At 39.5% G+C, this 288,358-nt stretch overlaps 4 protein-coding genes and 2 long non-coding RNA genes across 14 annotated transcripts; 3 read left to right on the plus strand and 3 right to left on the minus strand.

The window, feature by feature from the left end:
* The first annotated feature begins 34,630 nt into the window (after positions 1-34,630).
* On the plus strand, positions 34,631-155,651 carry mef2d (myocyte enhancer factor 2d). 9 transcript variants are annotated; one of them, XM_061717369.1, is made up of 12 exons: positions 34,631-34,820; positions 87,678-88,083; positions 100,847-101,050; positions 114,738-114,875; positions 121,359-121,590; positions 125,778-125,834; positions 135,324-135,502; positions 137,226-137,255; positions 140,229-140,346; positions 140,795-140,990; positions 146,664-146,714; positions 150,474-155,651. In XM_061717369.1, the coding sequence occupies exons 2-12, from the start codon at positions 88,030-88,032 to the stop codon at positions 150,901-150,903; spliced, it is 1,689 nt and encodes a 562-aa protein (XP_061573353.1). In that variant the 5' UTR covers positions 34,631-34,820; positions 87,678-88,029; the 3' UTR covers positions 150,904-155,651. The 9 variants fall into 9 exon arrangements, with proteins under 9 accessions (XP_061573353.1, XP_061573347.1, XP_061573349.1 ...); XM_061717363.1 differs by lacking the exon at positions 146,664-146,714 and adding an exon at positions 142,631-142,699 and having other exon boundaries at positions 150,474-155,650; XM_061717365.1 differs by lacking the exon at positions 146,664-146,714 and adding an exon at positions 142,631-142,699 and having other exon boundaries at positions 137,226-137,246; positions 150,474-155,650.
* Positions 155,652-163,855: 8,204 nt separating this feature from the next.
* On the minus strand, positions 163,856-173,407 carry nes (nestin). Its single transcript, XM_061717375.1, has 4 exons — positions 172,447-173,407; positions 171,431-171,555; positions 169,036-169,094; positions 163,856-167,428 (listed from the first exon to the last, which is right to left on the minus strand). Exons 1-4 carry the CDS (start codon positions 173,275-173,277, stop codon positions 164,541-164,543), a joined length of 3,903 nt encoding a protein of 1,300 aa, XP_061573359.1. The 5' UTR covers positions 173,278-173,407; the 3' UTR covers positions 163,856-164,540.
* Positions 173,408-176,981: 3,574 nt separating this feature from the next.
* Positions 176,982-181,535, plus strand: LOC133440638 (asialoglycoprotein receptor 1-like). The gene is made up of 7 exons (XM_061717961.1): positions 176,982-177,054; positions 177,878-177,949; positions 178,443-178,568; positions 180,427-180,735; positions 180,831-180,994; positions 181,116-181,231; positions 181,314-181,535. Exons 1-7 carry the CDS (start codon positions 176,982-176,984, stop codon positions 181,435-181,437), a joined length of 984 nt encoding a protein of 327 aa, XP_061573945.1. The 3' UTR covers positions 181,438-181,535.
* A 55,365-nt stretch (positions 181,536-236,900) lies between these two features.
* LOC133441124 (uncharacterized) lies at positions 236,901-240,722 on the minus strand. The gene is made up of 3 exons (XR_009782400.1): positions 240,612-240,722; positions 237,381-237,519; positions 236,901-237,188 (listed from the first exon to the last, which is right to left on the minus strand). It is a non-coding gene; the product is annotated as an uncharacterized LOC133441124 (long non-coding RNA).
* LOC133441123 (uncharacterized) lies at positions 238,593-238,991 on the minus strand. The gene is made up of 3 exons (XR_009782399.1): positions 238,929-238,991; positions 238,723-238,785; positions 238,593-238,612 (listed from the first exon to the last, which is right to left on the minus strand). It is a non-coding gene; the product is annotated as an uncharacterized LOC133441123 (long non-coding RNA).
* A 4,203-nt stretch (positions 240,723-244,925) lies between the features above and the next one.
* LOC133441125 (zinc finger protein 664-like) lies at positions 244,926-265,852 on the plus strand. Its single transcript, XM_061718517.1, has 2 exons — positions 244,926-245,132; positions 263,191-265,852. The coding sequence occupies exons 1-2, from the start codon at positions 244,961-244,963 to the stop codon at positions 264,219-264,221; spliced, it is 1,203 nt and encodes a 400-aa protein (XP_061574501.1). The 5' UTR covers positions 244,926-244,960; the 3' UTR covers positions 264,222-265,852.
* The last annotated feature ends 22,506 nt before the right edge of the window (positions 265,853-288,358 follow it).

Consider the following 288,358-nt stretch of genomic DNA (forward strand, 5'->3'; position numbering starts at 1 on the left):
GACGCTTTCCTGAAGATCAAACTCTAAATACGGCTACTGTTTCTGTGTTCCCCTCCTCTCGCCCTCGCCGATGCCTGGTTACCGAGTCCGGGCGGGCAGGCAGCTCTAGAGCTGCTCTTGGGAAAGCAGGAGTGGCTGGAGGTGCCTAATGGGCTAAGAAGCGGGCACAATAGACTGTGGACTATCCAGCCGCCCTCCGCCTCTCTTCCCCCATCACTTCTCCTCCTCCCTTCATCAACTCTCTCCATTATTCCGCCGGCTGCATGGGAACCCGGGCACCGAGGTGCACCGGGGGCCGCCGGGCTTTGTGGTGGCACATCCCGAGTTCATTAGCACCCATCAGGCCCGTCAGGCCGTCAGGCACGGCGGTAAAAGCCAGCCACCAAACGCACCTCCTCCTCCGTGCAGGGATGGCAGTTAATGCCAGTGTTTCTGATGTTCTGGTGTCTCTTTGCAGATTAAACATATGGATTGCAACTGAATCAATACGCCACAAAATTAAAAGTAGTCCCAAAACTACATATACTATAATTACATTTATTTGTTTTGTACCATAATGCCGTAAACAAATGCCATAAAATTTTACATTCTAAAGTCAGAAGCTGGCTTTTGAAATCGGATGTAAAAATAAACATTATTTGTGCATTAACTGGTTATCAGAATTTTCCTCTTTCAGCTTTTAAATCCCTCTTCGTTTCAGATCCCCTCAACTTTAGCACAAAAGATTAGTTGATTTATCTGTCACTTTTCATTCTCAAGAAAAATGTTAATCATTTGACGGTTACATTTTTAAAAATCTGAATGGTCTGGTCATTTGTTAGAGGAAAGTGGATTCTGATGGTCAGAAACAAAAGCAAATTAAAGTGAGTTTTCATCTCTCTTTAGCAATAATAAAAATAAATACAGTCACAAGTGTACGGACTCGCCATGTGTTACTGGGCTGCGTTTGAGTTTATCAGAATCATGTTGTAAAAAAAATGGTTTGTAATTTTGTACTATAAGGAGCAATATGGTCTCTGAAGCTGCAGAACCGCAAATGTCTGGAAAAACAAGTCACAGGCCAAAACATGGAATGTTCAGTTTGTTCTTAAAACCAACACTTTCAAACATCTCATATGAGAAATATCAATAATGGAAAGAGCCCTATACAGATGGATGGTTAGAGAGAAACATCTTCAACCACTGATGAACAATAATAATAATAATTTATAAAAAGCTATCTCACATCTGAACACTTGTGACTTTAGAAATCAAAAGATTCAAAGGGTTATTGTTTTTTTTTTACCTAAAATAATCAAAATTGTAATCAAATTGCATCTATTTGTGGGTTGTTTTGTTTACATTCAGTGTTGAGATTAGCTGTTCAAAGTTGGGCATTTACAGCCCACACACAGTCTACACTGAGTTCCAAACCTCAGCTGGCGACCAGCCTTCTGTTACCTTCTGTAATAGGGTGCATGGAAAAGAAAATATTCAATTTTTGACTGCCTAATAATTGAAAAAGAATAATAAAAGTTTGGAATTAAATTGCATTGATTTCTGGCAATGGATTCAAAAAAATTTAATTCAAGGTTGTACAGGTATTATGAGCTTTTGAGCTGAGCATTTCTTGCTTTCATTCCCAAAATTAAAAACCTTCAGTCTCAGAAAAACCTACATTTTTTTCCTTTTTTTTTTTTTTTTTTTTTAATGAGATATAGTTTATTCAGCCCTTAGGCTAAAAACATGAAACACAAAAGAGACTTTGGCCGACTGTTCATCTCCTCTGTGTCTAGTAACTGAAAGATTACATCTATTTAGTTCAGGATTTGGAGTCCAGACATTCATATCACTTAAATCCGTTTGTCATCTTGAGAAATGCTGCTCAGAATGTATGTCTGTTGGCTCAAAGTGGCACAGTTCAGGTTGTTGTAAATAATGTCTGCTGATGGCGTTCAGAATTAGTTGTTAAATTATTTAAATTGAAACTGTGACTGCAGTAAAAAGGAAGAGACAAAAGAAGTTTTTCTTTAAGATTCCGAGGGTGATATAACCAGCACAAACAAAACAGCTTTGATTGGTTGGTATTAAATCACAAGGGGTCAAATGCATAGGCTCACGTCTTCTTTTGTGTGATGCCATTCTTCTTTTAAAAGCTTTTTTTACTCAGGTATAAACCATGACAGGCTGGAGAAGATTATTATTGGATATTTAGAAGAATTCTCCAGACCAAATGGCTTTTGGAGTCTAGTGCGTGTCAACAAGTGCACCTTGAGCTTCATGTATCCCTCTGGCCATCTTGACTTCATTCTCACGTTTTGCTACCTGTTGTCCAGCTGTAATTTTGGATGTTGGTGCGACTGATGGTGCCACCCCAGTGCTGTCTCACCTCCTCCCAGTCTACCGTCCCAGCATCCCCTCCGTGTCCCAGTGTCAGAGACGTGCTCAGCAACTCAAAGCAACGGATCTTTTGTCCCCTCAAAATCTGCCCATATTGTTGCAGCTCTGTGGGGGCCAAACAGCCTCCTTGTGCCAAACCAGACACCCCTCCACCCCCACCACACACACACACACACACACACACACACACACACACACACACACACACACACACACACACACACACACACACACACACACACACACACACACACACACACACACACACACACACACACACACACACACACACACACACACACACACACACACACACCGATGCGCACGGAGCCCGCTGCAGACACAAATGCCCGACACTGTCTTTCTAACTAGTTCGTTAAACAATGGTGTTTTAAAAGAGGAAAATAGGCCCGAAATTATTTTTTACAAAGAAATTATTGAGTTTGATTGGCATTAACCTGTTTACTCACGCCCCAAGTCCTTACTTAGTATTTATTTCACAGTATATTTTTCCCATTGAAGCAGGAGCGCGTTTTCCTTTAAAGATGGAAATGTTGGGTTTTTCTTTTCTATCTTTCTTTTTGTTTTGTTTTTCTTAATTGTTTTTTTTTTTTTGTCTTTAATTGTCTTTGATTCCCGTTGAGAATTGAAAAGCTGCTGCTACCTTGCTGCCATTTTGCATTTCGATTGTGCCTGCGCACATTGCATCAGACGAGCTACAGGCTTTGACAGCATCTCTGAGACAGAGATCACACTCACCTCCAGCCCGGATCCTCCCGCAGCATCAGCATCTTTACAGAGGAAAACACAAAAAATCAGGCCAGCGCGGAGCAGGGAAATAAACCAAACTGCTTTTTTGTCAATGCCACATTAAAAAAAAAAAAAAAAAAAAAAACAGAAGAAAGAAATAAAGAAACGTGGCCTGTTGAAAAATAAGTCCCCCTCTCTCTTTAATGTGTAAGAAAGTAAGATTCCTGTCGGATGTGCGCTTGGAAAAGCAAAGCTCCGCTTTTGTTTATAGTGATGGAGGGGGAAAATGCTTCCTGTAAAGCATTCAGAAACAAGAAACATGGCGGATTGAAAAATCTCCCACGCCAGAGTCATTACGCCTGCAATTAGAAAGTCATTTGCATAAATGCTAATGAGTCACAAATTCAAGTCTGCGCTGGGGGGAAAACGAAGGGATTTTCCCCCCTTCCTCCTCTGCATGTGGACTTTGAAGGGGAACGATTTTTCACAGGAATTGTCAAGGCCCGGGGAGGCTTGTATTTTCCCAAATGTGCATGTGTTTATTTATTTATTTATTTTATTTTTTAGGAGTGAAACGTGCCCGCAGTCAGGTATTAATGCTGGACGTGTGAATCGAGGATTTATAAGCTCGGAGACACATTTAGCATCATTTTGGTCTCACATTATTACATGGACTCACACTGATCCTGTTCATGTGGTTACAGATAAGAAGAAAATGACTCCCGGAAGCGACAGCGCTGCAGATACCTCTAACACCATAATTCGTTACCAATTAGCACTTTCTCACCTCTGATGCTATTTAAATTATTGCTTATAATTTTGAATAGACTAAAAAAAAAGCTTCCTCCTATGGACATAAAATCTGCTAGGATGCACCACACGCATGTATCCTTACATCATTTTAATTTCATAAGATTTATAGCCAATAATATGAATCTTAAATCTATATGCAATGCTAAATGTCTATTTTTGCTATATTATATGCACAAATAGACATTTTCTTAAACACTTCATATTTCCAAATCGAGACAGGGTTAACACACAACAAACACACATTAACAAATAAATCTTGTTCAGATAACGAAAACAGTTCTTTTCTTTTTAAGAGTTGTGTATTGCTGAAGAGGATTTAAAGTTCATCAATCATCAGTGAATGGTTAAATGCAGCAGCTGATCAACTGTAAGCTTTCTATTGGAATTTCTAAAATCCTTGTGGTGGAAGTTTATCCTCCTTATTACAAATGAGTTACACTTCATCCATTGATTTGCAAGATTCATGCTGATTCTATAGATTTATTTCCCCAGACTTCCTTTGTAGAATTGCCTTTGGTCCAGACGTTGTCTAGAACCAAAAATTTGCAGGATTTATTTCCCCTTTTAAACATAATCAATAAATAGATTTAAGCAACAGGCTACTAATAACTGATCTAAATCACATGCAGCTTAACCTTATCGTTGATTGAAACTGGATAATCATGTCATGGTTTCATTGTTGTAATTTTATACTCAATTTTGATCCTTATTTTCTCAGCAAGAACTGAGGATTAGACCATAAAGTCACCAAATATGGACTATAATGTGTCAGGTGTTACCTCTAAATCCATTCAAAAGCTCATATAGATCAGTTAAGGAGAGCTTTACTCTGTGACTTCTGCATTTTAGTTGCAGTTAGGTTTATTTCAGTCTTGGTACATCTTTGCGTGTCTTTAACTCCTGCTGTTCCTTGAATTCGTACCACCTGTGACCTCACCAGCAGCTTCAGCAGCTCCAGGTATTAGTGAAGTCCCAAGCTGCAGGTTTGGTTTGCACTGCAGCGCTGACTGGATTTATCTCTATTTCTAGCAGTTCTGTCTCTGAGAATTAGATGTTTGAATCACAAATCAATAGCTTTGATGTTTTTGCTCTGCGGACATGTGAAGTGACGCTTTGAATTCTATGGGAGCTGAAACAAGAACAAGCGTGTGCAGGAATCTTTCTTTCTATTCTGAAACGTCTATAAGACAATATATGAATTAATAATAAGATTTAATGATGTGTTCATCTATAAAATAAACCACTTAACATCATGACATGTAAATAAGCTTATAAGTTTACTACCGCACCTGAAGGGAAAGCATCTATTCTGAACACTGATAAATGAGGAATATCATATTGATCATGTTGTATCGACACATTATTAGGCAGTGATCGGGTTTCTCTAACGCATCTTGTTAACCAGTTCGCTCAGGAGACAAAAGGCTGAGAACCACGTCTTTCATGTTCAGACAATTTTTTCACGGAACTGTGGAATCATCAAGGAAGGGTTTGCGTCTGATTCCGTTTACACGGCATCACTCAAGGTTTTATAACTTAAGATTTCCTGAACCAAAGTTGCAAAAGTAGGAAAGAATGAAAACGAAACTCAGAAACTGACCGTGTTCCGTCGGTTTTGTTCAAATCAAGTTACAGTAATTTCCTTATTGCGCCTCCCAGTCCCACTTTATCAACAGGCTGGTGTGTGAGAGGCTGTGGCATTGATATAAGGATTGGTTCATAGATCATTTTTCTTTATTATTATTGTATCATATTTAGAGTTTTTGCATGTTTTTAAATGTCTGTGGATGTTTGTATTACGTCTCAGGATGACTTTTAATTACTTTTGTGAGTTTTATCTTTTTTTCATTCTAACTAACAACGGCTTGAGACTCTTGAGGCTGTTCTCAAAAATTCAGAAGTTGTCTGATGAAATTTGAGCATTTTTTAAGGTGTCTATTTTCAGATGATTTACACCAGGGTTTGGGCGCGTGGCAGCTCAACAAAGCAGGAATGAGCTGAACTGATCTGGGCGGGCTAGAGCAGAATATTTGTCTTTTTCATAAAAAAAAAAATCTTATAAAAAGTTCAGTACATTTTAATTAACACAACTAATGCCATCTCTTTTGATTAATTCATAATTAAACCAATAACTAAAACTAAATATGTAAGCTCTCACATGAACGTCTTGTTAACAATTGAAAATAAAGCAATAACAGACACCCGTGCGTTTTCTTATATTATTTTTATACCTATAAAACAAGTATTAGCAAAGCAAGCTCTATCAAACGGAGTTCACATCATCTCTGAAAGTTGCAGCTCTGTAGGCCCAAGAGTTCACAGATCTGTGCAAAAATCATCTCATCGCTCCAACAGAAGTGTTCTTTGTAATGTAAATGTTATTTTCAATTTCATGGCATTTATTAATGTGGGGAAAAGTCAATGCAATGCAAATGTATACATATAAATATATGAATAATCAAATAAATACATAGATTGCAATTAAAAATAGCATTTCAAAACATTTCTTTTTCAAACCATGTGTTTCTCGTTAAAGCAGTCTTCTTCCACTAATTTAATCAAAAATGTGAATAAAATCCCAAATTTCAGTTTTGTTTTGTTTTATTTTTTTCTTTAACTTTATTACATTTGATTTCATTTTTGATCACAGAATATAATAATAAAAAAAAAAAAACAGAACCCCACATTTTGGGCAGATTTACATTTCCAGATATGACTAATCCTTTCAGAAAAATGTGATGTCGCATGAACTGGCTGGAAAAAGTACATGAAAGATAACAACCCGAAATGCCTGGGTGGATTACAACTGACAGAGGAGTGGAAAAAAAGAGCCACACACGCAAACACCCACACACACACCCTCGCACAATTAGATACGCGCGCACGCGAGCACAAATGCAAGGCGCATTTGCATGTCGTATCCCACGGTGGAAATTACAATAGAGAACAATTAATATGCGCATAAATTAAAAGTGAGAGGGGTTTCTGGATTCCAGGAACAGGCGGTCATCCAAATAGGAGGAAAGAGGAGAGAAAGGAGTCTCTGTTCACACGGGACAGCAGCGGGACGAGGAAGAGGAGCAGGGACAGGAGGGGGAGAAGGAGGAGAGGGAGGATGGAGGGAGGATGGAGGGAGGATGGAGGGGTAGGAAGAGGTGAAAGCGCCGGGCAACAGGGGAAAAGATGGAGGAGAAAAGGGAGGAGAGAGATGGAGAGAAAGAGGAGGGATGCGAGAGCAAGAGAGGAGGATGCAGAAGAGACAATGACGGAGGGAAATATGGAGGGGGTTGAGAGAAGCAGAGAAAACTGTTTTAATGCAGCATTAATGTTCAGCGTTGATAATTCCTCATGTTTTTGTTACGTCATCCCGTTTGATCATATGTGCTTATAGAACAGAAGTGTAAAAGTTGAAGGACAGATTATTTTAAAGAACTGAAACATTTTTTTTTAAATGGTAACAATCATCTTCTTTGAGTGGTTGTAAAATTCCATATCAATACTTAACTTGAAAGGTCGAGTTGCAGTTCTAAAAATGACCCTGAAACTCACAAGCAAGCTCTCCCCTCCTCTGCATCAGCCTGTCATGGCCATTTCACATCATTACCTTTCACTGTGGAGACCAGTAATTACACAGAGCAGCAGGCTGCACTGTTGCAGCTCAGCAGAAGTGTGGACAAGAAAAATCTCACACGTTAGAAGTTTCAATTTTACCTCCATTTACTTTCTTCCTTTTCCAAAATGGGACAAAAGATAAATATTTGAGAGGATGTTTAGTTGAACTCTTGAACCATTATTTGTGCAGTTCTATGATTTATGTAATCTCTCCTCATGTCTTACAAGCACTGTTGCAGTCATCATTAAATTGTCATATAGGAGAGAGCTACTTTATTTTAACTATTTTAGGAGAGGATCATTTTTGTGGTGCGTTGCATTAGTCACACTAATTCTATATGATCTCTCAAATTATTATATAATCTAATATTGCTGCACTAAATTATATTTCATTTTGTGAGCTTATTGGTTTTCTATGTTGGTTTTGTGTTGATTGAACAGAGTCACTATGGTTTTCCTCCTGAAAATCCAGAGAGAAGATCAGCAGACATGAAAATGCTAGAGTTTGAATTGTTTTCTGGACTGGATTAAATGTGCAACTGTTGTGCAAACTTTGTATTTATGCAGTATTCTCAAATAATTTATCATTCAAACTTTAAAATCAAAGCTGAGAAAATCCTTTATTAAAATCATGCCAACCTTAGTCAGACCAACTGAGATCTGCTATTCCTGATGGACCTCCATCATCTTTTTGTGATGAACATGCTTTGATCCCTGTGCAGATGCAGAAAAAAAACAAAAAAAAGTATTGAGAGTATTAAGGGAATGACCCACACATAGACTCAGTTCCTGAAACAAACAGACATTTAAAGAAAAAAAGAAAGTCACATTATCCATAATTATCATTTCATTAAGTATTTGGAGGTGGTTGTAAGTCAGTAAGCTGCAGTTAAAGACCAACATCATATTAAGAGGAATACATTCACCAGGTATCAGGGTCAACGTCATCAGTCCACATTCCCGTGCCCCCATAAATACACATACAAACTTGGGTTGAAGAGAAAATAAGTATGAAATAATAAAATGATATGTTACTTTATCATATTGGATTAAATAATTCGTAAGTTGTGGTTCTGAAATGCAAAATAGAAAGCATACATGCTTTATACTGTAGCAGTAAGAAACACTTCCTGAGCGGGTCCAGCTGAGAAAGTTAACAGCAGATATCTACCGCCCCCTACAGGGAAAACACGAGCTCTGCATGTTCAGTTAATAATTTAGTTGTACAGTACGTCACCATCTAGAGGTTGCTTGTTCCTTCTCAGCACATGTATACTGTAGTTTGAATGTTTCACTGATTCCTCCTTCAGTCTTATCTTCTTTATTGCTTTCATTATGCATTTACACACAAATAAAGAACATGAAATATTAATGTCTGAAGTAGCATCAGAAAAGAGAAGAGAACCCTCTCCAAGCTGAGCAGTCATGGACTGAATGTCCTGTTCACCAAATAGACAGTCAAAGTACAGAAAAGGAAAGGCAACGAACAAGATTTTCCGTAATTATAAATAGGCTGAGCTCATCAGCACGTATGATGATTAAAATATACAGGACACGCAAAGCATGTTTAGAATGTATTTCTGCTGGAAAACTTTCCTATATATATATATATATATATATATATATATATATATATATATATATATATATATATATATATATATATATATATATATACATAATTTAAATTGTGAAAGTTGAGTTTTTGTAAATTTATTCCACAGTCATTGATTCAACTAATCCAAAATACACTTTTATATACTCAAGAAACGATTTCACTGCAATAAATGATTGTGATTTGATTGGTTATAAGTGTAAAAACAAGCTAATCAATAAAGGTTTGAGGCTAATTATTTACCATGATTATAACATAACTTTTTTCATGACATTAAAGTGCCCAGACAATCATCCAATAAAGATTAAGGCTCATTCCTAGTATGTTAAGTGGACAATTTCGCCAAAAGTGAAAGAGACTCATTTTTAAATAATAAATTAGAAATATATTTGGGCTAATTTCTTGAAAGAAGGTTTAAATTGAATGTTGATACACCTATTTTTTGGAACCAAGAAGTTGAAGATTCTTGAGAGCACGCAACACTGTTTTAATGTCCGGGGACAAAGACGCGCTCTGATCAGCCAGGACCAACTTGCACCGGGGACGACGAGAGCAGCCAAGCCATAGGCCATAGGCCCTATGACAGAAAATCCACTCACACTTCACTGACAAACAAGACTCAAGACAACACAACACTTCGACTAGACCCAGCAGAGAACCCTACTCAAGGTGAGCTCAAGGAAAGCTGCAGACCCTGACAACATACCCAGGCATCTGCTTATAGAATGAGCGGACTCTCTCACTGACGTTCTCACAGACAATTTCAACTTCTCTCTGAGCCAAACTATCATACCAGAAAGCTTCAAAGTCACCACCATCATACTAAAACCAAATAAATCTCCACCCTCATCAGTAAATTACTACAGAACCAAAGCAGTCACTCCCATTATGATGAAGGGCTTTGAAAGGTTGGTCAAGGCACATATAACATCCAGCTTTCCCACTACTCTCGACCCACACCAGTTTGATTACCGCCCCAAGCGCTCCACTGATGACGGCATAGCAACAGCTCTCCACTTATGCCTTTTCATCTGTAAAACAAAAACAGCCACGTACAGATGCTGTTCATCGACTTCAGCTCTGCCTTCAACGCGGTTATCCCCCAACACCTGGTGAACAAAGTGAGTGCATCAGGCATCGGCACTACACTAAGCTACTGGCTACTGGACTTTCTCACAAACAGACCACAGACAGTTAAACTTGGCAAGAACCCCTCAGAGACCACCATCATAAACACCGGGGTTCCCCGGGGATAAGTGCTGCCTGTCTCCATTGCTGTTCACACTGATGACCCACGACTGCTGTGCCGAATTGAAATCAAACCACATCATCAAGTTCGCTGATGATACAACAGTGGTGGGTCTCATCAGTGCCGACGATGACTCAGCATACAGCGAGGAGGTACATCAACTGGTGGGACAGGAACAATCTACTAGTAAACAAAACACAAGAAATAACTGGACTTCATGAAAAAACACCCACCACACGCCCAACTCATCATCAACAGCAGTGCTGTGGAGTGCACATCATAGATTCCCTCACATAGAGCACCAACACCACCTCCCTGGTCAATAAAAGCACAGACACGCCTTCACTTCCTGCACAGGACGAGGAGAGCTAACTTCCCCACTTCTGCAATCACCACCTTCTACAGGGGTGCTATCGAGAGCATCCATACCAGCAGCCTCTCTGTAGGGCAGCTGCTCAGCTGCGGACAAGAAGGCACTGCAGAGGGTGGCAAGGACTGCAGAAAAGAACATCAGATCACCCCAGCCAGACATTTGGGACCTATACACTTCAAACTGTTCCAAGAGATATAGACATATAGATTGGGAAATAGCCTCTTTCCACAAGCCATCAGGCTTATCAACACACTGGAGAAAATTCCATTAACATTCCAAGAACATGCAACTTTGCACTTTACATTTTTGCACCTTATATATTATACATTTCACTTTACCCACCTCACCAGCTACAAAGAGGAAGCTACCTCATTACTTTCTTCTTGTTGGAGGCTTATATGTTCACCTGTATGTCTATGTCTACTTATTGCTGATGTCTGTATTATTCACTGTATTTTGCTGTTGAGTGTGTTTTGTGTGTATGTGTGCGAGTGTGCGTGTGAGTCTGTGTGCATGTTTTAGTTTAAATTTCACATTTGTCTTGTGAAACGCAATTTAAATCTGCTGTGAAATGCTTGTTACATAATGAATTGACAATAAATAACCCTTTTAGTCGCTTGTTTTTGAATGTCACCATTCGCAGGTTTTTTTGGAATGATATCTGTAGTTGGTTAAACCTAAAACTCAATATCCACCCTTTTAACATGTTTTTAATGGATAACTTGCAGTAATATTTATCCAATGTTAGGATTATTGTAATACTATTGGCCAAATATATTCACTGTTGCAAATGGAAGAGGGGGACATGCCCTCTTTCTTTCTTTTTTTGTCTTCTTAATGACTTTAACATCTATTACAGCTCTCCGACTATATAGAGTGGAAAACAGTACAGATCGCCACCAAATTTCTCAAATGTTATTATTTTATTGTATGCTCCTTGTGGAGAAAATGCTCATGTTTTTCATTTCAATTGAAGGTACCGGTAAATGTATTTGGGGCGGACTGTGTGCCTTTGTTGCCCCCTAGCGGTTATCTGTTCTGAACATAGGCCTCGACGAGAGTGTGTATTATTTGTTTGACAGACGTAAATAAATAAAGGATTAAAAAAACAAAACAAACTCAACTCCTTCCAAAAATGAAAACCGAGAAAGACAATTAGACACACGCAAGGCATACATAGAATTAGTTAGAAGATTTGTCCAGCTCTTTGCAGGACTCAGCACTGAGTAAGCTGCAGGCACTAATGACAAGATGATCGCATGATGGTGTCTTTTTAGATGTAGCTTTCTTGTATAAAGAGACTGTTGGGTTGGGCGAAGAAAAAAAAAATTGTAGCACTGGCATGGCAGCACCTGCAGTCTGACCAGCACTTATCCAGCTGTACCCTCCTATGTGATTTTTTTGCTTGTGTTGTTCTCTCAGATGTTGCTAAATGACTGTATTAGTTTATAAAGCAGTGGCAACATATAAAGAATAGTGGAAACAAGAAAAGATAAGAGAGAAGTTTAAGTTCATTGACACAGCCCATTAGCCTAGAAAGCTAGATCTTCCGCTTGCAAATTAAAATTTGCTTTGCAGGTACGTCAAGCTTTTTAACTATTACCATATATCACGGGAAACCAATCAAATCCACCTATCATTCTGGGATGAGTTTCTGGGCTGACCTCACTCGTCAATGGAGCTAAGTCAACCACATGTATGTTAGACCCCATCCCGACTCGACTATTCAAAAATGTTTTTTCTCTTATTGCTGCAACAATACTGGACCAAATCAACCTTTCCCTAAATTTAGGAAATGTACCACAGGTTTTCAAAGTCGCAGTAATTAAACCTTTACTTAAAAAACCTTCTCTTGACCCAGACACCTTAGCTAATTATAGACCAATTTCCAACCTTCCATTTGTATCTAAAATTCTGGAAAAGGCAGTTTCAAGCCAGTTATGTGACTATTTGTATAGAAATTATCTGTTTGAAGTCTTTCAGTCAGGGTTCAGAATGCATCATAGCACAGAGACAGCACTGGTTCGAGTCACGAATAACCTTCTTATGGCCTCAGATAAGGGATTAGTGTCCATATTGGTTCTACTGGACCTCAGTGCTGCTTTTGACACTGTAGATCATGGCATTTTACTGCACAGGTTAGAGCATGTTGTTGGGATTAAAGGGACAGCTCTACGTTCGTTTAAATCATATCTATCTGACAGATTCCAGTATGAGGTTTCTTCAGTACAGTCAAAGGTCTGTTATGGTGTTCCGCAGGGTTCAGTGCTAGGGCCAATCTTGTTCAGTTTATACATGCAGCCGTTGGGAAGTATAATCCAGAATCACGGCATACACTTTCATTGTTATGCTGATGATACGCAGCTCTATTTGTCTATGAAGCCAGATGAAACAGAACCGTTAGTTAAACTTCAGGCATGTCTTAGAGACATCAAAGACTGGATGTCCGGAAATTTCTTGCTTCTGAATTAAGATAAAACAGAGGTTATCATTCTTGGTCCAGAGCATCTTAGGAAGGGATTAGATGGTGTTGCGATGGCTTCCAGTGCAACTGTGAGAAACCTTGGTGTTGTTTTCGATCAGGATTTGTCATTTAAACCATATGTTAATCAGGTTTGTAAAATAGAATTTTTCCATCTCCGTAATATTGCAAAGATTAGGAAAATCCTCTCGCAGAGTGATGCAGAAAAACTAGTTCATGCGTTTGTATCTCCTAGACTAGATTACTGTAATGTGTTATTAGCAGGATGTCCAAGTAATTTGCTGAATAGGCTCCAGCTGGTCCAAAATGCAGCAGCGTGAGTGCTGACAGGAATCAGCAGGAGAGACCACGTCTCTCCAGTGTTAGCGTCGCTCCATTGGTTACCCGTAAAATTCAGAATCCAATTTAAAATTTTATTAGTTGCGTATTTAGCCCAAAACGGCTTAGCTCCGCATTATTTGCAAGACCTGATAGTGCCTTATGTTCCTAGCAGAGCTCTCCGTTCTCGGAGTACAGGTTTAGAGTATCCAAATGTAGATTTGGAGGGCGGGCGTTCTGCTTTCAGGCACCATTACTATGGAACCAACTTCCAATCTGGGTTAAGGAGGCTGACAACACCTCCACCTTTAAAACTAAACTTAAAACCTTTCTGTTTAGTAAAGCCTATAGTTAGTGTTAAGTAAACCTCTAGCTGGTATTGGTAAATCTCTAGGTAGTGTAAACTCTAGTGTGTTAGAGTCAGTAGTCATAGTTGCAGCTATAGAACAAGCCTATAATAGTTAGTCTCAAATATAGCTTCACGCTAGATATGCTGCTATAGGCCTATGCTGCAGGGGGGCACCGACATCATCCACTGGGCGGTGCCCCTCACTTTTCTTCTCCTCTCCTCTTCCCTTCCTCTCTTCTCCATTTCCATTTTTATTTATTATAAGTATCTCATAGCTATCATTTTTGTCCATCGCTCCTGTAGTTTCTTGTGCTGGCCCCCCTTTTCTTTTTTTTCTCTTTTGTACATGGTGCAGCATCCTCTGCTGGTGGCGAAGAGCATCTCTGAATGCACAACACCGGAACCTGCAGCGTGGGAGTGAGAGGGGCAGGGTAACGGCCCGGTCAGGCGGGGGAGAGATTTGTCCGTCAAGACACCTCTCCCTGGCCTTGCCCCTTCTCAACCTTTCCCCGACCCCGAACCTAACCTGGGGCTTGCTGATTGGGCCGGAGCTTCGGGAGCTGCGTGCTCCCGAATCTCCGGTCATCCCGTTGCTGCTTCGACATGCCTGCTGTGTGCTGCTGACGTCCCCGACCCCCCAGTCTGGCCCCTGGCAGGAGGGTCCCCCCTTATGAGCCTGGTCCTGCTCAAGGTTTCTTCCCTCCTAAAGGGGAGTTTTTCCTTGCCACTGTTTGGCTTAAGGCTTTTTTCCACTATGGGAGTTTTTACCTGCCATTGCTTATGTAATAATTGCTCGGGGGTCATGTTCTGGGTCTCTGGAAAGCGTCTGGAGACAACTTTTGTTGTATTAGACGCTATATAAATAAAATTGAATTGAATTGAATTGAATTGTTCAATTTTCTTAGAAAATTGAACAGAAGACGGCATTCAATCCATTCCTTTGCAAGGTAGATGTTTTAATAGAAGTTTAATTTACTCTTCTATACAACACACTCTCCCGTTGACTCCCGTTGAGTGATTGGTCATATACCAACTGGTGCAAAGGCAGCTTGACAAGGAACCATTGGGAGGTCGTGGATAGTTTTCAGACCTACATCTTTCTAGATGTAACTGCAGGTTAAATGATGCCGGCTACAGTTGGTTTGTTCATAAGAGCGAAAGGGTGATGCACCACCAGAAGGAAAATTCGACTTCAATTCAAATTCAAAATACTTTATTAATCCCCCAAGAGAAATTAAGTGTTGCAGTAGTCATGATCCAAGTCTCTTCAAAGAGTCATTTCAGAGGTTTGTTGCTGTGGGCAGGAAGGATCTCCTGTAGCAGTCCGTGTTGCAAAGGATCTGAAGAAGCCTCTGACTGAATACAACATCTGTCTGTCTTTTTTAGAAGAATAAAACCATTCTTTAATCCCTCTGTTACAGTCTTTGTGACTGATGTGACAGTTTGAACTACCTCTGTGTTATTGTCCAATCAGCATAAAGCCTTCTGTGTTGATTTCAGCTAGTTTTAAAATTGCACAAGATCTCTCCCAATAGACTTATTTATTATATGATTTTCTCATGTCCCAGGCGCTTAAACATAATCTTTATGGTTTCCAGGAAAGCTCCAACAAACATGGTTAAATCATACATTCATTTTGGGCCAGCTGAGCAACTGGCTTCAACACAAGTTCCAACCATAGACTGTAAAGATCAATTAGGCATTAGGTCACATGACCCCTGGTTTGTTAAGTTGAAGCAATCAGCGGTTTGTGGTAACCCATTGCCTAAATGCAACAGTAATTTTTGATTTGGCCATCCAGTCAGCATCTGAAACGGCATATTCAGCTGTGAACGTTTGCTGGCAGCTCTGCTGCTATTTCTGCAGGGATCATCTGAAGACCATCTAACTTCCAGGTTGAGGCTCATGCAGAACCAACACGAGCCACTATTCCTTCCTCATCCATGATCATCATGCTACAGCACTTAGTGAAGCAACCAGCAATTTATACGAACCAGCATTAGCTTAACATGACAGAAAATTTTGATTTCACCACCAAGAACATGTTAAATGGTATATTCTGCTGTAAATGTGTGCTGGTGACTCTGCAGATATTTCAGTGGGGATTCGCTGAAGGAAGGTGGCCAAAGCTAACCTTGATAATTTTTCACTTATTTCTACAGTCTGGATTTACCTTAAAAACCTCAAACTTACTAATTCTGTTGTACTCTGATAAGAATTTTTCTCTTGAATGAAATGATAATGTTAAATATGTAAAAGAGTGTATTTTCAGTAACATCACGTATAAATTGTTGCCTATGAGAAGTTTTTCATACTTACTCATACTAATTAATAAAATGTTCCATTTCTTCTCTAATCAACTAAATCATTATCAGTCATATTCTTTCGGATTTTCCCAGTGCAAATCTTAATAATGTTGCCAACTTATTTTTTCTTAACAATGTCAGAAATGTCTTACTGCAATAACATCACAAAAACAGCAGAGTTTTCAGGGCAATTATCAAAAAGCCCATGTGAAAAAAAGTTAAATCTTTTTTTTTTCATTTTTTCATTTTATAGTTTTGCTTTGAAAGATTTTTGCAGAGATTTCTTGTGGAAAAAGCTAGTATGTCATTCCAGAAGATTGGAAGCTCACTCTTTTGTTTATTTTGCTATATCGGTGAAGATTTTCATTACAATGACTTTATAAACACCAATTTTATTTTGACTAGCTGCTGGATGTGAGAAACATTTTTATATGCACATCACCAGCATTCTGCCAGCCAGAATGAGGCTTTCCAATTTTTCATTTTTCATTGAGTCTCTTTCTCATCTATTCTCAATTTCTGCTTTGTCCGCTCTCTGAATTTTGTCCCCCTTCTCTTATGCATCTGCTCTACTGTGAGTGAGGGGTTGTGTGGGTGCGCATCCCTCTCTCCAAAGTGACCCATTGCTCCTCTACCTCAGCATCTCACCAGCTGCCTAGCAACACTCAGTGTCCATGGCAACAGATTCAACAAACACCCCCACATCTCTCCTGCTTACATCCATCAATTAATCTGCTTTGTGACTCTTCCCTCCTGATTTCCTCACTTTGACCTTAAGAGAGATGGCCCAGGAGGAACTTATCCAGGATCGAGCTGAATGATCAGGTTTCCTGCAATCAGCCTCTATTAATGCCAGATCTCTCAAAAAAAGATGCACTAATTTAGATCAGAGAAGGAAAAAGCAACATGGAGTAACATGCACTTCAGTTTTTCACTAATACAATGTTAATCTTCATACTGGTGGAAATTAGGAGAAAAGGTGGCTGACTCGATAAAAGGGTCACACTTGCAGATGATGTGGGTGCAGAAAAGAATGCAGCACATGGATGTCATGTGTTGACACTGCTGGTTCAGATGAGCTCTGACTTTTTCATTTGAATTACAGAGTTAATGAATCATATTTCAAAATTAACTTGATTTAATCCAATCAAGGTGGAAGTTAAGTGAGGACAGCTGCAGTTCTCTGTTTACCATATTAATCCCCATTTCAGAATGTCTCAGCATCTGCGGGAGTATGTGTTTGTTCTTCTAGAAAAGACAGACATACGTTCTGCACATAGGCAGAGACACACAAATACATGTACACAAAAACATTAACAGTGTAGATGGAAAACAAACAACATACAGTTCACAAAAAGAGCTGAATAGTCTCACTCACATTGTAACTAAAGGTCAGTTAGCATTTTTGTGCTATTGGTCCATTATCATAACTTGTGAAATATTACCATAACTGGCTACTGGGAATGTCTTACAAAGTCAAGAAAATGATCCATGTAGTCAACAGAAATAATATATTCATTTAATTCATCTATTCAGCTAAGAAAGTTCAAAATTATAATAGAACTATTAAATACTTTGAATCAGTAAATCAAATGACCATGGCAACAGCTATTGCATGTTGTTGGCCTTATTAGAGAAAAATGCAACTAAAGGTTATTGATTCCAGTAAAAAATGCTGTGAGTGTACTCTCTTACATATTTAATATTAGTAATTAATTAAGCCGAAATAATTTATGGCATCAAGGAAAGGCAAGTTTATTTGTATCGCACAATTCAATAACAAGGTGATTAGAAGTGCTTTACAGAGACATTAAAACATCACATAGTAGAAATAAAAAGCATGATTTAAAAAGGTAAACAAAAAAGAAAAAAATAAGAACAATAGATAAAAACAATAGTTCAAATATGATCAAGTTTTGAAATTCAAGCTTAAAAGTAACAGCACAGATTTGGAGTTTTATTCAAATGCAGCTGAGAACAGGTGACTTAACTACACTGAGGGCCCGATTTACTAAAGGTTTGCGTGTGTAAAAACGTGTGCAAACTTGACATCACCCGCAAACCAAAGTGCCAGCTGATCTACTAACAGCGTGCAAAGAGGACTGCGTCTCTCAAATGCGCAAAATAGCACACGCAATCCATTTAATACTTTTGCCCTGATGAATAATCAATATGGGGCGTACCCACCAGAAATCGTTAAATACTGGGAGGGAAAGATGCAAATATCTCCATTTACCACGCGCAATGAGATTTACCAAGCCTGAAAGTTTTTGCGGGGATTGTGATTGCGTCTGTATTTAATACGTTCGAAAGGAAGGTGCTAATCTCCACATGCAAAAGGAGAAATATTTTATTTGAATGTTAAATCGAGTATTATTCAGCAAAAGGTTGCCACAGGAGGCACATTCATTTTTTTATTTGTGATAATAAATAAATCACGTGTTTTCATGGAGAAAAAAGTGTTTCTCATTGTGCGCCTATACTTGTTCTGCAGTCATACCCCGGTGTTGTGCAGTATTCAACACCCCTGCCGTGAAAAGCACCCCCTCGTCTGACAAAAATGATATTCTCATTCCGTGTTCTGTTCATGTTCTGTTGTCCATGTTCTGTTTAGCGTCCAGTTTTGTGTTAATGATTCATGTTTAAATGCGCTCATGGATTCGGGTAAAAAAAAAAAAATCGGGTAAATGGTTATTGATGTCATTAATTAATAGCCTGCTTACTGTGTTGTCTTCCATAATATTTGTAAATATATATAATATAAACTCCTAAGTATGTGTTTGTGTGAGTGTGTATATATAAATATATTGAAGTGTCGGTGTGTTGTTTTTTTTCTTGGTCTACTTATCATTGAATATACGAGGGGGTGCTTTTCACCGCAGGGGTGCTGAATACGGCACAACAATTTGCCTCTTCCACTAATATCTCTCACTCCAACTTGTCAAATTTCATTTTGCGCTTGTATATCCTGCTTTCCATCCAGACTCTCCATGGCGCAAAGTTTGCGCCGCAAACCGTAAGACGCGCAACACCTCATTTAAATACTGAGGTTTGCACCTGTTATCAATTGCGCACGCAATCTTAGTTGATCACCCGCAAAACACACAACAACAGCACGTGCAAACTTTTTCAGTGCACACGCAATTTAGTACTCTTTATTTAGGATCTTAGTAAATCGGGCCCTGAGTGTTTCAGCTGATCTGAGTCTTTTTGGGAGTTTGTTCCAGACACGTGGAGCATAGAAGCTGAATTCAGCTTCCCCATGTCTGGTTCTGACTCTGGGAACTGATAATGGATCCAGATGAACTGAAGGGTCTGGAAGGTTCTGAGTCAGGAGGTCTCTGATGTAGTTTGGTCCTGGACCATTCAGAGCTTTATAGACCAGCATCAGAACTTTAAAGTCTATCCTCGAGCAGCAGAGTTCTGAATGAGCTGTAGTTGTCTAACTGACTTTTTAGGTAGACCTGTAAAGATGCTGTTACAATAGTCAAGCTACTAAAGATGGACTAGTCTTTCCAGGTCCTGCTGAGACGTCACATCTTTTAACCTTGATATATTCTCACGGTGATAGTAGGCTGACTTTGTTATCACAAAAGAATTAGTCAGTTTGAATTAAGGTAGGGCACCGACTTTAGAAATAACCCATAGGTTTTATGAATACGGATTTTGAAGTGTTTTTTCCTCGTCCTGCACGGTGTCATGTTACCCAGGACGTGGACTGGAACGCGCCTACCATATGTCAATCAAAGTTAGCTATGGCTATAAACCTCATTAGCCGATTCACATTGGAGGAGCAGCAGGGCTGGGGATGTTTACAGAGGAAAATTTGGTTTCAGATGTTTTGGTGGCAAGATCAGAAAAAAATCCTGCATTGAGGATGCTGGGTCAGCATAAACTGCAGATAAGTTCGGTAAGTTTGGCAGGCTGGCAATTATGGATAAGGAAAAGATCATGTTTATCCATTGGATGGTCAGACTGTCAATCAAAAGGCTATGCCCTGTATTAGAAAAAAATTTATTGCTTTATATAAATTTACCTGACATGGTACAAAAAGATTAAACCCCCTTAGAGTTGTCATGGAAGTGAAATCAAACAAAAGAGACCAAAACGTAACGTAAATATGTTTATTTCTGCTTTGAAATAAATCATACTAACATGGGAGTCGACAGAGACACTTGCTTTTGGAGCCGGTCTCCAGCAGTCAGATGGTTGGTGCTCAGGTAAACCCCAAGCCATGTGTGCACCCATCAGTATAGTGACTCAATAATCCAAATAACTCATTCATATTTAACACTATTAAAGAATTCCATGTGTTGAAACATCTTTTGACATCACAGAGGTTTGTCATTATAGGTGTGTGATGTCATCGATGACATCACAAGGGAGCTGAGGTCATGCAGTATACAGTCAGTCCGGAAAGTATTCAGAACGCTTCACTTTTCCCACATTCTTTTATGTTACAGCCCTATTGATAATAATTTTTTTTTCTCAGAATTCTACACAAAACACCCCATAATGACAACATGAAAGAAGTTTGGATGTGACTTTTGTAAATGTATTAAAAATAAAAATAACAAGAAATCATATGAACATACGTAAGTATTCATAACGTTTGCTTAATACTTTGTAGAAGCTCCTCTGGCAGCAATTACAGCCTCAAGTCTTTTTGAATAGGTTGCTACAAGTTTGGCACACCTATTCTTGGGCAGTTTTGCCCATTCTTCCTTACAGACCCTCTCAAGCTCCATCAGGTTGGATGGGGAGCGTCGGTGTACAGCCATTTTCAGATCTCTCCAGAAATGTTGATGGGATTCAGGTCTGGGCTCTGGCTGGGCCACTCAAGGACATTGACATGGTTGTTCTGAAGCCACTCCTTTGATATTTTGGCTGTGTGCTTTGGGTCGTTGTCCTGCTGAAAGATGAAGCGTCGTCCTAGTCTGAGGTCAACAGCACTGTGGATCAGGTTTTCATCCAAGATGTCTCTGTACATGGCTGCATTCATCTTTCCCTCAATCCTGACTAGTCGCCCAGGTCCTGCTGATGAAAAACACCCCCACAGCATGATGCTGCCACCACCATGCTTCACTGTAGGGATGGTGTTCTCCAGGTGATGAGCGGGGCCTGGTCTCCTCCAAACACGACGCGTGGAATTCATGCCAAATAGTTCAATCTTTGTCTCATCAGACCAGAGGATTTTTTTTCTCATGGTCTGAGAGTCCTCCAGGTGCCTTTTGGCAAACTCCAGTCGGGCTGCCATGTGCTTTTTAGTAAGGAGGGGCTTGCGCCTGGCCACTCTACTATACAAGCCTGATTGGTGGATTGCTGCAGAGATGGTTGTCCTTCTTGAATTTTCTCCTCTCTCCACAGAGGAACGCTGGAGTTCTGACAGAGTGACCGTCGGGTCCTTGGTCACCTCTCTGACTAAGGCCCTTCTCCCCGGATTGCTCAGCTTAGGCGGGCGGCCAGCTCTAGGGAGATTCCTGGTGGTTCCAAACTTCTTCCATTTAAGGATGAAGCAGACCACAGTGCTCACTGGGACCTTCAAAGCAGCAGAAATGTTTCTGTACCCTTCCCCAGAGTTGTGCCTCCAAACAATCCTGTTTCGGAGGTCTGAGGACAATTCTTTTGACTTCATGTTTGGTTTGTGTTGCAACATGCACTGCCAACTGTGAGAGCTTATATAGACAGGTGTGTGTCTTTCCAAATCAAGTCCAATCAACTGAATTCACCACAGGTGGACTCCGATTAAGCTGTAGAAACAACTTGAGAGAGATCAGTGGAAACAGAATGAACCAGAGCTCAATTTTGAGCTTCATGGCAAACGTTCTGAATACTTATGCACAGGTGATATTTATAGTTTTTTATTTTTTATACATTTACAAAAATCATAACAAAACTTCTTTCATGTTGTCATTATGGGGTATTTTGTGTAGCTATTCCTATTATCAATAGGGCTGTAACATAAAAGAATGTGGGAAAAAGTGAAGCGTTCTGAATACTTTCCGGACTGACTGTATATATTCCATTTCTCTGATCTGTTTCACACTGTGAGGATGTGCCAGACCACTGGAATAACAGGACACGTCTTAAATTAATTTGGAAGAGATTAAATTATTCTGTAACATCAGTGTGATCGTATGAGAACACAGGAAAATCAAAGGATTCTTTTTTTTTACATGATATACTTTTGTATTTAGTCATTTATTTTTATTGTTTATAAATCTCAGGTCTTAAATATGTGGATCTGATGAAACACTAGAATTACAACACACAGATTTGTACAAAACTGGACAAAAGGAAAGCAAATTAATCTTAAGAATGTGGTACAAGGCATGTACATGTATGTTTCACCAGTTTAAACAAAATAATCATCAAAAGAATGTTTTGAAAATCTAAAGTACCTGTATGGTTCTAATACTCCAAGTAATGTGTATCCTTTCAGTACATTTCTGTCAATAATTAGATACAGTCATTCATATTCAACATGGTTAAATGATTCAAAATGACAAAACATTCATTTTCATCTCAACAATAAGGAATGGTGGAACTTTAAGTATGAGGTTTGTAAGGTAAACCCTCAGGTATGTGGATAAAATAAATATATCTGAGTCAATATTTTGGAGGACACTGATGGTATATATTTAAACATGTTTCTTTTTCTTTCTCTTGTTTCTCAGGTACATTTGTAGGATTTCATAAAACACCAGAATATCAGGACATCAGATGATCAGGATACTGTAAAATCAGCTTTACAATAAGGTGAAGAAACATTAACAAGTAAGAATGAAAAAAGGACAAAGAAAGAGAGTCCCACCTGGTAAGTTGATCAGTATTATTATTTCATGTTTTCCTTCCCTTCTTCACTCAGGTTCAGGATGTACGAGAACACTTGAATAACACAAGACTGAAATGACACAGGAAGAAGGTAAATGTTTTTATCACATCAGACTGAAAATATGAAGGTCACTGGACCAAATGGAGAACTGCAGTGGTAACATAAAACACAAGCTTATTTAAGTATGAAGTTTTGAACGTAAATAAATGGCATGCACATGTATGTTCCACCAGTTTTAAAAAAATAATCATAAAAATTACCTTTTGCAAATCTAAAGTACCGTCAGTCTCAGAACATCAGATAAGCAGAACACTGAAAATGGTAAATATTGTAAGGTAATATTCACAAGTGTGTGTGTGGGGATTGTGAGGTGAAACGTTTCAGTAGTAGAAACATTTAGAAAGTGACAGTATTTATTTTAACATGGTTTTTATTCTTTCTCTTGTTTCTCAGGTTTACATTTGTAGGATCTGACAGAACACCAGAACATCAGGACATTAACAGAATAATGGAAAACTTGAAGGTAACTGGACCAAATTAAGTACTGCAGTGGTAATGTAAGAGAGAGACAGGATCAAACTGAAATGAACTTTTTAAAACTCAAGAAAAAAATTCTTGAGTTTTTCTATGTTTCATGTTTTAAATATGAGGATCTGATCAAACACCAGAATAACAACACACCAAATTTGTAAAAAAAAAAAAACTAGAGAAAAAGTAAGCAAATTCATCTTAAGAATATGGTAGAGAACAATTAGTAAATAATAATTATTATTATAAGCTTTCTAAGGTACTCCTATGTGAATCCTTTCAGTGCATTTCTGTCCTTAATTAGATACAGTCATTCATATTCAACAATGTTAAAGGATTCACAATGAATAAACATTCTAAAACATCACAGAGATGCATCATCAAAGGTCTATGATGTCATTGATGACATCACAATGGATCTGACCAAGGAGGTTCTTTATTAAACAACATTTCTTCCTCAGGTTTACAGTGGGAGTATTGACCAGAGCATCACACTGAAATGTTGGTCTAACAGCATTTGATCATCAGGACATCTGATGGAGAAAATAATGGAAAAAAGAAAAGAAAAAAGAAACACACAGGATTGATATTTCACTTCTGCATTTGAAACAAAGTGGAGAAATTTTAAAAGTGGGATGAATTATTGAAATTTGATTATTTTTCTTTCTCACGTGTTTCAAATTGTGATCAACTTTCTACTTGTCTTTTATTTTATGTGTTTTTCTATGTTTTATGTTTTACATGAGGATCTGAAAAAACATCAGAATAACAACACACGAGATGAGCAGAAAACTGGACAAAATGCAAAACAGTTTGTAACATCATCTCATCTATCAGGTACGGTGGAACTTAAGTATGAGGTTTGTAAGGTAAACCCTCAGGTATGTGGATATAATCAGAATATTTGAGTCAATATTTTGGAGGAAACTGATGGTACATATTTAAACATGTTTCTTTTCTTTCTTTCGTTTCTCAGGTTTACATTTGTTGGATCTCATAAAACACCAGAATATCAGGACATCAGATTATGAGAATAATGTAATATCAGCACAACAATAAGGTGATGAAACATTAACAAGTAAGAATGAAAAAAGTATAAAGAATGAGAGTCCCACCTGGTAAGTTGGTCAGTATTATTATTCTATGTTTTCCCTCATTTAGTTCTCACTGGGAGGATGTACCAGAACACTGGACTAACAGAACACTAATATGAAATGACACTGGAAGAAGGTAAATGTTTTTATCACATCAGTCTGAAAATATGGAGGTAACTGGATCAAATAAAGTCCTGCAGTCGCAACGTTCAACACAAGCTTATTTAAGTATGAAGTCTTGAACGTAAATACAAGGCATATACATGTATGTTCCACCAGTTTTTAAAAATAATCATCAAAATGACATTTTTCAAATCTAAAGTACCTGTGTGGTTCTTTTTTTTTCTCTTTTCACAGGTTCATATAAGGAGGATCTCCTGATCTACTGGACCATCAGTCTCACAACATCAGATGAACAGAATACTGAAAACGGTAAATATTTTAAGGTCTTATTCACAAATGTGTGTGTGGGGATTATGAGGTGAAATGTTTCAGTAGTAGAAACTTTTAGAAAGTGACAGTATTTATTTTAACGTGGTTTTTCAGTCTTTCTCTTGTTTCTCAGGTTTAAATTTGTAGGATCTGACAGAACACCGGAACATCAGGAAAAGATCAGAATAACGGAAAACTTGAAGGTAACTGGACCAAATGAAGTACTGTAGTGGTAATGTAAAACACAAGCTATCTGTGACTCTGAATCAAACTGAGATTAATTTATTTTGTATGTTTTTCTGTGTTGTTTTATGTTTCATGTTTTAAATGTGTTACGGCTCTTGCTTCTCTGCCTGCACCATGTCCCAGTCCCCCCTCCCCCACTGCTGAGAGATCTGCCTCTAGCAGGAACACCTCTGCACAAGCTGGGCCCAATCTACGTCCCCGTCGCTAACGAGCTCACAGGACAGCACGCACAGCTGCAGCCAATCCTCCCATCATCACACAGCTGCAGCCAATCCTCCCATCAGCACCACTGCCTAGAAGAGCCGCTTCAGCAGTCTACTCTTCACCAGATCTTCCCATAGCTTCTTGTGACCCGGACCTGCTGTGCTGTTTGGGTTGTTGGGTTTTTTGTTGTTTTTTAATCCAGTTCGGATACCAGCTCTCCTTGTGGCTGCCCTTCAGATTTCTCACTCTATGGCAAATAAAGCCCTAAAGAAATGAACCCCTTCTCTGCCTCCTGTGTGGTTATGTTTGGTTCCCCAACATTACCGGGTCATGACAAAATGTGAGGAGCTGATCAAACACCAGAATAACACAGCAGATTTGGACAAAAGGAAGGCAAATTAATCTTAAGAATTTGGTAATTAGTAAATAATAAGGTTTCTAAGGTAAACTCCAAGAAATGTGTATGATTTCAGCACATTTCTGTCAATAATTAGATAGGCATTCATATTCAACATCATTAAAGGATTCAAAATGTCAAAACATTCTAAAACATCACAGAGATGGATCATCAAAGGGTATGATGTCATTGATGACATCACAATGGTTCTGACCTCAGGAGGTTATATATTAAACATGTCCTTCCTCGGGGTTACAGTGGGATTATTCACCAGAGCATCGCACTAAAAACAAATTGTTTGTCCACAGTAACATGAACATTTTGTAACGTAACATTAGCAAATAAGTATGAGGATTTTCTCTTATCATTCCCAAATAAAATCTTAGTATCTTGAGCTGTGTCACCTCCTGCTCTGCCTACTTTCTCTTGGTCAGAAGCTGTAGAGAAGAGCTGGCACATAACGCATATCGCCATCCCTCCAGGCTTTCATAATGTCATCCATAAATGTCATAGTCCATGGTGACTCCTGTTGGACCTCATCTGTCAAGCTGTCCATCACCATGGCAAACAAGAGGGGGATCAGGGCCGATCCCTGATGGAGCCCTACGTCAACCTGAAGATCATCCGTTAATCCTACTGCACACCTCACTGCTTTCATCCTGCCCTCATATTTTTCTGCCACTGCAGACTTCTGTTAGGATTTCATGAAATTGTTAAAAGCTCAAAGAATTTATAACACCGGTGGGCTCTCTCTTCATATTCAAAGTAACCTCGTATTGATTAAGACACGGAGCCACCCCCTGGTGGTACGGGTAGACAAGATTAGATTAGAGGTTAAATACAATACACATACCATGGTTGAAGAGGAGACATTGGGGGGAAATAGGTGGTTTACCATTGGGGGGTCTTATCTGCATTCTGGGTGGGAACCCCAGGTGAGAGAAATAAACAAAGGAGATGGAAGTGACACTTTCCGGGGGTCTTTCCCGTAGCTAGGCTCCACCAATGAAATTCATTTGCAAAGAACACCCCCCTTTTTGGTATAAAAAGGAACTGGATGGATGACCAGGTGTGCATTTCTCTCCTACCCACCGTAGTCTGAGAGAAGTGTACCATCCGGCCGGAAAACCTTGTACTTGACATATTAAAAGCTTGTGTTAACCTTTGTTTCTATTCCACTAGTTTTCTTTTGGTTCGCCAGACAAAAGAACACAAATCTTTCACTTCCTAATGCGATACCATATTTCCTCTCTTGTTACTTTGTTGTAGGCTTTTCAGGTCTTTCACTTACACTTAATCCTAAGTCTTTCAGTATTAAGTGAAACTCCTTCACTGGACTTTTCATTCAGTATTTTCAAACACTGTGGGCCCGATTTACTAAGATCCTAAATAAAGAGAACTAAATTGCGTGTGCACTGAAAAAGTTTGCACGTGCTGTTGTTGTGTGTTTTGCGGGTGATCAACTAAGATTGCGTGCGCAATTGATAACAGGTGCAAACCGCAGTATTTAAATGAGGTGTTGCGCGTCTTACGGTTTGCGGCGCAAACTTTGCGCCATGGAGAGTGGTTGGAAAGCAGGATATAGTCGCAAGCGCAAAATGAAATTTGACGAGTTGGAGTTATAGAGATATTAGTGGAAGAGGCAAATTGTTGTGCCGTATTCAGCACCCCTGCCGTGAAAAGCACCCCCTCGTATATTCAATGATAAGTAGACCAAGAAAAAAAACAACACACTGACACTTCAATATACACACTCACACAAACACATACTTAGGAGTTTATATTATATATATTTACAAATATTATGGAAGACAACACAGTAAGCAGGCTATTAATTAATGACATCAATAACCATTTACCCGATTTTTTTATTTTTTTTACCCGAATCCATGAGCGAATTTAAACATGAATCATTAACACAAAACTGGACGCTAAACAGAACATGGACAACAGAACATGAACAGAACACGGAATGAGAATATCATTTTTGTCAAACGAGGGGGTGCTTTTCACGGCAGGGGTGCTGACCGGGGTATGACTGCAGAACAAGGTAGGCGCACAATAAGAAACACTTTTTTCTCCATGAAAACACGTGATTTATTTATTATCACAAATAAAAAAATGAATGTGCCTCCTGTGGCAACCTTTTGCTGAATAATACTCAATTTAACATTCAAATAAAATATTTCTCCTTTTGCATGTGGAGATTAGCACCTTCCTTTCGAACGTATTAAATACAGACGCAATCACAATCCACGCAAAAACTTTCAGGCTTGGTAAATCTCATTGCGCGTGGTAAATGGACCAATTTGCATCTTCCCCTCCCAGTATTTAGCGATTTCTGGCGGGTGGGTACGCCCCATATTGATTATTCATCAGGGCAAAAGTACTAAATGGATTGCGTGTGCTATTTTGCGCATTTGAGAGACGCAATCCTCTTTGCACGCTGTTAGTAGATCAGCTGGCACTTTGGTTTGCGGGTGATGTCAAGTTTGCACACGTTTTTACACACGCAAACCTTTAGTAAATCGGGCCCTGTATCTGTATTGCTCTTCATTGGGATGCGCCTGCCCACAAACGTTAACTGCTTTTCTTAACATCAGCCTCTGTAGGTGCTACAGCTCTCGACATCCCCCTTGTTCTTGAGAAGTGGCAGAAGTGCATGTTTACTCCAATCCTCCCGCATTCTTCAACTGTCAAAGATGTTGTTGAACAATCTGGATAACTACTCCACTCAACATCTCAGCTAGACACTTTGATACTCTCACCAGTATTTCATTAGGACCGGTTGTCTTTCTGTTTTTCATTATCTTCAGTGCTGGTCTCACTTCAGTCCCACTGGTCTTTGCCACAGATCCTGCCCCATCCACCCTTCTCGCTGTCACTTGGGCTCACTCTCCTCATTTATCAGTGTATTTCAATCTCTATCCTTAATCCCCCTAACCTGCTATACACCCCCCCACCTCAATCTCTCTGTTTTGCCAAACGGCACAGAAAAAATGATGAACTCCATCCAAAAAAAAGCACACACATCCAAAAGGAAAGTATTTGTTTGCCTTTTTTTTTTTTTAAGAAGGCACTGTGACTAAAATGAAGATAAGCAGTTTTATAGCTTAACAGGAGTGACAGAAAAGGATGGAAACCTTAAAAAAAAAAGGAATAATCTGTCTGGATGATTTGCAGGCACAATAAACTTGATGATTCAAAAAAGACCCCTTGAGAACACTAAAACGTTCAAATTTCATCATCAATCAGCGAGCAAGACAAAAGCACCAGAGAAAACAGGAAATAAACAACGGAGGAGGGGAGGAAGTCAGAGAGAAAGGAAAGGGAGCTTGTGAGAAAAAGGTACATTTAATATTAACAGAAAGAAAAGGAAAGAAGATGAGAGTGAAACAGAGACAGCTGGAGAGGTGCTGAGTCAGGCTGAGGGTAGATTACAGGAATAACACATCAACATTTTTACAGTTCAACTTGAGTTACTCCTTTGATTTCTGAAACTCTTTAAAACGTTTACTATTTTGGTTTCCTGTAACAGGAAAAATGTTGAATAAACAGCAACACCAGCTCGGCCCGGTGATGATTAGACGCCAGCAAAATTCTGGTTTTATGTTATATGTCATCTTAAAAGCCAGTTTCCAAATTCCTCTGAACCATTATTCTTTTTCTTATCTCAGTTGATTGATAAACCTGTCCCTTTGGAGATGGAGTAAAAACAACTTTAACAATGCCTTAACTTTATAAAATCAGATCATATTTGTTTTGCAACAAAAATAAAAGACAATTCTTCTCTGTTTCTCTTTTGTTGACAGCGTTGTAGCTTTGTTTTGTGAACATAAACTCATAATCTAGTCCTGACTGTGACTCACTAAGTAAAATGGGTGAAGCACAATGATCTTCTCGCATTTCTTCATTTCAGCTCCTCATTTTATTATTTCACCCTCACCCAAGATGCATTGCACTCACTAGTTGCAAAACAAAATAAAATTCCGACTTAGGAAATCAATAAAACAAAGGCATGGTTAAGCCAAATGGTAAAAATGCTCCCATGAGATAAAGCCACTCCAGAATGAGTTTTTGGGCTCTTTTTGTCCAGGGGCTAATTCAGTTGGGGGAGTTGATGGCCACCGTGTGAACCTTCCCCACAGAATCCTGGTAATATCTCAGATCTTAAATTTTGGGTGACCTGTTTTTAGGCTTTGTGTTTTTGCGTACAATAGTAACAAATAGTACATGTGTCATTTATGACATGAACTAATAATCAGGGGTGGAAAGTAACAAATTACATTTACTCATGTTACTGTAATTGAGTACTTTTTATGAGTAATTTGTAATTTTCTAAGTAGTTTTTGAAATATGTAATTTTTACTTTTACTCGAGTACATTTTGACCCAAGTATTTTACTTCGCTACATTTGAACCCCCTCATGTTACTGAGTACAAAATCTATGGTGAAAAAATTAAATGTGGGCAGAAACCAGCCACAAAAACCATAAAAACCCTTGGCCAAACTTCAGCATTCAAGACATCAGCATGTAAAAAAATGTACTCGAACAAGTGTGGATGTGTACTTTAATATGCCTCGAAGTTGATTAAAACAACTTGTGCTGGATTTGATTCGTGACTTTTTTTGCATCAAAATAACGGAAAGTAACTTTTACTCAAATTACATTTTAAATTAAGTACTTTTGTACTTTTACTCGAGTACATTTTTAGATGAGTACTTTTACTTTTACTTTGAGTAGGATTTAAGCAAAGTAAAGATACTTTTACTCAAATACATTTTTTCAGTACTTTATCCACCTCTGCTAATAATATATCTAATCAGCCGTGGCTCACCGAGCTACAGTGAACTACAGTACAATGACATTTGTGTACAGCAGGGGGCGCCAAACTACAGTCATTGCTTGGTCAGGATGAAACGTCTAGCCATATGACCAACATTTTTTCTTCTTTTAGTAAACATAAGTAATAACATTTACTTGCAGCAATAAAGATTAGAATTTTACTTTTTGATAATTAACCTAAACATATGCAAGTTTCGGTTATGGCACTTGTGCCGCCGCTGCATTTTTGGTGTTCGTCTCATGTGCTTTACTCTTAACTGTGGCCTGGCTGAGACCATTTGCTGTCATTTTTTCCCGTGGTATTTCTCTTGACCCCGGGTTGAAGGGTTGACCCCTTGACAACCCAGCTGTATGAGAGGAGAACAGCAGGAAGTCCATCTGACTGCTGCAATTCTCTACCGAAAAACCTTGTCACATAATCTTCTTATGTAAAGCAGAAAACACTGTGTAATCTCTCTCTGTCACTCCCTCTGTGTGCGAATCTCTGTGTCTGAGCTGTTGTTATTATTACTACACTACTACAAGTTAATTCATTGGTTTGGTCTTCTGCTTCATCAGCAAATCAACTTAACAGTTGCAATGTTATGTCTAAAGACACAATAACCAGATTTATTTCCATGGAGAAGATTTTACTCCTAACAGCAGGAAATGTTGTCTTTGCTTTGCACTCCTTTCCTTGAGTTAGGTTCTTCCATTAGGTGGGCCATTGTCTCTTAACTTATATCTTAAGTGAAATTAAAGGGAACAAACACAAGGATTCATGTCCACGTTGCCTGTGATGGTATAAATGTCATGTTGCAGAATGGGAATAGAGTCAGCTGTGTACTCCTCACAGTGTCCTGCTGTTGTGTATTCGGTGTTACAGCCGAACGTGCCAGTACGGTGCGGCTGTTTGGCATATTTTTCTGGGTTTTCCGACAGCTGTCGGTGCACCTACAAAACACACTCACAAACTGGATAACTCATGAAGACTGATCACATATATAGCATGCATTTATCATCCATTTTTCTCAGCATTTATTGTTCCTAATTGTATTTCAACTCTTGTGTTTTGTATGCGAGTGTTTGAACTATCCAAACACATCTCTATTAAAACTGATATTTTACTTCTTCTTTCTTTTGTACATATATCCCTTTCCCTGATGCCACCAGTGTCTTTCAGTTCCCTCTGAGGTTTGACCTCAGGTCAGATTCTGCAGGGCCTCAAAACAGCTGAGGCTGGCAATGTACATACAGTCAAATCAAAAACAAACTACACTGGCTTTTACTTCCTAAGCTTTAAGTAAAAAGGCATAAAAATGATCTAGTCCTCACTAGATCTTAATATTAGATGAATACAACATCCCATGACATATTACACCATATTCTTAACTGATTGTATCCTAAGTAAGAATACTAAAGTAGTGTTTGATAAATCAAGTTAAAACTTAGTGCTTCCAATTAATTAAGAGGGCAAATAGCAGTTGAACCTTGTTAAAGTGATTTATCAGCCTTCTCAGCGGTGTTCATCCCAGCAAGTTCACACTGAGGTGATACTGAGCAGCAGTGAGCAGTTTGCAGTGTGTGATCTGCCTTGAGGCGCTGTTTGAGCCGTATTTGTTATCGTGATAAAACCATCTAATACAACCTATAAATACATTTTATGTACACAAACATAGTCATTTTAAGGTTGTTTTTTTTTTTTACACTATAAAACAACCAAAAAAATACACACAAAAACTTTAGATTTACTCTTCTGTTGTAGTGCAGTTAAAGTCTACATTTTTACATGAAGGTGTCAACTTTAAGCCCCTTATGAACCCAAACCTGAACTTAAGTGGAAGTGGAACTTATGGAATGGGTTGGGTGATGGGTTGAAGCAATGTACAAATATAAATCAATTTAAGAAACGGTACAAAAAGGAAGTTTGTGGAAGTTATTTGATTGAGGAGGAGCTATGTTAAGGAAAGATTGTGTTTGTTAGCTGGTTAGGTGCAAAGGCTCAACCAATGGGAAAATCGGTAGTCTAATAGGTAAATTAGCAGCTATTTATTATTAATATTTATGTTTAATTTATAGAGGTAACAAAGGGGCAGGGTTAAATAAGTTTTACTTCTACCTGCTCCTTTTCGTACACTGTTTTTTTTCCCCTGTTTGTATTACGTTTTTGTTGTTGCTTTTTTTCTGTATGTTTTGAATTTGTTTTAAAATTTTATATATTTTTTTTCTGTATGTGTTCGAAATAAACAATTCAATCAATAAATCAATCAATAAGTGAAACTGTCACGTGGGTCTGTTTCTGTTGTCTTTTTAAATTTGTGTTTCCATTTGGTTCTTTTCATGTTTTATGCATATGCTTTATCATTTAAGTAAATTTTCCTCACAAGTGAACTGATTTATTATGAGTTATTTATTATGTTATAAAGTAAAATTTGAAAGGATGCTTCAATTAAACCTGTTCTGAATCAGCTGCCTGTAATTTAACTAGGCTTGCCACCCGTCCCTTGAAATACGTAATTGTTACGTAATTGGGAATTAAAAGTTGTTGATGTCATAATATACAGGTGAAGGTCGGAAAATTTGAATATATTGCAAAACGTCATTCTTTTCAGTAAATTCAACTAAAGCTGAAACAAATATATTATTTCCCACTACATTCAAAGTGAGATATTTCAAGCCTTTATTTGTTATAATTTTGATGACTATGGTTCAGTACTGTTTATGAAAACCCCTAATAAAAAATCTAAAAAAATTTGAATATTTCATGAAATCAATGGACAATTCAATCATCAAAATGACTATGACCAGGCTCAGGTTCAGGCTGTCTGTACAGTCATGCAGGTTCAATGATATTAAAGCACTTTAAACTTTAAATCAAATCATTATGTTTTTTCATATGAAATATATACATTTCTATGCATTTTAGACGTTTTTGGGGTGTCCCTTATTTCTATCTCTGAAAGGTGGCAACCTTAGGTTCTCATACGAATTTGACAGAATCGCGTCATTTCGTGCTGCAGCTTTATTACTTTAAATCTCACGACCAAAACATTTGCTCCATATTGACGCAATCTACCTAAAGCAGAGTAAAACGGTTTTAAGAAACCCCCAGGTGCGTCTGCAAAGGTTTTGGTTCAGGTGTTGCTGCCGTCGCCGTCTGGCGCGCATTGTCACCGTGACGTCACTGCAACCACCTCCACTCGCACACGCGCGCATGCGCACAAACTGTAAACATAGTGTTCCTCCGCCGAGACAAAGTAGGGCAGCCGAGACTTGCCTGTTCTTTTCCGCGCAAAGTACAGTTGCAACCACTCAGGGGCATTAAATATTCACGTCACTCCATAGTGTGTAGTATCCGAGATAAACAGTTAATATAACGAACCGAAATGTAAATGAAACTGCTCTTAAGGGTAAATGTAGCCTACAGCTTAAATGAAGTCTACTGGATGACGCTCAACGCTCCGATGTCATCACGATTTGCTCTATTAACTTCAACTATCCCGGGTGTTTTTTTTTAAGCATTTGTAAGAGGCCGATTTGACCTGAAAAGTTTTACACACTGCTTACAGCATACTGTTACTAAAAAGAAAACATAAACAAACCAAAAAAAAACCCAGCGAAAGTGAAGTCCCTGCTCTGACAGCATGACAAGCGGAGGGATATAAACTATTAACACATGATGTCGCCAAAGGCCCTTCCTATTTCTCGGAGGACCCTCCCACCAAGTCCACTGCTGCAATCTGATTGGTGGAACCAGCGCGAACGGCCGTCGCTGATTGGCTGTCTTCCCTGTCAATCACAGCGCAATGCCACTCAGGAAAGATTAGGCACCATTTGCCATAACTAAATAGTTACATTGCACATCAAGTACGAAGAATTGTTTTAATTGGTTCGGTTCTGCGCTCGGGCGGACAGTTACAGCTGGCCTCCTTTAAAACATTCTCCACGTTTTGAACGCAAGTGTGACGTTTGAATCTGCAGCCTTATCAAACAGATGTGGATACAGTGCTCGGGTAAGTCACTCCTTACCAGCTTGTGTCCGCATTTCACGTTTGCCTCGCTCTTTCTTTTTTTCCTCCTTCCCCTCATTTAGTATTTGGACACTTCTGACAACTGCAGGCAGTGTTGTAGTTGCTATTGTTGCTGACGTAAAATGCACGTTTGTGCAGAAGTTTATAACCAATACAGTGCTGTCGGGGTAGCAACTCTTATTATAGGAGGTTATGCAGAAAATCTTCAAGTGTGTTTAAAAACAGCCAGAATACAGTGCTTCAATGCAGTTTGAAAGTTAAGTCATGAGTTAATATCAATTTCACAGTCGTACCTTTCTTTCTCATTGCCAGCCGGCACTTTTCTTTTCAGTCCTGCACACATTTCATGAAGGACGTGTCTGTGCGTAATAGTAATAACACAGCTTTGGGAGCTGTCACACACGATTTACGGTAACTGTCAAGACAGATTTTGACGTGATTTCTCTTCATTCCTGCAAATGCTTTCCATCTCAGGGAGAAAAGCACGTTTACTTTATTGGCAACTTCCATCGCGCCATCAATTTGGTTTATATGACAGGTTTACATTGTGGGGAAAGTAGGCAGATAAAGGGGATGGAGGGAGAGGAGGATGTGTCACTGTTTTGCCTCAGGAAAACCGTGGTAATTTGTTTCTTTCTTCTTCTTTAAAAAAAAAAAATATTAAAACCATATTGGATGCTTTTCCTCCATATCCTTTAAAGCTATTGTCTCTGTTGAATTATTTCATGTCTCTCTCATGAGCCCATTTCCGACAATTGTGCTCTCATTGCTGTGCGTAATTGCTTCTCTCCTGAGAGAGACTGCCATCAAACTTCTAATTTCCTCCTCCAACCCGGAAACAGTTTTTTCTAGTGGAAGCAGGCTGTAATGATGGTATTATTAAAGCCACATTCATCTCCTGTCTAGTCAGCAGTGCGTTATTATTTATTTATTACCTGTCTGTTTTGGTACCTGCTGTTTCTCAGACGGACAGGTAACTGGGATTAGATGGACGCAAGCAGTACTCGAGTTGAGGGGGGATGGCATCCCCCCTGAAATAAAAACGGTCCAAATCATCCCCCCTGTACAACTGCCATCCCCCCTTTCCATCCCTTATGTAATTTCATCAATGAATGTGGTTTTACTGCTATTTCAACATTTAGAGTCATCACCAGAAAAATAAAAACAGAAAAATAACTTATTTGACAATTTTCACCTGTTTCAAGTAAATTTTCCCTTGAAATAAGTAGAAAAATCTGCCAGTGGGACAAGATTTATCTTCTCATTACAAGCATAACAATAGTTTTTTCCAGTGATGAGTCTTGTTTTAAGTGTAATAAGATTTTTTTTACTAAAATGAGACATTTTAACTAGAAACTAAATTTGACTTATCCTGTAAACGCGTATTGATAAGTTCAGAAAACTGCTGCTATGTCATTCCTGCAGTATTTCTGCAGGTGTTTTGGTCAGTGCTATTATTTGTAACATATTATATTATTTGTAATCAGCACAAATTATTTGTCCCTATATGATAAAATCCACCATCCCCCCTGATTTTTTTTTTTTACAACTCGAGTACTGGACGCAAGACAATGAGGACATAGACCTCTGGAGGAAAGTCTGGCATGTCATGAAGCGGGAGGAACAGTTATCTATTACATCATTATCCAGTGCAGCAGAGGGATGTGCTGCAACACCTTCAGATGAGTGTTTCAGCTGCAACTGTGGTGGGTAAGGTCCTGGTTGCCAAAAAAGGTTTAACAGGATCCCATGGAGATAGTCCAGATCAGGTTGGTGAGCGGTGCTTATGAGCGCAGCAGCAGTTGGAGGACAGCAGATTAGTTGTTCTTTGTGAGTCTTTGTCAGTCGGATGTGTTTACCCCAGACGCTCAGGATAAGATGAGAGCTCGCCCTGATAAGACAGGTAAAATGGAAAGGCAGGTGTGAACTGACAGATGGTGTAGGAAACCAGAGATGCTTATATTTTATGTTGCCTGGAAAATAGATCTCAAATTGCAAATATGTCTTGCAAACCTGCAGCTAAATGACTCAGTTCAAGTGGCATCAAATCAAAATAAAAAAAAAACAACTATTAATATTCACTTAAGAGTAATAGCAAATGAACATTTCCATTTGAAGGTAAGCCTGTCTTATTTTACTTTATGAGGCTTGAATTTAAAAAAAAAAAGCTGTATCTCAGAAAGTAACATATTAAAGGCCTGAAGTAAAATTTTCAAGAAGCACTCAGAACTTAGTCCAAAACGCAAAACGAGCTTGCCAATGTCAGATCTTCTGTCATCCCTCTGCTTTATCTTGGTCTAAGGTTCATAATCATAAAACTGATACCTGTTGGGCACATCGCTCTTGCTTGAACCCTCTCAACATTTGAAAGCTCTTCACTGCAGCTCAGATCACAGCCAACACAGATCACAGAGACCAAAGTGCTCATGTCGGTGTGTGTTGCATGTCATTCCCCAACTTTCTCAGATTAATTTCTGAACTATCCGAGTGATACTCAAGAGGCAGGAAGCTGCGGGTTGATGTTAGCCTCCCCATGACCTTCTTCTGAGCATAGGTGAGAGGACAGTCTTGAGTTTGGCTGATAAACAAAAATGCTCTGCTGTCTCTGACATTGTCAAGATGTCAAAGCTTATAGGAGAGCTGACCCGCTGCTCCTTTATCTCAACTTTTCTTTTCCTGTGAATTGTGGCTGTGCTGACAATCCTGTGCATTGACTTATTTCCAGGATTATCACTGGCGTGCTTGACTATCATCTCCTTACGTTTCTCCTGTGCATCGTAGAAGAATGGCAGAAAAGCTATAATTGTGCACTTGGGTTTGCTACTTGATACTTGTCTTTAAATTACATTCAGAGAGTAACTAAATCTCTGGTGCACTCTCTCCTTCTTGCATGTACTAACACTGTGTAACAATCCATATATTGAACAGAAAACTGTAGCTGGACTTGTTCAGTGAAAGGAGCCTTAAGCTTCAGATAACTTATGGGCTCAGCTCAAGTAATGGGCTTTTGTGTCCCTGAGAACCGTGACTGCAGGCGAAGCTCTTCTGTGCTCTCCTTGACGGAGGGAAGCTCAATGCCAGGATGAAACCTAAGGAGACAGGCTTTTCTAGTGGAAATAGTTTTCAAATCAAATTTGCCAAATGTCCATCCAAATTCGGAGTTGAGAATTAATGAAATTTAATGACGGACCGGGTTTTGGTTGTCAGTGCTGAAGCTCAGCCATGCACCCTCAGTCAAAACACTAATTTGTGAAAGTACAGTCATTCTTTCTGGCTGCTGCTTCATGCTGAATTTCAAACGCAGGCAGTCAGCTGTTAGGCTCTCCAGACATCATCAGGATCTGTCAGGGGCAAGGTGAAGTGACTGAGTGTATCTAAATGCACAGCTGTGCACTCTCCTGAATGTGTTGCCCCGTAACATTAAGTACGTTTAAGGTCTTTGTAGTATGTGCTCCTGGAGGCATTAACACCTGTAACTGTAGCAGTGTCTGAAGAGGATGATCAGTCCGTTGATTTTTATTAATTATGTCATAAAATTCAGCACTTCTTCTTTTGTTTTCACTACAATGAGTATCATCTACCAAGTTCCAGTACAGTCAGGAAAACTGGTGCTATCCTGGCCCAAAACCTTTCCTGGATTAAACCTGGTTTATGTTTCTAATTGTCGGCGTTGTGATGCAGAGCCTGTCCGTCGATGCAAACCCCCCTCCCCATAGCTCTGCGACGTCCAATGTGCATCTCCAAAGTTTTGGAGGGTCTGTGGAGGAGACCGTCTTCTTGCATTGTGGCTATTGACCTAAGACACTGTTTGTTGCAAAACAAATTAGATGATGCACAGAGATACCAGACTGACAAAGACATTGGAATGCTATGTTCTTGAGTCAAGAGAAAGGAATAAAAAACTGTGCTTAAACATAAAGTGAACTGGCGGTGGTGAAAGAAACACAGTGTTTGTAAATGTTGTCCGATGCATTGCATAAAGTAGCATTCACAATGTCGTTAAAAAAAAACAAAACAGTGTTTGCATTTTCATAATAAACACGGTTTCATTGTACCTGTTAGGTGTTTGAGTGTCACCCGCTGGCATTCATGAATTCCACTCAAAACAGCAGGTATAAATCCTCTTCGTGGCGACGTTCATAAATCCCAGTCAGTATTTGGAAACACTGGTTGGCATAGCAAAGAGTCGGCACAAACCAGTGAGAACCTCAGTAAACACAAAGGCCGGCAATATTAAGATATTGATCTTTAGGGAAAATTAGATAAACACTGTGGTCTGTGCCCTTTTGGTACTGTGGTCCTACAGAAGTGTAATGACATTGAAAGAGGTGTAATTACAAACACAGGCAGGGTTCTGTGCTGGTCCGAAATAAAAAAAGAAGATTTTATAAATAAACATGTTTTAATTCAATCTAATGTGTAGTTGTAACTGATTAAACTGGAATGATGACTTGACTTTATACAAATATTATTTTGTTTACATTTCTACCTTATTTAATCATTTATGGACTACTTATTCTGTCTGCCCTGGAATGTTATTGCCTCACACTCCTATTTTTTATATATATACAGTATATGTATATATAACTGTGTTAGTCAGCTGGATGTTAGCTTTGGGGCGTGTTCAAGTGATATATAATTCTTCATGTTAATTCGGTAAGACCACTAATACTCAAGTTCTTGACGGATCTGAACTGTAGGCAGACCAGTCAAGCACACATGCTTTGTGTCTATGAAGCCATGCTGTTGTAAGCCATGCAGAATGAGCTCTGGCATTGTCCCGCTGAAATAATCGTGATGCCACTGTGGACTGATTTAACTGACAATGAGTTGCCAAGACACCCCCGAGCCTTGTAGCTGTGCTCGTCACGGTCGTGTGATGGTTCAGCGTTATTTATGTGTAGCAGCTATACATGTAGCCTACTTACGGGACCTACGTCGTTGTTGGTTGTGTCTATGCTTGCTCTGTAATTACGGTAGACCAAAAGACACTGGACAGTGGTGTGGATTATTTTTCTGCAGTAGCTTGAGGACCTTTTTAGTTTTTGAACTATTACTCAATTAGTTTCTCCATCATGGGAGAAGAAGTGGAAGTGTTAGAGGAGCATCCAGTCTGTGTTCACCTTGACGCAGACTGAACTGCAGATGCAACACTGACGCCGGCGATAAGAAAGGACAGAGCAGACTTTACTTTCTGAGGAAGCTTAGGTCCTTCAACGTTGGCAGCAAGATGTTGTATATCTTTAATAAGTCTGTCGTGGAGAGTTCAATCACACCTGCAGTCATCTGTTGACTTAAATAAACTGAACAGACTGATGAAGAAGGCTGGTCCTGTTCTTTGGGGAACTGATCTGGAGCCTCTGGAGCTGATTGTGCAAAGGAGGATTGTTCATAATATGAAGAAGATCATGGACAACCGTGAGCATCCTCTTCACAACACAGTGATTCAGCCACAGAGTGTCTTCAGTTGGAGGTTTTTTGAGATGCGTTGCAACACAGACCTCTACAGGAGATCCTTCAGAGAGCTACAGGACACCCTTCCTGCGTGCAGCAACAATCCTCTCAGATGAATCTCCGAACAGACTTAAATCATGAAAACTACTGCAACAATTAATTTCCCTTGTTGAATCAATCAAGTATTTTTGAATTGAATTTGAATTTACTCTCTTAATGTAGCCAAGCAAAGCAAATTAAGTATATCTGATCTGAGTTGGAGCTGATAAATGTTGAACAGCAAGCATTTTTACTGACATTATAGCAGTCTGTCTTTCTACTCTAAAAGAAGTAGTAGCCAGAAATATGTAGCAGGAAATACCAAGGTGACCACAAGCATTTGTTGCAGCAACTAAACGCGTAGTAACATTTCTGGGCGAGTGCTACTTGATGGCTCTATGGTCCTCGGCACGCAGCAGTAGTTCCTGACCTCGGCCTTTTCTCCAGACTCCCAGAATATTTTCACAATATTATCTGCTGTGTGTGTTAAAATAACTAAGTTTGGTACAAAGTTGTGAGCCACTACTCATCTTTGCTTGGAAAGACTCGCTCTTTATCCTCTCCGTATACCAACTCCAGACATCTGCACCTGTTACCGATTAATTTCATGATTGCAAAACCCTCCAAAGTACTTTTATTGCATACTCTATAAACGTTTCCACCTTCCTTTGCTTCCTTTTCAACTTTTTGGGACTGTTTTGCTGGCATTCAACTCTGGATTTGTTTACACTTTTTAAATACAATTAGTTGATCAGTGATAACGCTGAAAAGTAATTCTGTTGTCAAATTCATGTTAATTGTTGTACTTTCAAGGTTCAGATGACTTAATTAACAACAGATTGAAGCCTTTGTTGCATTTGAGAAGAAGTCTTGGATTTAATTTTTAAATTAATCTCTAATGATCTAAAGTTTATTAATAAATGTAATCATTGGTGAAATCTCACTAGTGTTGATGCTGCTTAGACATGAGTTTGAATTAAACACACGAGCTAATGAGATTTTGTCAGTGATGGATTTGACAGATTTTCGGGAGAATTTCTTTTGTCATGACTCATCTCGACTTATGTTTGAACTCAGGACTGATTTGGGTTTATCTGCAGCTTTTGTTGATGGTGCTCAGTAGGGATGAGCTTTAATCACTGAGGCAAAATGTGGAAGTAAAAAATAATAAGAAAAAATGTTTTAGTTTTCTGTATCAAAGCAGAACAGAAGTGGAAAAAGAGAAAGCTGAGGCGTTTCAGCTTGAAAAATCCATCCAAAGCTGTTCAGCTGCAGCTACCATGCTGCGGAGGGTGACTCACCTGCCACCTCATTGATTTACCTGTTTACCTTTTCGACAGGTTTAGCCCGGTCCAGTAGAACAGCATTAGTGTTGGATTTTTTTTCCCCTTCTCTCTCCTGCTTGTTTGCCTTTAGTATGCTCTCATCCCACGTCGGGAGGAAAACCTTGCTCGTGCACTGGGTTAGACGAGCGTGCCACCTTCACTTCGCTGTCAAACTGAAAGCCTTGCACAAGAAGCCTTGCTCCTTTTTTAAATGGATGGAAAGGAAAAGGAGCAGAAAGGAGCAATTACTACCTGCCTTGCTCGCGTTGCTTTCATGGCCTCTTTTATGTGCTGAGCGAACGGCTGTTCCCACGCTGTGTGAGGAGAACAGGAAGAACTCAGCTGCACAGCAGGCCTCTGCCTTCTGCTATTATGGATATGATTCAATCATTGCAGGGCAACACTTTACCCCGGCACATTGTGCAGGGGAAAGAAATGTCCTCACTCCCTTTCTGTTAATGGAACTTAAAGCCAAAGGTGTTTCTGTTCAAAGAGGAGACCATCAGCCACTTAATGTGAGAAGTAGCAGCAGCAAGCCTCACCTCACAATCCACTCTACCCCTACTGCGATTTCAAAATAGCCTCCCTTCTGTGCTCGCTGCCAGAGGAGCTCCAAGCAGGGTACAGGGACTAGACTAGGTGGGATTTGCCTCTGCTGTTTCTGTCTGAATCAGAGGGGAAAAGTTCAGTGAGTTACATTCTTGTATTTGATTCATTTTCAGTTTTAGATCCTCAAATTTGTAGCAAGCATGCCAAGGCTTTCTGACTCAAGTCACATGACTCTCCTTTTATTCCTCTTGCGCACATTTGAAAAAGAAAAATGCAATGACACATTTTTCTTGTCAAAATGGGTGGATTTTGAATCTGCTACATACTGGTAATTGTTGCTGCGGCTGTTGATCCGTAAATCTAAAAAACAAGTTGAGAGCAAAATGTCAAATACGTGTTTTATAGCTCTCAGGCTTTTCTTTTCAAAACAAAATCACATGGATGCAGCATCACTCACCATAATATCTCCATCCGTATGGTCGTTCAAAACCCAAATCAAACAACACAAGTTCCACAGTAACAGCTAATTGTGCATACAGTACACAGTAGGGCTGTTCGATTAATCGATTTTAAATCGTAATCGCGATTATGTAATTAGAACGATGTTAAAACGTGAAAATCGTAAAATCGATTTTTCACTTTTTTTTTTTTTTTTTTTTTTTTTTTTTAAACCTTGTCTGCACACATAATAATGGTTGATACCATATTAATGAGTGATGGAAATGCCTCTCAATACCTGCGACAAGTGCCCCATCGGAGAGGCTCTTTAGTGTAGGAGGGGCGTTGTAACATGCCACCGGGCATCCCTCAAGCCAGATGCGGTAGACCGGCTCGTGTTCCTTGCAAAAAACTTGCAAATGTGAACAGCAAATGTAATGACTGACATTACACACCTCTACCTCCTTCATGGGTTGCATTATTATTTAGTATGCAAAGACCCAGTTTAGTTTAATTAGAAAATGTCTTGTTTTATTTAATTGGAAATATAACTGACTGTATGTTTGCAAGTGCTGATTTGCTGATTTTCTTTTTTCAGAGATAAAACTATATATTTTATTATATTTTTTAAAACTTTTTTTCAACTTATTTTACAGAGTTTTGCACTTTATTCATTCATTTTTGGTTTAATAAGAGCAAAGTTTGCACTTAAAGCCCAATGGGGCAAATGTTCAATAAAAAAACAGCATATTTGAAATCATTTCTTTGCCTTTTGTCAATTCACAAAATAATCGTAATTGTAATCGAAAATCGGATTTTGAGAGAAAAAAATCGAGATTTTATTTTTGGGCAAAATCGAACAGCCCTAGTACACAGGTTACAGGTGGTACATATTTGCACTATTATTTCCCAAAGCACAGTAATGCGTAAAAAGTTCAGTGTGCAACTCCAATACGGTCACTGATAGTTGGTCTCTATAAAGTGCTTTTTCCCGTCAGTGTTCACTGAAATAAAAAATAATAATAATTTTGCAGCCACTTAATTATCAAAGTTGGCCAACCAATTAAATGTCCATTTGTTTTTTTTTTCTCCTTTTTCCAAAACTAATGATGGTGGTTGCTTGTTCTGTTTGGATGAAACAACATTCTGTATTCTGAAGCCTCCCCCCCATCAGTGCTGTGGTTTTACGCCATTCTGTAAAAATTAGTTGATTTTAGCAGATGGGTCGTTAGATGGACTTTATTAATCCAAAAACTGGGTCAGTCAAGTGTTACAACAACACGCTTAAGGCATGATATGCTTAAAGATAAGAAACATATATGAGAAACAGGGGTGTAAAGATGTGGTTAAAGTGGAGCTTTTGTTCTGTATTCCTGTGGTATGTGGTAAGTATGTCATAAACATTTCATTAAGACCTCAGGAAATTGTTTCCACTTTGAAAAAAGAAAATGTTACAGTATGTCCCTTTTTAAGAGAGAGAGAGAGAGAAAAAAAAATCCAAACATTTGTAATTTCTAGCTTCAAGATTAAGGGCTTTTCTGTCTTTCTGAACAAGGAAACATTTTTTTGTTTTTTTTCTTTAATTATAAGACATGAAAAATAAGCTTATAAAGTCACTGTGGGAGCATGTAAGCATTTGTTTTCCAGCATTTTAAAACTAGACAGTGAACTAATGAGAAGGGCGATTCAGCTGATAATGAAAATAAACTTAGTTAGAAGACAGGGAACATCTACAGTAATTCTTGTTAGAATAATTGGCGTTCAGTCTGGGAAAAGAAACATTGTACTCACGATGAACACAAAAATGTTGCATCTCAAGGTTAGAAAGACCGGTAATTTAAGAAATAAGATGATCTCTCTCGTGTTCCAGTCTTTCTGGCGTCGCATCAACCTGCTCCACTAAGATCTCTGCCGTAAATTGACAAGCTTTTATTTTCAAACCAGCTGGAAACACTTGAAGAAGAAGAGAAAAATGTGAGCATTTGTCCATGGTTAGCTTTTCAGTCCATTCTGGTTTTTTTTTGCTAGATGTTCAATGCATCACAGCCGTGATTAGATAGATGTCTCTGTTTACTCATTGAGAGACATTGTAGGACATTTTTCATCATTTGGTGAAATTTTCTTGGCCTTCTTTTAATGGTTAAAAAAACAAAACAAAAACAAAAGCAGTCAATTAATTGAAAATGGAAGTAATTACCAATCGTGCCCAGCTAACAGATGCTTGGAGTTATTTTCTCCTCATGTGTCTGCCTTTGTAGATTCTTCAGCTTGACTCTAGGGGGGTGAAAGTGAAGGATGAAAGTCCAGAGAAGAGTTATAGAAGATTGTAGCTGCAAGGAAACAAACTGCGTTACTTACGCAGGACCAATTTCTGTCCTCTAGCAAGGTCTTAATTGAGCCATCATCAGCTGCTGATCTATGGGTTAAACATCAATTAAGGTAATGAGCAGATCGAGAGGAGGGAAGAAGATAGGATGGAGTGGTGGAAGAGGAGATCTTCAGTCCAAAGGTGATGCAGGCCCATTGTGAAGAAGAGCGAAGCATGTGTGTTTCTTTGAAGTGGATGTTTGATGAGTTGAGTGATTTGTTGTGAGCCATAAAGTGGAGTGCTTATTACGCCTGTGCAGGATGAAAGCTCATTCAAACGGCTTGGTGCTGTTTTGTTTTGTTTTATTTCTGTGGTGTTTGATGGTTTATCTGTGCTTGAACGGGATGTTAGGTGTTAGGTGAACTCAGCTGGTGTTGGCTTGTTGATGTTTTTGTATTTTAATTGAATAACTCAGATTTTTTGTTCAATCTTATAGTATGAACTGTTCAAGTTGAGGTTTTATAATGTTGTGTTTAGGGGTGGGTATTGGGAAGGACCTCACGATACGATACGCATCACGATACTTGAGCCACGATACGATACACATTGCGATATCCCGATTATGCGATATCCCGATTATTATATTCTACATAGTTCACCGAAAAATTTAAAAATGCATTACACATCTTAAAATCCAAGTTGTATATGTACATCAGATGATAGTGATGGATCTTAAAATCCGAGTTGCACGTTCATCAGATTATAGTGACAATTCATGGGACAAACTGAGTCAAAACAATGTTTTATTATAACTATACAAACTAAAGTTACAACATATTTGTATATGTTTTTCATATTATTTACATCATGTGAAATTAACATTAAATTTAGTATGAGGTTGCTTTAATTATGTGGCAAATGATAATAAACACAAGAAAGATGGGTACTAAAACCAAGGACAGGCACAGTGATCAGTCAGTATAGATATAAATCCATAAATAAATAAACCTCTGTCCATTATTTTTCATTTTTTAAGGACAGGCAATTGTGTTATATAAAAAATAAATTATAAAATGAAATAAAACGTGAAATAAAACCTGAGCTCAGTGCAGGGCCTTCCCAGGGTTGGTAGAGAGTGGCAATGCCCAGGACTGTCACTTAGGTAGGAGCACTGGGTGATAGAATGGGAAAAAGATCGGGGATAAAAAAATAAATAAAAAAAAATAAATTAAAAATCGATATTCAAATTTTGAATATCGATATTGAATCGGCTGGAAAAGTATCGCGATATATTGCCATATCGATATTTTTGCCCACCCCTAGTTGTGTTAGTCTGCTCTGTACTTCAGAGTCCCACATATTTCATAAAAAATGGTACGGTATAGAGAAAAGCTTAAAACAAGATTAAACCAGAGAACCTTTTTTAGTGCTCAAAGTCTTTAGGGCTGTTGTTTTTATCTCTCTTTTTTTCCCCTCATGTGCACCGTTCCCAAGTCAGAAAAATCAAGTAAGACGAATTAAGTCTAAACATCCATCCATCCTCCCGCTATCTAAACCTGCTTCTTCCTGTTCAGGGTCACGGGGTCAGCTGCAGCTTAACCCAGCTCTCTACAGGGGGCGAATAGCCTGACAGGTTGCCAATCCATCGCAGGAACTAGAATTAAACGTCTCTGTCATGTATGTTTTCATGTAGCATTTTTGCTGTTTGGTTCAGAAGGAAAACTCAGATGGTTGTAGTTTTCTGTAACTAACTTTGTTTGACAGTAGGGATGGGCGGTATGGACAAAAAAATGTATCACGATAATTTCCTGCATTTATCCCAATAACGATAAAAAAATACCAATACAAAATGTGTCATCAACGGGAATATTTCTTTCTTTCTTTCTTTCTTTCTTTCTTTCTTTCTTTCTTTCTTTCTTTCTTTCTTTCTTTCTTTCTTTCTTTCTTTCTTTCTTTCTTTCTTTCTTTCTTTCTTTCTTTCTTTCTTTCTTTCTTTCTTTCTTTCAGGCTCATTTCTTTCTTTCTTTCTTTCTTTCTTTCTTTCTTTCTTTCTTTCTTTCTTTCTTTCTTTCTTTCTTTCTTTCGTTCAGGCTCATTTCTTTCTTTCTTTCAGGCTAATTTCTTTCTTCTTTCTTTCTTTCTTTCTTTCTTTCTTTCTTTCTTTCTTTCTTTCTTTCTTTCTTTCTTTCTTTCTTTCTTTCTTTCTTTCTTTCTTTCTTTCTTTCTTTCTTTCTTTCTTTCTTTCTTTCTTTCAGGCTAATTTCTTTCTTCTTTCTTTCTTTCTTTCTTTCTTTCTTTCTTTCTTTCTTTCTTTCTTTCTTTCTTTCTTTCTTTCTTTCTTTCTTTCTTTCTTTCTTTCTTTCTTTCTTTCTTTCTTTCTTTCTTTCTTTCTTTCTTTCTTTCAGGCTCATTTCTTTCTTTCTTTCTTTCTTTCTTTCTTTCTTTCGTTCTTTCTTTCTTTCTTTCAGGCTCATTTCTTTCTTTCTTTCTTTCTTTCTTTCTTTCTTTCTTTCTTTCTTTCTTTCTTTCTTTCTTTCTTCTTTCTTTCTTTCTTTCTTTCTTTCTTTCTTTCTTTCTTTCAGGCTCATTTCTTTCTTTCTTTCTTTCTTTCTTTCTTTCTTTCGTTCTTTCTTTCTTTCTTTCAGGCTCATTTCTTTCTTTCTTTCTTTCTTTCTTTCTTTCTTTCTTTCTTTCTTTCTTTCTTTCTTTCAGGCTCATTTCTTTCTTTCTTTCTTTCTTTCTTTCTTTCTTTCTTTCTTTCAGGCTCATTTCTTTCTTTCTTTCTTTCTTTCTTTCGTTCTTTCTTTCTTTCTTTCAGGCTCCTTTCTTTCTTTCTTTCTTTCTTTCTTTCTTTCTTTCTTTCTTTCTTTCTTTCTTTCTTTCTTTCTTTCTTTCTTTCTTTCGTTCAGGCTCATTTCTTTCTTTCTTTCAGGCTAATTTCTTTCTTCTTTCTTTCTTTCTTTCTTTCTTTCTTTCTTTCTTTCTTTCTTTCTTTCTTTCTTTCTTTCTTTCTTCTTTCTTTCTTTCAGGCTCATTTCTTTCTTCTTCTTTCTTTTCTTTCTTTCTTTCTTTCTTTCTTTCTTTCTTTCTTTCTTTCTTTCGTTCAGGCTCATTTCTTTCTTTCTTTCAGGCTAATTTCTTTCTTCTTTCTTTCTTTCTTTCTTTCTTTCTTTCTTTCTTTCTTCTTTCTTTCTTTCTTTCTTTCTTTCTTTCTTTCTTTCTTTCTTTCTTTCTTTCTTTCTTTCAGGCTCATTTCTTTCTTTCTTTCTTTCTTCTTCTTTCTTTCTTTCTTTCGTTCTTTCTTTCTTTCTTTCTTTCAGGCTCATTTCTTTCTTTCTTTCTTTCTTTCTTTCTTTCTTTCTTTCTTTCTTTCTTTCTTTCTTTCTTTCTTTCTTTCAGGCTCATTTCTTTCTTTCTTTCAGGCTAATGTCTTTCTTCTTTCTTTCTTTCTTTCTTTCTTTCAGGCTCATTTCTTTCTTTCTTTCTTTCTTTCTTTCTTTCTTTCTTTCTTTCTTTCTTTCAGGCTTATTTCCTCAATGTATCGTTTTTACCGTGAGATGACAAATTCTTACTGTGGGGAATTTTTTTTGACGGTTTATCGTGAACGGTAAAATATCGCCCATTCCTATTTGACAGGCACAGAAAATTCTCTGCTGGTAACATGTTCTTTGTAGTTAACAACAAAATAACTAAATCACCAACTTCACACACAAACTTCAGCTCCATCAAAATAGAATCAGGCAGGAAGGAAACATAGTTCCCTCTGACGCTTTTTGACTGACAGGTGATCTCTTAAAGCGCTTCATCCAAGCTGTGAGTGCTCAGGAACAATGTTGGGAACAAAATTAGGAAGCATTCCTTCAATTTACCATCTAAAACATACTTTTACCACATTTATTTTTGCTGAAAGCATATTAGGAAATAAATAATTAAACCTTAGATGTGGCCTGTTTGCACAAACACTTTTATGTGTAAGGAAGGCTGTGTTTAAGAATGCTGTCTGTCTCCTGAGACGGTGACTATATTGGTTTATTAAATAAGAGTTGGTGAATATCAGAAAGGGAGTCATCAAATAGCCTCTGGTATGTTTTGTTGTTATGGAGGAAGCCATCATTTGATAACATCAGTGCTTATTTAATACTAATTACTTGAAGGGATTGCCGAAGAAACTTATTTGGGTTCTGATGCTGCAATATACTGCAATTTCTCTTTTTGCTTGTTCTCCTGTGACTGAATTTGGAGAGTATCTGAGGGGTCTGTGAAATGTCAGAGATGTCAGTAAGTATTCACTCAGAACCATTCAATATTTAACAAATACAGATGATTCAATCATCTTACATAACAATTTTATAAAGCAGAACTTCTGAGATGAGTCACAGATTTAATGAAAACCTAAAATGTGCCTTACTTTGATGTTTTTGCTTTTCATCAGCTTGCTCAAACAGCAGACATATTTCCCTTTTGGAATGAAACTCTCAGGTTACAGTTACAAATGCAAAACTTGACATCAGTCAAGCATGGATGGAGAATTACACATGTGGCATTCGTCTGAGTTTGTTTCTTTGTTCCCCTTAACCTTAAGCTCTCCAGTTAAGTTTTAAAAGCCAGAAGTCTCCAGGTGAATACTTAGATGATGGTTGTGCTTAGTTCAATGCGACCAGAAGCTTTTTTTAGATCACTTTGGGATTTATTTAGCTTTCAACCAGAGGAGCCAAGGCCTAACTATAGTCCCACTCTCTTAAAAACTCCTCGCCCCAGGAAATGGAAAAAGTCAGTAGGATTCAGCAACGTGTGAGGAAATCCCAAATTATATTGAATCGCTGAACTTCAGCGTCTGATAAAACAGAGGCCCCAAGGCTGCTCCAGTGTGTAATTGTGGAGCCACAATACTGCTTCGGAAATGCATTTAGATATTATCTTTTATTTATGTAGTGTAGATGAGACTTATTTTGTCTCATCTATGCTGTATTTAAGACCTTGGTGGAAATTCAAAAGACCCAGGCCTTTAATGATATTCTTCCTCTTTGATAAAGCCTTGAAATGTTTAGGTTGTGTTGTTGGTAGAAATGTGTCAGGGATTTGTGACTCGTTTATGCAGACGATGTATCGAACTCCACACCAAAAAGGCACATGCTATTAGATATTAGACCAATTCATATAAACATACTTATGTACAGGTATAAATGCTCATACTGCCATAAGTCACTTGCACAGGCTGCTCTGCATTGATCTAAAACAAAGAACCAAAAACCAAACTTCTTACGGAAATAGTCTGAACCCAAACAGTTACGGAATAATTGCAACAATAATTGCAACATTTTCAAAGTTAACCTGCGATTAATTGCAATTTATCGCACAAATGACTTTTGTTAATGATCCGTTTACCCTAAGAGGATATTTTTCAAATTTCAATAAAACAGGAGCAGATAATTAGCTTGTTTTAAACAAATGGTTGCTTTATTATAATATGTCAACAACATTTCCCGAAAGTCTGCAGAGGGCAAAACTTTGATTAATTTTAATACATAATGATATCCATGAAAAACATCCCTTGCAAAAGCAGTTTTTGTAAACATATTTATAGCCCGTTTTTTTATTAAAAATTATTTATTACCTGATGTGGACTTTTAAAAATTCTTGATTCATCTTCTCCAGGAGCGATTTGAGATGTAACTCTGGTTTTTGTTGTTTTAAATAACAAGCCATTTAGTGGTTCTGGGATGGTCATAGATATAGATATATATACAGTAAATATAGATGTGTGTTTCTGTATTGTACACAAGATAAAGATACAGTATGTACAGGGAGGTTATGTATACTGTAGATACACTGAAGTAGCACAAAAATGCAAAATGAAAGTAAGTGATTGTAACAGACATTTTTTCGGCGGAGCGGTAGGTTTACATTCGCATTTGACAGTCTGTAGGAAACTGTTATGTATTCTGTATTTTGGTTACGCTGCATTTCTTCCTGGCGGGTAGGAAAGAGAACAAATCAGGTCCAGGTTGAGGGAGATTTTTTAATGTATTGTTGGCTTTCTTTAGGCGGTAGCCAGTGGAAATGTCTCTCGGCACGGTGAGGGGTAGTAGTGTGGTACCACATCTTTTTTGATTTTAATCAGAAGAATATTTTGTGAAACTTAAGGATGCTATGTGGATGTGAAAAGTGTTAGGTTGGGCCTTTCTGGACAAGTGGCAAATGCTGGTTTCATCTTCCAGCACAAGTGCCAGACGCGGCCTTGAAGCTTAATCAGAAAGTTGGATGCCAAATCCCCGTTGACCAAAAGTTGTTCTATCTGTTGACTGTCACTCCAACCTAAATTAGAATCAGCCTTCTGTGGTCTGCCACAGACTTTCCATTCGTCTCCCAGAGAAACAGACAGCCAGAGAAAATTCCTCTTCTTATTCCCTAAATTATGGATTCTGAGGAGGTTTAATAGCTGGGTAGCCGTGGCCTGAGAACTTTTATTTTATTTATTTTTTATTTTTTTGTAGTCTCAAAAGGTCACAGGATTCCGTGGTCTGCCAATGGGCCTCAGAGTAAGATGCTCAAAACTCACCTCCTAATCCATACTGACAAAAAAATAATAATGTATGATATCTTCCATTCATACTGAACGAAAGGCCACCAGGTCTGTTTATTGTCAGTTTATTGTCAGTGTTTTATATAAAAAACAGATACAAGAAAAAGATTGTAAATCCCTCGGTTGTATTTTGTCTTTTTTTCCCCCTTCTAAAAATATATTGTTTAGAGCACTAAATATATTCTTTGTTTCTCAGAAAACCAGATCTGGAGCTGAAATAGTAATCTGCATTGACCCCTGTTGACTGTGGGTTAGAAATGGACGAGCAAATGAAAGCATTGAGCATACGTAACATTTATTTCATTTTGATCAGGGATTGTTCTGCAGGAAACTGTTCCCCTTGTTACATTTCATCTCTCTAGGTTGCAGTGCCATTCTGTGACCCCCCGCTTCCTCTGGTTTTCAGTGCTCTTCACTGAAGTGCTTTATCTAGATTAAGTTGCAATTCTACTTTGAATGTAATCTTTATCAGCCAAAAAGGTCACTTGATATAAAGCTAGCCAAATGGACAGTATTTTAGTTTTGTGGTGGGATCAAAGGCCAGGGCTCCTGGATCAAGACAAACCCCACTGCATTTATGTGGATTGAATGCAAGTTAAACCAACACAATTTGAAGGATTAACCTTTAATAACAGGAGATTGGACAGCAAGTCGCATCTCTTTCGGGGATGCTTTACACAAAATCAAGCCTGGCTTGACTTTGTAAAAGATATAGCAATATAATCCACTTCCTATTGATTTGTTTCAGCCTCTGACCACTTTGAGTAACATGGCTACAGCTAACTATTATTTGGTTGCTGGCTAATTTAATGTCAGTATGTGTGTATGTGTATATATATATATATATATATATATATATATATATATATATATATATATATATATATATATATATATATATATATATATATATATATTATATATTATTATTATATATTATATTATTCAGGGTGCAACGGTTCAGGTAGCCCACGGTTCGGTTCGGTTTCGATTTTTGGGCCACGGTTTCGGTTTGTGTTATGTGCATAAAGAGAGTTTTTTTTCCAAAATTATCTGTTTATTTTGCTTGTCACTTTTAAGTTTATTTTAAGTCAACAGCCTTCTAATCTTGACAACTCAGTACAGTTAGTACAGTACACACTATACTAAATGCAATAGTAAAACATAAAAAACTCTTTCAAATGTAAAACAGTTACTGAACACAACACTTTTAAATGGTGAACTACCTTTTATTCCTTGACTACCTGTACACACTATACAGTAGTATAGAATATGTATAAATATGATAACGTTGTTGAAATGTGTGCGGGAGAGCACAACGTGGGTCGAGTGTTTTCATTAGGTGACCAAAGCCCACATCTCCGACCACCGAAAAGGGCTGCAAATCTTTTTGCAATGAACGCTCCCACTGCACGTGTTATTTTCTTGTGTTTATCTGAAGTGGCACTATACTGTAGGTCTGGTGGAAAGCATTCTCGATAGACAGTTTTTTCGCCGGTGTTACCTTATCGAGTCGCTCGACTGTCCTGTGTGTAGAAAGTGTTACATCAGGGTGTTGACGCTGGAGATGATGCTCATATTGCTAGTGTTTCCTTAGCGTATGGGACATGTTTCAAGCAATGTTTACAGACAGTACAAGTTCTGTTAAAGGAGCATGAGGCTCCTTTTAAGAAATGAGACTCATTAGCGCCACCTTCGCCACGACGGCTGTTGGGGGTACTGCAGCCAACAGCGAAGCCGGCACACGGGAGAACGGGGAGAACGTGCATGCAGCGTCATGTGACGTCACATCCGCAGGACAGCGCGGGAAATTCGGGTCCAGAATTGCAGCACATTTTGCAGCACACAGCCTGTTCAAGGCAACGGAGAGATACGGTAGAGGGCTCATTCGTTTTGGTTTGGAAAGCTTCATCTGACATTATTACTAGAAAACTTAAAACGTATACGAATTTTTTTCATAAATCCTGCCTCAATCCTGCCTCATGCTCCTTTAACTGTTTTCACTCCATCGTCGTCGTATTCAACAGCGAAACCGAAATGATGCCACACCGGAGATTTGAATGAAGCCGGTGCTTCTTCAAACTTTTGTATCTCAACTCCCCGCTTGTGCTCGCCATGACTCTGTTGTGTGTGAGGGGGGAGTGGGCGGAGCTACAACAGTCAGTACGTTTACATGCAGCAGTTCAATCGGGTTACTGATCGTATAAGACATCGTTCGGACTTTTAAACTGCATGTAAACACCTGAACCCGATCTAGTTCGGACCTATGTCGGACATTTAGTAATCGGGTTGGAGCACCTAGATAACCCATTCGCAATCGGGTTGTTAAGGCCATGTATACGGGGACATCGGATATTGCAGTCTGCGCATTCTGGAGAATTTACTCTGGGGGGGGGGTCACTCTGGCCAGTTATCTGATCTCTGAACAGCATGTATACTCAGACAAGTGATCCAGTTTAGTTTAATTAGAAAATGTCTTGTTTTATTTAATTGGAAATATAACTTACTGTATGTTTGCAAGTGCTGATTTGCTGATTTTTTTTCAGCGATAAAACTTTATATTTTATTATATTTAAAAAAAAATGTTTTCAACTTATTTTACAGAGTTTTCCACTTTATTCATTCATTTTTGGTTTAATAAGAGCAAACTTTGCACTTAAAGCCCAATGGGGCAAAAAAACAGCATATTTGAAATCATTTCTTTGCCTTTTGTCAATTCACAAAATAATCGTAATCGTAATCGAAAATCGGATTTTGAGAGAAAAAAAATCGAGATTTTATTTTTGGGCAAATCGAACAGCCCTAATAAATATATATATATATATATATATATATATATATATATATATATATATATATATATATATATATATATATATATATGTATATGTATAATGTTTAGTGCCTTTTTAAAAAATAACAAACTTTTCACCATCATTATCTTTATTGTTATGCTCTTGTTTATATTTCCTTCTTTAGTAGACTGCCTGTATGCATTTTTAAGTTATACTGATAAATGTTTAGTTGGAACTGTTTATAAATGAAAATATAACGCTGAGTTGTAAAACACCTGATATGATCTGTGAAATTTATGTGGCCTTATATGACGCCTCAATTAGTTTTTCTAAATGATATACTTGATTTAGCTGACTAATCATTGCAGCCCTGGCTGCATTATGTATAGATAGAGATGGGAATTGTCATACACGTGAAAAATGTGGTTTTCAACTCCAAATTGAGATGATGATGAAGGATAATTGCGTGTCCACTGAGCAGCAGTTTTCCATCATGCTCTTCACTGTTATTGTCTGATCTTTGAAGAGAAGAAAAAAGCTCACGAAAAGCCTGCATGCTCCGTCTGATGTTGATTTTAAAAACCACTAAAAACATTGTTTATACTTCAACGTGTAGAGCCATCCAAAAATGAAACGTTTACAGTACATACGTACTAACAGCATACAGTTCAGATGTTAGGCTTGCAAACAAAATGGACTTAAAAACAGCCTCTTGGAATGGAAACTGAGGGATGTAGGTGTCCGACTGTAATATAGAGTGTACAATACAATATATTATGTTGTATTACAAATTATATATACTCGACGCATGAGTCTTCTGCTAGGGCTGAACGCTTTAGGGAAAATATCTGATTGCAGTTTGATTTGATTATCAAGCTCAAATTCAATTCTGGAATCTCCAGAATTTTATACTGAACAATCAGTACGAGAAAGGATGTTATTGAGACTTCGGAGAAGCTTTTCAAGTCCATATTTAGTCACTGTGTTGGTAAACAGCATGTCTTTAGCCACGAGGTGGAAGTTGTTTATCTCCCATTGCTCCATTGAGGCTTTTTGTAAACAATGTTACTGTCATAAAATACACATAGTGGAATACTGTATTCATAAAGCATAAAGACTAGTTTCCCATGTGTCTTTCTTTTTATTTCACACAGTAGTGTTTCTTTGAATGTCAGTAACAGTTAATGGGGTTGACTCTTGCTGTGGGAAGTGGATTACGGCATGTTATATACATGCGCCTTATCAAGTTCAAAATACTTAAGAAAGAAGTCCTGCTTTTTGTTTAGGAGTGATTGTTTTTTTGTGTGGCCAAAATATGGCTCCCTTTTTTCCGTCAGTCTAGACTTGGAACATTTTTGATTGATTGGCGTGATTAATACTTGAGAACCTTACTTCTCACCCATGAGCAACTATATTTAGGTGTTTGTAAGGCATGTTGTATATTGTGCTGTATAATTACAACCATGACAATGTACCAATTGCATTATTAATTAATTACAATTTTGATTGGAATGAAGCTGATTGTCCAGCCGTTGTATTTGCGAGGATCATGGTTTTATTATGAGTCATCGGTTTATTCTTGTTATATCCTTATATTATTATATAAGGACACCATTCTTTCTTACATAAAAATGGTCAGCCAGTCAGATAATCCTGACTTCCCTTTGTATAGTGTTATTTGTGTGTTTTATTTAGAACTTTTAAAAAACATACAGTATTTACTTGTTGAGAGAACTTCATCTTTTCAGTGTAATTATCTGTCAACTTCAGTAAATGGTGTTCGCATGACCTCATTACCAGAAGTACAAAAAGTGCAGGCTTTATGAAGATAGAGTATACCTATTTATTTCTTGTCATCTCCAGATCCCCTGTGATGCGCATCATATTCAGATGTGTTCTAACTTAGTTATTTTTTCCTTGGAAAGATATGACCTTCTCTGACTCTCTGGGGTGGTAGTATGATTATGGGATGGAAGAGCACAAAGTCTCAAAAACCTTTCAGTCTTCACTGTGTGTATACCTGGGTTTCATCTTTTCTCATATTTTAATCTTCATTCCTGGCTGTTTTCATTATCCTTATGATTGAAATGGGCTACTTGAATAAACTTTCATTGTGTTGCCTTCACTGGAAGGGTTAGTTAGATTGAGGCACGGATTTGATATGCTTATACTGTACATCCTTATTTTCTTAGGTCCACTAGAGATATGTGACAGCGGGCAAATACTGCTGGCCCATATTTTGTTTATATTTAGCATATCATTCATATGCCACTGTTTATAAAACATACTGTTTATTGTTTGCTGGACAGGCTACCTAAAAATCTATTGATGGAATGATCATTCAATCAATATACAAACCCTCTTCTCTGGGCATCAGATACTTTAGTTTGGCTGTAGAGTGAAGATAATGCTATTTTATTAAATGGAGTTTGTTTTTGGGGCTCAAAGCTCAAAGGTTCTTCCAGCTGGAAGAACCGGGGCTCTCTTCAACCAAATAAAGCTGCAGATCATTAACTATTAAGTTGCTACAGTTTGATATTTCCTTCACTTGCTTTGGTTAAATCCACATTGATGGTTTAAGTTTTGAATTGTAAAACATTTGTCACAGTTGCACCCTGTAATTACACTACAAACTACACTACTAGGTTAATTCGACCCTCAAAAATGGAAACATTTTGATCCACCCCCCATTTCAGTTTGTAAATGGAACAGTCGAATATTGATGGATAAAAATGTAGCCGCACTAATTTGCTTCACGATTTGGTCCTCTGGGTCATATGTATCGTTTCCCTGATTCGAGAAGCCTATATCACGCAGTAGGAATGGGCGATATTTTACCGTTCACGATAAGCCGTCAAAAAAATTCTCCACGATAAGAATTTGTCATCTCGCGGTAAAAACGATAAATTCCCGTTGATGTTTTTGTGTAAAGCTGATTTATGGTTCTGCGTTAAATCCACGCACAACGTACGTGGAGGGAGGGAGGGAGGAAGGAAGGAAGGAAGGAAGGAAGGAAGGAAGGAAGGATGGAAGGAAGGAAGGAAGGAAGGAAGGAAGGAAGGAAGGAAGGAAGGAAGGAAGGAAGGAAGGAAGGAAGGAAGGAAGGAAGGAAACCAGGACGGAAGGAAGGAAGGAAACCAGGAAGGAAGGAAGGAAGGAAGGAAGGAAGGAAGGAAGGAAGGAAGGAAGGAAGGAAGGAAGGAAGGAAGGAAGGAAGGAAGGGAGGAAGGAAGGAAGGGAGAAAACCAGGAAGGAAGGAAGGAAGGAAGGGAGAAAAGAGGATGGCAAGAAGGAAGGAGAGAGCAGGAGGAAATAAGGAAGGAAGGGAAAAAAGAAGGAAGGAAGGAAGGAAGGAAGGAAGGAAGGAAGGAAGGAAGGAAGGAAGGAAGGAAGGAAGGAAGGAAGGAAGGAAGGAAGGAAGGAAGGAAGGAAGGAAGGAAGGAAACCAGGAAGGAAGGAAGGAAGGAAACCAGGAAGGAAGGAAGGAAGGAAGGAAGGAAGGAAGGAAGGAAGGAAGGATGGAAGGAAGGAAGGAAGGAAGGAAGGAAGGAAGGAAGGAAGGAAGGAAGGAAGGAAGGAAGGAAGGAAGGAAGGAAGGAAGGAAGGAAGGAAGGAAGGAAGGAAGGAAGGAAGGAAGGAAGGACGGAAGGAAGGAAGGAAACCAGGAAGGAAACCAGGAAGGAAGGAAGGAAGGAAGGAAGGAAGGAAACCAGGAAGGAAGGAAGGAAGGAAGGAAGGAAGGAAGGAAGGAAGGAAGGAAGGAAGGAAGGAAGGAAGGAAGGAAGGAAGGAAGGAAGGAAGGAAGGGAGGAAGGGAGAAAACCAGGAAGGAAGGAAGGAAGGAAGGGAGAAAAGAGGATGGCAAGAAGGAAGGAGAGAGCAGGAGGAAATAAGGAAGGAAGGGAAAAAAGAAGGAAGGAAGGAAGGAAGGAAGGAAGGAAGGAAGGAAGGAAGGAAGGAAGGAAGGAAGGAAGGAAGGAAGGAAGGAAGGAAGGAAGGAAGGAAGGAAGGAAACCAGGAAGGAAGGAAGGAAGGAAACCAGGAAGGAAGGAAGGAAGGAAGGGAGAAAAGAGGATGGCAAGAAGGAAGGAGAGAGCAGGAGGAAATAAGGAAGGAAGGGAAAAAAGAAGGAAGGAAGGAAGGAAGGAAGGAAGGAAGGAAGGAAGGAAGGAAGGAAGGAAGGAAGGAAGGAAGGAAGGAAAGAAAGAAGATGACGTTTTGGCGGATCTGAGAGCGAGATAGATTTATAGTTAAAAAGGTGGAGTTGAATTCGTATTTTTTTATCGTAATTTTTATCGTTATTGGGATAAATGCCAGAAATGATCGTTATACATTTTTTAGTCCATACCGCCCATCCCTATCACGCAGATGGATAACTCACGGATGGACCTTAATGAAGGTGCAAACGACAACATGATGGAGCAGTGAGCACTGCTGACGTTGTTGTCTTTGGTATAAGCTGGTGTGTTGCCAAAGACCATGCATTATAAGGCAATCCGAAGCGAAGGTTATTTCCAGTGGTGTTTTTAGACCTGGATGAGCTTGTGATCCGTGTTGATGGTGGTGTCATGTGGATGGAGAGCTTTCGTGACGCAGAGCTGAAGCACTAGTGGACAATGCAGAACTTGAGGTTAAAGTTTTCCTCTGGAAATACAAATCCTGTCCTACTTTTGATATGTGCCATAACGCTGACCTTGTTTGTCATCACATCGCGCACGGAACTCGCAAAACATTTTATAACCACAAAGTCGGTATTTTATAACGCAGCCGGATTCTAAGGTTATTGACATTACTGGAAATCCACAAAGAGCCACAGATCCCAGGAGGATTACTGAGAATCAGAACCGACAGCATTATATTCAGCTTAGATTAAGGCTACACTGTTCAATGACTCAAGCTGCACACCGACGGTTTCACAGGAGGTCTAACTTGTATTGTTGCCAGAGAGCTCGGAGAACGCTGCCTCGCAAACGATTTTAAAAAGGGAGGAAGTAAGCGGAAAAAAAAGAAGTAGTTGGGACATGGATCAAGGAGCACTTCACACCTACAAGACCACAGAAGGCTTCAAGAGAAAAGATGTACAAGTTTTCTTTTTTTTTTTGTTTTTGCTTCAAAAAGGCATGCATCTCTTTTTGAAAAGTGTTCTACCTCTGATGCATCATTCAGCATTCTGAAAAGACAGATTTTTCTGCTTCCAGAAGAAGATATTATTTATGATGAGAGGTCGTTTGCTGACTTAAAAACCCGAATGTTCAGTTTAAGTTGCTTTTTGTAAGAATTGCTCTGTTAAAACTAAATTCTAAAACTTTAATTCTCTCGCGCCTCAACGAGATACTTTAAATAAAAGTACAAAAAGAAAGGATATTGAGCATATTCGCACTGCTGCCTTTGATTCTGTGGTCAAAGTAAGTTTATGTATTATAAATTGTGACTCTATTTTATCTTCCATGCATAAAGATTTGAACGAATATGCAGAAGTAATGAGTGTCACAGCTGGAACCCTTTCCTCTGAAATTCCAACTCATTTTGATGTCAGCCATACTGCATTGCTTCAGATTTTGTTGTCTTGAGGCGTTTCCCCAATTACTGACTCACTTTTTGGCTTCCATTATTGTCCCACCTCCCCCTTTCTTAATGTTGACTCAGCTACGCTGCTCTGGTGCCAAAATGTATGACGATCATCGCAGATAAACGACTAGAGATTAATTTTTATGTGCTTTAGATTTGATCTGGAGGAAACTGTTAGCTTCTTTTTTTTGTTTTCCTTCTGTTTTTTTTGTTGTTTTTTTAACCAATTGAACTGAGGACGGGGAAGGGGTAAATGTCACCATTTTGAGAGAGGGTAAATAAGAATTGAGAGATACGGCTCAAGTGCCATGCCACTAAACAAACGGGGTTACGATGGCGTGAGAGCAGGGGCTGCTGGCCAGCACTCAGACACAGCTGAAATAGCAAGCAGCAGAGCCAGGAGCTGAAGGCTGAAATGCTATACCCAGGCTTCTCACACTCCCCATGCCTCACTATACCTCTACCCCCTTTCTTTTTCTCTTGCTTTCACCCTTTTAGCAACCTCTTCTCTTTTTCAAATCTAAAAATCCTAACATTCGCTCTTTCTCTCTATTATATTACAATCCTTACATTCTTCTCCTTGCTCCATCCTGTGTTCCCCCTCCTCTTTCCCTTTCAGATTCCTCCCACACCTCTGATACACTTCCAAAAAAGCATGGTGAAAGGTTAAGGCCTCATTTGAATATCTGAATGTATAAGAAACCTCCTCTTCACTGGGGTGTGGCATCATTTTACAGTTGCCCGGCTTTGGTGGTGTTATGAGAACATCTGCTCAAGGCTCATTAAGATAACCAGAAGCTAATGTGGAGAAACAGTATGTTGAGACGAGGGGAGGGCTCATAAGAGCGGGTCTGCTTATTCATCCTTGTTCCTCTTCTGTTGTACAGTAACAATAACTGAGGAAAGGGTGTCAGAGAGTAGAGGAAGAAGTAGGAGGAGGAGATGGTGGAAAAGTCCCCTTTTCACTCCTTCAAAGTTGTTTAATGTCTCATATCGTATGGAATGCATAGTTTTTGCTGAAATCGTGATTCTTGTAAAATCCTCAAGAGATTGGCCTTTAAACTTATTGTGTACTTTAAACATCATGACAATATTCCTTCAAAACAGAAATCAAGGAAATTGTCCTTCTCTATTCTGATTAATCAGCTCCAGTTGCTTCTCTCATAGTTTGGGAGGAAAAAAAAGCCTATCTTTGGACAACAAATTAATAAATTAACTGAGTACAGGTGGTGTAGTCAGCTTTAAAAAAAAAAACATTAAAAATAACCACCTAACTGCTTTTTCTTTTTTTTTGTTGTTGTTATTTTTGCACCACTCATGGGTAGAAAGTGGGGTGGATTCTCTTGAGATTCATGAAGAAAATCCACCTTGCAAGACTCAAAGCTATCTTTGCCTTCAAGGCAAGATACTTACAAATTGGGTTTAGGTGGAATCACAGCCCCCAGAAACAGCTCCACAGAGGTTAGTCCTTATGCATATAGCACATGTTGTACTTGGACCTTGGATTTCTTCTCCAATGAGTGAAGAGCGAAGAATAACTACAAAGGAAAAAATTCTTTTGTTTTCCTCTCTAGGGAGAGGACTTGGTAGGTGGACAAGTTTACCAACTGCTCTCATACATTTGATCTGATTGGTTAAATCAAGGCTCCATGATTGGAAAAAAAATGGTTCATCCAGGCACTAGGAATGGGCGATATTTTACCATTCACGATAAACCGTCAAAAAAATTCCCCACGGTAAGAATTTGTCATCTCACGGTAAAAACGATAAATTGAGGAAATGAGCCTGAAAGAAAGAAAGAAAGAAAGAAAGAAAGAAAGAAAGAAAGAAAGAAAGAAAGAAATGAGCATGAAAGAAAGAAAGAAGAAAGAAATGAGTCTGAAAGAAAGAAAGAAGAAAGAAATGAGCCTGAAAGAAAGAAAGAAAGAAAGAAAGAAAGAAAGAAAGAAAGAAAGAAAGAAAGAAAGAAAGAAAGAAAGAAAGAAAGAAAGAAAGAAAGAAAGAAAGAAAGAAAGAAAGAAAGAAAGAAAGAAAGAAAGAAATATTCCCGTTGATGACACTTTTTGTATTGGTATTTTTTTTATCGTTATTGGGTTAAATGCCAGAAATTATCGGGATACATTTTTTTGTCCATACCGCCCATCCCTACCAGGCACCTGCCAATCTTTCTTTATAAGGTACATTCCACTTTTTAGAGCTGCTTAATGAAGGTTTTGTCATTTTAACCTCAGCAAGTCCCCCCTGTGGGTGCGGTGGTTAAAGGCTGAATTATGCTTCTGCGTCAAAATGGCGAAGCATTTCCGGTTTCCGGTTTGAATCAGTAGTGAACTTCCAGGGCTCTTTTCTTTGTTTATATGTGATTTTTTTTGTTTTTGTTTTTTGCACAATAGTTGTCCTTATCTCTTTGATTTACTGTGACCGGAAAAAGTCGGATAAACCATTCAGAAAAAGATCGCTAACTAGTGGCCGCGGGGGGTACTGCACCGCGACCAAATGGAGAGACGGAGAAGTCAGAAGGGTTCAACACGGCGTCACGGCTGCGGCGTGTGCTCTGCGTTGGTGTGACGCAGAAGCATATTTCAGCCTTAAGTCGCTATTACGACCTTGTCCAAGATTTACTCATGTTAACTTCTTGCTCAGTCGTTTTCTCATTCGTTGCTACTTTCTTGAGTCTCTCACTTGCCCCAGCGATGATGTCCATTACAGCCCCGTGAGCTAGTTGCATTGTTGTTGATGTTTGACATCATCTTGTAAAGTGAGGCACAATTGTCAAGAAAACTTACTTTGGTTGGGTTTTCCTCCATAGTTGGGACTGGAAATGGCTACAGCTAGACAATGCTTCTGAAAAGTAAGGATGCATTCCTTCAAATGTCATTGGAACTGATATTTCATCATTAAAAAAAGCTCCTTTGTGCTTTGGATTTACACATGTTTACCGATATGATTAGACATCTGTTTAACCATTTAAACACATAAGAATGGTTGCTTCAAGTATTATTATCACATTTTAGCCAAGCAATTTAAGTTAGTTATTTTGTAAATTGTCTTGAAAAGTGCTTAGTTTTTGGTCAGAAAGCTTTCAGATACCCCGGTGGCTTTTTAAAGCGCAGTTAAAATCCATTTCTCTGCTCTTATGTTCAAAGCCAGCTCATGGCATCACCAAGGAGCTTTTTTTTTCTTTGTGGGCAAAAACACAGCCGTGCTTTCAGTCGATAGAGTGTACTTATTTTCTGGCGGGCCGTGTTAGAGCAGGCATTAGATAACGTTTTATTTGATGGTGTTCAACGGCTGACTCGTCCTCACCTCTCGCCCAGGCCTCTCCTGCTCTCCAGCCCACACGCTCTCCCATGTAAAACCAAACGCACACAGACATCCACCCACTGACTCACATACATGTACTCAGAAACACACACTCCCGCACTCCCTGCATCCTTCCTCTGGAGGATTCTGGCAGTTGTTTATGTTATTGAACTGGTTATCACATTACAGCTGGAACATCACCAGGCTCGAAGAGAAAGAGTCCTCCCGCTCTCCCAAGAAAGGCAAGAAAGGCAGTGAGAGTGCAAAGGAAAAACAAGTGCAGAGGGAAGTCTAGATAAGATTATGTAAATCTTTTTAATGCTGCATTCATCAGGATCACCATGTTTATTTCCTTTTTTTTAATGTTTTTTATTCGAGGCCAGAAATCTAGGTGTGGTTCTGGATTCCGACCTAAATTGCAACAGCTACATTAAGACGTTAGTAAAGTCAGCCTATTATCACATAAATAACATATTGAGGACTAAAGGACTGACTATGACTATCTCAGCAGGACTTAGAACAACTTGTCCACGCTTTTATCCTCAGTAGACTGGACATCTGTAATGCTGTTTTTACAGGTCTCTCCAAAAGATCCACCAAACAGCTGCAGTTAGTCCAGAATACTGCTGCCTGAGTCCTCACTAAGATCAAGAGAGTGGACCATATAACTCCAGCTCTTAGATCTTCACACTGGCTTCCTATCCGTCACAGAATGGATTTTAAAATCCTGCTGTTGGTTTATAAATCTCTGGATGGTCTCGGGCCAAAATACATATCTGATCTCCTGGTTTATTATGAACCGACCAGAACCCTCAGGTCGTCAGGGTCACGCTTACTTTCTATACCCAGAGTTTGGACCAAACTGGATGAGGCAGCGTTCAGCTTTAATGCTCCTCACCTGTGGAACAAACTCCCAGCATGCATCAGGGCTGCTGAAAGTTTAATTTGATTTAAGTCAATGTTAAAACCTTTTTATTTACTGTTGAATATCAGTAATTAGGGCTGGGCGATATGGACCAAAAGTCATATCTCGATATTTTCTAGCTAAATGGCGATACTCGATATATATCTCAATATTTTTTCTGTGCCTTAATTGGGGTTTCCCCCAAAGCATTATAGCATAGCATCTCTGTTAACTTCTTCATTTTTTTCTGAGGCAAACCCTTAAAAAAACAGTCAGTTTTAATACAAAGCCTCGTGCCAAATGTCACACAGGTTCCTTTATTAACAGAGGTCTGCACAATATCAAAATGTATAAAACAAATGAAGTACAAATAAACTGCCTGCATATATAGAATAAAAATGCTTCTTGAATAAAATAAAACAAATATCCATTTCCTGCATAACAATTAAATTAAAATACACTGTGCAATTAATAAAAAAATTATTAAAAAAATCAACTGAAAATCCACTGAGGTTGACAGTTGTGCAAATAACAAAACATTTGTGCAAATCTCAAATAAAACATTCAAGTCAATTTGTCACAAAATAAGCTATAGCAAAATCATTAAAAAAAAAATGTAAAAAAAATTTAATTTAATTAAAAATTAAAATTAAAATCGATATAAACAATATTGTCTCGTACCATATCGCGTTTGAAAATATATCGATATATATTAAAATCTCAATATATCGCCCAGCCCTATCAGTAATCTATCATAATGCACGGCAACCTTCATTTCTTGCATCTCATTTGTTTTATTCTTTTTGACCTATGTCTTTATGTCTGTCTTTAACTTCTGCTTTTAAACTCTTCTACTTTTTAATGCATTTTTTTAAATGTTTTTATGTAAAGCACTTTGAATTGTCTTGTACATGAAAGGTGCTATACAAATAAACTTTCCTTGCCTGGACTATTGTGGAAACACAGGTAAACGGTACAGATTGATCTTTAAAGATCATTTTTTAACCACATTCATCACTCCTTCTATGAACGACTACAATGATTTGAAGAAGAAACTGTACTCTCGTTTAATTCAACATCAGCTCGTGACTCTTTGTTGTTACTTCAGTGATTTTCACGTATTATCTTCAGAACCTCTGAGCTGGGGGCAAACAGTGATGAGTACGTAATGAATTTGTACAGTTTGAAAAAACTTGATTGGAACAGGCAATATGAATGTCATTAATGATCCATGGGACTCGTGGTGAAACCTGGTTCGTGGTGCATTTTTACAAGGAAAAATAAGTTGTTAGAAAGATAAGCGGTGGCACATGAACAAAAAGCAAATATTTGGATCTAAAAGACCAAATTAAAATGATGACCTACCTGTAAATGAAAATATGGTCTTGGCCCATCAGGTATTTTTAATTCTGTAGTTCATCCTTGTGACACACTTCCTGGTTTTTATTCATTTTCTTTGTAAAACTTTGATCAGAATTAGCTTTTTGTTGCATATTTTTGTGGAGCAAAAGTTCATTTTCTTGACCTCTAAAAAGCGTTGCTACACATCTTGCAGGCTCTCGCGTTTTTCTTTTCTTACTGATGTGGAACGTGATCCAGGGTGGAGAGTGATGCATCCACACCAGTGAAACTCACAGATTTCTTCAGAGGAACCTGAACCCTGTGCTTGTAGGTTTGCTCCCTTCCGCCTCCCACATAAAGAAAACGTCAATGTTTCAGCTTTGATATTTGTGCTCTTTGTTACAGTCTTCAAGACTAACTTTTCCCACAAGTTTCCACTACTTGTGGGTGCAATAGTACAAAATAGGAGCACTGCTAAAAGTGACTTAAATGCCGTATTTGTTCTCTGACGTTAATCATAAAGACATCCATCCCACATTGATATTCTCCTAAACATCACCCTTTTCTTTATGTGTAGCAGCTTTTGGTTCATGTTGTGGCAGGATTTATCATATCCTATTGTCTTTAAAAAGAGTTGATTTTAAACCTTTTCAATACGACATTCCTGGTCTCATTCCTGGAGTCATTGAAGGGCCTTGATTGGACTTGTTTTAAAAAAGCAACCCGTACCTCTGTGGGGCAAGTGAGAGTAGCAGGGGAACCAAACTAAACTGTGGCATTGACAAGTGTCTCAGCTTCAGTCACTCATACATAGGCATGGGGCGATATGCGATATTATCGTATATCGCGATAAAAAACGGCTGCGATAACGTTATCGTGGGGTACTGTAATTATCGCCAAATTTTTTTTTTTTTTTTTTTAATTTATTTATTTTTTTTGTCACACAAGGCTACCAGCCGGGTAGAAGCCAGTGTTATTATTTTCATGTATTTTATTAATATTATTTATTATTATTATTTATTTAATATTTTTTCAGAGAGTAGTACAATCCGTGTGCATTTGACTACTGTGGCACTTTATTTTCACTCAGTCTTTGTGTTGGCCATGCAGCTTTTGTTTTGTATACTACAGAGCAGTGCCTTTATTTTATTATTTTTCCAGAGAGCCGTACTAAGTAGCAGGCAGCCAGCCACTGTTAAAGTTTCAGAGAGTAATACAATCAGTGTGCATTTGGCTCTACTTTGTCACTTTATTTCTATTTGTCACTTATTTCTTTCGACTCTCAGGGAAGTATTTTCTTACAAAAAAAGAAAGTTCAAATAAGTACCGGTACCGGTACTATAGTTTACACTTTGTAATGCATAACATTTACAGTACACTATTTGTTCTCTACCTCAAGTGTCACTGTGTTGAGAATGATTTGAGAATAAATGTTCTGAAGGAACCAGTGGATCCACGGTTAGTGTTTTTCCTTGCATTTTAAGAATTTTATAAGCGACACGCTAATATCGTGATAATATCGTAATCGTGATATTTTTGTCCACTAATATCGTGATATGAAATTTCCATATCGTCCCATGCCTACTCATACATGACAAACACATAAACATGTCTTTATCTTGTTCCATCCTGCTGCCACAGGATGCAGGATGACAACAAATAAACAAGAAGGAGAATAGGAGAAAAACGTCTAAGTCTCACTTGTTTTTTAAATGTTGCTATACTGACCTAGATAAAAAAGAAAGTGAAACTAAATGGGCATAGATGGATACAGGTACCTTGTGTATGATGAGGGAAGAGAATAAAAAATAGATTTGATGGTTTAAAAACTCTTCACTTGAAGTTCAGAAAACTTCCCTTTTTTCATTTTTTTTTTGCTCTGTTTTGCACACCCAGCAAGAATACATAATCCAGAGTTGTTTTCTTCTTGCTCCTTTTCACACTATGATTTTTTTTTCATCCTATCCAAAGAATTGCTGCGCTTTCAAATCCCCTCTCTTCTTCCCAACTCTGTTCCGACTTACAAAGAGATACCACTTGTCCTAAATATCCTACGTTTCACCACAATTCATTTTGCTGAAAACTTTGTCTGACAAAAAGTATTTCGAGAACGTTCATAAACCTTGCTGGCATTTAAAATGAGATTCTCAAAATAAGATTCTCATTGTATGGCAATGGTTTCTCTCTCAACACTTGAGAAAATGTTTTTAAAAATGTGGTTATAGAAAAGAAATTAGCTCAGAGCTTGATTATTTGACTTGAGTATGACCTCAGGATTATAAGATCCACATTTAATAACTGCAACTATAATTGTAAACGGTGTTGACGGAAGTGAAAACCTGGGTATTGTAGGTTAAAATGATTATGGATTAAAATGAAAGCATGGTTTTCTGCTCACTGTAATGCGGGTAACGGCTCCACTGAAGCTAAGCAAAGCAGCTTAACACTTTCAGCTACTACTGTAGGTACAAAATGACAGACAAAAATGTAAAATTTACAGAATTATTTATAACTACCCATCATTTTAATGTTATTTTTTTAATGCAGAGGATGTATTTAGACATATATCATGTTCATAAATAGTGAAAGAAAAAAATATCAATGAAGACACAGACTATGCTATTTTTTTCCCCTTTATGCCACGATCACAGATTACTTATTCATCTTTTTCAAGTGAAATCAAGTCAAGGTTGTTATGCCCAAACAGGCAAGTACGAATGATACAGTTTTAGGAGGACTACACAATTTCAAATGAAACATGAAAAAACTGTTTACAGGAAATTAATTGAAACTAAGTCGGTCGATCTGTTTTGTCTTAGCCTGAACTAGGGCTGTTCGATTAATCGATTTTAAATCGTAATCGCGATTATGTAATTAGAACGATGTTAAAACGTGAAAATCGTAAAATCGATTTTTCACTTCTTTTTTTTTTTACCTTGTCTGCACACATATTAATGATTGATACCATTTATTTAATTGGAAATATAACTTACTGTATGTTTGCAAGTGCTGATTTGCTGATTTTTTTTTTCCAGAGATAAAACTTTATATTTTATTATATTTTTTAAAACTTTTTTTCAACTTATTTTACAGAGTTTTGCACTTTATTCATTCATTTTTGGTTTAATAAGAGCAAAGTGTGCACTTAAAGCCCAATGGGGCAAATGTTCAATAAAAAAAACAGCATATTTGAAATCATTTCTTTGCCTTTTGTCAATTCACAAAATAATCGTAATCGTAATCGAAAATCGGATTTTGAGAGAAAAAAATCGAGATTTTATTTTTGGGCAAAATCGAACAGCCCTAGCCTCAACTCAGAATTTGCTCCTGGTACACATGGACTTGGACTAAACTGGATTCTGGGTCGTGCTTGAATCAAATGCATCAAGGTATACTGCTGCAGAGATGAATATTATTACGTTTCGTATTTTTTGCCACAGACATTTTTGCCCTGACTGCTGAAAGACTGCAGACTGGAATTAAGAGCGCCTCTTCAGCCGGTGTTTTGAAGGCAGGACAAATTTCTCCAGGGAAGGGATAAAGAGTGGGCAAGACTCTGACAGTGAAATTATTATTTCCAGATTCTGCAAACACTCTTGAACACCCTCTCTCTCTCTGTCTCCCTGAAACCTCTTGTGACCTGCAGTTGTCACAGATATGCTCTAGGGCCCTCAGTCCGTCACCATCCTGACAGCAGGAAGCAATGAGTATAGTGTTGAAGTCCGTGATGATTCCAGCATCAATCTAATCATTAAGTCGCCCCTTCTTGAGTTCACGACAGGCGGTCTAAGTGAAGTTATTGAAAATAGTTCTGCGAATTGTGTAATATTTGGTTATCCGTGTGTTCTGTCTTAAAATGAAACAAAAACTTTTAGATTTTTCTATTATTGTAAACAAAAATAAGAAAATATGATGGAAAATAATGGGTTAAGGCGACCCCCGCTCTGGTAGCATCTGTTGTTAATGTCTGACACACGCTCCAGCCACGCCAACAGATGCAAAAGGATCATGTTTTAATGCACTGAAGCAGAGACAGAGTATAAGTGTGAGTTGTGAGTGATACAGTATGAGGGAAGGCTTTTCACAGAGGACAATTCCTCCGGAGTCACAACAGGTGTGTGTGTGTGCGTGTTTGTGTGGATCGCAGAGGGGAATTATGAGCTGAGCACTAAAGGGAGGAGGGGAGTTGGAGGGCTTATGAAGGGTCCCCTCTGCCCCACCTGTAGTCCGTCAGCTGTTGTAAGCCTGTTAAAACGTCAGCTGTTTCCGAGGAGAAGTGTGCATGTGTGTGTTCGTGTGCGAGTCAAAGTCAGGGAGCTTGTAGAAGTTAAGGGGGGGGAGGGCCGGCTCCGTGTGGCCCTCATCGCCCCATTGCACATCAAACGCCTTGTCGCCTTTAGGGATTTGTTTGTGCACAACACGGTGCCTCATCCCTGCATAGAGCAGCATGACAGTCTGGTTTTGCTTTGCCTCTTCCCCGCTCACCGTAGCCTGAGTCAACAACTCAGCGCCTAGAAGGCGAAGCCAGCAGAGAAGGAGCTGGAAAATAAAAATGAAGAACCAACAAGTTTGGGGATGCTGTCACATGCTTTGGTTTGTTCTTGGTTTAGTGTACTTGTGGTGAAGGTTGATGCCCATTTCACGCTGGAAAAAGCCTGAGTCACCTATGCACTTCATAGTCATTGGGAACTGGTGCAGTCTTCATTTATGTCCTGGTCCACTGAATCTACACTAGACCGAGGTATCCATCAATTCCAGCTTCTTTTTTTCAGGTGCTTTTACTTGAAAAGGATTTTTGTAGGGCTGGGCGATATGGACCAAAAGTCATATCTCGATATTTTCTAGCTGAATGGCGATACTCGATATATATCTCGATATTTTTTCTGTGCCTTAATTGTGGTTTCCCCCAAAGCATTATAGCATAGCATCTCTGTTAGCTTCATTTTTTTCTGAGGCAAACCCTTAAAAAAACAGTCAGTTTTAATACAAAGCCTCGTGCCAAATGTCACACAGGTTCCTTTATCAACAGAGGTCTGCACAATATCAAAATGTATAAAACAAATAAAATTAAAATAAACTGCCTGCATATATAGAATAAAAATGCTTCTTGAATAAAATAAAACAAATATCCCTTTCCTGCATAACAATTAAATTAAAATACACTGTGCAATTAATACAATGTAGACAGTAACAGGCAGACTTTTCCACTGAGGTTGTCAGTTGTGCAAATAACAAAACATTTGTGCAAATCTCAAATAAAACATTCAAGTCAATTTGTGACAAAATAAGCTATATCAAAATCATAAAAAAAAAATGTAAAAAAAATAAATAAATAAATAAAAATTTCTTTTTTAAAATTGATATAAACGATATTGTCTCGTTCCATATCGCGTTTGAAAATATATCGATATATATTAAAATCTCGATATATCGCCCAGCCCTAGATTTTTGCCTCGGTAACTTCTGCAAGTCTTTCTCATCTCCTCAACTTCAACCATCTCATTTCAGTATTGTGTTCAGGATTGCTAAAGATGTCTTTAAAAGAACAAAAAAACAAACACCAACACTCAAAACAAAACTGTAACCCAAACAGGAGATTTTCCAAATGTATAATTTGCATTTTATTTTGGCGATGAACATATATACTTATAAACTTATAGTCAGGTAGACTAACTCATTTTGTCTTGAGATCTTTGTTCTGACATTTGTGGTACGAAAATAGATGGTGCTTAATTTTATGTACATTCACAACATTTTTTTTTCTTCCTTACAGAAAAGGTACCATTTTCTGAGGAGGTTTTAATGAAATCATAAGATGAAGCAGTTGACTCTTTCTGCTAATCTGTGGATATTCTGCTTAGTCAAATTATCCACAGTAGCAGGGCAGCAACATCAAAGGTCCTTATGCTTGATTTGTGACCTCACAGATGATCTGGGCAGCTCAGATGACCGGCCTGTTATTGCTGGCACATGCACTATTACTCTTAAAATGCAATTTAGTCTAAAAAAAACACTTTGATAGCTGAACACTTTTTTTTAAATATACATTTTGACAATTATAAATATCAATTTATTTACAAAGGAAGAAAAAAAGATAAATGTTGCCCAAAAACTATTATAATATAAATATACAGCTGTTAATGCTAAATATTGTAATTTTAAGGTTTGTTTAATAGTCAAGACTCAATGACTGTTTATAGTAAATGGATGGTTAGCACAAGCTACAATTAACAGCCCAACAAAACTGATTGTCTTTTAAATATGAATGTTAGGTCTTTGTTAAAAGCTCAGAAGCTATGCTCAAAAGTCAATGTAGTGCTTAGTTAGTGTAGTTGCGTAGTAGCAAAGTGACGATGGCTTGCCATTGGCTACACCTGCTGCGTGTCAAAATACCAAGGCAGAAATTATACATACATCCGTTTCTTTATGAAATTTTACTCTGAATGGTGTCGTCGTAGATGTGAAATCTAGCTGTTGAAACCAGAACAGTTTTTTTTTTTAACCAAATACATTTCTTGATTTCTGCTGCAAAGTTGGACATTTTATCAAGACAAGAGAAGGTTGCCCCCACTTTGGAGCTAGCCCCCAGTGGTTAGTCAAAGAGGTGCAACTCTTCTTATTTCTGTGTTGGATTCAACCTGGTACCGCTGTTTCTTCAGCTACTTAAACCTAAAAGTAGAAGTGCTGGTTAAGTTTGTACATTTTGGCAGACGTTCTCATATTTTCAGTCTCACACAAAAGGTGTTAAGAGATAATCTCCTGTCTTTAGGCAAAAAGCTTTGTGACACTTCAGGCTCATGGTTATTTTAACAATCTGTTTGTCCTAATACGTCCAAGCACATTTCACGTCTCTTTCCAAAAATCTGTAATTGGATTTTTGCTTTTATTGGCTTTACAAAAGTTTTTCAAATAAACCTTTTTACTTCACTGATGGTTACACCTACAATAATCACAATGTGCTTAAATTCTTTCAGTTCCCAGCAACCAACATTATTGATCGCTACAGTTTTTAGTCATAGGGCTTTGAAGCAAACTTGATAAATGTGCTTTGTTACATTGGATGAACATTCCAGAGACAGTTTTCCACCTTAAAAAGCCGGCTTTTTGAAATTTACATCAATGGGTATTTGATTCCAGACGTCTGCTCTTTTTTCTCTGGGCGTAAGCTAAATGTCTGCTGTCTCTTCCTGCGTGGGAGTCACAGGTGTTGATTGATTTATGGCTTTAATTTGCTTTATATATTAAAATATGAGGTAGAAACAAGCACAGAGCATTAATTAAGGGAATGCACCAAGCTCCTGTCTTACTTTAACTCACCTGGCACAGAGACTGAAAAAGCTTACGACAAAACTATCACATAAAGGTATACTGTCCACAGGCAAGCTCGTGTTTACTTTAAAGACCCTGGGTTTGCTTATGCAGTCAGCGGTGCTTTATTGGTCTCGATGTAATCAAAGTTTTATCGTATGACTTGGAATTTAATTTGAGTGGAGTAGAGAGTAAAAAATGGGAGCCGTAAAGCCTTTTGGGTGGACGGTGGAGGTCTTTGTGGTGCCAGCTGAGTTGGGCAGACAGTTGAAGGGAACAGGTTGATGCCTCTGTTAGGGCTCGTCTTGCTGCTCTTGACCTTTAGCCTTTAGCTGTGACAGCTCCAGGGGCCTGGAGAGACCACATTTCCACAGACTGGGAGAGCAAGGACTACACGAGACAAGACGAGAGAGTGTTGTTCAGTAATGTAGCATAAAACATACATCTGGGATAAATGCAAGAAAGTCATTTTTCATGTGATCATCACATTTTTATAAAAATAAATGAAAAGTATTTAAAAATGTATTAAAACATATTTCTATGGATTTTATGACAGAAGATATAAAAGCAGCTATCAGTATAACCTTTTCCATTGATTTTTTTATTGATTATGAAGAAGCTTGAGATCTAGACTCTATGATATTAACACTAGTGTTTAAAACTCTTCTGAACTGTTTAACTGTTTATTACCTGACCTTGAATTTTCAGTTAACATTTTTTTATTATTAGTAGTACTAGTATTAGTGTACACAAGATGTATTTATTTATTTTTTTACAGCAAAATTCTAGATGATCTTTTTATGGATTCTTACCTTTTTTAACAGAGTGGTTTTATTTGACCATTATGATGACAACATTATTAACTTTAGGCTTTGTATCATCAGCTAATGGGGAGAAAAAAAGACATTTGTATAAAAGTGAGTAGTTGAAATAAAACAATATGTTGTTTTGTTTCAGAAAGTAGAAACGATTGTTGAGAAAATAGATTAGAGCAGTGTTATATCATTCAAGTCTCAAAATGTGGTTGCATGATGAATGGAAACTCAGCATGACATATTAAATATGCTCAAAAAACCGCCTTTAAACATTTTAGTAATATTGATCACTTTGAGAAAAAGCCAGTGTTGGGTGCCATCTATGCTGAGAACTAGGGCTGTGCGATTAATCGATTTTAAATCTAAATCGGATTTATTATTCAAGATGATGTTAAAAAAAGGAAAATCGGAAAATCGATTTTCCTTTTTTGCAGCTGGCTGCATTACAGACAGAGCTCGTCTAGTCATCTTTGTTTGGTCAAGAAAATTGTAAATGTTGTCACTTTACTAAACTCAAGGAGGATTTACAGTATCTTTCAATTGCACTTCATTCCCAATAGGGAAATGTGTTTGCTATTTTTCTTTAAAAATAAAGATAAAATATTTGAAACAATTTATTCCATTGTCTTTTGTAGTTTTACCAAAAAAATCGAAATCGAAATCGAAAATCGGGTTTTCAGAGAAAAAAATCGGGATTTTATTTTTGTCCAAAATCGCCCAGCCCTACTGAGAACCTCATGGGATTTAGAAAATTTTGTGTTGTCAACAATATAAACAGTCCTACTTGCATGGCCAAGTTGTAATATGTCATAATCATTCCAATATTTTTATTATAAATATGTTTACTGTTAGGAAAGAAAAAGCTATGTCAGATTTGTAATGCCAAAATACATGTAGGATATTTTTGCTCCCTTTTTACAATTTCTCTTTATTATTATTATTACTTTGTTATTCATTGCCTAGACATGAAAGCAAATCACTGGGTGTTGATCAGCTGGTGAATTGGTTAAATCCATTAAATAGACCATGAGAACAATGCATATACAAGATGAAGTGAAACTAAAACAAAGATAGTGTTTTTGATGTTGGAACTGATAGTGTGTGCGGTAATGATGAACCCTTGTTGGCTGGATGTACATCTTCTCTTTGAAATGTTTATGTGTTTAGCTTTAATATACTGTGAGATTTGTTAAGTGAGGGGGAAAAAAAACCATGCTTTTCTTCAGTAATGTAGGTCACACACAAGAGAAAAAGCTCACTGTCGTGCCACACCATTGAAAAGCTTTGTCATTTTTTTTTAATTTACCCTATCCTCTTGAGGGAGGCAGATTTGCATAATCAGAGCATTCACCGTCAAACTCTTGAAAGCATATCATGTTTATTCACTAAACTATTAGTCATTTGGTACAAAGACAAAGTACCAAATAAGCTTGTCTTTTCTTTGACATGTCACATCACTCAGGTCATACACCTTTCACAAGGATAACCAGTCAAAAATAATCTTTTTTTTTTTTCACTTTGCCACAACTATCCGTAAGGATTCGCAGCTACAGGGATGGATGTTTCACTGCAAGAGCTGTAGCTTATATGCTTTTGTGTTTTTCCTTTCAACATAAATACACTTGCCTGTCGGCAAAGGAGCTGCTTTCTCTCATAGCTATGTTAAAGAAGAGAGAATAGATATCCTTTTCCTGTGTTTGTGCCTCCCCCACCTCTCCTCTGTGTCAGATCCTCACCACATGGAGCTAGCACCACACAGTCTTGGCCAGCGCTTGCGTTTGTGTCAGGAAGAGCGGAGGTAGCCTCATAGATCCCCATTTTAGGCTTGCGGCCAAGGCTGTGTGTTTAACATGGTGGGCCCCAGGCAGTTGTGCACATGGATGACAAATGTGGATGGCAAGCAAGGGGGAGACCTGGAGAAGGGGCAGAGAGTCGGGGTCATCTGAGCTCTTCTGTTTATTGTGGAAGTAATTTTGTCCCTCAGTGCTCTTACATCAATATTATTTAGTTCAGTGAAATTGTATATTTTTTCCTTCTATGGGTATATTTCCATTTCCAGATGGACTAAGATTGCATTTTCTCCCCCTTTTTGCCTGCTGCACACAGATTTATCCTTATAAGTTTCTGCTTTAGGATGCAATTAGCCCTTGGAATTTTCTCCCCTTGTTTAACCCGTTAAGCTCAGGGCACATACGTGCCTCTACCCATACGTTCATTTGCTGTGTTGTGTGGAAACTAAATGACATAACTGTTTAAAAGACTCCTTGCGTCCCATTTCCCACACCCTCCGGGCCCCTTTGGAGATTTCAAGGTCAGGAAAGGGCTTGGGCTGAGATTCATTTCTTGGGAAGCGGAGTCACTGTCGCAAACGCTCACAGGGAGCCAGTCTGTCCTTTTACAGTGCTTTTTCTTGCGGTTATCTAGTGGTATCTCACCGGGAGTGTAACTTTTCCACAGCTTTGGACATTTCGTCAGATCAAAAGTGTCAGCAGTGGACTTCATTGGCACTGACAGTCCATTGGAAATGTGGCAGTGTAGCTGTTGAAGTTTGACAGCAGTGAAGTCATCTCAAAATCGAATGCTGAGAGTTCTGGCCGAGCGGCACGAGACATTATCGGTGTGTCGAACTCTCCGACAGCTGAGCATGCAAGTGTACATATGTGTGTGGAGTTGCTGTTCTTGTTTGTGTGTAGTTTGAAGGGGGGGGGGTCCAGTGGAACAAAAGGTATGTAGGCAGCTGCCATCCTGGTGCCAACACCTCATGATCCAAATGGAAGATGTACGCTCACACATGCGCACGAGGGACAGATTGGTGTGCAACGAGGATCTGAGACACCGTCGGCGAGGCAACCAGTGTCTCCTTTTACACTCACGCCTCACACAGACGCTTCCGCATGTCTTCAAAGTTCCCGTTTCCATTTATCCACCAGTACAAAACCAAAAGAAAGTAAGAAAAGCACAAACTATTAATAAAACAAGAAGCTAAATGCAGGATAGATGTGCTTTCACTTATTACTTACATCGATCTTCATTATAAAAATTGCTGGAGGCTAATTACTTTTTTATTAATCAGCTGATTTCAGCATTGCACCAACACGAACATCAATTTTACCTACAGCTGGTACTAATTCTAGTTAAATGGGATGACTTTTTTACACAAATATTTCATGTACTAAATGATCACAGTTGAAATAATGAGATGTAATATTTGCAACCCTAAAAAATATGGACTGAATAGAGCTCTAACAAGCTGATCAACAAGCTCGTCATTTGTCCAACATGGACACTGATGAATTGGTGGCAGTTGCTGAAGGCATATTAGGGCAAAGGGTGACCTGGGAGGGGTTTACGGCAGAGGAGGGGGGGGGGATGAATGCACTGTGTGACTGAGGGGTGGCGTTGGTGGTGAAGGGTTGTGACGAGAAGCAGCAACAGCAGAGGAGGGGGCTCGGAGAGTGGCGTGGGGTGTCCAGTCAGAGGGGTAATTTGGGGCGTCAAGAATGAGACGTTCTCCCAGCAGTTGTCATCTCAGCAGTCGATGGCAGAGTGGCACATGTGCTGCTCTTAGTAAGACGCTCTTTCTCCGCAGGATCATATCCCTCTGCGCTCTTCGGCTTGGACTATCTCATATTTGGAGTTCTTTTTGAAAAAAGAAAAAAGAAAAATCAACTTTCCTCAGTTCAGAAACCAGATGCTTTTCTGTTTTATACAACCTTTTTAATCTTTGACGGTAAGAGCAACCAAATGACACATTGCAGCTGCCATCACGTGTTTGTTATTTGATTTGACATGAACTCCAAGCTATATAACCCCATTTAAGCAACACATTACTTATATATCTTAATCGATGGCGGTTCTGTCAGCATTCACGTTACCCTTGTTGTGTTTGAATTTGTCAGCATACTTTTTAAAAAGAGAGTTTTAGATATATTCAAAGCTTCTGAGCTGCTCTAATCAGTCTAGAAAGACTTCCATGGGGTGCCCTGGTGGCGCCTCTGAGGACTTTACAAGGCAGATAGCAAGGAGTGCGAGGTGACTTGCTGTGTGGCCTGTTGTACATCGCCAGCCGCCAATCTGACACCTTCCGCTGCCCCAAATCCCCAGAGACAGGATTAAGAGCAGTGGGGTGCTGTTGTCTTGATTTATGGTGGGTAGCTTGTGTTGTCATGCAGCTCGTAACGTCACACCTGTTCCTTTTCTTCCTTGAAATGTAGGCATACATGGCCATCGGTGTGGTAAGGGAGTGTCATGAGACTAATGCCCTTGACACCTGTTGAAATGTTGAAACCATGTTGTGTTCCTCAAGTATGACCCACAAAATAAATATACTCTGATAACTTAGATTTTTGACGATTGCTTTGGTTGTGTATTGGCTTTTACGACCCAATCAATGTCAGGAAGTTTTTTTTATCCTCGCACAGCAGTCGAGATGTTTCACTTTAGTGCACAAGAGAGCAGATTTAAGCTGTTTTCTATGTGGAAATTGTTTATCTGCCACTTCATCTTAGGTTTAAAAGATCTGAGAGTTTCTGTTAGGAGTCTTTTGTGTCTTGGTATGCTGCTGATGTCAGAGATGATGACAAAGAATGTGTTTTCTTCTGTCTATCAAGCTTTCATTTCCGAGTTTTGAGTTGTCTTGTTTCTTGCTGCATTTTTAAACCACTCGGAGGCACACTAGACAGGCGTGTGGCTCTCTAGGCAACTGCTTGACTCTTGTTTTGAAGGATAACTTGACAACAGAGTCTCCCTTGCTGGATCTCCTATGACCAGTTTGAAACATGCCTCTTTGAACTGAGAGACTTCCTAATGACCACACATATAAACAGTCATGATTGTGTCAGTTTATTCTCTGTCTAAATAAAAAGATAAAACAAAAAGGGAAAAAAAGTGTTTTCTTCAGGGAGAAGCAATCTGATGAAAGGATCGCAGTTGTGTCTATGTGCCATACTGTGTTTATTATTAGTGAGTGCTTTCAGCATACTTGCAGTGCCCACATGTCATAGTTGATGATGGATAAAGCTCAAAGAACATTTGCACTGGACACAATAAATTTACAAGCATTATCGTGGCCAAAACAATGGCATTTCTCCTCCCACTCACCTACGTTGAGGAAAATAAACACGATAGCACTTTGAGATAAACAGCCTTATTTAAATGTCAGTCAGCCATCTCAATCTTGCCTGCTTGGCTTCTACACAGGGACTCGCTGAGACGAGAACGTGTTTTACCAGTGATAGGAAACTTTCTTACAGGTGTACACACCCTCTTTGTACAAGTGTCATACTGATGTAATTATGTTTTGTCTGGAGGGCATTTCCATCTTTCACTGACTTTTTCTTGTTGCACTGCCACATGTTTAAGATAACAGGGTATTCTGTTGAAGGAGGAACTCTGTAAACCATCAGCAGCACTTTCTTTCCCCCTGAGGAAAAAAATTGAAAGCATGAATTTGTACTTAAATGTATTATAACTTCATTGAATACTGTGATTTTTCACAGTTATATATCATATTGGGGATCCAATTTTATTACTGTACTTAGAAACTCAGAAGACAGTGATACTGGTGATCATAAGCACTTCATAAGCAATTTTGGTCTCATTGGTTTGAAAAATAGTAGTAGTCAGTACTAGAATTGCTATGTTGGGACAGAATAACTGACTGTTAAACTTGTGATTTCTTTAAAGGATAGTCTGTTAGAACAGAGAGCTTCATTCAAGGCCTGACTACCTCTGAAATGCATTTAAAACAACCTCCAACATGATGTTTTACACTAATTTTGGTGCCAAAAAGTGAGGATTATCAACAGAAGGTGAGGTTATTAAAGGTTAATCCCAGTGCCACATACATAGGTATACCTGTCCTTGTGTTTAGGGGCGATGTCTCAGGTGTTTCATTATTTTTTGTGTTATTTTGTGTTTGCGTGCGTGTCATTGAATACACACTCGCAAAAATGTTATTGTCAGATTATGGTGGTTTCAGCCCTAATGGCGATGCTGTGACCTATTGCTGCTTCACAAAGTGTGAAATGTGTCTCTCTCATTGTTCCACTTGCTCTTCCAATCAGCTCATACCTTTCAGGGATTGGGTGGGGCTTTGAGAACTGTTCACCTTTGGCTGTGTTGTAACCTGACAGGTCAAACCGCATAGTCCTTACTAGTAAAGCAGTGGCAGTCTTAAAGTCAACAAACCGCATTAATCGTATTGTGTTCCCTGCCAGCAAGTCTCTTCTGCGCCACATGGTTTCTAAGCCTCTGGACAAAAGACACACCTCACACTCGCATGCATAGTGAATCATGGGTATTATCAAGATATTTTTGCTATATTCATGCCAGAGCCCTTGAATGTAAACAGTAGATCGGTGCCTGTCTTTCTCTCATTGCTGTTTTTGCATTTTTTTTGGTCTTTATATATTAGTTTGGAGGCGTGTGTACGTGCTCGTTTGGTTAGATGGCAGTATTGATAGCAGCCCGACAGTGCAGGCATGATTCGCGAGCCAAAAGGCACAGATCTCGTTACCACCCCTCCTGTCCCATCTCATCCTACCCCCTAAACCACCACCACCACCTCTGAAGTGCTGCCCTTGCAGTGCATCAGCCTTCCTTTCTCCCCCACCTCTCCAAAGTCTCGTCCATGATTGGTTAGAAGGAGAAGAGGGGGGGGGAAAGGAAGGGGAGATCATATTCCACTGCCAGCGTTGGCAGCTTAGATGTACAGGCACAATCACAATCACAAGCCAGGCCTCAGATGTAAAGCCAGCAGCTCCCCTCCTCCACTATTTGTCACACTGCCCTCCCTTCGCTCCACCTGCTGAAGCTCCTACCACAGTCAACCGTTAGGGTTTTGTTGATATTGCGAAGATACCTTCTTGGTGACCTGAAGCCTGAGTGTGCTAGGAGCAGTGTCCAATGGTTTCCCGGGAACATAGGGTAATAGGCTGTAAATATCCCACAGCTGGCGCTGGCAGAACACCCTCAAGGTTGGGCCGCAAACCGAGCTTCGGCGGCTCGGGTGAAGGATTTTCATTTGCTCACTTGCACGTAAACCTTCCAACATTCATTCAACCTCAACCTCATTGTTGTTTCTTTCTGTGTCCTAAACAGGAAGAACTCTATTAGACATTTCCTCTTCCCTCTCCGTCTGCATTCTTAAGCTGGGTAACTGTGTTTGTGGACCTAAGCACTTATTCCCTTATGAGGAAGGCATTAAACCTTGAAGCAGGTGCATTCAAGGAATTCCTTGAAGCACATTCTGAGAGTTGGCACTTGCAGCAGGAGATCAAAAATAGTTAAACCTAAAGAATTATCTGGCATATAAATTAAGTAGCTGGACTTCTGTACAATTGCAGGAATACTTTATTTCATGACACTCACTCCCTGAACAAAACTGATAAACATTCAATAACCTTAGACATCTGCTGAGTTGATTTCATGTGACTCAGTTGTGCGGAGCATCATTTGTCATCTTGTGTTTTGTCCATCATGGCAGACCTGTTTGATTGAACAATGAATGATGAATAAATGTTGGGGAAATATCGATCGTTCCAACCTCAAACAGAGGGACAGATCAGTCATTTTTACAGCCTGCTGCAGAGGTCATGACTTCAGCTGCTACATCCAGCCATCCACTCCTCTTCTTGAAACTTGAAGCCATGAACTCCTCTGCAGATCAGGAAGAAATATCACACAGCCTCTGTGTGTTTTTTTCTTTTCTTTTTTTTCCCTCAGAAAGTTATTTTGCTAACTGACACAATCATTTTTCACGTATATTTTATTGTTATCCATACTATCTTTCTCTAAACCACCACTTTTACTCACTTACTATTTTCCTCTTTACTGCCATGTATGCATGAAACCTAGTGTCATGGGAAAACCGTGTCATGGTGAATTTGTCTGCATCTCCAAAACAAAGTTGTGTAACAATTCCTGGTTACAAGTCATCCCTGTCTTGTATAGTGCAGTGTGAACTAGGGATGGGCGGTATGGACAAAAAAATGTATCACGATAATTTCTGGCATTTATCCCAATAACGATAAAAAAAATACCAATACAAAAAGTGTCATCAACGGGAATCTTTCTTTCTTTCTTTCTTTCTTTCTTTCTTTCTTTCTTTCTTTCTTTCTTTCTTTCTTTCTTTCTTTCTTTCTTTCTTTCTTTCTTTCTTTCTTGCATTTATCCAAATAACGATAGTCGTTTCTTTCTTTCTTTCTTTCTTTCTTTCTTTCTTTCTTTCTTTCTTTCTTTCTTTCTTGCATTTATCCAAATAACGATAGTCGTTTCTTTCTTTCTTTCTTTCTTTCTTTCTTTCTTTCTTTCTTTCTTTCTTTCTTTCTTTCTTTCTTTCTTTCTTTCTTTCTTTCTTTCTTTCTTTCTTTCCTTCTTTCTTTTTGGCATTTATCCCAATAACGATAGTCGTTTCTTTCTTTCTTTCTTTCTTTCTTTCTTTCTTTCTTTCTTTCTTTCTTTCTTTCTGGCATTTATCCCAATAACGATAGTCGTTTTCTTTCTTTCTTTCTTTCTTTCTTTCTTTCTTTCTTTCTTTCTTTCTTTCTTTCTTTCTAACTTTCTTTCTTTTTCGCATTTATCCCAATAACGATAGTCGTTTCTTTCTTTCTTTCTTTCTTTCTTTCTTTCTTTCTTTCTTTCTTTCTTTCTTTCTTTCTTTCTTTCTTTCTTTCTTTCTTTCTTTCTTTCTTTCTTTCTTTCTTTCTTTCTTTCTTTCTCATTTCCTCAATTTATCGTTTTTACCGTGAGATGGCAAATTCTTACCGTGGGGAATTTATTTACAGTGCAATATGTTTTACCTAACCACAAATGTTTTGTTCTAACATCATGTCAAAGGTAAAAGTACTACTAAAAGTAGTAGGAGCAGCAGTATTAGTAATAGTAGTACTGGTAGTAATGGTGCTAGTAGTAGTGGTAATAGTAGTAGCAGTAGTAATGGTAGTGGTAGTAGTAGTAGCAGTAGTAATGGTAGTGGTAGTAGTACCGGTAATACTACTAGTAGTAATTGTGGTAGTAGTTATAGTAGTAGCAGTAGTAATGGTGGTAGTAGTAGTAGTAGCAGTAGTAGTAGCAGTAGTAGTAGTAGTAGTAATAGTAATGGAAGTAGGAATAGTAATAGTAATAGAAATGGAAGTGGTAATTGTAATAGTAGTGGTAGTGGTAGTAGCAGAAAATTAGATTGTATCTTGGTTATTGTTGTGTGTTCTTCACTTGTTTAGTTTGCTGGTGATTGTATGTCTTAAATTAAGAGACTGGATATCTTCAATAATTATTTTTGAATAGTGGGCGACCGATATTCAGAATTTTATTAATAATCGGTATCGGCCCCCCCAAAAAAAAAATCAAAAATAAATAATTTCGTTTTTTTTTTTTTTTTTTTTAAAGAAAAATTAAGAAATTTACTGAAATACTGCCTTTTCTTTTTGTATTAAGAATGTTCAACATGCTCAAACTTAAGTAAACTTAAGTAAATATTTGCACTTAAAAAAACAACCTGTGTAGCCATTTTCACAACCTGTACTGTTTGGTTGTTTGTCATGTGTACTAGTTAGCTTACTGTTACTACCTCCAAGTAGGCACTTGCTGTGGTTTGGGTCTGGGAATTGGGAGTATTGTGCCTGACTGTTCTAAAATTGAGGCTGTTATTCCTCTTAATTTGTTATTTTTTATAGGCAGCTTTTTTATTTTATGTAAAGAGAAAATTCACTTAATGTTATTTTTAATAACTGAAATGCTGCTTGTTTTGTTTGATGTTCCATAATTTGCACTTTTGATGTGTGAGCCGTGCAAAGTGAATATTGCTGTCTTTCCTAGTTAAAGCAATAAATTGCTCACCATTCATTTAAATGAATTCTTGTATTGAAATTTGTTTTCTCCCAAAAAGGTAAAAAAGGGTAATAATCGTATCGGCTGATATCGGCTATCGGTCTTTTTGATTTCCCCCTAATCGGTGATCGAAATAATCGAAAAAAAGGCTGATCGGTTGGACACTATTTTTGAATAAACAATACCAGGGATGGTATACTTCAGAAGTTATTACCTGCTAGCTCTTCGTCTGACATGAATTAATCTTGTCGTATCTGTTGATCTTTACACTAAGTCTTTGAACTCACTGCCCTCAGTACAACTTTCCTCAGTATAACTGGCAGAAGCATGTGTATACGAGAGTATTACATTTCCGAAAATTCCCATGACTTTGGCACTCTTTACTTCCAGCTTTAAAGAACCAGCTCCATCTAGGTTAGCGTAATCGCTGTTTGACGGTCTGCAGTGGAAATAGTTGGAGTTAGGTTTGGCTCACTGTTGGTACTCACTGCTGAGTAGGTTAAAGTGATAGATTTCTCCCTCAGAAGTTTTCTGGCGCCGCTCCACCAGCAATGAACTACCTTCAGCGCTCCTTCCCCTCGACTACCAGGCCCTTTCTGCTGACTCTTGCCTCTGTCCTGTACAAACACCATCACGAGCGGACAGATAAATCAGTCCAGACTTGACCAATTTATTGCTTCTTCAATGTTCTGTGAGAGTTATCGTATTTGGCATGCTAATAAGACACTGAAATCACATCACTCGATGACATGTATTTGTCCACCCTTGACTCTTTTACAATATACTTTTTGACTGTGCAACATCCTTGCAAACGCCTTTAAACTGTAAGCTTTTTTGAAAATGATCTTACTTAAAGACTTGTACCTGTTGTTTTTTTAATAGCTGCCACCCAAATTTAGCTGTACAACGACACCAAAGAGTCTGATACTGATTTTGTTCTGCTTTGATTACCACTCATTACTGTCTCCATTATTGCACTGTGACACATTAGTTTTCACACATAAGGTTTTGTTAGCGGATAATAAAGTGACATCTCATCCATAAAAGCAATCGGGGCGCCCTATTGACACAGAGCATCTCTAGCCCAAACACCATGGTTTCCTGCTGTACTTCTTTGCGTGTAAGTGGTTTATTTTTGTGTGTGTCAGGAATCCGGCACAGTTGCTTTGCACCTTCTCTGCAGATTCTGATACATTCAGCTTGTAGAAGATACATTGGTGGCAGTGTATCAGTTAATATCAAGGGCATATTCAGCCTAGAGGACAGCAAGGCAGGTTGTCACGGGAAAGGTCAGTAGTTCCCTATACTGCAACTGGCTGGGAAAAATCTGGCTGACATGCCCAATGGCAAGTCACTTAACCCTTGTCATCCACGTTTTGATGCTCACTCAAGAAACTTATTGATGTCCAGGAGCCTTATTGATGATAATTTCTGTATTGTTTTACTCCTTTTTGTCTGTTTTTCCTTCCCTGTTATTGTTTTAAAATCAACACACTTCTGTAAGGTTTTTTGATATTAGTCATTGGTAGACTCACCCTAATGGCCCTGTTGGATGCATTACACGATTTCAGACGACACCTAAGCACACTGGAGATTTTCCTTTAGCAATTTGGTTTTGAGGTTCTGCTGTTTTTTTATTCTTTTTTTGTGCATGTACTTGAAATCATGCTGGATTCGAGGGGGAGAAAAGTAATCACAGCTTTTTCAACATTGATTACACAGTAATAACATATTTTTCATTAAATCATGACAGTAGAAAATATTCTAGCAGGTCTACTTTAAAACTGGAAATGTTGTTTTTGCAAAAACTTAAAGCAGTTAATGTTTGTGCCAAATCTTATGGTGAATGCGTTCTATGACTATTTTATCTCTAAATGTTTCAGAAGAATGTAAAAAAAAAAAAAAAAAGAAACTCAAATGCCCCTCAAGAAATAACATTTCTTGACAGCTTTAGGTGTTCCCCAGGGTCCTAATTTAGGTTTGTTGTAGATTCCTAATTATCAGCGTTTATCTTTTCATTGTCCAGAGCCTCTTTATCACTCTCGCCTGTTCAGCAAAGCAGCAGACACACTCCAGGCCCTCTGCTTCCCATGTGAGAGCCGAGATTCTGCCTGACATCAGACATGGGAAGTGAGTTGCAGCGGCATGAAGGGTAAAAGGTCGAGACTTGACCACCCCGGGCAGATAAAGCAGCCTTTTCATGTGTGATCGGCCCACAGCCTAAAGACAAATCCCTCAGTTCGCTGCCTTTGAACTTCACTGCAATTGTCTCTCACATGCTCTGTGGCTAACAAGCGCTGGAGAGAAGATGAACACACACACCTTGTTATTATTTTGTTCGAATATGTTGCCTTTTCATTTTGTCATTTGATGTTGGATGGAGAGGAAAAAAAGAAAATGAATACGCTGCTTGTTAGAAATAAGGGCTGTTTCTGGAGGGACACTAATGAGGTGATCCAGGTAGAATCCTATATTGAAGCATCCTATTAAATCTGTGCAAGTCACAAGGGTTAAGGTGAAGATGAGCCGAAGCAGAGGAGTTAAAGATGGTTTTTATAGAAGATTATCTTGCTTGAAGGAGCTTGAAGCTCATATATGACAAATGTTGGTAATACAAAACAGTGGGCTTCTGGAGCTCTCTGCAGAAGAACCAGGTCCAGCCAGCCTCGAGTTCTCCATCAAGTCTTTTTACAAAGCAATTATGACTCTCATAGCACCCTCTTTCCTTCAACACCCCCTCCATTCTTCCCCATCAGTGCATAATTCATAAGCAACTTATCACCAAAGCTAAGCCAATTGCATTCTCTCTAAATGAGCATGCGGTGCAGCGCCTGAAGCAGCACAAAAGAAATGTCAGTCTCATGACAGGCAGTTTCAAGTTCTTTGTTTCATAAGAATGGATGTAAATAGAGGGTGTTTTTCTGCTGCTGCTCCCCCAGGTAGCAGGAACGCAAACAACACTGAGGAGCTGATGTTGTGTCTGTATGCACAGATTTCCAGATGCTTCAGTTCTGCAATGCTGCCACTTGGCTACCACTGTTTCTGTGTGTGTGTGTGTGTGTGTGTGTGTGTGTGTGTGTGTGTGTGTGTGTGTGTGTGTGTGTGTGTGTGTGTGTGTGTGTGTGTGTGTGTGTGTGTGTGTGTGTGTGTGTGTGTGTGTGTGTGTGTGTGTGTGGTGTGAACACACAGTTTGTATGTATATATAGAGTGCTATTTTTATAGCTGAAACACAAATAGTAGTAACAGGACCTAAAACAGTCCTCGAGTCTGTTGCCATTCCTGGACTTCTGCCATCTCATTCATTCATAAGTTTGCATGAATTTGCAGAAACACTCTGGGCTTTCTGGCTTTGTTGTGTTCTTGTGAAATTTGCAGTTTAACTTTATAATGTACCAATCCTCCAGTTTTGATCGGGCAACACTTCTAAACCCATTTCTTACCATCCTTATTTTGTTTTTTCTTGCCATTCATTGGAATTAGTTAATATGACATTTTGTTGAGGAATAATAATATAATACTAATTATAATAATAATATTATTATTATTATTATTTTTATTATTATTATTATTATTATTATTATTATTATTATTATTATTATTATTATTATTATTATTATTAATAATAATATTAATAATAATGATAATAATAATGAGGAATTATAAAGCTTGCCCTCTCATTGTGCTTTGCAAATATGTCAGATGTATATCCTTAGTCTCAAAATCCATCAAATTTTTGTCAAAAAGGGGGGTATTTTCCATCTTTTCAGAGGTGACTGTCATCATACAGATTATGTGAAACACAAATTCAGTTTACTGTTAAGAAACGGTCATCAGACAAGACAGTGTTTTGGAAACAGAAAATATGCAGAATCTGAACAATCAGTGGCTAATTTCTTATGCTTCTTATTGGGGAATCACATTCGGCATGTCAGGCGGCCCAGGCTGGGCAGCCGGTTGCCGTGGGCGACCAGCAGATCAGCGATGTGGCGGTGATGCCTCTAATGAAGCTGACACAGCACAGCCTCCCTCCTCGCAGACCCCCGAGGGCTTCTTGCTCTGCGTGTAGCACCGCAAACACCCCCCCACACCCCCCCTTCCCCAATCTCTTCATCGTTTCAGCCAAATGTGCCTTAAATACATTGCTGCGTCATTTATTCCCTCATATACATTAGTTCAAAGTGAAGTTTATCGCATCCAAATTGGGTCAGAGTCTATAAACACAGCCTTTCTCTGCCCTTTTTTAAGTCTGCCTCAGTGTGATGAATGTTTCTGTGTCGTTTTCCAGGAGCTGCCCAGCTGAGGTGAAGGGGAGGGCAGAAGATCCCAGTGGAGCCAGAGCGTGGATGACCTGCCCCCAGCAACGAGACCATGATCTGACGAGGGAGCCGTGCACCCCATTCTTCTTCTTCTCCTTCTCCCTCTTTTTTATTTATTTATCTATTTATTTATTTATTTATTTTTTCAGCCATTGTGGTGAAAGCCTCTGTGCTCAGGTGCCTCAAAAAGACGTCAGTGTGAAAAAAGAGAGTAAACTGAAAGCAACTGAACATTTAAAGAGGAAAGAACACAACAAGAGCCATCTGTGACCTCAGATATTACCACTGCTCCCCCGTTCCTCCCACTGCAACACCAGAACCATGGGGAGGAAAAAGATCCAGATTCAAAGGATCACTGACGAACGCAACAGACAGGTCAGCATCAGTCAAATGAGCTAACAATATTTGAATGTGTAAGGACCTTTAACTGACCTCACTTAAATTTCCGCATGCCTTATAATTGTGCATAATAAAGACGCTTATTTTTAGCTAGGGATGCTATCAGGACAGGAATTAAAGTTGCAAGTAGCTGTTGGGGATACCGTATAACTCTAAAAGTGCAACGTCAGAGGTGGACTGGGTTGTTGTTGGTTGTATAATTAGTGGCTCAGTCCTGTGCTCGTCCAGGCTGTGAGCTGATGCAGACAACAAAACAAACCCAAATTGGTCCTGATTCTTGTGTATGCACTGGAATATCCAAACTGTTGTAGAGAAAAACAACTGCCAGTTTCATGCCATGTGCTGTTCAGTATTGATGAACCACACTAAAAAAAAAACTCAGTGAGATGATGTTTAAATGTAAGAAAATTCAGCTGTAATCCTCTTTTCATACTGTTGTTCGTTTCCTATAGTGCGAGACGTTTGCAACAGTGCAATAGGGTGCATTTTATGTGCAACAGTTTTAAATATTCAGTAGTTTTAACCCTTATATGGGGCATCAGCTATTAAGCCAACATGAAGAGTTACATGCAGTTTCTGAGATGAATCAAGATGAAGAGAATCATCATTGTAACATGAAAGCTGGTGGATGTGATGTGGTGTCTTCAGAGTGAAATTCCTGTGAAAATCACGTCTTTTGTTTTTTACAATGACTCCTATTTTGGCTGTTGTTTCTTTTGATTGTTTGTTTTTGTAGTGATCCATATGTATGATATTTGGAAAAAAAATTTAAGATCAAAAACTTGCAACACAATCAAATTCTAGGTGCTTTGCTGCTGCAGCCTGGCTCCACCTGTTCTTGTGGCATGCAGTCGTGTCTTTAAATCTTTAAATCTTGGGTCTGTAATGAGTCATAGCTTAAGAATGGTCAAAACTGGATCTATAGTATATGTGTAGTAAATTTGTATGTATTTCTTCTGGTCATATTACCACTTAATTAAGAAGCTGATGTGTTGTCTGATATCTCGAGGAATGATGGGAATGATAGTACTAAACAATCTCCACTTGCCTCAGAAACTTTGCTGCCCATCATCTGGCAGCATCTATGTCAGTCTGGCACTGAGTTACATGCTTTTGACAACACACATTAGCTGTGATGTAACTAAAACTAAATGCATACATCTAAAGGTGCTGTGACCTCACAGCCAAAGGCAAGATTTACAACAGAGTCAGTCAGACCGTGACAGGAATTGGCTGGTTTTCACCCCAGTCGCTCATCCTGCCACTCTCAGACATGTCCAGTTCATTGCAAGTCACGTTTCCGTACAAGAACCATGGCTACAGACACTGCAATGGCACAATCACTACAAATTCAAATTCAATTCAGTTAAAAGATTAGTATGTTGTTGTTGAAATTTGAAGATACAATGAGAAAGACCATTTCGAGGGCCGAAGAACATAACCTCCTATCTGCAAAATTGTCTGACTGGTGTTTTTCACTTTAGATGACATCACAAGGTGGGCTGCACCTAATCAGCCTGTCTGTACGTTATTTCCACCCATCTAGGTGTCCTTAAAACAAAATAGCATTCTACAACACAGTTTTTTGTGTTTTCCCAAAAAAGTGAAATTTTCAGATATGGTTATGTTCTTCGGCCCTCGATTTGCTCTATTATTTACATCCTGGTCCTCATGCAGTTTTTGGAAGCAGGAGTAGTTTTAGTTAGAAGTATTTATCTATATTTTCAGGCGCCATGGTGGTGCAGCTGGTAGTGCAGCCGCCTCACAGCTCAAAGGACCTGGGTTCACTTCTCACCGGGGAGGCTGTTGGTGTTGAGGGCGTGTTCATTTTCTCATGTCCTCAGCACCCATATCCTGGGTGATGAAGGGCCTTTCTGTGTGGAGTTTGCATGTTCTCCCCGTGTTCCCTCGGGTAGCTAATGTGAGCCACCCTCACAAAAACATGCAGCAATCCTGTGCTGTATCACTGTAATAAATTATATATATATATTAGGGCTGGGCAATTTTGGACAAAAATGAAATGACGATTGTTTTCTCTGAAAACCCAATTTTCGATTTCGATTTCGATTTTTTTGGTAAAACTACAAAAGACAATGGAATAAATAGTTTTATTTTTAAAGAAAAATATCAAACAAATTTTCCTATTGGGAATGAAGTGCAATTGAAAGATACTGTAAATCCTCCTTGAGTTTAGTAAAGTGACAACATTTACAATTTTCTTGACAAAACAAAGATGACTAGACGAGCTCTGTCTGTGATGCAAAAAAGGAAAATCGATTTTCCGATTTTCCTTTTTTTAACATCGTCTTGATTAATAAATCCGATTCAGATTTAAAATCGATTAATCGCACAGCCCCAATTTATATATATATATATATATATATATATATATATATATATATATATATATATATATATATTATAACTACATTAAATTTGAATTGTTAAATTGAAAACTGGTAAATGAAATTAGCAATGAAGTTGCAGTCATGCAATGTTTGCATCTCAGAATCAAAAAATATGATTTTTTGGAAAAGTTTTTGAGATAAAGCTCGAACCTGTTGCTCGCTATGCTGAGAAGCGTTCCCACAGGGATCTTCTTTGTTTTCGCAAACCCATGTTCCCCGAGCAACTTTTAGGCGCTTTCTTAGCTGCGCTACAACAGAATATTATCATGGCATTGTGTTGCATGAGTCTCAGATGACTCTGCAGGGCTGTTGTGGAGCTCGCAGAAGCTCTCTTGCCTACAGTGATGAAGAACAAGAAAGTATGATACTGTAGCACCACCCAAAAAAACAAGACCAAAAAAAAGTCAGTTCTTCTGATTACATCAGCGGTATTGTCAGAGAGGATGAAAGGATAAATGATCCATCTAAAATGAGTCAACTGGTAAATGGGCCTCGCTCCATTGAGCAGATTGAGTAATGGGTTTGACGTGCCCACATTCAAAAGCAGAGAGATAGAGATGAGGAAAAATACAAAGAGAGGAAGAGGGAGCATAGAAAGTGCCTAGCTAAATGAGACCTAACAACGAGATGGCTGTAGGGTTTGGTAAACCATCCTCAGTTTTCTCCTCATCAATCCTTGCAAGTTTAATTTCTATGAGGAATATTAAGTGGTTCCTGCAGAGGTCGGTGAAGTATGATGGCTTATCATTCATCAGAACACAACCACACATTTAGGGGAGGGGTAATGTTGTAGCACTTTGTTGTTGGGGCAGTCTCTGGTTAATGGAGTCTGCATTTTTATCAGGTGTTAAACAGTTTGTCAGGTGAAGCCCTGTGTAGTAATACACGGTCATAATGTCAGATTCAGAATGAATGCATTGACCACTATCAAGCGATTAGGAAGCAGAAAATGGTTTCTTAATTATGTTGGCAAAAGAGTCTGCATGATGACATTTTGATGCCTGTATTGAGCCAAAACTGTAGTCAGCACTTGGATTTTTTTTCTTTTCTGTTTATCTGATGTTCTTGCCCACAGTAACTTACACAGTAAAACAAGATTCAGTTGTTCCATCAGCAACATTTAGTGTTTGAAGTGGAGCCGAGTGTAAAGCTGGAAAAAAAGAAGTGCTTTTTACAGGCTTGCTCTGTGTTGCTTCAGCTAATGAACAGCGCAGCCTCTGAAAGGAAATCAAATGAATTTTGGAGTACATGCACCCTCCGTCACCCTCCTACATGTTGATTCAGAGATGCTGCCATAAGCTCCACAAAATAAACAGCGTTCAGAGAGTGGGCCCCAGCTGGAAAAATGACAGCAATCTGAAAATCCATATTTCTTATTGAAAGAATCACAAGAGAGAACACAGAGAAGGACCAGTAATGTTGGGGTGCACTTGATTCTTCTTTTTTTCAGATTTATGAATAGCATTTGTCACATCAAAGATAACACAGAAATAGTTGACTTTTCATTAACACCGTGACCCATTTTAGCAGTAAGATCAGAGAGAAGGAAATATTTCCTCCCAGAAATGAAAGAATCTTGAATGCATAATCATATTTATGCCAAGAAACATCTGTGGAGCATCTAAAACATGCCAAGGAGTATATTAAAAATCTGCTTCTTTGGATAAAAGAATTTTTGAAGGCACAGCCTGTGAATAAATTGGACCATATTAACTAAGCTGGACAAAATAGCATGGGGCGGCTTTCTAGAAAAGATTGGAGTTGCTCGTACTGCTATCTACCATTGTGTGGATTTTTGTTTTGTTTCAATGCTGCTAGATTATTTTATTAAGGATACAAGCGATCTAGTAAGGTTGGTGCATTTTAGTGTGTCGTTCACAAACAGGCAGAGATCATGTTGATTATTAGACAACAGCAACTTGTTGCTTGTACTACAGTATGACAAGTGTAATCGTCTATACATGCAAAAATGACAATCCATGCCATTTGTTAAGTTGTTTGAGAATTTGCTGTCTCGTTTGGCTGTGATTTACATTAATAAATACATTTACTTATCTTATCAAGTGTTAAACTTTTAGCTTAACATCCAAATGTCTTATTGTGTTTATTGGTTCAGGACCATGGACAGCACACGAGTCAAATGGAAGGTGGCTGTGCAGTAATAAAAAGATTGAACGAAGTATTTTGAACTTATGGGACTAAGACCAATCAGCCATCAATTCCATTCTTCATTTTCTGATTGCTTGGAAAACCTGACATAGTTTAAAAATGCTGCTCGTTGACCTTACTTGATGTTTTGGAAAGATCTTTGGCCATTTGGAAAAGATATATAGTCTGGAATGATTTGTGACTTCAGGACCAGGAATAAAGTTTCTGAAATGTAAATGATTAAAACGCAGCTGCAGAAGCCCAAGTATCAGAGATCAAATCTTCCTTTAAAAGAGTTTCTATACACACGGCTTAACTTTAATTAAAAATAACTATAAAACTAAAGTCCAAAGTCAATTTTGGGTAACTATTATGTTATTCCTAACTCCAAAAAACAAATGCACAGGAATCCTGTCACTTTGTCTTTCTTCCTTCACTGAGACTTGAGTATTTTAGAGACGTTTAAACCAGATAACTTGGTAGCAATGTGTGAGAAAGCCTTATGATTTCAGAGAAACGATTTGAATGTGACACTCATGAGCCTCTCCTGCCTTAGCTTAGACATTAATTGACGGAAAACTAAGAATAAATAAATTATAAATTAATAGGCTTAATTATTGCTGTGAGAATTAGACCATGGACTTGATATGGCTTGAATAAACTCTGACCCAGATTCTGAAAGTGAACTGAGATTGTGCTACTTGTTTTAAATCAAGCCTGCTTTTCCTCTTGAAGTCTTCTCCATCTGTAACATTTGTACAGATAGACCAAAGTTTCATGGTGACAAATGATGGGATTTTTAACTTTTCGAACAAGGCTTCCTTACACTTTCCATCTCTATTGTGGTTCAATTCCTGTAAAATTGGCCCACAATTTGAACATAAACTGATTTAACCTCATTTTTGACATTGGTAAAAATCACTTTTCAATTAATTACATATTTTCTGCCTGATGTATATCATGCACACATAAGAATTTCAATCTGTGTGATGGCTACATCTCTCTGAAGTAAACTTCAGGTTGTAGTTAAAGCAGGTTTTAGCTCAGCACGTCCTCCTGTAGACTGTAGATTTTTCCATTTTTATTCAGTGCCTTGTTTGGCTCCTTGCTTGTTTTCTCTTTGATTATTACTTTTTTCAAGGCTCTTAGTTGGCTCTGCCATCATGTTGTCTGTAGCTGTGTGAGCTGTTTTTTTTGTTGTTGATGTGTGACATATTGGGGTAAAACGATGCACAGTTGTCCCAAGAGACGAGTGGCACGAGGGTCCAAAGTTATTTTGATGTTTTCTTTTGTTGATAATAGGGATAGGAGACTGCGAGAGTTAGATAATGTTAGATAACTCTGGGGGGGTTTGGAAAGGGATTGATATGTCAGGAATTTCTAAAAAGACTTGGCTATATGAACTGTAAGCTAGCAAAAATTAAAGAGAGGTTTTGGCTACAGGAAACAGCGAGAGGAGGTTGCGGCTGTCAGTGGTGGTTTCCTCTTCCATCTGCCACACAACCACAACCGGGCCAAGACACACTGATTCAAATACGTTTGTGTACACACGCACCCACACACACACATACGCACGCACGCACGCACACACACACACACGAGAACACACATACACACTCAAATAAAACCACTCGCCCCCTTTCTTTCTCTGCTTTTTCTTTCCTTCCTCTCACTGAGGATGCCTTACTCTTCAGTTGCTATTGGTTACCTTGCAATTCTTCTCTTAATGTCAATTACCTCCAGCCTGTTTATTCTTTGTGGTAAACATCGAGATTGTAGCTCAGGCCCAAACTAACTATCCTGATGACCAATTCTTCTAAGAAAACAAGAAGGAAGAAAAAACAAGTTTTGTGGAGGGATGTCTGGAGTCATTTTGTTTGTTTTTAGCACTGGTGGATGACCTTATAATTTGTTAGGGGAGCAGTTGTTTGCAGTGGCTTGTCTCCTCATCGCCAACCCTTCTTGTCATCCTGCGCAGCTGTAATTTCCTCCCTTTCCAGCATCAGCACATAATTTATCTGCTCATTCTGTGTGTGAGAGTGAGTAAGGGGGGGTCGGGGGGGTTGTAGATGGGCAGAGAGATAAAGATGACGTGGTGTCGGGAGGAAGTGGGGACGGGGGGCATAGGATGATGGCAGCAGTGCGTGATGAGGTGGGAAACGGGGGAGGCAGAGGGGAGACGGGAGAGTAGGAGGGGAGTCGGTTGCCTATGGATACGACCCCGATATAATTTGATTTGTGGCAGCAGGAAGCAATGAGTGAGGGACCGCAAAAGGAAAGGGGGGGCGGGGGAATGTGGAAAAAGCGACAGAAGAGAAAACGAGGGCGAGAAAATAAGAGGAGCAAAGAGACAAGTGATGAACGAGTCTTAAACGTGTCAGGTGCCGAAACAGAGAGGAGCATGAGGAAGGAGATTGAGTGATCACAGGGGAGAGAGATGGAGAGATGGAAAGTCTCACATGGCTGCTCCTCTTGCTTTCATCATCGATGTTTCTATATTATCGCTGCCTCTAACTTTTCCTCTTTCTTTCCTCATTCAATTCATTTCAATTACAGTTCTAGTTCAAAACTGCGCTGCCACGAGAGCAGTGTGCAGAAAGAGATATACAGCTGCAGGAGATATAATGCAGCTGCGGGTAAACCAATATAACCAGTAATACATTCATTTTTGTGACAGAATTCTACCTCTACAGTATAATTACCATGAAATGAAACCAACCGGTAACAAAAACCTTTGTTCAGCTATTTCAGTGAGAGAATATTCTTTGGAAATCTGAAATCCACCATGAAGTAATTTAGTTTTTATGTTACAATTAAAGATGACTTTAATACACCTTTTCCACCTCTAGGCTAAAATTCAGAACAGCTCAGTTAGCATCAGGGCTCAGGTTTGGCAAGAATTTTTAATTATGATAATATTAAGATTACTTTAGCCTTATGAGATATTTCTTCCTTAACAGAGGTACTTACCAGGCTGAAATGGCTTCTTTTCAACGTCTTAGTTTGAGCTGAACAAAATATCCCTTAAACTCAGTTTCGGCTATTCAGACGGATTCATTGCTGTGGAGGAAGAGATGAGATGAACAAAATATATTCTTTTTTACAGTGAGATAAAAAGCTAGGAACTGTCTTTGTTCTTTAGATGAATAAGAACGAGAAGGTCACCTGAAATTTTACACTTTTAGTAGGTCCTTAAAAACTTTAATTCAAGGCACATAGCCTTCTTTTCTTGGATCTTCTAGAGTGCATCACCTCTCATTCAAAATACTTCTTCAGTTTTAAATGGTGGGAAGTTTTAGGCTATACACTAGACCAGGGGTCGGCAACCCAAAATATTGAAAGAGCCATATTGGACCAAAAACACAAAAAACAAATATGTCTGGAGCCGCAAAAAATTAAAAGTCTTTAGAATGCCTTAGAATGAAGGCAACACATTCTGCATGTATCTATATTAGTTATAACTGGAGGAAGATTGTTTTTTTTCATTATGCACTTTGAGAAAAAAGTCGAAATGTTGAGAAAAATCGAAATGTCGAGAAAAAAGTCGAAATTTCAAGGAAAAAGTCAAAATTTCGAGAAAAAAGTCAAAATGTCGAGATTAATGTTGAAGTTTAATCTCGAGAAAAAAGTCAAAATGTCGAGGAAAAAGTCAAAATGTCGAGAAAAAAGTCAAAATCTCGAGAAAAAAGTCAAAATTTCTAGATTAAAAAGGAAAGGAAAAAGGAATAAAAAAAAGAAAAGAAGAAAAAATAAAAATAATTAAAAAAAGGAAAAAAGAAGAAAAAAAGGAAAAAAGAAAAAAAGGTAAAACATTTTTGAAAAAGCTCCAGGAGCCACTAGGGTGGTGCTAAAAAAATACTTCTTCAGTTCTAAATGGTGGGAAGTTTTAGGCTATACACTACTAAGCCATCCTTCCTTCAGTCATTCAAGTCACACGTAAGTCACTGAGCCAGACCTTCCTCCTCCATCTCTACAAACCAATCCCTTCTACTCAAACATAGAATTACCATGACCTAGATCACTGCAGTTTTACACCAGTGTACCTTCAGTAGGACCCTGTCCAGATATGGCTGTGTGTCCGTGTGATTAACTATTGTTTAGACACATGTGGGCACCACCGCTGACCTCCACACCAAACTCGGTGCACCTTGCTATCCGAGTGGTGACAGCGTGTTGAAGAGGTAAAACCTGCAGGGCTTGGAGTGCGTCTGTGACAACGATGGATCACTGGAGGTTGCAGCGGCGCCCCTGATGCAGAAGGGAGCATGTGTCAGTGATACCTAGCAGAATCTGGGAACTATAATCCAACGTGCAGAGTTCACTTCCCAGGGAGAACTATTTCATGACTTTAAATCACTAGTTGAAGTGATATTTGTAATTGCATTCTGCAGTGTGGGGGCAGAGTAGGGGCCCGGGCTTCAAAACCAAATTTAAAAATGTAAAAAAAAAAAAAAGCTGAGAAGCAAAACTTAAAGGCAGATGTCTCTGCAGCAGTCTCCCTTGATGTGTTTGATCATGCAGAAGCCAATACCAACTTCAAGACTATGCTGATCAGGAGGAAGGTTTGCATTAGGCTTTAGCAGATAGCCAACTTAGTTTCTTGGTGTGTTTCTAGTAATTGGTGTATTCATGTTTCTCTTGCTTGAATTATATTTGTCCATTCGGCTTCTGTATTTTTAAAGTCTCCAGTTTCACTGGAGGAGACAGCACCCATATTCTTTGTTGGCGTTAACATAGAAAGTGAGAGCACGGCCTTTGTTGATATTATTTTCTAGTCCCAATTAATGCTTTTTCTATACAACTCTTATCTTTTTGGTTTGCATCTGGAAGTACTGTTAACGTTGCACCCATCCTTCTATGGGTTATTGCTTTACTTGGCAGAACAACATTCAGTCATCCCTCCTACCGCCAACCAACCACCATTTAATGTTTATCTAAGATGTGGTTGATCTGATGGTGGCAACACCTTCCATGTGACAGAATCATATGAATGTTGTCAATACTTAGGATAAGGGGTACCTCATTGGTTCATATCCCATGTGAAACTCATACCCAACATTTAATTTGCAGGCAAAACCCTTGCTGGAATGCTAATAGAAGGCACTCCAGGCTTTGCCGTACGACTTTAAATCATTTTCAATTTATCACTCGAATAAGTAAGAGAAGACAGGCACTTGTTTGCACCTTTAGACAATCCCAGAACCGAGCCATCCTGAGGAAACCTCTGGTGTTTCTTTGAGCTATGGTAAAATGAGAGTACATTGACCAGGTCACGATCGGCTGCAGCTGCTTCTCGTTTTTGAAAGGATTTCGAAACTTCCTGTGATATTACCTGTCAATCTAAGTCAACTGGGCATCTATGTGAGTGCGCTCAGACGTAAGATGGCCATTCACAAGGTCGTCAGTGCATTTACTGGTCTCCACCACCAAACTTTCATAAGTCAGCTTGATTTTAGGCAGATATCCGGTTCAAGTGCCTTCCAACGGTGGCCAGGCTGAAACTGTCATGCAGGTTCAGTTCCATCTCTTCTGCTGTTTTCTGGTCTAAGGCCTTTTAGTTGTGCAATGGCAAGCAATAAATCTTGTCTTTAATAATGATGTAACTTGCTTGTGAGTATGTTTTATTGCACTTTATAGAGTCAAGGCAGGTGTAGACTTGTCCAAAAACTTCCAAACATTCTGCTCTTCAGGTCACAACCCCAACCTGTGACGCACAGTAGGTTCTGGCTTAAACACCTGATGAGAAATGTGTTTTGTTTTGGTTTTTTTAACACCATGTGTGTACATATTTACCTTTATTCCAATGTCTTCAACATCAAACAGCAGGTATTGTTGCAGTAACTGAAGGCTTTTCTTCTTTTCCCTGCTCTAATCTTTTTCTCCCTTTTTGTGTTTGTGTTTGTGCAATACTGTGTGTTTAATCCAAAGAAAGCCAAATCTCCCTGGATTGTAAATACCAGTTGGTTAAAGCAGAAAAGCGCTTCTAAAGCCAATCAGCACACAACAAGAGGACCCTGTGCTTCAGCAACACTCCCAGTGCTGTTCTGCATGTTCAAAACTGAGGGGGCTTGTACAAGTGTGTGTGTGCGTGTGTGTGCGTGTGTGTGTGTGTGTGTGTGTATGTGTGGGAAAGTGAGGAATAATGTGTGACAGAAGGAGAGTGTGGAAAAGGGAGCATGAGAGCATGTGTGACATAGAAAGAGAGCACGGAAAAGAGCATAACAGAGTGTGAAAACGACCGGGAGGGTGAATGTGAAGGGGGAGAGATGATGTGGAGGGAAGTGAAAGCCAGTGTGTGTGCAAAGTAAAAAAGGGAATACTTGAGGAAAAAAAGCAATGTTTAGATACTCTGTCTGGAGGTCTCATCTTGCCCTTTGATAAACTGTATTGGTTTGTCTACGTTCAACACGCTTTTGGTTTGCCTCAGATTACCAAATCATGAACATATGTTAAAATGTTGATAACAGTCTTGAAATGAAAAGAAAAAAAAAATTGTTTAAAAGAGACTAAACTGGTTTAACCGGCTCTGGTCTAAGATGACATGAGGACAAGCCTCAGGGGGACAGCTCAACGTTTTAGGAAAAACGTCTTTTTAGCCTCCTGCCAAAACTGAGAGATGCAGTGAGGTCAGACAACTGGAAACTGTAACTTGTCACTTTCATTCTTTGGTTTTTGGAGGGAACAAATTATACAGATGAGAAAAATGAAAATTGGAAGTACATTGGGGAGATGCTAGCTAATGCCCAGATAGGTCATAACTACAGGGATGTTTTTATCTCATCAAGTAAGAATTTATTAATTTCACTAATTTCACTATTGTCGTATTTTTAATCTTTTCTCAACTTTTAGATTAAAAAAAACAACAACCAACAAATATTATTTCGAAAGTTTTTTCTCATATTTTTTATGCCTTCACACACCTTTGTTTTGTTTTTATCTACAATATTTTTTTTAGTCGCTTATTTTTGTGAGCAACTGCTTTTCTTTTTTGAAGAAATAATTGCATTATTCAATATATTGTTTGTTTTATTAATTTTGTTATTTACCTCATTTATTTTTAATTTTATAATTTAAATGGAGTCTCTGTTATGTCTGGATCAAAGTTTGAAAAGGCCACATCTGCACATACCATAGTCAAACATTTACAACCACGTGCAGACAGACTCAGGTCCATGTCTCACCTGGCTTTTGGACTATATCATAAATCTAATTGATCATCTATACATTTTTTCTTATTTTGTGTAGCTATTTTCATAAGATGGAAGTTATCTGATAACAGGAGCAGCGGCTAAACCGCAAACTAAGCACAGCACAACTGAATGAGTCGTCAGAAATGGAAAAAAGCTTCTCTGTTGGTGCAAGTGACTGAGATGTGAAATGGCTCAATGTCTGCCTGACGTGTTTGCTTATTTTCTAATGTGATTCAGGCTGAGGTAATTTAAGGTTGTTGTCAATCTGTACTTTCATAATTATCTATGGGTTGCGCAGTACATTTATATTTTTCATTTGAGCGTCCTGAGGGAGTTCTGGCCCAGTCAATGTGGCATGTTCAAAGTTTAGATTCAGATTCAGATTCAGATTCAGCTTTATTTGTCCTTTGCAAGGAAACTTGTTTTCACCCCCGTACGCCACACACAACCTCAAGATACATAAATACATACATTACATCACCCACCCATACACATTAAACAGGAACACACATTAAAACATATAGAAATCCAAATGTCTTCCCTGTCAGGAATTGCATCATATTCCAGTCACTTGGAGGAACCTTGTAGTTTTTCCTTGTGATAAATAAATAGAAAAGAGTGGAATTTACCAGTTACACAGCTTCATCTTGTTAAACATGCTCAACGTTATGGGGCTAATAAAAGTTAAATGCCTCTACTTACTTTCATTGTTTATTAAGTTAATATATGCAAATTTGAAAAAAGAAAAAGAGAAAATCTGAATTTAGCAAAAATGTCCATCTATAGATCACACCAACAAAAAGAAATTTGTATTCCTGCATTTGAATGTTGTTCAGTTAGGTTTAATTTCTCTTTTTAATGAAATTAGAACATGTTTTTGTTATTCTGCATCATGTGTTATTTGAGATTTACCAGGATGGTAGTATTTCTTCTACATTCATTTTCCAGTCATCTCCTTTTCCTGATGTTTCTCATCATCCTCTCTTTCGCCAGGTGACATTCACCAAGCGGAAGTTTGGTTTGATGAAGAAGGCGTACGAGCTGAGCGTCCTGTGCGACTGCGAGATTGCCCTCATCATCTTCAACCACTCCAACAAGCTGTTCCAGTATGCCAGCACCGACATGGACAAGGTCCTGCTCAAGTACACCGAGTACAACGAGCCCCATGAGAGCCGGACTAATGCCGACATCATTGAGGTAATGCGTGGAGACGGGAGGGAAAGGCAGTGGGTATAACGGCTGTATGTCTTTATATTACAATGACTATTCCACTTGTTTACATTGAGCCAAACAGATCCAGAATAATACTCCCCTGTTAAGTGGTCTTGCATGTTGTTAATTATACAGACATGCTAAGCATTCACGTTGCTCCCTGGAGAGTAAGGAGCCCTGACCTCCGTCTTCTCCTGTTGTTTAGCTTCTAACTGTTTCTTCAGAGATTTATAAATGTCCAAATGGTGTTTGCATGCTTAGCACTTCACAGCTATGCTGTTGATGTCAGTGTGTGAGTACCTCAACATCACCGTAACTGAGCAACAAGAACAAGTTTAAATAATAGCTCAACATTTCATGGTTGGAAATGTTGCATAATATAGCCCTTTACACAATTCATTTTTATTTTATTTTAACTTTGTTTAATCTGGAAAAAAAGATTAAATACCTATGTTACAACTCAGGCAACAGGTTGGCAGTAGTTACAGTACAAGATAAAAAAAATACATGAAATCCAGGTCTTTGACTCATCTGAATGAATACTTTTTTAAATATCCATTTAAATATTCATAGTTTTGTTTGTACATGAAGGTTTAAAAGCTCTTTCTGTTTATGCTCTCTACCGGTACTTAGTTCTTTGTTTATTCTCCAGTGGGATCATTAAGATCTAGTCTTGAGTAATCTCATTTAGCCCACTGAAGACCCCAAATGAGACTTTATTAAGTCTCGTCCAGTTTATTAAGGACAGCCCAGTTCAGTGCAGTCAAGTCTATTTAACTCTTTCTACCGTCTTTGATCCAGAATGAGTCCAAGTGGCGTCTATTCAGTGTTTGCATCAGTTCACACTGATCCTCCACTTGATCGTGTTTTCAGCAAGGACAGTAAATACCATTGTTTGTCATAAACAAAATCATTCTGAATGAAAAGTTAGAGAATTCTGAGGATGCAAAAAAGAAAATATATGTTTTTTTTTGTCAAGAGTGAGATGAGATGATTTTAATACGTTTCTGGGTAAGAGACATAAAGTGCTCCATGTCGGCATAAACTTCAACAATGAGGCATCGCTTGCTTTGTTAAAAGTTGAATTGAATTGAAGTGGATGATACTTTATTAATCTCCTAAATGAAACTTTTTGTTACAGTACAATGCATGAATGTAATATATAAATATGAAAACAGTAAAAAAAAAAAAACAGCTGGAAAGTTTGGATTGCACCAGAGACCGGCGTGTGGTTAAAATCTCTAGTTTACCATTCAACATGTGGTGTGAATGTAGTCTGGCAAGAACAATGTCACAGCGGCTCCTTCATGTAAACATGTGCTGGATCACAGGACAAGCATCTGCTTTACTCTAGAACGCCGTCTCCTTTTGTGGAGTCGAGATAACGTTCCTGCAGCCACGTTTTCCCCAATCCCCATCCCCAATATCCCTGCTGTGACCTTGTCGGCATTCTGCACTTGTCAAAATATTAAAACTCCACTTGAAAAAACACTATTTTATTATTTATTTGTATAATCAAACCACAAGCACAAGTATGAGCACAATAAAGTTCTTATATTTATTTTCATCATTTCAAGTGTGGCATGAATCCCTGCTTAACGTACGTCCTTGTACATCAGTGCATTTCAGAATTGTTAAGCTCGGTCTCCCACAGTGTTGTTGAAGGTTGTATTCTCTCGATGTTTGCTGTTATAGTGGGGAACTAGACATAGAGACAGCTGGGGCTTCCCCCGCCCCTAGTCTGGCATTGGACATATTGTTACCAAGAGACCACTCAACAACCTCCACCAACAACAACAACATCAACAGCCAAAGCACAATCCTTGAACGAAACTGGAAACTGTTTCCTAGCAAAATGGCCACCACATATGTGAAGCAGTCGTTATAGCTCATATGCATGCAGGCTGGAGACCAGGTTAGGGGAAGAGGTGTGAGCGAGACCATTGAGTTATTGTTTCCACCTTTTCTCTTTCCTTTTTTTTTATTATATGAAATAATTTGTTTCTCTTCATGTTTTCTCCCTAAGGGAAGAAGCTTTGCTGGATTTTTCAGGCAAACATGGAGCATATTCACATGCTTAGCTGACCTCTTTATACATAATGGCCCTCTCATGAATTGAACACGAGATGGTTAGGTTTGATTCAGCGAGCCGTGCACGCTGCACCGCAGCTCTTCTGCTTCCTATGGAGCGTCAACTCGATGCTGGATCCGGCTTGCCTTTGAATATTATTCTCACTTGCCTTTATGCATATTGCTGCAGGACTTTGTGGTCAGTCAACTGCAAACAGTGTCAACATGAAGTCACCATCTTCCTTTTTTTCATTTCTGCTGTCAGATTAAAGTCATATTCCACACAAAACCACACAGCAGAGCAGGGGGCTTAATCAAAGAGGGTGGGGAAATAAATGGAAACTTGATGATTAGCTTTTAAACATACTTAGGCTAATGAAGCCGAGTCCTGACGTGACCTGAGTTGTTTCAGTTTCGACTCGTCTAACTCGAGTATAGTCAGATTGGCTTCGTAGTTTTGGACTGAAACATTGGGTTTGTTATAATCTGAAGCCAGAAGAGGAATAATAGTCAAGTAGTGAATGACAACCTGAAAAAAATGTGAGAATTCTGAATAATCCTTCAAAAATAAATGTCTTTCAGACCCTTTTGTTCGCGGCTAGTTTTCAACTCAGAACTTTTATGGATTAAGCTATACTAGCTTGTCCCCCAGGACTAGTGAACGTTGCCAGCAAATGATGAATTTTATCTCCCTCTGATTTATCCAATATGTTATTGGAAAAACCTGAAGGCTTCAAACACCTTCGGATTCATCTTGTGAACCCTTGTAAGGCTCATATGACCTTTGACCTCTGCTTCAAGGCTTTATTTTTCTCCAATAACTCTGAAGCTGCCCACTAACATCTTAAATTTAATTTGTCTTAAAAGTTCAGACCTGTGGCAACACGATCCATCATTTCAGTCATTTTCATTCATTGTCTTCAAGAAAAGCCAGATGGGGTTTTTTTTTTTTGCATAATACCAGTGTTTTAAAGGTGGGCCACCAAATTACCTGCTTTTTATTTGCATAAAGTTGAGCTCTGAGCTCATTTATGGCTATCAGGTTTCTCTGTTACAACTTCACTGTCTGAATTATCAAAACCTCCAATTTAAACATTTATGAGCTAGAAAAAGAGAGGTCTTTAGTCCCTGCATGGCTTATATTAGGCTTCAAATGTTTCCAGAAAGATAGTTTGGTGAAATGCTTTTGTGTTATGTTGGTCCAGGTTTAAATCCAAGAGCAGAAGTCCCACAAGTGAGCACATTTGCTCAGTCAGGCCTGCACTGGTGTGATGTTTCAGGGAAGGACTGCACCTGTCAATCATTTATTGTGACACTCTTTTAGTAGTTTTCCATCATAGCGTCCAGTGCTGTAGAAATGAAGGGCCTTCATGTCCCCGTTGACCTTTCGAAGCTCAAAACGCTTCCAGGCTACTATTGAAAACGTGCCCTCGCGCTTTAAATCTCTTTCCTTGAAAAAATTGAAGCTTGAAATACTTGAAATTAAGTCTCACATTCAGATCCAGGAGCTGCTCTCGGCTCATCTTTGTTGATTTATCTGTTAACTTCAGAAACTTTGAGTCGAGGCCATGTTTAACAGACTCAAAAATCACACTTGTTTGCTGGCGAAGCTTTATTAGGCCCAGCCTAACCCTGCAATGCACGGGTCTTGTTATGTTGTTGAATAAACGTGCAAGACGGGCTTTTGTTCTAAGTGTTTGCCTGAAACTCCAGCGTTCATTGCATAAACTTTGATTAAGTTATTGTTTTGGTGGGAAAATGGCATAAGATGTTTCAGGGTAAGACAGAAGTAAATCCAAGGGGAGTGTCATCCAATAAGAGCTTCCGTCCAGTAATTGCTGAAATCTCAAAAGTGTTTATGAAGCAGTTTTGTCTCTGAGTGGGCTGAAGGTAAAACTAAGGTGCCAGACTCAGGAGTAATTTTTTATTATTATTTTATTTCCATTCCACCACTCTGTCACTTCTTTCCCTCCCTTTTACCTTTTCCCATGGCTTCCCCTTCTCCCAATCTCCCGATTCGCCTGGCCATGACAGGTTCTTCCTTTTTCCTGCCTTCCTCTTTCTGTCTGTCCAAGAGTGTCGGCAGTAAAGCCCGTCTGTGGGCTGTATCTCCAACTGCAGATGGCTCTTAAGTGTATGCGTATGTGTGTCTTTGTGTGTATTGTGTGCCTTTGTGTGTGTGTTTGTGTCATGACAGGGCGTTGGGCAGCTCCGGGCCACATCAGCTCAAGGTCCACTGGCTCTGTTTGTGTACGTATGTGTGTATTTTCATGTGTCTTTCTCTCTGTCTCTTGTGTGTGTGTGTGTGTGTGTGTGTGTGTGTGTGTGTATGCACGCTTAAGCCCACCTCTTACTCTCTGCTTGCACACTCTGCAGTGGCCCATGAGAACACCTCATACAATATTCAGCTTTGGTGAGCCTCTCGGCTGTGTGTGTGTGTGTGTGTGTGTGTGTGTCTGTGTGTGTGTGTCTTGGAAAGCTTCCCTCCTTTACTGGCCTTTATGTTCCCACCCACCTGCCCACCCCTCTGCTTCACCTATTCTCTCTGTAGGCCAGGAGACATTTAAAACATTCCCCAGCATTTGTCCTCAGCTGTCCCCTTCACCAGATGTGCCTCAGAACACATCCTCATTATGCAGGTGTTGGTGATGCGCGCGCTGCCACTTTCCATTAGTCCTTGTTGTTTTTCATTTGCGTCTGAAAAAGAAGAGCCTGGAAAAAGCACCCCAAGATTTTGTGTAATAGTGTAGATAATTAGCAATCAAGTTCATATTTAGGGCTTTGTCTTATTTGATTGGATTTTTTTTTTCTAATAGTAAATATTACTCAGGAGGAAATTAGACCATTTATTGGTTCTTTAGTGAGGAAAATTTTGTAAAAACTTGGAGTGAGTCAACTCTGTGGGGCACTGAGGAATTATTTTTTATACGTCAGGTTTGGATAGCTATATAATGATTGTCTTGGGATGGTCTGTAGGATAAAGTTTATATCTTTTGACAGCCCAGATGTTTTCTTTAATACAATACTTCTCTGGACCGTGTAAAGATTTTATTCACCTCAGCAGAAAATAAGACAAAATCCTTATCAGCAAATGCTCTCTGTATTTCCACTACATTTATTCATTAAGCAGACAGTTTTGGATAAAGTCACTTTTATTAGACGTTCAATATCTTGCTGTGTACATTTATGATAAAGAAAAATAATGACAATAATAATGCAGAATTCTGATAGGTCAACATCCTCTGGAGCCAGATTATTGACATTTCATCCGCTTTTCTTCGTGGAAGTGCTTTATTATGTTATTATGTTCAGTTATGAGAGGGAAGAATGTCTTGACTTGACTGAATGCATTTTACTTTTAAAATGGACAGTTTTTGAGTTTCATTAATGGCTTTTAAACACTGACAAAGGGCAACCAAGTAAAGTCCCTTTATCACATAATTTCGTGATTTTGCCAGACATTTACTGAAACAAGCTTTGGTCGAGATAACTAATATCTCTGCTATTCTTTTGGATCATAAGGTTGTGCATTTGAAGGCCAAGATTGGTCGCAAAAACTAGTAGTCGTCTACTACTAGTAGTCTGCAGTGTTTGGGCTGTCAGTGGAACCCACAGCCAGTGTGACCAAAAAGACAAATTATAAAATTATGTCCAGAAATGATCTGCGGTTGGTTATAATTTGGCATCGCTGGTTGAGGATTGAGCTGAGACACACAAAAGCCTAGAGAAAAGAGAAAGAGGGAGAAGAGAGAAGGAATAGTTGGATAGTCACAAAATGTGCCCATTTGCTTCTCTGCTTCTGGGAGTCTCTCCGAGCAAGTGCTTTTGAGTATAAATTATGAAGTGTGGATGTAGTCACGCAGGAACATGCATGCATTATACGTGCACCTATATAGACACTCGTGCCGGGCTTAGGGTATGTCACAATGCTCGTCTCTGGCTGCTTAGAAGCACTTTAGTTCACATTGTGGTTTGTGTGCGTGTGCAAGCATGGATTCAGTATTCATCACACGGTTAGAAATTCTTTCACTCCAGTGCAAGCTTGAGAGGCTATACATATGCACACACAGCCTTGCTCTGAGATGCACGTGCTGCTTGAAAGCTTTAGTGTCTGTGTGCGTGTGTATGTGTATGTGTATGTGTGTGTGTGTGTGTGTGTGTGTGTGTGTGTGTGTGTGTGTGTGTGTGTGTGTGTGGGCAGCCTGCATCTCCTGTCAGAAAGTGTTAATCCGCTTGACTGCAGATCCCAATCAGGGCAAAGAAAGGAAGAGAGTTGCAGACAGAGGGAACATGAGCGAGCAAAATGCTGAAAGAGTGGCGATGAATGGTTGAGGAAATAAAGCAAGATGGGCGGAGAAGAGGGGATGCCCTTTTTTTCTTCTTTTTTTCCCCCCCTTTAAGCAGCTCAAGCAAGGCAGATCTCACCGGCGAGCTTTGCTACAGAAGCTTAAAGACTTTGGGCACCGCCCTGATTGTCCTAAGTCGCAGCCAGGGGTGCCTAACATATCTCCAAGTGACACTTTTCCTTGTCTGCTCAGTTCATTACTGATTCTGATAACTTAAACCAGTGTAAAAGGATCCTGGAAAAGTCATCACTCTCCGGACTCGTGCACCCACCAGCACCTGACCCTCCTCCTTCCCAGGCTTACACAGGTGATGCCTCTCTTGGCACGGAGACATGCTTCGTTAATAATCCCCCTTTTCTGTCCAAACTCTGAAGGACTCCCAGCTAAGACCTGTCATATCCTGACGACTTAATCTGGGCTAGACGGGGTCACTGGAAGTCCTGGACAGAGGGCAGCTGATGACTCGTGCTGGGACGTGAAACTTCCCTTAAAGCACTTTGTAAACACGATCCCTACTTAAAATTACTCATGCATGCAAATGTCTCACTTTTTTACTTTTAGCAATTGAGATACCCACATTTACACCATATCACTTAAAGTTAACTAATATTGTGCATCAAAGTCAAAATTGTTAAAAGTAACTAAACTACTACAGAACCAATGACTCGCTTTTATGGCTTGGAAAAAGCAAGTCTCATGCATTGACCACATGTCTTATAAAGTTGAAAGGCCTTTTCTGAGAATGTAACACTATTATGTTTAAATATAGGAGAAAAAAATACGTTCATGTAAAAAAAAAAAAAAAAACTATGAAAACAACTCACCCTTAATGGCACAAAAAGCCTTGTCCATCCTTCAGTGGTGAGTTCAAATGTATGCTAATCAGGCCTGAGCTGCTGTCTGTCTTCCCTGACCGACCGTGCTTGTCCAGAGGCATCATGAAGGCCAGCGAGAGCGCAGCCTCATTTTGGTTACTGATCCATAATTCCAGTCTGAGCTGATAAGGTAAAAATGTTAGAGCGGTGACAGGTTACAAAACTCTATTCATCAAAATCTAAAATACAAGTACAGGGGCTCAAATGCAAACACAGTCTTCATGTTTGGATAATGAATTCAGTATGACATCCTAGTTTTATGTTGGAAAAGATGAGTATTATCCTGCGTATCATAGAGTCTTTCATTGCATTTGCATTTCTACGGAGGTTATTCTGCTTTTGCCCCTAAATTCAGTTTGACATTGACTGTTCACACAAGAGAGCGCTAGAAGCACAGAGTGTGACTAATCATAATGAATAATTGACAGAGAGCATGACTTAAATGATACTTTGTGTGAGTGTTCTTTTTTTTTTTTTTCCGCCTGAGATTAACAGGTGACCTGAACACATTTGACATCTTACAATAGTGAGTCTGCCTTTAGTTAGTGGTAGTCAGACAGTTTCCTTTTGTTTCAAAGCTTGTCGGTTAGTGACACGAGAAGAGACGGCTGATCTATAATACAACATCCAAGGAGCTTGGCAGCTGGTTGTGTGGACACGATGTCCCATATGACTGACTGGAGGGGTGTGTGTGTGTGTGTGTGTGTGTGTGTGTGTGTGTGTGTGTGTGTGTGTGTGTGTCCCTTTATTCTGCACTTTTGTATGCGTCATGCAACAAAGGTTTTCTTTCATTACTTTATAAAAGCAAACACACATACTTCTCTGCAAAGGTTTTCTACGCTAAAGTTATTGAGAACAAGTCCCTGATAGTGAAACTTTTCAGTTATTTCAACTGCTAAATGAACCACCGATTAATGTTTCCATGGAAAGTGTATGGGGACAAAATCCACTTCCATGTGGAAAAAAATAAAAAATAAAAAAATACAGTTCCTACTTGTATTTAAAGATAATATAAAGCTTAAACTATCTGACCCCCTTGAATTAACTTACCATTTATTTATTTATTTATTTATTTATTTATTTATTGTATTTATTTTTTTATTTTTTGGGGGGGTGAGTATTTTGATAAGAAGAACAGCCAACAAGACTGTAGCTGTCTAGTAGCTGTATTTAGTTCAATATTTAGCAAATTTGAAGAATATGTTTTAAGTGTCCCAAATTACATGTTTGTATGTGTCTTTAGTCTAAATGGGACCACAGTAAACAAAGGTGCCACCATGTTTTATTAAATATGAGTGCAAACAAGTTTTAAATACCATCAACTCAATCAGATAATTTTTATCAAGGTAAAAAAATTAATAGAAGAGAGATGGACAAAAGCATTGTCATTTTCTCACTGTTTGTTTGTTTGCTTGGGTTTTTTTTTTTTTTCCATTGAGGAAAGGCCTTTCCTGTTGGTTATTTGGGGTAAAAAAAAATAAAAAAGCACATTACAGGCACTTTAAATTGTATGGAGATTTCATTCCCGCCCTTAGAGGGGCATAAGGAAGGAACAGTGAGGAGAGAGAAGGATGGAAAGAGTGACGGGGGTAGCTGTGGGAACAGCTGACAGAGTAGGGCAAAAGAGGACAGAGCGCGACAGAGAAAAGAGGGAAAGAAACTAGCAGTTGAGTAAAAGAATGTGGATGAGAAGATACGAGCAGCCAGGGAGAGTCCCGTGCTGAGGCATTAAAAGAAGGAGGGATGGAGAAAAAAAGAGAGAGAGAGAGATGTTAAGACCTGAATAACACAGGACAAGTGTGAGACTTTGAGAACTGAAAGAGATGAGAAGAGAAAGAGATAGCAACAGCGTTTCATGAGGAACTGGAAACCGAGTGCGGGCGAGCGGACACACGGGTGGGCGAGAGACCAAGCCAGAGGGGAAGGATGGGAGGGTGGGAGAGGAGGAGGAGGTGGGGGCGGGGCTCGTAAGCAGCCACAGCCAGTTAGAGGCCGCCGTGGTCCTCTGCTTGGTGATTCTTACCCTGGCAACACAAAAGAGACGGGGAGAGGGGGGAAAACGGTGGACAGGTAGACAGATGGCTGACTGACTGAGAGACAAGCTGATCAGTGTGTGTGTGTGTGTGTGTGTGTGTGTGTGTGTGTGTGTGTGTGTGTGTGTGTGTGTGTGTGTGTGTGTGTGTGTGTAATGTAACACAAAATCTCCACTGTGAGAGAGTGGGAAGAAAAACACAGAAACTCTGTGGGAAAGTTGCCCATGTTTGCACAGTAATGTTCACAAAATATCACTTGAGTTTACATGACAGAAAGAGGGAGACAAGTCTGTCATATTCCAAAAGAAAAGAGAGAGAGAGAGAGTGTGTGAAGTAAGCGCAGACCATGAAGCTTTTCTGTAATGTCTGCATCCACATATGTTGATCTGCCACTTTACATATGAACTTAAAGCTATAACAACTAACTAATGCGGAACGCTGGGCAGAACTTCCTCTGGACTCTTGAAATGACCAATCAGTCGGCTTTGTTAGGAGTCCTTTAACAAGAAAGGCTTTAATATGAAACCAGCTATTTCATGAGAACTACTGATGAAGTCAGTGGAAACAAGTATGTGAATGAATGGATAAATGTTTTGGATATGCTTGGACAACATTGTGAAGACAGTCATCAAAGATGGTGTCATGTTTATTCCAATAAAAACAGCTTATGAAGTTCTTTTTTGTTTTGTTTTGTTTTATGTTTTCTGTGTTCTCGTGTTGGCTTTCACATTTTTCTCTGACTGAGCTGGATGACTTCTGACTCGTCTCTGCTAGACATTCCCCAATATGGCATAAATTATCTGTGTGAATGTTGTTTTTTCCTCTCTAGTTGATGAGAAGAGAAATACTTCCTCAGTTTAAAGCAGTATGAAACATGATTAGAAGCATTCATTTTATGCATATTGCAAATTTTGTATCACTTGACTTCTTATTTTACTTTTGCATTTATAAGGTTTTTGTTGTTTGTTTTTTTCCTGCCTTTAATCATAATCATAACAAGTGATGCCCAAAAGTGAAAAAGTTTAGTCGAAGTTTTAATGAGTTTGAGTTCTCCTAAAGGTCAGATGGAGATGTAGTTTATTGTTGTGATGAGACGGGTATTTGCTGCCTTGTGAAAGCCAACGCTGCATCTATAGCCATAGTGATTTTAGAATAAAATAAATGTGCTTCATTATACGTGAACAGCACGGCAACATGGTTCCAGTGCCATTACAGTTTTGTTAGAAGTCTCTTTGTATGCTGACAGTCAGGGCAGGAGGTCCACGCCTCCATCACGTCCTCCACGCAGCCTTCTGTCACATGTCATTATTGTTACTCTTGAAAACTGTTCTATTTCTGTTTATTTTCATGTATTTCTTGCAGTGGCTATTTGTTTTCCTCAATTTTTAGGTCACAGCGAACACAAATGTGTACAAAAAAACCACCACCAGGGAATGTGTTTTCTATAAACTGTTGATAACAAAGCTCATGGTGACGTTTTCTGCCAAATTGTAGATCAGAGCACTGACTTGCTCTGCTGGGATGGACCAGGTGAAGCAGCACGCCGTCTCTGCACTTGATCAAAGTTTTCTAATAATTAATTTCTATGGGTAGATAAAATCCAGCTTTGACACTGTTATGATAATAATAGCTTTGAGTTTTAATGAGACTCATCTCCAAGAATATCATAATTGTTAATACTGAAGGTCTCTACATTCAAATACAATCAAGACCCTGTTGTTCTTGCTTTTTTTGAGGATTTAAGGTTAAATTATCTAAAATAAGATGAATCTTGCTGTTCTCTGGGTTTAGTCTGAACTTCTTGCAGATGCGAGTTTCGGCTGGCTCCTCTCCCAAAGCTGAGCCGCGTGGACTTGAGTTATTTTTTCTCTGCTGAGATTCTGCAAGGTGGGAATCACAGATTGCCGACACCTGAAACAGCAGGTGGTTTTCAATTAAAGAAAATGTAGGATGTGTGAAATAAAGAGTATGATCTTAGCATAGCTTCTTTGACATATTACATATTCTTTTAAAGATACAGCTATAATGAGATTTGGATATCACAGGTTTTTTAGTCTTGTATAACTTAACAGATCACTTGGAAGATGTGGAAGTTTTAGTTAACTCTAGCTTTTCAGGCAGCTTTTTTCTTTCACGTGATCTGCTGAGCACATAAAACCCCAGACAAAGTTAGATTTGTAACTCCCTGGTGGGGAAAAAAGAGAAACTAGACCCCATAGTCAAAGGTAGGGTGAAAGCCATTGATTGGGCAGGATGAATCCTAAATGAATAAGCATAAAACAAAAAGGTATGCAGGTGCAAGTATGGACGTTTCATATGATTTACTCCTTTATAAATAACCAATCCCCTCACATTCATTTCATTGATTCGAATGGATTGACATGACCTCTATTGTGCCAAGATTATCATAGCCTTTTGTACAAAATTTTAAGAGCAGCTGAATTATCACGTCTCAAATGCAAACAGAGCAGTTTTTTTTAAGTGCACTGTAGTCTTTTTTTTCTTCTCGGTGAGCTATTTCTCAGTTTTTCACCATTATGAGTTACAGCTCACATTAAGTTCACAGAAGGCTGTTGAGCTCCGTTTTTATGTTAGAATCTATCCGCTCGGTTCTGTGGTCAAGGGCCCACCAGACAAAGCTACTTAACAGCAAATCTTGTTTGGCACAATCCTCTCAAAATTAGAGCCTCTTTATCTGTCCTTCTCCCTAGTGTCCCTCTCTTTCTTGTTGCCACTTCACATGTGAGACAGCATTGTCACAACCTGACTGCTGTCGGTACCGACGCCACTCTGGGTCTCCTCTCGCCTTGTTTACCCTTTTAGCTTTGCTTCAGCACTTTTCTCAGTGCGAAGCTTAACACTTATTAATAACTGTGTAGATAAGGGGGTGTATGTTTAAACGAGTCTTTACTGTGTTTTCTGATGTGTGGCTCATATTTAAACAGGTTTTTTCTCTAACAACCACATTCTCTCCTCTTTATAAAGCTGGTGTGTTTAATTAGGCGACATCCGTTTGATTTCAGAGCCTTCTGAGTTTAGAGTTGAAGTCTCTATGTATTTATTCTCCTTTTTTAAGCTCAGTCTCCTTCAGAGCACCTGCTGGGCAGGTGGTAATAACCTGCTTCCACGTGGGTGGGCAAGGCGGCAAAGGTTTGCCCTGCGTAATCGATTGAGGATTAGCAGAGTCCATTTTTCTACTTGTAAAAAATATTTACAGGAAAAAAAAGGAAAATAAAATAATCTATTTTATGCAATCTTCTGGGTCAAGCTATTTATCTGACCTTAAATGCTTCATATTTAAATGAATGAACAGTGTGGGAGTCGATGTATGTGGCGCAATCGACATGTTCATCTGGGTTTCAGAAATGGTTTTATGTAGAGGGTTTTAGGGCTGGGCGATATATCGAGATTTTAATATATATCGATATATTTTCGAACACGATATGGTACGAGACAATATCGTTTATATCGATTAAAAAAAAAATATATATATATTTTTTATGATTTTGATATAGCTTATTTTGTAACAAATTGACTTGAATGTTTTATCTGAGATTTGCACAAATGTTTTGTTATTTGCACAACTGTCAACCTCAGTGGAAAAGTCTGCCTGTTACTGTCTACATTGTATTAATTGCACAGTGTATTTTAATTTAATTGTTATGCAGGAAAGGGATATTTGTTTTATTTTATTCAAGAAGCATTTTTATTCTATATATGCAGGCAGTTTATTTTTATTTAATTTGTTTTATACATTTTGATATTGTGCAGACCTCTGTTAATAAAGGTACCTGTGTGACATTTGGCACGAGGCTTTGTATTAAAACTGACTGTTTTTTTAAGGGTTTGCCTCAGAAAAAAACCCCCAATTAAGGCACAGAAAAAATATCGAGATATATATTGAGTATCGCCATTCAGCTAGAAAATATCGAGATATGACTTTTGGTCCATATCGCCCAGCCCTAGAGGGTTTACAAACTGGTGTTGGAAAGTAAAGAAAAAAAGGTATTAAAAAGTCTGGATGAAAGATGTAAATATGCCTCCTCCTTCTCCTCCTCTACCCCTCTTTGATCGCTTCAGACGTTGCGAAAGAAAGGCTTTAATGGCTGCAACAGCCCCGAACCCGATGGCGATGACTCCATCGACCAAAGTCCGCTAAATGACCGCAAGACAGAAGACCTGGACAGCCTCTTCAAACGCTACGGCGTGAGTACCATCACACTTTGGTCACCTTATCTAACCTTCTCTTTCTGTTCTTCTTCTCTTCCTCTATCTACCGTCTCCTCTCTCTGTCTCTCTCTCTCTCTATGTGCCTTCTTTTTCTTTTTCTTTTGTTTGGGGAACGAAGGCTCTGAACAAGAAAGAGCACCGGGACTCTGAGAGCCCAGACCCCGAGGAGCCCTTCTCCCTCACCCCCCGCACTGAAGAGAAATACAAAAAAATTGACGAGGAGTTTGATAAAATGATGCAGAACTATAGGCTGTCAGTGAGTACCTCCCAGCACTCTGTGTAACCCTGCCCCCTCCTCATATTGGTACTTTGCTGCTGCCGCTGACCAGATAAAGTTTCCAGATGCTGATAGCAGTCTGATTACTCACAGAGCACTTGCATTCACCATTCCCCCCCATCCCTTTACCTCACCTCACCTTTTGCCGACAGCACCTATCTCCACCCATGAAATCACTTCCCACAAACCAACGTTGCTCCATCGTTGGTGCGTGCCTGAGAAAGAAGGCAAGGCAGAGCAGTCAGATTTCCCTAACCCCTTTCTCACAGAATACAAAGTTAATAAATGGCTTTATCAAAAAGAAAAAAAAAATGTTTTCAAATTTCATGGTTTTATCAAACCAACACATCAAAAACTAGACATTCATTTTACAGAGGAAAACAGGTTAAAGCTCAGTCCTGCCTTGTTTTATACATAAACTGCTTTTAAAAACTACTTTGGATGAAAAAAAAGTAAATTCAATCAAATATGTCAAATTTGAAAAAGTAAGATGGAAAAAGTCAAAGCAGTAAGCACAACAAAAAAATCCAGCATGGGATTATTCTTTATACGTTACTGTCAGCACAGCGAGGAGCGTCCTCAGGAGTAATAGTGCTGTGATAAACTGTTCAGCAGACAACAAAAATACACAATAATAAAATATAATAATATAATAATAAATATAGAGAGAGGATTGTCAAATAGGTCCATGTTTTTTCATAGAGGTTGGCATAGCAACCAGTATTGTTGGCGGAAATCATATTTTACAGAAATAATCAACACTATGCACATTTGAGTTGATTGAATGGGTGAAAATACCAAACGTGTAACACTTACAAATAGTAAACAAGGAATCATGCAATTGCAGACATATATTGTACAGCAGGTCTTAGAAATCCAGAGTGCAGTTATGACATGTGTAATATTAACAATGTTATTGAGGTCAGTTTACTCTCAGCACAGTGGTCCCCCCCCTCCCGCCCACCCCCCGCCGGCTGGATGCGGTCCTGACATTATCCAGGTTCTGCCTCCTAACTGGCACTCATCCAAACCCCTTTTACTGCTCCGCTCCTTTGCCAATTTCTCTGTGATTCATTTTTTTCCTCTGTGCTCAATAATGCCATTAATGTCACTTTAATGAGTAGCACTTAATTTACACCCCCTCTTCCTGTCTGCCTGCCTGTCTGATCGGTCACTTGGGCATCCGACGCAACGACATTCAGGTGCTGCCGGAGAGCGAAGCTGCAGAGACTCCTAAAAATGATGCCTTGATGGATAATAAAGTATTATTTTTATAACACCTTTCTGAGGAACGTGTTTTTTACAGGAAGGGTTATGGCAAGTCTTGTCAGATGGATGTTCACAAGAGCGCTTTCACACAGAGGAAACTTATAAAGGAGAAATTTTTAAGGTTGCTGGAGTGCAGTAGGCAGAGGTTTCCATAAAATGGAGCTCTAATGGAAAAGACCACATCTTACTTTGCAACAAACTTTAACCTGGAAATAGTTAATAGGGCACTCACTATCTGTGGATTTTAACGGTCAGGAAAGCTCATACAGGGCAATACTTTTAGGGCAAGGCCATATAAGGCTTTGAAGGAGAGCAGTAACATTTTATAATCAATATGAAATCTGACAGTGAGCCAGTGTAGGAAGGCAAGTAAGTGGTGATGGGCCTTTTTGCCTTTTTTTGGCTGGTAATTAGTCTAATTACACCATTTTGAATCAACAAGTAGCAGTGGCACGAGCAACTGAGATCTGAGTATAGTTCAGTACTCAAGAAGAAAACAGACCAAAGCACACAAAACTTTTTTTTTTCCTATGAACTTAATTAAACCATACCCAGTTTGAAGAATCTGGTTAAACAAGGTTTTATGCCAAACCTATGTTTCTCAAACATCTGCTTTACCTGCAGAAGTGGAAGTTTTCAGAACATTCACAGACTTCTTTGAAAAACAAAATGAGCCTGAATGTATAATTCAAACATTAATAGTTAGGTCTATAACGTTATTAATTTGGCAGTTTCCAAAAAAGCAGGAACAGCCAGTTGTGAAAATCACTCCACCAATTTGTGGACATCTCGTATCTGAGCAGGCTTAACGGAGAAAGCAAACAGCCTCTGAGTTTAATCAGTTCAACCAGTTTCTCTCGTCCTGAGTTCGACGCAGCCTCTCTGTGCTGTATGAGCTGAAATGGCTCTTAAAAGCTTTTCTCCACTGAGAAAGCTAAGTCAGAAGGAGAATAGAATTCAATCTACTACCCCAAGAGACTTACAGCTCTTAGTGTACGTGAACGGGATGGTAGCTGAGCTCTCCTGGCAGGTAGCATCCTCCCCAGCACGCTGCCCCTCAGTGTCTCCGCCAGCCTCCCTCCCTCCTCGCCAGGTTCCCCCAGCACACTTTTCTCCAGAAGCCAGCAAATTTAAGTGTACAGCACAACCCACCACTCCTTCCCTCCTCATCATAATCCCCCCCGCACGACAGCTAGGGGCCGGGATCTACATGTTTAATCCCACTTGTACTAAAGTGCCTCCTGAGGCAGGGAGAGAGTGGCGAGGCAGTTGGTGGGACATGCGGCTAGACGAACCATGAGCTCGCATATCTGCTCCCGTTACTCCCGTAGGAAAAATAGGAGTTCTCTGGTTTGATTCAGGTCTTCTTTCTCAGTTAGGAAATTGAATGGAAAATAGGTTGCCCCTTTTCCTTTTAACAACAACTTACATGGAGCTAAATGCTTTTTTTCAGTGCACTCTCATCATAAGTGTTAACTAAAACATGGTCCACTGAAATAACTACACAGTACATCACATGGTATTTAGCTTTTAAATGTTTGCCTTTCAATAATCAGTACATATTTGATTATTCTCAGGGCAAAGCCTTTCCTTATTCCACCTCAACTTGCTGTTGAGTGTATAATTAAAGAGGAATTAAATTAACAATAATATACTAGTCAATTTCGGAGACATTTAATGGTCACTTAAGCTTTTTCCACCTTGAATCCACTCATTTCCATCTGATGCTAGCATACAAGGTGCAACACTGCTGAAGATAAAAAGAAAAAATTGAATAAACTTGAAAGGCTTCCAGGGCAAGAGTAAAGTAAAGAGAAACAAGGCCATCAGTTTGAGGCATTTTGATTTACTGTTGCATCCAGGAAACGCACCCTTGCTGAGTGAGCTACTCTGAGGGAAAATAGGTTAGCCTTCTTCCCGCTCCCTGTTTTTTCACAGAAGAGCCCTTGAGCTTCCTGATGAGAGCCTCAGGAAAAGCTCCTGGTCAATTATTTACCTAACAGCCCCCCCCCCCCTTTCTTTTTCCCCCCTCTCCCTTCCTCAGTGCTAAATCCGCAGGATAACATACAGCGCCCTCTTAACCATCCTCCCACCAATTAGGAGCGTTGGTGTTAAACGGAATTGACGCGAGAGTGGTAAATGTGGCAAAAACATCAATTAATTATCTTTGCAACCTTGTGCAGAATGAGGTGAGGATACAATAAAGTCATGTTCACAGGACAGCCCAAAAAGTTTGGGAGTAACCCCCCCTATGACCTAGGAACCAGGAGTCGGCACGGTCAGAGAAGTCCTTGCAGACAAGTGGCTGAAATCAAATTCTGGCTGCGGACTGGCAGCAAAGAAACACATACTGTAGCAGTTCACTCATGAGCGTTAGACAGGCAGCCGGAAGAACGCTTTAGATAAGTGAAATGGACAAATCTGCACTTTTTATTAGTGTTTTAAACAGCCGGCATTCAGATATATGGCTGCTTTTAAAAATAGTCGTAAAATTAAGTGGATATGTTTGACTAAATAAAATATATCTTATCTACAATTTTACTTTTTATGTTCCCAGTAAAATATAAAATAATCTTTCCTCAGTGTTAGTTGATGCTAATATTGTAAGTAAATCATACATCTGTAGATACAAACCACTTTAATTTTTCTTTCTTTGTTCCCCATAAAGGCAGCATAAGCCAGCATTCAATGCAAGGGACATAATGTGGTTAACTGTTGATAGACAATATATGGGAATAAATCTTAAACCTATTATAATCGTGTCTAAATAAATAGATCAACATTGACAAAAAGGGGAACACCTCTGTGAAGAAGAATCCTTTCCCGTCCAGCCTCTGCGTTTACTCATCTTCACCCTCTTTGCATTAACTCTGCTCCCCCACCCACACATTTATTCTCCCCTTCTCTCTAAACTTTACCTCCAGCTTGGCCGGTGTGCATTGATGCAATGCTGTTAACTGCTATCTCACCACACAGCTCTGTCTGCACAGCCGCTCAACCTTTGCAAACGTCCTCTTAGCGGTTTAATGTATGAATTTTAAATATTAGACGCAGAGAAGGTTACTTTGGTAAGCAGTTGAGGGGGAAAGTTGATGTGTTGTGTTTGCCTTACAAGGTAATTTGGTGCTTCATTTTTGCAGATTTAAAATTTTACAAGACTATCAGAGGATTTTTGTGGCAAAAAAAAAAGAAAACCAACAGAGTTCTCCTTATTTGACAGGAGACAAAAATATATTTAAAAAATTGCAGGAACTTACAACTAATAGTTTTTATCCATTGCTTAAGTTAAAAACCAACAGATATTTTATTTCTAAATTGGACAAAATTAAAAATTGTCATTCTTTACTTTGATTTATTTACTTTTCTCTTTGTTTCCTTGTTTCACCAAAATAAAATAAAAGATGTCAAAGCAGTGCAGATAGAAAAGAGGTGAGGATCAAGGGCAGAAAGATGCCCTTGTCATTCTCAGCGTTAAACTGGGTCCCCGGCAGTATGAGCACAGTTACAGAGCTGCGCTGGCCCATATTCCATTTATAGAAGTCCTTATTTCAGAGTGAGTTTGAACTGGGTGAAATGGGTTGGATGGCTGGACAACCTCAGGTCCTTGGCCTTGATTAAGTTTTTTTAAGTCTCTATGCTTGGTGGTCATCTAGTTTTGGTAATTCAGATAACCAGTTGCATCACTGGAAAACAGTAAGGTTGTTATTCAAGATTGATTTACTGTGGTTATGTAGATGCGGTTAGATAGCGAGCATTGATGTTGGGCCTCATTTTGTCAAGCGAGCTTCTGCAGGATAATTCCTATCGTTCCTGGAGATGAGCTCATGCCGATGAGGATAGGGGGATGTCGCTGGAATGTGACACGCACGCAACAAAATGTCACCAATAACCCGATGCAATAACCTGCTGCTGCAAGAGTTTTAACCTGGCATGAGAAGTGAAAGGCGACACAGCTTTTTGGCCTTTCCACCAAGTCACCAAGCATGCCTAAACGGAGCAAGTGTGTGTGTGTGTGTATGTGTGTGTGCTAGAGAAGGATCGGGGATATATTTATATAGTTTGTCTGATTGAAGAGTTTATTTCCAAAGTTTTTTTTGTTCTTTTTTTTTTTTAAGGGCTCCCAGACTTCCTTGTTATGAATATTCTGAATTTGCAAATGTCTGACATGTATCATAACCCTTTGATTAATTTCCTTCCTCAAATAGCGAACCTTGATTGCAAAAGAAAGAACTGGCTACCTTATGCAGTTAATGACTAAGCTCAAGATCTTAATTACATTGATCCGGATCTGTCTGGATGTTTGTCAGCCTGTTTGAAAATGCTTGGTCTTTATTAAGAAAATAATTAGATGAATTGAACATACATAATATTAAATTTAAAAAATTAAACGTGGGATGTCTTTTAGTATTTAGTTTGTAGAATCCAATTTGCAAAAGTTTTGATTATAGTCAAAAAGCAAGTTGTTTTCCAAGTTATTTTTGTGGTTCTGAAGTTCACCCTCCTTATAAAGAAAACCCACATTTTCAATGTAAATCAGTCTGTTTTCTGATATACTTGTACACTATATTTGTGTACAGTGATCTTTTTTTGTATTTTGAGGCTTGAATTTACTGTTCAACCTACATTCTTAAAATAATTTTCCCACATTTCAGTCATTTTTGCCAACAAATTGAATGAAAACGCTTGTTAACCAGAAAATATGACTAATTCTGGATGTACAAACAATTATTTTATAAATATTTAACTTGTTTTAAGCCCCTGAATTTTACACTGAAAAGAACTTAAACTGTTAAATATTTTTATATACTGTATATACTTTTATACTAGTTTGATGCAGTAAGACAAACCGATGTACAGTACAATATACTATGTAAAAGAGTGGCAGAGGTTTGGATGGAGATTAGGTTGGATCTTTTTCTCCTCTAAGCACAGTCTCAGTTTCAACTTACCATTTCAGAGTATTAAAGGTGGATTTTTTTTTAATATTTTGTTAATCTTTCTTCTTCTTTTGGAAAAACTCTTCCTGCTATGATTGGTTGTTTTGTTGTGACTGTGAGCGTGTCACCAGGCTTGTTTGCTCTGCTGCTGATCACTAACCGTTCACTTGTCCGTTTCCATATCTATGGATACATGTGATGCGGGGTCGATGTGGCGACGCTCTTAACAAGCACCTTCTTCATGTCTCTCCATCAGTCCACAGTCCCACAGCCCACCTTTTCCATGCCAGTCACCGTGCCAGTATCCAATCAGAACGCAGCCGCGGCCGCAGCCCTTCAGTTCAGCAACAACCCTGCTGGCGCCCTGGTCACCACCACCTCATTCGTCACCTCCACCCTCACAGATCCCCGCCTCTTGTCGCCACAGCAACCAGCTTTGCAGAGGAGCACCGTGTCACCAGGGTTACCACAGAGACCAGCCAGCGCAGGTAAGAGACCGTGTGGAACCCAGCTGGAATGGTTTGGTTTCTCCCTGCATCGCAGCATATTTGTTACTGCGTGAATCAATAACCTGTGACATTTGCTGATAAGTAGACATCTTGTTTCGATACTTGCCACTGATTGATCCAACCAGAGCCTTTTTTACTTTTAGCTCTTAAGCACCAAGGTGTTTAGTTCTCTCAGCACAAGATCCTCTGAATCATGGCAAGAGTTTCTGAAAGCAGCAGCAGGTGTTTAAGATATACCAAAAATGAAAGAAGCCACTCTGACAAAATCTCAAAAGAGCTCCACAAAAGTAAAATAGTTTAAGATAGCCACCGACAGCTTGATTTACAAGGAGTGGAGACAGTCTTTGATTTATGAATATACTGTACCTCTTTTAAATTTTGCAGATTTTGATTTCCAAGACTATTGGACAGAATATCTCAAGATTTAGTCTTGCAGGAAAAGATGCGTGCAACTCAACTGATGTCAATCACACTGTTGATTTTCATCAACTAATTCCTCTGTCTCAAACATAACAAAAAAAAGACACTCTAAGTCGCCACAAGACTTCTGCAAAAGTGTAATCGCAGCCCAGGACTTGTTGAATGCCAGTTCACAGCTTCTGTCGACACTGTGATATGTATGCCTGCCTCAAGTCCCCATTTAACCATCATGACACACATGTACACACACAAAAAGAAAATAAATAGTTTTTTTGTACCAGTCAGCCGCTTATGTCAGAGTCCTGAGACCTAAATGGCTCTTATAATTAAAGTTGTTTGAGCCTTCATAACAGATACGGTTGTCATGGTGAGATAGTTACTTGAAGTCCATTTTCATAAAGTGCTACCTGTGTGGAAGCAGAGTTTACGTAAGAGTAGGTATTTCTTGGAGAGAATTTTCTGAGTCGACAAGCAGCAAAATGACCACAAAAGTGATTCTGCGTCTGTGTACTGATGTTCTATCCAGCCTGCGTGCTATGTCAGTGCACCCTGCTCATAATGACAGAAATCCATCATTTCTTTGACTGGAGCAGCTACATTTTTTGCATGTGCTCCGCTGCCTGTGTGTGGTAAACCAATCCTTCACCGTCTGACTAAAAGGATTTGTGCCCCATTTTTGCGTCTCAGACAAGGTTACTTATCAAGCTTTGTTCCGACCAGCATAATCTCATTGTAAGTCAGAATTAGGTGATGTAACGTGCAACAAATGCATTACAGCATCTTTCATAACGTACCGTTCTCTGAGGCATCACATAGCAGTAATGGACGGCCCGTTCCCCTCCCTGCTCCTCTACTGTGCCCTGCCATGCATTCCTCATTAATAGAGATGCGTTGAGCTTATCATTTTTGCTCGTTGGAGCACTACCCTGAATGACCCAGAGTTTCCGCTATCATGAAGAGGAATTTATTCATAAGACTTAATCTGCACAAAATGGAAAAAAAATAGGTGTTGGGGAGTCGCTCTCCTATTTGAACAAAAACATCAGGAGATTATGTGTTAGAATGAATTTGAAAGCTGGTTATGATTGTGATGTGTTGAATTGCGTGTTTTCTGTATCACGCCAAAACAGCATGTACATCTACAATCAAGTTGCAGCCAATTTTCTGTTTTTAGCTGTTTGAGGAAGCATAAACAACCAGTCACGTTTATATGACCATGGTGCTATTTAACAGGTGTTTCAGTATCTTATTGATATGGTGGATCTTGACCAACATTCACCCAGTGAGCTGCTTTAGGACACAGCAACAACACTCTTATGTTGACGGCTATTAAGCTAGACAAAAATCTGTTGCCACTGGGGCTTTTCAACCAATAGCTGAAGTAGGGCTGGGCGATATATCGAGATTTTAATATATATCGATATATTTTCAAACGCGATATGGTACGAGACAATATCGTTTATATCGATTTTAAAAAAAAAACGATTTTGATATAGCTTATTTTGTGACAAATTGACTTGAATGTTTTATTTGAGATTTGTACAAATGTTTTGTCATTTGCACAACTGTCAACCTCAGTGGAAAAGTCTGCCTGTTACTGTCTACATTGTATTAATTGCACAGTGTATTTTAATTTAATTGTTATGCAGGAAAGGGATATTTGTTTTATTTTATTCAAGAATCATTTTTATTCTATATATGCAGGCATTTTATTTTTATTTCATTTGTTTTATACATTTTGATATTGTGCAGACCTCTGTTAATAAAGGTACCCTACCCGTGTGACATTTGGCACGAGGCTTTGTATTAAAACTTGACTGTTTTTTTAAGGGTTTGCCTCAGAAAAAAATTAAACTAACAAAGCTATTATGCTTTGGGGGAAACCCCAATTATGGCACAGAAAAAATATGGATATATATCGAGTATCGCCATTCAGCTAGAAAATATCGAGATATGACTTTTGGTCCATATCGCCCAGCCCTAAGCTGAAGTATATTCATGAACAACACTTCCTGTATTTTTTATTAATTTATTTTTTACTAAAATACAACAACAGGCTTTTTCAGAGTTTAAAATATCTGTACTCTGTACAGAGATTGCTCGGGGGTCATGTTCTGGGTCTCTGGAAAGCACCTAGGGACAACTTGTGTTGTAATAGACTCTATATAAATAAAATTGATTTGAATTAAATACAGAGCGTTAGTCGAGTCAATATGCAAATTCTAATGTTGTTATTGTTATGAGTGGATGTTTCTTAAACCAGAAAAACAAAAACTTAGAAATGTGACTTGATGGTAGGAAAAGCTCAGAGTTTGACATGTTGATCAGCTCGAGGTGTTTTTGTTACAGTTCTGTGTCTGCAAGTATTTTCACCGACTGCCACAGCTAACTCGTACAGTCCTGTCAAGTCCAAAACTCCTGGATCCTGGGTTAACTTAACTCGTATCCATATCCTGAATACGATGAACAGTGGTATAGATAATTGACAACTTCAGGGTGCAACTAAGTACATATTCAGTTAAAGTTATTAAAAAGCGATGACTGATTTTGAATGACAACTCTGAGTTTGACTGTATCTGGATTTCCTTTACATTTTCCACAAAACAAAAGTGAAACTGAATTTGCTGCGGGTGGTCGGTGTTTCCACCAAACAATGTTTTTATTAGATATGAGCGTACTGTAGCTCTCCTAGTTCCCTCTCCGTATACTATAACTATATAAGATCTCGATTTTGAAATAGATCGATGAAAACATCTTAGGTTTTGGACAAATTATTGCACATAAAGACAAAAAAATGTCCAAATGTACGAACTGGCTACCACCTAACAGCCATAAGCTGCTGGTGTGATACAATGTTGTGCACATTACTGTACAATGAAATGGTTACAAGAATATGGTTTTTCCTCATGTAAAATCACAAAACCAGGTGAACCACAAGTAATATGTGAGAGCTTAAAGGACAATTATCAGTTTTTGTTAGGTTTATTTAGCCAGCCGTTGAGTTCTTTCGCTATACAACACTGCTGTGTCGCTGGGGTGTAGCAAATTATTATTTGATTAAACTTTGTCATTAATGCTCAGATTCCTTGTCTTCTTAATGGAACATCAAACACTAACTTACTTATTTCATCATGCACATTTGTACGATCATATTTTGCTTGAGCTCTCATTCTTAATTATTAGGATGATTCCCACTCCACAACATCTAGATCATGAAGTGGCGTGTTTCCCTTCTCTCAGCAGAATTCTCATCATTTTTTAGGAGCGATGCTTCTTCTAACAGTATCTGTATCTACTGCAAACATAAAAGCATCTACAGGATTCCTAGATTTTATTAACACATATTTGCTTAAAAGGGACAATGTTTAATTATTACACACACACACAGTTTAATAGACATCAACGCTTGTTTTTACGATTCAAACCTGATGTTTTTCCTCCAATAAATGTAATTTGTCTTTAACAACCTTGTATTTTTAAATACCTTTAGGCTTTTTACATTTAAATGAGTGTAACATAAGTGCCAGTGAGGTTTGATGAAACCAGCACTTACATATAAACTGGAAATGTAAAATTGAAAGCAATTATGGTCCTTCAGAGCATAAAATGAGTGTATATAGCAGAAGCACTTTTTTTAATGACACACTTGATTTGATGATATTTAGCAAAGGGAACATGCATTACTTTTACATTAGTGCCTCTACAGTTAAGTGTTTTTTCTTCTTTCTTTTTTTTTCCTGTCGTAGGTGCTCTGCTGGGTGGAGATTTGGGGAACTCCAATGGAGCGTGCCCAAGTCCAGTCCGTAAGTAGATCTATTTCAGGCTCATGCACCTCAGCTGGACGTTTTTAAAGGGAAATTAAACTTCGATGTGATTTACGGACAGAGCGGTGCAGAATATTTATGCATGGCAACAGACTCGCAGTCCACTCACAGACGTATGCACAAGCGTGGAAACACCTGTTGATCGGTGACAGCTGAGGGTCACAGCTCAAGCTGCTTGTGAACCGTCCAAAAGAACAGAAGGGTCTCAGGTTGTGGGAGGGAAACATACCCAAGAGTTCAGAAAGAGGAAAAGAAAAGACAGCACTACAGTACTTATAAAACTCCTCTCTGCTTTTCTGTTGGTGCTCCTTTCAGTGTTATAACTTGGGAACCATAACTTTATTAAGTATACTTTAAGACTCTTGACTCAAATATTAACCTGCTGTGGAGTCTGTGCCACATGTCATCCATTAGATGGATTAATACAGTCGTATTAATCCTCATTCATTCAACTTCAGTATAATCCAATTACGTTGAGTTCCACTGAATCAAATTCAATATGATTTATCCTCTTTCTTGAACATACATGGTGAGATAGATGGATTATATCGGAGGGAATCATTTCCTTTTAATAAGAAAAGACATCTAGCAGTATTAGAATCAGAGAAGGTGGCCATTTAAGTTGATGGGTAAGGACGCAGACAGAAAATTTAGTTGAGGACTCATTAATATGTTAGCTGCTCCAATAAAAAATAGGAAAAATCCAATTTGTAACTATCCATTCAGTATATGTACCTTCTTATTCCTATGAAGGGTAGCTGCTGGAGGCTATCCCAGCTCTCTTTGGAGCAAAAGGCAGGGATCAACCCTCGATAGGTCACCGGACAAAGTAGTTTCATTCATTCTAACATGTTGTTTAAAGTACCCGCATCCTATTTGGGGAAATAGTTATTCTGCTTATTTTTGTCTTTAACCCATTGTCAAGTTTTATTTTTAAGGTGCGTTGACAAGCAAACCTCAGGATTTGTTGCTAGTAAATATAGATCAAATTCCATTGCACTGTGGTTAGTTGTGGCTTTAATTTTTACTTCTTTGGTGTTGACATCTTTAGCAGAGTTGGCATAAACATACAAGGATGTGGACTATTTTTCTGTCAACAATCCTTTCAATAATACTAAAACAAAAAAAGGCCCATTAGTTAATGGTGATTAGTAAATATGTAATGGGTAATTTATACTTGTAAAGTAGCTGTACATGTATGGTTAACAGTCATATGTGTAATTTACCAATGGGAAGAAAAAATAAACAAGGACGCCATTATTAAGCTGGAAATCGGCTGATCCGGTAGGAAACCTCTCCGACATCAGCGATGCTTGTTTGCTCAATTATTTCAAAGTATTACACCAAGCAACCTCCTTTTTTCCCTGTAATATCGGTACAATTTGTACAAATTTACAACACTGTCACCCTAAGATCAGTCTGCTTAACTTTCCTCACGTCGACCACTTCCCTTCTTGACTACTCCTCCCCCAGTCGCTCCATCCACACCTCCCCCTTTCATCCTGTCCCTCTCAGCTGTTCCCCCTCGTCTTCTCTCTGGAATAATCTACTACCCCGCTCCCCACCCCACTAACCAACTGTCCTTTGTCTTGGCACAGGACTCTCCTCAGAGGTGACTTTGATACTGGCCAGAGCTCCCCCCATAAATCCCATTAGCCGGGGCAAATACTGCCAGCAAGCAGTAGATACAGAGGGGAGGCAGTTTTTTTTTCTTACTATATTCAATTGATAAACGTATTGTCTAAGAGTAGGGTGAGCCAAAATGAATCAATACATTTATATTAACTCCCCTGCACTGTATGAGTGGAATACACCAAGTTTCTATATCGATATTAGCTTTCAAAGTCTATCAAAGAAAGAATTTGCACTTCGTACGGAGTGATGCTCTTAAAAGTAAACAAGTTGCAATTTCATCTTGTACATTCATAGGGTGGTTGGGGTCACAGATTCAGCTGGGATTGTTTTATGAGTAAAGCAGTAAAACGTCTAATGAGCTGGTCATCGTGAACTTTGGAGCTGGGGAACCTTGTGCGTTGGAGTAGAAAGGACCTTTTTGTAGCTTGGTTGTGTTGAGGTTGGTCAGTAGGTGAATGTCAGGATTTCTCTCACTCGCTCTAATATGGGGATGACAAGGTTTTATGTTTCCAAGCGTAAAACCTCGTCGTCCCCAGAGCTCAGCTCAGGTGTCCTTATTTACCCGGATGGCTGCTCCCGCCCTTCCTGTACTCGCCCCCCATTAAATTCTTAAACTCTCTGCATGTTTACTATTTTTCTTTTCTATTTTCTAATCCTCCCCTACTCTCCCATTTCTCATTCGGATGTCTTCCTTCCTCTCAGCCAATTTTCTTTTTTTCCTCGTCTACTCTATTTTTTTCTCTGTTCTGACACCAAAGCCCTCTCTTTACTTTTGCTCTCTGCCCGCAGTTCTTCCACTCCTCTTTGTTGGTTTTCACACTTGAACCGTTCTACTTCTTTTTCTGCTTGCTGCCTTTTTTTTTTTTTTTTTTTTCCTCTCCTGCCCTCCTCCTCTCTTGGACCTGCCGGTCTCAGCTGTTGTCCAGGGAGCAAGGGCTCCGGGAATGTCACCATTGACGTCACCCAGCATTCCACACATTCCCACGCCCGGCCCAGTGTAATAGGAGACATCATACACATACTCACACACACACACAGCTAGGGTCCTAACGCATAAACATTCATATGATGGAAAAAAAGATGTCTTCAGGATACAAGAAAAATAAGTCAAATATGATATTTTTCAAAAGATAAAGACGATATAAAAATTCTCTGACTCCAGAGGAGTCGCACCTACAATAATTTTTTGTTGGATTTCTTTTTTTTCTCTCCCTCAAACAAGAACACTGTTTTTTCTTCCATTTTCAAAGAGGCGGATAGGAAATGTGGGGGAAGAAAGAGAGAGGTGTGTGACATGCAGCACGGGTCACTGGTTCAGCTGAAACCTGGGGACGTTGCAGTAATGTGGCATGTGTTGTAACCATGTGGGTACCACAGATACCACTGGTGCCATCTGTCAGTGCAGATATTTGTCTTTTTAGTGTCATTTGTCTTCAGATCTCTGCCTCTATTTCAGCGGTGCGGAGCTGGACTGGATTCAGGTTGTGGGGTCTTTAGGTTTTTGTCATGTCTTACCCTCCGGCTTTACTGAACACCCAACATATGATTGTTTGCAGATTGGGTGTGCAGCAGAATGAGTCTGTTTACTAGCTACACCTGCAGCATATGCCGGGTGTAGTGGGAGGGTGAGTCACGAGCAGAACAAGGTTGTGATGGGTTTGTGTTGTGTCCTCAGTTTTTGAATCCATTAGAGTGCTGTGACGCATTCAGTTGTCTACCATACAAGTAATAAGGGTAATTTATTTATCTGCAGGATACCGTAGAAGGAAAATAATAGCAATGTGTGTGCATAAATAAATTTAGAGAGCTCATTCGGTTATTATTTTCCACAAAATTTCATAATATTGCTACAGTTTTGAATACATTTGAAAAAGCTTTTAAAAAGTAGAAATATTCAAGTTATTACTCAAGCATGTCCGCTTGTCGTCATCATTGCTGCACAAGGGACCTCTCAAATGACTCTGTATCTGACATCTTTAACCATAACATGCAAGATGTTTTTATTTAATATTGTTGGACCTCTGCACCATCCTCATAATCAAAACCAAATAAATCAAAAAATACATTTGATTACTGAATGTATTTATAATAATACAAAAAAAGCTTACAGCTAGAAATGTTATGGACACAATAGGGGCTGTCATAACACAAACAAAATAGGATTTTGTGTGTAGTTTTTTATCTGTTGGGCTTTAAAAAGTTAAAAAGGACTAAATTAAATTAAAACAATTAATTTCTAAATTCTTTTTTTTTTTAAATCACAACTTTCATTCAGTTATTAATTAGCGGCCAATCGGGCAGAATGTCACCGATGAATATCACCCAAGTAACCCTGCAAAAAGAGGGGGGAAAAAATTGTATTGCTTCTGGTAACAGTCCTCATACATCGCATGCTGAATCCAACCACTGGTTAAATCTTCTCAGAATTAAGACCGAGAGGGCCAGTGCTCGTATTTTGCCCACGTCATTATGTTTGCGTGGAGGCCAAACCTCAGCAGCAAAACCAAATCTTTTTAAGGCTTATTTTTTCTTTTTTTTAACAGTTTAACAGATGTAACGCAGATGTAACCGTGTTACTAGATGTTATTTACTTATAACCCTCTCAAATGCAGATGCCTGTTTTATAAAAAATGATTCATCCAAGGTCTGTTAAAAACAAAAAGAAATACTGAAATAACATTCAGAAATGCTTGAAGAATCTGCAGCTGTGAAGTTCAGCAAAACCAAGTCACTTTCCAGAATAAAGCGTAAACACAGACACACCGAGAAGCCAGAACTGCAGGCTGTTTTCTGCGAGGATGTTTGATGTTGTCCTGAGAACGGCCGTAAAACATGTGGTAGATACACATGCACAGAAAATCACAGGCTCGTGTGTATGTGTGTGTATGTGTGTGTATGTGTGCGTATGTGTGTGTGCGTGTGTGTGTATGTGTGCGTATGTGTGCGTATGTGCTCGTCTCATTTCTCGCCCCTCGACTGTTTAGCCCGCAAACATGGAGACAATGTAACCAGCCACAGATTCCCATCAGTCAGTGACGCACACGTGTGCGGCGTGCACGTTACACAACACACAAACACACACAGAGGGTCACAGGATTCCCCAGAGGGGCCCGTTGGTGGGGGAGTGGGAGTTTACCCCGTGTTCACGGGACGCAGGTGATCTCATTGGTCAGATGCTGCTGGGAGACCAAATCCCTTTTTAGCCCCCTCTTTACTCCTTCCAATGACTCTCCAAATTATCCTTCATCTTTTTTTAGCTCCCTCTCTTCGTTTCCTCTTTTCCGATATTTTTCCTTCTTTAAAGTTGCGTGCTCACTCTTTCTCTGAACAGTCACCGTACATGCTTTCCCTCTTATCCCCTCTTACTGCCTTTTTCCTTCTGTGTCACTGAAATTTTTCCTTTTTGCTTTTCGTATCTCCTGTATCTCTTTAAAACTGTATCATATGTAGTTGCCGTCTTCCTTCTCCATCTCATCCACTCGTACCTTTATTCTTTCTGCTTTCCTCCATTCACGTCTGCTTTTCTTTTCATCTTGTTTTTCTACCTCTTGCTCCATCACCTACTGCCTAAACCCTGTTTTTCCATATTTTCCCTTTCCTCCGTCTTTCTTCTCCCACCCATACTCTTCCATTCTGAATCTGTTTATCTCCACTTCTTTTCTTCTTTCCCGGGTCCCATGGCATTTTGTTGTACAGTTTTCATTTCTATTATCCCTTTGACGACCACCTACTTGTGCTCCATCTGCTACGTTCCTTCCTTTCTTACTTGTCCTGTTTATCCTTATCCCTTTTTTATTCCATTCTCCTTGAATTTCACGCAATCATTCCCTGATTCTCTTTTCTGTTGTCATAGTACTACCCTTCCAACATTTTTCTACTTCCATCTTTCTTCCCCATCTCTAATCAGTCATTTCTAGCTTGTTTTCTTGCTCTCGTTTCATGTTTAGTTCTTCCTCTTTCCTATGTCCTTCAAATTTGTCTTTTACCTTCCCTTTCCTATTTTCATTTTACTTATTTTATTCTGTATTTAAATAGAAGGCTTATCAATCTGCTCCCATATGCTCATGTTGTTGTTTAAGTTTGATGGGTCGTAAGGTCAGCAACTAAGCAGTCATTTCAAATGACCTTTCCTCTTGCAGCTTCTCTTTTTTCTCTCTGTTTTCTTCCTCCGCTTTTTCCCTCCTGAATGCTTTAAGACCAAAGTCTGATCAGATCCTCTGTTGTTATGAACCATCCAGATCTCTCAGATAATCCAGGTCAACAATGTACAATTATATAATATTTGGAATAAAATCAGAATTGGTCCTTTTTAAGCAAATCACAACTTTTTTTTTTATTTATTTCAGTTGCTTTATTTAATTGTGGTGTGTTGTTTGGTTGAACAGCTTAGTTTGCTGGTCTGGACCGTTTAAGTGTGCATTAACACAATGCCAAAGAGGTAAGACGTCAGCAGAGGCAGTTGTTGCTGCCCATCAATTTTCAAAGATATAAAGGTCATTTACAAACAGTAAATTTAATTCTAAAGTAAGGATGAGTACTTATACTAATAAGTGAAGTATAATCCAGGACTATTGCCATTTTTGTGAGGAGTGGTCAACCACTCAAGTTCATCCCAAGGTCAGACCGGGTAATGCTCAGAGAAACTCAAATAAAACCTATGAGCTATATTTTCAACTCTATTGTTACATTTTAAATAATTCACATTAAATCTTATTTAGATAAAATAACATTACATAAAAAACTGAATTGGTGTGACTTGTTTGAAAGAAAGAAAATGGCACGAAGGCTTGGCTTTTCAAATTTGCATCTAAACAAGCTGTAAGATCTCTGGAACTGGTGTCTTTTGGACAGAAAAAACACAAGTGGAGATGTTCCACCGTAAATTGACATGCTATGTTTGGTTACGATGAGAAATACTGTGTCAAGCATGTGGCGTGGAGAGGTGATGATGCGTCATTTTGCAGTCATGGGACACGGGCACCTTTCAGTCATGTGGTCGCAAAACTCCTCTGTATTTTTAGGACAGATGTGACGTCATCTGTCTGACACAAAAGCTCGGCTGAAAATGGGTCATGCAACAGGACAGTGATCCTCAAGCAGATCAGGAGGTCTCCAACATAATGCCTGAAAAACAGAAGAATCTTGGTGTTGCTGTGGTCCAGTCAAGGTTTAGACCTCAACCGGAGTGACATGCTACATTGGGACTAAAGTTAACTGCATTAAACAAAAATCACACATTTCAATTAACGAAAGCAACATTGTGAAGAAGTAGTGGCCCAAAATTCCTCCAACAATGCGAGGGATTGATAACATCACAGAAAAGACATTTCCTTGATGCTATTTCTGCTATCAGGGCTCCGCAAGCTGTTGAAAAATAGTTTTTCATAACCTATTTCTGGATTTTGCTCCGGTTAAAGACACAGAGCGAATGCCTTGTTGTTGTTCATCTGAGACTGTAACTCCACCTTCAGACTTCTTCCTCCTACTTTCACCCTTTTTACTTTTACTCATTCCTTTACTCTGCCCAACACCCCCACCCGCGATGTCCTGGTCCTCCCACTAGGCTGATAACAGAGAGATTGTTCACTTGTTATTTGGTTGTCAGGTAGTGTTGTTGACTGTGTGTGTGTGTGTGTGTGTGTGTGTGTGTGTGTGTGTGTGTGTGTGTGTGTGTGTGTGTGTGTGTGTGTGTGTGTGTGTGTGTGTGTGTGTGTGTGTGTGTGTGTGACTGAGATGAAGCAGAGTCACATGCCACTGTCGTCTGGAGGCAACGTCATGGAGAACTGCTATCTGCTATCACACACACACACCCTTCTCCCGTCCTAGGGGAATACTTTATGCGTGTGCGTGTGTTTGTGTTTGTCGGGTCTGGGAAAGTCCCTGCTGCCCTTCTTTTATTCAATGCGTCTGCTGGCTTGTCTTTTAACCTCAACATGGCCATGCTGATATCTGCTGGAGTCCTGTTGTCATGACACCCAGACATTGCTCTTCCCATCACCACTCAGTTAATTTTCAATGAAAAAGCAACACATGAAAACCCTGGTATACTGTACGATGCAGCGCGTCATAAAGTTGTTCAGAATTTGCTTTCAAAGTAAAAAACGCAGACACAACGTATGAGGTCTGTTTTTTTTCTTTTAGCGACTCTTGCGTTGTTTGTAGAGGACTGGAATGTGACGGTTGTGCATTTTCAAAGGAAGGTGTGTTTAACTGTGAAAACGTAGCCTGTCAAGTTCCTGGAATCCCCTGATCGGACAGAAAGGAAGTGGAACCACTGCTCACTGGAGGAGGACTTATTTATCTTTTTTACATATTATTTCATTTTTATATTTATCGTACTTATTGTGGATTCATATTATTTACATTTGATCTGATTTCCTGGCCTTGCAGTCCATGTCTCCCAGGTGTCCTTGGGCAAATCACTGAACCCCTTTGATGCGTCCATTGCCGTGTGATTGTGTGTATGACAGGAAAAAACACTCCTTGACTTAGTCTACAGAGATATCTACACACGCTGTTTATCTACAAAGAGAGTGCTGTATGAATGTGTGTGGACGTGAGAGGGTGGCTCGTAGTGTAAAGCGATTTTAGTGGTCAGCAAGACGAGAAAAACACTATGAAAACAGTTCATGTACTTAAATGTGAATAAAAAACATACACTTATAACTAAGTTATAAATACCGTGTGTATTGTATGTTTAGACCCACTGTTGCACAGAAGTGGCTTGTTTTCTCAGCTGCGCACCTTATTATTTTTTCTCTCTCATGCAAGAGCTTAAAAGATTTTTTACTCCGGCTCTTAGTGTTCTTCCTAAAAAATGCATTGGTCTCTCCTTTTTGTAGATTTTTTAGTATTAGCAAAAATAAAAGAAAAAAAATATAATATTCAATATTTACAAATTCAGTAAGAGATTTTTAAGTTGCAAATTATTGAGTAATCACTCATTATAAACTTCATGGCTTGACATTAAAGATATTTGCATGCTGTGATCCCTGAAACTGAAATGAAAACTTGTTGTACATCAATCCATCAAGCTTCTTCGCCTACCAAGCGTAATATTTTCTTTCCACATTTATTGCTTCAGTATGCTGGGATTAGTCACTCATTGAAAATGTGGTTTTGCATTGGAAACATATTCTTGAGTCCGACTGCTATGAGGCAAAAAAGCCCAAAATATAAAATCCTTACAAAAAAGGCTGCAGCCTTTGATCCAGTGGAACAATATGAAAGTGTTTACGCCTTACACAGGCTTTTAACTTTAGTGCAAATCCTTGACAAAAACAAACTTCAGACTTTACTAAAGGCTACTGCCGTTTTTGCTCTGTTACATTTGTGGAATAAAGCACAGCTGACTCGCCAGTAATTTCTATATGTAAAGTAATGAAAGAACAATGTTGTGATTGTACTGCACTCAAGGATTTTCCACTATTTAGTGGAGAGCAGAGACGGCGGCTCAGAGACGGTGAAACTAACTTGATGAGTGTCAAATTTTTTACAGCATGAAATGGAAAGAGTATCGAGACATTTTTTTATTTTCAATAAAGTCGCAACAAGAAAAACAAAAGAGGCGAAGTGTTGATAGAGCAAGAGCAGAAATGAAATAGTTCAGGAGAGAGCATGACACGGTTTTGATGTGAAGGAGCTGCAGAAATGATGAGAAGCATGTGTTGTGACGGAGCCATCAATCTTGCTAATAAGAACACATAAAAGCAGAAATGTACAGACAGATAACATGTAGATACAGATTCAGAAACATCAGAACAGACAAATCCAAAAACACCTTCTTATTCTACTTCTTTTACTAAACCTTCCTCTCTTTATTTCATCCTCCAGCTAATGGCTACATCAGCGCCAGGGCCTCACCAGGCCTCCTCTCCGTATCCAATGGCAACAGCCTGGGGAAAATAGTCCTGGCTAAGTCTCCAGCTCCACCCAGCCCTCAGATGGTCAACAGCCGCAAACCGGACCTGAGGGTCATCACTTCACAGAGTGGCAAGAGCCTCATGCAGCTGGTGAGGAGAGGGCGGCTTAGTGGGATCAAAACCTCTCAAGTCCAACGTGGTCATTAATAAGATGGCAATTTATTTAGGTAGCCCTTTGTCTTATAATGATACTCTAGATCCAGGCATTTTGATTGGTCAAAGGTGTGCTGGAGTGATTGCACCAGTTATGGCTTGAAATCCCCGGTCGTTTTCCCTTTTCATTCTTACCATTATGGTGCCATTGGCATTGAATATTTATGTAATAGATCTCATGCAGGAACCATTGATTTAAGAGCTGTCGTGAAAGTGAGTGTGATCTTGTTGAGCTTCAGAAGGATCGGGGTGGACACTTTTATTCCACTTCATCTTTACACTTCAACTTTGTGAAGACACAGACTGATTAGCTTTAATAATAACATAAGAACTATTCTACCTGCTTAGTTGGGTCTGACAACAGGACTAAAAATGATGAAAGAGTCGTCACATATATTATCGTTAAGTTAAGGAGTTACACAGTCACCATTTAAAAGTCTCCAAGCGGCATTAAAAAGGCATGTCCCGACTAACCCAAAAAGAGAAACTGTGAAGCTTTTAAATGTGAACCCAGTTTTCAGCCTTCAAAACAGCAGAACAATTTGAAAAGAAAATATTCTTCTATGAAGCCAGATTTCTTTTTTATTGCTATAAAAATATAGATTTGATTATTTTTTTAATAATAAATTCATTTTTACTTTATACTTAGCTTAACTATAGGTATTATTGATTTTGTTACCACAAGCCAAAATTGTTTATATTATAATGCAAATTTGCATTAAAAGGTAAAACATTGTTGTCTCTCAAGATGTTTTCACTTCACAGGGCTTAGTCCTTTTAAAGCAAACTTGAGTTTGATGCAGATCAGTACGCTTGGTGTGAACACAGAAAGTGCACTCAGATGCGTCCAACACCCAGATACGTACCCCCCAAAAAGAGCTGGTCCTGAATCAACTAGCAGGTGATAAAGCAGGTGGAACCAAAACTTTCTGTAGGATTAACACTGAGGTGAATCACGTGGTTCACAGTTCTCTGTGGCACCTCCTGTACTGTCATTCTGTTTTTCCTCTGTAACTGCAGTCCATCAAAACGTTTCTCTGCGACAGAATTCCTCTAAACTGAATTATTTGGTGAGAGTGACAAATGCAAGCACCAGGATGACGACTCGGCCACGATAAGACAGAATATTGCATATATATTTATATATATATATATATATATATATATATATATATATATATATATATATATATATATATATATATATATATATATATATATATATATACATATATGTATATGTATATGTATATGTGTATATGTATATGTATCTAGCCTATATATAATTTCAGCAACCAAACCTCTCAGTCCATACTGGACAGTAAAACTCTCAAGTAGGAGTCGGAGTATGAATAACCAACTTGTCTGAAATCAGTGGATGTGTAAAAACATTTTATATCTTCTTTTTGTAACCCAATGTCTGGATGCCAAGTCAACTGTGACCCAGCTTCAGAACCAGAGTCTGTGTTTTCAGCAGCATACGTTGTGAAGTGTCACTTCAGAAATATAATTATTCTGGAAAGCAAACATACTTTTCACCGATGTGTTTTGTTTTTTAAGCTGTTCATATTTTGAGCAAAGTTGTTTGTAGCTAGTTGACAGGAACTTAACGTCCTCTGTTCTCTACCCCCGTCCCCCCCTTTTCCGCCGGCCCGTGCAGACAGAGGAAGAGCTGGAGTTGGTGAGTGAGGTGAATAGACTTTTAGAGTTCCGGCCTGGTGGATGTGGTGTCAGCCTCCGTGTGATCTCACTGAGCATGAGTGTTACACTGTCACCAAACGCATCCCTGCGGGGTTATGACCACGACTGAAGTCAAGGCACCCGAGCATCAGAGCAATCTACAAACACTGGACAAATCAGCTGGTTGCCTCTGTTCCTGGAAGATTGTGACTCTAGGCTTAGGATTTACTACAGGCAAGGCTCAAATACATTTGCAGTCCAAATAGACCTAAAATTTTGACTAAAACGTAAAGAGCGTCTGGGGAATTCACAGAAGAGTAAAGGATATATCAGACCTTGCACAAGGACATACCCTGCAGAAGGATTGTAAACTGGTGGGGCAGCTTGCATTTTAAGTATAGCTCCACCATGGACTGTATTCAAGCCGCCATTAATTTTCAAAGCCTTACGTCGTTCATTCGACTGTTATTATCACAGGGTTTGTGGAACCAGAAGTGACCACAGCCTGACATGATTATTTCTGGGACTCCACACAAAGGAATCCTAAGTAATTAGCTTACACGAGCACAAACTTGGTTGGAAGGGTATATCCATAATTTAAATCAACTCTGATAATAATTGGCATGCTGATTGTTCCCTCATCCTGTCACAACACACTGGAAAATATATTCCAGGGGGTGGATTGCATGCATTCACACTTGGAGGTCAGATTTACTGCAAATTGGAAAGAGGGTCTGCTAGTCTGATTAACCACAGAACGAGCTATAATTACAGCATGTCCATGTAAAAATATATGGACTTTTCAGACTTTTCAGACAACAAAAAAAAAAAAAAAACAGCCACGAATCAAAACATGTAGCACTTGTTGACTTCTGAATGGACCTTGTGACTTGTTTCCCTCCAACAGGCGTGTTCATCAATCCGTTCAAGCCACCAAACATTCTTGTCCTCTAGTTGTGTTATTATTCAGAAGGACTCCAGCAGTCTGCTCAGAAATAGTCAAATAAGTTCATGGTATCATAATGTTTACAAAGATTTTGTGGAAATGTCTGATTAAACAAGCTGATGCCACGCCTAGTGGCCATCAGTGGTATTGCACAGTAAAGCAGTTTTCTATTCTTGCACCAGGTGATAATGTGAAAATGTCCCATTTTTCTATGCCTTCTATAAGCTCAACTGCATTGTTTACGTCACATAAGCGACAAAATTATTTTAGTGATGTAAATCCAAAAGTGTAATACTGTACAGTTCAGTTTGAATTGGTTATCAGAAGTTATTTTACAATGTTTTTGATATCTTTGGAAGCAAATCTGTGAAATTACTTCTATGTTGAAGAAACAAAACCGTGTTCCATTGTGTGACGTTAAAAGACGTGAAATGATTTCCTTTTAATGTAAAGTAAATCAAAGTCTATAAAATATTGATGATACAATAGAGCCTTGCCTAAGATTGCATTTGTGCAACGCAAATAGACTATAGAGAAGAAATATTGAAGGAACTGGAACAACCAGCTGACTCTCTGCTGTGTGTCAAAGCTGCTCAGCATGTGCATGTTTGGTTTCAACTGAGTGTCGATGCTACGAGGATCAGAGAGAGGAAAGCTCACAAAGTCTCCAACCTGGAACACAGATGGGCATGTTAGACTGTTAGACTCAGATACGCTGACCCCTTCAGTCCTACACACACACACACACACACACACACACACACACACACACACACACACACACACACACACACACACACACACAGACGGACACACATTTCTTTGCATAACTATAAACGCACCTCAGAACAAACACACACCTCAAATTGTGCATTCATGCCTGCCGTGGTTTTCTCTTTCAAGAAAAACACATTCTTACACACACAGATCAACTCATCCGCACTCATCCCTCCTCTGTCAGCCTTGCCGATGCATGTGTTCCTGTCAGCATGATTCTCCAGCACAGCGCTGCCTCTCATAACACCTTCCACCGTGACTCTACATAACACAAGCACCTGGCCCTGGCAACGGCGTTGCTGTGCCAACGCCACCCAGAGATGCGAGAAATTTCTCATCTTGCACGCCAATGTTAAAGTGTCACAGAGAAGTTAAACACCTCAGAGAGAAGTGAGGTGACTGGATTTTCTTGCAGGGAGTGAGACGTCTCTGGCTGTGGCATGATGAATAAAATATCTGCTTCTCCCCTGCGCAGACAAATGAAGTGATCTGTTTAGAAGCATGCTTAATTTATTAGGTCTTAGTTGAGTTTGTTCTGCAGTCAGGGGAAGTAAAACTTTGAAAGTGGCTGGGAAATTAAGAGTTTAAAGTTGGTCAACACTCTTACACTTATGCTTACTGAAGCAGAGGATATGGGATATTTGTTTTTGTCCAAGATGTAAATAGTAAATAGTACCAATAAGTATTTCGGCAGAGTACGTTTTTGGTCACATTGCGAGGTTTCTGCATCAGTTCTGCTGTACAGTGGAAGGCACATGCTTGCCATCATCATTATTGCTGTTGAAAATTGGGTGAAGTCATGTGCTGCGGACTTCTGTGCTCAGTCCATAAAAGGAGAAAACAGAATGTTGTGGAACCAAACAATATTCTCTCAAGACCCAGACACGGCTCTGGATCTGCGGGTCCAAGAAAGGGAATGGTGGTAAAACTCGCTGGTGTTTTAGGCAAGAAAGTTTCAGATCCTGCATGTGTTAGAAATTACCTAACCTCCTAGATTTTATTACATCACTGCCTTATTGCCACAGGAAATAATATTTTAGCATAAATTAACCGTGCTGCATGCAGAGGAAATGCAGAGTATTGCACTTGGAATAAATGTTGTACTTCTTTTATACGGTCTGTTTCTTTTGAAATCCAAATCCACTTCAGTAGCATGATACCTCTGCATACCCCCATAACAGGACCACTGTAGCAGTAATCGTCTCTACCGATCTCAGGTACACAATGTTCATGCTTTCTCCATCAATTGTGTCTTCCCAGAATGCTCAGCGACTAGGAGGCTCGCAGGTGGCACAGTCACTTACCACTCCGGTGGTCTCCGTGGCAACGCCCAGTCTCCTCGCACCCTTCTCCAGCGTGCAGACAGGCTACAACCCTGGTGAGACCCCTGTAGTGTGCACTGCCCCGCACATCAACGCAACGGGATGTTTTAGCAGCTTAGGCTCAATCTGGAAGTGGGCGACCAGGGCTGAATTAAATAGGGAATAAAATGGAACAGATGCAAATTAAAAGATATCGTTTGTATTGTGTCATAAAAATTTTTAAGTGCATGTTTTAAAAAAAAAAACGTGAAAACCTTGGAGTGTGATGCCACAAACCACTATGAATATTCACTTTGTTCATTGTGTGAGAGCTTCTGGAATGATTCCACTTCAAAGGTCTCTATTAATATGGATTAGCCCTGATTAATATTGATGCGGCAGAAAAGTTGTATGATGTAAAACAACCCCCCCCCCCCCCCCCCCCCCCAACCCCGTACCCCTCCTCCTCATCTTCTTTCTCTCCCACTTTCCCTCTCCGTCTCCCCCTCCATCCCTTAATCCCAGAGTACCAGCTGACGAGTGCAGACCTCACAGCGCTCCAGACGTTCACACCACCAGGGCTGATGCCTAGCAACATGGTTGCCTGGCAACAGCAACAGCAACCAGCAGTGTCCCAGCAACAACAACAACAACAACAGCAACAGCAACAGCAGCAGCAGCAACAACAGCAGCTGACTTTGGCGTCCCTCAGTAACTTGGTGTAAGTTTGCTTTTCTCCGTACTTTTCTAGATAGAAGAGCCTCCCGAGATTGATTCACTAACTTTCCTGAAGGTAAACTCTTTTTTAGAAACAATTATCTACAAGATTTTTTTAATTTATTTTTTTAATAAGAAGCACATATCAGCTGAGTCAGTACACCCACCAAGCAAGTGCAACACTTGAAGCATCTCTCTCTGACACAGAGCTGTAGCTTCGCCCCGGCTGCAGTTGATTCGTCTTTGGAGTGACCTAGATATCTCCCCAACCGCTCTGACTTCCACTGCAGTCCCACTCGGATTTACTGGAGCCAGTCCTCTAGCTGTACCATTTACTACACAAGATAGTCTGGCTCACAACTTCAACCAAAAAGAAGTCTTTTCTTTCATACTTGGTCTCGTATCAGGTTTACTCAAGCGGACACGCTTAGTCTGACTTAATTTGGCGTTTTCAGTTCTTCCTTATTCACTGCTCTCCTCCCAGCTCTGTTATTATTTCAAATAATAATATAGTTTCAAATATCGGCTCATAAATGTGACAGATTGGAAAGTATGTACAAGTCTAAATCTGAAAGATACGATAGAAAAGAGGACCCAAGTTTTCACTATATGATGTCGAGAAACCTCAGATACAGCCAGAGGTGGATAGAGTAGCCAAAAATTGTACTCAAGTAAAAGTACTGTTACTTCAGAATAATATGACTCAAGTAGAAGTAAAAAGTAGTCATCCAAATAATTACTTGAGTAAAAGTAAAAAAGTACTTGGTGAAAAAACTACTCAAGTACTGAGTAACTGTTGAGTAACGTCTGATTTATTTTTTTAACACAACCATTCAAACAGAAAAAAATACAAAATAATCATCTTCTTCTTAAATCAATAAAATAATAAAATAAATTAAAATTAATAAAAAATAGCTTAAATTAAAATAATCTTAAAGTAAATTCAAGTACTTTAATAAATAATAAAATAATAACAGAATAAAAAAATAAATTAAGCACAAGTAGCACAAAATTTCAAGCCTTTGTACTTTTCTTTTTTAACCAGAACTAGAACAAGCCCATGAACTCATAGAAACTCTGTGTGTGTTTGAGTCTGTGTATATGTGACAAAACATGCAAAAACTAACATTTTTCCCAAAGAATCACCCAGTGATGTCATGAGATTGACGCGTATGCAGATAAAAGGGATAAAAGAAAAGTAACAGCTCAACGTCGCTTAATGTAGTGGAGTAAGAGTAACAGTTTCTTCTTCACAAATCTACTCAAGTAAAAGTAAAAAGTATAGTGATTCAAAACTACTCCTAAAAGTACAAAATTTCCCAAAACTTACTCAAGTAAATGGAACGGAGTAAATGTAACTCGTTACTACCCACCTCTGGATACAGCTGAAAATAAAACACGCAGTCCAAGTCATTTCACAGGGATTCTACTTGTCTTACAACAGTTTTCCAAAATGACATAATGCTCTTCGTATTATTTTATTCCCCAATTTTGTTACACTTAATGGTGCAAAGCTGACCATGACGTTATTGGAGCCTAATCTCTGTGTGAGCAGTCTGGCTGTGCCTGACTAACCTGTGGATGGAGGAGCAGCTTGTAACTTCTTCTTGTTTTGTCCTCTCCCCTCCCCCTTTTTCTCCACAGCATGTGGGGTGCAGAGAAACAGAATGCGGAGATGATTAACTGCATCTCCAATTTTGCTGCTAACCTGAGGTGAATGACATGATAGCATCTCATGCTATGCAGCTCTGCCTTCCTGTTTATCTGTCAAGTTATTATACACCTCACACACTCGGCGTGTGTGACAGCCTGACAGTGTGAACCAAAATAACCCAAACAAATTACAGAAGGGATGCAACGACATGACAAAATGATATCAAAGGGTCCTTTCTTTCCATTTGTATGTTGGATGTGATGCCTGTTGCTTTGCTGTGTTTGTGCTCTTTAAGTTCTGCTGAAGGAAAAGTGCTTTTTTTTTCTCCCTTCTTCCCCTCAGAGGTTGTTGGATAACTAGTTTGGTTCCAAGAGTTTTTCTGCCACCAAAAACCTTAGATCTGAAGCTCCTTGGAAGTGTCAGGAAGAAAGAGCAGGCAGCTTCAGTGTGACAGCAGCACCTTGCTTGGTTCTGGTATGAAAGGAGTCTCCGGGTGCAGCTTTCACTTCCCAACGCTGAACCGATGCACAGCTGTGTACCGCCGACACGCTCGCTGCATTAAAATTGTACGTTTCTGCCATTTAGCTGTCACTCTCAGCTGACAGACACAAGACAAACTCCTCGGATACATGTGCGCCTGACATTCCTACAGTAGCGTGACTAAAAGAATAACTTAGATCTGCCGTAACTGTCAAAGCCCTTTAAGGGGATGGAAAGCAGTTATTGACTGCTTGATCTTCATGTAATTTTCATGTCGATTAATCGGAAACACTTAATTTAATTTGAATGTACATGTAAAGGACACGGTTGGCATTTAACAGTTATAATGGTTTTAGTCTTTGTCTAGTACGAATATGTTTCAGTTCATTTAAAGGACGGCTCATAATCTTGATCTTGTGTTTTGGAAGAATGGAATAGCTTGTGTCTAAGGGGAGGTAAAAGTTGACTATTAAAACATCTAGCTGGGTTGTTTGTTATGATATACATAAGCTGTGATTTCAGGGGGTTTGAGAATCGGAGAAAAAGCAGCGTACAGTTGAGTCACTCACCAGCTCAGTCACAGCAAAGCTCCTCATATCGTTGTGGAAATGATAACAAATGGCAGTCCAGATTGTATGAAATCTATGTGCAACCGGATCAGTTAAACCACTCAGACTTTATAAGAGCAGCCAGCAGGCGTTTTCCCAAAAACATCTAACTACAGAACAAACATGTAGACGGTGGAATTAAATTTGAAATTAAAAAAAAATGTGAATTTCCCTCTTAATTTACTAGATATTGATGACGAAAGAGCCAAACGTACTACGGATTGATTACCTCCTAGAGCCAGTGAATGTTTGGCATTCACCCTAAGATGTTACTGAAGAAAGTATTATTATATTATTATTTCCTATTAATTTACTGAACACTACTAGTTGTTGTAGTTATACCTAAAAAACCCTATAAACCAATTAACCTTATTGTTTTTTACATGTGAGTTAAGATGAGCCACTTTCACCACAACATATTTAATCCAGTGACTTGAACTTATGAAGTAAATAAATTAAAAAAATAAACAGGCGACGGTAATAGTGGGATGACAAAACCAAGCAGGCTTTTGCTTGACTTTTTTCATGCTGAATTTATTATTTGTTGTTGCAATCCACTTTATTCCTCTTCATCCTTTTAACATTTCGTTAGAAATCAATCCATATTAATTGTTTGTGAATAGCCTTGCATGTGAAACTGAATACACCAAACTGCTTATCTAAAAGCACCTTCATTCCTGTGTCGCTTCTAAAGACTGTTAAATTTGGCAACGTCAAGCTCAGTTTTGGTTTCTGCCTTTTCATTGAATGAGTTAGCAATGGAATGGAAACTAACCAAGTTTTTAAAACTTAAACTCAACTAAAACTACTGATGCGTTTATTAAACTAACTAAAACTGAACTGAGATAATCAAACTCATTGAAAGATTAAATAAGAATCAAAACTATTATAATCTGGCCACTATAACTTATAGCAGGACGTGATGAAGAAATTGTGGCTAATAATGTAGCTCAGTCCTCAAGCAAAATCTGCTACATTATTTATTTTAACCATCATTCGCATCATGTTGTAATATATAAACTGAAACCAGCCAAAATCATATTCACTGACAATGTTTGCTGAATGTTTGCTATATATATATATATATAGTTAAAAGAGAATGAATAAGCTACATAACTTAATGCTTTTAAGAGTGTATCTGCCCTGGTGAATGGTTTTCTTGATTTGTTTGAATCAAAACAGACATTTAAACCTCGTACCACAGGTTCTGGGACTTTTCTCATTGTATTAATTCAGTGAGAAATTCTGAAAATAATCTGCACGGCGTATTTATGAAATATAAGGAATATTAAAAGAGTCTGATACTTAACATCAAAATATTTCTTTTTCAGTCTTTGTTGTGCTTTGAAATAGCCCACACATTCTTTCAAACACTGAAAACAATCCTGATTTTACTGAATAAACAGGATTCAGATTTGATCCCTGATCATGACGATTATGCAGCCCAGATGCTGATTGTGGCAGCGTTTCAGCGCCACGGCAGGTTTACTTTGTTGTGTGTTGGATCAGCATAACAGAACTGTTGTCACTGAAAACAAGCGAGCACCACAGAAATGTGGGAAGCCTTCCCAGTACACCAAACTGTTCTCACAGCACAACGAAAAATCGTGCTGTCCTAGGACAGCGTGAGCAGACGTGGGCACTTCTGGAGCCCTGACTGCTCCGCTTTGTTTTTGATTTCATTACAGCGTGGCCTCACGGCGAGCAAACAAGCCCTTCCAATCAAATGGTGATTGACGGCTGAGCTCAGAAAAGCCGCCTTTGCTGTCGTTTACACTTCTTCTCGCTGCAGGCTCCGCAAGAAAATTATTTCTGTCATCTTATTCTCTCCCATCCCCCTTTTAATCATCCCTCCTCCACTACTTCCGTCTTCCCGCTTATTTCCTGCCCCTTTTGTCAGGCTCGGTTAATTTGGTGCACACCTGTTGACTCTCATCTTGCCCCTGACTCCTCAATCTAAATGTTAATGACACGGCTGGCCTCCTTGCAGAGCTGCCAGAGCTGCTCCCTCCGCCTGTTTGCCTGTCTGGAGAAGTGCTCGCCGGATACTTGTTGTTCCAGAACATGTTGTCTTTGTTTCCTCGCTGAGTCGATGTGTTATCAGCAGATTGAGCCTCCATTTGGGACACTTGAGCAGGAAATCAGCAGAAACTACTTCTCGGGATGCTGTTTGCAAGTGCATTAGTGTTGATTCGTCCAGTTGATCCATTGATATTATACGCATATGTTCAATGTGGACTCCAGAGAGCAAACAAAAGGTTTTATTAGTGGCTAATGTCTGTTAATCCCTGCTCGACATTGTTCTTGTGTTAAGAGCGCTAAGACATACTTTGTTATTCTCTACTTCATTCCTGTGTCTTATTTTAGTCTTTTTTTCCTCGGCGCTGGTTCAAATGGAAAGCAAAGTAAATAGAGCTGGTGATTAAAACCTCACCAGAAAGCTTAGAAATCTCTGTTCACCAATACCCGCTTTTACAAACAAACCCTTTCTGCCTTTTAACGGCCAGCACAAAGTAAATAGAATGAATAAAACAGGAGGAAGAGCAAATTAAACACGCAAAGAAATTAAAAGACGACCCAAGACTTAGAGAGTGTCTGATATCTGGTCTCTGGTACATTAATCTACTCTCCAGATGCCAGCCAGTGTCGTCACGTTTTAAGCAACTCTATAAATGTATTGGAGCTGATTTGTAATTTAAATAACGCTGCATGCGAATGATGATCAAATTTGTGTCGGCGAAGGCTTTCACACTTCCCGCTGCCTCTCACAACATCTCAGCATGCTGAGCAGCTGTTGAGTCTCTGGTTTTTTTGAAGTTACTGTGTCTAGACTGACCTCGACTGGGCTCCGACTCACCGTTTCCCTGCTGTTTCAGCTTTGTTAAACTTGCTTGTCTTTATTTTGTTTGTTTGTTTTGTTCACCTCCCTTTGCAGCTTGGCTTCTCAGTCCAACTTTCTCCTTGGCAGAGAGGAGGGCCTCTGCTGGTACTGTACTCTTCACACTTTAGCTGCACAGATACAGCACGCTGCTTTCCCCCAAATATCTGCTGCATGAAGCATCCCCCCCAAAAACTGCTTCTGAAGTTATTATTTTTCAGTAAAGAAATAGTCATTATACAATTAGTTCACAACACCAGTGATTACTCATAAGAAAGAATAAATTGGTTTTATTGAAGTAAACTGAAAGATGGGATATAAAGTTTTAGGATTTTCTCATATTTGATTGGAAATCTTGTATAAATTGAAATAAGCGTATATTCATTTGCATGATTTTTTACATTTCTTTTTTTTTGTTTTATACTTTGCAGGGAATTTGAATATTCTTTGTGTCCAAAGACCAAAGGTATTCATAACTATAATAATTTAGCTTGATTAAAAATTGTAATAACCATGATTATAGTTTAATCTGCCATTACATATATGGAACGGTCTATTTTCATTTTCATATTATTTAAAAAAATAAGTGGTTTTCAGAACCCTGCTCTTATTTAAGCTCATTTAATCTTATGTTTTAATGAAACTAAACTCAAAAGTGATAAGTTAACGGTAGGATGAATCCTTTCAGACGTGCACAACCTCACGCCTTGTGAGCGAATTCATGAACTCATCTAGAAGACAGTTGAGGCCCCACAAACTGAATCTTTTAACTTAATTGTGCAGCTTGGTCATTTAAAATGTTTGAGTGTCATTGCATCATGTGACTTTTACGATGAGCTAATATTCCAGCACTTAAACTACAACAATATTCATCTGGAAATAGTTTTTTCTTGTCACATACTGCTGTTTTTCTACTAAAGTGTACATAAAAGTATACTATTATGGAATTTGGGATGTAGTTATAAACTTTATATTCGTTAATTGTCTTGTCAAAATGACTTCCCTAGTTTTTCAGCTTCATCATGGCTGATTCATGTTTTTTGTGTCTATAGGTTACTTTGTAGTCTGGTCATCCAGATTTAGAGATCCAGCACCTGCGTCATCTGCAGTGGTTTGTGTTTGATTCAGAGAGGGCGGAGCAGTGATCACCGTCTTTAACAGCGCACTGTCTACAAGTTATTAATCACTTAGTTCAAGTGATGTTTTTTCCCCCCCACATTTTTATCTCAGCCTGATACTTTTCTCTTAATTGTAATCAAAACCTGCAAGACCTCCGTTATCCATCAACCCACGCATCACTCATCTCGAGGGGCTGGCGTGGGCGCAACGTAAACTTTATCATCTGCCTTAGTGCACAAGGACCAAAGTTTACGTCCTTGCAGCCTGTATCCGTAGCAAACACAGCAAGTGTCCATGAGCAAGGAAAACAAAGACTGACAAATGGCTTTGTGATTGTTTGGTGGGGAGACTCTTTGCAGAGATTTGCAGTGATCCCTGCCTCTTATTCTCACTGAGTTTAAGCCTGTAAGGACAGAAATAGATAAATTAGAATCTTCTCTCTGTGCATGTGTTGAATGAATATTTGAGGTAACAGTGTAAGACCCCCCTTCCTGCTTAATATAGTGAATAAATCATAATTCGGCCTTTGATGTGTACCTAATACAAATACAGTGATGATTTAACTGAAGTGTCAAATCTTTAATGAATAAAATAACACATTGTTTCGGACTTAACAACCTTGGTAAAAGTTAAATGTATTTTAAGAGTAATCACTTGCAGTTTGTTCATCCTCAGACGAGCAGACTATTTTGGAAATGGCAGCTGAAGCTCACCACAGCCCTCTTTAACTAAGTGTCTGTTCCCGGCTGTGCACGCGGCGGCGTCGGTGCTCGGGGAGCCAGTAGCCTGCCGCTCTCACCTTCATCACTGTCACCGGCCCGCTGACTTTGCCCCTTTTCACTCGCCGTAGCGATGGCACCCCAGAGGCCGCCTCATCCATCTACCTGCGCCGACCCGAGCCGCGGCGCGCAGGTTTGATGAAGTGGGAGCGGGAAGAGGCAGAGAGACGCTCGCTGCCACAGAGCAGCGTGTGTGTGTGCTCGCTGGAGACAAGCGGCATTTGTATGTAAGATGGCGAGTGGGCACAACTTTAAGTCTGTGTGTGTGTGTGTGTGTGTGTGTGTGTGTGTGTGTGTGTGTGTGTGTGTGTGTGTGTGTGTCTCACTGAGGAATACAGAGAGCGTGTTTGAGTGCCGTAGACCCGGATCGCCTAGAGGAGTGCTATCTTAAATTCCCCTGTCAGTCTGCCAGTAATTGAGCGAATATTAGAGATACTGTGCTGCAGATGGCTCATGATATGACATATTAGAACCCACCGGGGGCAAAAACGCAGTAATTGGGAGCTTCAAACTCAGGTCTACCACGTCATGCTGGGAGAGAGTAGGGGAAGAAAAAAAAAAAATGTCACGAGCCCAATCCGAAAAATCGTGTTGACGCTGTCAAAGGAGGGAGCCGCAGTGCAGCGTCAACAGCTGTCGTCAGCCCAAGTGACAGGCTCGACTCAGCCTCCAGCCCGCGGAGGAGGTGAAGGCTCAGTGTGAGGGTGCAGGGCTGATCAAAGCGCCGTGGCAGGTAGAAGCGCAGCCGGTGACACAGACCAAAGCTTTCTGGCATGTCATCTTAGGGTATTGAAATTATCGCTGCAGCAACTCAATCAAAGGCGGGAGCAGGAGCGTTTCCTCCAGGCCGCCATCACAGATCCAGAACTTTTCACATGCACGAGGGACGTTATTGTGAATCTTCACCCTCATCAAGCAGCTTTGGAAGGGGGATGTAGCTTTGATTACATGATGGAAAACACTATTTATGCTGATTAGCCTCCATTATTGTGAAGCATTTCTTTTATTTTTTTTACTTAGGCCCATAAGTGGATCCATGAAGTCTAGATACTGCTGACGCAGAGCAGTGGAGGCTTGGGTGGAGTTTTTGTTCTACTCTGATTTATTAACAGATCAACCTTTCTCTGCTTTTTTGCAGTTTTAAGAAGGACGGTAACATTTTTCATTTCTGTAAGATCTTTTTTTTTCCAGATATTATAAACTCCTGCGCATTGTTGTCCCATCTAATTGGGCTTCAACTTCGCGGATAGATTACTCCAACTTCTCTGCCTGCAGTGTATTTACATACATCTAAAACCACAAGCTGTCACAAATGTCATGTACCATTTTTTTTTAAACAAAAACAGTGCCGTCGGAGCTCTCCTTGCTTGCAGGCTGAACAAGAAACCTCTCAATTAAATTTTCAAGAACACTGTTTTTCAGTACTGAAGCAGGATTGCAAAGATGTGGTCTGGCGCAGCTTCCAGTAACTGCTTCATCCTGCAAGTGCTCATATTTCAACACGTTTGTGTCACCTGGTCTCCAAGTAGACGAGCAGAGGAGCTTGTTAATAAAGACTTAGTCACACAGAAATGAAACGTACGCCGTGCTTATTCTTGTATTGATCTGTGAACTCCACAGCGAGTCTAATATGCAGGAATGTTTGGGTTGCATGGCTTCAGTATTGTGCTTTTATGTGGCCGCAGATGTAGTCTTACGTGTCCCGTGTGTCTCTGCGCTCCACCTGCTGAGGTTAACGCAAGCTTACATTTGGTTTAAAGCATTGCTCAGGTGTCTTTTTGTACTTCCGTGGCCTTTCCTTTGACATGTTTGAATTAATTGAACTATTCATTCCCTACAGTGTTGGCTGAACTCTGTGTTTCATCCCTGCATATTTTTTGTGTCATGAGCTGGCGTGTGATGTCCACCGTTAAAACCCCCGGTTTTTGTGTTCACACGTTGTTTTTTTCTCTCCTCTGTTCTCTTCCAGGCCAGTGGGCCCGGTTCCTCACGGCGCCGCGCTGACGGTCAACACCAACCCCAACGTCAACATCAAGTCCGAGCCCGTGTCCCCGAACCGCGACCGCAGCACTCCCAGCTCGGTCCCCGGCGCGGGCGGAGGCGGAGGGGGTCAAGTGCAGGGACAAGGTCTGGTTTCCATCGCTTACCCCGGCACCCTGCGCCTGGAGGCGGGAGGCCAGGGCCGCTCGCCCGTCGACAGCCTCAGCAGCAACGGCAGCTCGTACGAGGGCAGCGACCGGGACGACGGCGCCCAGGGGCGAGGCGGAGGCCCGGACTTCAGTCACCAGTCCGGCGGCCAGCAGCCCACCATGGTCCTGCTGCGGCCCTCGTCGGCCGAGCCTCAGGAGCAGGACGGGACGAACATCAAGAGGATGAGATTGGATGCCTGGGTCACATAAAGAGACGGAGGGGAAGAGAGGGATGGACAGATGGAGGATGGAGATATGTACTTGCGGCTTGTGTACATGCCCCCACCAGACCTGATGCCCCCTAAATGTCCCTCTTGCATACACACACACACACACACACTCACACACACACATAATATAACCACCAACGACCCAATAACCTGCAGTCCACACAGGAAACACATTTGTACACAACAAAAGCATGCAAACACTTACACGTGTGGACACTCACTTGTATGGCGATGTGCATTCACGTCTGAACATTCACGGAGCAGAGCGTGGGTGGAGCTGCCGGAGCAGGGATTACTCACCAGTACCGTTGTCACGCCGGCCTTGGTTCCGCTGCATCAGAGTATCAAGTGAATGAGAGCGTTTTAAAACCACACGGACCGCCGCTGGCAGAGCAGACAAACAAACAAACAAACCAGACTTGGTTTCCCAGCATGCCTTGCATTAGATTTGCGGTTGTGATGTCCTCACGGTCTGTTAATGCACAGTAGATTATGATCAAACACGACAGCACTGCATTAAACCAGTGCATGAAATGAGTCCACATCTTTGTCCACATGGGCCCGTATCGGTCGTACTGCTGTGATCGATATCTTGATCCTCGTTTCTCGGAGCTGCCTGGCCGGAGGTTTGCTTTTTTTTCTAAAGCATAGAGTTTGGTCCTGTTCTCTTGACTGTTTTAAAGTGTTGATTCAATATTGGCTTTAAAGACACCAGAGTATAAACTTGTTTCCTTCCCGAGCCAAGACGTCGCCAACAGCCTGGCACGAGAACGACGACCCCGGGGTCTTTATCTGGTCGGACCGACGCAGACTAGCTGTAAACCGCTGACGCTGATTTGTTGCTGAGGTAAACGACTGCTTTTCTTTGAATCAGGGACGAGCCGGAACGGCTCGACAGCACGACACGGACGCTCCTCGATTCGCCCCCACATTTTATCCACTTAGGATGCTGAGAAAGCCGTTTGTGCGAGCGTGTGAGTGTTGTGCGCACGGGCTTCTTACCTCAACTGCTGGAGTTTCTTTTTGTTTTGTTTTTTGTTTTTGTTTGTTTTTTAAGTAAGTGATCTGGACAAATGTTCGCTCCCAATTTCATTATCGAACACACACTGACAATGCACACAGCTGAAACTGTTTTTGTAACACGAAATGTTCGAGGAGGAGGGGAAGTGGGGGTTGGGGGTACCATGTATATAAGCAATCTATAACCTTTGTGGCTTTTGTGTGACAGGGATAAGGTGTTTTAAAGGTTGGAAAATAGGTCAAATACAAGTATATATTTAAAGAGCGTCAGGCGGTTGCGAGGGCAGCTCTGTATCTGAGGCGAGAGACGACAACAGACGACAGGGATTGTATATATAGACTATATATTCAGCAGGTTATCCCTTAACAAAACAGACAAAAAGCAAATGTTGATTCTCAGTGGAACAGTCGGGGGTTCTTTTGTTTTTTATTATTTTATAATATATATATATATATATATATATATATATATATATATATATATATATATATATATATATATATATAATTATTTATGTGTATATAAAGTGTAATATGTGGACAAGCCAAGAGAGGGTGCTGTAGAGGCAGAAAGGGAAGCCGTGGTGACTTTGACTGTTTTTTTGAGTGAGCAACGGTTTGGACTCTCACTGATGGAGCGCACTTTACCTTAACTCCCACCTCTGACAGCCGACACACACACACACACACACACACACACTGAGCATAGACAGACTGATGTATCTTGGTTACAATGCCACAATCAACAGGTATGCATCAAATGTTTGAGCTTTTTATTACATTGCTTCAACCAATCAGAGGTTCTGTTTTGACCTGCCAGCTCACACATGCTGCCTATTTAAAATCAGTGTAGTTGGTTGATTAAAAAAAACAGATACTTCCAACATTTTACACAAAATCAGCTATCGGGTAATAAGCATTTTGCATTATAAATCCAATTCATCAAAAGAAAAAAAATTTTTAGAAAGTTTATAAGTTTAATCCTTCAGACAGGAATAAAAACTAAAGATCCCTGAGGAGCTATGAACCCCGTTCATCATTCAGTACCGGCTTCTTATTTCAACTTCACACAATCATAACCACTGCTCGTCATTGAATATTTTATATTGTATATCAACGTGCAAAAAAGTCCAGTATTATTTGTTATAAAACATGTAAATGCCAAACTCTGGAACTCACTCACGCAGGACATGATTAAGCAAGCCAAGTAAGTCCCTCACCCTCTCTCTTTTTTAGTTCTGGAAGTTTACCCTTCCTTCTTGTTAAAAGCCATTTATTGATATTTAAGAAGCCTCTCCTTCACCTGTCACTGGTTGGCTGTACTTTTATATTGTGGAGAGTTTTTAAAACAAACAAACATGAAAAAAAAAAAGTCAATGAAGGAAAAAGAAATACGAAGGATGTCATTTTTGTACTTGATAAAAGTGTAAGATTGTGATTTAGGGTTTAGTGTGTGGATTTTAAAACCATAGGGGTCAAAAGTGCAGGCATTTATTTTCATAAAAGCACTCTCTGCCTCCACCCATTTGCGTGTGAAAAGCACTGGAAGCAGAGTTCGGGTATCATTTGTCATTAAGCCGGAGGTTTCAGAGCGATTCTTGATCTTTTAATGACTACCTCCCAAATCCAACACGGGCTGGTGGCTGACTGGGTTTCACCGCATCCCAGCCCAAGCATCGTCCTCGTGTGCAGCCCCCGCCACCTCGCTCTTTACACCCCCGTCACTCACTTCTGGTTTTATTTCCTCTCTGGAGGCTTAATCTAAAAAAAAAAAAAAAAAGCCACAAACGCATACATGCACACACGTTTCATTACACGCGCCTCCTTCTGTTTGCTCCGTCCAGATAAACTGGTGTCGGCGCCGAGATGAAGTTATTATGGGGTCATTTTCACTCGTAACGCAACCGCCCGCCTCTCTCTCTCTCTCTCTCTCTCTCTCTTTCTCCATCCGACTTTCAGCCTCATCATACACTGACACACACACACACACACACACACACACACACACACACACACACACACACACACACACACTACTCCCATCATCCTCTCCTCAGCTCATCAGTGATTTCTCATTTATTTATCTCCGTCTGTCACTCACTCGTTACACCCTCATCCTCTCGGAGACGAGTCTCACTGTCAATAATGCTTTTTTTTTTTTTTTTTTTGAGTGCGGGGCAGAGTGAACTTTAATCCCCCCCACCCCCACAGTGTAAAAACACTTTGACTCTGTAGACTGTTGTGCTCTGAGCTGCGAACAAAGTAGAGAGAAATGTAGACTAAAGCCAATTAAAGTCTGCGAGCCACCCGCTTGTACAACAATAAGCAAGGTGGCATCTTTTGCGCCGGGACTGGAGGGAGCTTTGCTCGTCGGTGGGGCGGGTCAAAGGTCCTTTAAAGCCCTGCAATGACTGTAAAATAACACTAGGGGTCACTGTTACCACAGAAAAAACAGGAAGACAATCGTGTTGAGAAAAAGGCTCCAAGAACTTGCTGTCCCCACCGCCACCACCGCCCCTGAAGAAGCGACACACGCTCCTGTATAATGATGTTTCAAGGTCTCACTCAACTTTCCAGTGTTAATTTGTGCTGGTGACAGTCTGTTTTAATTGTTCTCTGAGAACTGATATTATTGATATTATCATCATTACCACAGCCTTCACTGATGGTGGATGTCATGATGATATAGAAAATCTGCGTTTTCTTTGTGTAGGTTTAGACATTTTTTGTTTTATTTGGAATTTGATTTTATTTTATTATATGAAAATATCCTATAAATATATTTTTGCTTTTTTGTTTTTTTTTTTCCTTCTTCTTCTTCTTGGGGTTTGTTTTTCTTCTTCTTAAAATAAATAAATAAATAAATAAGGGTGTTACTAATGTTGCACGATTTTTATTACATGAAACAACGCAAGCAAAAGTGATATTAGAGCACGTGTGGATGTGCACGGAGGCGCTGAACGAGACGACCGGGATGAACCGCTTCAATGCTGCAACTTTTACAGTCAAATGTACAAACCTCTCAGTCCACACGTGGTAGCATGGAGGGGGGGTGATGTGGGGAGGCGGGACACGTCTAACTTATTTCTGACCAGACACCATGATGTCAAAGCATGGCCGTTTCAAAGCTAGAGAAGAGTGAATCATGTTTTAGGAAATAAATTGTAATATTGACACAGATACACATCACACAGAATTACATGTAAGAAAAAAAAATTGAAGAAAAAGTTTTAAGTAAATTATAGCTAATATATTGTGTTCAGCTAGTCAGCTTTTTTGTTGTAAAGATCTTTTTTTGTTGTTGTTTTTGGAGAATGATATACAATTTGTGTATATTTTCATAAATAAAGTATGCACTGATATGTTATTACAAATTCTATACTGCTTTTACAAATAAAAAAAAAGTGTTTGTTATTGTACCAAAGTATCCATTGGTCCCCTCTTACCCCTCTCCCCATTTTGCGTATGTTTTACCGTATTTTATATATTAAATAGACAAGTTGACCTACAGAAAAGGGAGTCTGTCTTTTTATTTTGTGCTTTTGGAAGCAGTAGTGCTAACTGGCCACTAGAGGGCGCTGCAGCGTGGGTTTTTGCCGTGAGGTCTTCAGGTTGGGGAAGTTAGCTCATCCACATTGTACATTTGTTGTTGTTTTTTTTCAGAAACTTGAGATAAAAATGTATTTTCTCATTTTAATATGAAATTAATGGGAAATGTGTTCATGATTATTTTAATATCAGCTGAGTTCTCCTTTTGATTATTTATGTCTCAACTATTAGTGTTACTAATTATTTTATCCTTTATTTTTTATCCTGATGTTTGAGGTGTTTGTCTTTAGTGCATCAGTTACTACAGATGTGATATCTTAAATATTTGCTGTGATAAATTAAAATATATGCTTTTGTTGCCTCATGTAAGCCCTCTACAACCTTTTTAAAGCCATAATTTAAACAAATATCTGAAAAGATGTCTATGTGTGTTACCACAACAAGTTGTCGCAACATTTTAATGATGAAGTTACTGAATTGGAAGATTTACACGTGTTATTAAGCTGGTGCAGCCTCTTAGAGGCTCTGTAATCACAGATCAACGAAACGTGACACTTCATTGATTCTCAGGAAAAATGTATCAATTCATTGCCTCCTCTTTGTCCTTCCCCTGCAAGAGATCAGAGATCAGGGACAGATACAACTAAATATTTAAAGGAAATTACATTATTCATAATTCCAAGGTCCTATGAAATAATGATCTGAGTCTAAATGCCGCTAAAATTGGCTTTACTATTGGTGCTGATGAGTTTGCTCAAGAACATTTAAGTGGGGCAGCTGCTTCCTGACGCCATTCTTGTGTTGTGACGCAAAGTTGCAGAGCTTCCAAGAAACTGAAAGAGTCATTTAAAAACAAAAAGGGAGACACAAAGGGAGTCATTTTTGCTTCCGTATAAAACAAGAAGGAGAATACAAGAACAGGCCTTGAGCACGAGAGTGATACAGGCCAGGGTCTGCCAGCTGCAGACTGAGCAAAGACACCCAGAGACAATCCAGCACATGATAGAGGGATGGAAGATGCTGGCAAGACAATAATCCATGGGATGGTTGTAGTGTACGGACACATCTGCACTGAATATGGGTTTAAAGTCCTAAAGTTATGGTGGGGATATCTTCATAGGTGGTGGAGAACGAAAGGGTCCTGTGGGACTTCCAGATCCAGATCGATAAATTGGTGGTCGATGAAGAAGAGGGCAGCGGTGATTGACGTGGCAATCTCAAGAGACAGCAATATCGAGAAGAGGCAACACGAGAAACTGGAGAAGCACCAGCAGTTGAAGGGGTAGATGGAGAAGATCTAGAAGGTGAAGACCAACAGTGGTGTTGATAATAGTTGGAGCACTAGGAGCCGGGAGCAGATCCCAGGAACAATATCAGAGATATCGGTCCAGAAGTGCAGTCCTAGGAGCAGCACAGAGACTGTGCAGAACCATCAAGCTCCCAGGGAACAATGGGCAAGCCTTGAGGGTTTATTATTCTATATTTATATTTAGGACATACAAAGGAAGAGGATACATTTTTCCTTTGTTTGTTATATTTGTTTTGGGGGTTTTCTGTTTTCTTTAACTGTTTTATTGTTTTATTTCCATTTCACTTCACCAATTTGGACAATTTCATTTGTATAAAATCCTAAAACATATATATTTGTTATAATTACAAGTTTAAACAATAAGATAGGATACAAAAACCATTGCAAAAAGACCCAATATTATATAAAGGAAGTGTTTTTGATAAATATAGATGAAACACATTAGATCACTTGAAAGAGACCTCCTTTGATGTGGGAAACTTGTTCTGCACATACTGTAGTGAAACAGTACATGAAGCTATGAAAATTACAACTAATTTGAAGTAAGCAAGCTTCTCAAGTTCCTTTACATTTTTGTTGTTTTGGTTTTCCTCTGTTTCTAAAGAACATTGCTGATGGAATGTAAAACATTATCACTTTTCAATTGGTATAATCCTCAGAAATGAAGTTGGTAGCAGATGTCCAACGAAGGGATTGTCATGAAACTCCTCACTCAGCCCACAGACATGCCCGAGATGACCACATGCCGTCACCAGCCACGGTCAGCTGGCGTCACAACAGCCGCTGGGCTTATGTCTCAGAAAGGCACAACCTCTCTTAGCTCAACGGGCCACTAATAATAACGACCAGTGCTCTGAAACAGCTCAGTTGAAAGTCATACAGGACAGCCTGGGCATTGTCAGCTGGACAGTCGTCCCCGTTTGCTGCTGCCAAGTGTGGATGACAGACATTAACATCCCATTTTCACAGGCTCAATGTTTCCACTTTCAGGGCAGACTTTTGAAGGAATTTCTATTCGCTTCAAATAAAGATGGCCTAAATGTGGTAAAGCTATATGTGGAAATGAGTCTCCCTTTAAAAAACAATATTGATCATGGTCGGTCTAAAACCTGAAAGAAAGAAAAAAATCCCTGATTTGAGGACATAAGTTGAAGACAAGTGCTGCCCATCACCTGCCCTTGATCAACTGTTCAGTCCTTTTTTGACAGTTTGCTGGTCTGGAACATTCATGTATGTGTTAACACAATGCCAAAAGGGAACAATATCAGCAAGATTCTTTGAGAAACCCATTCCAAGTCAGTTGTAAATCAGAAATATTATTCACAAGTGGAACACATTCAAGGCACTTGTCAAGTATCCCAGGAATGGACAACCTAGCAAATTTACCCCAAGGCTAGACCATGCAATGTCCATAGAAAAAGGAAGAAAAGAAAAAAGAGGTACATTAAAGAACCTAAAGATCTCACTTGCATGTACCGTATTTTCTGCATTATAAGGCGCACCTTCAATGAATTACGTATTTAAAAACGGTTTCCATATATAAGGCGCACTAAATATATGGTAAAATACCATACTATAGTGGCTGGGGTTGAGTTACGTATCTACCTGATGGAGCTGCGCTACAGGAAATGCTACAAAATCCTACAGCAAATGCAAAAAAAACCAAGAAGAAAAGTACCGTATGTCAAACTTTATTAACAAAATAAAAACCAGCTTTGCTCCGTCTCGTCAAAGTCTCCATTATGGGAGTCAGCATCCCTGCTGTTGTCTTAAACGTATGTGATGATTCCTGACGTTTTTAGCACCATTACTTTGGCGACACCAACTACAGTACCCAGAATCCCCCTGACTACAGTAACAGAAATTACGGTAATGATCATATATAAGGCGCACTGCATTATAAGACGCACTGCCGTTTTTTGAGAAAATTAAAGGCTTTTCGGTGCGCCTTATAGTGCGGAAAATACGGGTAAATATTTGACAGTACAGTTTGTTTTGAATGGCTGCCAGGAGAAAGCCTGTTCTGTCAATATGGAAGTACAACTGAACTGCATCTGAACAAGTCACAAGACCACTGGCACCATTTTGTACGCATAGTTGAAACTTGTGTGGGGTATTTAGGAGTGTCTGGTTAAAACCACATGCAGCATTTCTGCAGAAACACCTCATATCAACTGTCAAGCATGGCAGTGGACGGTTGATGATGTTTGGTTGTCCTTCAGTAAAGTATGAACTCTTCTTCATACCAGAGAGTCGAACGTGAGGCCATCTCTCTAACAACTAACAAGCAAAGTGCGACACTGAGTCATGCAACGGAGCAACGATTCGAAGTATGTCTGCAAATCTACATCAAAATGGCTGAAAAACATGAGAATCATGGTTTTTGAAAGTTCTAACAGAGAGGCTTATACTTCAAGTCGTTGCTGCAAAATATGAATCTATAAGCTGTTGCATCATGAAGCTACTTAGCATTTCCCATATGATTTTAATTTTGGCTTCATTTCGTTAAATTAATGATGACACAGAAATAAAAGTTATATGCTTATGCTCATTTGGAGTTTTCCTTGTCATATGCTAAGATCCACTCTGATTTTTACACGTAAAACATACAGGATTAGAATAAAAGGTACTGATTTCCAAGAAAGCAACCTGGCTTGGCTGTTGTTCCCGTGCAAACAAAGCCCTGAACCAACGGTCTTCCTCTGCACCATCCTGTGTGCTCTGTGGGTGTGGTCCGCCTGCGTCTAACTTCATTTCTGCTCGCAGATTAGATTACTGTGTGGGCATCTGCTGACATGCACACGCAAAACACACAAGCACACACCAGCACAGGGAAACAAGTATCTTTCGGCTCTTGATGACGGTTATCGTGAAACAAAGAAAATCTTCGTACGTGAGACAGCAGCAGCTTTTGGCTGTGTGAGTGTGAACTAAAATATTCATGTTGCACCATTATGACAATGTCAGAAGATTGTTCTTGTGGAAGATCAGAGTTATATATTCTGCATTCATGGACCATTTCTGCTGTCTCACTCATCCATGATTACTAAAAACAGCTGGCAGCTGTCATTAGCAGATTGCACACAGCAGTGAAACTCCTGCTCTATTTCGGTCCGTCCTGGTGACCGATGATCAGAGTGGCAGAATTTGATGGTAATGTAATGAGGTTAGTATTCTCAAGGCCATAAAGAGGGAAGCGCTGGAGAAAATAGAGCAGAATGGGTCACTGGTGTGCAAACAAATAATGACCCATAAAAGGTAAAAGTAATCTTAATGTTGCTGCTTTTACTATGGTCAACGGTGACACGTGCTTTTATCTCCTCATCATCTAATAAACCCGCATGATCTTCAGGGTACTGCACATTTATCTGAGGAAAAAATATTAAAAAGTATATACTGTCACAAAATGTTGCTTAAAAAACCTTGTGTTGGTTTCACCTGCAGTGGTTTAGGTTAATATAAAAGTGTGGCTCATGGTTATTGACAGCTCGTGAGTGGGTCCAGGGAAACATCAGTAGCTAAAAATCAGAATCAGAATCATGTTTATTTGGCCAGGTCAGGTCAGACAAGACATGGAATTTGACTCAGTTATTTTCGCTCACTCTACAGTAAATAGGTAATAGACAAATGACAGCTCTTATTAACTTATATACAATTTTTTAAAAGTGAAAGGTGCAGCAGTAAGAACCAATAAGAAGTTGAATGGAAACATTTGTGGTAAGAAATAAAAAAAATAATTGATTTTACACACAAACATCCACCTCAAGAGCAACATTTCAAAGTTAGACTGTGTTTTTTTCAGAATGTATATTTTTCTTATTAATTTTGCTATTTATATGCAATATTAAATACTGTTTTATATCAGAAATTCCCTTTCTGCCAGATAAATACTATGCTTCAATGACCGTTTTTTTTCTGTTTCCCAATACAGCGAGTTGCTGGATTTCACCAAGGCTGTCAGTTGGGACATGATTCTGAAAGCCAAGCTGCACAGAGGAAGGCGGCTGATGGACACGGGGATCTGGAGGTTTTATTTGTCTTGTTTTTTAAATGTAATTGCTCTGAAAAGGACCTATTTTCTGTCCGTACACCTCATACTTATCTTGTAAGTATGCCATGCTCATGAAGAACAGTGAGTCTATTCCAGCTGAAAATCATCAGTCTTGTACACAGATTGCCTGAAAGTACTGCAGCGATGCAATAATTGTACAAAAAGGGAGCTGAGACTTTAATGCAGCTCATCTTTACCATCCTAATATGTGCCAATAGTCTGTTAATAGTCACTGTACACAAGGTTCATTGGGTTTACTCTTTGGGATAGTAAAAAACGTAAATGGAAAGACAGAAACATGCTAGTTGTTGTATTTAGAAGAGTTGAGGAGGGTTGGATACCAGACGAGTTTGACTCCTGCCTTTAGAGGCTTTAGAGCCATCAGGCCAGCGAGGCAAAGACCAACCTGTATAGTTTCTAGAGACCTGGAGTTCTGGCAATATCTTTTACACCCCCTTTCTACAGCAAGCCTGAATGAAATAAGAAATTCAGAGGATGACTGGAGTAGAAAAGATTGCTGTGGAAATTGATAGAGGGCATATACTTGGATCATGATTCATCCCTGCAATGGCGGATGCATTAGTGTGTGCATGACTTCCACACAAATGTGAGCATAAAATACACTGCTGCTCATGAAGGTGGAATAATTCTTTTTTTTTTCCATTTTCAGAAATTATTGTAAATAAAAAGAGAAATGTTCCTAAAAACTAAATTATTCCAATTTTAAGGGCAACATTGTATTAGGAACATGTATTTCTAAAACCTCTGTGCCACTCCCGTAAACATTTTCTTTTTTAATGAAACAAATGAATTAAAGAAAAAAAATTTAATTACCAAATGTATTCATGATGATACAAAAAATAATTATTTAGAAACCGTTAAAGGCAAAATTAGGGGTGTTTTTAATTCCAATGTATAATAAACACTTCAAATAAAAAAAGAAAAAGGATTTTCTTTGAGTTCTTTCATACGTTCATAATGTGTGATGTTTCCATTGTGGACACTTTCAGTTATCATACTACAGTCAAAATTAAACTGGATATGCTGCTGCTCCTAATAGCAGGACTCTGAAAGTTAAACCTTAATGTTCCTCCAATGACAAAGCAGTAAATTGATCTTCCAATTTTAAAATAACACTTTAACTTTTCAGATTCTTTATTAAATTCTCCTGAACGCAACACGAACGACTGTAATTTGGCCTCTAAGAGAACTTTACACTTCTCACTATAAATATTATTCAAACACTCATTTGTTCTTCCTCCAATATAAGGTGTGTCCATAGCAGGAATGTGGAGGCACTTCCCCGTCTGCAGCCCAGCGCTGCTGCTCCTCCAGCATCCGCACCAGTAACAAATGGACTAAATCAATAGAGGTGGATGGCAGATGGCCATCGCAGCACATGTGCGCTCAGATTTCCACACAGAGCTTTAAAAAGACCTTTAGACCTCCCTTAATGGACTGTAGACACACCTCCCCCATGTTGACCAGCAGTGACCGACATCCGCTAGTTAGGACTGGGCCAACAGATATGGGATTTTATTTTTTTTTATTTTTTCTTCCCATGTTTTTGAGATTCCTCTGACAGCAAAATACCCCAAACAACTTGGAATCATCGACATGTTTAGTTGGCTTTGTGTTTCTATCGTGTTGCCTGCCATAAGAGAGCACACATGACATGACATGAGGCTGCACATCATGACATCATCAACTCAGCTGTTGCTGGGCTACAAACATGGAAGTCTCTGGAGATTTCAATCATGTTTCTCTCTCTGACACACATTCATGTTTTAGTGTATCAGCTAATTTTCTATTTTATTCATTTATCATTATTCATCTCTATGGCTACAGCGGCAATATTTATATATATATTTCCCTGTCAGCTTTGTTAAAGTATCCAAATTCAAAGACTGTTGCAGACTAGAAACTGTTCCTATTAGGGAATAAGAATGAAATCCCTGAATTCATATTTCATAGTTACTTTACTATTAAGGAGGTAATGCATTTTACGATTATATTTATTGATTTTATTGTTAGTTTCTTGAGTAGGATGGCTCAGTGAATGGTCAGAGAATAAAAGCATGCCAGGCAGCTGTCGTAATACCTTTCCAGTGCTTCAGCATTGTCAGAGTGAATGCGAGCGTCTGCGGTTTCCTTCCTCACTGAATCTCCCTCTGGGCAGAGTTGGTCAGCAAGGAGGAGAAACCCCACGAAAATAGCCGTCATTGTTCGACAAACTGACTAATGAAAGACAAGTGGAGGAGAAGGGGGGAGGGCTGGGATGGCGAGGAGGTGAGATCATGCATTTGTACTCGCTCTTGTACGGCCGTCTCATGAGATGGCTGTTTTGGTCGTGGAGGGCCCGGTGTTTCTTTGTTGACTCGACTGCTTTGAGGTCATTTAAGTTGGTATTTTTCCAAGTCCAGATGCACTAAAAGACACACACCCAGAGCTGTGCAGCTTTCCACAGGGCAAACCCCCGAGGACTGATAGATGGTTGCTGCTGGAAGCCAGCAAGCTGCGGGTTTCTCGGCCTGCTGTTAAAGATGCAACAAAGAAGTTGCTCATACTTTCACAAATCTCTCACTCATTAATTACCGACCAGTTCTTTTTCTGTTTTACTTTTTTTTTTTTATATTTGGTGGGAAAATATGTCAACTATCTTGAAAAAATACAATGTTATTTAGAATTTTTTTTTTTTTCCCTCAATAGATTGTCTCAAACCCAAGTAAATATTCATTATTGACTTATTCTTTTTTCCATGTTTGACCTGCAGGAAATTTCACATTTTTTGCATGTTTATACTCTTACTTCAATTTTCCATGTTATAATTATTCATTTTCTTTCCATAACATCTATAGTTGCTTATCCAAACTGACAAATCCAGCCTTTTACTCAGGAGAAATCTCAACTAATTTCTGCTAATAAAATATTATGGACTGGTTTATTGATCAGAAAAATGTTTTTATTTTCTTAAATGTCACATCCTACAGAAGATAGTCTGCAGCTTTATCTGTTAGAGCTTAAATACATTTTCTGGAAACCTATTTTCTCTTCTTATGTCTGTTTTATGCATTGTTGAGGAATAGATGCATGTGTATGTTGTGCTGTGCACACAAATAAATACTTCAAATGGGACACAGGACATTTATTGAAGCTAAACTTTATTGGGGCTGTGAATGTACCAATCGTCTTTAATTAACTCAGGCTCCTCTATTCATGTTCAAGTGTTAAACATGCAGTGAAATGATTTAACTGACCAGCACAAACACAAATTTTGTGACTATGAAACAGCATCTCTACGACGAATCCTGCCCTTCTGGTCTCATTGATTTCCATTTTGTCAGTAAAATCAGATCCGGTGATAATCAATAAATGCTTTGACTTTCAAATGATGCTCTTTGTTCTGTCTTCATGCCCCTCCCTCATGTGGAGACTCATTCTTCTTCTACAACGTGCACTCTGGAAAAACTGAAATGTTTTAACTGTCAGACGGGAGAATGAAAAAGACAGAGAAAGTCAAACATCAAATATTTGTAGCGACAGATGACACATTGGTGTTAATGTCACTAAGAAACACACCAAGGCACAACTTTAGCATTTGATGTACATTTGTTGAAACACAAAACATAACATTAATGTCTAAAGCCTGATTTTACTTCCAACTACACTCAATTAGACTTTGTGGTGATTATTCTCCAGACGACCATGATCCGGCCTCAATTTCAGACTCCTCGGAGGGAAACGTTTCAGCAATATTGTGAAACTTTCTTTTGTCTGTACGCATCCATTCCTGCTCTGTCACTCCTTCTGAGGCTTTGGACGAGTCGTCGTCGACTCTGGAATTACCGTTAACCACATTTGGGTTTTGCAAGTTCCCCCACCCTTGTTTGTCTACAAGTCCTGGATCCTGATAGGTTTGCTCCGCGGCGTTGTTGCAGGCGTCATCGTGTTCATACGTGGCGCTGCTCTCCAAGGATGACACCCAAAAGTCATTCTTTACGCCGGATGGGAAGAGATCACGGGGAGCACTATCTGTCGCCTCCTTCACTATGTAGATATCATGTTCTTCAACTACAGTTTCAGGGGAACTCTCAGCTCGCTTTTCTTGATGTATCACGGCAACTTCATCGTCATCATGATCTTCGTCATCATGATCTTCGTCATCATGATCTTCGTCATCATGATCTTCGTCATCATGATCTTCGTCTTCAAAGTCAAGTGTTGAGTTCTCAAGGACTTCAAATTCAGGTGTTTCTTTATCTTCATGAATCTCATGAAAGCCGTGAGCCTGGTCATCGAGTTTGCTTTGAGATTCATTAGAATGCTCCTCAGGTTCTGTGACCTCCATGTTTTTCTCATCTGCTGTCTCTGGTAACACGGAGTTTGGATCATCTGACTCGTTGGTCTCCTCCATATCAGCCCTGCTACTTAAATCACCAAAGCCACCGTGATCTGTCACATCAGCGTATGTCAACATGGACATATTGTTTTCATCTTCTTCTTGACATTTATGAATAATGTCCTCCTCAGCCGCAAAGTCTGTCAGAGACATGGCCATCGATGAATCACTGACATGTGGTTTTGCAGAAGCCTGGTCTGTAAATGCGGTGAATGACACGTGTTTCTTGTTTGCACTCTCTTCTGGCTCACAAGACATATATTCTGCTACCGCTTTTCCAGCTTTGTCTTGCTCTGTGACTTCCTGGACGGATTCGTCCTCCAGATGCAACATCCCATCACCGACCTGTTGCTGTGCAAAGTGAGTGGTGTAGCGGTCTGTGGACAGACGCTCCAACTCCTGCTCCACGAGCCTGTCCGTCTCCAGCTCCTCATCGTAGTCCAGACCTACGGGTCTGGCAAGTTCTTCTGTTTCTTCTTCTGAATCGCTGTCGTTTCTCCCCATTTCAGTAGCTTTTTCTGTGTCGTTCTCGGCAGTCGCACATATACTTACAACTGTACTTTGGCTAACATCTTCAATATGAGTGTATCCCAAATTATATTCATCATCTATTGTTTCTTCTTCCACTTCTTCACAGAGATCCTCCATAGTTCCGAATGTCTTTGACTTTCCGTCGCTCCACGTTGCAGGTCCTGCCTCTTTCATCTTTTTTTCCTGCTCCCCTTCACTTGACTCACTCTCATCGATCTGTTGAGCGTTGCCGTCAGTTTCATCGCTTTTGTATCGAATGAGAGGACGAGGGTCGGCGAGGGTGTTATCCAGAGCGTAGCTGTCGCTCTCCAGCTCAGTCCTCCATGACACAGAAACGTTCTGAGAGTCCTCATCATCATCCTCCTCCTCATCCTCATCATCATCAACATCATCATCATTATCATTGTCCTCTTCTTTGTCAGGAGGTGGAGCCTGCTCCTGGTCTAATTCAGCGTGCCTGCCGTCATCTGTTTGTGTGGGCGTCAGTGGACGTTCCACATCACCATCCTGATCAAGGTCTCCTATTTTGTTTTTTGAGTCTTTTGTTGAAATGTCTTCTTCTGGTTCAGCATGTTGATTTTTTCCTCCATTGATTATGCCATCAACTGTCCCCACATCAGCCTTCTTTTCTATAACGCTGTCCCATGTATCCATCTCTTCTCCATCTGGGTACAACTTCTCAACTTCCACTCCATTTACTTCTGCCATTAATCCGCTCATTTCTTGTCTCGTCTCAACTGCATCATCACTTGCTGCATCTTTCTCAAAAACACTTTCCACAGGTTCATATTCTGATTTTAGACTTCTCAGCTGAGATTCAATGGTAGGCTCAAGCAATACCTGGGATTCATCGTCTGTTTCCTCCTCTTCCACATGTTCTTCTTCTTTGTCCACATGGTCTACCTCCAGATTAGCATCAGCTGGGGGGAATAACTGCTGCACGTCTCCTTTTCCAGCTGCCCCCTCTGAAGCGGCACAGTAAGACATTTCCTCTGCTGTTGCTTTTCCATCATCTACTTGCTCATTGACTTTCTGAACACACTCGTCCTCCAGATGGAGTGCCTTGTGAAACGTTGCATCTGCTACATGGCTATCTAGTTCATCTGAGGAAGTGAAGGGTTCCTCTGTCATGCGGACACTGGGTGACATCAGGCTGGGTGTTGTAAACTCATGTAGACCAGGTTCATCATTGAAAAATGGCTCGCCGTTGAGGCCAGACTCGACTTTATGACTGACGACTGACTCTACAACTGGCCTTTCGTCAGGAGCCTCGGCGTCAACAATCCTCCAGTCATCTTCATCTCTGTCCTCCGGTGTTTCAGCAGGCGTCTCTTCCTCATTAGGAGGTGACAAAGGCTCTGCATAGGTGACTTTCTCTTGAACCTCCTGCGGTCGGAAGTTTTCCACAGCTCCATCCTGGATTATTTTGGGATAAGAGGTTTCTAGTGTTGCTGACTCTGCTGTATCTGCAGGTTTTCTTGAAATCTGTGATGTTTCATTTGAAGTAAGAGGTTTTCTTGTTCTGTATGGTGTTGCGGTCATCAGCGTCGGTCCTGCTACTCCATAAACAGATGAGGGGAAAGTGGTCTTGCGGTTGGCAGACAGATGGGGCTTGTACATCTTTGTAACCCGGTGAGGGTAAGCATCTGTGGAAGAAAGGACCCATTAATAAACAATGAACTAATCTGCTTTCATACTAATGACCTTCACCAAAAAATTACATTAAACAATTATTCTTTTTCTATTTGAAGTGGTCAGGCATGCGTTATCGTCGCTGAACACCAAGTCGCCTGTGGGGATAAGCAGGGACAGCCTGCACCAACAAATCTTTATATTCAAATGTATGTTCCCAAGAGAGTTGGACACTAATGGGGAGATATTGATCGTCATTTCCTTTTACGGCTCTCTGGGATACGGGAAAGCAAAGCCATATGGCTCAATAACCATCAGGGATCATCTTAGATGTCTAGCATTACAGGGCTAGAATCGCCCACCTTCACCAACCCCCCACCACTAGACTCCAGCAAGACTGGAGAGATTATAAACTGTATCAAGCATGTCCCTCTCTCCGAAGGGCTTTTACTTAGATGCAGTGAAACTATCCTCCTTAGAAAATGGGGAGAAGTGAAGCACTGAAAAGAGTAGCAGAGGTGAACTGAAAGGCATGATGCTGGTGTTTTCATAGCATATCGTGTAATCATTTGGATCGAAAAGGAATAGGCTGAAGCTCTGAGCTTATAAATGCATACCCTTTAACCTTCACATTATTATTATTTACACTTTCTACAAAAAATGCTTTCTAGCATTTCCACCCAAAAAAGAAGCAAACACAAAACACAAAAAAAAAATATATGTAACAACAAAGAACCAATAAGAAAATAAAAAAGGAAAAATAAATAATAAATAGTCCCGATTAAAACAAGGACAAAAAGATCAGTAAATATTACCTGCATAATTCCATAATTCTCTCTCTTGCATCTTATCCTTCAATCTTGTTGGTATTTACCAATCATGGTCTGTTTTAAACTATTTTTAAACTGTATGATGTTTTTACTTTGTTTAAGATTATCTGGCAAGCTATTCCACAACTTAACCCCTGTAACTGAAATACACATACTTTTAAGTGTTGTTTTAACTGTTGGTTGTTTGAGATTATGTTCCCCCTTTAACTCATATTGCCCATCTCTATCCTTAAACAGTTTTTGTATGTTGTAGGGGAGTGAATTATTCTTTGCTTTGTATATTATCTGTGCCGTTTTAAATTCAACTAAGTCAGTCAATTTTAGTGCGTTTAATTTCCAGAACAAAACATTTGTGTGATGATAAAATCCTACATTATTTACGATTCTTATTGCTTTTTTTTGCATTAGATAAATGGGTTGAAGATTGGTTTTAAAAGTATTTCCCCAAATCTCCACACAGTACGTCAGATACGGTAAAATTAATGAATTATAAAGTATGTATAATGTTTTTAGGTTTAATATGTGTCTAGTTTTTCCTAGAATGCCGATACTTTTAGCCAACTTTGATCTAATATATTTCATGTGGGGCTTCCAGTTAAGAATGTGGTCTATTATTACTCCTAAAAAAGAAACATCATAGACTCTTTCAAGCTTTACATTATCAATACTTACTTCAACCAGTATATCTGAGGGTATCAACTTCTTGCCAAACAAAATAAATGTGGTTTTACTTATATTTAATGATAGTTTATTTTTATCAAACCATATTGATATTGTTTGGTTCTGATTACCTGTGATCACAACATTTCTAGACGTGTCTCTCCTGTGGCTTTCGTTGTCCAGCAAAGCTCTGTGGAGACAAACAGCAGGAGAAGATTAAATTGTGAAGTTGCGCAACAATGTGATGTTTGACGTTTCAGACGGAGCTTGTGGGTGGGAGGAGGATTTGAGATTTTTGCTGCTCTTCAGCAGCAGCAGACAGAGGTCCGTTGTTATGGTAATGATGGAAAGGCCCTGCCATTGAGGAGCCATCTGCACTGCACAAACCTCTGCCATTAAGTCTGCACACACACACACACACACACACACACACACACACACACACACACACACACACACACACACACACACACACTAAAAGGGCTACTGAAGAATGCGCCCATGACAGCAGGTATTTCGAGCCGCCCATGCAGCACTAATGCCGCTGTTTCCACTCACACATGCAGGCCCTCATTCCAGCACACACCCATCAAATTAGCTGGACTGGTTTGGCATGATTAAAATATTTAAACTCATTTTTAAAATGGATCTCATTACTAATTAGAACAAGGGCTTTACATGAAGTGCAAGGCTGCAGAGATTTGTTCTCTTGTCACTGTGTCCTCCCCCTGCTCCCTCTGCTGTTATTCTAGCCTCCCGCAGCTCGTAAATCGGCAGCTTCTCCCACCGAGGGGTGAGCAGGGTCGATACTTTGGCGGAGGATTGGTGGGGTGGGAGAAGGCGAGGTTGAGGAGAAAGGAGACACCGCCGTCGTGCCCGACAATAGATATGTTACTCTGTCCAAGACGGCGCAGGCTGCTCTCACAATGATGTGACCTTTAGTCCAGACCGCTGCTCCTGCTGAGGACAGCTCTGTCTCTGTCAGCCTCTTGCATGGATGGAAGGTTTAGTCTGTCTCTGAGCAGCAGTCTTTGAATGTCTTCAAGTACATTTGTAAACCACAAAAGACGTAGCAATGACGGGGGCTCAACTGACTGCATGCAGCTCCTTTTTGGTTGTAACTCAAAAACTGTCTTATTTAGACTTTTTCTTATTTTGTCTTATTTAATCTTGTTTTATTAAAATCAATCAGTTCAAAGAAAGAGATGTGATTTCAGTGAAAGTCAAACAGATGTAAAGTTTCTTTTGTTCCAATCTGCATCAAAAACTGCTTCCATCCTTGACCTTCACTGCTGCCCCGAGAAGGTTTGATGTTTTTACATCCCAGAACAAAAACTCATCTTCCTCCTTTCACAGCAGCATTACTGACTCTCTGTAAAAGCCACAGAGAGAGAGAGAGAGAGAGAGAGGCAGACGTCTGAAACATAAAACCTAACTTTGGATCAATCTACTGCTTCAAAATAAAAGGCAGCAATCAAAACAAAGGTCATCCACTAATGGGTGTATTTCCACTAGTGAGAACAATATATCTGATGGAAATCTGAGAAGAGCAGAGCACAGAGCTGGCGTGTTAGCACACAGTAAACATCATTTCCTTGCCGATGTCTCAGATAAAATGTGCCAAAAAGGAGAGTGATTTTTTTTTACTACAAGTGTCAAAAGACTATTCATTTACATCTCTGGTTTTATATTTATCAGAGACTCTAAAGACAACAGGCTAATTCAATTGCACTTCAGTGACTTGACATCAAGAGTGAAGTAAGGGTGGGTAGAGTGAGGTGCATCATTCTGAATAACTTGTGAAACTAATCAAACATACTGTAGCCACTGGTATCATTACGTTGTTTGGTTATTGAAATACAACCAAGTTAAATTTGGCCTCTTTTGATTGATTCGATTTGGAAACCATCCCAAATGAGTTATTATCCTTCTGTGAGTGGAAATCCACTGAGAGTCCGGCCTTCATGACACTTCTTCTAGGCCAGGGGTCGGCAACCCGCGGCTCCAGAGCCGCATGCGGCTCTTTAGCGCCGCCCTAGTGGCTCCTGGAGCTTTTTCAAAAATGTTTGACCTTTTTTTTCCTTTTTTTCTTCTTTTTTTCTTTCCTTTTTTTCTTTTTTTTCCTTTTTTTCTTCTTTTTTTTCTTTTTTTTTCTTTTTTTTTCCCTTTTTTTCTCTTTTTATCTCCTTTCCTTTTTAATCTCGACATTTTGACTTTTTTCTCGAAATTTTGACTTTTTTCTCGAAATTTTGACTTTTTTTTCAACATTTCGACTTTTTTCTCGACATTGCGACTTTTTTCTCGAACAATCTTGCCCCAGTTATAACTAATATAGATAGATACATGCAGCATGTGTTGCCTTCATTCTAAGGCTGATACAAAACTTTAAATTTTTTGTGGCTCCAGACATATTTGTTTTTAGTGTTTTTGGTCCAATATGGCTCTTTCAACATTTTGGGTTGCCGACCCCTGTTCTAGGCTGTCTGTATAAGTCATGACTGAATAATCATACCGCGTACCGCGTACCTGTACGTTGACACTTCCAGACCCAGAGACATCTTAAGCTGCATCAGGCCGTGGTTCTCCTGGAGGAGATGAGTGATCTGCTGGCCCAGCTCCTCTTTTTCCATCTCCAGACTCTGCAAGTGCTCCTGTCAACACAGGATGTAGAAACGGGAAAGGGAAACAGTTAAAAAAGGCATGGGAAAATTGCCATGGCAAAGCTCGTCTTGTAAAAATAATCCTTTGTTTGTCACGGTCTGGGGTTTGCTCGGCCTGTAAAGTAGAATAAAGTGATCGAACATACACATATTTGATTTACCACACTTGTTTGCTGTTAGAGAGTAAGCATGTTTGCTGCTAATAACCCAGTGGGGGGAAGAAAGTTGAGCATAAAAAGTTCCCCTCTCAGATCCCACTGTGACCCAGAAGTAATCTGAACAACCCCGGCCCATAGAGACTGCAGCTCCCCGTCTCTTTCATACCCAAATGTTTTCATTCCATCAGAATATCAAATGAGCACGAAGTCAGCCCCCGGGAAGAGGACTCACAAAGGCTCTGCAAAACCCTCAACAGGACTGAAACGTTTTATTTTGAAAAAGACTTTAAAAAAAAAGGATCATTTGTGAAATCAGGATTGTTAGCTCTCAGGAAATCCTATCCTAGGACTTGAGTAGTCCTGTGCGAGGAACACGTGTTTAAACTCCATTTTGTCAGAGCAGCAGCCACTTATTATCAGCTGTTTGGGATTCCCCCGTGGTTTATCACCTCATTATTTTAGACCGAACATCGCTCATGGCTGCAAGTTTCTAATCGACGTGCAGTCAGACGAGCCTCATTCAGATGCAAATCGAAAGTTTATTGAATTTTCTGTTATTGATCTGAACTTGCTTAATTGCTGTCATGAATAAAATAATATCTTAATCTGTAGAAAATGTTTTAAAGATCTTTGTTTAGGCAAAAGAAAAAGCATTTGGCTAAAGATCTGAGGATGAATACAGGTGCAATAGATGATGACTACATTTCATCTGATATAGATTTACCTGGAACTGCTGGATCTCCTGGCAGTATCTGTCTCTCTTCTGGGTTACAGTCTTGTCCAGATGCAGCCTGACATCCTGAGCTGAGGCCATCTCCTTCTTCAGAGCTTGAATATTAAGCTGGCACTCGAGCTTCTCCTGGCCTACTTGGTTCAGACGACTCTTGGCCTGATCGAGTGACTCCTCTAGCCGGGCTAACTGCCCCTGATAGGCCTCCGCCGCCTCCTGCCATGCTCTGTTGGCCTTCTGGGACAACTCCTGTCCCATCACCAGGAGCTCTGGGGCCTGGGTGGCTCTTTGAGCCGATCTTTGCGGCATCACAGCTCTGGATCGGGTCAGTTCAACCTCTAAGTGGGCCACATCTTCCCCGTGGGTTTGAATTACGAGCCTCATTTCATGTTCCAGCTGATTGACCTTTTCCCTCAGCCAGATTTGTGCCCTCTGTTCCTCTTCCATCTCTTTCCTGCTTTGTTCCAGCTTTTTCTTGGCCGTCACTTGGGCCTGAGCCTCCCTCTGTCGCTGTAGGTTCAGGGTTTGCAGATCCTCAGTCAGCTTGCCAATTTCCATCTCGGTGAGGACCTTGTCCCTCCAGGCTGCGTCTACTTCCAGTCTCGCCCGCAGGAGCTCTTCCTCCAGGTCTTTCCTGCGCACGGAGGCCCCTTGATTGTTGTGTCTCATGGTTTGGATCTCCCTTGCAAGCATTGTATTTTCCTCCTCCAGCAGTTTGACCCGGCTCAAGTAGGTTTCCAGGCGTCGGTTCAGGTTAAGCATCTGTTGCTTCTCCTCTCCAGGGTGGTGGGGATGGAAGAGTTTACTAATGCTGTGGAACTCCATGTCAGTATTGATGACTGAATCCAGCAAACTTAGGCGCACTGATTAGGATTTGGAAGCCGATTATATCTCTGTGTCCAGGCCTGAGTCAGTATGTTGAGGTTTTCTTGTGTGAGTGAGGCTCCCGGGAGGCTTACTGGTGTGACTGCCAGCAAGAGGCTTCCCTTTCATACTGGGCTTAATGAAGGGGTTGGGCACTAGGGCACGAGGGGAGGAGAAACAGAGAGGGAGGAGACTGGGGATGAGAAGGATGTAGAGGGAGAAGGTGGGATGAAGCATGGAATATTTAAAATGAGATGGAGTAGACGGGAAAGGCAGGGATGTAATGTACAGGATTAACTCCTTCACATGTTAAAAGTTATATTATAAACACATTGATGTGATTTAAAGCTGCTAGGATCCAGGGGGTGGGTGGGTAATGTCTGGGGTTATGATTTTATTTTCATTTATTTATTTATTTATTTTTGCTCTTAATTTATGTGTTCATTTTGCATTGTTATACTTAATAATATGGGCATTACTTTTTTTTTTTTGTTATTACATTTATCTATTCATTTTTTGTTGTTATGTATTGGTGATTTTTTGCACCATGTTGTTTTTTCAGAAAAAGTAAAAAAAAGAAATAAAAATTTGATCACAAAAAAAAAGGATTAACTCCTTCACGACTGACACCATTTTAGTTTCAGGAAGACTATGGAAACCCTTCCCAAGTTCAGCTTTTGTCTTTTGTGTTTCCATTCTTGCTCCACCAAAAGGCAGGACATCAATTCCAGCTTCCCAGTGTTGTTTCACACCATTATCTCAGTGGGATTATCTCAGAGGAGATGCCCTTTATGAGCAAACTGAAAAGTCCTCCTTACAAGCAGCTTTCCCACGAGCTTTTGGGCAGTTCCCAAAACGCAGCAGTTTAACCACAGCAGTTCCTCAGCTCGGATATCACTCAGAGGTCACTTTAAGATTGCAACATGCGGTTCATCATTCAAACTTGTTGAAGGCTTTTAAAGGTTTTTATCTTGAATATAAACTGCTAATCAATTAATATAAGCATCAGGACATCTACCTCTTCTGAGTCTTTTCATTTACAGGTTAATGACCTGCTCAAAACATTTCCATCTCCAAAACAAAAGTGTAATTATAAAATATTAGGACCAAATACATTTAATAAAACAAATGTAACATCTTTAATTTAAATAAGTCAATGCAAAATGTTTCTCAGTTCAAAAAGCCACTCGGTTCGGAAAAAATGAACATTAATTATGTTTTTTTGATACATTTCTCTTTGGTTTACCCTGTATACATATGACTTTGTTTTTATCACCTTAATTTTGTGTCACCAATGTATAAAATACACACAAAAAAACAATTGCAAGGACATAAAAATATTTCAGAAAAATGTCTCTTTTAATATGAGAGCAAAATCTTTTTTACATTTCTCCTTTAACAACCTGTCGGAGTAGTAGTATGATTAAATGTTGTATAATGATATAATAATACGTTTTTATCCTGATAAATAACTTATTTTAAAATGACCAAAATATTTCTAAGTGGGTTTATACAGACTTGGATTACTGTATTCCATTAGGTGTTATTATGATTTTTTATTCATTTAACATGTGCAAATATAATTTTTACAGTTGCATATCCTCAAAGCAGATAAAGTTTCGCGCCCCCCCAGAGATTACTGGGGCCCCCCAGGGGGGGCCCGGACCCCAGGTTGGGAGACACTGCACTAAGTGACTCTTAAAGTTAATACCTGAGAGCTTGTTAAATAAACATTTAGTTGTTCTTGTATTTAGACAAAGCAAAAGGTCAACTGGCCTCTGACAGGTGCTAGTTAGCTGGATTTGTTTGCTCATCGAGCCAGTTTTAGTATTTGCTTCATGAAAGTCCCACGTGAGACTGGCTGACGGAAGTGAGCGACATCAGACCCTTTTTTTTCATCTCCAATCACAGCGGTGTGATGTTGTGAAAATGTCTGTTTTGTAAGCGTTCGGGGGAAATTTCATTTTAGACATTTGTGACTTAACATTAGTAATATTCAGATTCAGGTTCATTTTATTGTCTATGAGTCAGCGTCTATACACAACGAAATGTGTTCCAGTAGAGCCCGTCCAAGAGAACAAAAAAAGAGACATGACAGATGACAAAATAGGATATACAGGACTGTCTCAGAAAATTAGAATATTGTGATAAAGTTCTTTATTTTCTGTAATGCAATTAAAAAAACAAAAATGTCATACATTCTGGATTCATTACAAATCAACTGAAATATTGCAAGCCTTTTATTATTTTAATATTGCTGATTATGGTTTACAGTTTAAGATTAAGATTCCCAGAATATTCTAATTTTTTGAGATAGGATATTTGAGTTTTCTTAAGCTGTAAGCCATGATCAGCAATATTAAAATAATAAAAGGTTGATTTGTAATGAATCCAGAATGTATGACATTTTTGTTTTTGTAATTGCATTACAGAAAATCACAATATTCACATTTTCTGAGACAGTCGTGTAGGTTCATAGGTGAATGAGGCTGTAAGTAGGTTTACCTCTGCTCTAAAGTTAAACATTTTGACATGGGAGTCAGTGGAGATCCTCTCAGCCTCTAGTGGCCAGTCGAGGAAATGCAACACATCTTAGTTTCCCATGAGCCTTAACCCTGATGTTAGATGGTTGGCACTTTGTTCTCAAGGAGCTCGTCCTGAGCAGGAAATACTAGATAGTATAATCAACTTCTGAACTAGTCTGTCAAACTCAATCGTAGTTTTGGAAACTAGGGGCCCCCAAAACAGCATCTTGTATATGACCCCTCCAAAAAACTAGAAACAACATTGATCTCATATGTTTTTTCTAGTTATCTGATGTCACATTTCCTAATCAGACAGAAAGTCTATTTTATTTCTTGTTACCCTTCTTCTATCTAATGTCTTCCCAGTAAACCAGCAGCAGCCTGGCTTTTAGCTGCACAAAAGAGCCAGCAGGTGTAATTGTTGTACATGCAGCATATCTCAAACCTATAAACAAATACAAAATGTCCCTTTATGAGACAATATTATCCGTTGCATTTGTTAAATCAGTAACCGCTGTTTAAAGTTTAGTCCTCACAGGCGTTATTTCAGCTGTTATTTCTTCCTCACTGGGCTTTCTGATAACAGATACATGAAAAGAAGAACAGTTTTATCAGGAGTTCATTTGCATAAAACAATAAATAACCAAGAGTAAAATGTGAGTATTCAATCGTCTCTTTTACAATTGGATGATATCTATAAAAAATATGCATGAATCACAATTGAATATTTAGAGATTAGTTTTACAATGTAAAGCCATACTATGTTGTTTTTTTTAGATTTGGAGAAAATTATGTCAAAATATCCGAGCCTGTGTGATAACCCCCACCACAAGAAAACAAAAAGTCAAAGCAGGAAGCTTGTTTGGTTTTTTACACACAACTAGACAAATATCCATAGTTCAAGTTACATATTAGCAGCCACTGTCTATAATATTATAGTATCATTTTTTTAAATTCAAAATCTCCCCATATCTCTCCTCTACTAGAACAAACCGTGTATGCTTTTCCTTTTAGAGCCTAAAGCAGAAGTTTCAAATATATAGAACTCGGGCTCAACAACTACTTCCCTAAGTGATGCGCACTTACTTATTCGTACTTCTATTAACAAATCAGATAAAAATCATCAGTTAGTCTGAGACTATGGCGGAAGAGGTTAACTATGCTTCTGTGGTATTTAAAAAGAACAAACGGCCCCAAATAGAAGGTAAGTTGGGTTTTTGAAAATTGTATGACGGAAAGGAATCCAGCAGGTGAGGTAAATGAAGTTGCTTTTTTATTATACAGTAGTCAACATTTGAAGTGAATCAAAGTTGTCATAAGAAAGAACAGATGTTGTTCAAAACTCTGGCATAACAAGAAAGTATACTTTTGATCTGCTTCAACTGCTGACAACTGTATAATGACCCTCTTATAAAATGCCAGCTCCTTCTATTGATGCTTTTCCTCAAGAGCTTTAGCCGTAGAAAAGGAGGAAAGTTAGCTGTTTAAGTTTGTGTGGAGCTTTTAAAAGTCCTGCTTGAAGTCAGTTGTTTACTAAAAGTAAAAACTTAGCTGAAAAAGCTGAAGCTCTTCAGAATGTGTTTTCACAAGTTCCTTTTCAACTAAAAAGCCTTTTATTAATATAGTCCAATAGAAATACTCCTTCAGTTTTTTTTTATGTAAAATATATTTAAATTCAGCTTCTTTACATATAATATATTTAAACTATTTCAAAATGCAAAAAATGTCTCCCCGGACAAGCTTTGTCTCTGATATGGCTTTAATCTGATATCTCTTGTCTGGGGAGACTGAACATCTTAAGTGTTAACGCTTGATTTAAAAAAAATATTTTTAAGTTTGTTCTATGATCTGTTATGTTCTAAAATATAATCGTTTTACACATTAATTCCGGAACGCCTCTACATTATAGTCTTAGAAAATAAATGCTAAATTGCAGAAAACTGATTAATCTTACGCATAAAATAAATAAATAAAATCCCATTTAATCAAGGAAACAAGTTCAACCACTAAACACTAACCTTTACACATCTAAACAGAGAAGGAGGTGACTGTGTATGATGAAGTGAAGACATCCAAGGAAACAGACGAGCAAATCCCTGCAAAAAATGGTGAGTAATTCAAGAAACAAAAAATGCTCTTGAAAGTTTGCTTTCTGATATTTTTTTTTAATGTTGTTACTACCACATATGTTGACAATTCTGAACATTAAAAGAAGAGAAGTAATTGCTTCTATTATAATGTTTCACAAGTGCAATTGATGATGGATGTCAATAGTTCATTATAAATAGAAACTCAACCTTTGCTGTGAAACTCTTGAGTATTAGTGTGCCCCTAATAAGTTTGCTTTCAAATTAAAAGCCTTTTAGCAATCGCGTTCACCAGGAAGTATTTGTTTTTATAGTTATTTTATCTAGTTATTTATTCATACATTTATATATGATAACCTTTTATTAATAATTTAGTGATTTAAGTCATATAAATGTACCAATAATTTGTTAAATATCGTCCTATGCTTTCACAACAACACAATTAGTTTCCATCCACTTCATGGGAAGCAGTGCATGCTTAAGACTGATGAAATCATTTGTATTATTTTTTTAGGTTCAGGAGTACTCATGTCAGATGATGAAGTGGAAAGGAGGAGTCGATACTATCAGCGCTTGCTGTGTCTCTTTGGGATGTTCTGCTGCTGTTTGCTGTTGGGCATCGTAGGACTCTGTGTCTACTGTACGTATGAAGATCAGCTGCTCCATGCAAAGACTGACAACAATTAAATCTGGGTTGATTATAGGCTTTGTTCATGTTCAGACCCTTGATATACCAGCTCTTTGTGTAAATGCCATATAGATAAGACATTAAGAAATGAATGTACTTTTCCTCCAGTCATTTATAATACATTCCCATTGATAAAGCAAATTATAACACACAACTGCAACTTTGAGCATCAAAGAGTAATTTTTTTGTACTAACCCTTGGACTTAGCAGTTAAAGCGACACTACGTAACTTTTCCACCTTAATATCATATTTCCAGAGTCATTGTGATGGTACATCAACTTCCAACAGGTTTAATGACACCTCTGTCATGGTCTGAGGGGTCTGTATCACCTTCACTGGCACTATGTAACTTTGAGGAGCATGGTAGGAACCCTGCCACACTAAAAAACTACAAATCGTTACGACTTTGACTGCTTTACGGCATACGTCACTTCCCCCTCCTTCCCGATTCGCAGTCGAGACGAAAATGGGCGGGGCGTGGAGCGCAGCTCCGCAGAAGCTGTTGCTGCGTTGTGGCTGCAGCAGCTCCACACAACAGACGTGGGGAAAAGACCCTAATGGTTTAACTTTTCAACGGTTTCCTGCTCGGAGGCAGAACCCCGGAGGCCAAGTATCTGATATAACAAAGTAAAAGAGTGAAAGAGCCGTCGGCTCGCTTTGGATCGCGGCTGTAACGACCAAACACACAGTAAAGCATGATTTATGGTTCTGCTGTAAATCGACGCAGACCCACGGCATAGGGTACGTGGCGACGCGCAACGTACGGTGCATGTCGCCGCGTACCCTACGCCGTAGGCTCTGCGTCGATTTAACGCAGAACCATAAACAGCCTTAAACCACAAACACTCACACAGACGGGCGTCGGATCAAAACACGGGTTTTATTCCACCACTCTCCAGCTAAACGCAGTTGCTGGCCAGCTCTCTGCGGAGCAATTAACCCCAATCTTCAGATAAAAAAACTAGTTTGTTGAGGAAAAAATATTAACTCTATTTGTAGCTGCAGAGGAAAAAAATAATCTCACGAGAAAAACAAAAATATTGCTCACGCTTCGGAGCCTCTTCCACATAATATAGCAGTCAAAAAAAAGAAAAGAGACGTAAGAGGGATACAAAACATGTAGTGTATGTTGTACTATTATACAAATTTATTGAAACACATGGCTCTTAAGGGATTCAGGGATCTCTTAGGGATTTCATATGGATCCAGACCGTTAATAATCATTATTTTCTGCATATACCGCTCCCTGGCTTCCTTGTTTAAGGTATCCAAGTAAATTCCACTTCCTTTCCAGCAGTTTAACATCTTTTTTTTTGCGTTGTCTGTTCACTTGGTGAAACAGAAAAGCATCCCGTCTCCTCTCATCAAAACAAATGCAGCGACGGGACAGGAGTTTTCCGGCTGTACGCGCTAGTGCTCATGGGAAACGTAGTGTTCTTTCTGGTAAAACACTACCGATTTTGTCCACAAGATGCCGCCAAACTCAGAAAAGCTGAAAGTTACGTTGTGCTGCTTTAAGTGCCACAGCTAAGCAGTTAAATCCACTAACATCCTCAGACCTTGTTGGTCAGACCTTTAAGAGACCTTTTTTCATGTCATAAATTCAAATAACTTAGTATCTGAATAAAAAATCCCCAAAGATTTGGAAGCATACAGTATAACAAGCAAGAAAAAGCTTTTGATTCCCTTCAATTCCATTAGAATAATAATTTATTAATCTCCAAAGGTAAATGATATTTCATAGTAAAGCACTTAAATAAACCAACTTGCATTACACCTTTTTATAACAAAGCTGATTTTACTTTGCAGTTGCATTACATCATGAGTGGGTCACCAGTGAAATGAGCCAGTTGAAAGCCAGCCACAAACTTCTACTGGATGACAATCACAACCTGACGAATCTCAGCGACGACCTGTTACAGTTGTCACTTGACTTAAAAAGAGAGATCAACAATGTATCTGCAGAAAACAGAAATCTTACGATGAGAAACGAGGAGCTGATGAAACAGAGCCATAACCTCACAGAACAAATACAAAACCTAAAGACACAGGGTAATGAGTTCAATGTCAGCCGAGCTCAGTGGAGCATCGATGCCTACTGTCCAAAGGAAAGCGATGGTATGTGGAGATGTCATAAAATATGTTCAAAAATAAGCACTAATAATCTCACTCTGCTGTACTGTTTATTGGCTGATCTCTGTTCTTTTGTCCAGAAAGAAAATGCAGACCTTGCCAGGATGGCTGGTTCGACTTTCAGTCCAGCTGCTATGCATTTAATGATGCCGTCGAGTCTGAGCATAAAACCTGGGAAGAAGCTCGACAAAATTGCAGAGGAAAGATTTCAGATCTGGTTGTTGTGGCTGATGAAGAGGACGAGGTAGTAATAAGATAACGGAGCTGAATGGGATTTCTGCTGATTTGAACACACCCAGAGATGGTTGGTCTCATTGTTTTTGTGTTTAAAAATTTCAGATCATTTTTCTGTTTTCTTTCCTAAGGAATTTGTGAATGAACACAGTTGGCCTCGTAAAGTCTCAAGTCGTGCATACTGGCTTGGCCTCAGAGTTGAGGATGGGAGATGGAAGTGGGTCAATGGAAGTTATCTGACAAACAAGTAAGATATATTTATATTTTCTTTAATTCATAACTTGAAACAGTGCTACACAAATGATTATGTTTTTTTTTTCTTTCTACAGTGCCTGGATATCAGAAGCTACCGATGGTCACTGTGCAGTTTCAATCAATAATCAAGGATGGAAATCTGTGAGATGTGATGAGAAATGGTGCTGGATCTGTGAAAAGAAGGCCATATTGGTCTGAACTCTGAGGTTGTTAATGGATCTAAAATATTAAAATATGAGGTCTACTTGAAAATGCCACCATCCATTTTAGCCTATACCGGCTTCATCCTCATTTGCTAGTTCTTTTTTGTCTGAGAATAAGAACTAGCTAATTAAATTGTAATCCAAAATGAACTTTATTAAATCAGCTTCATCCTGTTCAGCATCACAGAGGAGGAAGCTGTAATCAGGTGAAAGGCAGGGTACATCCTGGAGGGTCACCTGTCAATCACAGCTTCACACAGAGACAACCCCCCATGTATGAATAACAATTTTAAACGTATTAAATAAATATATGATAGTATAGAAATAATTAGAATAGAACAGAATATTTTTTGAAAATGATAAAGAAAAAAAAACGTTTGGAATACGTTTTTTTGGGACATCTTTACATCTCATTTGTCAGGGCATTTAAATATTTCTTAAAATGTACCTTTAATTTTCCTCGTGACTCTGTACAGGATTAAAAAGGTATAGAAAATGGATTAATTGAACTTTTAATTTGCTTTTCTTTCACTTTTTCACTGACGCAATGTCTAGCAGACGTTTGCCGCTGTTTGGCCAGCAGGGGTCGCTGCATCACTAGTGATGAGACGTCAGGGCTTTTTTCTTTGTTTCCGAATATTGAAAACACCGTCCATCCTAACGGAGGGGGAAGCTTATGTTGTGTTTCTACTGTATCTAGGGGTAAATACTTTTTTCAGCCTGTTAAACTGTATGAATTATTGCTACTCCTTTGTTGATATAAAATAATATAATTGTCGAAATTAGGAGGCTTGACGTCAGTTTCTACACGCATAAATTCAATTATGTTTAAAATCATAGCCAGAAAATGAAGGAGGCATTTCTATAACTTAGGAATGTTGCTGAAATGTTACTTTAATTTAAAAAAGCTAAATCTTCTGTATGTTTCTTTGAACTATGCACACTCTTTAAAATGTTAGAACTGCATGTTATTGTGACTTAATGTTTCAGTTTTATATTTTGCAACATGTAACACTTGCTAACTCATGTAACAATAAATTGGTTTTATATTTCATAAAATTAATATGCATATTATTGGTCTTAGCTGAAAGATATTGGGTGACAAAAGACTTTTTTAAAAGCTGAAACCTGAACTGTAACAGTAAGAAAAAAATCCTTCTGTAAGTAATGACCATAGCCATCTAGTTCTTCTGTTTAATTTGATATTACTGAGTCTATGATCTCCATTGGTTACCCGTAAAATTCAGAATCCAATTAAAAATTTTATTACTTGCGTATAAAGCCCAAAACGGCTTAGCTCCGCATTATTTGCAAGACCTGATAGTGCCTTATGTTCCTGTCAGAGCTCCCCGTTCTCAGAGTGCAGGTTTACTCGTAGTTCCTAGAGTATCTAAATGTAGATTTGGAGGGCGGGCGTTCTGCTATCAGGCACCACTACTATGGAACCAACTTCCAATTTGGGTTAAGGAGGCTGACACCACTTCCACCTTTAAAACTAAACTTAAAACCTTTCTGTTTAGTAAATCCTATAGTTAGTGTTTAGTAAACCTCTAGTTGGTGTTGGTAAATCTCTAGGTAGTGTAAACTTTAGTGTGTCAGAGTCGCTCCTGTAGTTTCTTGTGCTGGCCCCCTCTTCTCTTCCCTTTTCTCTCTTTTGTCCATGTTGCAGCATCCTTTGCCGGACACCGGAACCTGCAGCGTGGGAGTGAGGGGGGCAGGGTAACAGCCCGGGCAGGCGGGGGAGAAGGTTTGTCCGTCAAGACTCCTCTCCCTGGCCCTGCCCCTTTTCAACCCTTCCCCGACCCTGCACCCCAACCTGGTACTTTATGATTGGGCCGGAGCTTCGGGAGCTGCGTGCTGGCCTGCGGTCCCCACCCCTGGTCATCCCGTTGCTGCTTCCACCTGCCTGCTGTGCTGTTGCCGTCCCCGACCCCCCAGTCTGGCCCTCGGCAGGAGGGTCCCCCCTTACGAGCCTGGTCCTGCTCAAGGTTTCTTCTCTCCTAAAGGGGAGTTTTTCCTTGCCACTGTTTGGCTAAAGGTTTTTCTCCCACTAGGGGAGTTTTTACCTGCCATTGTTTATGTAATAACTGCTCGGGGGTTGGAAATTGGTCTATAATTAGCTAAGGTGTCTGGGTCAAGAGAAGGTTTTTTAAGTAAAGGTTTAATTACTGCGACTTTGAAAACCTGTGGTACATATCCTAAACTTAGGGATAGGTTAATTTGGTCCAGTATTGTCGTACCAATAAGAGAAAAAATATGTTTGAATAGTCGAGTCGGGATGGGGTCTAACATACATGTGGTTGACTTAGCTCTATTGACGAGTGAGGTCAGCTCAGGGAGGTCTATAGGATCAAAACAGTCTAGAGTCAAGTCAGAGCCTAGGGAAGTCGCTAAAGCTGAAGAAACACCTACAACCGGCTGGTTGATTTCTTCTCTAATTCTCGCGATTTTACTGTTGAAGAAGCTCATAAAGTCCTCACTACTGAGAGCTGCAGGAATGCACGGCTCAACAGAGTTGTGACTCTTTGTCAGCCTGGCTGAAATGTGATTGATGTTGTGCCTTGCTACAAGTATCTGGGTGTTTTAATTGATGATCGGATTTCTTTTAAATCTCATATAGAGAACCTGATCAAGAAATTAAAGCTTAAGCTGGGTTTCTTTTATCGCCACAGAACATCCTTTACATTTGCTGCCAGGAAGAAGTTGGTTGGTGCCACCTTTCTTCCCCTACTGGATTATAGCGACCTTCTTTATATGCATGCCCCTGCCAAATGTCTGCAATCTCTGGACTCTGTGTATCACGGTGCCCTGAGGTTTGTCATAGGTTGTAAAGCCCTCACTCACCATTGTACCTTATATCGCAGAGTTGAGTGGCCCTCATTGGCTGCACGTCGTCTCTCACACTGGCACATTCTTGTATATAAAGCCATTTTAGGTGTACTTCCCCAATATTTGTGTGGTTATATTTCAAGAACCCAGAGCACTTACTCCCTACGTTCCAACGATTGTTATCTGTTGAGTGTCCCCAGGGTTCGCACTGAACTCGGCAAGCACTCTTTTAGGTACTTTGCACCTTTTGCCTGGAATTCATTGCAGAGCACCCTGAAGTTGAGGGATCTTGTTTCTTTGGGATCATTCAAGAATGTTATGAGTGACATAGAGTCGGCCTCATACCGTTCTTGTTCTTGTTCATGAAAGCCCCATTATCTAGCTCTACTGATTTGATCAGATTATATTCGGTTTATTTTATTGTTGTTTGACTTGGTGTTTTAGGTAATTCTGTACTGTCTGTTTTAACTGTTGAAACTCAATGTTTTAAAGCTGCTGTCTTGGCCAGGCTTCCCTTGTAAAAGAGACCATTGTGTCTCAATGGGACCGACCTGGTAAAATAAAGGCTAAATAAATAAATAAATAAAAGAAACTGCTGTAGATCTGTGTCATGATGACGGTAAAGTCTGAACAAGGAAAGCAGAGTGAGTTGGACAACTTTAAATCACATAAGAATGAAGGAGAGAGAGAATGATGACTGCAATAAAACACAACTTACAATCATTGTTGCTGCCATTGAACAGTTTAGACTGGAAACGAGCAGACGACAGTTATGTCACAGTCAGGTATTGATCAGTGATCAGACAGTAATGGCAGGATGAGCAGGTTACAATCATGTGGTGTAATTAAACAAATCTGACGTCACATACAGTCATCAACGTGAATGTCACGGTGGAAACGTTAATATCGTACTAGTATATTCTAATTCTAATGCTAGTACCATATTTACTATGACCGCTGTTTTTAAAGACTAAACACACTGATATGAAAATGGGAAAGTACGAGCTAAAAGGTTAAATACCCAACTACTCTCTGTACATTGTAAAAACAGTATACCGTTCACATCGCGTTAAAAGAGACCCTCACCCAAAAAAACTAAACTAAACTAGTGTGTAGGAATAATATATCCACGCGGGAATATTATGTATGTTCTTTTTTTAAATATTGAAGCCGTTTAGCCGGACAAACTCGGGTCATTTTACGATATAAAGTTGGAAAAACACCACGGTTAGTGAGGTAATGTTCCACCTGGTTTAACTAGTTTAAAGTGTAACATATCGTAAAAAGTACGACAATGTAGGGAAATTATGTCCTTACTTACCTAAGGCGACGGCGAGACTGTCGAGACAAAGCGACAAAAAGTTCAACCAGAAAATTGTGAACGAATTCTGCCTCTGATTGGTCGACAAAGTTATATAAGAAGACAGTAACCAGAGCAGTGGATAAAACATGTAGCTGTTTCCTCGCATCATCACACCTGATTCTAATTAATGGCCGTCATCAGCTTGTCATCCAGGTCTGCACAAGTCTGTTAATTACAGTCATTTTTATCAGAGTTCTGAGGGGAAATATCTAAAACATGCAGGACAGGGGTCCAGAGGGCTGAAGACTCCTGCTGTATACAATCATGTATTGTTATAGTGGCTTTTCAACTTTACTCAGAGGCTGTATTTCTCCAACAATGTAGTCCATTATCAATGTGTCTACCTGTTGCTGGGAAATCAGACCCCTGAATGTTGCAGGTGTGACTGGGGTCGTTCGGGGCTGTTGGGTCCTCTTGGTCTTTCTGAGAACTTTTTTGAGCACCAGGGTTGAAGACCACTGGTATACGGTGAACAGTTTTAGGATAGGGGGGAGTTTCATTCATACTTACACCTAAAAATATTGAAATGAACTATGAACGTGAACTGTTCATTTTTAAACTATGTGAACTGAACTTTGAACTAGTTCATGAGAAGTATGAACTTGCACAACACTGGCACCCAGGTGTGTTATACATCAAAATGTGCGTCTCAATCCTGCGACAATGGGCATTACTTTTCTCAGTCAAAAGCGTTACCGTGGCGACGATCGCCAAAAAGCGTGCTCCCCCTTCATCTGATTGGTCCATATTTGATAGTTTCTGCCATAACTTTTGAATGGTTTGACATAAAAACTCGTGGGTGGTGTCATCGGACATGGTTTTGAGTCCTTCACCATAATTGGTGCAAATTATCCCCGCCCCTTCTTCTGATTGGTCGATATTTGAAAATTGCACGCGTGAGGGCCCGTTCATCGCTGCTTGCAGCTTTAATTATTATTGTTATTATTATTGCATAGTGATTGATTACTCTGAGAATGTATGAGTGATAAGAGTTCATCAGAGCAACAGCTCGGGGGAAGAAACTGTCTCTGTGTCTGGAGGTTTTGGTGTACAGTGCTGTCTATTGAGAAAACTGACAAATGTAGTTAGATTTTAATTGTATGGAAATGTGTCGGCGCACCCATAACACATGGCTGTGTATGAAAAACCATACAGATAGAATCTTTAGCTGCTTTCTGGATCATACGTTTAGGACAACTTGGTGTTGAAATATATTTGGCAAGAGTTAGAATATCAACATAATTTTTATATGTATGGTCAGGAAAATTAGGACAGGTCAGGAAACTGTATATAATAAAATGGATTTTAGGAATATGATCAAATCAAATGGGGAAAGAAATTATGAAAGATGGCAGTCTTAATGTGGACATTAAATTTGAAGAGTTGAGTAAATTTTTACCAAGATGTATCAGGATTCTCATACAATAAAAATGTTGTTTCATATTAGTCATGTACAGGAAAACTGTATTTTCTGAATTCTCATTAATGTTATATATCATCATGAATTGCATAACTTAGATTTAAATGGAACTTAAAAAAAACAGTAGTAATAAAATCAGAATGCTGCTTTAATGGTGAAGGATTTGGAAGAGGAGATCTGATTCTCTTGTGCTTCGCCCTTATTTAAATTTTTTATGTGTCATATCTGAATGACCTTAGCATAACAATATACAACATACATATACAACAATATATACAATACAAACAATACTGAATACTGTAACAGCAAACTATATACATTATAAATACAAGATCTTTTGTACAAATGCCTCCTCTTTAAAAAAGAAAAACAATACTGAATACTGTAACAGCAAACTATATACATTATAAATACAAGATCTTTTGTACAAATGCCTCCCCTTTAAAAAAGAAAAACAATACTGAATACTGTAACAGCAAACTATATACATTATAAATACAAGATATTTTGTACAAATGCCTCCCCTTTAAAAAAGAAAAACAATACTGAATACTGTAACAGCAAACTATATACATTATAAATACAAGATCTTTTGTACAAATGCCTCCTCTTTAAAAAAGAAAAACAATACTGAATACTGTAACAGCAAACTATATACATTATAAATACAAGATATTTTGTACAAATGCCTCCCCTTTAAAAAAGAAAAACAATACTGAATACTGTAACAGCAAACTATATACATTATAAATACAAGATCTTTTGTACAAATGCCTCCTCTTTAAAAAAGAAAAACAATACTGAATACTGAAACAGCAAACTATGTACATTATAAATACAAGATATTTTGTAACAAGACATGGCAGAGTCCGATTACAGGCAGGGTCGGCAACCGGAAGTCAAGACAGAGGCCGCTGGAAGGTCTTGCATGGGGACGGCCACGAGACGATCTGGCAGTGAGTTTGCTGGACAGTGGAGCTTCTATACTGTCTTGATTGCTGATGAGCTGCAGCTGGGAGAGCAGCTGAAGGCAGTGACTGACGAGGTGGGTGTGGCTGCAGATGAGGTGAGCAGGAAAGGTGAGTGGAAAAGTACTGAAGGCTGGAGGAGCAACCATGACATCTTTAGCCAGTGGCCGTGGTTGGAGATGCTGCTTCAGTTCCCTCCTCAGAAGGAGATGACTGCTGTGTGTCCGCCTGTGAGAGAGAAATTAGAGGTTGTTCTATAAATATCAGTATTTATGTCAAAAAGTTGAAACAAAACCTCCTACTGGTAGTATCCCTATCATTCATCTGTGAACACCTTTCTTCTGAAGTGAATAATTTAAAGGATTATACTATGTTCTTGATGAGACATCATTTAATTTTTGCTCTGAAACTGTCCAACAGAAGAATTCCGAAGCAAGAATGCTTTGATTTGTTAAATTCAGCACTAATTATAAAAAAAACATCTGAAAATGTGATGTGATTCTGGTGTTGCCCTGTTGTGACCCCATTTTGGTTGCGAGTACATCAAATTCTTGAGACTGTGTTTTCAACAAAAATAACGTTTTGCTTTAATTTGTTATATTTGAGGGATCTAGAGTAGGGGTAGGCAATTCCGGTCCTCGAGGGCCGGTGTCCTGCATGTCTTAGATGTTACCCTGCTTCAGCACACCGTGATAAAAGTACCTGTGTCATTAACAGAATTGTGCAGCCCTGGATGACAAGCTGATGACGATGATGAATTAGAATCAGGTGTGTTAAAGCAGGGAAACATCTAAAACATGCAGGACACCGGCCCTCGAGGACCGGAATTGCATTTATTGATAATTGGCAAAAGTGGATTACATATGTCTCTACCACAAGACCGGACTTCAGGTAATTTCAGACTGGATTATCAGAATATTTTTTATGTACTTACTTTTTTCTTTTTTTTTTCTGGAGGTGTTTACCAATCCCCTTATGTACGCTTTTACTTTCCCCTTGATATTTTTGTTCAGATTTATAGGTCTTCATGTTGATTGTTTGACTTTTGGTTTGTTTACATGTAAAATCAAAACCAATAAAAAGTAAATGACAAAAAAAAGAAAAAGTGATGTGAATTTACTTGTATTCATAAGAAGATAATGATTTTCAAAGACAAACACAAGGTGTCACATGTTCTCACATTAGTTACAGCTTTACCTTAACACTGTCCTGGTACGCCTGATAGATGAATGCCAGGATCAGGCTTACCAGAAACAGTGTAAAGAACACGAATGAGCAGAAATAAATAGGTGCCAGCCAGACCAGGTTCGGAGAATAGAATGTGGCCCCAGGTCGACAGCCCGTCATGGTGTCCTGTAAGCCACAGAGAGATGTTGTGCATTCGGTAGCTGGCAGGTGTGACGTTACTTAGAACAACAGGCACAATCCAGCTGTTTGGTTATCAGATGCATGTGTAAAAGCAAGTGCTCTCCCACCTTTAAGATCTCACTCCAATGATCTCCAGTTAAGACTTTGTAGAGCGTGACCATCGCCGAGCCAAAGTTCTTAAAGTTGCTGTAACGGTGGAGCCCCACGCACGAGTTATCCAACGGGCAATCTGATCAACACAGAGGCAATATAGATGGTGATTTAACCTTTTTTTTTCTGTTGACATGCCAAAATAAATCAGCAAAAAGCACGAACTAGATTCAACTACACTGCACGATATATTCTGGTAACTATGAAACTATTTTGATAGTTAAATTGTTTACAGAAATCTCTAAGTCCATGAGTTTGTGATGTTAGGAGTGCGACTCACCCAGCCTTCCAAAGAGCTCCATCCCCACCACACCATAGACCAAAAGGAATGACATAAAGAGCAGGGCCAAATAACCAATCTGGAAGCAAAAGCACAGGTTAAATGCCTACATTTCTGTCCATGCCGAACAGAGTTCTTTGGTGCTGATGCTGCAGGTCACATCAGCTCAGTTGCTGCGCCACAAAAAACATTCATAGTAATTTCTGGAGATTTGAAATATGACCTTTTACTGGTACAGTTCAGTTATTTGTTTTTACTTGTTTTACTCATGTGTGTTTACTGCAACAGCATCTTTTCTCTTTGGGAAACTACTTCACAGTTCTCCTGCAACCAGAAACATTTCTAAGATGCAATTCATCCTAAGTGTTAGCAACATCATGAACACCAAGTTATTGACATTGACTCAGGCATTTAAATGGACTCTTTTTTAAACTCTCCAGTTGAGTTGAGTTCTCTTTTATGCACTTAGTCATTGACAATAACCTTGGACGAAATACTGAGCCCAGATTACCCTCAATGTTCTGAAGTGGAGAAACCAGGGGATCAACTTGTCCGCATTCAGTGGATGGATTTTGTACGGAGCTAACATCCCAAAATACTCTCAGATTCCTGGGAAAAACAGAACCTTTTAAAGCCACTTCCTCGTTGCAGGTGTGGGTGTGGTTACCTGTGGTAGTGCCCTTCTGAGTGTCCCCAGCACAATACGAATGTTTATCTTGTGCTGAACTGAAAAGAAACACAGGAGTGTGAATGTACAAATACAGGCCCCTTTAGACGTACAGTGGGGAGAACAAGTATTTGATACACTGCCGATTTTGCAGGTTTTCCCACTTGCAAAGCATGTAGAAGTCTGTAATTTTTATCATAGGTACTCTTCAACTGTGAGTGATGGAATCTAAAAAACAAAAATCCAGAAAATCACATTGTATGATTTTTAAGTAATTAATTTGCATTTTATTGCATGACATAAGTATTTGATACATCAGAAAAACAGAACTTAATATTTGGTACAGAAACCTTTATTTGCAATTACAGAGATCAGACGTTTCCTGTAGTTCTTGACCAGGTTTGCACACACTGCAGCAGGGATTTTGGCCCACTCCTCCATACAGATCTTCTCCAGATCCTTCAGGTTTCGGGGCTGTCGCTGGGCAATACAGACTTTCAGCTCCCTCCAAAGATTTTCTATTGGGTTCAGGCCTGGAGACTGGCTAGGCCACTCCAGGACCTTGAAATGCTTCTTACGGAGCCACTCCTTAGTTGCCCTGGCTGTGTGTTTCGGGTTGGAGTTTGTTTGATTGAGTGTGTGGACAGGTGTCTTTTATACAGGTAACGAGTTCAAACAGGTGCAGTTAATACAGGTAATGAGTGGAGAACAGGAGGGCTTCTTAAAGAAGAACTAACAGGTCGGTGAGAGCCGGAAGTCTTACTGGTTGACAGGTGATCAAATACTTATGTCATGCAATAAAATGCAAATTAATTACTTAAAAATCATACAATGTGATTTTCTGGATTTTTTTTTAGATTCTGTCACTCACAGTTGAAGAGTACCTATGATAAAAATTACAGACTTCTACATGCTTTGCAAGTGGGAAAACCTGCAAAATCGGCAGTGTATCAAATACTTGTTCTCCCCACTGTATAATCTCCATTTGAAAACATGCACGAACACCACTGCACAACAAAATATGCAAATGAAGAAAACCAGAGCGCTCAAGCATCCAGGATGGATGGATGGATGGATGGATGAATGAATGGGATGCCTGGGTCTGGGGCCTCCGTTGTCTCCGTTGGCCTCTCCCCGGGTGGGGGTTATGGGCCTGGAGGGTGTGGACCTCTTGGCTTGGCTTTATATGTTACGGTTAATGTAGAAGAACGGCTATTTTGCCAAACCAGTTTTACACATTCACCGCCCTGCCGGTTATTTTGCACATTAGCCGGCTATTTTGCAAAATAGCCGTTTTTCTACATTAACCGTAACACATATGTATATATATATATATATATATATATATATATATATATATATATATATATATATATATATATATATATATATATGCCTTAGGTTCTTAACATGGTAAGCCATCGGAAAAGAAAAAGATAGCAGACTTTGCAGGGGGTCCAGGACCCCAAAAATGTTGGGATCCACTGCTCCAGGGTACTTACCATGGTCTGACTGGTTTCCGGAATATTCTCGGCAAGCTTGCATTACCGTGGCAATGAACATTCGCAATAATACCATGCCCAATAGTATGAAGGTTTGGAAATACCAGTGCATCCATGCTCTGTTGTCTTTCCTGGGCTGAAAAGAGAGCACGCAGATGAATAAAAGACTATTTTAATAAACTGTGTCCTCAGAAACTTATTCACCCAGACGGGTTTTGTACCGAATACTCCACCTCCAATCTTAGACGTCTCTTTAATATCATGTACACAAAGAGAGGACCATCCAACAATCTCGTCATACTCTCGCTTGACGCCGAGCGTTTGACCAGATTGAGTGGCATTACTTATGTGAAGTTCTTAGCAGATTCAATCTCGGCGCTAGATTTCTGTCGTTAATCAAACTCATCTATAATAATCCTACGGCCCAAATATTTATAACACCCGTATTTATAACACCCTCTTATCACTAAGCCCCCCCCCCTAACCATTTACATAGAAATAAATGGGAGAAAGAACTTGCTGAACAGATCCCAGGGGATCTATGGGACAGGGCCCTTGAGAAGATCAATACCTGTTCACACAGTGCAAGACATTGCCTTATTCAATTCAAAATTATACATATGCTTCACTTCTCAAAAGAAAAATTACATAATATATATCCAGAGGTCTCACCCATATGTGATAAATGTAAATCCTCTGTCGCAACGCATATTCATAGTTATGTAACATGCCCCAAGATTAATTCATTTTGGATTGATGTTTTTAATATAATGTCTGAGGTCATGAGGATTGCGATCAAACCAGAACCTTTACTCATCATTCTTGGGGGATCTGACACACTCAACAAACTAAACAAAGCACAACAATGCTCTGTCTCATACAGCCTTATAATTGCAAAGAAAATAGTTCTCACACTATGGAAAAATGTAAATGCGCCAACATCTAAGATGTGGGTAGAGGCCATAACTAACACTCTCCATCTGGAAAGAATTAGACACATTCTGTGTGTCTAATTAGACACATTCTGAAAGACAGAGACACTTCAATAAAACCTGGCAACCTCTTATATCATACCTTGCAAATATATAAACCCAACAAAGCAGCACGTCTCTCAGGGATGGGTTTCTCAGTCAACCTTTTGTTTGTGTTTTTTTTTTTTTCCTTTTCTTTCAGTCGTTTTATTTTATTTTAAGTTTCACAATAATATAATTCATTGCATCTGTTATGTTTTTATTTTATTCTTGTATAATATCCTTTTATAGCCATTTTGTAAAACGTTACTTTTGTATGTAGTAAAAAAGCCTGGAATGTATGAACAAATATATGTCTAAATGATCAATAAAAAGACTTGTGAAAAAAAATAAACTGTGTCCTCTTGCAAAGTTAACTTTTATACATTTTATGCACTCATTGCATTTCAGCAAGCAATTTCAACCTTAGCACTGGTTTAAGTTAAGGTTTCTATTTTCCATCAGCAATAACAGGAAATTGAAAGAGGGAGTCACTTTTGAGCTAAAGCACGTGAAAGGGGGGAGGCTACATCCTGAAATGTGTACACTATTACATTTTATATTCCACTTGCTTCTACAGATCACAAAATTCTGCTTAAAATGAGCAAACCTCAAGAAAAAGACCTGATTTCGGCAATGCCCATTATGTCAGTTTGTGATTCAGCTTGTTCAGAGTTCTTGAGCACTGATGTAATTATAAATCAGGCCTATTTCATGTAAACATACCTGCTGGTCCACCCCAACCGAATTGAGGCCATCATGCATGATGTTCACCCAGCCATCCCTGCTGTACATCGCAAACATGCATAGCATTGCCTGAATGAAACAGAAAAATATAACTGTTCAGTCAACATCCTTTTTCTTAAACTTTTCCTTCTGGAATTATTCTGTGTTCTGATTTCAAAGATGAGGTCCCAATATACGGAAGCGTATTGCATTCACTTGAAAAAATTTCTTCTGTTTTTTTTAGGGTATTTAATATTTTTTTGCCCTGTTTTTCGGGATAATTTTTTCTGCCCTGCTTTTAGGAATCATTTTTCTGTTTTTCAAGGTCATTTTTTTGCCCGTACACCACCAAAGGCGATTCCGTCTCCTCAGCTGCACACTGTGCAGATCCAATATTTTCCCGGAAGAACTGGAGGAAGTGTTTGGGGTGAAGGAAGTCTGGGCATCTCTGTTGAGACTGCTGCCCCCGAGACCCGGGAACGGATAAGCGGCGGAAAATGGATGGATGGATGGAAAAATAAAAAAGACATGAAAAAAAAGAAATGAAATAATAATAAATAAATAAATAAATAAATAAATAAATGAATAAATAAATACTATTACTACTACTACTACTACTACTACTAATAATAATAATAATAATAAAATAAAAAAAAACAAGGTGGTGGTACAGTACAGCTTTACCCAATCATGTTTCTAGGAAGTTAATCCAGGCTTACCATTTTTGTAAGAATCTCTGTGGGTTACCTCTTACGTTATATGTGAACCTTTACAGTACATACAGTAGTTAAGTTCATTTAACCAATGAGAGTAATTAGGGATCCGACTTAGTTTTTTTCTTTCTCCTTCTCACACATCTTGAGTAGTGTAGTAAAGTAGTTTGAGTGTTTCGGTCTCTACCTCTAGGATGTTGTCAAAGTTGTACGCCGTGTTCTCCCAGCGATAGTTTGCTGATAGGCAGTCTGACTTGTTGACAATGTTTGTCAAGTCCTTCCCAACACAATGATAGAACATCCCTTTGAAAAACTAATGTTAAAGAAAAACACAGAGTATTAGTGGCTTTATTTTACCACAGTACTTATTTTTTCTCTACTGCATTAAAACTAGCACGTCTACTGTGATAATGAAAGCCCAAAAAAGGTACGCTGCTGAGGATTACTGCCTTACTGACTGCTGGTCAATGAAGGTGAAAGACAATTCGTGAAACTTACGTGCATTCCGATCAAGGCATAAACGTAGAAGAAGACACAGCTAATAAGGAACATGCAGATGGCGGGTTTGAATGCAGCGGCCACAGTGCCCGGAACCGACTTCAGCACTGGGGACTTCTTCACTATCCTGGAACACAAACAAGCATACAGGTGATTTAAAGGGTCAGTGTGTGTATCAACACACAAAACTGAAAGATGCATATGGAGGCTGAATTGTGGTTGGATGCCACGCAAATAGAAAACAAACATCTATGTACCCGACTGCTCGGAAAACCCTCAGGACCCGCAGAACTTTGAAGGTGCCCAGGATCATGGTATCAGTAGAAGAGATCAAGGTTCTCACTCCAAAGAGGGCCATGCCCAGTGCAGCAATCATATTCCAGTGAGAATGCAGGTAACTTTTCTTACCAAACATCAAACCAGCATCGGTGACCTGGTGTTTCGGGAATAGCACATATTTAACATACAGCAGATTCTTCCACAGTTCATGAATTCAGCTGGAAATCTGACATGAAGATTTGATTTTAAAGTAAAACACAGAAGACAGAAAATAAAACGTTACCTTCAAGAGCATTTCCAGAAGAAAGAAGATGTTAATTACAGTGTGGGTGAGAAAAAAATGCCTTCGAACCTAAAGTGGAAAATTATTCATTCTTTTAGTTTCCATTCTGGAGGTTGTCCGCACATCACACAGTGGGGCAAAAAAGTATTTAGTCAGCCACCAATTGTACAAGTTCTCCCACTTAAAAAGATGAAAGAGGCCTGTAATTTTGTGTCTGTGCGTGTGTGTGTGTGTGTGTGTGTGTGTCTGTCTGTCTGTCTGTCTGTCTGTGTGTGTGTGTGTGTGTGTGTGTCTGTCTGTGTGTGTGTGTGTGTGTGTGTGTGTGTCTGTGCATGTGTGTGTGTGTGTGTGTGTGTGTGTGTGTGTGTGTGTGTGTGTGTGTGTGTGTGTGTGTGTGTGTGTGTAAAGGTGCATTGGTCTCACCTCAGGCTCCGTATAAGGACTCTCCAAAGTCATGGCGACACAACTCGCAGGGAACAAAATTCCATCCATCATGCATTGAAATGCAATAGAGGAGAGGATTGTTCTACATGTCTGACGCCATCTGGAAGACAAAACAAACACATGCTTTAAACACACTTATTAAAATAAGAGCTGTGAAACGCCCTGCATTTTTAGATGTTTGACTGTTCATCTAATGGGGATATGTTCATTTGAATCCGGTATGTAGGAGCAGAGAAACATCTAGAACATGTAAGCAGTAGAGTCCTACAAAAAAAAGGGTCGGCAGGGCAAACAAGTTATGCGCTACATCAGCTAATGGACAGAGCCAAACATATGGATACCAACAAGAGAGCAGAACTGCGAGAAGACACGCCCCAAACCCTTTTTTATTAATAATTATTGGTCATAATACCTGTGAATCGGTGCTGCTGAACTTTTACCTCATACGTGGTTTTAGATTAACTGAAAAGCTGGAAATCGGCACAAAATTAATAACATTCTTTTTTGCTCTTTTTAAAAATTTTCTTGTGTTTTGCACCCCAGCACTGCAACGATACGATACGATAGGAGTTTTTATTTGTCATTTTCAGGACACATGTAACAAACAGTGCACTGGGAAACGAAATTTGGCCTCTGGCTCAGAAAAGCAAATAAAATTATACAGTTTAAAAACGTCCTAACTCAACTTAACTAAAACTAAATTTTAACTTAACTTAAAAGGTGCTTGAGTGCTTACATTTAAAAAAAACACATTAGCAACATTAGCAGCAGTTTGTGTACTTTTCCATTTCGTATGTGTGTGTTTGTGGGTGTGGAATCCTTTCATTTAGAGTTCAACAGTCTTATGGCTTGGGGGATGAAGCTGTTGCAGAATCTGGCTGTTCTGCATCTCACACTGCAGAACCTCCTGCCAGAGTTGAGAGTGTGAACAGTCCATGGTGTGTATGTGTGGAGTCTCTGATGATGCTGTTTGCTCTCGTCAGACAGCGCATGTTTCCCATGTCCAGGATGGAGGGCAGAGAGGTCCCGATGATCTTCTCTGCCGTCCTCACCACTCTCTGGAGGCATTTCCAGTCCGCTGCTGTGCAGCTGCCGCACCACACAGAGATACATCATGATGGACTCGATTGTGTTCCTGTAGAAGGTGGTGAGGATGGGAGGGGGGAGACGGGATCTCTTCATCCTGCGTAGGAAGTGCATGTGCTGCTGTGCTCTCTTCACCAGAGATCCTGTGTTTTCTGTCCAGGTTAGGAAGTTGGTGATGTGCACTCCCAGGAACTTTGTGCTCTCCACCACCTCCACTGCTGAGTTGTTGATATGCAGCGGAGTGTGTTTGGGCTGCTTCTTTCTAAGTCGACAATGAGTTCTTTGGTTTTGTCGACATTCAGGAGGTTATTGCTGCTGCACCAGTTCACCAGCCGCTCCACTTCCTCTCTATAGGCCCGCTCGTCGTCGTAGCGGATAAGGCCCACAGGCCCACCACTGTCATGTCATCCGCATATTTTATCATGTGGTTGGTGGTGGATCTGGCGACACAGTCATGTGTCATGAGAGTGAAGAGCAGCGGGCTCAGGACGCAGCCCTGAGGTGAGCCCTGTGCTCAGGGTGATGACTGAGGAGGTGTTCTTCCCCACCCCAACAAACTGGGGCCTTTCAGAAAGAAAGTCCAGTATCCAGTTGCATAGTGTGGTGCTGAAACCAAGGGCTGCCTGTTTATCTGCTAGATGCTGGGGGATTATTGTGTTAAAAGCTGAACTGTAATCAACAAACAGCATCCGTACAGAGGTGTAGCTCTCCTCCAGGTGTAGATGGAGTGCAGAGGAGATAGCGACCTCTGTGGATCGGTTCGGGCAATAGGCGAACTGTAGTGGGTCGAAGCTAGGGGGTAGTTTTGAGACCATGTGTTGCTTTATGAGCCTCTCAAAACACTTCATCATGGGGCACTAGTGAGCAAGGTATGGAGTGAGACGCCATTTCCAGGGCTCCTGCAGAATCGATAATATTTTCTTATTAAAACAGCTATTTCTATATGAAGACCTGCGTGAAAGCTCACTGAGGACACCATAAAGATACCAAACGGTGAATTATGCGAGTAACATCGTTCTGAATGGCGGAAAAGCGATGGCAGAGTACGCAGACTCCAGGTAACTCGGCTCAATCCTCGCCCACCCCGACCAAAAGTCCAGGTATGACCGCTGAAGAAATTAAAGCGGACATCCTGTCCTCCCTGAGGGGAGACATTTCTAAAACTATAAGGGAGGAACTTAAAAGCGCACTGACCGAGGATTTTAATGCCCTCAAAGCAGAACTTCAAGCAATGCGGTCTGAAATTGCAAACGATATGACCGCAGTCCGATCAGAAATGGATCATATGGTGGCGGACATTGAGGACATGAAGGGCGGATTATCAACGTGGTCGGATGAAGTGGTTTCGCTACAAACCACGGTAACCAGCCTTCAAAGCCAGGTGGTGACTCTAAAAGACCGATGCGAGGACATGGAGGGGAGAATGAGACGGGGTAATATCCGGATAGTCGGCATATTATGTTTTTCTATTATATCTACCTTACTAGTAGCTGCTCTAATAAGAGACTATTAATATTCCTACTGAATATAATTTGATGTGTAATCTTAATGGCTATTTTATCATGAAGAGCTGTTTGACTTGTATCAGGATCTGCAGGAGCCTGAATACTTGGCTAATACTTGATAATCCATTTCTCTTTTCTTATCTTAGCACACTCCAGCACAGTCACTTCCAACCTAGACTGCACTTTTGCTGCTTGATTTTAGCGGCTAGGGACTAGGTCCCACTGTTTTATTTCTAATGTTAGTTTTCGGTAGTTTTATTTGCTGTTTTGTTTTTTGTGTTCTGATCCCTTTGTTCCCCAGGGATCCTGCGTTAAACATAGGAACAACAAGATTACCACTTTTTTTCTGTGCCCGGTTTTCTATCGTTTTTGTTGAAGTTGTTAAACCCTGGTACAGCTGTAGTAAGTACTTTCGCTTATTCCACTCCTCTTGGTTTCATTATATATGTCCACTCCTCACAACCCACATAACAACACACATGATCTATATGGAGGCTGTTCGTTTCTGCTCCCCATCTCTCTTCCCTGGCTTTCAGTACCAGGAGATCAAAGCACATATTGTATATTGTAAGTAATGGGCACACTAAAAATAATAAGCTATAATGTTAAAGGTCTTCATAGTCCCGTTAAGAGAAAGAAAATTCTACGTCAGCTGAATCAAGCCAACTGTCAGATAGCGTTTCTACAGGAAACCCATTTACCTGATGTAGAACATGAAAAGTTAAAGAAGTCATGGGCGGATAAAGTATATTACTCTTCACACCAATCAGGGAGAAAGAAGGGAGTATCCATACTTATACACAGACAAATTAATTTCACACAAACATTGGTACATAAAGATACTGAAGGGAGATATATTTTGGTTAACGGATTGATTGATGGCACAGAAGTGTCTATTGTAAATGTATACGCACCTAATGAAGATGACCCTGATTTCATCAGGACACTATTTAATATTATATTACGGTATAGCAATGGACTACTGCTGATGGGAGGAGATTTTAACTGTGTAATTTCACAGCTAATGGATCGACAACCTGCCTCTAAGGCTGCCCTGCCTAAAATGAGTAGAATGCTCAAACATTTATCCACAGAATCAGGCCTTGTAGATATTTGGAGAAACAAGTTTCCAAGAGGCAGGGACTTTACTTTCTATTCAAGCAGACACTCATCCTATTCAAGGATTGATTACTTCTTCACTACTTACTTCTACCCTAAGGTAGAGTTACATTTTTTTCATTTTCATTTCATTTATTCCATTCATGGTATATCTTCGTACAATGTTGTACATAATTCCAAGAAGTACACATTATCACCATGAAGAAAAGGAGCAGGAAGAAGAAAACTTGTTACCTGCCCCTCTCTGTAAATACAATTACATTTACTTGCTGAACACCTATCTATCTATACATATATAAACAAGAAAACAACCAAAAATACCACTCTTCTATCTATTTTTTCCTCTTTCTCCTTCTTCTTTTTTGTAGGCACTTATCTTTTCTTTTTTAAACATTTTCTTAAGCTGACCCAAACTTGTGCAACTTTTCAGTTCCTTGCTTTGTCTATGCCATATTTTTACACCTGTAACAGAAATACACATTTGTTTTATGTTTAGCCTTGCAAAAGTATGTTAGAAATCAAATTTATGTCTGTTATCCTCATCCTCCAATCTAAACAAATTTTGTAACTGTTCTGGTAATGATCTTTTTTTTGCTTTAAACATTATTTTTAAGGTTTGAAGTTCAACTATATCCACTATTTTCAATAAACCTGCCAAAATAAATAATCTGTTTGATGGTTCTCTGAAGCCGACCCTGTGAATGACTCTCACTGCTCTTTTCTGTAGCACAAACAGAGGAGAGATGTTACTTGCATAGGTATTACCCCACACTTCCACACAATAATTTAGATATGGCAAGATAAATGTACAATACAGACTTCTTAGTGTGTTAGTATTCAAAATAAACTTAACCTTATTCAAAATATATATACTCTTCGCCACCTTGGCTTTTACATATGCTATATGGTTTTTCCATGTCAGCTTGTCGTCTAAAATAATACCCAAAAACCTAAACACGGACACTCTCTCAATGCTCTCTCCTGCAAATGAAAGTGAAATTTCATCCTTTTTTCGATTTGTATAAACCATAAATTTAGTTTTTTTCAGATTTAACAAAAGCTTATTTTTATCAAACCAACTTTTAAGTTTAACCATTTCATTGGTGATATTTTCAGTGATAAGCCCCAAATCATCCCCAAAACAAAAAAAATTTGTATCATCTGCAAATAAAACAAACTGTAGAGTTTTTGAAACTTCACAAATATCATTAATGTATAAAATAAAAAGTTTAGGTCCCAAAACGGATCCTTGTGGGACTCCACATACTGTCCTCAGACATTCAGATTTAGAACCCTCCAGCTGAACATATTTTTTTCTATTTTGTAAATAACTACTTAACCAATCCAAAGCAATTCCTCTCACACCATAATTATCTAGTTTTGAAATTAAAATGTCATGATTTATTGTATCAAACGCCTTTTTTAAATCGATAAAAACCCCAATTGTATATTTTTTGTTATCAAATGCTGTTGTTATTTCTTCCATTATTTTCGTTAGTGCCATTGCTGTGGATCGGTTAGTTCGAAACCCATACTGACTCTCATTCAGCAAGTGATTCTTTTCCAAAAATAAATCTAACTTCTGTACAAATAATTTTTCAAGGACTTTAGAAAATTGTGAGAGTACTGATACTGGTCTGTAGTTATTAAATTCGTGCTTGTCCTCAGACTTAAACAAAGGAATAACTTTTGCCATTTTCATCCTTTCTGGAAAAACACCTGTACTGAAAGAAAGATTAAATATATAACTTAAAGGTTTAATTATACAGTCAATAGTTTGTTTCACTATACACATATCTATCCCATCACTATCTGTTGATGTCTTACTCTTTGTTTTGGCTATGATGGATATTATTTCATTCTCACTCACCCCACCTAAGTACATCGATTGTAACACTTTGCTCCCCATTCTCTTTTTACCCTCTTGGTGTTGCTTTTGTGTTGAGATAGTTTTAGTTAGATTTGGTCCAATATTTACAAAGTAAGAGTTGAATTCATTGGCAATTTGGTTCATGTCTTTAATTTCTTGATTGTCATTAACAAAATAATTTGGCATGACTGTTGGAGTTGATTTATTCCCCATTACCTCATTCAAGATCCTCCATGAACCTTTCAAATTATCTTTATTTTCGTTTAATATTTTATTATAATACTCCTTTTTGGCCTGTCTCATTATCGTTGTTAACTTATTTTTATACCTCTTGTACTTATTTTCTGCATCATAAGTTCTAAACTTAATAAAATCTTGTGGCAGGGTGCAGGATTGGGGCGTGGTCTGCAGGGGAGAGAGGGAGTGCGGGGGAGTGGCGCACAGGTGACGCGGCTGGAACAGCTGACGGTACACAGGTGAATCTAATCATTCTCTGTGTATTTCAGTAGGTGTGCGGGCCCTGGAGACGGGAGAGGACGGACGCAGAGCGGAGCAGAGGTGCAGCTCTGCGGACGGTGCAGAAGCACAAAACTCGAAAGAAACAAACTAAAAAGAAATAAAGATATTTCTAACGAAATCCCGGTATCTGCTGTCTTGAGTGACCCCCGTAGCAACTCGCAGTGCTACAAATCTCTATACAGTGTATTTTTTTTTTTGCAAGCATTTTGTAAACCCTTGGTAATCCAAGGTTTTTTGTTGTTACTACCTTTGATCTTAAACTGAATTATTGGACAATGTTTATCGTAATGTGAAATGAAACATTTAAAAAAAGAATCATATGCATCATTTACTCCCTCTGTGTAAACCTCATTCCATTCTTCTTTTTGTAAATCATTTCTAAATTTAAGTATAGCCTCCTCCGATCTTACCCTTGCATATCTGTAACAGTTTTCCTTTACCTTACTCTTTATGTGACAATCATATATTACAAACACTGGTAAGTGGTCGCTGATGTCATTGACTACTAACCCACAACTGATATTATTCTCTGTGACATTAAAAAATATATTGTCAATCAGAGCAGGAATCTCATCCGGCCCGGCTGCTTTCCGTGTCTTTATACCAGTCTTTATACCACCCCCCTTGGCTGAAGGAATTTGATTCAGCATCATGTAAATTTGTGTCTCTTTTATGTATGTCAGTCATGTTGTATTAGCATCATCAACTTGCCTGTTCTGGGGGGGCAAGAAAAAGAGGGACCAGTCTTCGCGCTCCTTGCACCACCGTCGTGCCCTGCGGATCCAGCTTGTAGATGTCTCCAGGTCCGGCTGTTACATATCAGTTTCATATGGAAAACATGATCAAAATCATCCCAATAAATAAATAAATGCATTAAAAAAAAAACCCACACAAACACAACAAGCTCCTCTTGGAATTCAAGGGAGTTTTGGTAAGATGTATTTATGAGAGTTTATTTGAACATTCAAGACCTCAAGCTTGTAAAGGTGTGTAAATGTTGAAAAATCAATACTTTAACTTACATCTTCCTGAATACCAACGGTATTCGCCTCGTCTTGTTGGTTTGCCTGGACTGCATTCCTGCCTGGCTCGGGCTGGCTCTCCACAGACTCCAAAGCCGGTATCAGCCGACACTGAAAAAGCATAAACAAAGGCATATGTGTGGAAAAGCAGGAGTGTTTCATGAAGTAGCATCTTGAGTCTCTGAAGTTAATCGTTGATAACTAGACAACTGGGAAATGACAAAGCACATTTTCTCAGGTGAAGCACAAGACCCATCTGACATGTTTCAAAAGGAATTTGGAGGGGGTTAGGAGTCTTCAGCAGACCTCACTGTGGTTTTTAGAGGGAATGTTTTTATAGTTGTGTATACAGGTGCTTCTGAATCCCATATTTAAAAGCCACGTTGACTCAGGGTTTCACTAAAACATGAAGGAAACATATGACTGGCCCATACCTGCTTGTGGAAACTGTGAAACAAAATGGCCAACAGAATGTTGAGGAGAAGGAGTCTTCCAACGGCAATGGCAGCCACAAAGTAAAGAGCAGCCCAGGGGGAGGTCGAAGCCATTGTGTTAACCAGGACAACGTTCCAATCTGCCCGAGTTACAATCTGGGTTGATAGATGGGAAAACGACAATAGATAAAGATGTATGTGTGCAATGATAACATCTAATGATGATTGCATAGTATCGAAGGTCAAACACTTACCTGGAAGACAGTTGCCATGGACTTGGGCAGTGAGTCAAAGTATTCATCAGGATCAATCAGGGTTTGGTCTTCAGGGCCACGCCTGCAGCCAAACAGGTGCATCCCAAAGATACTGCAGAGACAGCAGATCACACTGACAGTCACATTTACAAATACTGTGCACTGTGGGACTCTGAATGCCACGATAAACAAGAACATGTCAAGAACGTACTTGTTAATGTGTGTGTGTGCATACCCGAAGCAAATGACGAAGGTCAAAAACACGATCAGAAAGGTGAAGACCTCCTCAAAGGCTCGCATCACCCTCAGCAGCTGTTTCTTCATGAGTGGAAAGTAGTTCAACAGACGGCCGAGACGCAGCAGATGGAGGGCGATGAAGGTCGGTTCCACAAGACTGAGGGGCCAAAACAACCAAATTTCAATATGATTATGAATAATATATGAATATGATCAAACTATATGCCTGTATTTACGCTTTATACTCTACACTAATTTGTATAAATAAATAAATATATATCATTTTTACAAAAATAACCTGTTTAATACCAAATGTAAGCTCTATCATAAATATAATATAACTATGATATAAATATACTATGACTATGATATAAATATAACTATGATATAAATATAATACGTATATCTATACAAACATACAAAGACAGCATGACTAAATAGCAAAACACACACAGCTGGTGATCTTTAAACACAGTCTTCATTTTTATACCTCAAATAAACTATGTCTTTATATTTCTTTTTAAATTGTTTTATGTTTGTACATTCTTTTAACTCCAAATTCAAATCATTCCACAGTTTGATTCCAAAAACTGATACACAAAAACTTCTTTTTGTTGTACGCACAAATAAAGATTTGAAGTTTAGGTTTCTCCTTAAATTATAACCCCATTCCCTCCCAATGAATAATTTCTGAATGTTATCCGGTAGTGATTTTTTGCTTTAAACATTACTTGTGCAGATTGAAATGCCACTAAATCCATAAGTTTTAATACTTTAGACCGTAAGAAAAGTGAGTTAGTGTGATCTCGATATCCAGCCTTATGAATGTACCGTATTGCTCTCTTTTGAAGTATGAGTAATGAATGTAACCTAGTTTTATAGTTATTGCCCCAAATTGTATGTATTAAGGATTTGAATTATACCTCAAAATAACGGTGACGAGGTCATAGAGGGACTCTTTAACGAGGAAATAAGCGCATTTCAAAGTCAACATCTGTAACAGGATCGATACCGCAAAGAGAGCGGTGAAGCTGCGTTTGCAGACAGTCAGGATAGTTGTCATCATCTGAGGCTGCAGGACGAGAAGTTGGAGAGTATTTTAAAACAGAGCAAGACAATACAGAGAGCAGGAGCAGATGTGGTAAAGGAGAAATATGAGCCAGAAACATTTAACTTTTCCACACACACCAATATCTTACCTGGTTATTGTGATCCGTAGACATGATGATGAGCTGTGTGATAAAAATCCCTGTGACCACATGTGAGAGTATTTCCTTGAAAGGAAACTGGACCCACAACAAGAAGCCAATGAGTCAGTTGTGGGACCTCAGTACAACATCATCTGATGTAAAGCCAGTTGCTTACCAGTCTCTCCAAAAAGGAACCCTCATCAGGCTGGATGCTACCACCGTCCATGTGCAATGTTATCCTGTGGGGTTAGATAAAAGAATAGTCTAATTTACCCAAAGCAACACATGTTTCAAAACATCCCATTCACTAATTCGTAATCTGATCACACAACATAATAAACCGTTAAACATTTCAGGTTATATAATCAGCCAGTCCACCTGTTGCAGAAGCCTTCCAGCCAATGTATCTCGGTTGTCATGTCATCATCATCCACAGGAAACACCGCTATGATGAGGCATGTGACCAGCGTCATCATGATAATGCCCACCAGCTGGTTGGGAAACATAAACGGTGGTATGTTTAATGCACCTCTCACGGTCAACATTAAAGGTATAGTCAGTAATTTTGGAGAGCTAGCAAGATTTGAAAGTGGCACCTCCTCTAAACCCCTACTCTCAGGATGGAAAGACCATTTCACCCAGTATAACAATAAATGACAGACTATACCTTTAAGCAACAAGGAAGACTTTATTCAACACTTACGAAAGTGACGGGGATGAAAAACAGCAAATTCCACCAGGAATGAGCGTCCATCACGAGATACATTATATCTGACCACCCTTCGAGTAAGACAACCTGGAGGGAAATAAACGCATCGAGCAATAAAGGTAACGTACTGGAAGCAATGATGGCGTACTTAGCTTTACACACAATCGGCTGACAGAGAAACATAGATTTCCTACCTGAAACATGGTGTGTAATGCAGGCAAAATGGTGTCAAAATGGACAAATCCCAGGTAAGGGTTCGGGCCATCGGGGCGACACACGTTGTAGTAGGCGTTGATGTTAAAACAGCCGCTGCCGTTGGCTCCACCTGCTGCAGTGCCTGCCCAATCTGCAGGTGATCCTTGCAGGTGATGGGGAGGAGCGAGAGAACAGACTTTGCCATCATCCTGGTAGGGTGGCACGTCACTGCAGCGGCGCATCCCTCCGGAGTTGTCAGGGGAACAGATGAATGGGTATTTGGGTCCAATGGAGTAGTACCCTGGGCTCAGAGACACGTTGACGTTTCTGGATTTGAAACATGAAGATGACAGCACACACAATAAATTCTATAAATAATTTCACAGATGAAGTCACAAGAGTCTGTTGCTGGAAGTGCTTTCTGTTGTTTAGGCTTAAGTATATTCAAATTAGTGACAAACCAAAACCTCTAGTAAATTGTAGAGAAATCTTATACTACAAGGCTCGTTAGAAGGAAATTTATTTATTATTATTATTCTTGTCAGAAATGAATTGCCTTTTTGGAGGCCTTAAAATGGGCAGTTTTGGTCCCCTGTAGTTTTTACCGTCCAAAAACAATGTTACGCTATATTAAATGGAGACAGGTGAAGCACTAGGACCAAGCGGAAAACGGCCGCTCAAGCTGAAACCTGTTTCCCTTCAGACCGCCCACAAGCTCATTGGTTGGCTCTGCCGGTTCCTGCTAACGTGTGATTGGCTGTCCCCGCTGTCACTCCATCTGGCTGTGCACCATAGATCCATGGTGCACACCGGTGTTCATCTACCACTGTAAGTTGTTAACATGTTGGGCGTTTGGTCTGCCTGGGTCACGTCAGCTAGACGGATTTTAAGAATAAGAATTACTTTATTAATCCCCAAAGGGAAATTCATTTGTATGGCAGCTCATCTACCATTTGCAGAAGAGAAGCTCTTCTGAATCTCTCTTGGATGAGTTGATTATGTTGAAATGTTAATAGATAACCCTTCTGTGGTCTTTTGGTCAAATTGACCCATATTCACTTTTCTTTTATTTCAAAAATATGATTTTCTTCCATATAACTGCCTCTGTTACACTCATTTCAAATAAAATTGATGATCACTACCAGAGGTGGGTAGAGTAGCCAAAAATTGTACTCAAGTAAAAGTACTGTTACTTCAGAATAATATGACTCAAGTAGAAGTAGTCATCCAAATAATTACTTGAGTAAAAGTAAAAAAAGTACTTAAGTACTGAGTAACTGTTGAGTAACGTCCGATTTATTTTTTTAACAGACCCATTCAAAAAGACAAAAGTACAAAATAATCATCTACAGGCAAATTACAATCAATAAAATAATAAAATACATTAAAATTAATAAAAAAATAAAAAATAGCTTAAATTAAAATAAGCTTAAAGTAAATTCAAGAACTTTAATAAATAATAAAATAAATAAAATAACAGAATAAAAAAATAAATTAAGCACCAGTAGCACAAAATTTCAAGCCTTTGTACTTTTCTTTTTTAACCAGGCAGAACTAGAACAAGCCCATGAACTCATAGAAACTCTGTGTGTGTTGAGTCTGTGTAAATGTGACAAAACATGCAAAAACAAACCTTTTTCCCAAAGAATCACTCAGTGATGTCATGAGATTGACGCGTACGCGGATAAAAGGGATAAAAGAAAAGTAACAGCTCAACGTAGCCTAATGTAGCGGAGTAAGAGAAACAGTTTGTCCTTCACAAATCTACTCAAGTAAAAGTAAAAAGTACAGTGATCCAAAACTACTCCTAAAAGTACAAAATTTCCCAAAACTTACTCAAGTAAATGTAACGGAGTAAATGTAACTCGTTACTACCCTCCTCTGATCACTACTTGCATTGAATTATGGATATTTTATTCAATTTCTCCCCTCCTGTGATATTCAATTTGACCCACCAACCACTGGCTGGTGCTGGCTGGTGGTCCAAACATTTGAAATTATTTCATTTCATTTTCACATATACCCGTCTGTGATAATCCATCAATTTATATGCCTCTGAGTTTAACTATAGTCAAAAAAATTCAGAATTTCGGCTTATCTTTATCTATCTCAAAAATGAGGTATGATTTTATGTAAATGAGGTCTATTGACCATTCATTCCAAAAATAAGTGTAAAATTGGTGGTAATGAGTTGGAGTGAAGTTGACTAACAAGGTGAAACACAGAATCGGGTGATCATTTTAGCTGCATGCATGATAATTAAAGCTACATGCTTTACAACCAGTAAAACCACAAAGGGAACAGTAAACTTAAAAGTAACAATAGAAAACTAGAAGAACTACTAGAAAACACAGTGAACTGAAAGAGTTTGAATTTTTTTTTTCATACTTGTGTCCGTGAAATTTCTGTCTATGACAATTTTGTATTTAAAAGCCTCTAGGCTATAGTTTTATAGGTAGATATCATGGCACTGTTCAAGCAGTTCAACCGGCTCCCCTCTCAAGCCAGTTGTGTCCCCCCCACCATTGTACAAACAATTCTCTGACAGCATAGCCCCATTTCTTTTAGAAGTATTCAAGGAAAGCATTGATAGGGGTGCACTCCCTCCTACTTTATGTCAGGGAATAATCACCCTGATTCCCAAACCAAGAAAAGACCCTTTACTTTTAGATAATTGGCGACCAATTTCCTTATTGAATAATGATTATAAGATATTAGCATTGATTCTTGCAAATAGAGTAAAATCTGTTTTAGATATTGTTATTGATGAGAGTCAATCTGGATTCATGCAGAATCGTCATATTTCAAATAACATTAGATTGATTTTAGATATAATGGATTACCCTGAATTTGTGCAGGATGACAGTTTTATTCTTTTTTTAGATTTCTATAAGGCTTTTGACTCCTTGGAACACGATTTTATTATTACTGCTTTGAATAAATTTGGCTTTGGTCAATCCTTTTGCAATGCAGTTCACACATTATATTCTAATAGTAATAGTTCTATAAAACTTGCTAGTGGTACTTCCCCAAGATTTTCTTTGAAACGTGGAGTTAGGCAGGGGTGCCCCCTATCGGTGTATCTTTTTCTACTTTCTGTCCAACTCCTTAATTCACATATCAAACTCAGCTCTTTAAAAAGGTATGGTTGTCGCTAACAAAGAAATATTCATAAGTCAACTAGCAGATGACACTGCTCTCTTTCTCAGGGATGCTTCTCAAGTATCAGTAGCAATCAACTGTATTCAGTCCTTTTCAATTGCCTCTGGACTTGCCCTTAATCTTAATAAATGCGAACTTTTGCCTGTTAAAGACTGTCTGGCAGCTTCAATTCATGGAATCCCTGTGAGAAACTGTGTTACTTACCTCGGTATTCAAATCACTAAAAACGAGCAATCCAGATGCTCTGCAAACTTCAATCCTATTATAGAAAAAACCCAAAAAAACCTTAATCAGTGGCTGCAGAGAGACTTGTCCTTGAAGGGAAGAGTTTTGCTTTCGAAGGCTGAAGGAATCTCACGTCTAACCTATGCTGCTCAATCCTTGCATGTTGATAAAACAACCTGTAAATCGATTGGTAAAATGTTACACAATTTTTTATGGAAAAACAAAACCCACTACTTACGAAAATCTGTCACTTTAAGCTCCTATGACAAAGGTGGTTTGAATTGTATTGATTTTGGCGCGCTTAATAATACCTTCAAGATAAATTGGATCAAAAAGTATTTGAAAAACCCCACATCTATTTGGAATTTTATTTCTCACCATGTATTCTCAAATTTAGGTGGCCTTAATTTCCTGCTGCTCTGTAATTATAGCATTCCAAAAATACCACTGAAACTTTCTCACTTCCATCAACAGGTTCTCTTAGCATGGACATTGATTTACAAACACAATTTCTCTCCGCAAAATTGCTTCATTTGGAACAACTGTAATATTGTTTACAAAAACAAAACTTTATTTTTAGATAGATGGTTTGACAATGGAATTGTTTTGGTTAGTCAATTGTTCAAAAAAGATGGGTTGTTGTATAATTACTCCGAATTTCTAATGTGATATAATGTACCAATAACACCTAGAGAGTTTTCAGTCGTATTTGATGCTATTCCTTCTGGTCTGTGCATGTTATTCCGGTGCTCCTACAGTTCTCCTCCTCTATCATGCAGCCCTCCTGATGTGTCACAATCTTCTCTGGGTAGTGTTTGTTTTTCACCTGCTAAGCTTCCGAATGCCAAAGTAAGAGCCTTGTTTCAGGACGGTTTAACTTCCATCCCACCAGCCACATTTTATTGGCTCAATTTCGTGACAGATATTGAGTGGACAAAAGTTTGGTCGTTACCACAAAGATTCTTCCTAACAAATAAAGTCAAAGAGATCTCTTTTAAATTGATACACAAATTCTACCCTGCAAAACAATATTTATCTAAATTTAAGAAGGATATAGACGTTAATTGTTCTTTTTGCCAAAAATATCCTGAGACATATTCCCACTTGTTTTGGTCATGTGAATTCAGTTATAAATTTTGGAGGGACTTCCACAAATATATTGTTGATTCTGTCTTTCCTGATTTTCATCTTTATTTTAAGAATGTTATTTTTGGTTTTCATAATTTTAATCACCAAGATAGGGACGCTTTCTTTTTTATTAATCTGTTTTTATTTTTAGTTAAATTTCACATACACAAGTCCAAATTCATCCGCAGAAAACCTGAACTCCTTGTACTTAAAAAAGAACTTGATCTTTATATAAGGACAATTTACTCATCAAAAAACAAAAAGGCACAAAAAACCATCGGCATCTGTAAATTATTCAATTTGACTACATGAAACCTACTCTCGCACATTATGTTGTTTTTATTTTTATTTATGTTTAATTTACATTCAACTGTCTTGTTCTTTATATATTCTTTTGTTTATTTCTTTTCTATATGGTGCTCGAATCTCTGTATTTGTATGTTACCCTTGTTCTTAATTTTGCATTGTATTTTGAGATTTAAATAATAATTTAAAAAAAAAAGAAAAAAAAAAAAGGTGGGCAGTTGCGCAATGGCACTAATGAAAGGATTAATAAAATATATTAGGCGTTCTGATACAATGAAAAACAGAAAAGGAGTAGTTAGGTGGATGCAGAAACGAGGTATCTTGAAGAGGACGATGAAGTGCGCAAAATGCAATCGCAGCATGCGTCTGGTTAAATGCCATATCAAGGATGGATTGTGGTGGTAAGCAGAAGGACTGTTCTTACTTGCTAATTTAGCTATATTATATTTTGTTATTTAAGAAAAGTTATTAGCCATCAAAGCTAACAATATAGCAGCAAGAATGTTTGAGTGTAACATATTTGGACCTGTTTCACATTTATCAGAAAAGCAGCGTTCCTCCAGGATTAGCCTACTCGAACAGCATGTCTCAGTATAGCAAATGGCTAACTAATAACAAATAACGTTACGTTAAGAGAGTGTGTCATTTGGTCATTGTTTAAAACACACACACACACTCGCGCACACGCATGTAGTTTTTGTGTTCAACAACACACACTCACATTCTCACAAATTGACCGAGACAAACAGAAAATAACATGGTGAAAAGTCTGGTTAACTTACGTCAACGTGTTTCTTCAAATTCGATGTTGAGTTGTTGAAAGCAGAGAGGTAGTTCTGCTTCGGCAGACACAATAAACATTTGAAAATAAATGTCTGTGGTTTGTCTGTGCCCTCGTTTTTTACTCAGTACTTTTCAGCCTTCCTAGAAATGTACTCGAGTAAAAGTAAAAATATTTGTCTTGGAAATGTATTCAAGTAAGAGTAATAAGTACCAAATAAATCTAATACTCAAGTAAAGTACAAATCCTCTGGATATGTACTTAAGTACAGTACTCAAGTAAATTTACTCCGTTACTGTCCACCACTGCTTGATAGTAATATTAACTCAAGAGAAGTAAAAAATACTAATGAAAATAATTACAGTACCTAAGCCAGAATAAAATAGTATCTCGTAAAAAAAATAAATAAAAACTCACAATTTTCACTACACGATTATTGAGGCCAAAGTAATTCACAATAACATTATCGCCATTGGCTTTAGAAAAAAATTAAGAACAAAAATGCTATCAATCAAATCTATCTTTTTGACAAATTAATTAAACTCAAAATAGGAGTGTAGGGAGGTGGAGAGAGTGTCTGTAACCATACCTGTATAAAAGCATTCAAAAAGAACAATTACAACATATTATCATATGTGTCTTATTAAGACAATATTGATAATCGTCATTTACATATCGCGATTATCATCAATATTGGATTAACTCTTTTTCACTTATTTTCAAAACAAAAATCTTTCAAAACCAATAACAATATTACATGATTGTCCAATAATATGTCCTTAACAGGTGATAACATGTTAAGTACACACAGGGCTGTACAGTGCGACAGTTTTCATCGCATTTGCGAATAAAAATCATCCGGTGCGAAGAGAAATATGTATCCACTCGCATTTGTGCGAGTGAGTTGCGCTGGGGTCATGTTAAAAAAAGTGTGAAAATCATTATGAATGTCTCTTGACCTACATCAGCCTTTCTCAACCGGGGTGTCGCGGCACCCTGGGGTATCGTCAAAAAAATTACCTATTCTGACATTTCATATATAAATACCGTATTTTCGCGACCATACGGCCGGGGCGCCGTGTGGAAAGGCTATTAATACTATTAATACATCCATGATCCGACCGCGCGCGCCGACTGCGCCTCGAAACGCGGACCAAAATCTTACTCCGCTCTAGGGTTGTCACGATACCAAATTTCTGTTTCGATACCGATACCAATATGTATTTCGATACTTTTCGATACTTTTTGTAAAAAGGTGGAACACTCTCAAATGTCAATATTTTCCTTTATTTTAAAGCAGACTTTGGGAACAATAACAACAATGAATAAAATAAATAATTGGCATGGGATATTAAAATGTTCAAACCTTTAGAACAGTGTAAACAAATAAAATAAAGCAATGCCATTCAAATTAAAGTCACCATGTTAAATAAAATACTGTAGCAGCAAAGTGGGTGGTGTCACCCTCTCTGATGCAGGAGCACTAGACTTCTGTAATTGGGGGAGGGATGGGTACAGTATTTTAATTAACATGGTCATTTTAATTTAAATGCCATTGCTTTATTTTACTTGTTCTCATTGTTCAAAATGTTTGTTTTGAAACTATAGGCCACATGAAACATTAAATGGGCATAACTAGAAAAATAAATTGAGGCTCATTCTATCATCTACAGGACTGTCTCAGAAAATTTGAATATTGGGATTTTCTGTAATGCAATTACAAAAACAAAAATGTCATACATACTGGATTCATTACAAATCAACTGAATAATGCAAGCCTTTTATTATTTTAATATTGTTGATCATGGCTTACAGCTTAAGAAAACTCATATATCCTATCTCAAAAAATTAGAATATTCTGGGAATCTTAATCTTAAACTGTAAGCCATAATCATCAATATTAAAATAATAAAAGGCTTGCAATATTTCAGTTGATTTGTAATGAATCCAGAATGTCTGACATTTTTGTTTTTTTAATTGCATTACAGAAAATAAAGAACTTTATCACAATATTCTAATTTTCTGAGACAGTCCTTTAGGATAGGATTAGATATTGTAGGCTAATGGAATGTTTTACAAAAGTTTGTTTCAATATATAATATTAATTCATTAATATAATTCATTGCCTTAATGGTTTATAATATATATGAAACATTAAATAATATTAAAATATAAAAAATATATTAAAGTTATATTCTAGTCTGTGGAATTTTTTTAAATATTTTAAAAATTGCATTTATTAACCATGGACATGTTTTAACTCTGTATAGGCTACTGTAGGTTTACTACGGGCTGGGAGAGGCTCTGTACTTCTTTCATTGACATGACAGTGCAGTGAACTGGTGAACAAAGTTATCAGCTGTCGTTTTTGACTGAAGTCGGGGAACAAGTCCGCGTGGTTGTCCTTTTAAATGTTTGGACAAGTTTGAAGTGTTGCCTCCTTTTGCGAGACTCACTTTGTAGCAGCGCTTACACTGCGGGGTTTCTGGTTCAGTGGCTCGCCCTTATCGCTCGGTTTAAACCCGAAATATTTCCACACCGTACTTCGGGCCCCCATTTTGTCCACAAGTACGGGCTTTTCTTCAGCTAGCTGCCATCTCCATTTATTATATATTTATTTATTTAACTTTATTTCAACCCGCTCTGTCTCAGGGACGTAGCCAGAAATTTTGAATAGGGCGGGCCTGAAGAAAAGTGGGCGGGCCAACTTTTGCCAGAGGAAAAATCAATATAATATCCACTAATGCCTAGCAGAAACAACCTTAAGGGTAATGATGGGCATCAGCAGCTTTTGTAATGTGGGGGGGACCCTTTTTTAGGTGGGGGGTCTGGGGGTCCTCCCCCAGAAAATTTTGAAAATAGTAGATTCAATTTCCCGCATTCTGGTGCATTTTACACCCAAAATAATCTCCCTCTCTCTTTGTTGTTTTGTCTCTGTTTGTTTTTCCTTGGAGCTGGCATGGTCTGCAATTACTGACTACTATTATGTTTTGGTTTAATTCATAGAGGACTGACAATGACAACTTTTTTGGCACTTTTTAGGCACTTTATTAAATGAGGATTAATAATGTCATGCAACAAAAAATCTCTTGAAAAAAAAGTAATGAGGAAATACAAAATATTCAGTGACCTGCAGAACATACAACTATAACTCAATACAACCTGTTAAATGTTCCATATCTTCACCCATCTCCTCTTTTATCTGTACATGCTTACAGCAGGATTTCTACAAATAGAACCATCATACAAAGGCTCCAAAAGTGTGACCTCTTTTGTCATTTGCAGACACAAATGACTGGCAAATCTCCTCTAAGTCAAGTTTGTCAAGATGCTCTTGGTGGATGTGGCAAACAGCTACATTGTTCAAGAGCTTTTGAGTCATTGAAGAGTGCAGCCAGGTCTTGAGCCTTCTTAAGGCACTAAAACTTCTCTCAGCTTAATTTAATTGATTTAAAAAGAAAAAACTAGTTTTCTAGGGACAAAAAAAAATCCCAGAATGCTTTTAGTCGTCATACAGCGAGAAATATATATTTTATTTTCATAATATTCACTCAGTGAATGTACATAATCACTTTTTTGCACGTTTTTTGCAACCTCGCCAGAATAAAGGCTGATTTCTGTCTGCCTGCCGGCTCCGGAGCTGATTTATGGTTCTGCGTTACACCAACGCAGAGCCTACGGCGTAGGCTACGCGGCGACGCGCAACGTACGCCGTAGGCTCTGCGTCGATATATATATAAGCTGGCTGTGTTTGACCATGGAACAACGCAATTTTGCTGTTTGGCCACTCAAGGTAAAACTTGGTAACTTACTTAATTTCTTATATCCATCTCGGCATCTCCACATCGGCTTGCCTCAGACTGACTGAATGTTTTGAATGATGCTGCTGCTGCCGTGTTAAAAAACAGAAGTAAAACGCGGAGTGGATTTCTGTAGATATGGGTAATCTCCTACTCATAAAGTAGAACGGATTTGATTGTGAGTGGACTGACGCAGCACGCAGTGTTCGCCAGAAAATCATTGCTAAAGTTAGTTCCGTTGTAACAGTTGACAGTGAATAAAAAGTTTTTATTATTAATACATTTTTATACGTTTTTGTTTGCTTGGAATGTCAATGTTAAGCATATTTTTTAATGAGTGAATAAAAAATATCAATAATAAAAAAAAAATAGTGAGAAAAATCATGCAAGTTTTCTCAGGGTGGGCCGGGCCCTGGGCCAATCAAAAAGTGGGCGGGCCTAGGCCCGCCCTGGCCCTAATATGCCTACGTCCCTCTGTCTGTCTAACACGCGACTTCTTGTTTCTCTCTCCTCCTCCGCATGCGAGTGGGAGGGGGAGGCGGCTCTGCTTCTGCAACTACGTCACACTTGCTGAGCTCGCCCTGCTTAAAGAGACAGGCTCCAATTTACCAATTCGTTTGCATAGAAAAAATATATAAAAGTACCGTTTGTTTTTAAATGCTGGTATAGTACCGTTTTCAAAACTCTAGTACCGCGGTACTATACTGGTACCGGTATACCGTGCAACCCTACTCCGCTCAGAAGAAAGTAGTACCTTTTTGCGGTCCCGATCACGGGACTCTAGCAGGGTTTTGAGCTCTGAACTTTTAAGTCTGGTGTAGAGTTAAGCCTTACCTTATTAAATTAAACCTTTTTCGGGTCGTGAGTAGGATAAACAGAGGACAACTTCTGCTGAGTTTGAGAGTACTTTACTGTCCGCTCAACAGTGTAGGATTTTAGAACATCAACACAGGAGCTAGTGCTGTATCACTCCGCCCAATCTAAAACATATTAACAACTACAGATAAACTGACTAGTGTAATTATAGTCCCTGATTTACATCAGAATATAAAGAATATATTTATAAAATAATGAACCCTGAATCACCAAAATAACCAAAATAAATCTCCTCTTACACTTATAAGGTGAGCATGAATCAATCTTTTTTATGATGTAAAATTGTATGTATTTATTTACTTTTATTTATTTATTTAATTTTAGTGGTTAAATTTCTGGAAAAGAAAAAAGTCAAATCATACATGAGAACTGAAATTATTCAGTTTGTGGCAAAATATTTTCATTGTATGAAACTGAAGATGCATAATGCAAACCTGACATTTACTTTTAGTTCAGTTTGTGTAAAAAGGTTGGCCTGGCTTTCTCTTTAAAACTTAAACAGTTATAAAGCATTACAAACTGTAACAATAGGGCAAACGCACAGTATTGTTTTGTATTTTGTGTCTTTCAAATAAAAGACAATTTTTTCCAGTCATATGTTCCTCATTCAAGGTTGTTAAAAAAATAATGCTATAATATCGTATCGTTATCGTGACCTCAATATCGTGTATCGTACCGTATCGTGAGATTAGTGTATCGTTACACCCCTACTAACTGTCCATCCGGGTGTGCTAGTAAATTTTTATTTGTGCTACTAAAATTTTTAACTTGCTAGCACCAGTGCTACCATTCAAAAAAGTAAGCGTACAGCCCTGACACATATTGTATATTCATATAAATATTTTTTTTAATTGTCTTAAACGTTATAACAGCCTATTACCTGTTACTTCACAGTTATCTGCCTGAACCATATGCAGCAAGGGACATTCTCAGGATGGCAGATTAAAGAAAAAAAAAAGAATTGTATAAAACCACATTTGTTTACCCTCCCAAATCTGTGCAGTGTCTCCAACAGGGGCGTTGGAATTGACCAAACTGAAAGAAAAACACGAGCTGGATCAACAGAAGATTGAACACCTTGAGGACCGCATTAAATACCTGGAGGAGGCCAAAAGGGATCTGAAAAATGACAAGGACTTCCTACTTGACCAAATTAAGGGAGCCCCCGGGACACCTGCATCTAGTAGTAAATCAGGTACAATGGCACAGCAATTAACAATCATGTAGTACTAGATGTTCAGGGAAGTCATAGAGGGGAAATCGAAATAGGCTGGGTTTTCAGGAGCAGGGTGTAAGGATAGATAATAAACATTTAATAATAGTGATTGTATTTTAATATGCCTGGGATGTCCAGTTGATTGGATATGCCATTTTCCCAAGCCCTTCCAAAAGCTTTCCCCCACGTGACCTGATGTAGATTTCTGATCATGCTACATCTGATGATGCTACACATAAACCTATATAAACCCCTACCCAGCTAGTAATGTTAGCCACTGAGATGAATTGAGCTCTCATTGCATGCTACAGCTGCTGCCGTGCTAACGTGCTAACAGACAGACACACACACACGTGCTGCTACACACATACATGTTAACGCTATGTTTCGGGGTCTATGCTATTTCCTGTCACTGTCACTGTCTTTGCAAATGGCTGAGTGAATGTTTCCATTTGAAAAATCAAGAAAAGAGCACGGGTGCAGTAGTTTATAAGTGGTCTTCAGGTAGAATGCTGTAACTCCACCCATGCCTTCTGAAACCCATTATTTACAATGGCATGCGCTTGCAATGACGATCTACTCTGCTTTCAAAAACAAGGATTTACAGAAAGACTTTAGAATTTAGAGGGAACTTTTCCTTTAATCATCAACTACAGTGTGAGCATTATAAAAGTCATTATTTGTAATAAAACAAAGCTTGTTTTAGGACATGTACAGTTATCTGCTTTTAAAAGCTCAAGGCAGCACCAAGAGTGAGCCTGCATTCAAAAAGGTAGATTCTTAGGTTTTTGAGCTTTGTTCACTGATACACCTCTATGCTTGTCCATGTACTCCCACCCCCCTTCTCCCAGGCTCTGGAAAGATTGCCTTGGAACCTTCTTCATCTTCAACTTCGGCATCTCCCTGTACCTCCTCAGACTCCAGCTTATGGAGGCTTATGACAACTGTCATAAGCATTCATAAAGTGTCATGACAGGTGTTATGTCATGATTATGACAGCATCATGACAGTCTTATGCACACCCATTCAAGTAAAGTGTTACCTTTTCATTCTATCTTTCATTGGATTTAGATTTGAGCTGATGTAATTTCCTAAGGGGTTGCTCTTTCTGTTAGTGTGATGTTGATCCTTAGTGTTTGTCTTGATGAAAAATGATAATAAAACTTTTACGGTAACATAATGGCAACCCTGCTGCCTGTTGTTTACTGTTTTTTTTACTGGAAAATTTCTAACAGTGTATAAATCAATAATTTGAACAGCAGAGTTAACTGTCAGTGCAGACTAGGACCAGGCAGAAAATACTGAAGAGTGGACCAAACCGTACTCACGTGAGGTTGCCTTCCTCGGGGAAGCAGCGGTGACTGAGCTCTCCTCTCCAGAGCACCATTCCAGTCATAGCACAAACGCTGATCACGGAGAAAATCATGACGATGCTCAATAGGAACGTTTTGAGGACTCTCAGAATTTTGGAAACCATGTATCTGGTTTCTATACAGAGGGACATAAGAAAACACACTCTTCACACATAATGGACACATGAAATCCCCCATCTCTGGGATTTGAACACTTCATTACTTCACATTTATTATCAACTAACAGTTAAATTTGACCTCCTTTTAAAATTGACCTTCCAGTTTAGTTGCTGAGAAGCAGTTGTCTGCAGAACACACTCATATTCATACACTGGACTGGATGTTTTGAACCACAGATTTAATCTCTGCCTCCTCTCATCTCTAACGTTCTGCTCTCCAGCCTCAGTAAAATAGCAATGTGGCTCATCGGTCACTTCCCTACCAGGTGTAGCTTCTGGATGGATAAGATGTTCAAACAAAGGCTGTTCTCCCAGGTATACTTTCAATTGGTCTGTCTTGAAAATCAATAACAGAAAAAAGGAGACCGTTTTTTTTAAAACAATTCTTGTAAACATTTGAACAAATCAACTTACTTGGAAATCTGAGGAGAAGCTTCAATGGCTTGAGTGCCTGACAGAGTTGACGATGGATGCCCAAACCCGAAACGATGACATCTACCATCCTAAAAAGACAGTTGCAGACAGAAACAAGATAAGCACGTTAACTTTGTGGTCTTGTGATTTCTCTGATTTGAGCTGAATCATTTTCATTTTGTGCTGAGTTTGAATGGAGGAAAATACAAAGTTCGTGTGACACAGAGAAGGATCCTTACTCTAGAGAGCACAGGAAGATGTTAAATCGGTTCCAGTTGTCACTCAGGTAACTCTTTGGTTGACCAAAGACACCATGGGCCACCATCTTCATGACAATTTCCAGGAGGAAAAACATCAAGATGCAAGCATCCACTACCTGGTCAGATACAGTTACACATTTCTACATTTACACACATGGCAAAAGAAGACTCAACATAATGTACATGTATTTTATATATAAAAGTTTATAATAATAATAATAATGCTGGTCACAACTGTGGATTTGCATATTTCAGTGATGATGCAGACTTCACACTAACCTCCAGGTTGAGGTGGTTCTTTACACAAGGATTGTACCAGAATTCGAACAAAGTTCTCACCAAAAGAACCACCACTGACATCAACTCCAGGCACGTGGAAGATGTATGTTAAGGTCAAAACACATTCAGGCTGCACAAATCATTATTACAGACTAGAGCCTTACATACGAGATGTACTTAAAGCAGATTTTAATTTCTTCTTAAAATCACAAATGATTTCCCTAAAGACAAATGGATAGTAACTTGTATCCACTGAAGGTAAAACCCCCTGTTAATACGAATCATTGCGTTAACCAGTTGTTAGCCAAATATATCTCCAACAGTGAGAAAGGATATTGGTAATGGACCATCTTTAGGCACCACGAACGAAGCCAGTTGGTCTGTTTTAACACGAAAAAAGCTCGAGCGGGCAGGTCCGGGTACGGCAGCTCCTCAGCCCTGGCTTCTTCTTCTCCCCGGGGCCCCGGGGAGACACGTCCGGCTCCATCAGGAGTCGACTCCATCCTTTGCATCTCAATGTCAGTCATTTTAAACAAAAACTGTGTGGAGTTGGACAGAAAATAAGGGGAGAGAGGAGTCAGAATCATAAACACGGGACATGATGTTGGAACTGTCCATTGTGCCAATAGATGGTATGCACTCACATGAGATTTGCCTGGATGTTAAGAGTGGTATGGGAGATAATCTAAGATTATCTCTAAGAGTGGGGGGGGGGTATGCCCCTGAATCAGGGGGTGTTTCGGCCTTTAAACAGAAGAAAAAAACGAAATTAGTAAGGTCCATGGATAGATGGACATAGCATCGCCACTATAGGGGAAGAAAGAAAACCGTCTTTCATTTTATTTCAGGACAGTAAAAGCCTTGCAGTGCATGGAAATGTGTGTAGGGTACAGAAATCATTTTAAATATTTGGAATAAAGCAGTAATTCAAACTTTTTATGATTCTACATATACACAATTACAAGGCTCCTGTGGGCTGTCGTCAAAGAGGGTCACGCTGAAAATCACAACAACATTTTGTCACAATTAGCTCTCAATAATGCTTAAAAAAGTTGTATTCATTTTTTGAAAGTCCCTTTTTAACCGCGGTTGAATTGGTTTGATATTGGATATTGGATATTATGAATTCAACACCCATAAAACTTGTGATACATACCGCTGATTTTGGTCATATTGCTTGTGATGTGTTCATGGTCATCTAGACTATATATCACAAGAGAGTAATTATTATAAAATCATATTATGGGCCGATTTAATGAGGTTTAATGAAAACAATCGGTGTTATGTATCACAAGTTTTATGGGTGTTGAATTCATAATATCCAATATCCAATATCAAACCAATTCAACCGCGGTCGGTGCGGACACAGAAGCGCGTGTCCCTTTATTAAATCCACCGGTTAACTGAACAACAAACGTTAAGACGCTCGCGTTTCTCACACAGAACTAACTGACAAACAAAAACGTCACCGTACTTAGAAGTTACACATTAAACACATATATTAAAACCTGAATAAACACTGTATGGTAATGCTGTGACTACCGTACCATCTCTAAGCAGGTGAATTATGTACACATCACATGAATGACAAAAGGCACTACAATATGAACATATATAGTATATAGGCCTACTTGTAACTAGGCAACAATCTGTTTAGTTTCGACCCAAACATTTAGATTTAGAACTAAGATTTAAAATGTAGCGTATATGTTTAACATTTAGTAATAAAATTCAACTAATTAATATATTTCTAAGTAAACAAATATTGTTGTGAATCTGCAAAAAAATGACTTTCAAAAATTCCTGTTTTCATAAACATCTTTTGAAGTTAAACGTGATAAAATCTTGTCAGCGCTTTACAAACTGAGCCCCATAGGTTCCAACAGTTCAATGTGGTGTTGTTTTTTTTTAATTTAAAATCCAAAAATATAACTATTTCTCAATAAATGTAGAAACCTTTTTGGTATATAATGAGAGTGAAATGTTCACCTCCTTCAGTACTACAATCAAGCCACATTTAAAGCATTACACCTGTAATACATGTTTAGCAACTTAGCAACTTTAGCAACTACTGTGTTCTGTATTTGAGGACACTGCATTAATTCTTGTAACAAAAGCTCAGGTCATGTTCTGGGTATGGGTCTCTGTAAAGCGTCTAGAGACAACTCTGTTGTATTAGACGCTATATAAATAAAATTGAATTGAATTGAATTGAATTGAAAAGCTGCACATCCACATACCGACAGGTAAATTGATCGTTACAGCCTCATGAAAAAAAAACATTTAACAGTCCTGTTTATATACCTGTATTAAAATAAACACATCCGACACAAAGTCATAGCTACGTCAAAAACTGTCCATAATAAATGTTGCTTCACAAGATATATAAATTATTTAAACACTTACCAGAGAAAAACACCTCTTCTGTTTAACTGTAGTAATATTCACACTTAAAATAAATGAAAGCACAAAACCAAACTGTTTTCAAATGTAGTAACTAAGTATGAAGTTTTTAGCCTCTGTCCAAATGTAGAACGGAAAAAAACTGAATCTAAACGTTGCATCTCTAGTTTGAAAATAAACAGGTAGTAGCAGTATTTATTCTGACGACCGGAAAAATAAAAAACAACAGCTTTCACTGTTCATGTTCAAACATTCTGTCAAGCTTCGCACAATTTATTTACATTTAAAGCAGCCACTTCACGTGCCCATGTAAGCCCTACGTGATACAGGAGTAGAACATTTTAGGTCTATCATTTTCATCAAAAACTTTCCACAGACTTTTTACTGAAGTTTTATTGAGAGCATCATCGCCTTGTAACTAGGCAACAATCTGTTTAGTTTCGACCCAAACATTTAGATTTAGGACTAAGATTTAAAATTTAGCATTTATGTTTAACATTTAGTAATAAAATTCAACTATTTAATATATTTCTAAGTAAACAAATATTGTTGTGAATCTGCAAAAAAAAAATACTTTCAAAAATTCCCGTTTTTATAAACATCTTTTGAAGTTAAACGTGATAAAATCTTGTCAGCGCTTTACAAACTGAGCCCCATAGGTTCCAACAGTTCAATGTGGTGTTGTTTTTTTTTTAATCCAAAACAATGACTATTTCTCAACAAATGTAACCTTTTTGGTATATTATGAGAGTGAAATGTTCACCTCCTTCAGTACTACAATCAAGCCACATTTAAAGCATTACACCTGTAATAAATGTTTAGAAACTTTACTGTGTTCTGTATTTGAGGACACTGCATTAATTCTTGTAACAAAAGCTGCACATCCACATACCGACAGGTACATTGATCGTTACAGCCTCATGAAAAAAAAACATTTATATTAACAGTCCTGTTTATATACCTGTATTAAAATAAACACATCCGACACAAAGTCATAGCTACGTCAAAAACTGTCCATAATAAATGTTGCTTCACAAGATATATAAATTATTTAAACACTTACCAGAGAAAAACACCTCTTCTGTTTAACTGTAGTAATATTCACACTTAAAATAAATGAAAGCACAAAACCAAACTGTTTTCAAATGTAGTAACTAAGTATGAAGTTTTTAGCCTCTGTCCAAATGTAGAACGGAAAAAAACTGAATCTAAACGTTGCATCTCTAGTTTGAAAATAAACAGGTAGTAGCAGTATTTATTCTGACGACCGGAAAAATAAAAAACAACAGCTTTCACTGTTCATGTTCAAACATTCTGTCAAGCTTCGCACAATTTATTTACATTTAAAGCAGCCACTTCACGTGCCCATGTAAGCCCTACGTGATACAGGAGTAGAACATTTTAGGTCTATAATTTTCAGCAAAAACTTTCCACAGACTTTTTACTGAAGTTTTATTGAGAGCATCATCGCCTTGTAACTAGGCAACAATCTGTTTAGTTTCGACCCAAACATTTAGATTTAGGACTAAGATTTAAAATTTAGCATTTATGTTTAACATTTAGTAATAAAATTCAACTATTTAATATATTTCTAAGTAAACAAATATTGTTGTGAATCTGCAAAAAAAAAATACTTTCAAAAATTCCCGTTTTTATAAACATCTTTTGAAGTTAAACGTGATAAAATCTTGTCAGCGCTTTACAAACTGAGCCCCATAGGTTCCAACAGTTCAATGTGGTGTTGTTTTTTTTAAATTTAAAATCCAAAAATATAACTATTTCTCAATAAATGTAGAAACCTTTTTGGTATATAATGAGAGTGAAATGTTCACCTCCTTCAGTACTACAATCAAGCCACATTTAAAGCATTACACCTGTAATACATGTTTAGAAACTTTACTGTGTTCTGTATTTGAGGACACTGCATTAATTCTTGTAACAAAAGCTGCACATCCACATGTTGACAGGTAAATTGATCGTTACAGCCTCACGTGATACAGGAGTAGAACATTTTAGGTCTATAATTTTCAGCAAAAACTTTCACAATTTATTTACATTTAAAGCAGCGGTGGCAGTGACGGTGGGAACCTGCTCTCCAGCCTTAGGTTAGACCAACAACACCTGTGTGTGTGTGTGTGTGTGTGTGTGTGTGTGTGTGTGTGTGTGTGTGTGTGTGTGTGTGTGTGTGTGTGTGTGTGTGTGTGTGTGTGTGTGTGTGTGTGTGTGTGTGTGTGTTAAAATTATAATAATGATAATAAGAAAGAAAATGCTTTATCCCTAAAAAAATGAAGAGCCACTAACCAATGTTGAACAATATTCAACATTGCTATTAATACATTAAAAAAAAAAAATTCATATTCTGCGTACTGTGAGTTATTAAGAATTCATATTCATGAAAAAAGGTAAAATTTACACTGTAAAACAGTATTTGTATTTAAAAAAAATAAATAAATATATATATATATAAATATATATATATATATATATATGAATGGGTATTAAGTACTAGATGAATAATGATATTTTTATGGCTGTATAGGTTTTTTTGGTCCTCATTCAGTGCATCCTCATCCCGGTTGTCATCTACCTTGGGAGGAGACAAGAGTCATCTACACACACACACACACACACACACACACACACACACACACACACACACACACACACACACACACACACACACACACACACACACACACACACACACACACACACACACACACACACACACACACACACACACACACACGCGCGCGCGCTCTGTCCTCCGTTCAGCGAGCTCTTCAGCCATACACTCTGGCTCAAAACGGTAAGGACGTCCATCATATTCAAAGTCGTCGTCCACAACCTCAGAATTTGACAAATATTCAGACATGTTTCAAATAACTAACAGTAAACTAACAGTAGCGTGAGGTTTCTGTACACGGAGCTGGGTCTGGGACGCGCGCACAGAGATGACGTCATGAGTTCAGAGGTCTTGTTTACAAAAGGATTTACTTATTACACAGACAGCGCCACAATGTTACAACAGGTCCTGGAAGCAGATCTAGTGATTCATAAAAGAAATGAAGAGTTTCGCGGCAATCATGTGTTATTTAGACGCTGCATCGTCTGTGTCCGGCGGTGCCCCCATGCGCTACCGTTATATGGAGAAGCGGCTCGCAAAAAACTCCTAATATCTTCCGAAGGACTCCAAATGACACCAAACACCTCTGGGTGAGTATACAACCATAAAAAATGCCAGAAATAAGGTCCAGGTTGTAAAAAACCGAACATTCCCTTTACAGTTTTTTTCGATTGCTTACACACTAAAATTAAAAGTAGTACACTATTAGCAAAACCTTACACTCAAGAAGCAAAACATCAGCCCATATTTGCACAACTATAAGCACATTGTCAACCTCACACTTGTTGCAAAACTCTACACACAGTGATTTTCAAAACACTAAACACACTAAACGTACATTAGACACAAAAATCTATCATAAAGTCACTTCTTTGCAATACCAAAGCACTGACTGTCAAATTATCACACCGTCCAACCAGTTGGTTCAACACAGTCATCAGGTGTGCAAACACTTGTTTGCTTAAATGTAGACACACCAATCAGGTGTATCTACACTATAGAAAGCAGCAGGTGAGCTCATTGGTCTCCAAGCACAAGAGTCAGAGAAAGACTACTGTATCAGCACCTGTGTGAACTCTCTTTGCAAAACAAAGCAAGTAGTCCTCAACCTATCAAAGAGGTCAATAGCTTGAAGTTGACACCAAGCATAGATCGAGGAGGACGTGGACGAGGACATGTGGCCTGATCGTCAGGCCCGTGTCGACAATGCATAATTTTCCTGTATTTTTATGTTTTTCATATTTACAGGGTTTCATTTACAGTACTTTCTTTGAGAATTGACCTTTGTTGTACTGCATATTGAACCCTGTCATTTTGATTGCTTACAGTATGTGCATGTGACAAGTACTGCAATAAATATTTTTCTGTCAGAATCTTGACATTTTGTACACAGTAGAACAAATGTAAATCAATGGTGTTGACAGGAACTTCAGCAATACAAAAACAGATCTACAATATTTTACTGTATACACATTTTCTGATTTTACTGTAAATACTCTGTGACAGTATATTTCTAAGTTATATAACTAAGTTAGAGTGCTCAATACAAAACCCAAATTGTAGTATGTTGTCAGTTGTAAAATAGTCAATACTATGAGGGTGTTGAACAAAAGTTGATATTGATAGCTGTAGTTTCAATTTTGTTATCCATTGTTAAATAAATGAGAAAACACACATGTTCAATTGAGAAAAAATTCTAGGTTTTGATGGAAAAGTTTGGTTTTGATGGATGTGTGACAAGTTTTGAGAAAGTGGTGTCATTCTGCAAACATCATAAAGTGTTTTGGTTATTTCAGCTTCTGTTAAGGGCTTTGTGTGAGCTGTTTTGAAAAAGTAAACTGTGAATGGAAAAATGGGCCAAAACGATCAAGAAAAACTGTATATTTGTACTTTGTAGATAGTAGCCTACTCTAATCATAGGGACGTAGAAGTGCTAAAAGTGTTTTAGGTTTATCACAGCAGAGTGTAACTCGTGCAAACAGAGTATAGTAATGTGAAACGTGTTTGTTTCATATGGTAACAAAGTGTGGTTTTTAAAAAGAAGTGTATAGTTTTTACAAGCGTGTTTAATTTTGCAAAGGATCTGTAGTGTTTTGCTAATTTGGTGTGTTGTTGTGCTAATTGTGTGTAGTGTTTTGAAACCACGGGCCCTGTTTTGAAAATCATGCTTAGGCAATCAAGAAAAACTGTAAAGGAGCAGTTCGGTAATGAACAAAAGGTGGCCTCTGCTTACATGGATAAAGCCCTCTCGTGGCCTCCAATCAGAGCAGAGGACGTGAAGGCTCTGCAGGACTACAGCCTCTTCCTGAGAGGCTGCTGTAACTCCATGGAGGATGTGCAGTATCTTTCAGATATGGATATGAATTCCAACATGTTGTGTGTCATTAAAAAGCTTCCTTACAAACTGAGAGACAGCTGGAGGAACCATGCCCATGAGCTGCAGGAACAACACAAGTGGAGAGCTAAGCTCACAGACATTGCTAACTTCATTGAAAAGCAAGTGAAAATTCTGACTGATCCGGTGTTTGGCAACATACAAGACTCTGAATCAATAACCATAAATCGAGGATCAAACAAACCCAAGCTGCAACTTCGTCCTGGAAACAAGGAGAGTAGCTTTGCTACCACTGTAGGACCTGTGGAGAACAATTATCAGTCTGCAACGAAAGAAAGAGAAATTAAACAAACGAAGGAAGGAAAGTATGCATCTGCTGTGGAGGAGGACACACATTAGATGTATGTGTACAGATGGGAATAATGCCACATCAACGGAAGATAGGCTTCTTAAAGGAAAATGGCATCTGTTTTGGCTGCTTGTGCGCAGGGCACATCAGTAAAGATTGCAGGAAAAGGATTTCCTGCTCAAAGTGCAGCTTTAAACTTCCCACCATACTTCACAAGGAACCCGTCAATGAATAATTACTTTGCAAAGGTTGGACCAAAACTTGCAGCAGAAATACCCGAAACATTATCAGCAAACACAGCCGAGAGTTATGTAGACAGCAATTCCACTTCAATGTTTTTAAATCCCATAGATGAAGATGAAATTATTGTCACTGTCAATAAATGTAAAAACAAAACATCGACGGACTCAGAAGGAATTGACATGAAGATAGTGAAAAGGGTAATAAGGGGGATATCTAAACCACTCACATACATCTGCAATCTGTCATTCGAAAACGGTCAAGTCCCACACAGAATGAAAATAGCAAAAATCATACCTATGTTCAAAGATGGTGAAAAATCCCACTTCACAAACTACAGACCTGTCTCTCTTCTACCACAATTCTCAAAAATCCTAGAAAAAGTATTCAATAATAGATTATGCAACTTCATAGACAAGCACAAATTATTATCCAATAGTCAGTATGGTTTCCGTTCAAGCAGATCAACTTAATTAGCTCTAATAGACCTCATTGAAAAAATAACTAATTCCATGGATAAAAAGAAATTCGCTGTCGGTGTATTCATAGATTAAAAAAAAACCTTTGACACAATTAATCACGAAATTCTAATCAATAAACTGGAACGATATGGGATACGGGGGTTAGTGTTGAATTGGGTGGAAAGTTATTTGAAGAGCAGGAAACAATTTGTGCAGATGGGTGAATATAAATCAAAATGTGCTGACACTGTGTGTGGGGTCCCCCAAGGGTCAGTATTAGGGCCAATATTATTTAATTTATACATAAATGACATAAGCAAGGTATCTGATGTATTAAAGTGTATTATTTGCGGACGATACTAATCTCTTGGGAACAGGTGAGAACTTGCAGCTACCGTACTTTTGGACGCGATCACTTCAGAAATGTACAAAATGAAAAAATGGTTTGACCAAAATAAATTATCATTAAACATAGGTAAGACCAAATTCATGGTCTTTGGAAATTATACATCAAATAGCCAAATTCAAATTCACATAGATGGAATACAAATAGAAAGAGTTAAAAAGATAAAATTCCTGGGTGTGATCATAGAAGAAAAAATTAGCTGGAAGCCTCACATTAAACATGTTCAAAACAAACTGTCAAAAAGTATTTCATTATTAGCAAAGGCAAAACATTTATTGAACTATAAATCACTACTCATCCTCTATAACTCATTGATCCTACCCTATTTAAATTACTGTTCGAAGGTTTGGCGGAACACATACAGAAGCTCACTTCACTCCTTGTGCATATTACAGAAAAGAGCTGTGAGAATAATATACAATGCAGGTTACCGGGACCACACAAATGAATTATTTTTACAATCTAAATTACTAAAATTTATAGATCTAGTTAATTACAATACAGCAAAACTAATGTTTAGAGCCAAGAATAATTTATTACCAGGACATATACAGGGGATATTCTTTGAAAGGGAGGGAGGTTATAACCTCAGGGGCCAACTTAATTTCAAAATTATCAATAGACGCACAACACTGAAGAGCTTCTGTATGTCTACCTATGGTGTAAAACTTTGGAATAGCCTGAGCATAGATCTAAAACAAAGTAAAAACATATCACAATTTAAAAAAAGATATAAAGAAACTTTTTTCTCAAAATACAGTGGCGAATAAAAATGTAGATATATATATATATATATATATATATATGGATTTATTTAATATGTGTAGATATATAGATTAATATTATGGAAACATGTTATATATATATATGTATGTATATGGATATATAGTGATATATTATACATACAGTATTTATGTACGGGTATATCTCTGTTAATATATATGGATATATAGCTATATGTAGATATGTTGGTAAATGGATGTATATTTATGTTGATATATAGACTTATATTATGTTTTTTTTTGTGTTCTATAAGTAAGCTCATTGATTCTCTTGCTATTTTGGAAAAATGAATATAAGATTAAGGGGTAGGACCTGATAAGTATATACTTCAATCCTACTCCCTTTCGAATATGCTGGTGGATCTGCGAAGTCTGCCTTGTCTTTTTTTTTTTTTTTACTTTTTAGTATTGTTCTTTCTAATTTGCATATTCGAAATAAAGCTCAATAATAATAATGTGATTCATGCTTTGGAGCAGCATGCATCCATATTCAAGGCATTTATGTGCTCAAGTGTGGAACAGCTGACATCCACAACACTGGATAACCTTTTCAAGGTTCAACTCAGTGAACAAGGCACCACAAGACGCCAAGAGGAAACCAGAGTACTAGCATTCTGGAGAGACTATCTCCTCGATACAGAAGGTTTATTACAGTAGCATTTCATACAATTGTTCCCATTTCTCTCATATTTTATGAATGACAGGTTTAATAAAACACATTTTTATAACTTTTTTTTTTCAGATAAACACACAGGACTTTCCCTCCCTGACATCCTGATGTTCGCCACGGGACTCAGTTCCCTGCCCCCATGTGGGATTAATCCAAGACCAAAGCTGGAGTTTCAAAGGCTGTCTCGTTTCCCATGCAGCAGAACCTGTGCAAACACAATGGAAATTCCACTGTCAATGACTTATGAAGAGTTTCGAAAGGACATGGACTTTGGATTACAAAATTCACCTGGTTTTGGACTGTACTAATTTTTTTTTTTAATTTTTAGTTCAACAGTTATTACCTGTATTTTCAGTTCTGTTACAAATCAGCCATGTTCTTCAAGGTGATATAGAGTTCCACACAGGTCTCCCAGGTCATTGGCTGCATTAGATTACTTTGTCTCTGTAGCTCCTCAAAGTGTGACTGGAGATGGCGATCTCTACATGGACTGTGTGTTGCCTCACTCTCAAATGGCCGCAGTTCCTCCAGTGAAACTGGAAACCCACAGTCATTTCCACCAAACCTGGGAGTGAAAATATATTCATAGTCTTAGTGTTATGTGTTGCTTGAACTACCGAGCTGAAACTAAGACTATTACCTTTTCTATTATTATGTTATTTCAATAATTTTTCTCATCTTTTGATGATGTTAATTTTTGTTGTGTTTTATAATGTTATTTCAGGGAAAATAAAAAGTTAAACACTGAAAACTAACCTGTGAGGTAGGTTGTACATGACCTCTGGTTTACCAGATGGACAACGAGACTGTTTAACAGGTCTGATTGAATGAGTGTTCCACTTTTCTCTGCATTCATCAAGGTCACTTTGTAGCACATCCATAAACACAAATCACAGGAGGCATGTGTGCACATGACTATTATTGAAGAGATTTCTCTCTCTCAGATCGCTCAGAAGGTCCATCCAAAATTGCGACCTGAATACACAAACTGGAATTAGGGTGATGCATTTCATTTTATGTTTTTGGATTGTGATTCAATCTAAAATGTTACAATTTAATGATAAATATAATTTGTTGTTCATTAAAAAGCAATGAACATGCAATGACCACAATGTTCTATTGTCTGTTTTAAAGTCCATTTGAAAAATATGTTTCTAGCTTGTAAAGAAAAAAATATAATAATAATGACACCTCTGTTTGCGAAAATATGACCACCAGCTTTCGATCCTTTGATTTGCCGTTGAAGAGCCGTACGAATGACTGGCAGCCCCAGCATAGTCGTCAGTGTGAGATGATCATATGGTACAATAAATTGCCACCATTGTGCCATTTTCAGTACCACAGTCAGTGCGTAGTCGCATTGGAATGATTCCACATTCTGACAGACAGTTCAGATAATTCTGGGCAATGACCACTGGGTCATTGTTGCTTGCTCCACATTTCAACCACAGTACTTTTCGAGAGTATCCATCTATGTAGCCACTTATTCCAAAACCATACGGCTTTAACTTATCATATCCATCCACGTGCCAGACATTATTTTGTCCATCAGAACTGTAAACTCTTTTTACAAATTTTCTGCTTGCACGAAGTTGAATTCCTTGTGGATCAAGTTCTCTCATCAGGGCCATAACATCATCCCTCTTAACAGTCAGAGAGTACTTTAGGCGCAGTGTCTGCCACATTGAACGGTAGCCATAGAGTTGACCTGGACCCTTTAACTCTTCCTGTATGGCAGCACAAACGGTGGCAAGAGGAGAATAGTCTTTTTGCCTGGATAAAGACAAACTTTTCAGCTTCCTCTTCAGGGAGCGAAGGCTCATATGAACATTGTGTTTTGAAGCCAAAAAATCCAAAATTTCTGCATTGCTGTAGCCATGATCAAAATATCTTTGTATTAGATCCTCTTTTATGGGGATATCTGATGCTGGCCCTGCCAAACATCAAGTGAGATAAAGACAGAGATTTAATTTTATTAGAATTATTACACTTTTCCTCTGATGGACCGTGGAGGTCCTTTAACATCAGAACATAAATGCTAATTTTCTACCCTATGGCAGTGAAACTCACTATCTGCACCTCAATGACACACAGTTGATCACCTCAAGATTTGATTAACTATATCACCAAGCACTGTAACTTTAACGTTTTTGTTAAAAGTCAAATGTAATGCATTTTACATAAGAACGTGGTGTGAACTACATCAATGTTATTAACAAACTGGATATGAGTCCACTTACTGTTGTCTGCCTCTGCCAAAAATTGCACATTAGAGCCACATGAGCCACAGAACATGTGAATTGTTCCCAGATGTTGTCCACAGTAAGGGCAAAACATAGTAGCCTGGAAAAAAGATGATAGATCAGTATAATCTAGAAAACTAAAAATGAAAAACGTGATAAGTAACGTTAACATTACTGAGATGAGTATTAATAGCTACACTTCACTACCTCTTGATATACACACACAATGGACATCATTCATAACTGCTTACAAATTAACTGCTCTCATTAACAAGCATAGTATGTAATGTGCAGCGCTGTATGTTATGGAAGACTGTGATAAGAGGGCTTTTTAATGTACTATATGTAACGTTAACGGGTGCTTTATGTTAATCTCTAATCATGATCTTATCTTATTAATATTATGTGCAGCCTTGTATCGTCTGGTGTAACGTTAAAATATAATAAAGAAACGCCTCGTAATGTACAGCGTTGTACAGTGATATAAACATCGTATATAAATATAGTCAGATAAAAATCACATTACCATTCCCGCTGTATGTTTAAACCATGGATGTGGTTCACTATGGTTCAGTCAGCTGTTCGGTCTCTCTCTACATCCCGTGTGTCTGTCCATTGAGCTGTTACGCCGAGAGCACCCCCTGCAGGTTTGGAGCACTTCCGGTTGTAGTGACCGGTTATGAAGCGTTTTTCTTTTGAAGAGGGTTTCTTGTTTTATATCGTTTTGTGCTTTGCATCGTTTCTCTATTTGCAGCGCGTTTGTTTTTTGCAGCACGTTTTTTCATTTGAACCACGTTCCTCTTTTTGTACCTCGTTTTGAGTTTGTGAATTTGAATCGTTTCTGTATTTGAAGACGTTTTCCTTAAAGGAGCTTGAGGCTCCTTTTAAGAAATGAGACTCTCTAGCGCCACCCTTCACCACGACGGCCGTTGGGGGTACTGCAGCCAACAGCGAAGCCGGCACGGGAGAACGGGGAGAACGCACATGCAGCGTCATGTGACGTAACATCCGCAGCCCAGCGTGGGAAATTCGGGACCGAATTGCAGCACATTTTGCAGCACACAGCCTGTTCAAGGCAAAGGAGAGATACACTAGATTGCTCATTCTTTTGGGTTTGGAACGCTTCATCTGACATTATTACTAGAAAACTTAAAATGTATTCGGATTTTTTTCATAAATCCTGCCACAATCCGGCCTCAAGCTCCTTTAACTGAGACGCATTAGTCCGTTGAAGTGCGTTTGGCCCTTGTCGGCCACCGTAGCTGTCCGCCGGAGCGCCCGGCACGTCTGCGTGACCGAGAGCGCAGCTCTTCTAAAGCATGAATTATGGTTCCGCGTTAAATCGACGCAGAGCCCTCGGCGTAAGGTACGCGGCGACGCGCGCCGTACGGTGCGTGTAGCCGCGAACCCTACGCCGTATGCTCTGCGTCGATTTAACGCGGAACCATAAATCAGCCTTACCACACGCCGGCTGACTCCGCGCTCCCAGTGCATCAGCCGGCCGAGTCCTAACAGTTTCCCCCCTTTGTTAAAATGTCCACATTGCAAGAATTGTCGCCCTGTTGTCATCCTTTTTGGTAAAATGTAACAAAACTTTCGAGCGTTTATGCCGCTTTGTCCCCGTGTTTTCCTGCGAATGCGCACGTTGCGCAACGTGCTTGGTGACGTCATTCGCGCCCACTGGAATCGATAAGGGAATCGTTTGCGAAAAAGGCAAACGATTCCAAGGAATTGAAACACTGGGAACCGGTTCTCAACAAGACCCGGTTCTCGATTCCCATCCCTAGCTCTGTGTAAAACTTTGTACTGAATTAGTTGGGTTTTGGAGTTGCATTTCATAGAGAAGGTGTTATTGCATATGTTTAACCAGTTGGTGTCTGTGGGTAGGTTGTGGAGATCTGTGGTCCATTTGTCTATTGGGATTGATATTGTGGTGTCATTAAATGCTAGAATCTTGTAAACTTGAGAGAGTGTTTTCTGAGGTTTGAGTGATTTGAGCTTAGTGTATAGGGGAGGATTGTGGTTACTGAATTCTCTAATGTTGATGCTTTTCTTTATAGCTTTTTTTAACTGAATAAATTGGAAGTAGCAGTGATCCGGTATGTTGTGTTCTTTTTGGATGTGGTCGAAGGTCACGAACAGGCCATCATTGAGTAGCTGTCCCAGGCTGGTTACTCCTCTCTCAATCCAGGGGGAAAATGCAAAAATCTTTTTGTTGATTAAAAACATAGGGTTGTTCCAGAGAGGGGTATGAGGGGATGGTGAGAGGCTGTAATGGAGAATTTCATTAGATTTCCACCAGGCTGAAAGAGTGGTGCTGATAGAATTATTATTTTTGTAGCATGGATGAGTTTTTATGGATTTGTCTATGAATGGGAGATTTTGGATGCTTAGTTCTTGAGTTAAATTACTTTCTATTTCTAGCCATGGTGAGTTAATGTTATTTATCCAGTGACGGATATACAGTAGTTGGTGTGATAAGAAGTAGAGGTGGAAGTTTGGAGCCCCAAGTCCTCCGTGCTGTTTATGTTTTTGTAAGGTTGATAATTTAATTCTTGGTTTATTGTTTTTCCAGTAGAATTTGGTGACTGTACTATTAAGAGAGGAGAACCAGCCCAGGGGTGGGGTGACATTAATCATTGAAAAAAGATAATTTATTTTTGGAAGGATGTTCATTTTAACTGTTGAGATACGGCCAATTAGAGATAGTGGTAGGTTATTCCATCTTTCCAGGTTGTCTTTTATTTCTTGTAATAGTGGGGTATAGTTAAGTTTAAATAATTAATTTAGGTTTGGGGAGATGTGTATTCCAAGGTATTTGATAGATTTTGCTGTACTAGCGAAAAGGGGGTCCCCAGCCTCAGCATCCCACCCGCCCATAGGCAGAATCTCGGATTTGGTCCAGTTGATGGAGTAGCCAGACACCCGACTGAAGTTGCTGATCAGATTATGGACTGATGGAAGTGATGATGAGGGGTTTGTGATGTATAACAAAATGTCGTCAGCGTATAAGCTAATTTTATGGTGGTGTGATTTTGATTCGATACCTGTAATATGGTTGCATTGTCTAATGGAAGCTGCCATTGGTTCAATGAATAGTGCGAATAATAATGGGGATAATGGGCATCCTTGTCGCATTCCTCTAAGTAATTGAAATGGTTTTGATATGATTCCATTGGTTATAACAGATTCAGTAGAAACCACACAAACCATAAACATAGCTACATAAACATTTAAACGTATAGACGAGCATGGTATTTTACCTCGGGGAAAACATCAGTGCAGGGGTGTTAATGATTCACATTAATGTGAGTAGCGGGTTATGGGTTTTCAGAAGAGCCATGGAGTTATTTTAGAGTCTCTGTATAACTGTCCTTCGATGTAGAGTTTGTCCACCACCAGGTTAGCGCGTTTATTGTTTTGCCTGTGTTGTTTGAAGATGGGGTACAGTAATTTGCGATGTTCATTTATTTCGCGTGGGTATTGGTCGTTGAGTCCGTAGTGCGTGCCTTTGAGTTCCTTTCCTCTGCTTTTAATCAGTTCCTTGTGTTTATAGTGTTCCAGTTTGACGATGATGGGTCGGGGTGATTTGTTTGTGCGGGATCCAAGACGGTGAACACGGTGGAAAGTGATGTGGTTTACGGTGTCCGGGGGGAGTTTAAGTTCAGTTCTCAGGAAATCCTTAACGAGTATTTCTGGGTTGTCAGATGGGTGTTCGGGGATGCCAGAAAATATGAGATTGTCACGCATGCTTCTGGTTTGAATGTCCAGTATGGTTTCTTTCATTTTTTTGTCCATGTTTTCAGTGAGTGTTTTAACGGAGGTTTGAAGGGAGTTATTTGACTGCTCTAATTTCTCTATGTAGTTGTGGGTGTAATCTAGGCTTGTCCGAAGTTCTTTTATTTCCTCATGCAGTGTTACCAGTAGGTCCAGTTTTTTATTTATAGATTGCAATATACTGACCTCGACTTCTGTGGTGGGTGGCAGATCGTCTGTGTCTGTGGATGAAGTTTTTTTCCATTTGCTTGGATTGGATAGGTCGGATGAGTCCTGCGGGTTGTTGTCCATGTTGGAGCGGTTGTAATAGTGATCGATATAATCCTCTAGGTTTGCTAAGTCCTCCAGTGCGTGGTAATAGTATTCCGGTTAGTAATCGATGTATGAAGTTTGAGTTTTTATTAGAAAAAGTCAGAAAAAAAAGTGAAAACAAATGTTTTCTTCAGTGACCGGGTGCCGCCATGTACAGTATCTCCCCTTCCACGTTACGTCATCGCACATTTGTTTTTAAGAGAGCCAAGGTGTATCCTTCACAGGCCACAAATTACATTGTTATAAAAGGCTACTGCAAAGAGTGTCGAAGCCAGCTTGATATAAAAAGTGAAAAAGAGCCTGTACTAAACGGCCCAATGGTCCTCAAGTGCAACATAAAAAACATTGACGAGTCCAAGCACACAGGTCATTGTAAACGTTTCCTGTCTGGACATTTGCGTGAGCAAGTAGCCACAGAACTGTGTGAGGGCAGGAAGGAACCCCATGTATGGCGGGCATCCCAAGCAACCACGCTGATGGATTTTGGAGATCCTGAGCCAGGCCATCTTCCAAATTTGGCCACCCTGAGGAAGGCAAAACAAAAAAAGAAAGATTTAGAATTGGGTGACAAAGATCCCATTAAGTCGCTGCATCTTTTAAAATACAGCGTTCCCCACAGTGGTAGCATCAGAGACATTGGCCTTGACAAGTTTTTCTGCCACTACTGGAGTCAAACACAAATGCACGTGTATAAAACATTGTCTAAGAAATTTCACCAGACAGTGTGTTTTGACGCAACTGGCTCAGTGGTGAAAAAACTGGTGAGACCAAATGGCTCATCTGGCCACATATTCCTCTACCAAGGCGTCCTGACAGGATCCAACAGCTCCAGTGTCCCAGTGGTCCAGATGTTGTCTGAAAGACATGATGCAGTTGCAATAGCACAGTGGCTCACTCTGGATTCGTGCAGGTGCACCAATGCCAAAACAAGTTGTGAGTGATTTTTCTCTTGCTTTCCTTGGTGCTCTAGTGAAGGCTTTTACTAATCATCGTGACCTAAAGACTTAGGGCCAATCCCAATTCTCCTTCACTCGCCCTTCTTTTCTCCACTCGCACTTCTTTTCTTCCCTAAGCCCTAAAAAAGAAGGGGGAGATTTTAGGGCACTTGAAATCTAGGGCACTTGGCCCAGGTGCCTGTCCCAATTCTCCCCCTACCCCTCGTTTCCATCCCTACCCTGATCAGGAAGCTGAGAGCCAAAAGCTGTTTTAATTTCAGCTGTAGCGCTGTTAATATGGCACTTATATTCCATATAAAAAAATGTGCACAGAAATATTTACAAAAAAAAAAGTTTGCAGTGTATGTGCTGCTACTGCTGATGAGGTGTCCTGTCCACCATTTTCTCTAAAAGGTTTAGGAACCTGTCCATATGTTCTTCATATAGTTTTGTACTTGTGTGGTTTTACTCACTTGGAAATACTTTTAAATTGTCTAATAAAACTTGTTTCACAACAGTTTTCTCTTCTGGGGTTTCTCAAAGTAAGGTAATGTCTCAAATTATAAACTGTACAACGAGATCAATAGTAAAATAAGGATAGTGAGAGAATCCGCAGTAAAAAAGGCTTTATTTGCTATATTCAAATAACATTTTTAAAAAGAAAAAAAGTAAACATTGCACGCAGAACAAAGAAAGGTGCTGTTCCATATAAAAAAATTTGCACAGAAATATGTACAAAAAAAAAAATTGCAGTGTATGTGCTGCTACTGCTGATGAGGTGTCTGGTCCACCATTTTCTCTAAAAGGTTCAGGAACCTGTCCATGTGTTCTTCATTTTTTTGACATCTTCTGTCTTCTTTGGCGGCCTCAGCTTGAAGGAAGTCCCGCATAGAGAGTTTCTTTTTTTGGGGGGATCGGGGGGAAAGAGGACCTGATGCCTGAAGCTTCCAGCTTCCTCTTCCAGCTGGTGAGGCGGAGCTTGAGGCTGATGTGCTGGCGTCTTCCAAAGTGTTCTGAGATAAAAAAAAGATGGATACACATGTTGATTACACACATGACTGGACTATCATACACACCCACAACATCATACCAGGTTAATTATCACTGTATAAATAAAAATTACCTCTGTGCTTTCCTCTGAATTTGTCAGAGAGGACACCGGTGAGGATGGAGGGTCGATTATGTTCTGAAAAGAAAATAACAGTTAGATCTTCAGGTACTGTAGTGTCGTATCACTCACAATCAGGAGGAACCACCGGTCGTAGCACAAGCTAGCTATAGGAAGAAGGACTGGGGAATAAGATTGTGCTTTTTTACTGCTAAACTTACCATGAGTATTTGCGAGGGATCTTCATAAGAGGCCAACAAACATGGAGGCTGGATTGAAGGTCTGGACCCCAAAAGCTCATGCATATCTTCGTAGAAAGGCCATGAGGCTGCTGTGGCCTCCCCACTGTCTGTCCTGGAGCACACACACACACACACACACACACACACACACACACACACACACACACACACACACACACACACACACACACACACACACACACACACACACACACACACACACACACACACACACACACACACACACAATTTACAGAAGATTATTAATAAATACTTTACATGGATTTTTTTTTGTTAAGCATCATCTCTTCAGCAGATAATATAACTTACCAAAACCATTGCTTACCTTATATTTTTTTTAAGATTTTCCCATTTTTTGCCAATTTGTGCTGTGGTCACCTTTCCCTCCAGTTCCAGCTCTTTGATAAGTTTCCTGTAACAGAAAACAGTGATGAATAGTAGTTATACCATGGTTAAGGACCCCATCACAGATATTCTGCAAGCAGATAGCTAGATCACTCACTCCCACAGCGGTTTAGCAGCATATTTCTTCTTTGTAAAATTCTCCTCGTTGGTAGTCCTAAAGCTTATTAGGTGTCGGACCTGATCCGGAGTCCCTGGAATGAAATGTGATTACTGCAATGCACAAACGTCCTCGTAAAAAAAAACAAACAAACAAAAAAAACAAAAAGTTTGAACTATGATAACAAGGCAGCAAGCGACGTTATTACTTCGTAACCCCCCCCAAATAACGTTGCTGCCTTATAGTAATGTGAAATATACAACAAATTTGTAGAAAATATGACGACACGGCAATGTTATCTACCCGACTCATCATGAACAGCCACATATTATCTTACGTTAACTCAGAATCAGAATCAGCTTTATTGGCCAGGTTCTAACATTGTCCAACAAGTAATTTGACTCCGGTAATTTCACTCTTTGGTATTAAAAATAAACAATAAACAATGTGGTATTTCTATGTACTGTTAAAACATACAAAAGCACTGTGATTTTTTTAATTCCATGGGACATTATACTTACATTTGTGGGTTCAATATCCTCCTGCTCTTTGCGGTTCGCCATTTGACTCAAAAAAATGAAAAAATGCTTGCTTGCTCAAAATCGAGACGAGTCTGTAAAGCATGTTTTCCTCGGTCGGCGAGCTAGACGCAGCCTACGGCGTAGCTTACGTAACCTACGGCGTAGCTTACGTAGCTTACGTAACCATATTCCGGCGCGATTTTAGCGAACAACGGACAAAAAAGGGATGATGTACATTCACTGAGTGAATATTATGAAAGTAAAATATCGGTTTGCGCCGAGAAATGTAATCAAAATGCATTTTTATGCAGAAACTAACTCAAAATATTGATTTTACTCCCAAAAAAAACAGAAATGTCCTCCATGTTTTTTTTTTTGATTCAGTCCGCAAATGACGACGAAAAGCATTCTGGGAAATCTTCATACCCCCTCGCTCGCCAAGTCAGCATCTGAAATCCCTCGATTTGAAGGGGCTATTCTCAGCCCCTAGCCCTCGTTATGCCCCCTCCCCCTAGGTGAAAAGAGGAATTGGGACACCACTACCTTCACGGGAACGCGCAAAAGTTAGGGTTAGGGAAGAAAAGGAGGGCGAGGGGGAGTATTGGGACGCACCCTTACATCAATGAGTGCTTTGGTGTCCTACTAGGGAACCAATCTGCAAAACTGCCTCCTTGTTTTATGAGAGTTGATGTTGCACCCTGCATCAAGATGATCTGCCAGTGGAAATGTCTGAAAAACAAAACACCATGTATTAAAGATTTGTTTGTGAGGGCAATAGCACAGCTCATTAAATCACAGTCCCTGGAACATGCAAAAGAACTGATACATGCCATCACTGTTGTGGCACTCAGCGAGGCAGAAGGTAATGATAGTTCTGGAGTCCCTCTCACATCAGAGATATGTAAGAAATACCTGAAAGTCCAGATTGCAGAAGAGTCTGTCATCATCCCAGACATATGTGACGGGTCACAGCTGTGTGTGAAAAGATGCAGCTCCACACTACTGTCGCTTCCACATAGGACAGATGCCGACCAGGTAGACTATAGGTGTTTTTATTCCTCAGCTCTGCAACACAAACATAACCACAGTGGTATGAAGACAGAGGATCTGCATGGGTCTCGGGATACTGTCACAGTGAAATCCTCACTGGTCTGTGCAATTCCATAAACAAAAATATAGTCTACATTTTAATGTTGCAAAATAAAATTATAATGGTGTGATCGTATAATGGTATAATACAATAATTATATGATAAACTCAACTGCAGATAACAAGACTGCACAATAAAGCATCAAAAACAGATAAAAATAAGAAATACATTTATATTACCTGCAACACAAACATAACCACAGTGGTATGAAGACAGAGGATCTGCATGGGTCTCGGGATACTGTCTGAATAACATGAAACACGTGCAAAACCAATTAAGCTAGGTTAACATAAAAAAATCGTTTCTCTGATCTTCAAACACACAATTCCAGCAACAAATAAACACAGTCTTTGCTAAAAACAGTTAACCTAGATCCTTGTAAGAATATTGCAGGGCAGAAATCGAAACATTAACTTCTGAAACAAAATAAAATTAATTAACATCCCGGACCATGCAAGAGCACAACTTACCACAGTGAAATCCTCACTGGTCTGTGCGAACCCTCGCCAACCACTGCGCCAGTAGATGGCAGTGTTGCACTACTTTTGCACAATTTAATCAGTATTATTCTACTCCGTTACACATAGATGGGAAAGAACTGGAACAAGCAGAGCCATGTGATCCAATCCAGACTGATCTAAGACGTTGGGTAAGTAACAGAAATCTGTGAGGAAAGCAGGTCGCTTGCCGTGGCTAATGGGGATCGGGATCGTGTCTGGGAGATGTGTGATGACCTGAGAAGTGGTGTCACAGCAGCATCAGAAAACACAAGGATATGGCCGCATACAGTACACCAAGGACCGAGTAGGAGGAAAATATGTGAATAATAGTTAATTTTTGTGTAACAAAGAAGAACATGCTATTTCACTATTTTTTTTATTTTCTAACTGTTTTTATCAACAATACTTGTTTCTAAAGTTGGTGTTTCCCAGTTCTAAGTTTGTGTATGTTCAGTATCCCTCATTAAAATATTCCATATTTGGTGTTATCAATATGTAACCTTGTGAAAAGATCACCAACAGTAACAAGCAGTCAGTCAGCTGATTTAAATATAAAAAATAATTATTTCATTACAAATTCAGAGTAATGACGGAAAAAAAGGATTTCATAGAATACAAAAAAAAAAGAAAAACATTTTGCTACACCAAAGCAGAGAGAGCATCTTTGACCAAAGGCCGACAGCAGTGACCTGAAGACCTGGCCAGTGGAAATGTTCCACCTGCCCGCAAATATGTTTAATTGTGAACATCCGTAAGGGCTGAAAAAAATACTAATGCTAATGTTAATTAAGGTTGAGTCAAAATACAGTGTTGAGAATTATACTCGACACTGTATTTTGACGTTATTCTCAATATTCACAGACACGTGGCTGTGCTAACAATAAATAAATGCTTCCCTTAGTACTCCCACAATGGGGAAATTCTTTCTCTGCATTTAACCCATTTTCTAGTTGAACTAGTAGCAGTGGTCTGCCATGCAATGGCATGGCGCCCGGGGAGCAGTAAGGGTTAAGGGCCTTGCTCAGGGGTTGACTTTGGTTGCAATCCAGGGGCTCAAACCTGGGTCCTCCAGACTCAAGCCCTCCTCTGTAACCACTAGGCTGCCACTCCCCCTAACACAGTCAATATCATTTAAAAAATATATTAAAAACATTAAAATAACAAATGATTTGTCCAAAACATTAGCTTGTAAGACAATGGATTACTAAAGTTTATGTAAATGGTTCGATTTTGAGCTACTGGGCCACGCCATTATATGTTCCCAATCCCAACACTAGAAATATTGGCTAAAATTACACACATTACTCTCAACTAAAACAGGTGCACTTAGAAAACTTAAATACTCACTTGTTATGTTGATGCGCAGAGTCTCAAAATTGGAAAAAAAACACCCAAAGCACGAATGTCACGCTCAGTCCTCAGGAGAACGACGCTCCTTGCACCGCTCCAGTGCAACCGCGGTTGAATTGGTTTGATATTGGATATTGGATATTCGACATTCAACACCCATAAAACTTGTGATACATACCACTGATTTTGGTCAATCGACTTGTGATGTGTTCATGGTCATCTAGACTATATATCACAAAACAGTAATTATTAAAAAATCATATAAAAAATCATATATATGGGCTGATTTAAAAATCATATATATGGGCTGATTTAATGTGGTTTAATGAATTCAACACCCATAAAACTTGTGATACATAGCACTGATTTTGGTCATATTGCTTGTGATCTGTTCATGGTCATCTAGACTATATATCACAAGAGAGTAATTAGTATAAAATCATATTATGTGCTGATTTAATGAGGTTAAATGAATTCAACACCCATAAAACAATCAGTGTTATGTATCACACGTTTTATGGGTGTTGAATGTCGAATATCCAATATCCAATATCAAACCAATTCAACCGCGGCTCCAGTGAAGCGGCTTCACCTGGACAGAGTCGGGCAGCTGCGGTGACGTCATCGTGTCATAATTAACCCGTTATATCTTCAAAACTAAAGCAGCACAAACGAAATTTCTTTCTGCACAAACCAGCACTAACGAGGCACAAACAAACTAGACCATTTTGGTTTATTTTGGACAAAGTCGGGGGGCTGCGTGAACTTTGAATGACCTTTGAAAAATAACGTGATATCTTCAAAACTAAAGCAGCACAAACGAAATTCCTTTCTGCACAAACCGGCACTAACGCAGCACAAACGATTGAGAATATTTTCACTGAATTTTGCGTGGGGTGGGGGGCCAGCTTCACGCAGGTTCAATAAACTGTATCTTTGCTGTAACTGCTAGAAGGAACTATCCGTAGAACCTGCCAGAATCTGATTTCTTCTGATTTCTGGCCGCGGGAGCGCGCACAGCAGCCCGTTGAACGATAGCGCTAAAACGTCAGATTTTCAGATTATGAAGCTCAAAAATGAGATCAAGTCATATTTAGGCAGAAACAACTTTTCATTAACTGTATTTGGCCTTCAATCAATTTTTGGCAGGTGAAAATGTCTATTTTGTGTTGTGAATGAATGAATGAATGAATGAATGAATGAATTAATGAATTAATGAATTAATTGTTTTTTATTTATGTGTCATACACCTTTAAGGTGCCCAGCCTATAAGGGCTTACAAGACACAGATACCCTACGCCAGCAAACAAACATCAACTGCGTACAAACAAAAACACAAACACAAAATTATAATATCCACTTATACATTACAGATCAGATCCTTTCTCAATTTTCATATAATTTGTCCTTTCTCTGTTTCCAGGCTCTCTTTATAAAAGTAGCCATAGAGAAAACCTCCTCTTTAAAAAACCATTCCAATTTAACATCATCCTCAGTCCAAAACAACTCAGGTTTACAATCTTGCATTCTCTGAAATAAAAACTTCCTGGCTTCATCATACAATGGACAATAAAACAAAAAATGAAGTTCATCCTCAACAACATTCAGGTCACAAACACTACATAATCTTTCCTGTTGTAATGGTCCTTTAAAATAGTTAAAAGCAATCCTGTGAGCTCTAGTGTTTATATTATGAAGCTCAAGAATGAGATCAAATCATATTTAGGTAGAAACAACCTTTAATTAATTGTATTTGGCCTTCAATCAATTTTTGGCAGGAAAAAACACCCATTTTCAGGGGAGAAATCAGATTATGGCAGGCAGGCAATCACTTTTTGGCACGACACCGGAACTCCAGATTGTAACACCCGGCGGAAGGTCGGACGTTTTGAGCGAACGGAACACGTGAGCAGTGATTCCTGTGAGGAGGACGGTTCTGTTGTTTACTTTCTTTTTGCTCTTCAACAATGTCTAAGGTGAATCCTCTGAGAGAGTTTATCGGTCAGCGACTAACAGCAGCTGCTGTAGAAATATTCTCAGTGTTTGAAAAGACCATCTTGGAGTATGAAGAAGAGCTGGACCGTCAGCGCAGACTGTTGGAGCTCGCCTGGAAACCTGAGATCAGAATACACAGAGTCGGTACGTAACCCTGGAAAGTTGAATGAATGAACACATGAGTATTGCCGCGTTCCATTTGTCCTCGGAAGTCGGAATTTCCCAGTTCCTAGTCGGAATTTTCAACTGGAACGCCCCTCGAAGTGGGATTTCCTACTGGGCATATTGCCGCGTTCCATTTACCTCGGAAATCGGAACTAGGAACTGGGAATGGCAGCCTTCTTGGAATGGTAACTCGGGGGTGGTGAAGCTTCTCCCACTTTCCCAGTAGGAAATCCCACTTCGAGGGGCGTTCCAGTTGAAAATTCCGACTAGGAACTGGGAAATTCCGACTTCCGAGGACAAATGGAACGCAAATGGTGCTTCCTTTCATGGTCGATTCAGACTCTGGACCAGACTGTTATTTCATACTTTAGACTTAATCGTTTATTCTGTAGAAAAGATGCAGATCACAGTGGCTCCGTGTAAGATGTGAGATGACACTGGAAAAAAACCCGATCGTTGGAGGATGTTCATATGCAGTCAGGCAATCAGGGGGGATGGTGGATTTTATCATATGGGGACAGATAATTTGTGCTGATTACAAATAATATAATATATTACAAATAATAGCACTGACCAAAAAACCTGCAGAAATACTGCAGGAATGACATAGCAGCAGTTAAATGCAGCCTTCTGTAAGCTTTAAATATCCACTGGGCTTACATCAAATACATCAAAACACAAAAATAAAAAACAGTTTTCTGAACTTATCAATATGACTCTGTCCTTCACAGGATAAGTAAAATGGATCACTGCAAAAACTCAAAATCTTAACAAGAATATTTGTCTTATTTCTAGTTAAAATGTCTCATTTTAGTAAAAAATCTCATTACACTTAAAACAAGACTCATCACTGGAAAAACATAAGTTGACTTGACTGGGACTTCAGATAATTGTTTCGTGAAGATAGTAGGGTCATCTGCTAACTGGCTAATGATTACATGTATTCCAAGTACCTCTAAAGGTGCAATGTTGGAATTTTTGATAAGTATAGCGAGCATTTCTGTAGCTATTATGAAGAAATAGGACAGCCTTGTTTTACTCCTCGTTTAATTGTAAATCGAGGTAATGTGCCTTCTCGTAAAGATATACAGCTATTTCAGTTTTCATAAAGCGATTCGAAGATATTTATGAATTTATCACCAAATCCAATTAATTTTAAACACTGAAAAATGAATGAGTGCTCAATCGAATCAAACGCTTTATAAAAATCAAGAAACAAAATAAAACCATCATCTTGTATTAAATTATTATAGTCTAGAAGATTGAGGATTAAGCGAATATTGTTGTGAATGGATCTACCCCTCATAAAGCCAGATTGGGAGTCACTTATGATTTTGTGCAAGTGCTTTTTTAATCTGTTAGCATAAATGAGGGTTACTATTTTGTAGTCATTGTTCAATAAGGTGATCGGTCTAAGATTTTCTAACACTTTTGGGGTTTTACCCGGTTTTGGGATCAGAGTTATTATTCCTTGTTTCATACTAGAGGGAAATGTGATATTGTTACTTGCTTCTTTTAACATAAGAGAGAATGGTTCTTTTATTAAATCCCAGAAATGTTAAAAAATTTGCAGTAAGACCATCACTCCCTGGGGATTTGTTCAAAGACAAACTCTTAACTGCACCGTCAAGTTCAACAGAAGAAATGTCGGCATCACATAAATCTGCAAACTCTTTTTTTATAGTAGGAATAAGATCTTTGATACAGTTAAAAAAGTTGTCAGCATCCTCTCTGGAGAAAGATGAGGAATATAGCTTACTGTAGAAGGAAATTATTTCTCTGGCAATCACAGCTGGATCTGTGACAGTTTGATCATTAATCACCAGTGTTTTGACTGAATTTCTTTCCTGTCTTCTTTTTTCTTTTTTTGTTTTTTTTTTACCTTGTCTGCACATATATTAATGGTTAATACCATGCTGGTAAAAACCTAAGACATATATATGTGCATTGTTACTATATTTAATATATATACACACATATTTTATATATATATATATATATATATATATATATATATATATATATATATATATATATATATATATATATATATATATATATATATATATATACATACACACACACACACACATACATACAAACCCAGTTTTTTTTTTGGGAGGGGGCTACATCTGCTGCTAAACCAGGAAGCAAGAACAAATGGAGGCACACGTCAAACACCGGAAATCTGCAACAAAAACCACAAACGAAACACGAAACCTGTCTTTTTTTTCCTAATCGACAAAAGTATGATGTGCTTTTTTCTCCTTCCTCTATCCATTTTGCTCTTGATCTTATATAAGCACCTTCGGCTCTCCTGAGATAGATTTCATAAAGCTTAATTTGCCAAATTTGTATTTTTTGTTTATCCTCATCAGTCTGTGAAGTTTTATTGCAATAGGAGTTTATTTCTTTAATAATGTTAATTTCTGATCATTTGTTACTTCTGTTACGTGATTTTCCAAAACTAATAGCAAATTCTCGAATTTAAAATTTTAAGAATTCCCATTTAACAACATAAGATATTATCGATTCCTCAAACATTACATCTGAGATTAAGATTTCAATTCCATCATGAAAAGCCACATTTTCTAATGATTTGGAAAGGAATTGCTGCAGTAAATTGGCTTAGAATGGCCTATTTTACTGTCATGAGGAGGAAATATTGTAGAAAAACATTAATGTCCACACTAGTATAAATACAGGTTTGCATGGCCTCACAAAATGATGCCGTTTACAATGAGGTGGCAGCACTTATGATTGTAATGAAGTGAGAGAATCAGTCAGACAACACTTAAAGATTTTAAGTGTTGTCTGACTTGACTTTTCTCCCGCACTTCTAGTGTTACCTGTAGACGTGGTGGACGCAGATCTCAGCTTCATGCATTCTTGATATTCTATCACATGTTTGCGGCTGAGGTGGTGGAGCAAGTTGCTAGTGTTGCCTCCCGCGGCTACAACTTTAGCTTTACAACAATTGCAGATGATTGTTGTTTGTTGGACGTCGTCTTTTTTAAAGCCAAAGAATTTCCACACAGCCGACACGGCTCCTCTTTTCGGAACAAGTTCCCCTGTGTCGTGTTCTGGAACAGTTGTGGGACTTTCGTTCGCCATCTTCACCCACATATGTCCGCTGTAAACAATGCAACTGCTAAATAGCGATGCACCGAAATGAAAATTTGTGGCCGAAACTGAAACCGAAAATAATAATAAACACTTGGCCGAATACCGAACAATACCGAACATTGTTCGTCGCAGTTTTTCATTTATTTTGCCAATTTTTTCACCATTGCATAAATCAAATTAATTAGATTTAGGCATGCTTTTCAAAGAAAAAAATCTTTTACAAAATTACAAGGTAGAAAATATTTATTGAACATAAAAAACTGAACATTTTTTAATTTCCCAGCATTATGTTGTTTTGGTTCCACCTCCTGGTGAATGTTAGGTAAAATTCTTATGTGGTTACATTTTGGTTGGCCAACGATTTATGTTTGTGGTGCGCAACCGGTACGGGAGCGGCCAGTCTATTTCCTTATATTACAACGCCGTTATTAATTGTTCGTTTTTATTCCCACTTATTCCACCGAACACCAAAAGTGTTTTTTTGCCATTTTCGGCCGAACAATTTCGGTTACCGAACAATTTTGGTTACCGAACAATCGGTGCATCACTACTGCTAAACAGTCCCCTCACAAACAGTGTCCAGCGGCACGGCAGAACGTAGCGCCGAGCAGCGTTCCCAACGTTGTGTACGCTACTGTACATACTCACCGGTATTACGGTATATGAAAAATTCATATCATAAGAAAAATAAACACCAGTATTCGGTATGAACCGGTATACCGCCCAGCACTAGGAAAAGTTATATTGTGCTGCTTTAAGCCCCTAGCATTAAATGAACATACATGAAAGCTGAACATTCATAATGAACATAGACTAGCAAACGCTAGTGAATATTACTGTATATAGATTTAACTTGAAGAGAGGTGAAAAAAGTTAGCCCAACAACAGGCAGTGTCCCTTCAAATTCAACAGTCTTACCTTAACTATTGTCAGATTAATCAAAGTTTGAATTAAGTTTAGTTCTTATGAGTATCAGAATCAGAATTAGAAAACTGCCTGTTATTTTCATGACATGCATTGGTGGTTCAGTGGTAGAAATCTCGCCTGCCACGCAGGAGGTTAAAACTGCTGACTTCCTGGTTGGTCAACTGAACCATTGTTTTTAGGCACATCTGTTTCAAAACCCCCATCACATGCTCTGAACAGATAACAGGGCAGCTACTTTAGGGGGGTCCACTGACAGTCGTCTCATTGTCTGTAAGGGTTAGTTGACCATCTCATGACAACAAAACCCCCTTGAGTATTTCTTAAAAGGATGTCTGTTGCTCTGCACACCGCAGATAAGTTACTTACTAACTGAAAAGTCATAAGGTGTGACTTTTCAATTATCATCTGATACCATGTCTGTGTGACCATCTGTTTCCTGTTTTTGTCAATTGTCTATCTATACATTCACTGTTCCAAATATGGTCATTCCTGTCATCCTTTGCTTAATAAAAGCGCCAGTTCTGCAGAGAGCCAGTTGAGAGAAGTTCTGACGAGCTAAGAGAAGGGCCGTGTTGCCTAAAGCTTCTCAGGATTCCTCTCCAAACTTCTGCAGAAGGCCATTGAAAACCATTTCTGACAGTTTCCGGTGTCTTTTTCTAAAGTTATTAATATTGTGATGACTTTTTAACCTAACATTTTGGTGCCGAAACCCGGGATCTCAAGTTCTGGCGATGGAACGGCGTACGGTCAAAGGAGGGCATCTAAAAATCTGTCGACAGCGTTTCCGCCTTTAGGGAACGGGCCCAGATTTGGTTTGCGCTGTTCCAGAGTCCAGACGACGAGATTTCCCAGCCAGGGGAAAGCACTTGGAGACTTGGTGAGAAAACTCCTCTTACTTAATACCTGGGGTATTGAAGTATTTTTGTGTAAAATACGAGTGAAATTCTGTGTGCTAACAAGAAGGTTAGTGAAAGAGGTGATTGGCAGCAGGTCGGGGACACGATTTTTATAGAAGGCATAGGGGCCTCTAAAAATACTATGCCTGGGGCAGTGCGTAAGGCCAACACGGGGGTTTCGGACCCGACAGAATAACAAGAAGAGGTTTCTTTGGAATGATTTTTTAATGGGTTTTGTTTAATGTTCGTCTTGTCTATTGTTTGTCTAATGTTTGTCTGATGTTTATGACAGGAAAACTGTCTGTTCAATGTTTGGGGTTTTCAAAATTGAGAGGAAAAATTTAAATTGTTCACTAAAATATCAGGCTAAAACCAAACTGTTGAAAAAGGAAACTTGTGTTCTGAGAGAAACTTAGGAAAGAAAATAACTGACGAAAAATAGCAGAGGCGTGGTTAAGCTGAAAATTTATGCTTAAAGAATCTCAAAAGATGCTTAATTGATGGGGAGACGTCCTCAAATTTAAAATGGAGACAGAATCTTGCGAAATAATAATACACGAAACTTAAAAAGAAGTAAATGAACTAATTTAAGACTAAAAGAAAAAACAAGAAGTAAAAATGGGTTAAAGAGGTGGTATTGATGAGAGACTGGGAGGGGAGAAGTGGGGGCTGCAGCAGGATGTGATTCTCTGTGTGTGTGACAAGCTCTCTCTCTCTCTCTCCCTCTGTGTGTGTGTGTGTGTGTATGTGAGACTGTCTGTGTGTGTAAAAGTGCTGCTGCAGTGTGGCTGCACGTTTACGAAGAGCTGCATGAGATGACAGACTTAGTGAAGCTTAAGAGGGAGGTGTCTTCTCATTTGGAGACTACATGTCCGTGAGTTGAGGGTTGAATTTCCTCTCTGTTGAAGTTTTTGTTAAAATGATACAAATAGCAGCCGAAAGCTCTGTGTCTGTGTGTGACTCTCTGTGTGTGTGTGAAAGCGTGCTCCAGCAGTGGGTGCAGCGCTTTACGAGCGGCTGCAGGCTGAGAAGTGAGCTCTCCTTTTGGAGGAGACGTACAAATGGAGAAATATAGTTTGTTCTATCATTCTAAGCCCTGAATGAGGGCATAGAATCATAGAAGTTTTAAATTGGGTTAATTCATCATTTAATTTGCAGATTACTTTTGTAATACTGTATTTAACTCGGATTGTATGCAGGAGAAACAAACCCGTTGTACAATCTTTTTAGAAAAGAAGAACTCTGAGTGCATACTAGCTATTCACACTGAAAATGTGTACATTTGTGATCAGTGTTGTTATCATTTAGGTTGTGAGTTAATTTGAAATGCGCCAATTGATTTTGGTTAGTTTGAGGAGAAATAATTTACACATTTGTACTGATACACAAACCCACATGCAGATGATCTGAAGTGTGTGTTTAATGTTAGTGGGTTTTTGTCTATGTGTAGTTTACGCATGGGAATTTATCCCACAATTTTCTTAAGACTTCTATGAGTTTTCATAGAAGGGCATGCATTTGTGTTGCAGCATGCAAACAGAAGATTAGGAATCTCCTGAAGACTTTTATAAGTACTATATGATTTATCTGGAGACAATTTTTCTGACAATTTTATGACAATTTTCTGGCATTTCTTTTGATTTGGGGAAAATATAGCTCAACAACAGTTGAGAAGGCATTATTTGATAGAATGATTCCTTTAAGTCCGATGTTTTGTGACTATGACTTATTGTTTATATACAATATATATATAAGTTCACTGAAGACTACTGTTTACGTTGCAGGAGAGTTGCTGCACTGACAGTTTTTGTGTGTTACTTTAATAAGATCATAACCTACCTGGGTTGAAATGAGAACGTTTTTCAATGAGAAATTCTGTAGTCTAATCTACGGTGGGAGACAGAATTTTAAAGGTTTTGCCCCATCTAATCTGGTGATGGGAGGGGGGATCTCTGAGGGACATAGATATCCAACCCTAGAGAATCATTGAGTCAGACCTGCAGACTTGCCAGGGTGCGAAGGTCAAGAAGTGGGAGGGCCACTTATCTGGGGAGCCTGACTCTGGCAGCCTGACTCTTCCAGGGAGAAGTCAACAAGGAGGGGGCCTAATGACACAAAACCCCCACCCCTGTCGGCATGCAAATAATGCTGTGAAGCAGACCAGTGCTTCCAAGGAAGTTGTTCCCCCTGGTGGCTAAGTTGAGCCATAGGAAGTTTTTATGGCTCAACAGGAGGGAGTAGGGGTATATGATACATCATGAGGATTAAATACTAAATACCCTTTAAAAATTTTTTAGTAGGAGCTTTTCGACATGTTGCAGATACAACATGAAAGGACCTATCCATTTGAAGTTTGGATTTCATTCTTGGAGTGAACTAATGGCTGTTAAGTTAAGGCTCAAGAAAGCCATGGCCTGAATGCCGGCCATTAGTCGAACTGTACATGAGAATCGTCTTCTTGTACGCTGCTGTTTTCTTCCTCTTCCCTCTCCTAAAGCAGGAACTGCTGAAACTGGGTAACCGGATCCTGAGTCGAGTGGTGAAACGTCATCACTCCGCCAGGACGGGTCCTTTTTGCTGTCCAGATCAGGACACCGACAGCACCGGCAGCAGTAAAGGCTGCTGAATGATCTACTGCGTTCACCAGTTGCAGTGAAAGCTAGCGGAGAAACGTGCCAGGCTCGAGTAGTGCAGGAAGTCGGGCGGTTTTACAACCTTTTGCCCGCCGAAGAAAACATCTGATGCCTATCTCGCCAGCCACAGCCTGAAGATGACTAGCCAAACTGACTTGCGACAACAAACTAGGAGAGGAGTCCGAGGAATGGAAGAGACTTTTTCACTACTGAGTCATGCTGACATGATGACTGAGATTCCGATTCCGATTCCGACTATTACTGTCTTTGTACTGTTCTGTGTTTTCATTACCTGTATGTTTACGATGACACTGGAGTGTTTTATTTTGTTTACTGTGAAGTTTCATAAGAACAAACAGGAGGGAAATGTCAGATTAATCAAAGTTTGAATTAAGTTTAGTTCTTATGAGTATCAGAATCAGAATTAGAAAACTGCCTGTTATTTTCATGACATGCATTGGTGGTTCAGTGGTAGAAATCTCGCCTGCCACGCAGGAGGTTAAAACTGCTGACTTCCTGGTTGGTCAACTGAACCATTGTTTTTAGGCACATCTGTTTCAAAACCCCCATCACATGCTCTGAACAGATAACAGGGCAGCTACTTTAGGGGGGTCCACTGACAGTCGTCTCATTGTCTGTAAGGGTTAGTTGACCATCTCATGACAACAAAACCCCCTTGAGTATTTCTTAAAAGGATGTCTGTTGCTCTGCACACCGCAGATAAGTTACTTACTAACTGAAAAGTCATAAGGTGTGACTTTTCAATTATCATCTGATACCATGTCTGTGTGACCATCTGTTTCCTGTTTTTGTCAATTGTCTATCTATACATTCACTGTTCCAAATATGGTCATTCCTGTCATCCTTTGCTTAATAAAAGCGCCAGTTCTGCAGAGAGCCAGTTGAGAGAAGTTCTGACGAGCTAAGAGAAGGGCCGTGTTGCCTAAAGCTTCTCAGGATTCCTCTCCAAACTTCTGCAGAAGGCCATTGAAAACCATTTCTGACAGTTTCCGGTGTCTTTTTCTAAAGTTATTAATATTGTGATGACTTTTTAACCTAACACTATCCAACTTGTATAACCTACACATCAAAAGTGCCTTTTAACGTGAATATTCACATTGATTACCACTGAAAATCTTATGAGACAGTTTTAAGTAATTTTTTGTCCGTCAATGTAACCTGCACCACCTCTGTAGTACGCTCGTTTTCCAGCTGCTCTTGTTGCTGTATCCGTGGCCACAGTGCTGCTCTCAACTCTCTGTCAGCCTTGCAGAGATCTTCGATGAAACCAACTCCCAGCTCCTTGCAGACGGTCGAATCTTTGGTCATCTTCCACGGCGCGTCACGATGCATCCTCTAGGTCAGGGGTGTCGGACTCCAGTCCTCGAGGGCCGGTGTCCTGAATGTTTTAGATGTTTCACTGCTTTAACACACCTGATTCTAATTAATCATCGTCACCAGCTTGTCATCAAAGTCTGGATAGTTCTGTTGATGACACAGCTCCTTGTATCACGGTTTGATAAAAAAAGGGACACATGTAAAACATGCAGGACACCGGCCCTCGAGGACTGGAGTCCGACACCCCTGCTCTAGGTGAACTGGACAATAACATGCCTTGTTTTGTTTTCCTCACGTCTGCCGAGTCGATGGGCCGAGTCCACAATGTGATTGATGTTTGGGGACCATGAACAACAGCTTTATTCTTTAACTGTCTCGATACCAACGCAGTAACAGTCACAGTGCCGCCTAATGGTCACACAGAGTAATGCACTTGTTTTCAAATATACTACATCTCCCTTTCTCAAGTTTGTTTGTTTTCCTAATAACAGTTTCTATGCATTATATGGACATGACAGTTATGAAAACAGCATTACAACTTTAACTGGGTTTACACTAAAGGCACTGTAAATAACATATTACGGTCCTGATGAGACTACATTTACCAACCAAAATTGCCATCCAATATCACAGATCCTTATTAAGTCTGCATATTTCTTTGAAGCAATTGGAAAAACAATTGACTTAAGCATAACAATATAACTTTCAATTTCAACAAAACCTATTAATGCCTAAATATTGGGACTGAATTTGAAAAGATCACAATTAGCGCATAACAGCTCCATCGATAACATTTACATCATACTCGTTCCATTCTTTTTTTTTTTCTTTTCTGTTTTTTATTCCAGATAACACCATGGCACTCTTACAGGCCTTCCACAGCGAGTTCTTCTCACAGGGTTGTTCTTGGATACAGCATTTTCAGTAGCTACTCTTGGACTATGCAGTACAGCGGAACAGTATGGAGTAGAGCTAGTTGGATCAGCACTTGTTAAAGTGTCTTGCTCCACATGATACGATTGCTCTGGTGTGATGTTACCAGGTGTCACTGGAAATTAAGTCTCTCTTGTTTTGAGCAGGTGTCTGCGATTTCTCCTTTACATTTCTCCTCTGGGCTGTTTGTGTTTCTCTATCACAGTGGCTGATTCCCACTTGTTGCCTTGTCTAAAGTTGGGCATACACTGTGCGATATTTTAAATAGTTTGAGACAGCCCCATCTCACACTGCACGACTAGATCGCTGCGTTCAAAAGTTCACAGCCCACGATTTATGGTCTCATACTGTACGACCCGATGCTCTGATGCGACCCGTCTGCTCACACTATACGATCATAATCCTCCCGTCGGACTTCTGTGTACTGGAACTCGAGGCCGGTTTTAGGGGGGGGGGGCAGGGGTGAGCTGTTCCAACCCAAACGTGTGTCCTGCCCACCCGATCAAAGGTTATGGGGATCCTTTATTTTTTTTATAATTTTATTTTTTTATATATATTAAAAAAAATCACAAAATATCTGTACCGTTTCTGATTGGGTGGGCACTGCGCATCATTTTTAGACACAACAATGAACGCATACCGCAAAAGTTGTGTCTCTGCGGAGGGACCCGGCGTCCCAGCAAAATGAGCACAACAGAGAAGTGTTCAGAACAGCACACACTGAAGGCTGATTTATGGTTCCACGTTACACCAACGCAGAGCCTACGGCGTAGGTTACGTGGTGACGCGCACTGTACGGTGCGGGTCGCTGCCGTACCCTACGCCGTAGGCGTTGCTGTAACGCGGAACCATAAATCAGGCTTTAGCAATTTGTGCCATTATGTGTAGCGATAAATGAAAAAAGATTAGACAACGCCGTGATTGGACAAGGAATTGACTGGACAGACGTGGGAAATGCAGTCTTTTTTTTCTGCTATTGAAACATGATTTGTAATGTGAATTTGCAAAACTTTAAACTACAAATAATAGTTTTTGACGTGACATCAGAGATTGCGCATGCTCTCTGCGAAAGGATGAGGAAAATTGGGTCGTAGCACGACCAGGATTGCAAGCACGTTGGATTTTTTTGCGAGCACACGATTTGTGATCGAGAGCTCGTTGTGAGGTGTTACTCTCTCGTCGTTACCCCACGTATACTGCACGAGGCACCACCAACAATTGGGTCGAAATCCGGCCTGATCCAAAAAATAGTCGCACGACTGGAAAATCTTCTCAAAACGAGCCGATAATCGCACAGTGTATGCCCGGCTTTACCCGCACATTTTCACCAACTTGGAGGTCAGACAGTGTTCTGGTTCCTTGATCAAAGTATTGTTTCTGTCTTTGTTATCTATGCACGAGTCGGCTCCTGGCATCTTTATATAAAGCTGGCTGCAATAATGTCTTTGTCACAGGTAACTTTGATTTGAGCCTTCTTCCATTGAGTATCTGAGCAGGTGAGTGTCCAACCCCACTCAGTGGTGTGTTCCGGTATTCAAGCAGTGCTAGGTACGGGTCACCAGCGTTGTCCTGTGCTTTTGTCAGCAGGTTTTTTATTGTCTGAACTGCTCTCTCAACTTGGCCATTTGACTGCGGGAAAGTGGGACTTGAAGAGGTGTGTTTGAAACCCCACTCAGCACTGAAGTCCACCATCTCTTGGCTCACCAGCTGTGTGCCATTGTCGGAGAACAACTCATCTGGCACACCATGCCTTGCAAATATAGACTTCAGCCCAATGATGATGTGTTTGCTTGTGGTTCCATTCAGTTTGACGATCTCTGGAAACTTTGAAAAATAATCCAAACGCAATAAATACTCTGCATCCTTGAAGTGAAACAAATCCACACCTATCTTTGCCCATGCTCTCTCAGGCACTGGATGTGGTATAAGTGGCTCCCTGGGATTATTGTTCTTGTGTGTGTTACATACACCACTGAGCCACGACTTCTATCTGTTTGCCCGGCCAGTCCAGTACATCCCAGGCTTGCTCCTTACACTTAGGGCCAATCCCAATTCTCCTTCACTCGCCCTTCTTTTCTCCACTCGCACTTCTTTTCTTCCCTAAGCCCTAAAAAAGAAGGGGGAGATTTTAGGGCACTTGAAATCTAGGGCACTTGGCCCAGGTGCCTGTCCCAATTCTCCCCCTACCCCTCGTTTCCATCCCTAGCCTGATCAGGAAGCTGAGAGCCAAAAGCTGTTTTAATTTCAGCTGTAGCGCTGTTAATATGGCACTTATATTCCATATAAAAAAATGTGCACAGAAATATTTACAAAAAAAAAAGTTTGCAGTGTATGTGCTGCTACTGCTGATGAGGTGTCCTGTCCACCATTTTCTCTAAAAGGTTCAGGAACCTGTCCATGTGTTCTTCATATAGTTTTGTACTTGTGTGGTTTTACTCACTTGGAAATACTTTTAAATTGTCTAATAAAACTTGTTTCACAACAGTTTTCTCTTCTGGGGTTTCTCAAAGTAAGGTAATGTCTCAAATTATAAACTGTACAACAAGATCAATAGTAAAATAAGGATAGTGAGAGAATCCGCAGTAAAAAAGGCTTTATTTGCTATATTCAAATAACATTTTTAAAAAGAAAAAAAGTAAACATTGCACGCAGAACAAAGAAAAGTGCTGTTCCATATAAAAAAATTTGCACAGAAATATGTACAAAAAAAAAATTGCAGTGTATGTGCTGCTACTGCTGATGAGGTGTCTGGTCCACCATTTTCTCTAAAAGGTTCAGGATTCTGTCCATGTGTTCTTCATTCTTTTGACATCTTCTGTCTTCTTTGGCGGCCTCAGCTTGAAGGAAGTCCTGCATAGAGAGTTTCTTTTTTGGGGGGATCGGGGGGAAAGAGGACCTGATGCCTGAAGCTTCCAGCTTCCTCTTCCAGCTGGTGAGGCAGAGCTTGAGGCTGATGTGCTGGCGTCTTCCACAGTGTTCTGAGATAAAAAAAAGATGGATACACATGTTGATTACACACATGACTGGACTATCATACACACCCACAACATCATACCAGGTTAATTATCACTGTATAAATAAAAATGAACTCTGTGCTTTCCTGTGAATTTGTCAGAGAGGACACCGGTGAGGATGGAGGGTCGATTATGTTCTGAAAAGAAAATAACAGTTAGATCTTCAGGTACTGTAGTGTCGTATCACTCACAATCAGGAGGAACCACCGGTCGTAGCACAAGCTAGCTATAGGAAGAAGGACTGGGGAATAAGATTGTGCTTTTTTACTGCTAAACTTACCATGAGTATTTGCGTGGGATCTTCATAAGACGCCAACAAACATGGAGGCTGGATTGAAGGTCTGGACCCCAAAAGCTCATGCATATCTTCGTAGAAAGGCCATGAGGCTGCTGTGGCCTCCCCACTGTCTGTCCCAGAGCGCACACACACACACACACACACACACACACACACACACACACAATTTACAGAAGATTATTAATAAATACTTTACATGGATTTTTTTTTGTTAAGCATCATCTCTTCAGCAGATAATATTAATTACCATAACCATTGCTTACCTTATATTTTTTTTAAGATTTTCCCATTTTTTGCCAATTTGTGCTGTGGTCACCTTTCCCTCCAGTTCCAGCTCTTTGATGAGTTTCCTGTAACAGAAAACAGTGATGAATAGTAGTTATACCATGGTTAAGGACCCCATCACAGATATTCTGCAAGCAGATAGCTTGATCACTCACTCCCACAGCGGTTTAGCAGCATATTTCTTCTTATTGAAATTCTCCTCGTTGTTAGTCCTAAAGCTTATTAGGTGTCGGACCTGATCCGGAGTCCCTGGGATGAAATGTGATTACTGCAATGCACAAACGTCCTCGAAAAAAAAAAAAAAACAAACAACAAAAAAAAAAAGTTTGAACTATGATAACAAGGCAGCAAGCGACGTTATTACTTCGTAACCCCCCCCAAATAACGTTGCTGCCTTATAGTAATGTGAAATATACAACAAATTTGTAGAAAATATGAGAGTTAACGAGTAGTTAACAGGACACGGCATGTTATCTACCCGACTCGTCATCAACAGCCACATATTATCTTACGTTAACTCAGAATCAGAATCAGCTTTATTGGCCAGGTTCGAACATTGTCCAACAAGTAATTTGACTCCGGTAATTTCACTCTTTGGTATTAAAAATAAACAATAAACAATGTGGTATTTCTATGTACTGTTCAAACTGTTAAAACATACAAAAGCACTGTGATTTTTTTAATTCCATGGGACATTATACTTACATTTGTGGGTTCAATATCCTCCTGCTCTTTGCGGTTCGCCATTTGACTCAAAAAAATGAAAAAATGCTTGCTTGCTCAAAATCGAGACGAGTCTGTAAAGCATGTTTTCCTCGGTCGGCGAGCTTTAAATAGACGCAGCCTATGGCGTAGCTTACGGAACCTACGGCGTAGCTTACGTAGCTTACGTAACCATATTCCGGCGCGATCTTAGCGAACAACGGACAAAAAAGGGATGATGTACATTCACTGAGTGAATATTATGAAAGTAAAATATCGGTTTGCGCCGAGAAATGTAATCAAAATGCATTTTTATGCAGAAACTAACTCAAAATATTGATTTTACTCCCAAAAAAAACAGAAATGTCCTCCATGTTTTTTTTTTTGATTCAGTCCGCAAATGACGACGAAAAGCATTCTGGGAAATCTTCATACCCCCTCGCTCGCCAAGTCAGCATCTGAAATCCCTCGATTTGAAGGGGCTATTCTCAGCCCCTAGCCCTCGTTATGCCCCCTCCCCCTAGGTGAAAAGAGGAATTGGGACACCACTACCTTCACGGGAACGCGCAAAATTTAGGGTTAGGGAAGAAAAGGAGGGCGAGGGGGAGTATTGGGACGCACCCTTAACCATGCCCATATGTGACTTGTGGATTTAACTGAGCATTTCACTTCTCAATGTGTGTGGTACTACTAACCTTGAGTTCTTGAGTATGAGTCCATCTGCAAATGACAGTTCTTCCCTAAATGTCCAGTACTGTTTGATTCTGTCTGGAAGCTGTCTCTGTGTATCTGGCCAGCCTCTCTGAATTGCATTTGCGACTAGTATCAACTCGGCATCCTCTTGTGTTGCTTCTTTGAACTCCTGCAACTTTTCCTCTGATACTGGGAGGTGGTAATTTACAAAGTTGACTTTCAGCTCTTCATCAAGGAGTTTCTCATGGTGCTCTTTTAGAAGTGCTCTGCTTAAAGCATCAGCAATATGCATCCCCTTGCCTGGCTTGTACTTGACCTCAAGAAGACTGTAGTTTTGTAGTCTCATGAGCATTCTTTGTAGTCTGGCTGGGGCGCTGAGAAGTGATTTTTTTTTTTTTTTTTTTTTTTTTTTTTAAATATCACCTCCAGCGGCTTATGATGGAATGTTTCACAGCGAAACACGATTGCAATTAGTGATACACCGAAATGAAAATTTGTGGCCTAATACCGATCTATGGTTCTTCGCAGTTTTTCATTTATTTTGACAATTTTTTCACCATTGCATAAATCAAATAAATGTACAGTGAAATCCCCGCCAGTCACATTTTGTCTTACTGTACTTATTGTATTTTTTTCATAATTTTTTTCATTTTCTCCTGTTCAAATCCAATTACTCGGGTCGCGGTGGGGCGGGGCTGACCTCTGCAATTTGAAGCCTTGTATAATAATTGTAAAAAAAAAAAAAAAAAAAACTGTTGAGCTTGTCTTCTGCCTGGCATCTGGGTTATTTTCTTGGAGGATCTCGTCAAACATATCAGACAGTGACAGTGCATGTGACGGTGCATGTGGCTAATGCAATAAAAACAGGGAGGGGGAGGTCAGGGTATCATATTTGACAATGACCACCCCGTCCAAGTAGCTAAGTATTCTTGTTAAGTGTATCTATTAAATGTTGAGTGTGGGGCGTCTAAGATGTTATTATCGTGGGGCGGGGAGTACTGGGGCACGTGGGACCGTGTCCCCCACGCCCCAGACCCCCTGACCCCTCGGACCCATGTGTGTGTGTGAGTCGTGTAGGGGGGGAGGAAGGGGGAGCGGAGGCCGTGCATTGTTCTTTATGACCTCCAACTCCATGTCATACTTTTTATTTTTGTACTGACATGTCAACATGACTTTACTTTTGGCTGGAATGTGGTGTCCTGCATAAGCAACAAGCTTGGAGTGAGATTTGCTCACCTTTTTATCCAGTCTCACTTTTCTGAGGTCTTTCATAGAAATTACGTTGCAATCACCCCCAGTGTCCAGCCTGACTTTTCAAAACTTTCTTGTTGACAATCAGATCTTCACACCACTTTTCTTTCTTTGCATCCACTGCATTGATTTGTGAGACTTGTTTTTCTGCTTGGATTGTGCCAATAAAGAAGTCCTGATCATCTGCCCCGGCCTTGTTCATATGTCGTACTTTATGATTATTTGTGTGCTTGCGTGAGTTGCACATTTTGGCATAGTGATTTTTCCCGTGGCAGGCTTTGCACACTTGTCCGTAGGCAGGGCACTTCCTTGGGTCATGCCTGTAGCTGCATCTTGTGCAGTTTCCTTGAGTTCTCATCTTTACATTCTGTGCTGTGACACCACTGTCTTTCTGTTTGTCACGTTGTTTTTGCTTAGTGACTTTATTGACAGGAATTTCAACCTCTTCATGTAGACGTTTTGGCTTACTCCGGCTCAACTCACTGGCTCTGCAAATGTCTTTTGCTTTATTTAGCGTGAGGTCCGGTTCTCTCAGTAGTCGTCCTCTCACTTGGTAATCTGTGATTCCATCTCGTATCAGTGAGTCGATGAGGTGCTCAAACTCGCAGTCTTTCACTTTGTTTATTAAATCAGTCACATATGCATCAACAGTCTCTGATTTTCCTTGCTCTTGATGAAGAATTTTGACAGCTTGGCCCCCTGCAGGGGGAGGTTGCCCCAGTCCTACCTCCTGCAGGGCTTTGAACTCGACTCAAGACCTTTTGAGGTAGCTCCAACTTGCTACCCAACTTCCTACCCCCCGGGCAGATCCCGACACCTGGAAGTTGGTTCAAACAGACATGAATCAAGAGAGCACCCCATGGGGTGATTTGGAGGTCTGTGACAGTCATGCCAAATGTCTGATAATGACATTTGGCCCGATTCACATCCGACTGTAAATTACTTTTTGTCTCTCGCCTGATTCGTGTATTCCTGCATTTTTTTGTTAAACTCCTTGTAATAGAATCTGGTTACAACGTCACTCGAGTCCCAGGGGAGTGCCGAGACTTCCAGCCCCCACAGAGACAAAGACCATATACGGACTTCCTGATCCCTCAGGGGTGGTCCCAAAGCTAAAGGATTCACACTTCTGACTGGCTCTCACTGGGCTGGTTTATTCCTGTAACTTTTGTATAAAAACCCTTTGACTGAACCCATCTGGGTCGACACACCAAATACAGACTCGATCTGTGCTGGTCATGTCAACCACCGGCTTACTGATTAAAAACTCTCTATACCACGAGCGGACTTCTGAACTGGTTTTTGATAAATTCCTCAACACTCTCGAATAAAGAACAGGTGCCTCAAATACGTCTTTTTTTTTTTTTTTCCTTTGCTCACAATGTTGGCGGAAAAGTTATTTCTATCTATCATAGTCGTCTACGTCTTCATCAAAGTCAAAAGTGTTATATACTTTTAATTGCTTCGTCCCCGGTCACATGTAGGAACGTGGCTCTTTTCACTGCATCAGACTTTTCGTCGATTCCGCTAGCGACAAGAAACAGTTCAAATCTCTGGATCCAGACTCTCCAATTTTCCACTAGATTTCCTTCTAGACTTAATGAGGTCGGAGGTTTCATCTGCTCCATTTTGTCTTCCTATCTTTGTTTTACTTCAAGTTTTTATTGACACCATGTTATATATGACGCGGAAGAACCCATTTCTATAACAACAACTTTATTAATTAATTAACTGTCTCGATACCAACGCAGTATCAAAAGAGTACAGTCACAGTGCCGCCTAATGGTCACACAAAGTAATGCACTTGTTTTCAAATATACTACATAGATGAAGGGGTTCAGGACAAACTTTAAACCTCACAAATACAACCAAACAATCAACACTAGGAAGCACTTTTGACTTGTTAAAATCTTATCTCTTTGTCCCTTTTTGTAATTCCAGACCCCCCACAAGAAAATGTTTGTAAGGTGGAAGAGGACGAGGTTTTCAGTGACCAGCACCTCGATAACCTGGAGAGGAGCTGCCCGGACCAGGAGGAACCAGGGCGTTTACAGACTACAGAACTGGAGGAAGACTCCAGCAGTCAGGAGATTAAGCACGAGGACGTAGAGGTGGAGGTCTCATTGGTCAATCTCGCTGATGTGAAAGTTGAAAATGGTGAACCAGGACCAAACCGTGGCCAGCTGCTGTTGCACACTTCTCCTGAAGCTCAAAACAAAGATGAGGAAGGGACTGAAAGTTTACGCTCAGACTCCAGTAAAACTGCAGATCTGGAGCCAATGAGACGACACGGTGACCACGAAGATGCTGCTGTCCCGTCAGACAGCAACTGTAAATCAAAGCTGACCAGGACCCACACGGGGATGAAGGCGTTTTCTTCAAACACTTGCAAGAAAGAGTTCAGTAAAGGTAGTATTTTAATGGATCACATGAAGATCCACCCTGGCGAAAGGCCGTACCTGTGCAACACCTTCGGCAACGCATTTACTCATTCATCACATCTTAAAAGCCACATAACCACGCACATGAGCGAGAAGCCCTTCATCTGCAAAACATGTGGAAAGAGTTACAAGCAACGTTGCCACCTGGTGGTTCACTCGAGGATCCACACCGGCGAAAGGCCGTACCTGTGCAACTTCTGCAGCAAAACCTTTACTGAATCATCACTTCTTAAACGCCACATAACCATGCACACGGGCGAGAAGCCTTACATCTGCAAAACATGTGGAAAAAATTACAGGCTACGTTCCACCCTGGTGGTTCACTTGAGGACCCACACTGGCGAAAGGCCGTACCTGTGCAACACCTGCGGAAAAACCTTTACTGAGTCATCAGCTCTTAAACGGCACATAACCACGCACACGGGCGAGAAGCGGTATTTGTCCAAGACGTGCAACAAAGGTTTTAGCCGCGGAATTGATTTCCTGAGTCACATGAAAAATCACCCTGAGGAGAAGTCTGGTGACTCGTGACAAATGAAGCTCATGTTGTTATCCCCCGGGGGCAGCTGTCCACTCCTCTCTGACCCACAGAAGAAGAGACGAAGAAGTCCAACCACCACCTGCTGTGGCTGGTGAGCCTAATCCCCTCCCCACAAGGGTTGCAGGTTCAACCCGGATTTATGCTTCTCCGTCAACTTGACGCAGAGGGAACGATGTGGTTGTGTACTGTACTTTTTTTTAAAGTTCTGCTTTGAATTTGTTTGAATCCCTGTTCCTTCTTAAAATCGTATTATTTGTTGCTGTTGGTAACTTGCCGTCTCCACGGTGCAAATAAATAGCTGTTAGTATGTGCTGAAGTTTCTTTAAACGTGACAGTTTATTTCGTTCATCTACAAGCCTCTCACACGTTTTTCCCATCTGTTTCTTCTTCACTCACATTCTCTTTGTAAAGTTAATCTGCAGCTCCATGTTGTTAAACTCTCTCCATCTTTTCCGTTCTGAGGTTAGTCCAAGTTTGATATATTTACAACGTTCCTCTGAAAAACATGAAGAAACTTCAGAGAAATGAGGACAAAAGAAGAAACGCAACCATCAACACGTTGGAAAAAGAACAGCCAACCATCTGTCACCATTTTATAAACTTTAATGTCTGCAGCATTAAACAAAAAACCTTGAAGATTTCAGAAGTCAGTGCAGTCAGATACGGTTTGCTTTTATTTCCCCTTTAAAAGGTTTTTATTGATTTAGAAAACAAGAACATTTGGTTTGCAAATTAATGAGGAAATGAGTGTGATGTGGGATACACATCACGATACTTGAGTCACGATACAATACGATATTGCGGTATCCAAATTTTGCGGTATATTGTGATGTTACAAATAGTTCGCTGAAAACTGTAAAAGGCTTTATGCATTTTAAAATCTGAGCTGCACATACGTCAGATTATCGTGATGATTCATGGGACAAACTAAGTCAAAACAATGCAATTCAAGTGATCCATGCTGTGTTATTGTAACTATATAAGCTAAAGTTGTAAATATGTTGTAACATATTTATGTACGTTTTTCATATTATTTACATAATATGAAATTAACAATATTGTTTAATCACATGTATAAAATCAAGTTATCTAAATTTACAACTCTTCTGACACATGATTTATTATAAAGCTGATGTTGAGATCCGTCTTGAAGCAGCAGATCTGCCGGTTCGAGAGCAGGAAGAAGAGGGAGGTTCATCGGGATCAGATTCCAGGGAGAGGACAGGCTTTGGATTGAACCCTTTTATAGAAGTAAATGTCTTTTTACCTCAACTCATATTTAGTCAGAAATAATCATGAAAAATTTAATTAAGTTTTCATTTTAGATGGATGAATTATTTTATTGTTTATAATTCTGGAATATTACACTCTCCATATGTAGAATGAGCAGCAGTGCCCCCTGGTGGTGAGTTATAAAAGCTCAACATAAACCCAAGAGTGAACTATCTATCGTAATAATAATAAAAATCAAGAATCAATCTGTATTGTCACATCATATGGGTAAAAATTTTGGTTGTGCAGGCTCATCATTGCAGTTAAAAAAGAAAAAGTGCATGAATAATCTAGATCAGGGGTATTCAACTAGATTAGGCAGGGGGCCACAACTGCAAAAAGACTGCATGGAGGGGGCCACACACACGGAAAATTTGGGGGTTTTCAAAATGTATTTTGCACTCAAAGACGAAGATTTATGTATATATATAATACATTTGTGCACAGGGATGAGCAGGAGAATATCTGTCTAGTTTACATATGAGTTATGTATTAATTGTCTCCAGATTTAGTCATTGTGAATGTTAAATATAATATTCAGATAATATCCGGCGTCGGAAGCGACGCCAGCCGCCGACGATCGGTCGGCCGATCGATCGGGACAACACTAATCCCCCCCCCCTTTTTAAAAATATGACCAGGGGCCACATAAAAGCTCCTGGCGGGCCGCAAGTGGCCCGCGGGCCGCCAGTTGAATATCCCTGATCTAGATGATACCGTAGGTGGAATAAAAAATAGAAAAATAATAAATAGTCTTGGGCCTATGTGTATAATATAAAGCTCTCTATTAACAAGAGACACGTTCAGTTCAGTATGTCACCCGAACTAGGTCTTGTAAATAAAAACATAAAAAAAGACTTTAGTGCATCAATAAGAGGAAAATTGTCAGTGACGCAGATTATTGGTACAGCGTGATCAGTACAACCAGCATTTAGCTCAGAAAACAATGTCGAAAGAGAAATGTCATCAAATGAAGTAGAAAAGTGGAGATGCACTTTTGTTCTTTATCCTCAACTTCCTCAAACACGTCATTTGGATCCAGTTTGTTTTTTCCTTGATCTTGGCTTCATCAAATGACACATCCTTAGTCACAAAAGCATCCTCACACATGTCAGGGCTGGAGGCCTGAGCCTGGACTCCAAGATCTTGCAACTGCTGCACTGTTACCGGCCACCTCAGCTGCTCCAGCAGCTCCACGTTATACCAGTTCTTATGTTTTCCTGCAGCTTTGTCGGCATGTCCCAATACTTTTGGTGACTGTGAACCACAGTCTGCTGTGTTTCTGAATGTCTTTACATTTGTGTTTACATCATCCGTCTCTCTGTTGCTGCATTTTTCAGAGCGGGCAGCGAGACCTCAAACACCATAAAACAGTTGGGATGTTAATTTATTTTATTTTGAACATTTCACACTTCACCTTAAAAACTGTTACTTGAATTGAACTGAAAAAATGTTTAGTGAACTAATTAGTATTTTGAGTTGTGGAGATTAATGATATTAAGACATTTTACTGAATATCTAAAACTTAAGTAGAATGTAAGATAAATGTATAAGAATTTGAATAAATGCAATTTCAACATTTTTAAGATCTCAATCCAGTCATCAAAATTGTTAAATTCATCAAATAAATGAAAAGAAATGACAAAATCACTCATGTCGCCGTCCTGCGGTAGCTGGCTCTTCTTCTGTGAATCTCCGTTGCCGTGGTTACCACATGGCAGTTGATCCAGGGCAATGATATTAAAGATATCAGGCAATTTGACCGAACTTGTTTTCTGGGTGTCCATTAACACTTTTAATGGACACATGCTTTTTGTCATTCTTTGGGTTGATAATGGCTTTCCCAGCTACTGCTATTGAATATGAAACTTAGGCTCAGTAGATGTTTTGTCACCGGTTAGAATTCAGGGTTTAGGTTATGGTTAGGTTTAGGGTGAGGGTTAGGTTAAGGTTAGGTCTGAAATGTGTAGTTGAGCGTAGAATGGTGACAAATGGCGGCTGCAGATTGTTGAGTCGGGGGCCTTTATTTAAAATATTTGATGGTTGTTTTTCTTTTTACAAGATTGTCTTTCTTAATGGTGATTATTGACTTGTCATAGTACTCAGGCTGATGCCGGTTTGGTTCTCCTTGGATGCCTTCCTGTACATCACACTCATTTCTCTTTCTCTCACCAAAAACCCTCTTCTGCTAAATTAAACTTGTTTGAAGAATGTGTCATCTTTCGCTGGCACTTTGGAGATTAGTGGTTTACTTTCTTCAGTTGTTATCAACAATAAAATAAATCTTGTTCTGTAGTGCCAAAATATTTACCACTGTACTGTCTTGTTTTTGAAAAAAGATTATAAAGAGTTGATAATAAGAATAAAAGCAGCTTTGTAGACGTGCACTACGTCATTGTAGCTCGCAGGGTGATGAGTCTGAATGGATCTCTGTGTAATTTGGCTCACACTTTTCCAGTATTCATCTCAACAGTATTATTTATATGCTGTCTACCTTCAAAGGTATTTGTTGACTCAGATTGTTTGTTTCAGATTTGAGCTTTAATCAGGATGTGAATAAATGTTTGTGTCACTGCAAAGTAGATTAACTGAATACAGTGAACCAAATGGCTGACTGTCTGTAAACTTGATCAGGCTGATCATAAAAGTAAAACATTGGTTCAATATCTGTGTAATTCCTGTATCAAGGAACAGCTTTGCAACCATTTATCTGTTTGAAGTGAAGCATGTAGAAATGTTTGTCTGACCGGGAAATAAAATAACTCTGGGAGTTAAATACTAGTGTGACATTAAAATCAGATTTTAAAGATCATCTGAAATTTCACCTCCTGATTTTTCTCCAAGTAGCGTTAAATTTGAGAAATTTACATATGTCTCCACTCAAGCTGTTGATAGAACATTTTATTTAAGCTCACAGTGATTTACAGAGATATGCAGTCTGTGTAAATGTGAGAAATGAGGTTGGGCTTTTTTATAATGTTGAATGAATATCTGGTATATTGCAGGATACCAGGGGCCTGTACTACGAAGCGGGATTTGGGGTTAGCGAGGTAACTTCAGGTTTAACCCTGGGTTTTCAGGACTACGACGGTGGTTCACTTCTTACCGGGGCACATCGCCATGGTAACTTATGCTGAACCGCTAACCTGCTCCGGAGCAGGTTATGTTCGAGATACAGATCGCCGGGTGTAAAAGCACCGCCCACTGACCAATCAGCTCTCTTGGAAAATGACATGCCCTTTCGAAGAGAATCCAGTGGAGCTTGGTGTGCGGATCGTGAGAGGATCCCTCCGAAGAGAACGCGTATTCAGGGACCACCAAAACCCCTTTGCTTTCCCTGATGAGTACCTGTATGAACGATCCAAAAAAAAAGGAAAAAAAGAAAAAAGAGGTGGAGGAGAAAATAAAAAATAAATCAATCAATGAATAAATAAAACAAATCATCACCCAAAATCCGATGTACAGTCAATCCAAAACTAATACCAATTAAATAAATAAATCAAGAAGAAATGAAAAAGAAGATGCATTTGTAAGGGGATAGCAAAAAAGGGATTTTCAATTTCGCCCCTCGAACATTCTGAGAAGTCACTTTAAAATACTAAATACCCCCCTCTTGAAAAAATAAAAAATTAAATAAAATAAATAAAAAAACCCAATTCTTTGGTACAGCATCAGCACAAGTTATCGGTCAACAACAATAGTTATAGAACCAATATATACAGACTGTCTCAGAAAATTAGAATATTGTGATTTTCTGTAATGCAAACACAAAAACAAAAAAAATGTCATACATTCTGGATTCATTACAAATCAACTGAAATATTGCAAGCCTTTTATTATTTTAATATTGCTGATCATGGTTTACAGTTTAAGATTAAGATTCCCAGAATATTCAAATATATGTTTATATCCCTATGAATTTACGCATTTATACAGTCAGCGATCTTTTGCCAGCTGTCTTTCCTGCATTTTGCAGCTGCAACTGTGTTGCTTTTTGCCTGTTTTATATGCCTATACTCATCATATTTCCGTAAAATTATTGTTTGCTCTTCGCTACTGAAATAAGCGGCTCTGACAGCGGACTTCTCCATGCTTGCGATTGGTCATGCGCTGAAAACACTGCCCCTTTTATGTGCACGCGCTCATATCCAGATTGGAGAAACCTGGGATGATATACCGAGTTGATAACCGCCGTCGTGTGACCGCTTAGCGTGATTGCAATTGTCCCGCTTAGTGAATCTGGATAAGGAAAAGATATCCTGGATATGTTGAACTTGCTTCGTAGTACAGGCCCCAGTAGTCAAGGCTTTTTTTTAACTTGAGGAATGGTTCATCCATCACCACGATGATAAAGTAATGAAAGACTTCAAGCATTTAATAACTTTAGATGAGACCATAACAGTTTTGACCAGAATATTATGATCCACTCCAGGCAATTGATTATGAAGATCTAACAGCAAAAACACAGAGAGCTTTATCTCATCATAATTCATTGTCTCAAAGTGTTTTGTTTTCCCCCACCTCAAAACTCGAAGTATCAACTCAAGTTTTTTACTCAAGTAAAAGTATAAGGCCCCGTTTACACATAGCCGGGTATTTACAAAAACGGATATTTCCCCCTCTACATTTTGAAAAATTCCATCGTTTACACGAGATCGTTTTCAAAATCTCTTCGTTTACACCAATCCGCATAAATACGCTGTTAATGTCATGCCAGCCAATCAGAATCCTGGAAAAAACATCAACAAAGGACACGTGTAACTTCCAGTTAAGGCTGATTTATGGTTCCGCGTTACACCAACGCAGAACCTACGGCGTAGGGTACGCGGCGACACACGCCGTAGGCTCTGCGTCGATTTAACGCGGGACCATAATTCAGGCTTTACTTCAAAGACGGAAAGAGAGTCTTTCGTTTGGAGTGACAGAGAAGTGGAGTTACTTTTAAGTGTGACTTTAGAATATAAAACAGGTAAAATACAAGAAAATATTGACGGTGGTCAAACTAATTGTAAACACAGGTCGTAGCCTACACATGACGCTGGTGACGTTTCTATTGCATAATGTGACGTTCTGAAGCCTAAATCTCCGGTTCCGACCAAGATGGCGGAGTGAGTAGTCAGAACTTTTCGAGCTCTCGGCTTCAACCAGATTTAGAGCACAAATTGCCTTTTTAACTCGGAAAAAACAGCTGTTTTAGCCTTCAAGTGATAAAAAAGTGATAAATAACGCAGTAATGCCCAAAAAAGCTGCTCAGAAACGCGCTAATACTAGTGAGTCCGGCGAGGACTTTAACAACAGTTCCTTCAGTAATGAACACGAATACAGCGCCAACAGAATGGACGACAACCCACAAGGTGACGGTAGCTTCGACGAAGAGTTCCCAGCCCTGCCTGTGACGCCGAGCAAGCCTCCGGTCCCGAAGAAACCTACTCTGGTCCCAAACAGAGACACCGGGCTGGGCTCCGACGCGGTGCGCGCCTTGGCTGATCTCATTAACAACCGGAGCGACACCCTGGAAGAAATGCTGGAGTCGGTTCGCGGTGAGATGAAAGCGCTGAATGAAAAAGTTGCGCATATTGAAAAAAGGGTGGAAAGAAACGAGGACTGTGCTTTGAAAACTTTGAACCGGGTCAGTGAACTGGAGCGATACAGCCGGCGGTGGAACCTGCGGCTCCAAGGTTTGCCAGAAGAGAGGGAGGAAAATGTGCGGGCTCGGGTGATCAGCATCTGTCAGGAGGTGTTACCGGAGGAAAAAGATCTGCTCCTCGCCGCCGTAGACGTCGCTCACCGACTGGGAAAACCCCAACAAGGCAACACAAGACCCCGTGGTGTAATTCTGAGGTTCATCTCCCGCAGGTGCAGAGATGCTGTTTGGAAAGCAGCAAAAAACAACCCCTACCTCCGAAATAAGAGCCTCCGTTTCTCAGAGGACTTGTCTCAGGAAGACAGAGAGAACAGACAGAAGCTGTGGCCCCACATTAAAAAAGCCAGAGATGAAGGGAAGGCAGCCTACTTCGTCGGAGGAAGAGGTTTTGTGAATGGTTCAGAAATTCATCCATGATCTGTTAAAGTTCAGATCTGAAGTTACGATAAAGTGCCTTCTGCTGTAATTACAGATACTCAGGTTTTCTACTTGAAAATGTTTCTTACCCAAGTCGTTCAGTTCTATATATATGCTCAGGCAATATAGGAACTAGTCCAAGAGGACACAAATGTTTTCATAATTTTTTCTAGTTGAGAAGTTCCGGTGCATTTGCATTTCCATTTAACTCAACATGTTAACTGTGATTTATTTAAACAACTTGAAAAGAAATTATTTTGTGCTTAAGTTTTAAGCGAAACATGAGGCCGACCTCGTAAGCCTCTGATTTTTCTTTTTTCTACCAAAACCTTCTTAGGCTTTGGTTGCTTGTTCTTTATATGTATATATAGTTTTTTATTTTTATGTTATCATTCGTTTAATTAAATGCCAGGGGGTTGCGTAATAACATTAAGAGGAAAGCACTATTTCTTTTTGCGAAACAATTTAAATCAGACCTTTTATTTTTTCAAGAATCTCATTCAATTGAGGGTGATACCAGCTTCTGGAGGTCGCAATGGGGTAACACTGTTTGGCTCTCTCATGGGACACAACACTCTGCTGGAGTTGCCTCTTTAAGTGACAGATTTAAAGGAAATGTTCTAATTACAAAATGTGATCCAGATGGTCATTTCATTTGCCAAGTTATAGAACACAATGAATCAACCTATCTAATCTCCAATATGTATGGTTACAACACAAAGACTGAAAATATAAACCTTTTGCTGGCCATAGAAAATATTCTTATGGAGTGGCAGATCAGATTCCCAAATGCATTTATAATATTAGGAGGGGATTTTAATAGTATTTTGGATGCGTCTATAGATAGAATTCCAGCCTCTCAGCAAACGAGAACTGAATCGTACTTAACAGAATTCATACAAAGATTCAATTTGATAGACATATGGAGAGAAAAAAATCCTAATAGCAGGTTATACACTTAGAGCAATAAAACTGGCTCTAGACAATCAAGGTTAGATTATTGGCTAATATCCGATAGCTTAGATAAAGATAAAATTGATGTCAGCATCTGCCCTACTCCTTTAACTGATCATAAAGCTATTTGCATATCTGTTAATATTTCTGATAACCATACACTTGCCAAGCGTTCATCCTATTGGAAACTTAACTGTTCCATACTACAAAGGGTTGAAGTTCAAAATAAGATTAAGGAGTTGATTTCATTTTATTGGGATAAAGCTAACAGGGAAAACACCTTTGGGCTCAACTGGGAAGTCCTTAAATACGAAATAGGAAAATACTTAAGAAAGAGTGGCGCTCAGATAGCCAAAACCAGAAAAATGGAGGAAACAAAGATTGTTTCTAGCATATCCAAGTTATCCAGCAAAGACCCTGACTCCCTGACGGAAGAAGAAAAAAAAGATCTATCTTACACACAAACTAAACTGGATGATTTATTTCGCCAAAAAGCTAAGGGGGCTTTTATTAGGTCTCGCTCTAAATGGCTAGAAGAAGGGGAGCAAAATTCTCATTATTTTTTCAATCTAGAGAAACATCACTCCACCGTCAACAACATTAGTAAATTAAACATTGATGGAATTATCACGGAAGATCAGCGTAAAATAGCAGACTTTTGTTCAGGATTCTACAAAGAGCTGTATAGCTCTAAATTTAATCCAACTGTTGCTGAGAATTTCTTAAAATCCCTCCCGATTAAAATTATAAGTGAAGAAGATCGAGAGCACTGTGACAGGCCGATAAATACCCAAGAAATACAGCAGGCCATAAATAAACTCAAATATAATAAATCTCCAGGGTCTGATGGACTTTCTTCTGAATTTTATAATTTTTTTGTCTCTGAACTATCACCCTTCTTGCATAAAGTCTTTGTAGAATGTATCAACAACGAATGTCTTCCCTCTACACTTACGCAAGGAATCACTATTTTAATTCCTAAACCAAACAAGGACAAGCTATTTTTGGATAATTGGCGTCCAATTTGTCTGCTTAATAATGATTACAAAATATTGGCTCTCCTTTTGGCCAGGAGATTAAGGTCAGTCTTAGACTCTATCATAGAAGAAATCCATTCAGGCTTTATGAATAAAAGACATATAACAAATAATATTAGACTTGTCTTAGATATTTTAGATTATTCAGAGTTGGTGGAGGATGATGGAGTTATTCTTTTTGTAGATTTCTATAAAGCATTTGATACTATTGAACATCCGTTTATTTTACAGTCTCTCAAGAAATTTGGTTTTGGAAAATATTTTTTCTCAGCAATAAAGAGTCTATATTACAAAAGTAACAGTGCAATTAGACTAACAGGTGGAGTTTCTCCTAGATTTGATGTTTCAAGAGGAATTAGACAAGGATGCCCAGCTTCCCCGTACCTTTTCTTACTGGTGGCTCAGCTTCTGGCGGATCACATCAAGTCAAGTGAGATACAGGGCATCACTTTTTTAGGAAGAGAGCTCACCATTACTCAACTGGCAGATGACACAACACTTTTTCTTAAGAATGAAAACCAAGTCCCTATTGCAATAAATACCATAAATGAGTTCTCCAAGGCGTCTGGCCTAAATTTGAATCTCAAGAAGTGCGAAATTATGTCTATTAAGGACTGTTCCAAATCTTCTATCTGTAATATCCCAGTCAAAGAGGAACTTGTTTACCTGGGTATCACTATTACTAAGGACCAACAAAAAAGAACTAAAAAAAAACTGAACCATTGGTTGCTGCGGGATCTCTCTCTCAGGGGTAGAGTTCTACTTTCAAAGGCAGAAGGCATATCACGCCTTACATATGCTTCTCTGTCTCTTCATATAGACAAGAAACTCATTACAGAGATAGACAGGCTGCTTCTCAACTTTGTTTGGAAAAATAGAACTCACCATGTAAAAAAATCTGTTCTACTAAATGAATATGAAAATGGAGGACTAAATTTTCTTGATTTCTGCACTTTAAATAACACATTTAAGATAAATTGGCTTAAAAATTTATATAAAAATCCCCACTCCATATGGAATTTCATACCCTCTTATGTTCTGTCGAAACTGGGTGGACTGAATTTTTTCTTGGCATGCAACTACAATATTGAAAAAATCCCAACAAAAATGTCATCATTTCACCGCCAGGCCTTCCTATCATGGTCTCTCATCTTCAAACACAACTTCTCTCCCCATAAATATATCATATGGAACAACAAGGATATACTCTTTAAGCACAAATCCCTTTTTATTGAACATTGGTTTAAAAATAACATAATATTTGTGGCTCAATTGTTTGACAGGGTTGGTCGTCTCTATTCTTACATTGAATTCTTAGAAGAATATAATATCCCTATATCACCTGGAGACTATGCAAAAGTTTTTGGAGCAATCCCATCTGGAGTGTGCATGTTATTTAAGTCTCAAATTAGAATGAAAACCCGACAATTAGCCTTGCTACCCTTGATTGATACAACAGTTGGAAAAATTTGCCTATCCTGCAACCATAATAAAAATAATAAAACAATTAGAACTTTATTTAAAAGGGATATCTCCTCAGTTCCATACGTGATCCCATATTGGAATAAATATGTAAAAAAAATATTAACTGGAAGAAGGTCTGGCTCTCACCCAACCAATACCTGGTGACTAACAAAGTTAAAGAAATTTCATTCAAATTAATTCATAAATTTTATCCTACAAATGATCACATTATAAAAAGATTTAAAAAAAATATTGATTCAAACTGTACTTTTTGCTCTGCAAATTCGGAAACAATGACTCACTTATTCTGGCTGTGCCCCATTGTTCAAACTTTTTGGAGTGATATGTGTAATTTTGTGTCTGAAAGAATTGATATTGATTTTAATTTATTTTGGAAGGATGTGTTGTTTGGTGTTTTTGACCATATAACAATTAGAACAAAGCCAAAGGAAACGTTTATTATTAATTTGTTAATTATCCTCGCAAAATTCCACATCCACAAATCTAAATTCTTACGCAAAAAACCCTCTTTTTTTACTTTTTATTGTGAACTAAAACAGTATCTGGACTCTATTAAGTTTTCTAATAATTCAAAGGCTATGAAAACCATAAATGTATGTAAATGTTTTGGCTTTCTGTTATAATTTCATCCCCCCTGGCTGGTTGTAATGTGTTGTGCTTTTTGTTTTGTTTTTATTTGTGTTGTACTCTTTATGTTATAATTAGACGTGAATTTGCATAATGTGAAGTTTTTTCTTATCATTGTTATGTTTGCAATTGTTAATAAAAAAAAAAAAGCCTAAATCTCTGTTTTCCTCTGTTTAGACGCAAACGTGAAAACAGAGTTTTTGAAAATCTCCACTTTGGCCGGAGTTTTCAGAAATTATGGTTTTTGGTGACTTTGAGCTCCGTTTTCGTGTAAACGAACGGCCAAAACGCATGAAAACGCCTCCGTTTTTGCTCCGTGTAAACGGGGCCTAAAAGTACTGGTTTCAAAACTACTTAAAGTATAAAAGTAAAAGTAATGTAAGGGGGGGAAAAAGCCATTAAGGACAAAAGCCATTGAAAATGAATGCATCTTAGTATAATGCAAATATATTAAAGAACCATATATGCAGGATGTCCATCTCTTTCACAGCTGCAAGAAAAACTTGGATTAAGATATACTTCTCACCACTTTTGAAATTAAACTGGTTTAAAAGAGGGGCATTTTTAGGATCCAAAGACATCAGGGGCTAATGAGAAATGATCAGGGGCTGAAACCATCGGCATTATTATTTTTTTGCTCTTTTTTATGATGAAAAACACATAAATAACATATAAATAATGCTTTAAATTGTACAAATACATGTATTTTATTGACTGGATCTTTAATTAATCACCTGAATGAACTGATGCATGCCCTTTGCCTAACCTTAATCTAATTTAGACTATCACAGACAGTGGAGATTTCAGGTGGTGGTGATCTTGCAGCTCGCACATAACGGCAGCACATTCTAGGCGCACAGACAAGGATCTAGGATCATAATGTGTTCGCATGGTATTTTAGTGATAAATTGCATGCTTTGACAATATTGTAGATTATTTCTTGTTGTCAGCAGGCCTACAGTTAATCAATGACCGAAAATATGAGATTTAAAACCAGAAGAAAAACAATTCTGGGTCTGATTCAGGGTCGCAGGGGTGTCCATCTCTTTCACAGCTGCAAGAAAAAAATTGGATTAAGATATACTCCTCACCACTTTTGAAATTAAACTGGTTTAAAACACATTTCCTGATCAGAAAACAGACGAATATGAAAATATAACCATCCAATGTGAAAATCGTTACTGCTGCTGGGACTTTCAATTAGTCATCTGTGAGATTACTTCTGATCTACAACAGGCAGTGCGTTTAAATGGAGATAACATAAAACAAGCAGATCAATGTCTAGTCTTTGCAGTAGTTTAATTCCAGAAACAGTTGTTTACTGCAAAAATCTCACTTCTGTCTTTAACAAAGATTTACGTTCAGGGGCGCAGCTTGTGAACAGGCAAGTTCAGGCAAGGCAGGCAACTGCTTGGGGCCCCGAGTTGTTGGGGGGCCCATGAGGCCCAAAAAAAAAAAAAAAATTTTTTTTTTTTTTTTTTTTTTTTTTTTTTAATAATTACTTTTATTACAAAAGTGTTTCCTATCAGGGGTTTAGAGGACTAAACAAGTATTGAAGGCTGTTTTTACTGTACAGATCTCAAAATGTAACCGTAATGACCACATCCTCCTCCTTAAACAAACATAAGGCAATTATCAATGACATCTCAGTAGCCAGTAAGAAACCTCCCTTAAGGGGCCCCATGTTGTCATTCCCATGATCACGGCCATCCACCTGTACGCAGTGTCAAAAAAAAAAAAAAAAAAAAAAAAACTACACACAGTGTCGTGTGCACAGAATTTAACGTTCATTTTGGAAGTTTTAAATGGATCCGATTCGGCTCAGCCGAAGGTGAAGAAAAATGTAGAAAAGTAGTTATCTGTCCGATAGTGAAAAGAGGAAGAAAAAAAAGGAGGACAAAGACAGAAGAAAGCAAGACAGTGGTAAGTGGAGCAGATAACTACCGTTAAACAGCAAAACTAGCGTCAGACCAGTGTTAAGTTTATTGACGTTTTTGGTTAGTAGAGCAGAGTAGAGTAGAGCTGTTCTGTGGAGTGGAAACATGCCTTTAATGTTAAGCTATGAAAGCTATGACGACTGCGTTTACATGCAGTCAATAACTCTTTTAAAACCCGAATATTCAGTCATGTAAACGCCAAACAGAATATCCCCATCAAACGGAACATTCAATTGTTTTCTATTTTACAGGATATAGTAAGTATATGTCACGGTTCAGACAGACGACCAGAGGACCACAATTGCGTCACACAAGAAGGTTTATTAATCCTTCAGGGGAAAGGGAAGTTGGGAGTGAATGAGGGCTTCAGGGGGTTCAGGGGGTCCAGGGGGTCCAGGGTGTTCAGGGGGTCCAGGGGGTCTGTGTGTGTGTGTTCCCCCGGCAGCGATCACGGGAGCTGGAGGATCCGGGCAGTCCTGGGGGAAACACACACACAACAGAACAGGTGAAAACGGAGCAGTAGTGCAGTCGAGGGCAAAGCAGAAAACGTAGTCGGGGGCAGAAGGCAGGTCGAAATTACCGGGGCAGGAGATCAGAGTTGGGGTGGAATCCAAGTCCGGGTCACAGATGGGAGTCAGAGAGACAAGCAGACAGGCAGGGTTCCGGTGCAGGTTTGCAGACGATCTGACAAGGGAGGGCTGAAAGACAGGGCTTTAAATACTGGGAGAGGTTAAGTGGAGAATGCAGTACAGCTGGCAGGTAAAGCAGAGCAGAGTGGGGGCAGGTGGAGCTAATTAGATAGAGGGTCAACAGGTGGAGTGACAGGGCTCATGACAGAACCCCCCCCTCAAGGGACGGCCCCAGAAGTCCCAAGAGCAACACCACACCGGGGCGGGAGGAGGGGAGCCGGCGGAGGGCTAGAACTCCTCAGAGCGGTCCGAGAGAAGGTCCTCATCCTCGGAGGGAGCTGGAGGGTTGAGGTCGGGAGACAGGACAGGTTCCGAGGCCGGGTCAGGGTCAGGCACAGGACAGGGGGCAGAGCGGGCAGGACGGCCAGGGACCCCCCTGGAGCGGCCCCTACGGAGCACTGGGTGCAGGACAGGGTCAGGCACAGGACGGGAAGCCGGGCGGCTAGGATGGTTAGGGACCCCACTGGGGCGCCCCCTCCGGATTGCAGGTTGGTCCGGATGCTGTTGGTGGAAGGCGGTGATGAGGGTCCGATCCACAATCCGACCAGCCGACACCCAGATCCTCTCCTCAGGGCCGTAGCCCTCCCAGTCCACTAGGTACTGGAGACCCCTACCCCTCCGTCTGGACCGAAGCAGGCGGCGGACGGTGTATACCAGGCCACCATCGATGAGCCGTGGAGGAGGAGGGGGAGGCGCAGCAGGAACCAGTGGACTCTCACGAATGGGCTTAATCTTGGACACATGGAAAGTGGGGTGCACCCTCATGCAAGTAGGCAGCCGGAGCCGGACAGCAGTCGGACTGATCACCCTTTCGATGGGAAACGGGCCGATGAACCGAGGCACCAGCTTTCGCGACTCCATCCTGAGTGGCAGGTCCTTGGATGACAACCACACCCTTTGGCCCACATGGTAGGTGGGCGCAGGAGTTCTCCGACGGTTGGCCCCGGTAGTGTAGCTAGCAACGGATTTGAGGACTGTGGCCCGGGCTTGTGACCAGGTGCGGCGACAGCGACGGGCAAAAGCAAGAGCAGATGGGCAAGTAACCTCCTCCTCCTGGCTGGCAAATAGAGGAGGCTGGTATCCATAGACACATTGGAAGGGGGACATACCGATGGCAGAGCAGGTCAGTGCATTGTGTGCGTACTCCACCCATGTCAATTGTTGCGACCAGGAATGGGGGTTGCGGGATGTCATGCACCGCAGTGCCTTCTCGAGCTCCTGATTTGTCCGCTCTGACTGCCCATTGGATTGGGGATGGAAGCCGGAGGTCAGACTGACTGTGGCTCCCAGCAGGTGGCAGAACTCCTTCCAAAAAGCAGAGGAGAATTGTGGGCCATGGTCAGAAACTACATCCTTGGGTAGTCCGTGGATACGGAAGACGTGTTCCAGGACCACCTGGGCGGTCTCCTTGGCGGTCGGGAGCTTGGGGAGGGGAACGAAATGTGCCATCTTGCTGAATCTGTCCACTATGGTGAGAATGACAGTCATGCCACCGGAAGGGGGCAGCCTCGTGACAAAGTCAAGGGAGATGTGAGACCAGGGACGTGTGGGCACAGGCAGAGGCTGCAGCAATCCGGCTGGGGGCTGGCAGGACGACTTGTGTTGGTTGCAGATGGGACAGGCTTGGACGAATTCCCGTACATCCTGTCTTAGAGAGGGCCACCAGAACCTCTGGACGAGCAGGTTGTAAGTGCGGGTGGAGCCAGGGTGACAAGCTAGGCGGGAGTCGTGTCCCCACTGAATGACCTGGGACCTCAGGTTTTCGGGGACAAAGAGGCGGCCCGCTGGACAAGTGCTGGGACCTGGCTGGTTACAGAGGGCTTCCAGCACCTGTTCTTCGACATCCCAGGTCAGAGGTGCTATGACGCAGGGACTGGGCAGAATTGACACCGGATCCCTGGAGGGGGTGTCACCTTTCTGGAATTGGCGGGAGAGGGCGTCTGGCTTGGTGTTGCGTGATCCAGGCCGGTATGACAGAGTGAAGTTGAACCTTGTGAAGAACAGGGCCCAGCGGGACTGCCTGGGGTTCAACCGCTTGGCCGTGCGGATGTACTCCAAGTTCTTGTGATCAGTCCAAACGAGGAATGGAACGGTGGACCCCTCCAGCCAGTGACGCCACTCCTCCAGGGCAAGCTTTACAGCTAGCAGCTCTCGGTTCCCTATGTCGTAATTGCACCAGAGGGGGACAACCGATGTGAAAAAAATGCACAGGGATGGAGCTTCTTATCCTCCGCAGCCCATTGAGAAATCACAGCACCGACTCCCACATCAGAGGCATCCACCTCCACAATGAATTGCCGGTCCCCATCAGGCATCTGGAGGATGGGAGCAGAGGTGAGTCTTGACCTGAGGGTACTGAAGGCTTTGTCAGCTCCTGGGGTCCAGGTGAAGGGTTGCTTGGTGCTGGTTAAAGCAGTGAGAGGAGCGGCAACGGTACTGTAGTTCCGGATAAACTTTCTATAGAAGTTAGCAAACCCCAGGAACTGTTGCAGCTTCTTTCCGTTCTCCGGAACTGGCCATGAACTGACTGCTGACACCTTGGCTGGATCCATTTGGATACTCCCTTCTGCCACGATGTACCCCAGGAAGGCTATGGTCTTGACGTGAAACTCACATTTCTCCGCCTTGACGTAGAGGGAATTCTCCAGGAGACGATGAAGGACTTGCTGGACGTGGCGGGTGTGGTCAGACAGGTCTCTGGAGAAGATTAAGATGTCGTCCAGGTAAACGAAGACAAAGATGTTTAACATGTCCCGTAGTACGTCGTTCACAAGAGCCTGGAACACAGCAGGAGCATTGGTGAGGCCAAAAGGCATAACCAGATACTCGTAGTGGCCTGTTGGTGTATTGAATGCGGTCTTCCATTCATCCCCCTCCCGGATCCGTACTAGGTGGTAAGCGTTTCTGAGATCCAACTTGGTAAAGACAGTGGCTCCCTGGAGCAACTCAAAGGCAGAGGTGAGCAGAGGCAGAGGGTAACGGTTCTTCACCGTGATGTCGTTGATACCCCTGTAATCGATGCAGGGGCGAAGGGATCCGTCTTTCTTCCCCACAAAGAAGAAGCCAGCACCAGCAGGGGATGAAGATGGGCGGATTAATCCTGCAGACAGAGAGTCATTGATGTAGTCTTCCATGGACTGTCTTTCAGGAGCAGACAACGAAAAGAGGCGGCCCCTGGGAGGAGCTGTTCCAGGGAGGAGGTCGATGGCACAGTCGTACGGCCGGTGAGGGGGCAGTGATGTGGCTCGTGCTTTGTTAAACACTTCTTTGAGACTGTGGTAGCATTTCGGGACATTGGAAAGGTCTGGAGCGGAGTTGGCAGAGGTTTGAGGTGAAGCGGCGCCGGCGTTCTGCTGGAGTGAGAGTGGCTCGCCCAATGTCCATGGGCTCAGGCTGGTCAAGCTGGCTTGGTTTTGTAGCAAGGAATGACAGGGGCCCAGTCGAATTTCTCCGAATGCCGGTGGTTGGTGGATCTTGGCGGCCCCTCTCACGACGGCGGGTCTGTATCCTTCTGTCAATCCGGACAGCCAGTGCGATGGCTTCATCCAGGGTGGATGGCAACTCATGAGAGACCAACTCGTCCTCCATATAGTCGGCCAGGCTATGGAAGAATGCGTCCCTCAACGATGGTGTGTTCCAAGAGCTTCGTCTTGCCAGGGTTCGGAAGTCGATGGAATGGTCTGCGACTGAGCGCCTGCCGAATACTGAACAGTTCACGGGATGCCTCTGCGGTTGGTGAATCCAGGTCAAACACCTTCAGCATCTCCTCAGCAAACAGGTCGAAGGTTGCACATGCGGGGGTTTGACGTTCGAACTCGGCTGTTCCCCAGAGTCGAGCTCGGTCCGTCAAGTGAGTGATGGCATACCCAACTCTAGCCCCCTCAGTGGCGAAGGTCCTTGGCTGCAGGGAGAACTGAAGTCGGCAGCTAGTCAGGAATGGCCGGACCTGGGTTGGATCACCGTTGAAACGCTCTGGGTTTCCAATCCTGGGTTCTGGAGCATGAGCAGCGGCTGCAGCGACCGGGGCAGATGACTCGGGAGCCGGGCTGGTGGACAGAGTGGCTGGAGCTGGGTCGGCTAGAGCAGATGGGGGGGGTAAGGTTGTTGAGGAGTTGGATGACCATGGCGAGTTGTTGTTGCTGCTGCTCGAGCCGCTGGTGCTGTTGGTGGCCGACCTGAAGCAGGGAGGCAATATCGCCACTCATGCGGCTTACCCCTCTCTCGGCGTGTTCCAGACGTTGCATGGCGTTGGGTTGCACGGGGTCGTCGGTTTCAATGTTGAGGGGAGTGTGCGCTGGGTCCATGTTTGGTCAGATCGTACTGTCACGGTTCAGACAGACGACCACAGGACCACAATTGCGTCACACAAGAAGGTTTATTAATCCTTCAGGGGAAAGGGAAGTTGGGAGTGAATGAGGGCTTCAGGGGGTCCAGGGGGTTCCAGGGGGTCTGTGTGTGTGTGTTCCCCCGGCAGCGATCACGGGAGCTGGAGGATCCGGGCAGTCCTGGGGGAAACACACACACAACAGAACAGGTGAAAACGGAGCAGTAGTGCAGTCGAGGGCAAAGCAGAAAACGTAGTCGGGGGCAGAAGGCAGGTCGAAATTACCGGGGCAGGAGATCAGAGTTGGGGTGGAATCCAAGTCCGGGTCACAGATGGGAGTCAGAGAGACAAGCAGACAGGCAGGGTTCCGGTGCAGGTTTGCAGACGATCTGACAAGGGAGGGCTGAAAGACAGGGCTTTAAATACTGGGAGAGGTTAAGTGGAGAATGCAGTACAGCTGGCAGGTAAAGCAGAGCAGAGTGGGGGCAGGTGGAGCTAATTAGATAGAGGGTCAACAGGTGGAGTGACAGGGCTCATGACAGTATATAGCGGTCTTGTTTGGTTTATTTGTTTTATTTGTTTGTTTCGAGTTTTTCTCTTTTCATTAGTAATATTATATTAGATGATTTAATGTAAAGCTATAGACAACTAGATCCTGTCTTACATACTCCGGTTCAGTAGGTGGCGGTATGCAATCCGCCAAAAAACGCAAAGAAGAAGACTTTGTTTTCTGCGCATGCTCTGTTCGCAAGGAATCCTGTTCAAAATGTCATAAAGTTTTCGTTGGTGTCAGTTTATTATAACATAACGGCGATGAACGCTGTTTGGGGGGCCCCCTAGAACTTTTTGCCTAGGGCCCCAACAGACCCTAGAATCGCCTCTGTTTACGTTCAGTGGGGCAAAAAAGTATTTAGTCAGCCACCAATTGTGCAATTGTGACCTTGCCCTGTGACCCCTGTGACCTCTGGCTTCATTAAACCTGTTGAAAACGCGCCAACACGGGGACGAGGGGTGGAGCCTGGACCCGCCCCCCCTTCAGGTGGATCTGCTCCGCTGCTGCACACCTGAGTCCAGAGTCCTGCTGCTCAGGACAGGAACCTTCCAGAACCAGGATCCAGATTACTGGGGTCAACCAGAACCGGACCCAAACGCAGGTGTGGGACGCCGGCCCCCAAGGACCTGAATCTGACGCCGGCCCAAGGTCAGTCTGGTCGTCTTAAATCCCTGAATTCAGATTGTTTATGTTTATTTAGCAAAACCTGATATTTATATTTATTAAAATGTAACTCAGCTCCTCAAGTCACCCGTCTTTGACCAAACACCTGAACGCTTCGCCTGTTACTACGTAAACACGTTTACTCAGAATGATGGGAAATAATGTTGTTAATAATAATAATGATAATAATAATAATAATAATAATAATAATAATAATAAATTATTGTGGATCCACGAGACTCGTACATCAGATCTGATCAAGGTCTAGAGATCTCGGCCTCTGGATCCACGGGTTGGACCGAACCGGGGGGGTCATGAGGAACAGGAGGAGGGGGAGGAGGAAACAGGAGGAGGAGGAAAGAGGAGGAAACAGGAGGAAGAAATAGGAGGAGGAAAAAGGGAAGAGGAGGAGGAGGAAACAGGAGGAAAGAGAGTGAAAAGGGAACCGGAGGAGGAGGAAGAGGAAAGAGAGTGAGGAGGAGGAAACAGGAGGAGGAGAGGAGGGGGAGGAAAGAGGAGGAAACAGGAGGAAGGGGAAAGAGGAGGAAGAAATAGGAGGAGGAAACAGGAAGAAAGAGGAAGAGGAGGAGGAAACAGGGAAGAGGAGGAAGGGAAACAGGAGGAGGAAAGAGAGGGAAAAGGAAACAGGAGGAGGAGGAAGAGGAAAGAGAGTGAGGAAGAGGAAAGAGGAGGAAACAGGAGGTGGAGGAGGTGGAGGAAAGAGGAGGTGGTGGAGGAAAGAGGAGGAGGAGGAGGAAAGAGGAGGAGGAAGAGGAGAACCAAAAATGGCGTTGATCAACCGTCCAATCCATGGATGTATTATATAACTGGATACAGGATCGAAAATGGCCGCCCATTCATTTCAATGGAGTTTGCTCACCCAGCGCATCCGCCGAAAAAATTTCTGACTTCCTGGTTTACTTCCTGGTACACGGGCCCATAGAGCATGCGCAGTTGAGTCACCTCCCATGATGCTCTGGGGCCTCCCATCATGCCCCGGGGCAATGTGAACGAGCCCTGCGCGCTCTGGCCAAGCGCTGCGCGCTCATGAGTCCTTTAGACCGGTAATGATAGATGTACACAATGAAATTAGGGATTTATAGGGCAAATCAACCGATGCTGTTCTCAAAGTCATGGTTATAGACTATACATGGTTCATTTGAGTGTTTTTTTTTAATTAAAGATAAAACGAGTCATTTTTATTTAAGATGAGACACCCCAGGTTAATAGGCTAAAATAGGGTAAAAATGTAAATAGCAGGTATCACCATGAAACTTCCCAAGTTTATTACTTACATTAAGACAAATATTTTTTGTAGTACAAGTTTTGTCAAGTATTATGTTTAAATATGTCAAATATTATGTTTAAATGTGGTTAATTTGTGGAGTTTTATTTTTTTGAGTAAGGATAAAACGAGTCATCTTTATAAAAACAAACAAACAAAAAAACACATGGGATTCCCCACAATAACACAAGCTGTCATATGCTATTTATCTATATACCTTTGGGTAAATCTTTTTGTCTATTAATGATCGTGCAGTCCGAATGTTAGGCGTAATTAACTTTGCATTTTCTCTGATTCTTTTACAGCTTCTGGGCTCACATTAAGTGTTATTCCTGCCGGATATCTTATTTTCACAAACCATACACCGTTGGCTACAACGGAAATGTTTAAGTACAAGAATGACAAACCATTATTATTCTTGCTATTAAACATTTCCGTCTGTGATCCCCCTGGTCAGGGCGTTTAGACCGAGTGTGACCTGAGCGTCCCACCTGAGCTCTGTGCCATAGCGCGCAGCTCCAGCTCAATGAATGACAGAGGGTCTCCTGCTCAGCTGCTGCTCAACACTGATCAGAGCAGCTCCCCCTCGTTTACTGAGGTTTTATTATAAACCCAATGTCTTTTGTCATGGAAAAAAAAATTAAGAGACCACAAAAACACACCTTTGAGCCGTGTTTTCCACTTTTCTGAGTGATTATTCCGCCGAACGGCTTAGATTCAGCCATGCTCGTTCCCGAGACACACACGACCGCGCTTTGCGAGTGCACGGCACAGCCGTGACGTCACGCCCAGAAAGAGACTTTTCTTTGACTTTTCTGGCCGTTATAAAACATTTTTGACGGATATAAAGTCCATGACTTAAAAATATAGAATACAAAGATTAGTAATTGCCGGTGATTACAGCTGGAGGTGTCATGTGAACAGTTTTAGAGGCTTCTCTTTTACTATTGCGGTCTATGGGAAAAAAGCTTTCTGGGCCCCATGGGATTTTTTTGTTGCAGTACCGCGGCTGGCCACTGGAAAAAATCGGCGTGGCTTCTGAGCGCGAGGCTGGGGGGTTGGTCCAATCACAGTTCTCGTAATATTCTGTTGAATAAACAAAACCATCAGTATGGTTCCCCCCCCCCCCCCAGCATTTATCTCTGTGTTTCTGATCAAACAGCCCCTCATCACCAGCAGGGGGCGTCATGTCCTCCAACTCCTCCTCCCTCCACTCGCTCCTGCTCTCCCTGCTGCAGACCTGCCTCAACATGACCAGGGAGGCCCCGCCCCCCCAGAACCACACTACCCAGCATGCCGTGCAGCAGCCCCCGGGGGGGGTCCTGTACATGGTCCTGGTGGTCGGCCTGTTCAGCTTCTTCACCTTCGGCATCATGCTCAGCTACACCGGGGCACGCAGGAAGGAGCCCGTCATCATCTGCAACCCAGCAGCAGCTCCTGGGCTCCAAACATCCACACAATGACCTTCAAATGACCTTTAAAATCAACCTGAAACTGAGAATAAAGTCCTGATTTTTCTGAATAAAAGTCCAAAATAAAAGTGCAAACGCAAGAAGGAGTCGAGACGATGCTTTTCAAGGTCTCAGCTTTGACCCGTGATCATTTCTGACACATACGGCAACATCACAACAATTATGGTTTTTTTCTCATTAAATCAGTTTTTTTTTTTTTTTTCACAGCTCAGTTTTCTTTAAACATCACAACTTTATTCTGAAAGTTTTAGTAGTTTTATTCTCCTGTGTTGCTTTTAAAAATCACACTGTGTGCAAACGTATGGAATGGTGAAACAGTCCAAATTAGATAAATAATTAATGAACAGGATTTCATCTCTGCTTTTTGCAGATGATGTTGTCCTGTTGGCTTCATCGGACCGGGACCTTCAGCATGTGCTGGGGCGGTTTGCGGCCGAGTGCGACGCGGCAGGGATGAGAATCAGCACCTCCAAGACTGTAAAGTCAAACCAAAGTTAAATGAGTGCAAACACAAAGAACTGAAGAAACCGGAAGAGGAACTATTGCCCAGTTGCTGCCTGGACAGTAAAAGAAGTGACACACAGGTATGCAGGCAGAGCAACACAGGTATGCAGGCAGCATACAGTGGCAGGCTGAGACTGTTTATTGTGATATCTGAACTCTGTGGTGAGCCCATGCAGAGAAAGAGCATCTACAAACACCAGAGAGGCAGCCGGTAAGATGCTGAACAGAGACTTTGTACAGAGGTTCATTGAAGATTGCTTGTGTTTGTGTTAGCATTAGCTTAGCCACAGGGTTGGTTGTGGCTTGTGAAATGTTTGATGCATGTGTGTTGATTTCTGATTGTTTATCCTTAAGTTCAAATGATTTGTAGTGTAAATAGATAGTTTGTACTTTTTGTATTGAGAAATCTAAAGTATTTCACTATTATTTTGAAAGTTGTTATGCTATTAGGAAATTTAATTTACTTAATTTATAGCATGATTTGAGTATTTTCATACTTTAATATTCAATTTCATTCTTTAAATGTAACTTCATTGTATTAATTAAACTATTGACCGTAAATGTAATTAAGGTTAAATAAAGTAATTAAGGTTAAATAAAGTAATTAAGGTTAAATAAAATAATTGATGTTAAAATGAATTCATACTTACCTGAAACATGCTAAAAAACAGACCAACAATAAATATTAAAAATAAGTGAAATTCATACTTACCTGACAACATGCTAAAATAATGGACACATGTAAATGTATGTAATGTAAATTTGCAATTTAATGTTAAGGTTTGGGTTTCACAGTATTTATTTATTTATTTAGGTGTTTCTTTTATGGTATTTTCTGCACTTATCTCGTATTTTGTATGCTTATTTCCTATTATAATAATTTGAATTATGTACAGAATTTAAGCATTTTCTTTTTGTGGGTTTTGATTGAAAGGTTTTTCACCTAATGGCAAAGGATGGATTATGCACCTTGGAAATAAAAGAAAGAAAAGGAAAAGCTGTCTGGTCATTGAGTGGATTCCAGTTAAAATACTCTGGGTAGATGACATCCCTTTCAAGTGGGGAAAATTGCATGGCAAAAAACCTAAGTAACTTGACAGTGAAAAACCGCTGAAGTGTCCGCTTCAGGGAAGAGCAGCAGCAAGATAAACGGACTTTCAAGCATCATTCAAGCATCTTTCATGACAACTCGTCCAACTAACTTGAGAGCTAAAACCAACATGGCTAATCAGGAAGTGAAGTCAACTGAACAGTTAAAGGTGGA

This window comes from Cololabis saira, chromosome 3, assembly GCF_033807715.1.
Source record: "Cololabis saira isolate AMF1-May2022 chromosome 3, fColSai1.1, whole genome shotgun sequence".
Lineage (NCBI taxonomy): Eukaryota > Metazoa > Chordata > Actinopteri > Beloniformes > Belonidae > Cololabis > Cololabis saira.

Bases quoted from the DNA above. Each gene is read 5' to 3' on its own strand.
- nes (XM_061717375.1), bottom strand. From the start codon at position 173,277: ATGGAGTTCCACAGCATTAGTAAACTCTTCCATCCCCACCACCCTGGA. The intron at 171,556-172,446 runs GTAAATCTATAT...CTGTGTTGACAG, and splicing joins AGGAGATCCAGCAGTTCCAG to GAGCACTTGCAGAGTCTGGA. The intron at 169,095-171,430 runs GTACGCGGTACG...TTGTCTCCACAG, and splicing joins CTGGAAGTGTCAACGTACAG to AGCTTTGCTGGACAACGAAA.
- LOC133440638 (XM_061717961.1), top strand. From the start codon at position 176,982: ATGGCGGAAGAGGTTAACTATGCTTCTGTGGTATTTAAAAAGAACAAA. The intron at 177,950-178,442 runs GTGAGTAATTCA...TTATTTTTTTAG, and splicing joins GCAAATCCCTGCAAAAAATG to GTTCAGGAGTACTCATGTCA. The intron at 181,232-181,313 runs GTAAGATATATT...TTCTTTCTACAG, and splicing joins GGAAGTTATCTGACAAACAA to TGCCTGGATATCAGAAGCTA.
- mef2d (XM_061717363.1), top strand. From the start codon at position 88,030: ATGGGGAGGAAAAAGATCCAGATTCAAAGGATCACTGACGAACGCAAC. The intron at 114,876-121,358 runs GTGAGTACCTCC...TCTCTCCATCAG, and splicing joins TGCAGAACTATAGGCTGTCA to TCCACAGTCCCACAGCCCAC. The intron at 142,700-150,473 runs GTGAATGACATG...GTTCTCTTCCAG, and splicing joins AATTTTGCTGCTAACCTGAG to GCCAGTGGGCCCGGTTCCTC.
- LOC133441125 (XM_061718517.1), top strand. From the start codon at position 244,961: ATGTCTAAGGTGAATCCTCTGAGAGAGTTTATCGGTCAGCGACTAACA. The intron at 245,133-263,190 runs GTACGTAACCCT...TTGTAATTCCAG, and splicing joins GATCAGAATACACAGAGTCG to ACCCCCCACAAGAAAATGTT.